Source organism: Rhipicephalus microplus, chromosome 2 (assembly GCF_043290135.1).
Source record: "Rhipicephalus microplus isolate Deutch F79 chromosome 2, USDA_Rmic, whole genome shotgun sequence".
In the NCBI taxonomy this organism is placed as follows: domain Eukaryota; kingdom Metazoa; phylum Arthropoda; class Arachnida; order Ixodida; family Ixodidae; genus Rhipicephalus; species Rhipicephalus microplus.
Genome location: NC_134701.1, coordinates 253,801,402 through 254,058,219, shown reverse-complemented (window position 1 = coordinate 254,058,219; position 256,818 = coordinate 253,801,402). Strand labels below are relative to the sequence as shown.

The 256,818-nt window shown below is 47.2% G+C and overlaps 5 protein-coding genes across 5 annotated transcripts; 3 read left to right on the top strand and 2 right to left on the bottom strand.

Moving 5' to 3' along the window:
- Nucleotides 1-4,473: 4,473 nt before the first annotated feature.
- fy (fuzzy planar cell polarity protein-like protein) lies at nt 4,474-44,440 on the bottom strand. Its single transcript, XM_037421123.2, has 10 exons — nt 44,154-44,440; nt 16,272-16,393; nt 15,418-15,571; nt 9,672-9,788; nt 8,748-8,945; nt 8,136-8,231; nt 7,883-8,016; nt 6,320-6,531; nt 5,284-5,410; nt 4,474-4,667 (listed from the first exon to the last, which is right to left on the bottom strand). The coding sequence occupies exons 1-10, from the start codon at nt 44,301-44,303 to the stop codon at nt 4,610-4,612; spliced, it is 1,368 nt and encodes a 455-aa protein (XP_037277020.2). The 5' UTR covers nt 44,304-44,440; the 3' UTR covers nt 4,474-4,609.
- A 29,679-nt stretch (nt 44,441-74,119) lies between these two features.
- On the top strand, nt 74,120-83,606 carry LOC142794622 (cytoplasmic dynein 2 heavy chain 1-like). The gene is made up of 7 exons (XM_075885923.1): nt 74,120-74,129; nt 74,359-74,505; nt 75,415-75,776; nt 76,975-77,048; nt 80,331-80,463; nt 82,563-82,726; nt 83,396-83,606. The coding sequence occupies exons 1-7, from the start codon at nt 74,120-74,122 to the stop codon at nt 83,604-83,606; spliced, it is 1,101 nt and encodes a 366-aa protein (XP_075742038.1).
- A 359-nt stretch (nt 83,607-83,965) lies between these two features.
- btv (dynein cytoplasmic heavy chain beethoven) lies at nt 83,966-205,498 on the top strand. The gene is made up of 61 exons (XM_075885921.1): nt 83,966-84,362; nt 85,142-85,234; nt 86,956-87,092; nt 101,016-101,253; nt 102,862-102,983; nt 118,842-119,241; nt 119,961-120,136; nt 121,088-121,237; nt 121,532-121,646; nt 122,231-122,398; nt 122,507-122,665; nt 123,397-123,705; nt 124,360-124,560; nt 125,059-125,277; nt 126,054-126,158; nt 132,446-132,690; nt 133,045-133,181; nt 133,853-133,971; nt 134,406-134,588; nt 136,110-136,333; nt 137,646-137,749; nt 140,023-140,246; nt 141,373-141,561; nt 143,358-143,445; nt 144,760-144,967; nt 146,424-146,550; nt 147,587-147,742; nt 148,553-148,651; nt 151,193-151,338; nt 162,697-163,089; nt 165,009-165,141; nt 165,996-166,248; nt 169,806-169,928; nt 170,111-170,319; nt 170,945-171,158; nt 171,630-171,766; nt 172,407-172,607; nt 173,895-174,032; nt 174,111-174,240; nt 174,551-174,695; nt 175,624-175,747; nt 176,652-176,773; nt 177,548-178,034; nt 178,473-178,565; nt 178,844-178,967; nt 180,286-180,449; nt 181,042-181,250; nt 181,750-182,023; nt 182,584-182,739; nt 183,371-183,478; nt 185,456-185,663; nt 188,538-188,677; nt 190,140-190,271; nt 190,787-190,897; nt 191,373-191,525; nt 193,577-193,873; nt 195,273-195,485; nt 196,009-196,206; nt 200,832-201,019; nt 201,935-202,133; nt 205,253-205,498. Exons 1-61 carry the CDS (start codon nt 84,120-84,122, stop codon nt 205,409-205,411), a joined length of 11,019 nt encoding a protein of 3,672 aa, XP_075742036.1. The 5' UTR covers nt 83,966-84,119; the 3' UTR covers nt 205,412-205,498.
- A 351-nt stretch (nt 205,499-205,849) lies between these two features.
- LOC119170086 (WD repeat-containing protein 55) lies at nt 205,850-216,688 on the bottom strand. Its single transcript, XM_075880015.1, has 7 exons — nt 216,468-216,688; nt 215,138-215,558; nt 215,006-215,078; nt 214,030-214,136; nt 211,256-211,355; nt 208,464-208,636; nt 205,850-206,905 (listed from the first exon to the last, which is right to left on the bottom strand). Exons 2-7 carry the CDS (start codon nt 215,551-215,553, stop codon nt 206,695-206,697), a joined length of 1,080 nt encoding a protein of 359 aa, XP_075736130.1. The 5' UTR covers nt 215,554-215,558; nt 216,468-216,688; the 3' UTR covers nt 205,850-206,694.
- A 638-nt stretch (nt 216,689-217,326) lies between these two features.
- Nucleotides 217,327-251,428, top strand: LOC119170087 (post-GPI attachment to proteins factor 2-like). Its single transcript, XM_037421125.2, has 4 exons — nt 217,327-217,785; nt 246,155-246,526; nt 247,567-247,675; nt 250,911-251,428. The coding sequence occupies exons 1-4, from the start codon at nt 217,630-217,632 to the stop codon at nt 251,072-251,074; spliced, it is 801 nt and encodes a 266-aa protein (XP_037277022.2). The 5' UTR covers nt 217,327-217,629; the 3' UTR covers nt 251,075-251,428.
- Nucleotides 251,429-256,818: the final 5,390 nt, after the last annotated feature.

Sequence of the window (256,818 nt, the reverse complement as noted above, 5' to 3'; positions counted from 1 at the left end):
TTTGGGGGTGCTATTTTATTGTAATGTTCTTGCAACTGTCGTCCCGGGGCTCAAGAAGAGATGGTGGTAACAATTTAGTTCCTTTAAGTTATTTTTAATTGAGAGTATATTTTTATCTGCATATATCATATCTGCACTCTGTTGAGTGTGTTGAACTGGTTCCTGTCGGCGAATGGACCTGACTTACGAATTTTGCTGGTTCAAGGCGATGAACTTTAGCTCGCAAATGTGAGCAAAACTTTTTGTATTCCTATCATATTTTATGCTGTATTATTACACACATTTGATGACTCTGCTGCTACAGATACTCTCTGTCATACTTTTAATAGTTTTATGTTTGTTGCATATCATTTTGTGATCATCTGTGAGCAAGCAACTTCAATTGTATGAACTGTGTTCTTGACACAGTCGAGCATCACAATGAAAACTGTTTGCTGTAAATTTGGTATTTGCAAATAATTAAGACATGAATTATTGAAAACTGGTCTGCGATGAGGCCCCCGCAAAAATCAATCTGCCGAGCTGGTGTGCAACTGTTATAAAATGAGAAAAACATTTTTGCTGTGAATTGTGGACAACATTACAAGCTGGCAGTTTTGCGACCTGTTGCTGAAGCGTAAAGGCTGTTACTGTCATTACCGTAAGGTCCTGTGCTGTGCTTGTTAACAAATTTTACTGGCTTCTGAAAAAGACTACAACAAAGCGGCTTGCTGGTCATTTCATTTTGTTGACTATTTTTTCAGCTGTTGTAGTACATTGGAACTGTGCTGTCATTTTGCCGTTAAAATATAGGGTGTTGAATCCTTCTGCCAACAAGAATCGGTGACTGTAGCTTTACCTTGGACAAGTGGGGGTGTTTTTGCAGTGAAATTTGTGGACCTTACACTTTTGAGGCTGACCGTGTACTGCTTAAGCATTTGGTAGTCATCATATTAATGGAAGTTTGCTTTGCTATAGCAGATACCAAATCAGGCCTTGAGCTCTTTGACATTGTTGTAATATTTCCTGTTGAACTAGACGATGACTCTTCATATTGTTTTATCACGTCCCGTAACTCACTATATCAGCATTCTTCGCAGTGTAGCTCCTCCGTATTTATGGTTGAAAATCGTTCCATTTCCTTTGTCTGAGTTTGTGACAAAATGGCTTTTTACCAAAAGAAACAACAACGAACAAGGTATTTTGTTTTTCTAGTCTCACAATACAGGGCATGCTGAAGCTTGACTAGAGAGTCAAAAAACTAACAAGCCCAATTTAAAATCCTAAGTACGTGACTATATATTGCTGTGTATTGCTGGTGTCTATATTTTAGTTTGCTCTTAGTCTTTTCTGGTCAATTTACATTGTCGAACAGTCAAACATAGATACGTACAGCAAAATTGTTACCTCTTATTTGAGGAGTCACTTTGGGTTTCATCGGCAACGAGTTTATTTGCAACACTCGTGAATGGCACTACATTTAAGGCATGCAATGGCATTTTAGTATGTGCATATTTTTTGCATATTCTCAGTGCATCTGAAGAACGTGGCTTTAGTATGATGTTGCCTATGTGGTGTAGTTCAGTATAAAGGACTCTTCAGATTATCTGCCAGCTCATTTGCCCTCAGATTTCACATACCAGAGTACTAGAACATCGCCACTTATTGTAGTTGCATAACAACACGCTGAATGCAATGCTTTATTACTTTGTTCAGAACAAAACTTATATTTGTCATTATGTGATGTGAAAAGGTACGCATGCACTGATAAGCTCTTTATACTTGTTACGTTAGATATCTGCACCTGCACAAGTAAGAGTCGATCAGGAGATGATAGAATTGCATTTTGTACAATAGCCTCAAGGCTAAGCTCGCCACAGACTGCAGTAACGAGAGACAAATGTAAGACTCACTGAATCACTTTTGCCAAGACAATTTAATGGACGAGGAATGTTTCTGTCGTACGGAGGTGTGCTTACCAAAGCATGTATTTTCTTTGTATGCCTCACAAGGTATAGTCAATAATTAGCCTTTGAAATTCGCCTTTGAAATTGAATAGCCTTTGAAATTCCAATAACTGCATGCCCTCAAAATTGCTTCAAGGCATTGTAGATGTGTGTTATGTGCTGTCGCCATTTAGGTGACTAGTTTAAATGCCATCGATTTGTTGATGAGCTTGCATGGGTGCATCTGTAGTGAAGTACCTTATTTTCTTAAACATTTATGCAACCAGCATTCCACATTTCACCTCATCTCCCTTAAGCAAAAGGCAGCTTACCTCTCAAATGAATCGGCCACCATGCTTCACCAGCTTTTCTTGGCATTTGCCAAGCAAAATTTTTCTAGCTATATGTACCTAGATCAGAAAGAGTGTTAAAACCTTTTTAGCAACTCGTTGAAGGAATGAGATTGAGAATCATTATAGTAGTGTGCTGTCCACATCTGTCAACGGGTGGAACTCTCTTGCACTGAACCGATACGTAAAAGCTCTTTGAGCCAAGCCTGTTTGTGATTATGTGTTTATTGCACGTGAACAAGGCAACAATATTTCGTGTTATGTTTTGTTTTGACCACTCTGTACTACATCGTTTGTTAATTCATCTAGTCCCCTCCTGAGCCTTGATGGTTCTCGGCCATCGACTTAGGTGCTAGTTTGACAGGCATTTGCTATAGTGCGCAAAACTCATCCCACTTGGATGTCTCCAATGAATGCCCGGGTGTTTTTCCCATGATTGATGCAGTGTCGATAGGAAGTGTCTGTATCAGCCGCTGACGAGTGAAGGCACCCACAAAAGACAATGATGTAGTTCTATACAAAAAAACACATAGAAGCTCTTGTTTATTCACACCGACTAGAAAATGCACACGCGGATCAGATTCCATCCACTTGCTTGTTTATGTACAATGTTAAAACTTGTTCTCCCTCGCTGGCATCGGTTGTTGGCTACCTGTGCAGCGCTTACATTCCTCTTCTTCTTTACTCGGAGTGTTGCGCATTTGTGAACGTAAGGTTCCTGTGTCAATCAAGCTTGTCATCGCAGCAACGTGCAAGTGAAAAAGTGTGATTGCAAAGGATTGCTTTTTACATTACATCACCCCATCTTTCAACGCTTGCATTCTTGTCACAGAAATAAATTAGTATGTACATAACATCACTAGCCATTTCTTTTTCATACAGAGTACTGGGGCCTTTGCTGAACAGTCAACTCATCATAATACCATCTCCGGTCATTGGTTATATCAAACAGGTCATAAAATTTTGGTTGACTCATTACACTTTCATTACGGTCGATTCATTTGAACGAGTTTTGATTGATATTTTCCAGACAAGAGCAGTGGAGCCAAAAATACCCATGGTGGCTTATAGTAGTAACAAGGAATAAGTGGTCATTGTTTTACCCTCACGCGATTGTAGAGGGTATTGCTAAATGTTGCCACGAACTTGACTGTTAATTCGTAAGATAGTTTGAAATTGTATTTTGTATCACACAACGTATGACCTATGAATAGTTTAATATCCAAGATATCAAGGAGCTTGTATTATGACAAGTTGACTACAACTGATAGGGAAGCATCCGTTCAGTTACACTCATTCAAAAAGTAGAACAAGTTTTTTTCTGCCGCAGTGACTAGTGTGTTCTTTAAGAGCACAGGACCTTTTGCTTATTGCTTCCGGGTTCTTTCTTACATGCGCAAATGTCTTAGTTTACATACACCAATCACTGCAAGCCAACTGTTGCTGCCTTATTTGCTTTAGCGATCACATAAGTAACTATACTGCTAAAGCAAAACGCACTTGTTTTGGTTTATTCACATCCATTTAAGTGAGAAATAAGGGCTCTATTTTATCACTGCTGCCAAACAGTAGTGATAAACATAAAGAGGTAATTAAGCACATTGTGTGGCAAGTGACGGTTCTGGGCCACCAGACAAATCGGTTCTGTTTTTGCAGAGAAAGAGAATTACTACAAAAGATAGCACATACTCCACATAAAAATGTAATTTGCATATACATTCTTGTTACCTTGAAAGTGCATATGCCAAGGGAGGAAGTGATACTAATGCCATGTCCTTTTTGTGTGGTAAACCCTGGCAAAGCAACTGTGGAATCGAAGATCCAAATTAATAGCAATGATTTGCATTCTTGGTTAAAAGGTCATTATTTATCCAGATATACTGTTGAACAGTAAGTGACTTCTTCATGTGAGGGGTATGCTATATTTCTTATAAAAAGGAATAATGCTAGCCTGGCAAGCAAGTTCACGATGGCATAAGCTCATAGTCTCATTTTACCAGGAGATATGCTAATTAAAACAATAAAAATTTTGAAATACGATTCGCAGCCCATATGTGCTTCATTTCTCTTGAGCATGAGGAAGTTTCTTAAAAGGCAACTAATTGTATCACAATGGACAATTGTGTTGCTCTCGTCTCGCCAAGGACATCAAGTCTCTCAAGGACATCATAGATAAGCTTTACAGAAGCATCGTCACAACAGTTGTACGTCACTCCTGTGCTAATATATTATCTCTATGTGAGGTAATTGAAATGCAGGGCACTTTGCAGGGTTTGCTTAGGTAAATATCACAGACTAGATTAAGGTTGTCACTCCAGGTGCTGTGCCGTACTGTCAGAGGACACAGACTTTGTTGGTTGTGAGGGCCTTGAGAGTTTTGTGGCTGATGGATCTGAAAAAAAATGGGGGGGGGGGGGGGGGGGGGTCAGCACTGCAAAATGAGCATGCCATGTGCATTCAGTTTCTGTTTGTTATGACATAAGGAAGTGAGATTATGGGTTGGCTTTAACCACCATCGGTCGTTTTCACGACCTTATTCAAATTCTATAAAATTAGACTAGTTGCTCTTAGCAGGACTAACTAGTTTTGGAAGAACATATATAATAGTGTTAGGTCATCACATTTGAGAAACTTTCTATGGCCCTTCAATGTTGATGGTGCAGCGGAATGTCTTAATGCCAGAGGCCGTGGCTTTAGCATGTTGGGGTCATGATAATGACGATGACCTTATAGGCTGTGTTTCGCGTGCCCGGTAAGTAAGGTGGATTGGCCAATAATATAAAATTGTTATTAATACTGCTCTATTTGTCAGTGCTGTCATTTCTTTCTCTTTCTTGGCATGTAAAAGTGTTCCCTACGCTACCACCAGCACGACTCGTTTATTTAACGTGCAAGACATGACTGCAAGGTAGCTTAATCATCATGCATGGTATCTTTAAGAAGAACGATGCAATAGATGCTAAGCACATTAACGTATGTATGTATAACAGGATGTCTATGGAGCTTACCTCATGGCAAATGTTGGTATAGATGATGAAAACAAAATGTACAGTTGATAGTCATTATTTCGAAGGGCGTAGTTTTTGTGTGTTTCTGTACACATGTACACTTCTGTAACTTGGTGGTTGGAGCTGCCTGCAAGGAAAATTTTCATGATTTAATATACAACCCAATATCGTAAAATTGCAGCTTAGCACAAGACCAGTACAACTGCACTACTCAAGAGCAATGCCTGAGTACACAACACACTTAAAGGGCCAGTCAACAGGCTCCAACTTTTTTTTTTTACACACCCGCTAGAAGCTTGGGAATTTGTAGAGTAGGCTGTGGCGATCGCGCTTCCTCAATATTACAGCACTGCCCTCTGCGCAGAGCCACCATTTGAAACCAGCTGAAACAAATGTTCTAACGTCTGTAACTTCCTTAATATAACGCGTATTCAGAAAATTCTTGCAGCAGCATGTTCACAAAGCAAAAGTGCTTGTATTTCTCTTTATATCAATTGTTTACTTGCCCTTTAAGATGCAAAGTTCTTTTAAATTACTGGCCATGACAATGACTAATTTCTCACTAGAATAACACATAGTGTGATTTTTTTAATTACTTGAATGGACCATGAAATGTGCATTGCCCTTGTGAATGCTGCAGTATGTTAATAATTTCACCACACCCCATGACTTCATCTTTAAAAGTGTCTATGCATCACTTAACTTCCAATGAAAAATGGCTAAATCAGTATGACAATACGCCCAATGAACATGCCACACTATTCAGTCATCCAGGCGTCTGTATGGAAACTAACATTTTCTTTTGTCCTGATTTTTTTTTTTTCATGGCATCGTGGCGGTGATGTTAGCCTTCGTTTTTATGGCACAGAAACGTGTTGACATAACTGGCTGGCACATTCGCTCAAATCCTTGATTTGGCAGCTGTGTACTTTCCACAGCAGTCATGCGGTTAAAGATTCCATGTAGCATCAACTAAGTTAACTCCTCTGTTATGCAGTGGTGCAAATACTGCATGACGAAAGGCTACAGCCCTTACCTGCATTAGGGGCTGCCCCTGTGGTGCCTTCCATTACTGGCGTCGTCGTCATCGTGAAGTAGGCGGAGTTAACGAGCTTGTACAAAGCACGCAACATCTCCTGGCGTTTGCGCAGGCTGACGCACTTGCCGTCTTTCGTGCGGCCAATCTCGTCCTCTACGGGGTGCACGCTCGTCAGGCTCCGCTGCTTCTTCATGTTCACCAGGAGGAACCTGAAATGAGCCAGAAAATCGAGGTAAAAAGATTGTGCAAGGAACCATAAACAGTGATAGTCAATGTAGCAAATCTGGCCCATTTGTGGGGGTGCAGGAGCCCAGTCTAGCAAGAGCATGAACCCTTTGCAATAACACACATCGATGGGCTTGTTGGTACTTTACTGCATAGAGTTTCCTATATTACACTAGAGGGAACTTTGGCGCTAGCGCCTATGGTAGCTGCAATGCATGGCGTTTCAGCAAGCATGGGAATGATGGGTAGTACACATATTTGTCTAATCTTCATACTTTCGGCCCGGTTGGCTTCGCTTGGCTTAAAGTTGCTTTGTCATGAAATGACAATCAGTGAATGTTCGGCAGTTGCACTTCACCATCCAAACATTTTAGGCCTACCAATTCAAATTGGACCACGAAGTTCCCAACGATCCATTCTTTTACTTGAAACAAAGTCTAAACACCAATAAACTAAGCCACAATTACTTTCAAAGTCCAAAAGCACCCAAGACTAGGCAAATTTGTGTAATGCCCATGATTCCCATGGTCTCTGATTGATCGCAGCACCAGAGTCCCCTCTAGCTAATTTGAGAAAACTCTAGTGTTTTACTACGAAATAACACTGAAAATATAACTGCAAGAATTAACACTACTTCACTTCGTCTTCCGTTTTGTGTGCCTCCATTTACAGCTGGTTGATTCCCAAATCTTCAATTGCTATCTACCAAATGTGAGGGAAAGAGAGGGGGGAGTGAAGGGTAGCTGTGAAATACTGTCGGAGCCAGTTGTAGTGGCTCTCTAATAGAATAGAATATATTGAGCTTTTCTGCTGCTGTCAGAGTTCTACATGTCAACCATTTGTCTCAAGAAATGAATAACTATTTCTCCGTATACATTTGGCCTTCTTTTGACAAACACTGCACACATTCTGGTATTCTGGTCCAAAACTTGTCAAACTGGAACTCACACTTCAAGATAACTACTATGCTGATGTGGTTTGACGCAACACAATCCTTCCTTGTTGACTATAGTCTTGTCATTTCAAGGCAGTGTACTACAAATAACGATAACAAACTCAAAAGCCGTTGCATGGTAATAGCATCAACATCTGTGCTTCTGGCATTATGTGGACCATATGTCACTTCCTTCTTTGCTGTAGCCTTGTGACACTCTGCAAACTCCAAAATAACGCATACAGCCATTTCAAAAGGATTGTGTTTTGTGATAATAAAAAAAAACATTTACATAATGTTTGAAAACCACACTAACCATTAGCAACCTAACAGAATATTGTGCTACAAATATATGACTGCACTGGGCACTGTCTGGAACAATGAATGCAGTTGATTCTCACCCCAAGATGTTCTTGTCAAGGGAAGGCAACGTCACAGTCTTCTTGTCGGACGTCGAGCTGAGTGGAAAATTCCTCGGGTGCACACTAGCGGCCGTTTTAAGCAAGTCAAAAGCTTCATTCCAAAACCTGCACACCTGTAATTACCAAGAACATAAGCTTTAATTATAACCAAGTAGATCAGCATGACTAAAATGACGAACACACGATATGGACAAAAAAAACACAAAATGGCAAAATGGGCAATGCTTCGTACCTCTTCCTCGAGAACTGCCAAAGATGGTGCTGGTCCGCAAAGCAAGCACAGTTCAACTCCTTGCGTCAACTGCAGCGTGACGAGGCGGTTGCTTACCTGCAGTAGCAAGTACAAGAGAAATGGGGAGAAACACATTGACAATCAAAGGTGACAAAACTGACTGCATATGGTGCCACACAAATTGCCAGCCACAGGTGACATTTCTCGCAATGTTAGTAATTGCTCCATGTAGTGCAACACTCATAGTCATTGTGTCTGTGCGAGCTTTCCATGGTGTGTACACATAATGGTCCCTTCTGCCACAACACTCGCTTATCTCTGTTCATTCCACTTCTTGTATTGTGCAATGCCTTCCCTGGGCACTTGATGGCACGCATTGTACAACATGCATATACTAGTACACGCCTCTTCCCTTACGTTACATATGTGGGCCTGGCAAAACATGAGTGATAAGTCCACAAACACCAGGTCCACTTGGTGCAGGCACAGTGACAAAAGTTGGCAGATTTTCAATTAACTTTTCACCAACTTAGTGAGGTCCAACTCTAGCTTTTTCCAGCTCTAGCAGTGTTGTGTTCCACTTCTTAGTAGTGGCATTCCATTGATACTTACCAGAGGACAGCTGGTGGGCAGGTAGACAGGCGTCTCGCGTGAAATGCAGCGAGTGCCCGCACGGGCGGCGATGGCCAGCAGCGTGGTCTCCTCGCGGGTGAGACGCATCCACTGCTTGGTGGCCACGGCCACCTTGCCTCGCACCAAGAGGCAGCCGTACAAGCTGTCCACTTCCTCCACGAAGGTGTCCAGGTAGTGCTGCACAGAGAGGATAAGCACTCAACGGCAGCTGCGAAAACACCTGTCGACATCTCACTTGCAACCACAATACGAGGTTCATGAATTTCAATCTCACATGCAGGCTCAGTGGTGGCTCAATGTCATCCTCGTGTCCCATTATGAGTTACACTGTCTGTCACAAACGACTCGTGCAATGAGGGAGAGTACGGTACAACAACAGGTACCTCATAAGCACTAAAGCATTAATATTTTTGTGGCAACATATTTGAAACTGTGAGCCTACATTATCTCATGTGCGGCAAACCCCAATCTGAAGGCAGCTTCATGTATGTGCAACACAGACACAAGGGCAAGCAAACACAGACCTTAGAGAGACGTCAAGACGCTACAAATGTGGAAGTTGTGACATCCTCAAAAAACGGGACAGAGAAAGAATGAACACACGACACAAGTGCTTTTCTCTTGTGTTTACGTTTGCACATCTTGTTTTTTTAGCATGGGCACCTAAGAAATAGCTAAATTCTGTAATTCTAGGAGGTTTCAACCTTGCACAAAATGCTTCAGCAGTACTCTATGCTACGATCCTGGCACCATTGCACAAGGAGAACAAAAAACGATCTCATGTACTCGGGAGCTTTTATTTAAAATATATAATGTTCCTTGTCATAGCAACATCGTTTAAAATTCATTTTCTTATTACTAATCGTTATGTTGTAAAATAAGAAAATGTGGCTTCAAACATACCTGGAGCGCCTGACTTTCTGTACATAGGATAAAGTCGGTGACACCTGTGAGGTCACCAAGTGTGCAGGCATCTTGATCCAGTTGGCACAACAAGTGATCCACCATGGGATAACAAACCTGGACACAAATCAAAGGAAAGCAGTACTTCAGTACTATTCCTATCCACTATCACTTTATGCTCACTTTGAACAGAAACGTTGTGAAACCATGCAGAGACCAAGAGAGTCACTTGTTGCCTTCTGGCATGGGCAAAAATATCTGGCATAGGCAAAAATATCTGACATGGGCAAAAAGACTGCTGTCACTGCAATTGGTTACCGGAGCCAAAGAGGGGGCTTGGAGCATTCACCCCATCTTCCCCCATATGACACACATGAATAAACACAAAGATGGGTATCATATGAAAGAATCTCACATTCATTTAGAAAGCCAACCTTGTTACATACCTAACAAATAGTGATGTTACGTACGTGACACATACGTAACGTCACCATTTATTTTCTCTTGAGCCCATAACAAGCAGCTGCACTTCTCAGAGGTAAATTTAAATAGTTTGCCTACTGCCGCACTTATGCACACCTTAAAATACTGTATATGAAATATTCGTCAGACCATGGTCAAAACTGATTCGTTATTCTCCATGACATTGTGCCTTGTGCCTTCATACCACAGCTTTTGTCAGGGGCCACGGCACTGCCACTGCGGATCGACGCTCACCCATCAGGGGCCACGGCACTGCCGCTGCGGATCGACGCTCACCCATCATGTATCTGCAGGTGCTGCTTTTTGCCGTCGTGGGCCAGCTGTCGTCTGCCTCATCGGATGGCCTACCGACTACAGTCACCGAAGATTCTGGCGTGTGCTCGGGTACACCTTTGAGCAGCTTTTCCACGCACCACAGCCCGTTTTTTCGGGTTTCGGATGGTTTGCCGCCAAATCTGGACTTTACGGTGTTCGCCGTCCGGCAACATGGTGCAACGTCGGCTGACCCACCCCTTCAAAAGCGCGCCGGCTGCATCGACACTTCGGGCCACGGCACTGCCGCTGCGGATCGACGCTCACCCATCATGTATCTGCAGGTGCTGCTTTTTGCCGTCGTGGGCCAGCTGTCGTCTGCCTCATCGGATGGCCTACCGACTACAGTCACCGAAGATTCTGGCGTGTGCTCGGGTACACCTTTGAGCAGCTTTTCCACGCACCACAGCCCGTTTTTTCGGGTTTCGGATGGTTTGCCGCCAAATCTGGACTTTACGGTGTTCGCCGTCCGGCAACATGGTGCAACGTCGGCTGACCCACCCCTTCAAAAGCGCGCCGGCTGCATCGACACTTCGGGCCACGGCACTGCCGCTGCGGATCGACGCTCACCCATCATGTATCTGCAGGTTAGTTATTACAACTGTTGTTCCTACCGGAACGATGATATTTGCCTTTTGGTGGTGTCGTGGCCTTCTGGGTTTTTGAAATTTGCTCGGAGTGCAGCGCTGTTCCTCAGCCGCCTTTTGTTACTTCACGGTGACGTGGAGGAAAACCCTGGACCAATGAATAAGCCCCAGGAAGAAAAATTGAATTTCGTGTTTGATGCTATTAAGCGCCTAGAAAACAACAACGCTACCTTGCTGGAATCCGTAAATAAGGTTTTATTAATACATGCTGCTATTCAAAACGATGTCGAACAGCTCAAAACTCGGGTGCAGGCTATCGAATCTAAAATGCAAAACAACGATAAAAGCGTTATTCTACCAACCCACGATCATTTTTCTACATTACAAGACAAAATCGACGACCTGGAAAATAGATCTCGGCGTTCCAATGTTCTTTTCTTTGGCGTAGATGATAAAGGACCATCTGAAACGTGGGATGCAACTGAAGGTCTCGTTAGGGACTTTTGCGCGTCAAAGTTAGGCATAACAGTAGATTCCGTTGCCCGAGCTCATAGATTAGGTCGTTTTGTACGGGACAAAAAGAGACCCATTATAGCCAAGTTTTTCAACGATAGGGAAATCGAAGCAATTTTGAACAAAGGACCTAAACTAAAAAACACGCCCTCCAGCATCTCGCGCGATTACTCGGTGCCCGTTCGCGACAAGCGTCGAAAGCTTGCCCAGTTCAAGAGATCTGTAGCCAAGGAGGGTGACCGTTGCCGCCTGGTATTCACTAAGCTGTTCGTGAATGACGACATCTACGTGTGGGACACTGTAAATGAATGCGCTGTCCGATTAAATCCTCGTGAAAACGTACACGCGGCGAAAACCCCCGTAAACGACACGTGCAAATGACGTGGCTCTCCTACGAGAATTGAGTGTTCTTCGCCTCTCGTACCCCGCCCGATAGTCAAACATTTTCCATTCTTGTTTACAAATATCCGTAGTGTTCTTTCTAAAACTGTCCCTCTTTCTTCACTGATAGACTCGTTGTCAGCATCAGTAGTAATATTAACCGAAACATGGCTTAATGACACTGTTAGTGATAACAATATCTTTGTTTGTGCATCTGAATTCAACTTTTTTCGTTACGATCGAAAGCACCGAAGGGGCGGTGGTGTCCTCCTTGCCGTCAAGAATGATCTTGTTGTTACCCCTATCTCAGTATGTTCTTTTCTGGAATGTGCCTTTGTTTCCTTGAAGTGTGCTGGTAGCCATGTTATAATTGCTGTTTTTTACCGTCCGCCCGATATGGGCTGCACGTTTTCGGATGAATTTTCTCGTGTTCTGGGCGATATTCACACCCGTTTTCCGAACGCTGTACTTATCATTTTCGGTGATTTCAATTTTCCTGCCATTAACTGGAGTGCCCTTACTGTTCCTCCAAGTGATGTTGAAGCGCACAAATTTTTGCAAAGTTGCCTGGACTTTTCTTTAACTCAACTCATCAATTTTCCTACACGCTGCTCAGCGACAAGTTCAAATACCCTTGACCTAATTTTAACAAATGAACCCGATGTTTGCTCGAACATAAATATTTTTGATGGTCTTTTCGACCATGCGATTATTACCGGAAACTTGATTCGCCCACTGGTCGAAAGAATAGCAACTAACAAATCGATTAGGTGCTATAACAGAGGTAACTTTGATAGTATAAATAATGAATTGTCTGCCTTTTACGAAGAATTTATACATGGTCACCTCCAGCGCACCATTCAAGAAAACTGGTTGCTGTTAAAAAATAAACTTACTGGTCTCATCAATAAATTCATACCTGTCATCACCGTGAAAACCCGAAGCACGGTTCCTTGGTTTACTCAGCAGCTCCGACGGTTGAACAACAAAAAAAAACGTTTATATAAACAGGCCGTCCAAAAGGATACCTTTAACTCTTGGACGAAATACAAAAAATGCGATAAAGAATATCAGTCGCTTTTGAAATCTACTCGCCGCCATTTCTTTAACCATGATTTATCATCTATACTTGCAAATAATCCACGCAGATTCTGGCGCGTTGTTAACCCCAAATGTTATCCTGATATAGTCCTAAGCAATAACGATGGCGTTTCAGTTCCCACATCTCAATGCGCAGATGTCTTAAACCAGGCGTTTTCCTCAGTTTTTACCAGAGAAGACGTTTCAACCGCTCCCATATTGCATAGTTTCAGCAGCACAGTCATGCCGGAGATTGTTATCAGTGAGGCCGGTGTTCTGTCCCTTTTACAGAAACTAAAAATTTCTTCCACCTTGGATAATATAGGCTTAAATAATAAAATCCTGAAATCTATATCATTCAGTATCACCCCATTCTTATGCGCTCTGTTTTCACAGTCTTTGTCTACCGGAACTCTACCCCAAGATTGGCTATCAGCTAAAGTCGTCCCCCTCTTCAAATCAGGTGAACGTTCCTCACCGCTAAATTACAGGCCCATTTCCTTAACTAGTACCATTTGCAAACTCATGGAGCATATCATACACACTCAAGTAATAAACTATCTCGAACGTCACAATATCATTTTCAATTTTCAGCACGGTTTTCGCAAGGGATTTTCATGCGACACCCAACTTGCCGGTTTTGTTCACGACCTTCATAAATCCATGGATGCTGGTTGCCAGGTCGACGCCATTTTCTTAGATTTCGCTAAAGCTTTTGACCGCGTTCCTCACCACAGATTACTACTAAAGCTAGAACAACTTAACATTCACCCTATAGTTCTTGCATGGATAAAAGCTTTTCTTTCCTCCAGGTCTCAATTCACCTTCGCTATGAATTTTTATTCTTCCTCTTTACCGGTAACATCTGGTGTACCTCAAGGCAGTGTTCTTGGTCCTCTACTCTTCCTCGTTTACATTAACGATCTACCGAATTCTTTATCTTCACACGTTCGACTTTTCGCGGACGACTGCGTAATATACCGTAACATTTCTTCTGATTCGGACCGCTTAGCTTTGCAATCTGACCTTAACAAAATTAATCATTGGTGTTCAACTTGGCTTATGTCGTTAAATGTTTCTAAAACAAAGTGCATGTCCTTTACTAACGTTGCTACACGTTTTCCTAGTCAATACTCGTTGAATAATATGACACTTGAGTTAACATCTACCTACAAGTACCTTGGTCTCCACTTTCAATCGAATCTATCTTGGCACCATCATATAGAAGTCACTCTTGCAGCTGCTAACCGGTCTCTCGGGTTACTGAAACGAAATCTTAAACAGGCTCCATCGCAGTTAAAAAAACTTGCTTTTACCAGTTTAATTCGCCCTAAAATAGAATATGCCAGTGCCATTTGGGATCCTCATCAAGCCTACATCGTATCAAATATTGAATCTTTGCAAAACCGAGCGGCTCGTTTCATTTACTCCGATTATTCTACCTATTCCAGCGTAAATAACTTAAAAAACCGTGCTGAGCTAGAGGATTCGGCCACTCGTCGGAAATATGCACGCCTATCACTTTTTCACAAACTTTACAATCACCCATCATTACATGACAGTTTCTTTGAACCCGCCTGTTCCATCTTTCCCCGCCGTGATCATCCTAACAAAGTCAAACGCCCGCTATCTCGCACACTTCGGTTCGCTCAGTCATTCATCCCGCGCACTATTATTGAGTGGAACAGTTTGCCTGCACATATTGCCACCGAGAAAGACTCGGTAAAGTTTTCAGAGCTCATGCGCACTACGGTGACTAACTAAATATTTTTTGCTTTTGTTGTTTTGTTTTCTTTCGTTTTTTAACTATTGTATAACGCCATGCAATTGCTGCCCGTATTCATGGTTTGTGCTTTGTTGCGGTTGTCAGGTTGCACTGTATCTTGCTGTACTGCTTTTTTTTCTGTTTTGTTGTATTGGCCCCATGTATTGTATTCCCCATGTATTTCTGTATGTTGTATTGGCAAACCATGTTGTATTGCCCCCCCCCCCCCCCCCCTATGTAATACCCTCTTCTAGAGGGCCTTTAGGGGTAACCTGAATAAATAAATAAATAAATAAATAAATAAAACTAATAAGTTTTAAAAGACAACTAAGACAGTGGCCAGTATAACTTAGCGATTTCTTCGACTTCATTCTGAGTTACTTTTATTGTTCACGACCGAATGTATTGCTGATAACATGGCGAAAGCGCTACTATAACCACTAAAGAAGCGCGACCACGAACTGATATTGGTGTAGCATAGGTCACAATCCTGCAGATACTCGTGCATAGAAAAAGAAGAAAGACGAGTACAGACTCTTATACATCATTAACCTATCGGTGCTTTGTCACAAGTGTGAAATGCAACGCAACGAAAATATGAGTAAGCACGATGTTTAGCACTGACCCTGAGTTCCCGCTTGAGCCTGTCGACGTTGTGTATGGTCTGCAAAGTCTCCAGTCCCACAGCCATCACCATGGCAGCGAACACATTGTCGAGCAGCCGGTTCAGGTGCTCGTCACTTGAGTTGTCGTTGTTGGTCACCACCAGTAACACCACACTGCATATTGCATATTTCACAGGAGATGGGTTTAATTCATAGTATTGGTAGTGTCCCCTGGCACTACCAGCTGAGAATTTCGCTTGTGTGCAGTTACGCTCTCTCAGAACTGTTTAATCAGGTGCAGGGATGACTTACAAGTCAATTAGCTCGTGCAGGTCCCAGAAAATCTATTTTCTCATCATTTTCCTGCATGACAAGGTGCCATAAAATGTGTTCTATTTTACATCGGACAAGCTGCTATTAGTCCTGCTGATTCATTCTATGACAGGAACATGGCGTACACAATGAGACAGACTGTTCGGCTAGTTGATCTTGCATTTTAACCAAGTGCAATTGGGAAAAATGAAGACATACAGACAAATAACAAGACATTTCATATTAACGATTCAATCGGCTAGCAAATTATGAGGCCTTGCCAGTACAGTGATAGCCATTTGAAAAGCTCGTACGACAACCATTCTCTTTGGCTTCTTTATGACACAATTAACCAAAAGAACTCTGGCAGAGTTTGCTCTCATGGTTACCACAGTGTACACTGAAGGAAGTTCTAGTAATAAATCTAGTAATAAAGTATTGTAATCACAAGATCAGACCACTGACATAACCGTCGGGGTTCAAACATACATGAAGTATGGCTGAAACCCCTCTACTGGATCAGGCCATTGGAGAGAGATGCGAGTAGATCATGTTTGCCCACCTGTCGTGGTAACTCCTCCAGACGACCTTGGCACCTTTGGTAGTTGTGCTGTGCAGGGAAGCGCCCCTCAGGTGTGAGAACAGGTGGACGCCATTGAGCGTGCCCACCGACGCGAACGGGAGCTGCGCACAAGAACGAGAACTTATTAATGCCTTTGTATAAAACCTGCAGGAGTAGCAAACTCCATCTGTCACACAACGAAGAGCAACACAACTATGAGAGCCTGGACACATGAAACGGCATGGATAACATGCAACTTGACGAAAAAAGCCCTTCCATGTAGGCAGCGGTTGAATGGTGCCTGCAAGCTCCTTTTCTCTCTCTGCTCTGGTCCACATTTAGTAACCTTCGAATGTTGATTTCAGTGGTGTAGCCAGGGGGCGGCACACAGAGCCCGTGCCCTCCCCTTCTCCCCCTAAACTTTTTCGCCATGTCATGCAGGGCAAAAAAAAAACCATTTTAAGGAGTCTCCCCCCCCCCCCCGCCCCTCCTCGAAAAAAGTTTCCGTCTACACCCCTGGTTGATATACTCTTGAGGTGCAAAATAGGACTTGCATGAGGAATTTTATTAAGAACCACAGCTTCCATGCCTGAAAGAAAGATATAAAAGTTGTTGAAACTTTAACCCATATATGCCCCAACTTAGGCAAATGAACAAACCTAATTTGTTTTCCCGGAATGATTGCTTTGACGACCTCAGAAAACGGAATAAGGCTTTTATTTAAAAAAAAAAAACTCGCAAACGATTTTGGAGCCATCCTGGATGTAGGACACCTATGTTTGACACACCGTGAACAAAAAACGTTAGTGCCTATAACTGTCATACGAAAGTTCCTGCACACTCAATAACTGACAAACAATTGACAATAATATCAGCAGCATCGAGGACAATTTGACTCTATATTACTTTTTTTTTTCGCGGTATGGAGCTCAGCTTCATGTACGTGAAATAGCCACTTTGTGACTGCAAGCACGTGGCCATTTGTAGCCCAGCCATCACCTAGACTTGCATGTGACGAGGACAGGGCACCATAAACACAGCTTAGATGACGCTGCCTTTTTTACAGAAAAAAAAAACAAAAAAACATTCGAGTTACACTGAGAAGTTTCACCGTCCCCTATGTAGGACACTGGGCATATATAGGTTAATTGGATTATGAGAGAGATAATAAAATGAAAGAAGGTAGGGAGGAGAACCAGAATGTGCCCACGGTAAGCTGCTGTTTTCTCACCTGTCTCTGTGTTATCGTTGTCACGTACAATTGCCCAATGGCTGGCGTTTATCGGCTGTTGCGCGGCCTGTGACTTAATCTACGTCGTCAAAACAGGGGTACCTAGAAAGCCGCGCGAAAGATCCGCCTCTTGTGGAGGATGATGGCATCGGATTTTTTTTTCTTGCATATTTCTAAAATATCGCATCGTGTAAACGATGCGGACAGAGTGAGAACTTCTTTATTGCCGAGCTGAAAAATGTTACAGTGCCCCTATAAAGTCCAAAGAAGTGGAAGTGATACTAAAGTGAAACGGTGAATCAGTTTAGACGGAAAGTTTTCGCTCGGAAAGCGGTTACTGTTGTCAATTTTACCCTCATAGATCCACTATATTAGAAAAAAATAAAAATCAAAGTTTCGTTTTTAAATTTCGCGCCAAAATCTTTGCATTTTTGTGAGTTCGCGATTTTTTTTTTTTCGTATTTCAACAACGTGCGTTGATGCAACAAAATTTCCTTAAACTTGCTATGTTAAGTCTCTGGCCCCTTCAAAACACAGTGTACTTCGTTTCTACCAATTAGATAATACGCATGCCATAGATGTCGCGGCAAGCAATTATGTTTACGAGAAAATTTGATTTTTTTCTCTAGGACGTACCTTCGAAATCTAGAATGTATGTATATGCTTTTGTTTGTAACATACAGTAGTTCTTTCTAGTGTCCGTGTTTCCAGTGGAATTCTCTGGTGTTGCACTGCAGTGTCTCTAATGTTGATGTCCCTAATGTCTCTGTATACATACATGGACATTAGGGAGATCAACATCGCAGAACTTCATCATGCGTGTACTTAACTGGGTCATGTTTGCAACTAGTCGACCCTCATTTGCCGTCATTGCTCAGTAGGCCACGGCCAGAATAACTGCCATCACAACCAAGGTTTTTTTTTTTGTTTTGTTTTTGTTTTTCAAGCATTATCACGCTTCAAGCGCCCTTCCTACTTCCGTTTCTCCCACTAAAGGAAGCGCACACTCAATCAGAAACAAAAGAAGAAAAGGAAAAAAAAGGGACACGGCGCCACCCCCGATTACGCGAATGAACGCAGGGCGCAAGGTGCGTGCGTCAGGTGCACGCCGTCGTCGAGGCGGCGGTCGGCCGCACCTGCTTCACCTCGCGACCCCGACCGCTGAAGAAGAACGCACCAACAACAACACATCGCGGAGTGGCCATATGATGGCAACCGGCGCGTCGAGCGTGAGAACCGCATCACAACGCCACTTTCACGGTCCTCCGTGCACGTATACTGCAGAACTCTGCATGCGCGTGCACCGTTGAGCGAAGAACCGAAACCAGCCCAACCAAAGGCGCCGTGCCCCCTTTGCCTATGACCTTTTTCCTCCCGGTCGTGGCGCCGGGTGCGTGAAAGAAAGAGAGAGATAACCCGCCCTCTCCCGGTCGTGGCGCCGGGTGCGTGAAAGAAAGAGAGAGAACGGTAGCCTGCCCTCTCCCGGTCGTGCCGCCGGGTGCGTGAAAGAAAGAGAGAGAGATAGCGCGCCCTCTCCCGGTCGTGGCACCACGTGCTTGAGAGAGAGAGAGAGAGAGAGAGATAGCGCGCGCAATGAATGACTCGAGAGGAGAGGAGCGGGTTGCGCGCGCGTGTTTTCTTCCCTCACCACAACAGCTGTGACGAAACGAGCGTATACAGATCGAAACAGCGTATACAGGAAGTCGGGAGAAGGATGCACGTCCACGTTTCTGCCGCGTGACTTTTGGTGCCCCGTATATTCGCAGCTATAGACACAGAGGACAGGGGTTTGTTTCCCTTACATCGTTTCGGCTTTCGTTTTCCACATCGTGCCCCTTGCGGCGCGGCTCACCGTAAACACCAGACAAATAACTTTATCAAGTCGAGGCTGACTTATATAGTCACGGTTTGTAAGCTGTTTCACGCAGCATCCAATCCTACATCCTCGCAGGACCGTATAACCCACTTACGGTCACAAGGGCATTACGTAGTGCGGTTTGCAAATAAGTAAATGATGAATCGTAATGCATACAAAGTACAGCGATTGAATTTCGTAGCAATATCGGAATTACAATGCCAAAATGAAAAAATGTCACAGCATAACACGCGCAAAGTGAAATACCAAATCCGTTTCGAAAGAAGTTACGCAACACTGCAGATCAAAGAATGATATATCAAAAGGATAACTTGCAGGTTTGTTCAGCTTCTAAAACAAACTACAATCGTGCACCTCATTCAGTAAGAAATATAAAGAGTATAACTATTCAAAAACGTTTTAACAATCGAGAAACGAGTTGACAATCGTTGACCACGGCAAAACTATATACGGAGACCGCGAACATGACGCTCGAAAATTTTATGGAAGATTCCACAGAGATATCACGAATGTTGCTGACACCTCCTGTCTACGTTTGTAATGCGATCACAACAATTGACTTCTATTTTGAAAATCATCGATGCGCGCCTGTGCAGGCGACATGCAGGGACCAAGCCACCTCAGAGCCTGCGCGTGCAGCGGCACTGTTTCTTTTTGACAAACACTGTACCCTTCATGCAAGCTATAATATAAGCGTTATAAGTTAAATACCCACACGTGTTTCGGCGTTCGTCCGGTATTCTCAAGCGAGTTCAGTGGCCATATTCACCAACGCCTGCGTCTTGCGCTAAAGGTGTCGTAAAATAATTTTTCAGCCAATCAAGATTCGGCACATGTCATTAGCGAAGCCGGCTGACAATGGAAAGCGCAATTACGAAAGAGAAGTTTTCCAAATTCGCCCCGCCGCGGTGGTCTAGTGGTGGTTAGGAGGTACTCGGCTGCTGACCCGCAGGACGCGGGATCGAATCCCGGCTGCTGCATTTCCGATGGGGGCGGAAATGTTATAGGCCCGTGTGCCCAGATTTGGGTGCACGTTAAAGAACCCCGGGTGGTCGAAATTTCCGGAGCCCTCCACTACGGCGTCTCTCATAATCATATGGTGGTTTTGGGACGTTAAACCCCACACATCAATCAAGTTTTCCGAATTCGGTCTCAGTAGACGAATTAAGTAGCAATCGCCTGTACGTAAACGGGCTGCGATTTTGCGAAAAACAATTACACGCGCGAACGAAGCGCACAATAAAGGGGAGAGGATATTATACGCGGGGCGTGACTGCCCGGTCGAGCCGTTAAAGCGAACATCCGATACACCCTTAGCACGCTTCGCACACGTCGTATGTGTGCGTCTCGAGAAGGTCATTTGAAACGGCAGCGTAAAACAATTCAAGCAGGCACATGAACGCCTGCAGGATGGCCCGCTGCAGGAGCCCATTCTCTCGAAGCCGTCGCCGCACATGGTTCTTCAAAGTTGGACAGGTACGCTCTGCGAGGATGAATTGATCACGTGTTCGCGTTTTATGACGCTGTGCAACGCCTAACAATGGCTAGAGATAGATCACGCAAGCAACTCAAGATATGGCAATTCACCATGTATCATCGGTTGGTTGGGATGTCGCTAAAACAAAATGGAGATAACGAATTGCGTTGTGTTTCAAAATTCGATACACAGTGGCCTGTGCGAAGCACAAGACGCATTGCATTCAGTCGTCATGTATACGAGAACCATCCGCCTCGGTGGTCTCGCGGGGCCGCGCAGGCTGCGTTTTTTTGTGGAGGCGAAAATCCTTGAGGCCGCAGAACATGCACACGGCGTCTATCATAACCATAAATCATGGTTTTTGGGGAGGGGGGGGGGGGAGTAGAAACCCAACAAATATTACGAGAATCTCGTACGCAACAATGCCACAGACGCTGCGCACGCACCGCTCAGTTAAGCTAAAGCTAACCAACGGATGGACTATACAGACAGCGTCAACGGTTCTTCGCAACATCACGTCAGCGACGACGCAAACACAGCCTTCCCAATTTTCACGTCCAGCCCAAAACTGGGTCTCGCTCGGCCGTTGCAATTTGACCCTCCTTTCTTCGAGAACGCGTCACCGTTTGTCGAAGTCTTCCAAAGGAGAAGACGTCGAACGTGGGAACCCGGACACGCGGACCTGCCAGAAACTGGACTACGGTCAACATTCGGGCGCCTCTGTTTCATCGGGCACAGTTATTTCGGCCCACTGCTCCCGCCAAGCGCCCGCAGTATTGTTTCATGAAATTCGGTTTTTCATTCCTTCCTACCGTGCGAGCGAGAACAATATGCGAGAGTGCGACGGTTATGTTAGCGAGCCACACATAGGCACACACATACACACATATACGCTCTGCAGTGAGCGGCAAGCGAGCAGATAAGGCTTCGCACGCAACCGGTACGTGCTCGAAGTGGCACAGTGACCGACGCAGGAAAAAGAGAGAAAGAAAGTCGAGCACGAGTGGTGTAATGGGGGTGGCGTCGAGCAGTGTGAACAATGGTCTCCTTTTCCCACGGGGCGCGGGCGCATCCTGAAAAGACCCGCGCGCATTCCGACGGCTCGGAGCGTGTATACCGGGGGCGTGGCACGGCCCAGCGTGTGCGCTCAATCGAAATGTGGGAGGGAGGGGCGGCGCAGGCGCTGAGCAATCTTCTTCCGTCGTTCCGCGATGACCAAAAAGCACCGCCCGAGGTGGTGATGGCGCTGGAGAAAAGAGCCTGACGGTGGCTTCGTCGGGTCAAACAACGTCCGTGAAATGAGCGTAGTAGTAAGACCAGAATCCTTCTCTGGTAGGACTGGCCCCGAAAAGCAGGAAAAAGGGAAGGAAAAAAAACAACGAGAATAAAAAAGAGGCAGAAACGGACGCGAAGTGGACATCGCCTTCCTCCAGGCGATGTCTTTCAGAATGGAGGACGTTGTTGCTCGTTCTGCGCCGACGCGGTGCTTTTTTAGGGGTAACTGGCGCAGTGCTACAGCCGCGGGGCATCTGTGGACTGGTCTTTCGAGTGCGGCCGACCGTAGTGCGAATGGTCGCTGGAGAAACTACGCGGGGAAATAATACAGGGTGTGCTTTCATTCGAGAGTGAACAGAGGGCGCTCCGACGATGGAATGATCGAGTCGATATCAGCTGCATCTTTCGTTTGCGAACACCGATATTATGCAAAAAGAAACAAACGGAAGAATTTTAATGGATCAGTGGTTGCTATCGAAAAAGCCACTAAAATGTGGAAATATAGGGGAAAGAAACAAACAAACTGAGAGACACAGACAGTGACACCGTGGTGTTGCGACCGTGGATGAAAACGAATTCAGGTGGATGAAAAAGTAACATTGCCGTCAGTGGGGAACAATTTATACGAACATTCGGACGACAAGGGTTCAGGTAGGAGCGCTGTGTGTTTCCGATCGATGCGCATTGCTTTTTTTTAAGAAAGCACGTCGATGACTAAATACAAAAGAATCGTTTTATAGGGACCAGCGTGCCGGAATTTTTTTCATAGCCCGAGGGAGGCATCCAACATTTGTTGCAATCGATGCTTTGCTCATTCATTAATTCCCTTAGTCCAGAAACCCTTTGACAACTGCTACTTCTCGTGTAATGGCTCACAAGCCGCTGCACATTCAAAATTGCGAAGTAAGCCTCACACGATTGTTCACGATCCCTGACGATGGTTGCGATATTCTAGGGTTGGGGGAAAAAAGCAAAAGGCTGCTTCTATTGACTTGAAGCATGAGGTGGTTTGGCCGTCGAGAGCTAAGTTTTCCTTGCAGAACCGTATCCAACGTAGGCCAACACTTTCGAGATGGGAAGAGCGGTTTTGAGAACGAACGCAGTATAAGGACAAGCACTTTCGTGGCGCCTGATTTCGTCCACTCGTCTCCATGCACGATTATTGCTCCAGTGTCGATATCGTCAAGAAGCGGGAAGCTTCGGCTCAAACTTTGGAACTCTTTTTTCGGTTCTTAGGTCATGCCTTGCACCTGTATGTGCGTTTCACCTCACTATGGATCGGTACTCGCAAAACTTAAGCCTGTGACCGATCACCGCCGAGACGAACATATCGTCATCGAGGTCACCGCTGCTATCATTAGCTCCGGGCAACAAAAGTAGAAAACATGTTACACGAGCAGAGAGAAAGAGATAGACGTCTTGTGCGCTTTCTGCAGGGTTGCGAGATTGTCTCATGGGGCCCGCCCAAGAGACTACAGAGACGATTTCACGGGCTAGGCCGCGTCGTTTGTTTGAGGTGCCCGCTTCTCCAATCACCCCGGTAACAGGCGTGTCGACATTCTCCTGGCATTCGACAGCACAACGGAAACACGAAAAAGGCGCTGAGAGGTGCTATATGGAACCCTGCAGAGCGACAAGATCGTTGTTTGGCGTGTCCCTTGCTCTGTACAGGCAAGTTACGTGGGCATAGTTACCCTATTTTCTCGGTACCACAGTGGGGCGCTGCTCTCGGACAGAGAACACGGACTTTCACACGGCTTCGCCTTTTCACCGCGCTCCGTGTGTTTGTGTGTGAACGTGTGCGGGAGGGGTCTGGTCGCGCCAAATAACACGGCCGGAATCCGCCGGGTCAAAGGTCGGCACTTCCCCTTTTTTTTTCGTTTTTTTTTTTTTCTCCGGAGAGAAGATTGTGTGGGGAGGGTTACAGCCAGTGGGACGGCGCCATTAGGCCACACACGCCCACGGAACGATGATGGCCTAACGAAGGAAACGACGCGCTCGGACCAGGGAGCAAAAAAATAAAATAAAATAAAAGTGAAGGGCAAGTCGCCGGTCGCTGCAGGTGCACATGGCCTGCCATTATGTTACCGGCGCCGAAAGTTGCATCCGAGGCGGCGGCGAGTGAAGGTGCGCGGTGTTTGTGTATCTTCGCGGGTGTACCTGTTCGTACCTGTTCCCTCTCCGCCGTTGCCGCGAACAGATACCGTTTTTCCCGAGTGCACGGGTCGGTGGCTGGAGTGTCGTCCCCTCAGACGGTATTTCCTTTCCTCCGCCACTTTCACTTCATATCGTTATTTCTTGTTTTTTTTTTTTTTTTTACGTAGGCAGCGCTTCTCTGCGGCGGTGGAGGAGGGTATATCGTAAAAGAACCGTGCGACGCTTTCCGGGAAGAAATACCTCGTACAGGTACCGCACCCCCTGCCAGCAAGAAGCCCGCCAGCGGATTGTCCAATTCGTTTCGTGGAAATACTTCGAAGGTTTTTTCTACGCAGGTTCGCACGGGGTGGTGGCATGACCTCTTGTACGGACACGTCATTTGCAGAGCGAGTGCTGCGCGAGAGGTTGCGTATGCGGGCCCACACCACGGGCCGTATCCTATTGGTCAGTTTGGGCAACAAGTGCTTCGAGACAGTTCCGGCATCGCTCGGGTCTCGCATTATTGACCTCTGAGTTTCAAGAAAACGAAAAATAAATAAATAAAAGAAGCCGTTCGGGGGCCCTTCACTAGCTCAGAAGTACTGGATGATGGTTGCACGCTGACATCGAAGTGAATCGAAGCATGAAGACAAAAAAAAAAAACGGCTAGTAATTTCGTACGGTGCGCAAGGCGATAACTCTATGCACAAGAGTATATGCAGCGTTCGTTTAGCTTTATATATTTTATATATAAAATATATTTTATATATATTTCTTTTTTAATGTTTTCTTTCTACTGACAGGAAACACCCACAACGAGAGAACCTTACCTACCAGCTTCCAAAGGTGTCACTTATATGAACTGGATCCTTCGCTCAAGATACATCTACCATCACAACTTTCCCGCTTCGATGCGACACTGTTATGCCGCCTTTGGTTGGGTGTTGCATTCACAAAGGTGTACTCCTTTCGCATTGGTATGGCAGACACCTCTACATGCGACTACTGCGGAGCTGAAGAGACCATTGAACACGTCCTGTGTAGCTGCGCTTGCTACGACACACAGCGATGCCAGCTCCGGATGGTTTTCAATCAACTTGACTATAGACCATTCTGTGTGCAGAAGATTCTGGGACCTTGAGCATCTGCCTCAGCAGAAAGCGACTAAAGCACTCGTACTTTACTTAAAGACAACAAACCTGAGCGACCGCCTGTAGACTGTGTGTGATCGCCCGAGTGTTCTCGTGATTGTGTGTACCTTCTTATCTCTCTGCAACCTCTTTTCTCCCCTTCTCCAGTGCAGGGTAGCAAACCGGATGTGCGTCTGGTTAACCTCCCTGCCTTTCCTTGCATCTTTATCTCTCTCTCTCTCTCTCTCTCTCTCTCTCTCTCTCTCTCTCTCTCTCTCTCTCTCTCTCTCTCTCTCTCTCTCTCTCTCTCTCTCTCTCTCTATCTCTCTCTCTCTCTCTTTCTCCAACACCCCCCCCCCTTCATCATATTTTTACTTTTAGCATCGATTCGAAACCACGCTGACAAAACTGTATATATTGTGCATGTGTTTCGACCTCTCCTCATCTAAAACCGTGCTCAGAAACGGAGCCTTTCTATTTTCCCATAGGGAGCCGACTCAGTTGCGCCTGATGTTCGTGGAAGTATGCAAACGTCGAAATTCGAAGTTAATTTGCGCGATTAAAAGTACACTGGATGTCCATAATCATTTCAGCCAGTATTTTGGTATGCTTAGCTTCCCCCCCCCCTCCCTGCCTGTTTACGAAAGAGAGAGAGGGGAGGGGGCAAAGTAAGGGCACGGACGTTGCAAGCACCCCCTTACACATGTGCAACTGACGCCTCTGCCCGTATTTGCGAAAAAAAATGTTCGTATTTATTTATTTTTATTTCAAGGTACCTTAAAGGCCCCAAGGGGGACATAGAGTAAAGGGGGAGGGGGGCAATGCACAAAATATATGTACCGCTGTAAAATAGTGCACATAACGTACAGAGATGCCAACCAATCACTGCGGTTGGCATTTTACTTGCGAGTTGAGTTAGGTCGGTCGACCAACGGCGAACAGCGTTCACACACAAACAAAAAGATACGTTCATTAAATCGCTGGCTTTTCGTTGCGGCGACTTTCTTCACCTTCTTTAAATGATTGAAATACATACTTTGGAACACACTTTTTTGATATACAGGGCTGACGGATTGTACAAAAAGTTTTAAGATTTACTAATTCAGTAGGAAAAAAGGAGAATTAAAATTAGCAAGGGGTACCAATGTGCACAAGAAAACGTGACCAACTTGACCAAGCAACTTGCCTCTTTCTTCATCAATTTGAATGCTAATTTCTGCCGGTATACGTTTTTATGTGAGCAGTCTGATGGCAGGCTTATTTAGAAGCCATACTTTCGACACGGCTATACTTTTCGTCTAGAGCGTTGGATTTAGAGCTGATGCATTCAGCGTTCACCCATCGTTAATACAAAAAAGACTCCATGGAATTTCTTTTGTCTCGCATAGGAGCGAGAGAGAGAACACAACTTTATTGTCGTCAGACTTAAGGAGGCAGGTGATCTGCCAGGCTGAACCTGGTATATAGAAATGGGTTCTGTATACGGTGAAAATGTGGTTAGCCTGAGCACCACGCATGATTTACCTTGAGCGAGCCTTTTCCAGTACTTCTTTATAAGCATTGAACACGGACGACAAAACAGGGAGCGAAAGGAAACGAGCACAAGGCAGTAACCATAACTCACTACAATATGTGGTCATTCATATGTGCAACAGAGACCATTCATTAGCATTCATTTTGAAACACAACATTGTGATTCATTTACCCGACTAAAGTGTACCTTAGCTGCACGATAGTACAAAGAAGGCCGTGCGGATGCAGATCATATTTCATCGCATCGCCGCGTTCTTGCGCATGCAAGTGCTCGAGACAAAAAAGCAAACGATGAACCTTAAGAACAAACCGACGATGAACTACGATACCTCCTTCGAAGCACCGATACAAGTCCGAGAAAGTACGTACGAGGGGTATAGGAGATTGGCGGCACGTGTAGTGTGACCTGTTCGTAGGCCGAGAAGTATGCCTTCATCGCGGCTGATATACTTCGCTGCATTCTTCCTCCATCACTTCCTCCCCCTTTCCATCCTTCGCTGCTACTTAAGTGCTTGGACCGTCGGGCTCGCTAGCTCACTAATTAGTAGCGCGAGGCGACAGCGAACGACCGTCCGTTGCCTGCATTGTTGCCATGGTATATAAGGAGGTTGGAGGAGGGCGGATGGGGGGGGGGGGGGCAATCGACGCCGCATATTGTACTTTTTTTAGAAACAGCGACCCCCAACCGCTCCGTCGCTTGGAATCGTTGTTTTGAAGGCATGACGCCGATAGAACAAGATCTGAAATTGCGATTAAAAATAGGAGTATCGGTTGCCTGTATAGCGCACGTGTTGCACACGCGCGAAGGCATTCGATATTCTCCACCCAACACCCATGCATCTTTTTTCGCCTGATGCCGGCATGGTAATTAAATTATAGTGCATGATCTTATATCGACTGATATCTCCATCTCCTCTTTATTCTTAGTTTTTTTTTCTGCCTTACACTGTCGGTTTAGTGTTGTTTATTAACACCTGCCGACAGGGTCACTAACCTCTACAGAAAAAAAATATACACAAAATGGTAGACAATATAGTAGCGGAGTCCCTTAGAAGTTCACAGATAGAAGTCAGCGTCGTTAGAGGCGCTGAGCTGAATTCTTCATTACCTTTTGTCGGCGAAATCACGAATAAGTAAACATTCATCGTGCGTTCGCAAGGACAGATGCATGGAGCCCTTTTCTCACTTTACCCGCCACGGTGGTCTATAGTGATTATGGTGCTCGGCTGCTGCAACCCGATGGTCTCAGCTTCGAATCCATGACCACGGCTGGTGCATTTCGATGGGGGCAAAATGCTATAGAAGTTTGTGCGCTTAAATTTAGGCGCGCATTGAAGAATCCCGGCCATCGAAATTTCCGAAGTCCTCCTCTCTCAGAATCATGTTGTGGTTTTGAGACGTAAAGCGGTAACGATTGTTATTACGATTCTTACTTTCTCGTGTAAGTAAACATAAAAGCGCCTTCCCCTGTAACATCATTTCAAGTGCAAGCAATATAGAACGAAACAACCGAGGTACATTCGCTCCAACATATGCATACAATCCGTTCTTCAGTCGTCTTCGGTGTGTCTCCATGCACGAGCCAAGCGGAAGCGGCGCTGACCATGCACGCACGAGGACGCCGTGTATACATGCATATTTACAAGCGAGGAAGTTACGCAGGCAGGAAACCATTCTTCCTCCTTCGTGGAGTGCGCAAGTGACGGTACCTGCACCGATAACGATAACCGGTAATTTTCCCGCGGTGGAAGACGCACCGACGACTCGCTAATGCGAAGCGCGCACGGCAATCTCTCTTCCGTGCGGCAGATCATGCCGCCGCCGCCGCTGTTGTCTAGCTGCAAGGCGGGAGGTCGCGCGGGGGTCGGCTGGCTCCGGGAGGTCAAAGGTCGAGCGGCGCAGCGATAGGCCATTACCCGAGCACGCGCAGGTTTATTAAAGATGGAGAGGCTATCCGACGCACCACGCGCGGCGCCATTGCTAACCTGTACAGACTAACAAAGTCACTTTAGAAGCACGATCTAATCTGGATCAACTTAGTTCCTATTTAGGAGTGGTGGAATTCTCCGTCGAAATTTCGTTGCGTAGAAGAAAGCTTTCATCGATTTGAAAAGAACAGGGTTTATGATAGCTTGATAAGTGTATACACAGTCCTACGAGGGCTCCTCTCGCTTGCGCGACCAGCTGGACGTGGCGCAGAAGCGTCAGTTGCACCTCTTCCTCCGAGCTATGGCGAGGAGTGACTGCCACATAAAGTCTTCTATTATTTATTTATTTATTTATTTATTTATTTATTTATTTTATTTATTTATTTATTTATTTATTTATTTATTTATTTTATTTACGCCATACCCACAGCGCCACATGGCAGTACAGTGGGGGCGGGGGGGGGGGGGGGGTGCAAAGAAAAATTTAAAGCATACAGTTGGTTACAATCGCTAGCAGCATCAGGAAAACAAATACATATACAAGAAGATCACGAGTATACACTAATGTGCACCATAGTGAATCATTGTGCAAAAATAAAAGAAACAAGATTGTAAGTAAACAAGAATACATTAATTTAACAATGAAGTGTATTATAGTGATAAAAGCATAATCACATGAACAAGAATGTACAATAAATATCCTCATCCTATACGAAATTCAGGTTGCCCGGTCTTTTACATATATACAAGCCCGCGAGATGTGGTAGAGAGTCGAAGCGAGCCACGACATCGGGGAAAATTTCGCCCGTATAAAAAAATTGAAAAACATTTCTGCGATGCAGTAAACTTGGATAAGTTTGAACCTTGCGGAAGTTCACTGCATTTTCCCCTTCGTGGTGTCGCATATTTTTACCGTGCGTAGTTTTTGATAAATTTTCAATTATATATATATATATATATATATATATATATATATATATATATATATATATATATATATATATATATATATATATATATATATTGCCAGCCTTGAATGCCATACTATAGAATGAGAATGCCAGACTCCTTTAGCCTTGAATTCAACACTGTATATAGCGAGATTATGATGACCGAAAAACGCATAACATGATCCATTTCGACGATCCCGTATACAATAATTTTGCTACGCGTATAATAACCAAATTAACAATCGCAATCTGCTCCAAGTGAGGGAGACCTCAGAAAAGCTTGCCCATTGTGAGAATGAATCTCCCTCACTCCCGTTCCGTTTCCGTGTTCATACGCACTACACAGGTAGGGGGCAGCCAGTCACTAGTATATATCTTATCATACTCGTATGCTCCACGTATACACGCGTGTTTTTACGTGTCCAAGTCACTTATCTCTCCCTCCCTCTTTTTTTCATATCTCATTGCTACATGTTTAGTTTTACAAGAAACGTGCGTATAATTCAATCAGCATGAAAGATAACCGAAATCGCTGCCAGATAGTACGCGCCTTCGAAGAATCAAGGGGACATGAAAGGCGAATCCAACGCGTGCGTATATATATATAGACATCGACTCGGGTTCACACAGGATGATCGCGGAATGTAATTGAGGTCAATATCGGGCGTGCGATGAGCATGCATACGCCGAAACAGGGCGCGAAGATCAGCCGCGGCTCAGCTCGATCGACTGCTATACGTCGATTGCGTATACGCTACACGCTTACGCACGCGATTTCGCGCGCGTATACGCGAGTGTGAACGCGCGTGTGTGCGTGCGTGTATAGCAGCGAAACTCGCAGCGATCCCGTTCTGCCCGCTGTGGATAATGGTTCATTCGTCTTCCAAAGTCAGCGCGCGCGGCGGTGCATCTCGTGTATAAGGTCAATCCAGTGCGCGCTCCGCCGAACTGGACCACACGGTATACACGCAAGAAACTGAAGCCCCGGCGTCTCGTGCGCTTGCAGCATGCATGCGTGCCCGCTATCATTAAGCGAGGCGTGCCCTGTTTACCCGAAATTCTTCCTTCTTCCGTCTGTTTGTGGTGTTGCTCTCCTATACTTTATTTCATTTCTTTCGTACGTATACGTCTCTCGCTGATTACCATGCCGATGGGAATGCCCCGAGGTGGTGGGTGCCCTCCATTCTGACCGATGCGGCGCCGGCCGGCGGATCATCCTCTATATAAAGGCGTCACGGCGCATATCTCTTCCTTGCTTCGTCTTACAGTATCCGTTTTATATATATAGGGTCGCTTCTGGCGATGCCTAACGTACCTAATCGCAAATTTCTTTCGCGTTGTTAGCGCATACGCAAGATAAGCCTCTCGCCAGCGACTAGTTTCTCAGAGCCAAAATTAATAATAATAATACTTAATAATAATAATAATAATAATAATAATAATAATAATAATAATAATAATAATAATATCAAAAATATGCAACTTAATCTCGAAATGATTGCATCTCAACAACATGCACAGCCCCGGACGCGTAAAATTGCTCGGATCCTATATCCTATACCAGCGCATATATAGAGGAGGCGACGCACCGACGGGAAGGGCAATTTTTCGGCCACTTTAATTCACTCCAATTTACGCCGTTACGCCCACACTATACAGCTAAAGACAACAATTAATGCTTTCTGTGTTTTTCCTGGCCCAATTGTGAGTTGTATTCATTTAGTTCTTTTTAAGAAAGGGCTTAGGCATGCGCATGGTTAACTGGACCATTAATTGAGCCTCTTTTTTTGGTATGTAGCTTGTGCGAGGAAAAGCAAGACCGGGCTCTTTTATACAGCTCGCGCTTTCTAAACAGCATGACGGTTTGTATTGATATGAATCACTGGTATATTTACATAACACGCTTCATTCGGTAATATGTTCTTGAAGCCCCGCAAAATTCCTGTCTTTTCTGCGGCTTGCTGCTGCAATGTTGTGCGAGCAGCGCATTTGTCTTTTTTTTTCTTTTCTTTTTACATAGTCTCCCGAAACAGTGGTTGCTTGTGTTAGTCACCTCTTTGTAAGTTTAACATAATATAGTTATATTCTGTTCTTACGCGAGCCTATTCAAAAACTGCGCGTTCTGGATTCACACGATCAGTTTGGGAACTTGAATCTCTCCAAACGTACACACATGGTATAGTTTGGCAACATGACACGTATGCATATGGGAAGTGTTGGGTTTTGCGTTCATACTGAGCGCGTTTAGCATTCGGAGTGGTTCACACCATAGCAAGGCAAGACTCAAGCAGTTTGCGTTTTAACATATATACTCTCTGGCATCTCCCCAGCTATTTCGCTTTCCCAGTATTGCGGCTACGGCTTATACGTACCGTGACCCGCTGATACACCTGGAACATTGTAGTATCTCCTAATTCAGTCTCGCGCCACGAAAACCTAAATAACTGGTAAATAGCTATAACGCACTAACTATAGCTAACTATATATATCGTAGACCGATGTTGGGGTTGGCGCCACGAGCGAGATTGTTACGGTATACTGTCCGTATATATAGATACTTTCCGCACACAAGCGACGTGCTGATGAACACTCCCGCCCGGCAGTTCTTTCGCGTTTCGGTATGTCCTACCCAGCGGTCACGCCATCTATACGCGTCTCGAACAGTCGTGCTTGGACGGCCCCATTCGCGACCGTCGTCGAGCACGCCACGCCCCCTGTCGCCCTGGACCACGAGAGCCGCTCTCATTCCCAAGCCTCCACTGGTCTTCGTGCTTGCGATATAAATAAGAAACAAAACGTGAGCGGTGGCTCGCTGTAATAAACAGCCCGATTGCCATCACGTTATCCTACAATGCAGGTGCACGCTCTACAGCCGTCGATGAGCCAATCGCTCGCGGCTTTTTGACATCGGTGGAGCGGCACTTCGTTTAGTTAGCTCACTGGCTTCTTACGCGAGAACATTCTCCGAACTGATTCTTTGGATAGATCGTGCACTGAGACTGACCCCGTTTGGAAATGCACAGCTGGGTACATTCACGAATGGTCTATTTGATGTTCGCTCGCGCGAGCTCACTAAGTGGTCGTCTCCGTTTGATGCGGATAACGCGCCTTTAATTCCAGACCACTGGGGGGCGATAATGATAACAACTGGTTCTAGATTGATTGATATGTGGGGTTTAACGTCCCAAAACCACCATTTGATTATGAGAGACGCCGTAGTGGAGGGCTCCGGAAATTTCGACCACCTGGGGTTCTTTAACGTGCACCCAAATCTGAGCACACGGGCCTACAACAGCCCCGCCTCCATCGGAAATGCAGCCGCCGCAGCCGGGATTCGAACCCGCGACGTGCGGGTCAGCAGCCGAGTACCTTAGCCACTAGCCCACCGCGGCGGGGCATACAACTGGTTCTAGATTCGGTTCTCCTGTACTGGACGGCACGCGCAATTATGCGAGAACGGCTTAGCGTATACACAGGCAACCGGTTTTCAATGAAGTTGTACATGTGTATAGGCCGGGCCATCAGCTCCCGTGTTAGTCGTGTTGTTCGTATCTGTTTCACGGTTACCGAAATTTTCTGGCGTTCCAGTTATCACGACGTCGAACAGCCAGCTATATAGTCGTGCCACTCTATTCACAGAGTACAGTGCACGGAATTCGCGCTGTGCATGGGCGGTGTGAATGGAAGTGGGCCTTCCATTGGTTTGCACCAGCCAGGGTGGGCAAAAATAACTCAAGCAACAATCGCTCGAGTTGCTAGTTCCCACGATTTCGACCTGGTGTATACCGAAAGGTTTCCTCCTCCTCGGGCGTTCTTTGAGAACTCGAAGGGGCTTTATCGTTCCCATTCGCTTTTCGGCAGCAGCGGACGCGCTTCTATTTATCTTCTTTCGTAGAAGAAGAGGATGCACTAATTAACTAGATTTACACGCGCTCTTATTCGTCGAGCGCCCCCAGAGCCCGCGTATAGCGACCATTAGAGCAAATTTTCGCACAATGCCGTGCAACAAGTATATGCGATGAACAACGGCGTATGTACAATGCAACAAAAACAACTTCCGTCACATCCTCTTTTTCTTTCTTTCTTTATCTTCCTCTATTTTTTTTTTTTCGGGAAACTTCGTATTCGCGTACACGAAGAAAAACTAAATAGGTACGGCACACACACACACACAGCGCCTGAAGAGGATTCGCTCCAGAGGACAGCAAATAGCCAAGACGCTACTCGGCGCACACTGAGCGCGCAAACGAGCACGTCGGCGCGCTGATTATTATAGGAAATGCGCCGAGGCAGGCATGCGGCGACCGTTCTCGGTCGCCTCCCACGCCCTCCTCGCTCACACCGGACAGTGGGCAGTGGCGTAGAGGAGAAGGGCAACGTCCAGCGCGGACGTTTACGATACCTCGTCGGACCAAGCCGGCAGTCCCGAAGGAGCGAGCGAGTCTGGACGGGGGCTTCTCATGCCTGCACTCGTCGATTCACACGAGAATCGCTCAAGCGTCGACTGACTGCTCAGCGGCATCGTCGTCGGCGGCGGAGTCGCTCGCCGCGCAGAACGACTTCACGAAAGGCGGCGGCGGCGAAACGGAGGAGGAGGAACACGCTTCCCAACTACGTCGAGTTCCCCCCCCCCCCTACGTCTTGCCCTTTCTCCACACACGCACTTGCCTCTAGCTTCTGTAACTATGTGCAAACGGATAAGTGCGTGACCGTATATGAGCATATGAGCGCTGCGCGTATAGCAGTAACAGTATTCTCACGCGGAGTCGACGATCTTTTCCGACCGAGCTGTGGACACACGTATACTGGCGCCTGCACCGGCCACTGCCCGCGCGTTTCCCAGGTTCCGTCACCGAGTTTATCTTTGGTGTTTTGTTTCGTTATACTACTCCGTTTCATTTTGGTTCTTTGACGTGACTGTTTTACCTGCCCTTCCCGGGACCTATTCTTTTGTCTCCACTCAACTTGCCCCCCCCCCCCCCCTCTGTAAGTCCTTTGTCTATAGGCGAGAGCGAACTCGTCCCGAACTGCCCTGCTGCTGGCTGTCGTGGAAAGCGCCATATATGTGCTGTCGTTGACAAAAAGTGCGCGGGACTGATTGCCGCGGACGTGAGTGGAATTGACGAGGCGTTGCCGCACGCTTGTTTTCTCCTGCACGGCAATGCGAAGACAGACAGCCGCGAAGATCGAATGGTATATATAGAGAGCCAAAATACTTGCCCGAGAATGAAATATACCAGGGGGAAATTAAACAAAAAAAAATGGGGAGAGATAACGCTAGTAAACATCCGTATTGCCGCAGTGTTGTCTGTCTATGTATCGTTCGCCAAGGCACGTTATTTCAAAACTTAGACGGCCTATAGCGCCCAGTGCAATGACTTCGCTGTTGGAGGAAATAACTGAGCACCTCCTGGGCCATGGTGGGGCACAGAAGGTGCTATTGGTCGAGTTGCTGCGTTTCAATTATAAATATAAAACAACGCTTAAACACGAGATTAAAAAAAAAAGTGACTTCATTTGTCCCGGGTGTCAAAAGTTGTTTTATATTTATCATGGCGATGCTATATATACTTCACTGTCACTCCTCGGACCGTGGGAGAGCGCATCACAATTACGAAAAGCAACAACAGCGTTGCTGAAATTACTGAAGGGTACTGACTGACCACACGTGACGTCAAGCACAGAAGAACAGTGGCCGTCCTCTTTTTTTTCCCCTAAATTTTTCGTACGCGATTGGGAACAATGCAGCCGTCATAACATACGGCGTGGCAGACATTAGTACAAGCACGTGTGGCTTGTGCATTTCGATCGAGCGACTGTGCGACAGTCTGCCGTGTATAAGATTTGACGCGATTGATTGATTGATATGTGGGGTTTAACGTTTCAAAACCACCATATGATTATGAGAGACGCCGTAGTGGAGGGCGCCAGAAATTTCGACCACCTGGGGTTCTCGAGGGTGCACCCAAATCTGAGCACACGGGCATTTCCGCCTCCATCGGAAATGCAGCCGCCGCGGCCGGGATTCGAACCCGATTTGAAGCGACCCTGAGGGTCTCCTAACCTGCAGGGCATATATAGCTTACGCCAGGAACTCGGTGCGCACAGCTTCCAAAAGTAGGCCAGCAACGTCCCGAATCGATCACGAAGGCCCTCATCGTCGGCACGCTTGCTGCGCCGAGTTCGTTCCTCTTCTTCGCCCGGATTCGGGGAGTTGTTTCAGCGCCGCGGAGGAGAGCAGTCGTCCGAAACGTCGGCGCGTCGCGCACTTGCGCGGCCGGGCGTTTCGCAATCGCGCCGCTTAATCGATACGGCTTGAAGTACGAACGCCTGCCGGATACTGCTCGCCTCGGAGACGTTTTAGGGACGAAGCTCCTTATAACGGCACCCATTCGTCCCCCGTAGTATGTAACAAGTATAACATTTTGACATCCAAGGTGGTGCCGGTGAGAGACTTCTTCTGTGCGTTGTTGAACAATAAAAAATAGTGCTCAATGTACATGCCAATGGCTGCTAATGGGGAATGAGAGACAGGAGCATTTGGCTTTTAGTTAACGCGCAGGCTGCGATCACCATTAGCAGTCATTGGCATGTACATTGAGCACTATCTGACAAGAAAGGGTTGCTACGTTATACTCGCTGGGTGTAACCTCCTTAGCTTTAGAAAGGTTTAGCGAGCGTTGAGCCGCAGTGCCATGAATACAATGAACTTGTATATACCATGAATGAACTCGAGGTGGTTAAATATGGGAAGTAGATACGAAGCGCAAGCCGTAAGAAAGTAAAAGCAGAATTCTCCGCCTCTCATTTCCCATTAGCAGCCATTGGCATGTACATTGAGCACTATCTGACTGAAAAAGTTTGCTACGTCATACTCGCTGGGCGTAACCTCCTTCGTTTTCGAAAGGTTTAGCGAGCGTTGGGCCGCATAGCCATGAATATAGTGAACTAGTATATACCATGAACTCGAGGTGGTTAAAGGTGGGAAGTAAACCCGAAGCGCAAGCCGTAAGAAAGTGTGCGTGTGCCACCTCCCGTTTAGTCCTTGGAATGTCCGCTAGATGGCGGTGCTTCTATATGCAGAATATATGATGAGAAGATGCCAGATGGTGGTACTTGGAGTGCTGAATAGATGGACGAACGGACACATAGACAGATGCATGGATGGACGCATGAACGGACGCAGGCGCGGCTGCATGGACGAACGCAGGGACGGTCACACTGACGGACGCATGGACGGACGGAAGCAAGAACGAATGGACGGACGAATTCTTCGCGCCACTCTCCATCATTCACCCCGTGGATATGCTGCCATTTTTTTATGAGAACCGGGCGCCCGTAGCCACGCTTCTTTCTCTTTTTTTGTTTGTACATTTATTTATTTTACAGCTTGGCTGCGTTTGTCTACCCATGGTCAACGTCATCATCTTTGTAATAGTAGTATACGCGTATATAGTATAGTAGTGGTAGTACTATAGGCGTCACGCAAGTCAAGTGATGAGGGAGAGTCTAAGGAAAATAAATAAATGACTGTAACGAAGTTATTATGATGCTAAATTATGATGATTACGCACGTGATCTTGCTACCCAGTTGCATACACTCCGCGCGCTTCTCTGTGCAATGCTCTTCACAGCTTAATACTGAAGGACTTTTTTCTTTCCTTCCTTCCTTCCTTCCTTCCTTCCTTCCTTCCTTCCTTCCTTCCTTCCTTCCTTCCTTCCTTTCTTTCTTTCTTTCTTTCTTCCTTCCTTCCTTCCTTCCTTCCTTCCTTCCTTCCTTCCTTCCTTCCTTCCTTCCTTCCTTCTGTCTTTTTTTTGCATTACTTCTTTCTTTCTTTCTTTCTTTCTTTCTTTCTTTCTTTCTTTCTTTCTTTCTTTCTTTACTTTTTTCAGCAAACCAATCGTTGATCACTTTCGTCTGCATTCCTTGTCGGAACCAAAGCAATAAAGCACTCACCAGTTTCAGTTCAATAAGGACAACATTCAGTAAACAGTACGATATACAAGGAATATGCAGAATATCACTAACTCAACATCTGAACGCATCAAGCAGTTGTTGACAAAGATAAATCTATGTGCACTAATAAATAAGGGAGTCGTTGCTGTACGGTTGCTGAATGTGACTGCAGCCTGCCAAACTGCAACGGGACCATGAAAAATATCGGGCTTGAGAACTCTTCGTAAAGTTTTCTGAATGAATGAATTACTGTCGGCAGGAGACTGTCTCTAGTTTGCGCATTCGACGCTCTCCATTCAGCGGTGTCGTCCCGCTTCGCGACCAACGAGAGCTTCCGCGTGGCAAGCCGTAATCTAATGAACGCCGGGGGCCGCAGTTCGCGCACATCCCATTGTCGCGACGTTATATCCCGAATGTCCGTCCCCGCTCCTCTCTCACACTGCAGTTGTAATAGGAGAGATTTGCGTCACACGTGTTTCTTATTACCGCTCTCGCCTTCGTCGGCACTCCTTTCCGTTTCACTCTCTTCTCTTCCAACTCTCTCCCTCTCGCATCTCCAACTAGCATTGTGAGCCCCCCCTGGCGCGTCCCGCGTCGTTAGTCGTGTTGTTTCTGTTTGGTTCTTGCAGAACGCGTTCCTGCGCGTCACCGAGCCACAGAGAGTCGACCGGGAGTCGAGGGAGAGGGTGCAGTCCGGGGGAGGGGCAGGGTCACTTCCTGGCATTGTTTTCGGCGTGCCGCTGCCGAGCGAACTATTTGGGGCGGTGTGCACTTGCAGCGATGAAGCTGCTGGCTGTGCACGCGAGCTCTCACAGGCTCGTCAGTGCTACACCCCCCCCCTCCCCATTTCCATACACACAGACACATCGGCATTCTTTGCTTCTCAGGATTGTGTCTCGGCGTTGTTCTTCGTACAGCTACGAGAGCTGTGCGAAGAGGGAAAGAGAGAGTTGGTCACGCCTTCGCGCGTCTGCACACAGAAAGTAAATCGCCGCAACACTCGCATATGCCAGTGAACCTGAACTTTTTCTAGGGTGCCTGCCCACGGGTTCGCATTACCTGCACACTATACTTCGTTCACTTTTCCTATTCCCGACATTACAACGGCTTAGACCTTGTGATCCTACCTACTCTTACCCGCAGTTTTCTCTCTCATAAGCTTTGTCCAGCGCCCTTCCAGAGTCCAGATTCCGAGATAAACATTTCCTATGCGCGAAAGCAACAACAACAACAACAAAAAAGTAGGCCGTATCGGGAAATGAGAAAGACAAGCAATCAAGTGCCCGCGTAGTCGTGGGTGGCGGTTGCGTAGAATCCGCGAGAAGACACCGCAGGGGTCGAGGGCCACTCTCTCCCATGGTATTCGCGTGCTCGGCTCGCAGGGATTTTCCGGATGGGAATTCTGGAGAGAGCACGAAGATGCTTCGAGATCCTTTCACGCGATACACAGGAGCTCACGCGACCTTTCGAGTTTGTTATTGCGACGTCTAGCGGCCGGTGACGTCCAAGCTGTGCTCACAGCTGTATATAACTGTCAACAGTGGTTCACGTCACTCAAATCCCCTCCAAACCAACGCTGTGAAGTAACCCATCGCCCCGTCGCGGTGCGTGTAGTGGAAAAAGTTAAACACCAGCAACCCACTTGACTTTGATCTTTCTTTGCGCTTCGTCCTCCATTATCCCACCGCGCACCCTGAACAGGCTTCGATTTATGTTCCACTTTCTATCACTTTTTTTCATATCAATGCGTTGTATTTTTGAACCGTTATATGATGTTTGTTTCTTAGTTCTGTATGAGCAGATGTTTGTCATCATAGTTTTTTTTTTGTACTTGTACGCGTAAACCACTACAATTGTGTAGGTACTGGCGTTTTACTTTGATGCACTAGTTCTTGATGGTGTAGCTCTACGTGACGTGTTTCCTTTCCTATTGTATCTTCATATTTGTTTCCTTTTTTTGTATCACCCACCCCTGCCTAGGCCTCATGTGTGACGCTGGCAGTACTTCTGAAATAAATAAATAAATAAATAAATAAATAAATAAATAAATAAATAAATAAATAAATAAATAAATAAATAAATAAATAAATAAATAAATAAATAAATAAGGTATTCGGCTGCTGACCCGCAGGTCGCGGGATGGAATACCGGCTGCGGCGGCTGCATTTTCGATGGAGGCGAAAAGGCTGTAGGCCCGTGTGCTCAGATTTAAGCACACGGCGAAGAATCCCACGGGGTCAAAATTTTCGGAGCCCTCCACTACGGCGTCTCTCTTAATCGTATGGCGGTTTGAGACCATAAGCCCCACGTATCAATCGAAGTAGCGCATCAAACTCACTGACCCTCATATAGGAACATCATTACGAGTTTACAGAACCAAACTGTTTAGTAAACGAGGACAGAAAACGCGTACGGAGACCACTAATAACTTTTCATTAGCTACATCCTACAAGATTGGCGTATATTGACCCTTCAAGCGCGATTTACGGTAAGCTGTAGATGAATGCGCCGAATTTCAAATAAAATTGCGACAGGCGTTGGGCACTCAATTGCAACGAAATATGCGCACATAGAGACTCTGATTATTTTTTTTCTTTTCTGGCTGATTTGTGATTTCTCTTCCTTTTTTGTTTTCGTATTAGTGATGACATCCCAGCTCTCATGATTATTTATAAATTATAAAAAATAACGTTTATAGCACTTTAATGGTTTTCTACATATCGGAAGAGCCATGAAAATTAAAGCATAATTCAGTACAAATTTATGCGCATCATAAGCACAACTACATCACCCACTCGACATACACGCAAGGGATAATTATCAGCTGCCATCATTACGAGAAGCACTCGTTTTTTGTTTTTGTTTTCACGATTTCTTCTGCCAGTAGCACATCGAAAATGCAATCAAACTTCGCATAGTGTCGTTGGCGAAGCAATCACTTTAAATATCCACACCGCCAATCAAACTAATGAGACTGGACATGAAAGTGGCTGTCTTTACCGAAAGCTCAATGTATATTGCTCTTTATTTGCTATAACTTGTCAACACTCAAAAACGTATGCGTAAATAGCGTTATTATACACGGCACCTAAAGGGGACTCAAATCGTGCCTCCGCAATCCTTAATCTTATTTAGGAATGCATGCAGGCGAGCCTGCAGAAAGTTCGCAGCGAATAGTGACAGTGCATGTCATGCGACAAAGTATCTCTACAACAATTATATATATAGTCTACTCGTTTAGCGCCGTAAAAGTTGCCCCGCCGCAGTGGTCTAGTGGCTAAGGCACTCGGCTGCTGACCCGCAGGTCGCGGGTTCGTATCCCGGCTGCGGCGGCTGCATTTCCGGTGGAGGCGGAAATGTTGTAGGCCCGTGTGCTCAGATTTGGGTGCACGTTAAAGAACCCCAGGTGGTCGAAATTTCCGGAGCCCTCCACTACGGCGTCTCTCATAATCATATGGTGGTTTTGGGACGTTAAACCCCACATATCAATCAATCAATCAGCGCCGTAAAAGTTAGCGATTAGCGAGACGGAGCTGCTAATCGTATGACGCGGGCCACGATCAGCGACATGCGAGGTCTGAGGCGTTCGAGTTTCGCCGTTAGCTATCTATAAAGGCTGCTGCGCTCTAAGTTAAATGGATGGGCAGAACAGAACAAGAAAGTATCCATGGTTGGGAATGGGCTGCACTCACATCGGATCGCACATTCCCATTTCTTCTTTGCTTCTTTTCTGCAGTACAGTGGTGTAGATAAGCGTACGGTGACAAAATGGCGCTGCATATTTATTTTCTATATAGCCTTTAAATTGTTTCTTACACCAACCTTGCGTTCGCACTCATGGCCCTTCTTTTTTTTTTTTACTTTTGGTAGTCTAGTACTGGTTTTCTTCACTTCTATTTATGATTATTTTATAGCAGAGTGAAAAAAAAAATGGCGTTAAAAATTGCACACAGTGCAACGTACCTACGCCATCAACAACCTATAATTTTCCGCCTAGAGTGAGTGCTCTGAAAAAAAATATTGCTTCGGGAACGAGATCTCGTTTATGACACTTAATTTGACAAGTATACAGCCACGACGACGTCTGTGTAGAGCACGCAGGGGCAGCCGGTTTTTGCTCTGTGGGGTGAAACCTTGAGATAGTTTCGGGCTCAGAAGCGGTGTATCAGGAGAATTCGTGTCCTAGTTGCGAAGCTGACCACATCATAGCCCGATACTGCCTCAAGGTTTCGCCCCACAAAGCAAAAACCGGCTGCTTGCGTGCTCTATACAGAGACGTGGCAGCGGCTGTATATACATTACTGGTCCACGTTTTCCATGTTCATCTCCAATCGCGTCTAGCATATAGAGCGATGCAATTTAATCCGAAGAACGATAAACAGCTCGCAGTGCCAAACCATTGGGCCTCGTCAATGTTCTTTCTTCCCGGGAACGCGCGGTCTGTGAGGAACGACCTCCTGCTTAGCGCAAGGACCCCCCATAGCGTTTTCGCACGAGCGTGAACGACACGTGCGGATTTGTATACACACGAAACGTATGCACAAGCTTTATGCACGCTCGTTGAAGGCAGCGGCGTCGTTAGTGCGCTAACACGAGTAAACAGTTCCTTGAAAGAGGCCAACTGCGAGGCACAGCTGCTTGAAGAGCGCCGCTGTCAAAATAAACGAACGTTCCGGGCATATAGCCGTGCGTGGGGTTCAGAGCCTTCCCCGTTGCGTCGAATGCAAAACAAAACAGGCTTCGAAACGGGCACAAAAATGAAAAAAAAAAGTAAGCGATGCTGTGCTTATCAAAACGTTTTACCCTTAGTTGCCGCGGCTTTTCCGGGAGTAAAAGTGGCAATAAACACTTTTTTGCAATGCAACATCAGGGGTCTTCGCCCACGGCCGGCATTATCGAATGAACGCTGTCTAACTGCACGACCTAACGCAAACAGTGAAACGGACCCCCAGAAAGAAATTCCCTTCATTCGTTCTAGCAGGTTAAACAATGGCGGGACAGGTCAAATTAGGTGAATATAGGGGGGGGGGCAAACTACCCCCATCATCGGTGGAGGGGAGGGGGGACGCATTCTGCCCCCATTATGCGCATGCGGTCTCGAGAGACGTGCTCAAAAGTTTCCAGCGAAGACATGTGGTGAGCGTAAACACGTTTATTACGCTGCCTTCGCACAAACGCCTCTCTTTCATCCCGAAACTCGACGCCGCTTGAGATCATACATGTCATGTTTACGTTTCGAAGCGTACGGTCTTTCTTGGTGTCGCGGGGTGGCATATACAAAGCCACTTTCCTTGAATGCAGAATAAAAGTTTCTTGGGGACGGGCGCCCTCGGGGGGGGGGGGGGGGGGGCAGACGTGTACAGCACAGTTAGTATTCACGCAGTGTGCGTTCCTTTGTTCTCTCGTATTTTCGCGCTCTTCCGTGTTCAGCAGCTTCTACGATGCACACAACGTGAACATTGCGCTTTACTCGACAACAAACAAAACTTGAACGTGTAGAACTTGTGAATACGTCTGGACGTGTGATGTGAGAAAGATCAGAATACAATAAAGCTTTTAAGGAAGCCAAGAGTGTCACCGCGCTTAAACGTGCTTATTCCTTGATGAGAGGACATTCGCGTCGAGTTGGAGTGCATGCACCTCTGCTGCACAGAACTGTTTTGTTTACGCATACCCAATAATGCTCTTTTTGGTGAGCGAAAAACGAGCCTGTTCGCTTCGCTCCATAAAAGTGACTAAAGCATTGCAGCGAGCCTCCATAAATGTGAAATGGCGACACTAAATCACTTTGGATAAGTTTACATGCAAGTCGCATTTAACAACAGGTTTCGCTTGCGATTGTCGTCGGCATTGCGAAAATGCACGAACGAACACGTGTGTCAGACAGCCGTGACGTTTCCAACGAGCTGCAATGCTGTCTTGCACTGCATAAAAGCATGCAACGCGAACTCAGTGCTGTTACAAGTACCCTCAATAATCCCGAGATGACTCACGAAGAGACTGTGGTCCATGCCACCGGGTTGTGCACCTGTACAGAAATCCACTACCTGGCCGAAGCGAAGCCGACGTACGCGTGACTTGTTGCGAAATGACATTTCAATGACGTCGTTGACAGGCAGTCGTTCAAGTTACGGAACTGAAAGCCAGTTCAGCCGATAGTGGCAAGCTGAAAAATCGGTTGGTTAAGGAATGCGATTGTACTCAGTAAAAGAAAAGCGCCAGCGCTACCTGGAAAGACGGAGGAAACGCCACCATCCCGTAGAGCAACAAGTCGACGTACCCGTCGGCGTTTTGGCGCTTTCGCCAGGTAAGCAGACCTCGTACGAATCCACAGCTTACATCAACCGTTAGTCAACAGCGTAATTGTCGATTGATCAGACATCACTCACCGGTTTGACGTCTCCTATTTTCCGCGTTAGTAGCGGTATTCCACCGTCGGCAGTCAGGGCGGCCAGGTGGCCGGCCATCTTGGGCCCCCGCGCTGGCGCATGCGCAGAGGGCACCGCCGTGGCGATCGCCGAGCGCGGGCGTTTACCCATGCCGCCGCCGGTCCGCCGAGTTCACTCCGCGCGAAACACGGGACGTTTCGGCAAGGAAAAGTTTCTACGCGTCCGTTGCATTCATGGAAGAGGTCTCAAAACACACAGCAGGCCACACTTTGTCGCTTCACAAATGATGTTTGCTCTTTGGAATCTCTACCACTATTGTAAACAGGAACGAAAGCGCTACTCAGTCGACACCCTCTGGCAGAGTGTAGCAGACGACAACACAAGAGGCGGATCAGCGCACTGCTGCGGAAAGGCCTCAGTGACGCTACAAAACTGTCACGCTTTCGCAGCGGCGTTTAGACGACGCGGGACGGGTTGCACTGTGACTTCAACGCACGTTGTCGGGAGCACGACTCCGAAAGCGAAATCCTCACTCGAAGGTCTGACGCCATAGCGGAGACAACTACCTACGCTGATGGCTCTCGCCGAGCGTGTATCGCGGGGAGCGTCTGCTCGCGCGCTCGCCTAAGTGCGCGCGCGGTGTCTGTGCTCCGCCCCCTAGAGCAAAAACGCGATTGGTTGAACATGGTCACGTGCAACTTTTTTGGCCAATAACAACAGTTTAAGTTCTCCCGCGGTTTTCGCGCGCCCATTTTTGACATCGGGACGACCGCCGCTGCATGCTCACTGTGTGGGAAGCTATGTCTCGCTGCCCAGATGTACAACAGAAAGATTTTTTTTTTGTAAACATGCTGTCGTGAAAACAGGTGATACCCTTTATTTTCTGATCAGCATTTCGCGAACATTTGATGTAGAATCTCAAGACCCGTTGCTTATTTCAAGTTTCGAAACTCTCATACCCAGCAGTACATTCTGTAGCCACAAATGAATCAGCAGACTCATATTTCACGACTCACGCTTAACATAAATATACCTGCTTTTTTGTTAAAAGGACATCCATGTCCATTAATAACTGAAGAAAAGAATTGAACGAGCCATTAATCCTTGCTGTTAAGAGGTGTCATTTCTCACTGCATCATTCTTTCACCCTTACATTAGCAACACAGTTGGTAAAGGATCACTGCCAGTGTATGTTTTCGTTCAGTCTTCTAAAGCTGTTGCTCAGCGCACTCCACGAGAAATGCTAGGGGCGTGCAATACCTTCGACTCAAGGAATAATTAAAATAGCGAAAACTCAAATTTCCTTTGATTCAACATCGGCAGTTTCACAGAGTCTTAACAGCCTGATCTTTCGGAAACCTTGTGCTACCATCTCCTCTAGTGAAAAAGACAGCCGCTCTTCCAAAGTTCATTCCCTTATCTGTATCAAAGTCTTCAGGCTCCGAAAAGAGCATGGCTCTCGACGCAAAGATGTTCGTCTGTATGGACCGTAGCGTGTTCAATCTCCACAATGCCCTGCTCCTTCAAGACGTGTTCAAGCACTCAATGCTGCGCCTGTATGGTGCGCGAGTCATTTGCGTCCCGCGTGACAGAGTGGCGATTGAGAACCCCGATCGTTAGAACCCTTTAGGCAAGGGGGACAGTACGGGGTGGTGCCCCGAGAGAACTCCGTGTCTACAGTCAACGACACACAAAGAAACTCGTCTTGGTATTCTTTTCCCACACATTTGACTAGGGCCTCTCCACATGCTTCGTACACTATACTACTCTCAAGACCCATCGTCATCTTCGTCGTCCTCAGATGCGTGGCAAGTCGCTACCGGCCAACACTAGGGCAGGGCGTGCAGACAATGGCCTCGCAGCAGTCGTAATTCACTACACGAATGCACGCGTATGTACCGTATGGTTCCTTCTTAGTGCTTCCCATCTCTCTCTCTCTCTCTCTCTTTCTCTCTCTCTCTCTCTCTCTCTCTCTCTCCTGTGTGTGTGTGAGAGAGAAAGAAAGAGAGAGAAAGAAAGAAAGAGAAAGAGAGAGAGAAAGAGAGAGAGAAAGAAAAAAAAGAGAAAGAGAGAGAAGAGAGAGAGAGAGAGAGAGAGAGAGAGAGAGAGAGAGAGAGAGAGAGAGAGAGAGAGAGAGAGAGAGAGAGAGAGAGAGAGAGAGAGACTCCAAAGAAGTCGCTGGCGCGCGATTTGAAGCGAGTGCGAACCGAAGACGAAATGGAGAGGGACATCTCACGTATAGCGACGGGCGGTGGCTCGGTCGTTCTGCATTGTCCCATCAAAACGATGGTCCCAGCAGCAGCGCCGGTGGAGCCCAATGGCTTTCGCATGATGCGATGGTCCTGTGCGGCACGCATGCAGGGTGTATGGCCGTCATTAGACCCCCAGCATGTGGGCGACGACGCCTGCCATCGCAGAGGCCTGGACACGATTGCTTCTTGTCCAGCCAGACCCTTCCGCCGCTCAATAGCGCGTACTTTTCGAACTATATGCGTTTTGTTTGTTTATTTGTCTGTTTGTTGTTCACAATGCGCGCCTCGGGAAGCCTTTCATTTTGTAGTTTTGAAACCAGCTAGCTTTTAACGATTTGTTTTCTCTTTGTAGCTCTTAACGATGTCTTTCTATCCACCTTTCATCCTTTTCTCTCCCGTTCTCTATCTTTCACATAATGAGACGCATTACCTTCAGGGATATGCGGGCAGGCAGGCAGATGCACGGACAGAAGTTCAAAAGGATAGAAAAAATTGTCACAGAAACTGTCTACTATGCTCATCTACATGACGAAATAGCCAAATGTTGAAAGAATGCATGACGATGCATACTATTCGAAGCATTCAGACTATTTAATCAGAGTTAGCGGTTTCGTACACAGCGAGAGCGTCTCGAAGAAAATCGTACTCGCGAGCGAATGCATTTCGATAACGATAGTTGTAGCGCGAGAACAGAAGGACGACACAGAGACAAGAAGGACACGAAGGACACGAGTGCTAACTTGTTCTTCGTGTTCTTCTTGTCTGTGCGTCGTCGTGCCGTTCTCGCGCTGTAACCATCGCCATGCCATACCAACTAGCCCAAGCTGCCACACTTCTATAAGTTACGAATGCATTCGTTGCGTTCGCGTGGCTTCGTGCCGCAGAAGTCCGAGTATTGACCTCGAAAATAAATATAAAGACATGTTCATGTATGACAACATATGCTTAGACATCGAAGACACCGACATTCCACGCCTCGCGTTCCCGAAAATCCTGCACAGCATTGGCTGTTGAAGGGTGACAAGCGTTGACACTTTCATATTCTCTCATCCTCTTTTCAAAGCTCTAATGTGCCGACAACAGAGGCTTGAAGCGTAAATCTTAACTAATAGCGCATATAGAGAGGGTTCACGCAAGTAAGTTGTATTTTTTTTATTTTTTGGTAATTTTCAAGAACGACTGTGCTAGAGATTGGTTTCGAAATCTGAAAGCGACATAATCCCTGTCTATCGCCTCCTTTTGCATGTGCCCCAAAACCCGCACCCGGACTCACATGCATGCCCGCGCGCACATGCAAAGGGACGTGCTAAAAGCACACACACACAGGTATAGAAAAGCTAACGTCCGAACGGCGCGCGCAAGGCAAACGCGGGTTCCAACCGAAACCACAGCCAGGTCGGATCGTAGCTCCGAGGGGGGCATAACGCATCCGGTGGGGTCGTCTCTTTGAACCCGGGGTCCTTGGAACGGGCGGATGCGCTTTCGGCGGCACGTGCTTGGCGCGTGCCAGCCGAACACTCGCTCAAGAACAGCTGCCTGCGCCTTCCCTTGTCGCAGGGGCCGCCAATCTGTATCGTCCCCCCCCCACTTCCCTCGGCCTTCCTTCTTTATAGCTTCGGCTTCTCTTGTGTTACCAAAACGAGAAAAGCGGAGCATCTGCACACCTATCCTTACCTTTTCCCCCAATCCCCTATACCGCCACGAGCAGCTGACGTATCCTCCATGCTTACAAAAAGAATTACTCCCCAACTCCATACGCGTGCCCACTGCTATAAGTAGCTCCACCTTGGTGTTTTTTTCCGTTATTAGTAACTGCGACAGAGCGCTGTGAGATTGTTCATACGCTTGACTCGAACAGGAAAAAGATAGAAGGGGAGATGACGCGGGAAAGGGGAGGGGTGCTCGCCTTACCTATGCAATCTGCGTGCCTACGTGCAATCTATCTATGGGCAACTACGTGCACTACAATGGAGCTTATGATATTGGTCGATTTTAATTGGAACTGTAGAACTAGTTAGATGAGAAGAGGATATTTTCAGAGAGAATTATATTTATGCAGAATTTCCATTTGTTTGTTTTTTTAATCTGGCAACTGTCTTCGCATAACATTACATCCGGAGGAGCGCACACACACACACACACACACACACACACACACACACACACACACACACACACACACACACACACACACATATATATATATATATATATATATATATATATATATATATATATATATATATATATATATAAATGCGAGGCTTTCTGCCATGCGCGTACGACATGAAATTGACAAAGGGAAGTATTTCGTGTTATAGCTGTTTAGTACGTTTGTTTCCTCAAATATCTTTTTTCCTTGATGAATAGAATGGAATGGTAAAACCTTATTTTCGTCCTGCAGAACGTGCTTATAGCGCGGGCGTCTCCCACGACGGGACCGACAGGGAAAACCAATCGGCATTATGCAAAAGGCTCATTCCCGAAGGTGGTTAGAGTACCAAGTAGTGGGACTGAAAAAAAAAAAGATGAGCCGACACAACTCGTGCGTTTGCGCAACACGCTCGAACAACGAGCGCAAAAGCGCTTGCCAATAAAACGCACTTTATAGCTTCGTGTATCACGTTATCTGATAGGGGCCCGATTTTTCTGCACAATATTGGGATGACTGCCCTCGTCAAGTGGAAACACCGAGCCGATGCACGAGATGCTTCATGAACCGATATTTCACGAGAACTATATACATGAAGGTCGGCTGCAGGCACGTACGTTTCGTCATGCCGCCTCGCGAAATGCGAGACCGAGTGGTGTTTCACGCTTCAAGTCACGCGTACTCTGCATCAATGCACGAAGAAGTACACTTCGACGAAACAATGTATATTAGAATGCATACATCTGACACGCGGAACAGCTGAGACACACATTCGATGCATCGTGCCTTCGACTGCAGTGCTCTCAACTATAACGTGATAACGGACTCCCGTACCACGTGGGCATACCGTAGAAGAGGCACACGCGGAGAGAAGTAAGACTGTGGGTCTGCGCGCACATGAAGCGTGCTAGAGTGCGTATATGTGTGTAAATATAGAGCGAAGTGAGGGGGCCTCCGGGCCGGAAGTTTGCTGCCGATCTATTTATACGCCTTACGCATGGCGTGCCTATTTGCATGCACGACCGTTATATATGGAGCACTACTTCTCGCCGCATACGCACGAATTTCGTCAGAATTTGGGTGCATGCATGGCGGTGGTGTCCTGCTCCGTCATGCGTGCCGTTGACCGCAAGGACTATTTTTTCACGGCTAATTGAATTTGAGCTTTTAATGCCGGATGTGCAACGCGACCTTCCATCTGACAGATATAAGTTGCGAAACATTCCATCGTGGCACAATCCAAAAAATTGGTGCATTCGTTGAGATGAGGTTGGGAAATCCGCGGGAGACAATCGCGCATGCCCTGCCCTCTCATTCACATTGTAGACAGCTGAACAATCGCTCGCACAAACATCAAAGCCAGTGAAAATTCGATACAGATCAGAGGCCCACGGGATGGCCTATAGTGCTCTCCCACAGTACTAAGTGCTCAAAATTGTTCAAAAGTTTTTTTTTTAACACAACAGCAACCACAAAGGCGTTGCGGCGTTTCCTTAGCATCACTGAATTCAACTACTCATTCTGTGACTGCACTGATCCCGTTTGTTAGTCAGTGCCGTATAGTTTTAATGACTCTGTGGCGTCTTTATAAGGTATCTCTTCCATCCTGACATTCGCTTTCAATATTACACACACCCTTCGCTTTCCCAAGTATAGGTTAAGGTGCATATATTATATATACATTGTTTCACACTGTTTGGTAAGGCTACCTTTCCCCATTTTCTCATTTTTTGTACAATCATTCACCAAACACTACCCCCTCCCCAAAAAAAATATTACATTTTTTTTCAACTTTGCAAACGCTGTTTGCAATTTTACATACACGCGAACCGGCAAACCCGCAAACATTCTGGCTAAGCTATATTCACAAAAAAAAAAAATGACGGGGGTGGGGGGTAGCCAGACAGACTCGCAATATATGTAGAATGCTTCAGACCACGTAGTAAATAAGAGACAAGAGCAATCGCATCTATTCTTTTCACGTCGAAATTTCACCCGCATCCACCTAGAGTATACGTGCTTCAATGTATAGCCGCGGGGGTCGCCGTTCTCCAACTCTCACCTCGAAGAGCAACGAGTGAAGTCCCCGCAGTTTAATTCACCCCCTCCGCGTTGTCCACATTCCCCGCGCTCCTCACAGACAAACGCCATCCGCTACGCACTTTTCCCGCAATGGTCAGAGTGACAACTGCCTGCAGCGTATGCATTGCTTTATTTCACGTTTCCTCGCTATTGTTCTCTCGACAAGTATAAAGGCAAAAAATAACACCATAAACGATAGATAGAACATGAAAGAGAACGTACGTAAAATAGAGATGCTTTCTTTCTTGCTTTTTTTTTTCTGTCGGACGCATGCATTGTGGCGGGTGACCAACAAACAGGCTCGCAAACAAACATCTGTGGTCAGTTCGGGGAGGGTCGTGATCGCCCTGCCATTTAGACATCTCCGTGCACGCATTCAATCACCACGGCTATGGACGCTGACCGTTACTCCATGACAATAGATATACATAAATAACAAACAAACGCGGGAGAGAAATAGAGAGATATGATTCCCTTCGATGAACCTCTGAATGCGGTGGGGAGATCAGAAAAAAAAAAGTTATAACGTCCAGAGCGACCGGCCGTAAGCGGTGTCGTGTTTCATCGAACAAAGAACACTGTGCCGCATGCGTCTATAGCTAACACGCAAAGCAGGTGGCATGGCACGGATGTCGGGAAAACAAGTTTATCGTGTGGCTGCAGTCGTCTGTCGCCAGCATCTCGTTCGGATACTCGATGAATTGGTGCATGTTTGTTCATTGTTTACTTCGTGTTATTTACATCGCGCCATCTTATGTCCAGCTGCTACAAACGCGATGTCCCTGGGACCCGCGTAGCAAGAGGGTTGCTGTAAACTTGTTGATTGCGTTTTTTTTTAAATATTTATGAGAGAGTTTTCAGCCAATCACGACGCGAGACAGATCATTGGCCAAGCCGGCTGACAATGCGAAAAACTCGCTTACGGAATGAAGTTTTGTGACTTCGACCCCACGAGTGTGGAATACGTTTGTGGTGAAAGATAGAATCGCCAGAAGCGCTCGTACCCACAAAAGCCTAATGCGCTGTAAATAAGTTCGTAAAAAAAAAAATTGTGGGACCTATGCGTCGCCTTAAAGAGTTAAACGCAATAGTGATATTTTGTTCCTAGTGCGTACTTCAAGCTTGTATGAAACCTTGTCGAACTGACTATGCACCCACTATACGTGGTCTTAAGGGTGCAGTAACGCCTGTGCCTTTTGTAGTGGGTGACTGGCTCTAAACTATGAAGCCATTATGATAATTCCATGGCTTTGAAAGCTTTGCTACGCTTTTTGCGGACAACTGGCCTCAGAAGACAGACTTTAGTGTCTTATTCTCTTTGGTGTTATTTTATTTATTTATTTATTTATTTATTTATTTACTTATTTATTTATTTATTTATAAAGTACTGCAAGCCATAAAAATGGCCCAAGCAGGAGTGTGAGGTGGTACAATGATAATGATATGACCAATTAATAGATTTACAAGTGTAGAGAAAGAAGAAAAGAACAAAGAAAAGAACAACGACAGAAAAAATAAATCAGACAGTTGTACAATATATTCGCGGGTTACATAACTCGCACTTCAACGTAAATTTCTAGAGAATTTAGTACATTTGATTTCCGATGGAGGCGGAAATGTTGTAGGCCCATGTGCTCAGATTTGGGTTCACGTTAAAGAACCCCAGGTGGTCAAAATTTCCAGAGCCCTCCACTACGGCGTCTCTCATAATCATATGGTGGTTTTGGGACGTTAAACCCCACGTATCAATCAATTTAGTACATTTGCTGACTCAAAAATATGGTGCGGCAGTTCGTTCCAGTCTGTTATTGTGCGAGGGAAAAAAGAGTACTTGAAGTTGCTAGTGCGCGCAAAGGCACGTGTGAATTTTTAAGAATGGTATCCTCTAGTAGGACGCGAAGATAACGGAGTGAGGACGTGCGAAAGGTCTATGATAGTGTTTTTCTTAGATAGGTGAAAAAGAAATTTAAGTCCAGCTAGTTTCCTTCACGGTTCTAAAGTTGTAATTTTGTTATTAATTATTAGTTCTGCCGGGGAGTCAGACTGGCGGAAGCGATTTTAAATAAACCGAACAGCAAATCTTTGGACTTTCTCAAGATTATTAATATATTTTTAGTGTGCGGATCCCAGACTTCAGATGCGTACTCTGAACAATGTTGCCTTTTCTCTGTCACTATTTTTTTTTGCATTTTCTCTCTCTCTCTCTGTCTCTTTCCAACATTTTTTTCTGTCATCTTTTATTCCCCTCACCCCTTTCCTCAGCACAAGGTAGCCAGCCGGTCTAAGAACGGGCTGACCTCCCTATCCTACCGCTTAATCTTTCCTCCTCCTCCTCTGACGCCCCATGGTAATGTACGCTTGCAGCACGCATAATTACAGCAATAGTTCACGTTGTATTGCGAAGCATGTGCACATGAAGCGTGTGTTTATAAAGCGTGCAAGTTACTTTCATTGCATTTCCAAGCAGAGGAAGTTATTTTCACTCTATTCACAAGCAGACGCGTGGCTTGGTGGTAGAACACCGGCTTGCCACGCAAACGATTTGCCACGGCTTGCCACGCAAACCTCAGACTTTATTATTATTAATTTCATTTGCATATTTCTCGTTTTTTTTTTGTCACGCAAAGATGATGATTTTTCGCTTCCAACCAAGGACGCCGACGCCGGAATTTCCGCGAAACGAGCCCTGTAACGTTATCGCGTAAAAAAGAAAATTTTGGCAGTCCTTATACGGGACATATTATGAAATCTAGTGATCACATACACACGCTGGCACCAAACACTTCCGAAGGAGAAAGTTCGAGCATTTGGCACCATGCGGGTGGTGTGCGAACGTGTCAGAGCGAGACGTTTAGAGCGAACTTAACTAGGTAGCACAATATATCATGGTGTAAGAGTACTTTACAGTATGGCAAGTTTCAAGGAATATTATGTGAATTGTCTGGTATTCGGTTAAATTATATTGTAGTAACGTAGCCATTAGGTCTTATACCATAACACTAAAGCTTTCGTAACATCTTTAGTGAATATCCGCGGAAGGGTTCATTAATACATGAACAACCTGCCACGATAAGCCGAATAAACTTATTAGGTCTTGTAGGTTCCCAGATGAAAGAAATAGTGGCATTAGTAGCATGACGAAAACCAGGTGACACGACGAATGTCCTTACACCTCATGCCTATTTATGAATTAAACCCATGGGGTACTACACTACTTGATAAAACAATGTCTTGGACCTGTATCCACCAAAGTGCCTTTCGTTTAAAATGTTCGCAAAGGAATATTTCAGCCAATTACAATTTCAGACATGTGTTTATTGTGTACAGCTAAGTTACCAATGCGAAAATGCACTTACAAAACATGTTTCGCGTATTTGGTTGTATGGGGCATTTCGAACAGGTGGTCTCGCTACTAATTCTGACAATCACGCTGGGGTTTCATTAGCATGCACCAAACTCTAGCTGCACAAACGTTTCTGCGGTTAAAGGCCAGGTGCCCTCTACAGGTTAGCAGCGCAGTGTCGTGACGAAGACCTCTCAGAAAGCTGCACCATTTCATATAAGCATATTTTGCGGTTTTCCGCCCCAGAACCGCGATATGATGATATGTTTATGAGCAACGCTTTAGGAAAGGACTCCGGAAATTGACTTCTCGGTGCTTTTCTTGTTCATCATCCTCATCATCAGCCTGACTATACGCCCACTGCAGGGCAAAGGCCATTCCCATGATCTTTCAATCAACCAGGTCTTGTGCTTTCTGCTGCCACGTTGTACCTGCGAACTTTTTAATCTCATCGGCCCACCTAACGATCTGTCTCCCGTTCGTGCGTTTGCCTTTTTTGGGGGGGAATTCAGTCAGTTACCCTTAATGACCAGCGGTTATCCTGCCTACGCGCTACGTGCCCGGCCCATGATCATTCATTTCTTCTTCTTGATTTTAATTTATGATACCCTTAACCTCGGTTTGTTCTCTGACCCACTCTGCTCTCTCATTATCTCTTAAAGTTACAGCTATCATTTTCCTTTCCGTCTCTCGCTGCGTCACCCCCAATTTAAGCTGAACCCTCTTTGTGAGCCTCCAAGTTTCCGCTCCGTATAGGTAAGTACCTTGTTCCTAAATCTATACACGGCCCTTTAGAGTTTTCGCCTCTGTTGAAGTGCCACCGCCGCAGCTGGGATTCGATTCCCAGACCTGCGCGTCTGCAGTGAAGCACCACATAATCACCAGACCACCGTAGCCGTTTCTGTGCCGCTTTAGTAAACGAGGCTCTTCCGGTGATGGTGTCGAACTCGGCGGAGCAATCATCCCGCACGGAAATCAATTGTGCTCTTTCAACCCTGACCGAGGATCTTCGCGCTATTATTTTCGTTATGCGACGTCGATAGAACCACACCCTCTGCGATGCCTCATCCGTTCTCCACTTCTAAATGTGCGCACCGCTTCACATCGAGCGTGGGCGTGTCGTGTCGTACGTTCTTCAGGTGATAGATGACTGAGCGTGTGCAAGCACCGACTACATTTTGGGATGAGCTGTGGCCTACTATACAATCGCGCCAGTCTCGGCGTTTTTTGTTTGTTTTATATATATGCGCAAATTAAGAAGACGTTAGTAATACACCACCCTCAGAAACGCAAGTATCTCGTTAATAAATAATAAAGAAACAAATGTGTGAATTTCTCGTGCATCATCTTAGCTTTCGTGCTCGGGCAGTCACTGTTTCAGCCATCACTGTAGTGAAGTTTCATACCAAAATACCGCCTCACAAGTGGGTTCAGGGGATCAAAAGAAATTGTATATATTATATACCTAATTATACGGTTTTATGAGAAGCCCCTTTCCTCAACGATGCGGCGAAAAATGTTCATATCGAGTGCAATAGGCAACAAGGGCTTACAACTTCTATTGTAAATCAGCATTTCCCCATCTCTCGACAATTTTCATCTCTCTCTCTTCCTCACTCTTCTCTTCCTCTACTTTTTTTTCTGCATCAAATGGTAGACCTGACCCCTCGGTAGCTTAAAGAATGTACTGGTAAACGTGATCGCACCATGAAAAGTTGATTACAACATGTTTTTAAAAGCTATTTTTGGTTCTTATCGTGCCCTGGTGTAACGATCCGGTATGATGGGCTTTTCCTTACCGTAGCCTCCGAAACGAGCCGGCGGCGCACGCCGCTGGCTAATCTCGGAGGCAATGTCGTTACTTGCTCGCGTGAGATGTCATGTCATTTCCGCGGCCGCTGCTCCGCTCTGTGGCTCGGTTGGTGACGCACAAGCTGTCATTTTTTTTTTTTCGTATCTGACGTCATCCCAACTAGCCATACCGTTGCGTGAAGTCACCAGAATTGATATTCTAACGTCAGACTATAGTGTCCATTTCAGTAGGTAAGCCATGCGAAAATTGATTTTAACGTCCAAACAAAATGCCTCATCAACATTTCTTAGGCTTCACACTTGCTCAGAGGTGTGTGTAACCCTTGCTCTGTGTAAAGGATATTTGTACCGCAAAGTATACAGATTCCTTCGCAAATTTGTGTCAGTATGTCTTAATGCTACCTCATTTCATCAATAAACACCCTTTCAATATCTTGCACTTATTTAGGATTGTAACAACCTAACCACTCACTAACTTCTATCAAGATAGTTAGGTGTGAACTATAACTTACTATTCAGCATCCAGTGCTAGTGGTTGCTTACAAAACTGCAGACACTTCGCTTCACTCTCAGTATAGTCGACCAATAATCTTAAAGATAGGTGTGTAATTAAACAGCATACCTAATTTAGTCTTCTTGGTTGGTCTGCTGTCATTGATTGATTGATATCTGGGATTTAACGTCCCAAAACCACCATATGATTATGAGAGACGCCGTAGTGGAGGGCTCTGGAAATTTCGACCACTTGGTGTTTTTTAACGCGCACCCAAATCTGAGCCTCTGCTGTCATTGTCATTGAAATTCTTGCGAGCACACGTATCTTTCAATATATTACCCCTCCAATTAAGCTGCCTCTGTGACTCCCTGAACAGGAGTGTTGCATCGATATCAGGAAGAAGACCCTCCCCTCCCCCCTTTCCCTTTTCGGCAAAATTAAAAAAAAACAGCCAGTTCTTCATTGTAAAAACCATCGAACCATCGTCGAATTACCGAACCATCGTCGCGAAAACCATCATCATCGTCATCAGTTTGTTTTAATAACTTTTTATTCACTTGCGCCCCTGCTCCCTGCGAGGCACCGGAAGGACATGCAAAAGGCGTCGACTCCACGAGGGGCTGAATGATTTGTATGATAGTATGGTACAGAATTTAGCAATAAAAAATAAACAATGTGGAGACCTAAGCTCCTGTGTTCACAAACCTTCCGCATATTCAGCGCCCCATCACTCCGTCTTGTGATTCTCTCGTAAGGGGCGTACTTCAAAAGCCTGTACTACAATGTTATGCTCTGTGAATGTGTTCTTGTTTGCTCTGAGAGGCTCCGGAAGCACGCGATACGTCGTAAACTGCCCCCTTCGGTTTCGAAGTTTGTCGTTCAGATCGCGTGCACGAAATATACGCCAGGCTTCGTCGACGCATCGTCGATCAATGACATCCCCGCACCATTGTTCGTTTTCATATTCATACTCAGTTTTTCCATCGGGGATACTGCGAGGCCTTTGTACCTCGCGGAAACTGGCACCGTGGACATAGCCCGCGCCTTTCGGCAGAGAGGACGTACACATTTCGTGGGTCACTAGCGCGTTCAAGAACGTCCACCTCACTCGCTACAACACATCCACGCCCTGCAGCTCATTTGCAGCCGGATTATAATGGCGTACTTACTCAGCTAGAACCTCCTTTGCTTCCTTCATTCTCAAGCCCGTTGCAGGTCGACGTAATGGTGCTTCCTTCGAAAAATAAAATGTTGTGCAGTATAAACTAACCATTTCTTCTTATTTTTCTCGAAGGGACAAAGAAAAAACACTTTCGAAGGTACGAAGAAAACGTGATCACGAAGGTACACTGACCGCTAATCGCGATCGCAAACTAGCCCACAGGAGTGACTCATTCATTCGAGGTTCATCGCAGCACCACCCTCGCTATCACGTCAATGGCCCGGTCTCGCCCTCTCCCCGGTACCCCCTTGTGCACGTCTAGAGGTGGTACTGCTAGCTTGGGGCGTTATAGCAGGGAAAAATGCGGTACACGTGCGGGTCCCGCTGCCGCGTCTAACTACACGCACAGTTCTTTCTTTTCGGTACACTACGATATACAGCGATGCCAGCACGCCGCACCCGTTGATTCGGCGGAGCGTCGTCCGCCAAGAGGAACTGCGTCACGGGCCGTCGGTGACGCGATGGGCCGCGAGCGGCGGCGTCCACGGTATATATGCGGACAACGCACGGCTGGCTCTCCGCTCCAGCGATCTTCAGCGTGGAAGGTCGGCCGCACCAGCGTGATGCCCTGCGCGCTTTTCGGGGCTGCAGGTGCACCGGTCAGTGTGCGCGCGAAAGCAACGCGCTTGCAGAGTTGGTCGCAACGCGGCCGTCATTAGGGCGACGGCTGTTTTCTTTGTGTGTTGTTCGCACGATAGTGTTTAAGAGACGTCTGCATCGCTGCGCGGTTCTTTTCCTATTTTCGGCTGGGCTCACCAATACAGAGATAAATTAAACATTCAAAAGAAACTAGGGGAAATTGGGAGCGATTGTGTGTGTGTGTTAGCTGCGGTGAAATAGGGCGCGTCTGTGCACGCAGGCCTGCTCTCGCGTTTACTCAGAAAACAAGGAATGTGTTTCCATCTTGGGAGGTGGTGAAGTTGGTCTCTCTCTCTCTCTTTTTCTCTATCCTCCCCTCCCCCCTTTTCGTCTCCTTCATTAGTTATGGTGGTATGTGTATTCACGATCCGCTGTTCTTACTTCTTTTTCTTGTCCGTCTGGCATTCAGCTTTTATGAAGCTTTTTTTTTCACTGCAGTGCCATAATGGCATTGATCAGCATGGTAGGGATCACTTGTAAAAAATGTACAGTTTATCAATCTTTTGTGACATTGTTCTGTATGGAGCCTGGAATTCTAGCTTCGAACTGGATATAGATCTGCTAAAAGAACCATTGCATTCGAAGAAATGGATATTCTGACCTGCAAGTTATTGATTTATCTCCAGTCTGAACTGGACAGGAAGTGTGACTTGTGCTTTCGACCGTAGCTTCATTATTAACATTATTTTTAAAAGAATTATATTCTCGTTGGCGGAGCTGTGGAAAGAATCAGATGCTGCATGTAGGATTTGGGAGCAGCCAGAATCATCTTGCTCATTTCCCATTATTGTCAGACCACCTTGAGTGGTAATACATTTTTTATTGTCACCGTTAGCCGGGACCCGTTCTTTCGAGTTATAGAGGGCGAGCAAATGCAGCAAATACTAGATGGACATGGCGGTTGACTATACTCAACCAAGCTTGTTATCCCACTCGTGGAGAGTCAGATGAGGGGGCAAGAAAGCAAAATAAGGAGAGGACCTCATGAACTCCGTGCTCTGTGAATGCAGGCCATACATTTCCCCGCGACCTAGGCTGACAAAGCACATAACGGGTGGATGCGCACTGAAGGCCGCGCACATGAGTGAAAACTGCACATACCCAAGGCTGTGTTCTATATTTCGTTTTCTTTTCGTTTTTTTGTCTTTCATGCCACCACGTTCCGTAATCGTCGCAGCCGACAGGTCCAATTGCTGCACGTACGTCCGAGCCGCGTCGCTGAACCAAGCCCGTCCAATAGTGAGTGCAGGCTTCCGTTTAACGCAGCGCGAGGATATATTTTACGAGGCGCGAACTCGGCACGCTCTATTGCACTTCGATCCGGAAACAGCTCCGGAAGCGAAAGCTGCGCACCGAAGCACGTTCTCGGCATTCCTGGCCAGCGAGCGGTCAACGAGAGGGCGCGCATCCCGGCGATGCGCACACCTGAACACGACAAAAGCAAAAAAAAAAAACGCATCCTCCGCGCGAGGCCGCAGAGAGCGTGACCCCTGCCGTCATTCACTTGACCCTAAAGTTCCAGGACCTCCGGGACCGCACCCTCAAAACCCGAGAAGAGTGAAGTCCTGGGCCTAGAGGCTTATTACGAACCGCGCCTTCGCGCTCGTGGCTGGGGGCGATACTGTAGACTTGAGACCGTTCCATCAGGGAAACAATCCACTCCCTCGCAAGGTCCGATTCCTCGTCAAGAGAGGTGCGTGTGCGAGGCTCGCTCCCGGACATCTTCAACCTTCCCGGGAACGCGCTAAGAAGAGCTCGTAAATTTAGCCGGATTGTGAGCGATAGTGTGGGGCGAGACAGATTGAAGCTGCTTGATTAGACCGGCTTTGTATGGGTGTAGTTCGTTAAACTTGCGTCTCCAGTTGACGCTACAAGAAGGGGCTGTTGCCTCACTGTCTCTTCGTTGCATTCTCCATTTAATGACTCCAATAGAGGGCGTCCTATCACGTTTACAGTTCGCTTCACGATGACTCAGCCTTATTCACTGACGACAACGCATGGCCTGCGTACGGACCGGTTCGCTCTTAAAGGGAACACTTGCGCGTTGAGCATGTCCAGCTCAGTTCAGTCTCTTGCAAAAGCATAATGGCTTAGATACGCGTAAGACTACACGTGGTTGAGAGTTGTGACTGCTTTTGACAGATTACTGCCATCCACGAACGATGTTTCCACACCTTCTTTTCATTAAAGGGCCAGCAATACAGTAAGTGGTGATTCGAGCATTCCTTTTAGCAGTGGACAGTACTGTACATCACATATGATCACACTGCAACAAGGCAACCACCATGCCTTTCGCAACACTTCCCGTTCGAAAAGGTCACGTTGATTATTTATTTTTCTCCGAGCTACAGTGTTAAAACAGTGATCGCATTTGTAAAGGAAATGAGAGAGAGGGAGAGAGAGAGAGCTGTGTTAAACGAAAGGAGAAGTGTTGGAATCACAAAGAAGAAAATAAATACTACAGGGAAGCTTAGCGTTGTACAAAATATAGCGCTAAATTGTTCAGCTCATATTATAGGGGGGGTCGGGAAATCGATAACCCCTTTCAGGGGAATACCAACGCTCACACGCTCTCCAGGTGATGATATTGGAAGACCCCACGCTCTTGCGTGCTTCATTTCTCTCTGGGCGTTGCCATGTCGTAAAAACATAGTCAGAAGATGACCATCCGCGAACGAAGGGGCCGTATATCGTTACGGGACGCCGGACCATCGTCAACGGGGAGGGCTTCACGACAGCCATCTCGCAAGTCCCGCATAAACTCGACGAAGCTGTACATCTTATTTTACTTCTAGCCCTCCTCCCCTAGGTCCCATATAAGCTCGCACGCAGCCGTAAACACGTATAGTAGTGGACCCCAATAATTTCGTAGTGCTGAATTTGTCTAGCGCAGAAATAAGGCCTTTGCATCGTTAGCCACATGTTGGCAGATCCCGTGGTATGATAGCAAGCACAATCAATGTGGCGTGGCCGAAAGCCGGCCAATGTGTGGGCCTTGCTCGTGGGAAGAAGACAGAGAAGTGAAGTGCTGCTGACGTTTTTCATGCGGACTCATGGTCCAAGCAGATTTGTTAATACAAATGCAAAAGAAGTAGCAAAGATACAACAACAATGAAGAGTGAAGACGGCTATTTCGCACTTTGGTCACACGTATCGGTAAGGCAGTTGCATTCACTAATGTTTTTCGAAAAATGTGAAAACATGAACAGGTCAGACGTTTGGGTGGTGGTGTCGGCTGGGCCTGTTGGTGGTGACAAATACGGGGTTGGATCTGGAGCCAGTCTTTTGTTCTAAAGTTGATAAACAAATTCTGCGAAATTTCTCAATTTATCAGCCTTTGCGAGAAAAAAAATGACGGCAGCTTCGCACTAGTAGTGGGTGGCCTTCCTTTTTTGCCTTTTTTATTTTTTCTTCTGTGTCATTCTCTTTTTGTTTCTTGCATTTGTTTTTTGACCTGCTGCTTTCTGTTACTTTCTTTCTATTTGTTTCTCTCAATTTCTTTCTCATTCCAGCCTTTTCTATATTCATTTCTCATTCTTCTCTTTCTTTCTCTCCCTCTTCATTTTTTTCTCTTTCTGTCTTGCTCTCTGTTTTTTTTTCCTACCTCTTTTTCTGTGTCTGTGTCATTCTGTCTCTTTCATTCTATTCATTTGTTTCTTTCTCTATTCCTCTCTCTTCGTTACCGCCCTGTCTAGCTCTCTGTTTTTCCTGCCTCCTTGTTTTTTTGTGTGTCTGTTTCTTTATTTCTTTTTCGCTCTCTTTCTATCTTCTTTTCCGTCTCTTTATCTTCCTATTCTCGTCATTGCTATTTTTCTCCATTTTTCTCATCGGTTCCTTTCTCTCTGTCTTCTATCTTTTTATGTCACTATTTCCTATATTTCTTTCTTCCTCTTTGACTTTCCTTCTCTCTCTATTTCACGTTATTCACGGGCTCGGCTTGATCTAGTCGAATCTTCGTTTATAACGCTCACACCTGCGATACTCGGTAGTGGGGCTTGCCAAGTTTACGTGGCGCATGCCACAGGAATCGGCGTCTGCGGGACACCTATGGTGTGTCCTGCAGACACGTTTTTATTTTCCAGTCGCAACAAACAACCCCGCTGTGAAAAAATTTAAGCAGTCCTCGCCCTATCGGGAAAAATGGGAGCTCGCGAAGTCTGGTGAGCGTGTGTCCGACTTTTCTTTGTTTATATGTTACTTTCTTATTATCGCATTGCGAAATGCTATTTTCAGCATGTTCCTTTTTTTCATACCGAGCAATCGACCTTCATTCAACCTCCATTCGACCTCCATTTGACCTCCATGCCGAGAATTCGACCTTCGATTAGACGCGCAACACTTCTGTCGCTACCGGCAACAGTCGTGTGTTCCTATTGAAGCAACAATGAATTGCAGGCAACGTGTAGTGGCAAGCCACCTCGGTAAGAGATCAGATTGCCATACCACAAACAGCTGATCACCGATCAAGCCCGCGATCGAGGGAGCATCGATTATTGGAAAACGGCGCATATGCAAATACGCATGTGGCCATTTCTCTATTTGAGGGCCACATCTCTGTGTATATATACGCTCGCCGAAGCCGGATTTTTTCACGTACGACGTCGACATCGGTGAGTTCTCAAACTGTTTCTAGCCTGTTGCTCTGAACTTGGATCATAGGCCACCTATTGACAAGGCGGTTCTCCCTTAACATAAGAGGGGAAACGGATGACAGGAATATAAAGAAAACAAATAAGCGATTTAAAAGTAAAAAAAAAAAGGAATAGCTTCAAATAAAAGGTCGCTTTAAGCGGCGACTAATTGGACTGGGAGGTGCCAATAAATATAATCTTTCGGGGGGGGGGGGGGGTTTCGACAAAAAAGTGTGTCACTTTTGATACGACACTACACTTCGGTGTTATTCGCGCGCACTGTATTTACATGCACGAAAGAGTCAACCGCGGTGGCGTGTTGAATACGGGGCTCGGTTTCTGACCAGAACGTCGCGGGTTCGATTCCGGACGCGGATGCCGTATTTCGGTGGGGGCGAAACGCTGGACGCCCATGTATACTGTGCAATGTCAGCGCACGTGAAAGAACACCACGTGGTCGAAATTGCGGCTCCCTCTATATTATTATTATTATTATTATTATTATTATTATTATTATTATTATTATTATTATTATTATTATTGTTGTTGTTGTTGTTGTTGTTGTTGTTGTTGTCGTCGTCGTCGTCGTCGTCGTCGTCATCGTCGTCGTCGTCGTCGTCGTCGTCGTTGTTGTTGTTGTTGTTGTTGTTGTTGTTGTTGTTGTTGTTGTTGTTGTTGTTGTTGTTGTTGTTGTTGTTGAAATACTGTTACTGAGTCGTCGCTGTTCATACACACAAAAAAAAACTGGCTCTCCAAACGACTCGCAAGCGCAGTGCACTGCAAGTGATGCGCACACAATCATATCACGGCCTTGTGCCAGGCTGGCCTTTCCGTTAGAAGTAACGCAAATGTGCCATTAACTCGAAATGTAGCTGCAGTCTATACCGGAATAGAATGCGTGCGAGACAGAGAGCAGAAAAAAAGGAGAGAAAGAAAAGAAAAGACTGTATTGAAAGGAAAAAAACACTTAAAGCAAAGAAGACGTTCGACCGTAAACAACCGTTCGGGCTGGCCAAGACAGCAGCGTTTGTCACGGCACAAATTTTTTCTTAGAACTCTCAGAAACTGTGGTGTTCGTGGCGGGAGGCCGAGCACGGCGCGACCATAAACCGTCAACGGAGAAGTCGTCGACTGCGATGGGAAAGCATTGATGTGCGTGCGCGTTGTCCTCAAGGTCGCTTCGTTCCCGACGGCGCACTCAGCCAAGTGGGGCACACGAGAGTCGAGCGCTGCTTTTTTGGGGCGCCTTTAGCGAAAGCTCGCAAACCACTTTGCGAATCCATACATCACCCCAACTCCACTTTCCTCTTTGTCTCCTCCCACCACATCTTGCTCTCTCTCTCTCTCTCTCTGACGTTGATGCATGACCTCCGCAATCGCCCATCTCAGCGGGCACTCGTAGTCGCCTCCGAGATGGGCGTGGGAGGAAGACACGTCCACCCTTTGTGTTGCTAGCCGCGCTGAATGAGAGGCTCTGTGTGAGCCCCCTGCTAAAGCGAGTCGTGCCTGCAGCATAGCTTCGAAGGTTCGAAATAGCGAGCGCATGCAAGTGTTTGTGACATTGCCACTCTACCGGTTGCGTGTCTGAAACTGTTTGTCGCACCACGCTGAAGAAATGGGCGTAAGAAATAAGGCAGGGGGGGGGGGGTGGAAAGAAGGGAAACGAAAGCTGTGCATAAGAAAGTGTACGGGTAGCAACACCCTATTTTTTTTTTTTTAGCTCGTCTGTTGTACAGAACGGAATAAGGCGTATTTTCCCGATGGGCTTGCTCATTTGCTGGACACAGCCAACATACAGCAGGAAATTAGGCCAAGGAAAGCATACGAAACATAATTGTTGTTCTTAATTACAGTTCAGTGACCACGACGCAAATTGAAATTAATTAAAGTGGACCAAAAACGCCCTTTCCGTCGATGGTATTATGACGCACAAACTTAAAGCATTGAAAGGCTGTGGGTGCTTCCTCTTCCTCTAATCTGTCTTGTCTCAACTGTTTTCTCTCTTATCGTTTTATTCCGTCGCGCCGTATCAAAATAACAAATTGTCACCAAGTCACCTGAGCGATCCAACGAGGCAGGTATTCGTGGACTACGTCAACAAACGAGACAAAATATGTCGAAACGCACGAACTTTATACTCCAAGTAGCAGAACAAGACGTCTTTGACGTCTTGTTTATAGCCACCCAACGTCGTTCCGGAAATTGCAACCGCCTACTAAAAACAGCCTAGGGAGCGTAGAATTTCGAGAAAACACAAACGTGGTCCCGAAAGGTGCACGCAATTGCAGTCAAAAGTCAAGCGTCGCTTCCTCCGCGGACGAACGCCCAAGTTTCCCACGACGACAGCGCAGCGAGCGGTCAGCGCTAAAAGCTGCGCGCGCGGCTGCGGATGGCGTGCAAGAATGTTAATGCCCTGCCATTGACATTGTGCCGAAAACAATGGCGAGCCTCGCCTGTAGCACACTTGACTTGCAAATAACTGCAACGGCGACCTGCACGCCTTGCTGGTGCTGCGCCACGGGTCAGCACTCCCCGCTGCCGTAGACAACCGAGGAACAATGGCTCCATCGCAACAGCTATGTGCGGTATTCCCCGGGAATGGTGCGCGTGAAAGCAAGCGAGAGCGCGGGAAGATCAAGGGTGGTCACTTTTCTTGACAGAGGACTCTATTGTCACCCCAATAGCACAGACGACTTTCGTCCTAGACAGCGACACAGGCGCCCTCTTCGAACCAAGTAAAACAATGCAAGTTGGAGAACATTTAGCGGCAAATGCGAGACAAATGATCGAGTTAGCGTTACCTTTAATTACCTTGAGAATCAGTAATAGCCAGTGATAGCTCGCAGCGAACAGCATATCTTGTATATGACAGCGAGCGCTACGTCCATTACAAAACTGCCAGTGCTGCAGATAAAGAAATCCGGGCTAGTTGGTATGAATGCATGGTGAAATAGCGAAAAAAAGAAAAGAGAAGAGAGACACACTGCAGAGTAGAAAGACTATACAACGGTAAGTACGCAATCAATGCGTTGACAATTTGGGATATGTTCAAACTTTGACTTGTTTACCGCCTTCGCGTCTGGGTGTTATGGGCGCCTGCTGGGATGGTATCTCCGAAATCATTAATGCCCTGTGGGCTTGCTCGTTAGCGCCCGTATCGTCTCTGTCGCCTGTTCTCACGTGTTTTTTTTTTTTTGGCTGTATTCCACAATACCACTGTTGCTCTAGGCTACCAAAAAGCCAGAAAAGAAGCGTAACCGAACGAATGATGCCAGTATACCATGTAGTTTCGACAGCATCACTTGTAGTGACGCCACGATGATTTGTTTTTTGGTTTCTTGTCCTGGTACCGTTAATTGCTGACAGTCTGCGTCAAAGCCTGTGTCAATACAATCATGTATTAACTGGCAACGGAGTTTTGTCGTGAAATTAAAGGGAAAAAGTGTATTTATTTTGTGGATCTCGTGACAAAAACAAAGATGAGTGCGACGACTTCGCTTCAAGAGCACAGTGATTCCAATGATATTACTCGTGAAAGATAAGCAATTAGTGCGGGGTTCGACGTTGTGCTCTTTAGGGAACGGTAGGGTCGTAGTTTAGGGCTGCGAATATATTGTACAGGTCTACTCATTGTCTCATAAGGCGTATAAAGTTGGTCCAGAATCTGGTTACTGAACTGAGCCGTCTGCTAATGAGCTCATTTAAATAGCAGAACACCTCTCCACAATGTGCTATTGTCTACATGGTTGACATGAGCAGATATAAAAAGAAAACCTACAGTGAGGTGATGCAATCTATGTAAATAAAAAACTTAGGTGTGCAGTTAATAAACGAGAAGCAGCGAGCGAATCGAGCCATCTGTGTGAACGAACAGATCTATACGACATCTGCAGAGGAGTACGCCACACGGCGATGTCCACTCGATACCCTCGAAAGGACACGGAAAGACACAGACCGGACTGCACGGGAGAGGGGGTTTCGACCACGAAAACGGGACACGCGTGCATACACAACTGCGCGAGCATAAAAGGCTTATCGCTGCCTTGTCCGGTCGAACAATGCTCTGACCCCTCACCCCGTGCAGGGTGGTCAGTCCGCGACAGGTCGCCCCGAATACGGTCCAGACTTTCCGTTACGCGATACACCGATCTCCCGCGGTTGGGGTCGCGTGCGTGGGCGGGGATGATGGGCGCAACGTGGACCCTTTTCTAAAGATAGCCCTTCTGAGCGCGTTACTGAAAAAAAAAGACAGAAACACACGGCTTCTGCAATACACAAACTCCGCAAACTGTGCGCACACGTGGGCTACCGCCTGCGACCTTCGCGCACGCAGATGTCGTGCCCGAGGAAGGATATTCGCGAACTAAGCGACGTGCGGCGGTCAACGTGTCTTCCTTTTTATTTTTTTGCGAACGGTTATGCCAAGCCAAGCGTTATTTTTAGGAACCCTCGAAACCAGGCACTTATAGGAACAACTGGAAGCCCCGCGTCATGCGCCACGTATACGGTGTGGCAAGGTCGCTAATCAAGCGGAACCGTCAACAGCTGTGAAAAAAAAAAAAGTGCCACTGACTGCTATCACGCGTGTTTCTATGGTCTCGACAGTTCTTTGAACGAAATTACAGAAATGTACGCATTGGTGGTCTATACGTTCATACGCCAGCCTCATGCTGGAGACGGATACGGTGCCGTGCAGCAAAGCTATCGCCTTGCATCTCCTCCCGACTTGTCAGCCCATATCATTCATAACCAACCGTATATATAGCGATGTTCGTAGAGCATAGGACGTGTTATTCGAAGGTTGTAGGTTCGGTACATTTACCAGCGGTAAGTAAATTTTTTAGTCACATTATTTCATTTTCACTTACGCTACCATTCTACACTACAGTTTAAAAACTTGAAATTACGTCCCCTCGCCTCTCTTGGCTTCACGGTCTATGGTTTTATGTATGGTGTGCCTAACAAAAAAAAAAAACGAGTCCTTGGTACATTGGCCCTTTCGTGACGTCATAACAAGTCGGCATGTAACACTGTAAAACCGATGCTGGCTTTCGAGAGTAAGGACGCATGTGTACTTGTCAACCTGAAGTCAGTGCATCACCACCCTTTCCCTATACAGTTAAGTCGGGTGCCTTCATTATAATACACACGCTCTGTGCACGAAATGAAAGAACAGATAATAGGTAATAATGGTTGCCACAATTGGCGATATTAATGGTATAATAGGATAATAGGATAATGGTTGCCTCGATGGGCAATATTAAACGAAACAAAATGTGATGTGCGCCTTGATTTTACACAACCGCTATACATTATTTGGGCGACCGCAATACGCGATTTCTCATGCACCCGTGCTTTTCTAGCGCAGATGCTTCGTGGGTGAATCACGCAGGGAGGGCCTGTCCAGTCTGCAGCTGGACCCCCGCAGAATGACCACTCGTTGGCGACCCCGTTAGAGTGACCTTCGACTTTAGAGCCGACCTTTGTGTTTCCATCTTTCACGCCCATCCTGAGTTTTCAGAGGGAAAAAGCGTGACCACTCTGGCCGCTGCAAGCTGTCCGTTCAGGGTCCGAACGAAGAGGCGACAATCGAGAACCACGTTGCACGTGCCTTTCCTGTCCAGTTCTTCTTTCAGACGCTCTGCGCCTCAGTGATTATAGTGATGATAAATGAAGAAAAGTGTAAAATTAAGGGCTCGCTTTCATTGTTAGGCGCAATATAGGTCAAAACAACCTATATAGGTAACAACAACCTTTACCTAATGTTTATAAGCAAGGGGGCAGGAACCTCGTCATGCTGCTGTTTTGCAGCTTTTTGTTCCTTGCCCTTGCGTTTTCTTTTTTTTCTTGTAGAAAGGAAATGCGAAATAAAATTGAAACTTGAAACTTGAAAGGCATCATTTATAAGTGCCCCGCCGTGGTGGTCTAGTGGCTAAGGTACTCGGCTGCTGACCCGCCGGTCGCGGGTTCGAATCCCGGCTGCGGCGGCTGCATTTCCGATGGAGGCGGAAATGTTGTAGGCCCATGCTCAGATTTGGGTGCACGTTAAAGAACCCCAGGTGGTCAAAATTGCTGGAGCCCTCCACTACGGCGTCTCTCATAATCATATGGTGGTTTTGGGGCGTTAAACCGAAGATATCAATCAATCAATCAATCAATCAATCAATCAATCAATTATAAGCTATTGACAAATAGCTAATGCCGTATTTTATAATTCCTCTAGGTTAAATGGTTCGTGCGAATTTATTTTCTAATCAATGCGGTATTACAAGCCAGCGCTCATCCGTCTACTTATATTCGTGTGTCCCTCTTGCGTTGTATAGTTTCTCACGGTAGTATCGCTTACCGAGACGCCACAACCGCGTCGTGAAGGCCGGCAACACACAGAAAAAAAAAACGACATTCGACTCGAGATCACGTGTCGTCTGCGGGAGTCTGGAAGTCTTCATCTCGCTTATCCGTGCGATCGCTTTGTGGACTTCTCTCGGCACCCGCGTATACGTCGCTCTTTCGACTTGGCCTCGCTATCGCTCAGTCTATAAGATGGACGACTCGTGGTCAGGGTTGCGCATCTCCTCGCGCAAGCTGGGAGTTGCCATCTTCCATTGTGTTGCCGTTAAGAGTCCCCAGCACTCGAATTCAGCAGCGCGCGAGGATTCGTCAACAACCCGAGAGCGATCGCGCTGCCACACTCTCTTCCATCACTTTTATAGTGCGGGAAGACTGAAAGCCTATAGCCGACGTGCAGGGTGGGCTGGGACCCAAGCGCTTTCAGTTCTGTAAACAGAGGACTAGCAACATATAGCATTAAGTTCATGCCTGGCATGTGCATAAAGTTCCGGAGAAACTGAATACTAATGATTGATTTGTGGGGTTTAACGTCCCAAAACCACCATATGATTATGAGAGACGCCGTAGTGGAGGGCTCCGGAAATTTCGACCACCTGGGGTTCTTTAACGTGCGCCCAAATCTGAGCACACGGGCCTACAACATTACCGCCTCCATCGGAAATGCAGCTGCCGCAGCCGGGAGTCGAACCCGCGACCTGCGGGTCAGCAGCCGAGTACCTTAGCCACTAGACCACCGCGGCGGGGCGAAACTGAATACTAAAAAGACGGCCAAAATGTGAATGCGCGTGCCTCCCCCCCCCCCCCCCCCCCCCACAAACGCACGCACAACACGCAGGCTGAGTACTTGTTATGTTTTATTTTATACTTATTCTGTATACATAATTATTCATACCGACTTGATTATTTTCAATACTTAAATGCGTTGAAGCTTTTATGAAACAAAAGAGCAACATGGCATCTAGTACATCAAGCTGCTGATGTGGGATAACCATTTAAAGCGAGCCCTGAGCATACAGACCAGCAAACGGTATCCTAAAATAGCAGTCCAAAGCATAACAACTTTCAGCGGTCTTATTTCTTCTTAAACACCTTGTGCTGTCCTGACGCCGTTCGTCATTCACGAGAGAACAACATTCGCCCGCGCAGCTTTGAACGTGGCGCGCAGCAGTGTTACGAACGAGCAAGCAGGCGGCAGTGTGCATGGCCAGCTGTCGGTGCGTAACCACGGGCAACGGTTGTTGTTTGAGCGTGCCAGTGGCACTCGGCCGGCTTTTTCTACCGGGAACTCGTGGCCAAGCCGATGGCGGAACGGGATCCGTGTGCCGATCTCGTAGTACGAACCGCGTGTGCCTTTCTCGAGGTGCCGGGCCAGGGTTCGCACCGGGGACGGCAGTTCCTACGTGCCTTCGTGGACGATCCATCGGCTCTCACTCTTTGTGCCGCCCGCAACTCGGATGACCGAGCGTTGACTTTCTCCGTTCAGGTGCGCATTCGCATTTACAAGCTGTCGAAGAAATGGCCCATTTCCATTGTCTGTGCGGCAATGTAGATATTCTGGTAACTCTTCTTGAATCCAGGCGTAAGTACCGCTAATTAGGCAGGTTAGTGCATTACATTCATGCGATGCTTTTGCATAACAGTGCCTGAACGCGAAGAAAAGGAACAGAATCAAGCAAGGACTGATGATGATGATTATAATGTTGACGATGGTGGTGGTGGTAGTGTCCTCATCGTGGTGGCACTCATTCGAAAGGGGGTAGGCTAACATCTTTAAAGACCGATGAAGCTGTAGGAAACAGGAAATTTAGACTAAAGATAAAGCGATCAAATAAGGAAGCTTAAGGTCAGGCTATCAGATGTCTTAAATTGCGAAGATAGTGAAGGTTTCGTAAGCAAGAATGTCAAGAAATGAAAATAATCTAAGCAAGGATTTCTTTATCCTGTCACCTATCTTTTTCCTTCAATGCCTATTGCCTTTTGATGCTTAAACTAAGTAATGCTAAAGTAATACACAAATACAGGGAAGTATTCTACAGAGATGTTTCAGCCATGGATGAGAAGTGGGTTGAGTCAGCTGCTGAAACAACTGCCAAGCACCTTTGGCCTATTCTTCGTGCTATGTGAACACATGCATTTGCATGAAAACGCTTCAAACGTACTTGAGGAATAAAAGACTGACGTGGTAACAAGTATACGACAAACTCACGCAGTGGAATGAACAATTATTACGGAAGCAATATCATAGGCGACTCATAGTAAAATAGGCACCGTACAACTCGGAACATACATCATGAACTCATACACAAGCACGCGTGCCAGAACACGGATATAGCCGTGCTCATAGGGCCGGAGGATAGAGGTAAACCGTCACCAACTTTCGTATGCGGGCCAGGAAAAATATCGAAGTGATACTTTGCGGCAGCTGTAGATCGGTTCAAAGCCGATAAACGCATAGGTGAAGAAATTCCAAAACCCGTATTTACTTACCAGTAAGACATAGATATATGTCATTCTTAGCGGTTCTTGCAGCTATATCGTGACCAATCTCTGTTAACTCTGCTTAACCTGATAATTGATTGTACTTGGTAAGTAAATCATTACAGAACTTTCCCTGGCACACACGTTGCTGTCTGATGTATGTATCTCTGCTGCAAATAGATTTATATATTTGCAAATCTCTCCATTATTTATTGGTGTTGAATGCAATCCGCATAGTTGAAATCAGTTCATAGTTGTCAATCTGAAACTTTCACGCGTATTAAGCCTACTTCAATATTGAAAAGTGTGTCAGCTCTAAGTCCTCTCAAAGTAAAATAAAGAGCAAGTAATAAAGATGTTGAGGTACGTCAGTAATTTTTTTTCTGCAGAAAGAAGAAAAGGTAAAGACAGATATCAACGTTACTATGCCAAAAATAAAGAAAAAGAAGTCTGGCCGATGCCTTGGGATCTAATAGAAGCGAATTCATACACATGTCAAGGACGCAGGAAAAAAAAAAACGCAAGACATCTTGCTAGTGGTACTTTCTTTTTCTCTTATAATAGTCAATCCCTCGCCGAGGAAGCTATGAAAAGTGAGTTGCAAGGAGTACTTGCCCAGTCTAAACGCATCACGTTTTTTTCTTTAGTGTCTCTCCATCGTTTGATAGCAGCTTACGTTGCTCCATTTTCAGCAATATCATCAATGCGAAAGCCTTAGATGCACGAAGATTTACCGTCATTGACCCGCGGCGTCGACGTCATCGTAAGTGACGAATTAAATCGTCATCACGTGGCGACGTTACCGCATGACATCATCAAGGCGTGAAAGATGTCAGAATAATAACTAACGCCATCATGCCGTAACTATGGTATTACGCAGAAGTGACGTCGCGTGATGACGTCATTGCGTTACTCTATCGCTTGGTCAATGGTGTGTCGATCACGGAGGCAACGGAAAAACCAGGTGAGGTGCGGAAAACTTGCAGCACCTTCGTTGCTGGAGGCAGCATAGCCATACGCTAGCGATGGGAGAAACAACCTACTGAAAAGACGGCTTCCGCCTTCGAGTCATCTGAGGTTGTTTAGTATCTCTCTGTGATCTCTGATAGCCATGGGTGCTGCTGCTTCTTTCAGCGATATTATTGTCCCGCATTTCAGACACATACTGATATTATCGTCCTATTTTACTGACACACGCACTTATGTGTTCATCACCACCGCAGGCTTCGGCGCTCGACGAGGGCGACGAGCGGCAGCTGGTGTTCTTCAAGCGGCGGCCCCAGGTGCTCACTCCCGAAAATCTGAGCGGCGATGTCGGCGTGTGCACCCTGCTGGCGCCCTCGGTGGCCGAATCGTTGGGCGCCTGTCTGCGCGCCGTGTTCCAGCCGCTGTTGGCTGGCGAACCACTGCTGGCCACCAGCCTTGGACAGTTGCAGGTGTGCACGCTTGCCACATGATCATCACCGTCACCATGATCACCATCATTCTGGCTTTGTCTAATGTACGGCAAGGGCATCTACCATGTTTTGCCAATCAACATGGTCTTGTCCTTGCTGGAGCCACGCTATCCCCGCAACCTTCTTAATCTCATATGCACGCCTATAGGTTTCATTCACTCTCGCATGCGTTTGCCATCTCTTGGAATAATCTGTTTCTCTGAATGTCGAGCGGTTATCTTGCCTATGCACTACATGCCCTGTACAGGCCCATTACTTATTGATGTCGACTAAAATGTCGTTAGCCCCCGTTGGTTCCATGACTCACTATGCTCCCTTCTTATCCCTTAAGGGCACACACCTATAGGTATCCTTATCCTTCCCTTTCCATGACTAGCTGCGTCGTCTTCAACTTTATCTGAGTCCTCTTCTTAGGCCTTCTGGTTTCTGCTCCGTGGTTAGGCATAATTAAACGGTAAACCCGTGAGATGCACCCTTCCGAGGATAGTCCTGGTGCACTTATGAACATTTATTAATGTTTGAGTTCCGCAAAAACGTATGCATGACATCCTAAAATGAAAGTCTAGAAAAATGGTTTTTCAGAATTGGGGTGCAAGCCGACACGTTTTTCGCTGCTGGCAGTACATTGTTTTTATGTATGTGTGTTTCAAAATGCTTCGCAGGCGGCCCTTGGCACAGCCCACGATGGCGACTCCGCTAAGACGAAAGGTAAGTGCATTATACTGAAATGTGTTATATACTTGCAACAAGCATTGTTTGGGCTCGCAACAAATTAATCTGAATGCACACGACCACTGAATACACACGCCTTTGTATCCAGCGGCATGAAATGCACAGCTACGGTAAACATTAAAAAATATAAGAAAACAGTGAATCTTTCCTAATGAATGCAGTTATAAGTTCTAGGATCAAACAAATGTTGAGTGCTACTTGGAAAAAGAAGGTCATTTAAGGTGGAGACCAGCAAGGCTTTAATAAAACTGCAGAATAACAAGTTACCTAAAGTGAGCTTTGTTGTGAAACAAGTGTGGTACGCGGTGAAACAAACGCAATGCATTGCTGTAAGGCTATAATGTCTTGTAGTGAAGCAAATCAAAAGAACAAAAGTTTCAAATTATTCAGAGCAACATTTATTGAATAGTTGAAGCTATTGACCTCTATTCTCTGTTTTAGATTATGACTATAAATAAAAGCCACCACATCAGAGAAAGTAGGACTCAGTCTTAATCTGGATGATGATAATATTGATTAGTACAGAGAATGGTCGTACGGTTCTTTTATACCTGGCAGGGCAGGATGAAGCTGCGCTAGAGCAACACTGGTGCGCTTTGGGTTCTGCTAGCCTGGACGAGTGTGCTGAATGGCTGGACGCAGGTCTGGCACTACTGGAGGACATGCAGCCCACTAAGTCCTTGGATTCTCTACGTGATGCACTAGGTGAGCTCCATGCGACGGTTGAATTATTCATTTCGTCCGTCCGTCCATGATTCACCCTTCATTTTTCTGGTCTATAATCAAAGCTTGTTAACTTAAAAACTTTTCTCACAAAGCTTCTTGACACGCGGCCTTGTCTAGGGGCTACGGCGTAGAGTACGAGGATACGACTTTGACCCCAAGCAATGGCTGCCCCGTCTCGTTGGCGACAAAAAGCCTAAAATCCCGTGCACTTATAGATGGATGTGGTCAGAAATCACTGCCAATAGGTAGTCGATGCTGTTAAAAACACGCTAGCCAACCATTATGGCACAGTACGTGGCCTGGAATTTACGATTACTTTTCAAATTCAGCTGCAAATGTCCCGCCCTTCTCCCAGCAAGTGATTCCATAATCAAAATGACCACGTCCTAAACACAGAATCTACGGCCATTGGTTGGTTTGAGCATCATGAACCGCATAATTACCGTGGCCGCCACGAGACGTCGTGACGTGCTCGTGCTGTACTCTGTCCAGTGCGCTTGTGATTACTCTGGAAGCAAGCCACGAGTGTTCAAGGTCATGACGTGCACCGATGGATGGGTGTAGCTTCTTGCTTTCTTGTCAGACGAGGAACAGGAGGCACAGATGGACACAGCTTCATTTGTTGCTTGCCTGTGTCTGTCTATGTATCCTGTCTTCGTTTTAGTCTCCCTGCATTTCTCCAAGTTAATAAGATACCTAACATGTCAACTTGCGTAGCATGGCTAGGGCGAAGGAATGGTTAGGAAGTTAAACCCCACCCAATTTTCCAATTTTGCATATTTATATACATGCATACATACAACTGCACGCAAAAGTATAGCTGGACGCCCCTCCCCGCAACCACCCGTCCGAAAAAAAAATCCGTCTATGATACTGATTGTGCCTCAGGTCGAGGTCTGGCGGCCAGGCTAGAAGTGCTCCTTGGAGACTTGGACCCATGGCACGCACCTTTGACCAAGGTCCAGCAAGAGCTCGGTTTGGCTCTATCGGCGTGTGGCCGCAGCCCAAGCGCGGACGCCGTCCTGGGCGGCCGAATCCGTACAATGCTGCAGGCACGCCTTACGCAAGAGCAGCTGGTTCGTCTCGCGCCGCCCACCACGCAGGAACCACTGCCCGCGGCTCCGCGGTTCTCGGACCCCGGGCCCGAATGGTGCGCCGCCATGGCTCTACACACCCAGTGGCTGGCCCCGCTGGCTGCCAGAGCTGCCGCCACACTCAGGGAACGACTGATGCGGACAACAGGACTATCGGTACGTCATCTAACAAACAGTGAATCATCATGAGCGACACATCATTAATGCTGTAAATCATTTGCAACGACGCTTCGGCTTGGAGATGCGCCACCTTCTCGGTCCGTGTCAGAGGACCCCTTGTGCATTGCGCAATACAAAAGCGCCATTGGTGTTTTTGAGGGCAACACACGTTACCGAAACGTTATAAATGATTTTTTTTGTGTATGTGCAAATAAGGCGAAAATCCAAGGGACGATGAAAGCTTGAAAGATGGAAAATTCTTGAGCAAGGGGTACTGCTGTAGCCAGCGTTTCGACAAGTGATCTTGTTTTACTCAAGGAAGGATGCAGTCCTGCCTTCATCAGGAAAAGAATAGATTTTTTAAGAAGTCTGAAGAGGACAACATGGCTTGTGGAAATGTTGGCTCTAGAGACACTCCGCGCTCAATAATTTTTCTTCAATTTCTTGTATAAGTGAGATCAAATCAATGTACCGTTGTAAACACCCAACACCTGTAGTAGCAGGCCTGGTGATGAGCCCGGCTATCTGTATGATATTCATTAAAATTGTCATCTTCCTGTATCACTGATTGAACGATAGCGACATTGAGTTACTCCGCGTAAGAGTGAAATCTCAGCGGACTCGATTAATTTTCTTTATTCTGACTAACAAGCTTGCTATCGATCCCACCGAACACCTGTCACCATTTTAGCAACTATACTAACGCGACGTCGAACAACGCATCTTATAATACCATACTACATTCGAAAGAATAACGTTCAGAACTTGTTTATTTCTTAGCGCAAGAACAGCTGCACATATTACAGCAATGGAGTAGCCGAGAGGATGCAAACCTCAAACTGGCCACAGCAAACCAGCTAGAACATAAAAGAGTAGAGCATGCAGCAAATACTTATATAGATTAAACCATTGGGGTAATTACATGTGTTATTTGCTTTTCCCCCCGCTTGTTCCCGCTTATGGCATTCGGTGAGTAATAAACAATTAAATAGAAGTTGCGAACTGTCTGACTGATTTCAATAGAAGTGAAACATGGCCCACGTTTCCGTCTGGACACCTGTAATGCCACCCACGTCGCATCGGCCGAAGCGAATAAAGAATAAATTCTACAAATCCTTCGCATTGTTTTTCGGGCATAATTTGCGCTCAATTAAGCACGTTGATAGCGGCAACTTAGCTCATGTGCTCTTCGCAGCTCTTGCAGGAATGTAAATCCTACTCCGAGCTGCTTAAACATCCTGACGTGCAAGCTCAGCTAGCCCATGAAAGGTGAGCATTCGATTTTAATCCTAACTCAATTCTCGTGCGTATACGTTTCGAAAAATGAGTACCTTGTAGTGTTATTTTCCGAGATGAAAAGGTGAAAAATAAACGCGTACGTGGCGTGAGAGAGAGAAAAAGAGGAGGAAAGAGAGAAATAGACACACACCCACAACCCTTGCCAAGTGCAGAGTAACGATTAAATGGGATAACTACCTAGTCATTAACCTCTTCTCCTTTCGCACCTCATTTCTCCCCCTCTATCTATCTATCTATCTATCTATCTATCTATCTATCTATCTATCTATCTATCTATCTATCTATCTATCTATCTATCTATCTATCTATCTATCTATCTATCTATCCATCTATCTATCTATCCATCTATCTATCCATCTATCTATCTATCCATCTATCTATCTATCTATCTATCTATCTATCTATCTATCTATCTATCTATCTATCTATCTATCTATCTCTCTATCTATCTATCTATCTAATCTCTCTTTCTCTTTCTCTATAGTAGTAGAATTCAAGGGCATCGGAAGCGTAGGGAACTCTTCTGTTTATGCTTTCAATATTCATGAAAGAATGAATGAACCTAATGGAACCTCTGTTTCTTGCAAGAGGACGGTTCTCAGCCGCAGTTTGATAAGATGGGAAAGCGATTGTTCGGCGAAATGCGCAAGTACATTAAACGGGTGTCAGTCTTTGTCAATTCGTGAAATGCGTATACTGCATCCACCTTCGGTAGATGTTCAACAGAGCTGCTCTCGTTCGAGACTACTTCTACAGCACTCGAGACAGGCCCATTGTTCTAGAATAATTAGTGAGTGCTTCATGTGCTTCATCGTTTGCTTGGAGCACATTCCCCAAGGTTTTCGTGTGCATAAATGTATATGTTGAAGACGGTGGTGTTTTTTTATAACACAATGTTATGGCTTGCTTTCCAACACCATCTTTGCCCCGCCGCGGTGGTCTAGTGGCTAAGGTACTCGGCTACTGACCCGCAGGTCGCGGGTTCGAATCCCGGCTGCGGCGGCTGCATTTCCGATGGAGGCGGAAATGTTGTAGGCCCGTGTGCTCAGATTGGGGTGCACGTTAAAGAACCCCAGGTGGTCGAAATTTCCGGAGCCCTCCACTACGGCGTCTCTCATAATCATATGGTGGCTTTGGGACGTTAAACCCCACATATCAATCAATCAATCAATCCAACAGCATCTTTAAATAAAAAAAGGGTGAAGAGGGAATAGAATATTAACTACTTTTACATAAACATAACATATTAGTGGCTATTGGGTTTGTCGGATGAATATGAGGGCGTCCGGTCACGTTAGCGAGTGGAATTGTCGTGATATGTTGCAGAAGTTTTGGTCTGCCAGGATGCGAAGGAAGGACAGATTACCTTGCAAGACCCCGCTCTACAAAGTATATTTAGTGCAGTTCATCCTGTCTAAGTCAGCCGACATTGACTTTCGTAGCTAGCAGCAGGTACATGGGAACGATGATATCCGCTAAATAAATAATGGTAAGAAAAAATCCTGGTATTAAGAACTTTTTTTGGTAGTTTTTAAAAAGACATCAAAAAGTGAAGCGATTTATCGCTTATCAGTGAAGTACAATTTCCCGATCCCGAGAACATTACTATTACCGTGACACGACGGTTAACAAGTGATAAAACGCGCGAAAATGAAATGTCTGTGGAGACACCATCTTGAGATTCCCGCATCAAACACCATGACGTCATAGATTTTGAAGGCGTCTACTGGTTTCTACGTAGCTTCTGATCAATACCGACGGCTCCGTCCTGCCAAACAGCTCAACTGCGGCGGTCGTTATTCCAACGCACGCCACAACCATCAAATTCAGGACAGCTCATGCAACCACAACAACGGCAGCAGAGCTTGCAGCACTTTGCACTGCGCTGCGTTTCATTAACGACCAAAGCACGCAACGGTGGACGATTTTCTGCGACTGCAAGGCGGCACTGCAGTCACTTCTGTCAAATCTACGCCGTGGTCCACACGAGCAGTTGGTATTCGAAACAGCAGAAATGCTACACCATATAACAGAGAAAGGGCACCACGTTATATTTCAATGGTTTCCAAGCCACTGTGGAATTATCGGTAACGAACGAGCTGATCAAGCTGCCCGTTCAGCCCATACAGAAGACAGCAACCAGTCAATACCTCTCTCAAGGACGGACGCTGCTAGGAGGCTCCGCATGCTTGCTCGCCAATGCTCCATGACTCTTTCGAATGAGCCTCTCTTTACGCATGCAAGATTACGATCCCTTGATCCAACGTTAAGCATGCAGCTTCCAACAAAAATTCGACGAGGCGACGCTACTGCTCTGTGCAGACTATGGTTGGGAGTCGCGTTTAACCGTGCGTACGCGTTCCGCATAGGGATGACCGACACCGCCGACTGTGCACACTGCGGGGATGAAGAAACCATTCGACATATCCTGTGTGACTGCCCGAAATACAACCTGGAAAGACAACAGCTTTCCAATAAACTAAACAGGTTAGATGACCAGCCGCTGTCAGAAGAAAGTATACTGCGCCATCATCATGACTCATCGTCACAGAAGAAAGCCGAGCAAGCGCTACTGGCCTTCTTGCGAACTACTGGCCTGTCGGAACGCCTCTGAGTGGACTGATCTTGTGTGTGCGTGTGTGTCGGTGTTTTTCTCTTATTTATTTTTTTAACTCTCCCTTTCTTTTTCAACCCCCTATTCCCCAACCCCAGTGTAGGGTAGCATACCGGGTACTAGCATCTGGTTAACCTCCCTGCCTTCCTTTTTTCTCGTTTCTCTCTGATCAATAAAAAGGAAGTACATTGTCGTAAGTGGGTGTCATAGACAAGTGGGTGTCATAGACATTGTCGTAAGTGAGTGTCATAGCCTTTCTGAATCGAAGATTCAGAAAGTTTCATCGAGCCAATGCCGTGAAAATACGAGAAACACATTTTAAAATATCTGACGTCACGTGCGTATAGATTTCGGCGCAAAACTTAAAAATGAAACATGAGCCTTGACTTTCTCCGTAATAATGAATGTATGATAGCGAAACATATGGCACTAAAGTTCTCAGAGTCTCGTCATTACATATAAACCAAGTCACTGTTTCTTGTCAGCGTGCCTTCAAGGACTTTCCCGGGAGTGTTCTTCAGCGATGTACTAATACCACAGGCTTACGACTTTCTCGTACACGGAAGCCATGCATGATATGAAAATTCTGCGATTCCTCGACGACTTGGCATCAAACTGTCTTCCTATCGTTCTTTCAGAAACATGCTTCTGCACGCTCTGGGCGAGTGCATGGATGAGGCGAAGAAGTCATACGAGCAAACTTCGTGCAGCATACAGGGAGTGCCGGACGTCGTCAGAGACATAGTCGGCCTTCAGGAACTGCGCACCAGGGTGAGGCGGCAGAAGTTCATTCAATCCATGTTGATTAATAAGCGTAAGGTATTCGATGCAAGAAGGTGTAGCATGGAGAGAGAATTGAACATGCTCTAAAGAACGCAGGAAGCGTCAAAGCGGCGAAGAAAAAACTTGGGATAGGCGAAAACCAGATGTATGCTTTAGGGGACAAGATAGGCAAAGTAACTGCCAATATCGATGGGATAGTTGAACAATAGCCGAGACAACCACGGCCATAATCTAAGAACTAGCAGTAACCTAGGTGACATCCCACTAGTAATGACAGAAGAAGTCAGGAAAGCCTTGGAGAGTATGCAAAGAGCCAAAACTGCTAATGAGAATCAGGTAACATCACTTTTGCTGAAAGACGGAGGACAAATTGTTTTACAAAAACTGCTCACCCTGTTTACAAAGTGTATTCTGGTTGGGAGGGTACCAGAATCTTCGAAAAATGCTAACATCATCTTAATCCATAAGAAAGGGGACGACAAGGACTTGAAGACTTCCCATCAGCTTGCTCTCACTTCCTGTACAAACTATTTACAATGGTAATTGCTAACATACTTAAGGCACCGTTAGAATTCAATCAGCCAAAGAAACCAGCAGGATTACGAACAGGCTACCCAACAATCGATCACATTCATACTATCAATCAGGTTCAATCAGGTAATAGAGAAATGCTCAAAATACCGCCAACCGCTGCACATAGCGTTCATTGATCACGAGAAGGAGTTTGATTCAGTAGAAATATCAGAAGTCATGCAAACACTGCGGAGTCATCGCGTTGACGAAGCATATATAAACATCCTTGAATCTACAGATAATACTCTGCCACCATAGTGCTCCATGAAATAAGCGACAGAATACCAATCAAGAAAGTTGTAAGGCAGAAGGATACAATCTCACCAACGCTATTTAGCGCGTACTTACAGGAGGTTTTCAGAGGCATAGAATGAGAGGAGTTACGGATACGAGTTAATAAATAATACCTTAACAACCTCTGCTTCGCCGATGACATTGGATTGCCGAGTAACTTAGGGGACAAATTGCGATGCATCATTACTGAATTAGACCAGGAGAGCAGAAAGGCAGGTATTAAAATTAATATGTGGAAAACAAAAGTAATGTGCAGCAATCTCGGAAGAGAGCAGCGCTTCGAGATAAGTAGAAGTGCACTTGAATTTGTAAATAGTACGTCTACTTAGTACAACTGCGGAGCCGAACCACGAGATTGATGTAACTAGAAGAATAACAATGGTACATGCTGCAAAAGGCTGGCTACTTGGGCTGCTTGGTATTGCATATACGTTCTAAGTGCGCAAGGGAACGTTTTAGAAAGAAGTCAGATAGGACAGAGCGCACGCTTGCAACCACTTTGTTGCACAGACGGCGGGAATATATATACAGTCAAGAGAGCGAGAATGCCCCGCCGCGGTGGCCTAGTGGCTAAGGTACTCGGCTGCTGACCCGCAGGTCGCGGGAACGAAGCCCGGCTGCGGCGGCTGCATTTCCGATAGAGACGGAAATGTTGTAGACCCGTGTGCTCAGATTTGGGTGCACGTTTAACGTGCACCCAAATCTCAGGTGGTCGAAATTTCCGGAGCCCTGCACTACGGCGTCTCTCATAATCATGTGGTGGTATTGGGACGTTAAACCCCACATGTCAATCAAGCGAGCGAAATTAAGACACACAGACAAATGGTAAAAAAATTATGGCACATGCGCCAGAACATCGCATTCAAATCTTGAAATTACATTTCAACGGAAGAGATACGTGTACTCACTGTCCAGCAGATTAACAGACGGAGCGCTTACACACTCGGTTCCTACCTTGCAAATCAAAAACGCTTATTCGATTGAACAGGCCATCTTGTCCCTATATGAAAAAGAGCAATCGAGCACCTGTGAAAAGTGACAAGACATACTGGCGCTGTTATAACGCGAACTACGATGCCACTGTCCTTTACGCTCCACTAACATGACATATACGAATGCCTAATTCAGGCTCTGACGTCCTTCCATGGTTATATTAGCGCAATAATGTGCGACAACAGTAAAACTTCATTTTTAATGCATTTTGTCTTCCGCCCGTTCAGCTGGAGGAGGCTCGGGAGGTGGTGCGCCTGCTAAACGACGGCAGCGACACCTGGGAAACACTGGTGCAGAAGCTTAACAGGGCGTGCGACGAAGCAAGGGAAGCCGCCGCAGACCGGCTGGACGCTTGGAGCCGCAACGCTCAGCAGGTCGCCACTAAGACGAGGTGAAAGTCGTGTCAGCGCAAAAGGCGCCATCTTTTGCCGCTAATCCAGCCTTATTTTGGAGGTCTTTTCATATATGTTACGAGTGATAACTTAAGAAAAGTTATGCCGCTACATGCGGGAAAATAGAGAGCCTGCTTTTTGAACGAATATAAATATCCACGTGAAAAACGTCGCACTTACACTCGAAAGGCAGCAATAGCCAAGTAGGGTTGATTGCTAGCAAAACTAATAGGTAGCAATGACCAAGTTGGGGTTACATTCTCACCGGCATATGAAATGCAGTGAACAGTCACTCACTAAGTATATGAGCACCGTTTCATGTCTGCGAAACAAACATTATGGGTCTCACTCGACGACCTAGAGCGTTCCCCGTAGCACCCCCCCCCCCCCCCACGGTAGGAGCATATAGTTGTGCTGCACCAAACCCGTAGCCAGGAGGGTAGGTTCAACCTACCCCCCGAATTTCTTATAGAGGGGGGGGGGGGATTACCGAAAGTGAATAATGCAGATAGGCGTTTATCCCCTTCACTCCCCCCCCCCTCAAATTTCTGGCTATGGACCTGTGATGCTCAAACATACGCACTGCACTCGCACGCACGCACGCATAAGGACAGAAACCGTGAAGCGAAGGGCCAGATGTGCAAACGAGAACGATGTCGGCCACGCAGTCTCCAGGAGGACGAACCTGCATTGATCCTGGGTCCGGGTGGCCGTCCCCGGGTCAGCCTGAGCCCCCGGCTGGCGTCCATCGCTTCCGAAGCGAGGCAGCTGCGCACACTGGGCTGCCGGCTTCCGCCCCTTCGCCAGCTTGAGGACATTGCTGCTCGTGCCGGACACCGTGCACGTCAGCTGCAGCAGGTGACAAGCCACGACCCTTGACGTCACAATTAAGCCTAGTTGACTTCTGAGTGCTATAGAATGAGTCACTGCATATAACCTGTATTGTACATTGTTGATTCTATAGATCACATAACCTACATTGGCGCACGTAACCTACATTGTACTCCACGGTGTACATCGTACATTGCGGTGTACAAAGCGGCATGTATTCAGGCACGAACTGGTGATAATCCGGGAGTGAATTCGGCGAAGATGTTTAAACAGTTGGGATAAGAAACATCCTTCCCTTAGGAACAAGTTCCGGAGGGGGACAGGCGAGCGTGCCTTTGTCCCCCCTCCCCCAATTCATGTCCACGAGGGTCAGAAGTACCCCTCCACATGGGCATAACTTATGCGCCTCCGGAAAGCACCACGCGGTGGAATCAATATCGAAAGAGAGAGCGGAATAGTGTCCCGCCTTTGTGGTTCTGTGTAAGGGCCACACGGAATGCAAACTTTTTCAGTAGCGCTCGTATTCTTGCGCTATTTAACTGCTCAACCGACATTGCGCCGATGCTCCGTGCTTGCGCCCAGGTTGCGTCGTTCTACAGCACGGTGGCTGATCAGATGATTCCGAGCCAACGACCGCTAATGCTGGGGTTGGCCGAGGAGTTGACCGGCGCCCTGAGACAGCGGGTGCCGTGGGGAGACGTCGCAGCCCTGGACGCCTTTGTTGGACGATTGCGCGGCCTGGCTGCTCGGCTGGCCGGCCGAAACCGCCATCTGCGCGCACTGCATCTAGCTGTGTGCCGCAAGGTGCCTTATTCTCGCTTTTATTTTGTGTGTTGGCAGCAGTGCGCAATCAGACAGTCTCAAAAACTCCTGATAAGTGCAGTTAAAGATTTCTTAAGAGCACAGAACTGGACACTAGACTAACGAAACCATTGCTGATGCTGATGACCTCAGATAGATGGCGCTCACCCACAGTGGGGTATGGGCCAAGAACCGGGCGACAGGATACTTAAATTAAACTGAAATGAAATTAAAGCCAATCTGAAAAATTAGTTTAGATATAAAACTGCGAATAAACGAAAACGGTTGATGAGCAAGAGGTCAAACCATCTCTTATTTCTGACAGACAAAGCTACGAATTGTGAACTAAAGATTGTGTTACGTGCCTATTGTATGATGATGATGATACCTCAAAATGGCTTATACCCACTCATTGGTGTGAGTCATATTCACTCAGTGCAACTTGCTGTCAATGTTCAGTTCTCCTGCATACTGTTCTTTCTATTTTTCGTGGATACTTCATTATGCCCTCCTTTTTGACCTCTCATCGTATTCTTCCTTCCAGCTTTCCTTTTTACTGTCTTCGCTTTCTTATTTTATATATTTCGATAGCCCATTTTTCCTAAGATCAAGCCGGCTGAGTACTTCTATACGTTTATATATACGTATATATATGCCTAATTCTGTTCTCATTACATTTGATATTTTCGTCGGGATGCCTAGCAAATTATCATTACAGCATGGCCTCTCAAAATGTATCTTGAGAAGTCAGCATTACGCCGTCACAAGAACCCGCTGCGCAGGTGATGTCCTTGTTCGACCTCGACCTAGTGTGTCGCCAGCAGAACTGGAAAGATGTGCTCAATGACATCAGGGCCATCATGGCCCAGCAACAGGTGAGCGTAGAACCATATCCTTGAAATCACAATAATTTTCAAAGGGAGCGAATAATCTAACACATGCAGTAAGTAATGTAAACTTACACATTTCACCGTGAACAGTTGATTTTTGTCGATATTTATAGGTGCAAAAACGCCAATGCGTGACCGGATAACAGTGGTCTCAGTCTGTGTTATATGTCTCACTTTGAAAGTGGAACATATAACACAGAAAAAAAACAAAAGAACAAAATAGCTTCTCTTTTTTTTTGAACTTTTTTTTCTGGCTGTGTTCCTGTCTTCTATGTTTCCCCTTCCGTAAGGAGCAGGCAGGCGTTGTGCTCCTACAGGGAGTAGTTGTCAGCTTGTTTCCTCCCTATTCCCTCCATTATGGCACACAAATAATAATAATAATAATAATAATAATAATAATAATAATAATAATAATAATAATAATAATAATAATAATAATAATAATAATAATAATAATAATAATAACTACGGGAGCAGTAATTGGTGTGAGTATATACAAGCCACAATTCTGAACAAATACATATTCGTTGCAGCTCATTAGCACCGTAAAGCGTTTTCACTCAGCAATGCCACATATGTTCGAGTTGCTGTTCTGCGAGATCCGTGCTTATTTATAGGCACTTGTCTTTCAGAAGTTCTGCAGCAAAGTGTTTCAACAATGGTCATCGACCACATATGCGTATATGGGCAATCGCAGAGGCGCAAGTCCGTATTGGCCTATTGTGATTGCGGTCGCATTCAGACGAAAATGAAATGCTTAAAACCAGGAAATTACGTGATTGCAGTGCACGTGGAATGTCCTATAGTGGCGAAAATTATCTCTAGTTCCCCTCCCTCCCTTATGGCTTCTATTATTATTTCGACATTTAAGCCCGCCAACCACCATCACCCATGGAACTTTCTAAAAATAACTAGAAGTGGTTCTGGTGCTGCGATCATTCAGCGACCATGGGAATTATGGGTATGACATGGATTTGCCTAAACGTCGTGCTTGTGGGCGGCGAACGGATTTGTGGCTTCGTTTATTGCAGCGTTTTGCTTTTGATTTGAAAAAAAAAAACCGTTTCTCACTTCGTGACCCGATTTGAAGTGGTAAGTCTAAACGATTGAGGCGGTGAAGCGTAGCAGTCGAACATTTGCCGATTGTTGTTTCGTGTCAAAGCAGCTTCAAGCCACGCGAAGCCAGAACGAACGTAAAGTACGAGGACTAGGCGAATCCATGTACTACCCATAATTCCCATGCTCGCTGAAGCGTCATGCGTTGCTGCTCTCATAGACACGAACGCCAGAGTTCCCTCTATAGTGTGTACTTATAAAACTCTATGACACCAACTCTCCAAAAAAAAAAAAAGAAAAGAACACTCACAAGACGTCGAAAGGAAAGTGAAAGCCATCGTCTTCTTCTGTTCTCAATAAATATATTGACCCTCTTCCGCCACCTTCCGAAGACTTTCAGCACCCAACGGGGCCGCCGGGATCGGCTCACCTCTGACCAGTCGACGATGTCATTCGACCACGCCATCACGGGACGTCACAAATTTCAACGAACTGTGACTTCATGACGACGCTGTAGGCTGACGTCGTCCTTTGGTGATCTTTTGCATCACTCGCGACGATGCCTCCGACGGCCGATTTTACGCGCTTAATCGGGCAGCGGCGCAGTGTTTGGAGGTATGTCGGTGGACTAGTTCGCCCTCTCTTCGCAGGAAAGTGCCGAGCAAGTGCGTCCTTGGCGAGCCCACTGGGACCGGCAGCTGTACAAGGCGCTCGAGTGCCAGTACCTGCGAGGCCTCGAGACGCTGCTGCAGTACCTGCCCGAAACGCGCGTAGAACTCACCTGCAGGTGCGTAACGCCATGCACACATGCGCCCCATTACACGCACCATGTTGCAACGTTTAAGCTTCGTTGTGGCCCGGCTATAGGACATTGACGCACGAAACAAACGTATGGCAACACACTGCGCAAACTTGCGGCACGTGTCGTATATTTCTTTCTGATGACCATGTCATACTATTGAAGGCACAGAGTTTCCTAAATATACACTAGATAGAACTAGTGTCTACGGGGGCTGTAACGCATGGCACTTCAGCGAACGTGGGAATGATGGGTTGCACACGGATTTGCCTAGACTTCGTACTTTACGTTCCTTTTGACTTCGCACGGCTTGAAGCTGCTTTGTCACGAAACAACAATCGGCAAATTTTCAGCAGGTGCGCTTCACCAACCTAAATCTTTTAGGCTTACCATTTCAAATCGGGTCATGAACTTGAAAAGGGTTCGTACTTTTTTTCGAAACAAAACCGAAACAATGCAAGGAAATGCGCCGCCCGCAAGTACGACTAGAAAAATGCGTGCACTACCCATCATTGCCATGGTCCCTGAACGATCGCAGCGCCAGAGTCCCCTCTAGTTAAAGAAGTACTGACACGAACTTTGAAAAATTTCGGATTTCTGCTCTAAATAAAAGCACTGGTATCGAGGATCCAGGAAAGAGTATACTGGTGCCTCGAAACGCATTGAGTATATCTTTAATATCGCTTTTTCTAAACCCACTTTCGGTTTCGATTTCGAAGAAGCGGCTTCACAGCGACGTATCAGGTCAGGCTGAAGTATGCCTCAGTGACGTGGGGACTGAGACATTCGCAGAAAATCGTGACGTACCAATGCAGCTCTGTCGTCCGCTGGAAACAGAGACGCTTGCGTGTGGGATCTGATGCTGGATTTGCATCGCGACGTTGTGCTGAAGCAGCGTAGAGCGTGGGCACAGCTTCTAAGGCTCCAGATATCGCTTCTTTGGCAGTGCGATGCCGAACTCAGGAAGGTATCGATGGTTCCCGATCCGGTAGCAGTCGGGGCCGAAATGCAGCAATCAAATCTGGCTTCGCTTGGCTGGCATCCAGTCACAGCTGCCATCACGACGCACAAAATCTACCCACACTTGTCTCACCGCTGGGTCATTCGGAAAACTGTGCATACTAACGTTGCCCCCGGTCTTGGAATCACAGCCTTTGACGGCACAAGGAGTGGGTGGCATCGCGAAACAGGGATGCGGTTATCGGAAAAACGATGACATCACACTCGCATCCTTTCGCATACAACAGAAACGTCTCAGCACTCAATCACTGTCGATGTGACTGTCGAAGCAAAATGGATAGCGCACAGCAAGCACAACTTCGAATGACGCCGGTCGGCGCGCTAGACAGACAGTCGAGAAGGTGCGCTGGTCCCGCTTTCTTCCATTTTAATTTTGTCGTTACCCCAACGCGCGTGCATATACTTGACATCACAATTTTTTATGCACTTGACTCGAAACGTCAAGCGCTGTGCCTGACGGTGGAGCGGCCTTGCAGAAACCGGGAGATGAAAACCGTAAATTAAATTAAAATTTTCTATACGTGTTTCCGTGTTCCGGTATTGGGAAAACGTTAACACTACATTCCAAGAAAGCGAGGAACGTCCGCTTTGCCGCACCTCAAAATCGTGTCAGTACTTCTTTAACTTTAGGAAACTCCATGATTGAAGGGACACTAAAGAGGAACATTGTCTTGGTTTATATCGACAAACTTGGTTTATATCGACATTGTCTTGGTTTATATCGATATTGTCTTGGTTTATATCGACAAACTTGGTTTATATCGACATTGTCTTGGTTTATATCGACATTGTCTTGGTTTATATCGGCAAACATCAATGTCATAAATTTCATCATCATAGGTTGATTATTAGCTGAATAATTAAGGTTGAAGCAAAACGGAGGGCCGAGAGAGTTGGTAGTGATTCAATATGGCGTAAATGTAGCGCAAAAAAAAAAAAAGATGGGAACGAGAAAGGGAACAGCACAAGTGCTTTGGTGTTTACTCTAGTCTAAGTGCTTGTGGTGTTCACTTTCTTCTCCTTGTAGTTTTTTGTGTGTTTTTTGCGATTCATTTACGCCTTAACAAATCAAGGTAAAAGGTTTATTTTTAAATTTCGCGCTGAAACCATCACGCGTGACGTTAAAATTTTCAAAATGTATTTTTTGTTGGTTTTTTCTTCGCGACATTGACGCGATCCAATTTTCTGAAGCTTCGTATGTTACGTCCATGGCACCCACAGATGAGAAAGGACTTCGTCTTTATTGATTAGCTGTTACTTAGACTATAGATAAGCAGGACCCAGTAAACCATAGAGTTTCCTAAAATTAGCTGGAGAGGGCTCTGGCACTTCCATCGCTCAGCAACCATGGGTGCTATTCTGGACATTGTTGAATTCCGCCATGTTGTCAGATTCTGCCATTGATCGATGCTAATTGGCCAAGTGAGCTGCTATGGCCTCTCTGATTGGCTTAAAATACCGCCTTTACGAAATTCGACAATATGGCGGAATTAAAAAGTGCCCAGAATAGCACCTCATGATAATTATGAGTAGCAATACTATAGTAATACACAAATTTGCCTTCTCTTCGTGCTTGAGAGCTTTAAGCACCCTTGTGGCTTTTTTTTATTGGTGTTTTGACTTTGTTACAAATAAAAGATTGAACCGTTGTGAATTTCGTGAGCCGATTCGAAATGATGAGCCTAAAACGTTAGTGAAGTGCAACTTCTGAGCACTTGCTTATTTTTTGTATCGTGACAAATTAGCTCCAAGCTGCGCGAAGCCAAACGGAGTCCAAAATACAAAGATTAGACAAATGTCTCATGATTTCCATAGTCACCAAAGCGCCGTGTGTTGCAGCTCCTAATACCACAGACACTAGCGCCAGAGTTCTCTCTAGTGTGTTTATAGGAAACTCCATGCAGTAGATGCCTTCAAAATTTATGGAGTCGTGGTGTCTAGTGCAGGAATCTGAAGGTGGCGCCTCCACCTGCACTTTCTTTTCGCACGTTTCCTCTTTTAACGCGTGTCGTGTCACGGTAAGAATGATGTTTTCTTGATTGTGAAATTGTACTTTACTTTAAGTGTCCCTTTAAAAATGTCCTTGTAACAGCATCCGCACTTCATCTTGCGACAAAATAGGTTTGGTTGCAACTCGCCTGAAAGGTGCCGGTGGGCCACAAATCTCGGAGTATCTATCCATGATAAGTCTTCATTGGCCTTAATTCACAAAGTAATCAGTATAAGCTACGTCGGTTTGTTAGAATTAGCATTGATTGCTTGTATTATTCAACATGTCGTGACACTGTTGGAACAGCAACTCGGAGAAATGCGCAAGGAGCAACTCGCGCCACATGTGAGGCAGCATTTGCCTAACTTTGTTTCAGCATTGATTGCTCGTAAGCTACTAAACTGTATTTTCCGATTCGGGTTCAAGCATGGGGACGGCTTTATGCTCTCCCATAGTAGAGTACCAAGTACTCTGAATCGTTAACACTTTTTTCTTAACGTGTGTGGCTTGTGCAGAATGTCTGGCCATTGATTTCTTCTCCTCGCGGGACGGCTTTACGCTCTCTCATAGTAGAGTACCTAGTACTCTGAATCGTTACACCCACTTTATCTAAACACACTGACGCTGCGTTTGTTGAGTAGCAAGGGACGGCGCACTGCCCTCCCATAGTTGAGTTCGAAGTACTCAAAATCGTTAAACACTTTTAAATGCGAGGAATGAGAGAGTCGAGTTTGACGGTGAGTGGACGCGCGTCGTGTCGGCTCCGGTTTCAACGAATGTTTTGCAGTGGAAGTCACCTAGAAGCCCACAAGACTTTGGTACCCGCGTATTCAGCTTGTCATCAGGAATCGCCCGGCACCAAGTTCCAGGTGGGGACTTGAATTTTGACACCTTTACCGACGCATTTTTGTCAACCACGCTGGCGAGAGAGATAGGCCTAACGTCTGCCAAGCCACCGGCAGCGCAGCTGCCAGAGACGCTGCTGCCTAGGCCGGCCTAGCTCTGCGGGCACCAAAAAACGCCGGTCGGCGCGTTTGACGCGTCCGACTTTTTGAGAAGAAATGGAGGTCACTGTGGAGGGAGAACCCATTTCTCGTGAAGAGTTCGAAGAAAGTACAGGATGGAGCACCGTAGGATCAAAGAAGTCGACCCGCGGGCAATCACTAGAACCCGGTGCGGATTCTCAACGAGGGAATAACAGCAGGAAACGGCGTGAGCAATGCCTGAGTCAAATAACAAGATTAAGCCGGATGCCTCCACTGCCCCGAGGTGACTACAAGATCATCATCCGACCTAAAGGCGGCCTTCGACTCACCGATCATGGAGTCGCCCGACTGGCGACTAGCATTTACCACGCCGCTGAAATTCCGAGAGACGCCCAAGATGAGGACACAATATGCCCAAATTTCCAGCAAAATATCATCGTTGTGAGCACACCCATCGAGGCGCATGCTGATAGATACCAGAAAATTTCTCGCATTGTGGTCGGCAACAAGACGTACGATACCAGCGCATATGAAGCAGCACCAGACGGTACGTCAAAAGGCGTGATACGTGATATCCCGTTGGAAGATACTGCCCGAGATATTACAGCTAATGTGATTACAACAAAGAACCCTACAGCCATCGCTGCAAAACGCCTCAGCAACACAAAGACGGTGATCGTACTGTTCGCTGGTCTTCGCGTGCCAACATACGTTCGATACGGTGGGGCAATGTTGAAGTGCTCCCTTTACCGCAAACAGATAGAGACGTGTTACCAATGCGGTCGCCTGGGGCACCGCGCAGATGTATGCCCAAACCCGAAAGACCACGTGTGCCGTGGCTGTGGTACGACCAACTCCCCGCAAGATCACCAATGCCAGCCCACTTGTCAACTATGCGGCGGCGACCACCAGACGGCCGAGAAGGCGTGCAGGGCACGTTACAAGACGCCGTACCTGGTGAAACGCTGGCGATGGGAGCGACAACACCAACAATATGAAGACTACCCGACGAAGCCAACGCCTGTCGACAACAGCCTCGAGCAGCGGGACACTACCCTTACCCGGAAGCCCGGAAAGAAAGCCTGGTCGAGATCTCGGTCGCGGTCGCGGTCTCGCCCCCGGCCCCGCTCCCGGCCCCGCTCCCGGCCCCGCTTCCGGCCCCGCTCCCGGTCGCAGTCAACATCTCGGAGCCGTACACCTGGACCTGGCGCAACCTTCAAGGTGGGCTGGGTAGACGTAGTCAAGGGGGCGCGCTTGGGGTCTGAGGAGGCCGCTTCTCAAGGCAAACTTGATAAATTAGAGGCTGAAATAGCACAGCTAAAGCAGATGTTAGCACAATGTAACCAGAAAATGACAGCTTTAGGAGAGGAAAACAGGACCCTCAAGGAGGAGTTACACCACTATAAAAAAACAAAACATGCTCCACCAGTAGTACCACCGCTCTCAGCTGTTACACCCAGTGAAAAAATGGAGGAAGGTACAACACCACCACCTCCCAAGCGCAGAGCCGAAACCCAGGCCAATGAATACAAACCCGCACGCGTGACGCCCGAGAAAAAAGTCCTGAAGGAAGTTCAGCAATCAGTCAAAGAATTAAATGAGTGGATGAGCAACGCATCCCGACTGATCTCAGCCCTTACTGACCGCGTAGAGACTATAGCTAAAATTACCCAGCAACAAAACGAACACCTACAACAGCGACTCATCGCTGTGGAGGCTAGAATCACCCCTCTGCCACCTAGCGGACTGGACCCCACAGCGAATGTAAAGCAACCTTCCTCGTCGGCATTCAGTGTGATACAGCCGGCGACATTCCTACCCCCTGCATCTCATCATAGCTAGAAATCACGCCTACACAATTTGGCAATGGAATTGTAGAAGCTACGCGAATAAGCAAGCAAATCTTCACCAATAATACCTTAAGGGGAAAGTTAAGCCCGATATCATTTTATTGCAGGAGACACATTGTCTCGCTAAATTGGCAGGCTACCGCTCGATCGGACATGCCAACGGGGAGACGACTGTCCTTACCACCCTAGTTAGACGAAACCTTACGTTCACGCAACACGACACGGAAATTACCAATATAGACAATATATTTATTGAACTCGTTCCGCAACGCAAGACACAGGAAAGTCTTTTTATACTAAACATATACAGCAACCCTAAACAAAAGAAGCACAGATTTCTCACACTCTTTAAACGCGCCCTCAACATCGCTGGCCAAAATACCATCTTAATAGCGGGGGACTTCAACGCACCACACACTGCTTGGGGATACTCTTATGTGTTTCCTAAAGGTAGGGCCCTCTGGTTTGACTCGCAACAAGAGGGATTAACTCTCATCACCAACCCTAGCACACCCACACGTGCGGGCACTAGCTCCAGTAAAGACACAACGCCTGATCTGACGTTCACGAGAAACACATCAGCAGCCACCTGGAAAAATACCCTAGAGGACCTGGGTAGCGACCACTACATCATCGAGGTACATGTTCAAGGTGGCCCACGTAAACCCACGGGAAAAGAGCTAAAGTTGGTAGACTGGACCCAGTTCCGCAAATCACGTGAGAACCAGGTCCAACCCATCAGCGACATAGAGGACTGGATACACACGCTTAAACAGGATATTATTAATGCCACCCAAATCGTACCTCCCGAGGCACACCTCGAAGAGATCGATAGCCGGCTCCTCCACATGTGGGAGGCAAAGCAATCGCTCCAAAAGAGGTGGAAGACACAGAAACACAACAGAAACCTCAGGAAACACATAGCACTCCTCAACACAGAGATAGAGATGTATGCAACACAGCTAAGCCGGCAACACTGGGATGAAACCTGCGATGCGATGGACAGGCAGCTAAGTCTTAGTAAAACTTGGCATTTTCTACGGTTCCTGCTCGACCCAGAAGACAGCAAAACCGCCCAACGACAAACCATCAACAAACTAATACATGCTTACAAGGGCACTGACGAGGAGTTTCTTAGGGAGGTAGAGCTCAAATATATCTCTCAGGCTCCTACTCAGCAGCATCCAGATTATACGGGCCAGATCAACACTACTCTAGACGAAGAATTCACCGAAGCGGATATCCGTGCCGCCCTACAAAAACTTAACACCAAATCTGCACCAGGTCCGAATAACATCACGAATAAGATGATACGCAATTTGGACGATGAGTCGATCACGCATATCACAGACTATATTAATAACTGCTGGAACACCGGAATCTTGCCCCCGCATTGGAAAACGGCCAAGGTGATTCTGATTCCGAAACCAGGCAAACCACTGAATACTGACAATCTTAGGCCCATCTCCTTAACATCTTGCATAGGCAAATTGATGGAACACGCTTTCCTGGCTAGACTCACAAATTACCTCGAAGACAATGATCTTTTCCCACACACCATGATTGGCTTCCGCAGGCATCTTTCAACGCAGGATGCCATGTTGCAGCTTAAGCATCACATCATAGACAGTACGGGACGCTCCACTAAGGGCATACTTGGTCTTGATCTGAAGAAGGCTTTTGACTCTGTCACGCATAGCACCATTCTAAATCAGGTCAATACCCTAAACTTGGGGCTTCGCACGTACAACTATATTAGGGCATTTCTTATGGGCAGAACGGCCACGATCACTGTGGGAGCACTCAGGTCGTCCGAAATAACCATAGGAAGTGCGGGCACCCCGCAGGGTTCCGTGATATCTCCCATGTTGTTTAACCTCGCCCTCATTGGTCTTCCTTCAAAACTTCAAACCATCCAAGGACTTCATCACACCATTTACGCCGACGACATCACCCTCTGGGTGTGCGACGGCAGTGATGGTTCCATTGAACAGAGATTACAGGAGGGGATTGACACAGTCGAACGGTATTTACAAGGAACTGGACTATCCTGCTCGGCGGAGAAATCTGAGCTACTGCTATATCGCCCTACACTTAGAGGTCGGCCACCCAAACAACATCCCCAAGCGCAGGCACACGCTGATATAAAACTCACTACAAGCGATGGTCACGCCATACCAACCGTGGACAAAATCAGAGTGCTAGGTTTGATCATAGAAAGCAAGGGTACCAACGGAGAGACAGTTCGCAACATTGAAGCCAGAGTGTCTAACACGATGCGCCTTATTAGGCGCATTACCAATAAACACAAAGGCATGTAAGAGGCCAGCATCATCCGTTTGATCCAAGCGTTTGTTCTAACTCACATCACCTATACGGCGGCGTACCACCGATGGTTCACCGCGGAAAAGTCAAAACTCAACAGCCTAGTTAGGAAAATTTACAAACAAGCGCTAGGTTTGCCTCAAAACACCAGCACCGAACTACTCCTTCAACTTGGTTTACACAATACCCTTGAGGAACTTATTGAGGCGCAACAAATCTCCCAATTCGAGCGTTTAGCCAAGACTAAGCCAGGCCGCCAGATTCTATGTAGTCTCGGTATTACTTACCACACTCAACACGGAAACAAACACGACATACCACGCACTATCCGTGCTAAGCTAACAGTACCACCCATACCAAGAAACATGCACCCTGAACACAACAAGGGCAGACGTGTCAGTAGAGCCAGGACCATGTCAAAGATGTTTGGGTGCAACCATGAGGCAGTCTTTGTCGACGCAGCACGCTACCAGGAACGTCACCACTTCGTGGCTGCTGTCGTAGACCACACACAACAATGCAAAAGCAGCGCGTCAATCATCACACGGAACGTAGAAACGGCAGAGGAAGTGGCTATCGCGATGGCCATAGCCCACACTAACGCCTCATGCGTAATCAGCGACTCGCAGACAGCCGTTCGAAACTACGCAAGCGGTAGAATCTCCCCCGAGGCATTGCGGATTCTTAATACAGGCAAAATTCACGAGGCGGACAAATACGTACACATCTTGTGGTTCCCTGCCCACACACCACTAGGTAACGCGGAGGCCAATCCGAATGAAGTGGCGCACAACGTGGCTCGAGGTCTTACGTTCCGAGTCACGTCAGACGAAGCGGCCACCCAAACGGACCTTTCTGCGCCGGTGTGGGAATGGGACGATCGGCTCACTAAATTTAATGGCATAATTCAACACTATCGACTGCAAAGGCGGGAGTACCCTCCGCCTCACTCCAAGCTAAATCGGGCCCAGTCCGTTCAGTGGCGACAGCTACAAACACGCACATACACGAACCCTGTCATCATGCACCACATATATCCTGACGTCTATAGTTCTAATCTATGCTAGTACTGTACCACCAGAGCCACTCTCGACCATATCCTATGGGAATGTCCAGCATTAGTCAGAAATTCTGGGGTCGCGGCCTCCAATGAAGACCTTCGGGCGCGTTGGCGGACAGCGCTGCTCAGTTCGGGCCTGGACAAACAACTTTGGGCGATCCAGCAGGCCAAGGAAGCTGCCGGGAGACACGGTCTCTCCGTTGGCCCCTAGGTGGGAGCCCATCCCAGCAATCTGCCGGAAATTAATAAAGTCTATCTCTCTCTCTTTTAAATGCGAAGCATTTCTTAGCGAACTTCGGCGACTTTGAGCGTGTCTGTCTGTCCGTCCGTCCGTCTGTCTGTCTGTCTGTATGACCCCTGTACCTCTGGCCGCCTACGACTTTTAGCTCTCCTGGCCGTTTCGATAATGGTGTATGCACGTCCGGCGTCCCTCCGTCATGAAAAGCGGGAGATGCAGTGTTGTCTGGGTAACGCATCGGCGGGAAATGCAGTTTGTCGCATTTCGCGCCAGTTGCCGTCGGGCCGCACCGACGGACGCTAGTCGCGCCTGGCGTCAGACTATAGAGTGTTCGCGTTTTGTTAACGTTGCGTCGCTGTGCCTAGCGTGCTCGCATGTCAGCGCTACATTGGAGTATATTGGGCCCTTCATGATGCGCTCGCGGCCGTTTTGCTAGCTCCACATATAACAAATCGGGTGTTACGTGACGTCGCTAGATGAAGAAATATATGACTGGTGCAAACATGATAATCCTGACACACTTGTCATGTAACAACATAACATCATACCACGCTCATAGCGTGCTCGAGGACGTTTCGCTAGCTCCACATATACTAAATTTGGCATCAGGTGACGTGCATAGATTACGAAAATAATCGCCACTACAAACATGATAATCATGAGACGGAAATCATGTACGGTATCGCTTACCTCCACCTCGTAATGTTGTGGTGATTTTAAAGTGACATAAAAATTTTTTATTCGTGCTTCGCATATCATCCATTCCCACTGTACGTGGGATCTGCCAATTTTTTCTAAATATATATGCCCGCGCGGCCAAGGGACGGCTTTCAGCTCTCCCATGGTAGAGTACCGAGTACTCCAAATCGTTAACCACTTTTTGTAAACTCATTTATACGGGGTACGGGGTCTGTCGGAGGTGTCTATTCTTGCCCGTGTTATATTTCCTCAGCCTTGAGACATTTTTGAGTGCTGTAGACGCGGATTCGTACGCCGTCCGGGGTCCTGCGCTTTCTGGCAGCAGTGTCGCGAAAGTCTTAACTCTTGCTGACGACATAACCCTGTACCTTTGAGATGAAAAGAGGACAGCAGCGTTCCTATATGGATGCTTTACTTTCCCCTTGGCGTCCCTACTAGCCCTGCGCTTTCTGTTGCGACTCGTATAAGGAGAAGAATCCTTCGCGCGAGCTCTTGTGTATTACTTTCTCGGCACTCGCCTGCAGCATTTGATGTCTAATGTGCATATTATCGCTTCCTGCATTTTATGCAACAACTGCTGCATTTTTTTTTGTCATGTCTAGTTGATCTGTCCTCCAGTAGATGTGCTGAGTAACCCCATTGTTAACAGGACAGCTGCTTTATTGCCCCTGTTAATTCTTCCATGCTCGCCATGCTCGCTCTTGTATATTGTGACTTGGAGCACGCACCAGGACACCTACGACAGTTCATGTGGCGCCTAAGTTGGCTTTTGCGCTTCCCACTCGTGATCATCTCGAGCAGTGGAGAGCGACTCAGTCAGCAACTTGTACGAACTGCTCTGTTTAGAAAACAAATCAGCATGTTCTGAGGCAATGTGTCATTGCTCGTATTTTCTCGAGGGCCGTGCATGCCAGATTTCGCGGCCTTGGAGGGAATCGCTTTCCTCTGGTCGTTATTCTCGACGCCGCTTCGCATGTTTTCTCATTGTTGTTGGGCCTTACTGTCTTTGGCGCAATCGCTGCGAGGCGCTCGCAGCGGGACGTCACCGTCGCACTCTCTTCCCGATCTTGGAACGGCTGTACACAGAGCTATCTGTTCTATCGAAATAACTCCTCCTTCTAGTTGAGGAGGAATTCCTTCGGCACTGGTCCTGCCCTTTTGTGTTTGTGACAGAGATGCGAAACTTGTCTTTCGGCTTACTTGTTTTTTGTAGGCTAATGTCTCGTTCGGTACCAACAGAAATGCCAAGTAAGTAAGCAAAATGTACATATTCACGTTTTATTTTTGCTTTTTCTTTACCATGTAATGTGCATACGTATACATATCTTTTTTTGTAACAAATCCATGTGCGCGCGCGCGCGCGCGCGCGCGTGTGTGTGTGTGTGTGTGTGTGTGTGTGTGTGTGTGTGTGTGTGTGTGTGTGTGTGTGTGTGTGCATGTGTGTGTGTGTGTGCGCGTGCGTGTGTGTGTGTGTGCGTGCGTGTGCGTGTGCGCACGCTCCATGTTCCATGCAATTTCATGTTTTGTGTTCAGGTAACTGAACTCTGTTTTAGCATTCAGGTAAACGAATGATATAATAAATTTTTCTAAACACAGATAGTTTCCTCACATTGCTAAGAAAGGCATAAAAACATCGTGGCAACTTCGCTCAAGTGGCGACAAGCCTGAAAGAAAAGTGCACCTGGGTGGCCTAGTTTGATTATGATGATGATGATGATGATGATGATGATGATACCTTTTTCCTTCTTTTCTTTATCATCTCTTTCTTTCTCCCTGTTTTCTATATCTCCATTTTGTATCTGCTTCTTTCTACGTGTTTTTCTCTTTCTTTGTTTCTCTTTATTTCTCTATATCTCTATTCTTTACCTGTATTTTTTGTCTTTGTTTTCTTTTTCTGTCTCTTTCTCTCGCCTGTTTTGCACTGAATCTTCCTCTCTGTGTCTTTATGTTTTTATGTCATTTCTTTTCTGTTTCTTTTTATCTCATACTTTCTCTCTTTCAAATTCGTGTTCTTTTGACATGTGCACATGATGTAAACGGGGGCTTGACCGATCCCTGTGGCATGTACCCATGCACTGGGGGAGGTTTCTGGTAGTGACGCCGCACGACCCACGGTGAGCTACAGCAGCTTCGATTGTAAAAAGCGATATAACGTTCTGCAGAACGTTCATGTCTCTGCGCAACATTATAACACTTGAAAACGAAGGCCTGCTGCACACTCGGTAATTCGTCCAGTTATGAAGTCGTGGGGCAGACGTTGTGAAACGTAACAAGCCACAGTGTGAGAGACAAGCGTCAAGGCACCTGAACGTTCTCAGGCGATTGGATTGTCGCGAGAAAACCAAACACCGTCGGCATTTCGAATTCGGCAGACATGCATGAAAATAAGTGTTAGCCTGATTTGAAAAGCGAGGCTGTTCTTTGTCGAGCCTTTTATGTCAGGCATCGTTGGTAAAGTATGTGGGCCTTGTAAACGGGTATGCGGGCTCAATCTCACCGATCACCACTGGTCCACTAAAGACAAAGGCAACAGTTCACCTATCAAACGGGTATGTGCCACAGAAAATTGTGTAGGTTGATCAGAAAGCTATCAGAATCATAAAAAAATGTATGTGTCACAAAAATTGCGTCAATTCCACAACACACAACATCCACTAAAAAAGAAGACCAACAAATGGCGCGCGCATTCCCAAAGTAACAGCACTGTCACTTGATACGTTATAAAATGCTATACCACAACCTCAAAGCTTAACGAAGAGTGTTTAATGAAGAGTTACGAAGTGTAACTTTTCGGGCTCTTTTTCTTGTTTAGACGCAATAATAACAAAAACTAACTGACGATTATGTCAAGGAAAGTATAAGGGATGTCGTTATCAGTAATTGTGATGTAAGGGTGAAGGAAAAAAAAGTGGACGAGAGGGTAACAAGGCACCGGCATGTACTAAACCTGACACTACCACATTTGAATGCACGTCTATATGTCCCTACATGAAGTGGACGGAGGGATGGCCGCCGCCGTAGCTCAGTTGGTGGAGCTTCGGCCTCGTTATTCGAATGTCGCAGTTTCGGATCCTGCATGCCGGTGGCAAGTTATCTTTTCGTCCACTTCTCTTTCTTCACGTTTACATAGCAATTACTGCTAATAACGTCCCCTACACTTTTCTTGGCATCACGGTTTTTTTTTTTTTTTGGTTCCCATTAGTAAAGAGCAGGGACACCACATATCGAAGCATCTTAAGCGGACACTTTTTTTTTGTAAACATGCGTATAAGAAGGGTATGGCCAAAATTCAATCAAACTAAACTACCACGTCAAGGCTTAACAAAGAGTGGTACAACGCATCTGAAGGGCTCGCAAACATAAATTCCCAAGCCGCACTAAGTGGACACCCCCAGCTTCGCTGTTTCATTGGTGTTCGCTGGTTGATTTTTTTTTTTACTTTATGACGTATAGCCAACAGTTCTTGGGCCATTGGTAATGAGTATCGAGGTCAGTTTGCATGTTCATTTGCGTTTTGGGAATGAGAAAAGTGAAATTGCTGAGTAAGCACTGCATAATTTTGTCGGCCTCGAAGGCTGTGGCTCGTGCTAATGATGAGAGCGATTACGAAATAGCTATACCTGTAAACTTGAAGTAGCAACAACTGATTTCGATTGACGTTTAGAAGTGAAAACACTTACGAATACCTGGCTCGACGGGCAGTCTTCGCGTATAACGCGAGTTTTCGTATGACGCTGACGCAGGAGCGGGCAGTTGTGCTTCCGGCCACCTCTGGAGGAAGTACGCTCGCGCTACTACCAGCAGGTCAAGAGATTCCTGGCCCTGCCACTGCACTTTCGCGGCGTCAGTGATGACCTGGCGGTGGAGCAGAGCCTCGTGTTCTCTGTCATCGTGGACCGCAACGCCCACCAGTTTGTGGACCTGTACAGGCGCACGCAAAGGCTCTTCGCTTCCGTTCAGGCCTCCGCAAGTCGTTTTCAGGTATAGCCTGTACGTTCGCAGCTACGGAAAGGAGCACTGCCCGTTGTAACACACAGACAGACGATTGCGCTTAAAATTGTCCATAGCAAAGAACCTACAGGATTTGCTGAGCAATCGCCTTCGACTACCCTAAATCTAAAGCAATATTTTCCGTCTCAGCCGATGTATTGACACCCCCCTTCCCCCTTCCGAAAGTGTGCTGCACCTGACCCGCTGCGGTGGTCTAGTGGCTAAGGTACTCGGCTGCTGACCACAGGTCGTGGGTTCGAATCCCGGCTGCGGCGGCTGCATTTCCGAAGGTGGCGGAAATGTTGTAGGCCCGTGTGCTCAGATTTGGGTGCACGTTAAAGAACCCCAGGTGGTCGAAATTTCCGGAGCCCTCCACTACGGCGTCTCTCATAATCATATGGTGGTTTTGGGACGTTAAGCCCCACATATCAATCAAAGTGTGCTGCACCTAACGTAACTTCACATTGCCTCCAAGATCGGCGGCAATGCAAGTTTTTTGTGCCTCGTCTGGTTTAGCACTACCTCCGTGATCGACCTACCTATCACCAAGCGACGGTATCATCAGATGGCATCTTGTGACGTCACGTCATGATGATGTGACACATTCACGAGATCCATGACGTCAAATGGCGACGCAATTAAGCAAGCGTGATTATTTCTATCACTCGCGTTGACACCGCCGACGCCGACAGTAAGCTCTCGGGTTTGATATTGCATCTAAGGCTCAAGCTTTAAAAAAAATACGCCAATCTTTCACCAATTTCCTTTCTGACTTCTCTATTTACCAAAAGGGCTTGTTTTGGGGCGTGTTGGTGTTTGCGTGGTGCAGATGACTGAGGCGCAAAAAACGTTTCGCTTCACGAAATGTTTTTTTTTGCGCATCAGTAATCTGCACCAAGTTCTCTATTTACGATGTTTTTTTTTCAGTATAGGGGAAGGAGGAATGCAATTCAGGAGAGGTTCGCAAGAAGACGCGCTAGTATTTTAACTTGACCAAGCCACATCATCGGTTAAACAAAACGAGAGCGAGGCAGTTAACTTTACGAACGAAACTCGTTATGCATTTGTTAGCTTTAGAGGTCAGAGGAAAGTAATTAACGGAAGCCTCCACCAGCATTCAGCCGCAAATGGTTCATAAAAATTAGAATGCTGCAAACATACTCCCTCCATTACTGGGTTACCCTTTACGCAACTAGTAGCTGTGGGCCGATGAGCTCCGTTGCGTACCTCCCGAGGCCCTCTGAGACATGATACAGGGGGGGGGGGGGGGAGGCAGGGGGGTTGACCCGTCGATAGTCATTTTAGGGACCTCGTGGTATACTACGGGATAGCTCAGTAACGCATGCTGTCGTGCTAGTTGGTGTGTAGTATGTGTAAAACATCGTTGGCGCAAACTTGAAAGAAGGTGAAAATAGAGACTCGGAAAAGTGCGCTTTTCCGGGTCTCTTCTTTCGTCTTCTTTCAATTTTGCGCCAACAATGTTTTACACATACTACGGGATCACTAGAATTACTCCAGCGAAGAGTCAAGTGTTTCCCATGCTTTATTTCTCAATTAACACATCAATAAAGACGTCTCTCTCTCTCTCTCTCTGTGCAGGAATGGGTAGCCCTGAGCTCGTTGGACTTACAGACCTTTGCCGAGGGTCTGTCCCCGGAGGACTGGAAGAACAGTTTTCGTACTGTCAAGGCCAAGAGCCAGGAGTTTGGAAAGGCGTTCCCGTAAGTGCACGCTTGCGAACACCCTTCATGCGTTTGATAGAACGTACTATCTGCGTTAAATGAAACCCGAATAGCGGCAAGCCTTCGCGGTGGTATAGTGCGCGCCGTCTAGTTATCCCGATTGACAGGCGTGCGCATCCCGTTCGGCAGCTCTGCGCATGTATGTGTGCCTGTCAATTGTGATCTTCCATGTGTGCCTGTCTATCGCCTGTCTTCAAACGATTATGCAATGGGCAGAGACTCATTATGAAAATTGTAGGCGCACGAATACAGTATCAAGGAGACGACACAAAGAGCGATAGTTTCGAATCATTAGCCTCTGAAAAACCACAGAGAGAGACCTCGTGCAATTACCGATTTCATAATGCCACTGTACCAACTAGGACCCAGCTTCTGAGCCCGTAACTCTGTAAGATGTTGGGATGCCAAGCTTAAGTGAGAATATTTTTCTTTATTAAACGGCAGAAAGGGGGAGATGGAAGCTCACGACGAAAAAATCCGTTACTGGTTCTAACCCCGAAGAACACAAGTCCACTTGTTGGAACGTCGGCCCGATCACGCAGCCCCTGTTTACGAATATTTTCGTAAACGGCAGCGACGGGCAAGTCGAGCGCTCCCTGCAGGAGGCCATAGACACCACGGAAGATTACCTTCGTCCCACAGGCCTGAGGTGTTCCCCAAGCAAGTCCGAGCTCCTCCTCTACCAACCCACTATGCGAGGGCCCAAGCCAAAAAACTGGCAGCCGATCTCGAAGAGTGATATCAAGCTCTACACCGGAGATGGCAGTGCAATACCCAGAGTTGACTCCATTCGGGTCCTCGGCATGACCATCGAGTCCAATGGTTCCAACGGCAAGACTATACTCAAGCTCGCCGCCAAGACGGATGACGCGGTTCGGCTGGTTCGGCGGGTGGCCAACCGCTACCAAGGCCTCAAGGAAGACAACCTAATCCGCCTGGTCAATGCCTTTGTGCTCTGCCACTTTTCATATGTCGCGGCCATGCACAATTGGCAGCGTGCCGAGCGTGAAAAGATCAACGTCTTGCTCAGAAAGATTACCAACCGGACCCTCGGTATCCCGATCAGGACGCGCACCGAGCGCCTGCTCCAGCTCGGAGTACACAATACGTTGGAGGAGACTGCCGAAGCGCAGGAGCGGGCCCAGCTCGCGCGCCTTTCGAGCTCCCAGACCGGCAGACATATACTCCGAGAGCTCGGTCACTCTCCGGCTGAAGTGGACGAGAAGATGAGACAGGTGCCCCGTGAGATTCGCGACCTCATCACCGTGGCACCGATACCGAGGAATGTCCATCCCCAGCACAATCGTGGTAGGCGACGGGCTAGAGCTCCCACTCTCCTCAAGCAGATTCACAGTGAGGAGCACGGCGTCAGCTTTGTCGACGCGGCAGCGTACCGTGGGAGCCGTGCCTTCTCCGCAGTCGTCGTCGACTCCAAACAGCAAATAACCAACTGCGCATCGGTTCACACTGACGATCCGATGATTGCCGAGCAAGTGGCCATCGCCCTGGCCATCCTGGAAGGTGAAAGGGAGGTCATCTCTAGTGACTCTAGGTCAGCTATTCGCGCTTTCGAGCGTGGTGTAATCTCCAAGAAAGCCCTGCGCGTGCTCCAGAGTGGTGGCTGCGACGGCATCAAGCACCACGCACTGATCTGGTTTCCTGCACATGTTGGACAGGTCCAAGGCGCTCCCCCCAACCTCAGCGAGTCTGCCCACGAGACCGCACGCGCGCTAACCGACCGCGCCGGTTCCGGGCAACGATTCGGGGCCAACGGGGTTGCGAAAAACGGGGACGCGCCTGCCACGTACAACGAAATAACGAAATATTTTTACCTCGCGCGGAGACTACATCCACTCCCTCATCCAAATCTTAATAGGCCACAGGCCCTTACGCTCAGACTACTGCTGACCGACACGTACCCTAACCTGAGATCCCTTCACGCTATTTATCCTGACGTGTTTCCCAATGACGCTTGCCCCGCATGTGGGGATGTATCCACGCTGGCGCACATGCTCTGGGATTGCAAGGCAATGTACACTAACCCCAACACTACATCGGTCAGGTGGGAGGCGGCCCTACGCAGCTCCCTCCTGGCCGAACAACTTTGGGCCGTCCAGCAGGCCCGCGGAGCGGCCGATAGGCTTGGCCTAACGGTCCCGACGTGGGAGTCGCCCGCTGCGCGCTGATGCGCGCCTTGCAGGACCTCAATAAAGTTTCGCAACCAACCAACTTAGCAGATACAAATTCGTAGATTTGTATATAAACAGTTTGTTCGGCGTCGCCAAACACGAAGTAATAATAAATATTGAATGTATCTCAAGGGTAGGAAATAAGTCTAAATTATACAAAGTGATGACATAGACCTATATCGCCCAATACTGTGACTTAGTTTCTAAGGTGTCGTACAGCTGATCACGCGGCAGTGGTTTTAACTTCTTGGTTGCAGCGGTTGCATTTAGATGGTGGCCGTGTGCTGAGAAAATCATGTACCGATATTAAATGTGCTTTATAAAACACTAGATATTCACAATTATTGCGGAGTCTGTCTCTACGGTTCCTTTAACAACCACGCAGTTTGTTGCGATATGTGGTTAAAGTGCGATAAAATGTGACCTAAGGCGATCTCTCGAGATAACAAATATAGATTCTCTGGCTGCCAATGGGGATCTATAAGTTATCTTCGTCACAATATTCCTCGTGTAATCTGTTTAGTTTAAAAAGTGCATTTTTGACAATTAGATTTAGGGAAGCCTGGCTTTCTGAGAGCCGTAGTATTTAGGATTTCACCTCGTTGGGGAAAGTGAATTCTTTCGATGCGCTCAGGAGCTTTCAGAAAGGAAAAAAAAAATCACCGCCTAAGCACTCCGTACAAATGATCAACCAGCGAAAGCTGAAACGCGTGGCCCCGGTGTTTAGCAGTGGGTTCAACGCGACGTGGCACTGAAGCGTTTCACAATTACTGCTTACATGTCCGGGCTTTTTAGCGAAACTGGACACCCCTTTCGCTCGGGTTTACTACAGTGTTTACTTCACATGCCACACATTGCATCTCGCATGATCACGGTCATAGAGGAATGCAATGAGCAGTTAAATGCGTTTCGCAATACGTTAATCACAGTGGTTGTTCCCGAACCACAGGTGGTCAGAGACGTCGCAGCTGAAGCCAAAGTGCTGCCGGAGAAACTCCCACCAGAAGCGGCGTTCACCCCGGCGAACGCTCCACCGCTGCCGCAGTCATCACATTGACGCCGCAACTCCGCGCTGTTGAAAGCGTCTGACATCGCGAGCCAACTCGGCGAGGAAGTCTCAGGCTAGAGAAGCTTTTGCACGCGAGCTTGGCACCACGGCTGCGTTGACGTCACTCACAACACAGTCAATGGTACGCGCCTGGGAACGACCTAGCTGATAACACAGCCAATGGAAACCACTCATGACACCGATGCCGAACGGATTTTCGTCTCTCCTAGCCGTATACAGCTTTCGCGGTAAAAAAACGAAAGCAGGAAGGTCAACTAGAAACATGCCTGGTTGCCTTCCTTATTCTGGGCGAATGACAAAAGGGGTAGAAAGATGAGAAAATGTCTTGAATTGCAATGTTATCCCTCGTGCTGGCAGCACCACCACACCGCCAGAACTCGAAGCCGCGTGGTCGAGCTATGTAGATGTAGATGTCTCGTAACTATATTGGTGTAACTAGTTGCGATATATATATATATATATATATATATATATATATATATATATATATATATATATATATATATATATATATATATATATATATATATATATATATATATATATATATATATATATATCACAACGGGAGCGTTGTCAACAAGGATAAATATGTTTATTTCCCAACAGTTTCGGGAGGGTTGAAGGGAGGACCCCTCCCGAAACTGTCGGGAAATAAATATATTTATCCTTGTTGACAACGCTCCCCTGGTGCCATATCCCATACCTTCAAGAAGACTAACTGGCCCATTGAATTATTACTCCCACTATATATATATATATATATATATATATATATATATATATATATATATATATATATATATATATTATGACGACTCGGTTGTAACGAGGTTTATTCGTCGTGAACTCGGGAACGAACAAGCGCAACGGACCCGACAAAGAAGCGCTCGTGCCAAGAAGATGATGATTGTCAGCCAGAACATATGATGATGATTGAATGCTGTTCAGATGAGGATGAAGCGCATAATAGATGCCTACACTGATTCCCCCCCCCCCCCCCCCCCCCCCCCCGTGGAAGCGGCCAGCCTGGCCGCTGGGGGCGGGTAGTCAAGGTGACGAGGAACGTCGTGTGAAAAGCTTCATGCGGGAAACGTGTACAATTTCGGTGCTGCGGTAACGGCGGTCAGTTGGCACGACAAGAGGCGTCACACGATAGTTGACAGGTGAAGTCTGCTCTAAAACAACATATGGGCCGATAAATCGAGGCTGGAACTTGTCGCAGAGACCAGGTGTGCGAATTGGTGTCAATAGCAGCACCTCGTCACCCGGTCGGAATGATACCACACGATGAGAGGTGTCGTAGACGGCCTTCCTTGCTTGTTGCGCAGCTTCCGTGTTCATACGAGCGCGCTGGCGGCACTGGGCAAGGCGAGAAATATATTCTTCGCAAGAAGATGGTGATGTAGGGCCATTGCTGGTGAAGAAGGAAACATCGATAAAGAAAGTAGGTGAACGTCCGTAAACGAGATAAAACGGTGAGTAGCCGGTTGTGCGCTGAACAGCGGTGTTGTAGGCGAAAGTGAGGAACGGTAGAAGTTTATCCCAGTTTCTGTGATCCGGTTGAATGTATACGGCGATCATGTCGGCAAGGGTTCGATGAAATCTCTCGGTCAGACCGTTTGTTTGAGGATGGTAGCTAGACGCCATTTTGTGTGTGGTACCAGAAACGCGAAGAACTTCACCTAAAAGCTGTGATAAGAACACCTTTCCACGGTCACTCAGAAGTACACGAGGAGCACCATGACGTAGTATTATGGCCTGAAGGACGAAGTCAGCAACTTCCGATGCTGAACCAGTAGCTACTGAAGTTGTCTCGGCGTAGCGTGTCATATGGTCTACGGCGGTGACTATCCATCTATTTCCAGCACCAGTAACAGGAAGGGGTCCATAAAGATCGACACCGACGACCTCAAAAGGTGTTGTAGGGCACGTCATTGGCTGTAACTGACCAGCCGGGGGAGTTGTCGGAAGTTTGCGAAGTTGGCATGGAGAGCAGGAACCCACGTACTTTGCTACGCTGGTAGAAATCCCAGGCCAATAAAAGAGGCTTCGAATGCGGTCGTAGGTTTTGTGAAAGCCTAGGTGGCCAGCAGTCAAATCGTCATGAAAGGCGTTAAGTACATGATGTTGAAGAGCGCGTGGCAGAACAGGTACCCAGCGTTGGCCGTCAGGATGATATATGTGACGATACAGCACACCGTCCTGAAACTTTAAGTGCTCGAGTTGTCGACGAAGGCGTGCATTGGGTGGACGCGTAGCTCCTGAAAGGTGGTCTATAATGCGCCGACAATACGGGTCAGCCTGCTGGCGAGAACTGAAGGGTTGTTCATCGTCGATTGGCGGTTGGTACAGCGAGGCGAGCAAGGCAACAGAAGTGGGAGTCACGTCCGCACTAGTGTCGTTGGAGGTGGCAGCTGGAGTGTCGAACGACGCCGTAGGTAGTGGGCAACGAGAAAGAGCGTCGGCGTCTTGATGTTTTTTGCCCGATTTATAAATAATATCAAACTGATACTCCTGTAGGCGTAAAATCCAACGAACCAAGCGTCCGGACAAGTTCTTCATTGTAGAAAGCCAGCATAAGGCGTGGTGGTCCGTTACGATGGTGAATTGACGGCCGTACAGATAAGGACGGAACTTTTGTATGGACCAAACCACAGCGAGGCACTCCTGCTCAGTGATGGTATAGTTTTTTTCGGTAGAAGTTAGCACTCGGCCAGCATATGCGATGACCCTTTCCCGTCCAGAGTTATCGCGTTGGAGGAGAACAGCACCTATACCGCAGCCGCTGGCGTCGGTATGCAGGAGTGTTGGGGCGGTGTCATCAAAATGGCAGAGTACAGGCTCTGACGTCAAAGCTTTCTTCAATAGGTGAAACGCCGACTGACATTCCTCAGACCACACAAAGGGTGCATTAGATGCAAGTAGTTTGTGAAGTGGCGCAGCTATTGAAGCGAAATTTCGTATGAAGCGACGAAAATATGATGCGAGGCCAAGAAAACTTCGCAAATCCTTAAGTCTTGTGGGGCATGGAAATCGAAGGACGGCAGCGATCTTTTCGGGGTCAGGGCGAATACCGTCCTTGCTGACGACATGACCGAGAACCTTGATGGATTTGGTGGCGAAACGGCACTTCTTAGTGTTGAGCTGCAGACCCGCACCGGCGAGGCATGTTAGGACGTCATCCAAGCGGCTAAGGTGCTGAGAAAACGTTGATGAAAAGATGATAATGTCATCAAGGTAGCAGAGACACGTCTTCCATTTCAGACCACGCAGGACGGTGTCGATCATGCGTTCAAACGTCGCGGGCGCATTGCAGAGCCCGAAAGGCATCACGTTAAATTCGTATAGGCCATCGGGGGTTGCAAATGCCGTTTTTTCTTTGTCGTCATCGTGCATGGGAATTTGCCAATATCCCGAACGCAAATCAAGGCTTGAAAAGTATTCGGCGCCTTGCAGTGAATCAAGGGCGTCGTCGATGCGTGGCATGGGGTATACGTCCTTGCGTGTGATGTTGTTAAGTGCCCGGTAATCAACGCAAAAGCGCACGGAGCCATCTTTTTTTCGTACCAAAACAACAGGGGATGACCAAGGGCTAGTTGATGGACGAATTATTTCTCGTTGGAGCATGTCAGCGACGTTTTCCTCGATGATTTTTCGCTCAGCGAGAGACACGCGGTACGGGCGGCGATGTACAATAGATGTTCCCTCCGTTTGAATGCGATGCGCTGCAGTGGTAGTTCGGCCCAACGTTGAGGAGCAGGTGTCGAAAGAATCGGCGTGTTTCGTTAATAACGCAAGCAACTGCTGCGCCTGTATAGCTGTCAAGTCATCACTGATAAGAGCTGTGAAGGGAGAGGATGAGGAAGGCTTACTCATAGAACGGTCGTTGGTAGAGGCAGGGTTAAGTGGCGTGACGCTGACAGGCTCAGCATCCACAACACAGGCTACTGCAGTGCCCTCTGGCAGGAGAACTTTCTCTGGCGTTTCATTCGTAGCAATGACGAGCGTGGAACCATGGTGAAAGCGTACGACACCTGATGCAAGGGCTATGCCTTTTGCGACGCAAGTCGACGAAGGGGACACCAAGACGTCACCGTTGTCGATGTCCTTAGAGATCAGGGTCACAATTCGTTCTTGATGTGGCGGTAGTTCGAGATCTTCGCGAGCGAACAGGCGTAGAGGCTTGTAGACGCCTTCGTCGAACATGGAGTCCGTGTTAGTTAGGTGCAGAATCCGTTCACCACAACATATAGCGGCGGAAGAAGAAGATAGGAAGTCCCACCCTAGAATTAGCTGGTGAGAGCACCGGGTAGGCACAGTGAACTCGATGTAATGCAAAATGTCATCAATAAACACACGAGCAGTACAAAGAGCAAAAGGGCGGATAGCGTTCCCCTGGGCTTCGACTAGATTGGGTCCATTATAAGGTGTTATTACTTTTTTCAGGCGTTTGCACAAATCATACCTAATCACAGAAACTGTAGCACCGGTGTCCACCAAAGCGTCCACGAGAACTCCTTCCACCGTAACAGAAACCATGTTGAACGGGCGTGCTGGAGGAATATGAGTCCTACTGTTACATGCAGTTTCTCCTCCGAAAACTGCATCATTTAGTTTTCCGACCGGTTGTCAGTAGTAAACGAGGCTGGCCGAAGAGGAGAGGAGGAGCGACGGAAGGGCGAAGGTGATCGGCGTCGGCTTGAACGGTAAGTGTTCCGCGTCTCAGTCGACGCGGATGGAGATGGAGACCGCTGCTGTTCAGATGAATAACGCCGAGCGTAAGAATCCCCTCTGGAAAAGTCCCGTTCGCGCATGTCGTACCCGCGACGCTCGTCCTGCTGGCGCTTGCGGCAGAAGCGCGATATATGGCCACGATATCCACAGTAAAAGCATGTTGGGCGAGACGGGCGCCAAGGCGGGTAGTAGAGGGCGTTCGGCGCACCGGGAGATAGCGCACTCAAGTGGACTGATGGAGGGTCGGGTGGGATTGGCCGGAAGTGGACCGGTGGTGCAGCAGCAACCGGCGTGAATGATGGCAGCGGTGAAGTAGAGTTTACGTTGCGAGGAGGCGCGGCCGCAACTTGCGCGTACGTTGGAGGGCTAGACGGAGGTGGCTGGACGTAGGCTGGACCGGTGAATGATGTTAGTTCCTCCCTTACGATGTCACGGAGGGCCGTGCTTGAAGGCTGTGTGACAGATGGAGAAGGTTGTGAGATGCCCATTGATTGAAGTTCTTCTCGTATGATCTCCCGTATAATGTCACGCAGGTCCCGGTCTGCTGTACGGTGTTCACTATTGCCCGACTGAAGGCAAACAGAATCAAGTTCGTCGAGACGCTGACACGTAGAGACGACGTCAGTGACAGTAGAAGGATTCTGGGCAACAAGGGCATTGTAGGCAATGCTTCCGATGCCCTTCAGGATGTGGCGCAGTTTGTCCGACTCGGACATCGATGAATTGACGCGCCGGCAAAGCGCAAGGACATCCTCGATATAAGATGTGTATGACTCGCCGGGATGTTGTTGGCGAGTATGTAGGGCCCTCCTCCCTAGAGCGGATCGAACGGCTGGCGTGCCGAATACTTGGCGAAGCTGCTGCTTGAAGGCAGGCCAGTCGGTGAGGTCGATCTCATGGTTCAAGAACCATGTCTTGGCAACGCCCGTGAGATAAAGCGATACTCGGCGGAGCTTGTTAGAGTCGTCCCAGTGATTAGTTGCGCTTACTCGCTCGTAGTTATCGAGCCAGTCCTCCACATCTTCGCCGCGGAGACCAGCGAAGATCGGAGGGTCACGCCGGTGGTTTACGATGTAAAGAGGAGGGGCTTGCGGCGCAGTGACGGCTTGCGGCGCAGAGACGGGAGCAGAAAGGGCATCCACACACTAACTCTGAGACATGTTGGCGGACTGAGGGTCCAAGCGGCGGCCTGAACGGAGCTCCAGTGAGTAGGCGTTGTAAGGAGAGGTACTGGGAACGTCAATCCACCTCCACCACGTATGACGACTCGGTTGTAACGAGGTTTATTCGTCGTGAACTCGGGAACGAACAAGCGCAACGGACCCGACAAAGAAGCGCTCGTGCCAAGAAGATGATGATTGTCAGCCAGAACATATGATGATGATTGAATGCTGTTCAGATGAGGATGAAGCGCATAATAGATGCCTACAATATATATATATATATATATATATATATATATATATATATATATATATATATATATATATATATATATATATATATATATATATATATATATATATATATATATATATATATATATATATATATATATATTGTGGGCATTTGTAACTTACATCGTCCTCATCCCTGCATAATCACAATCACCATCATCCGCTTGTCTCTTTGCCCTCATTGCCACTCTGGGTCATCATCATCGTCATCGTCTGTGTGCTGGCTCTGCCCGTTCGTTTTGCGAGGTCTTTCCTCAAATAAACGCTGTCGCAGCCAAGACTACCAAGACTTCATACGTGGTGGAGGTGGATTTTCGGTCCTCTGACCTCCCGCAGCCCGCTATACCCCCTGGAGCTTCGTTCAGGCCGCCGCTTGCGCCCACAGTCAGGCAGCATGTCCCAGACCGAGCCTGCCGGCACTGATGTCATCAACCACGCACCGCCGCAAGCTGCCCCTCCTACTTACATACACGGACATCAGCGGGAACCCCCGCTCTTCGCTGGTCTTCGGGAAGAAGACGTAGAAGACTCGCTTGATGACTACGACCGCGTAAGTGCCGCTAATAGGTGGGACGAGGCCGCCAAACTGCGTTACGTGCCTTTTTATCTGGTCGGAGTCGCGAAGACATGGTATTTTAACCACGTCGTTGACTTACCCGACTGGGCTACCTTCCAGCAGCAGCTGCGGCACGTCTTTGGGACACCAGACATTCGATCCGCCGTCGCGAAGAGGACACTCGATACTCGCCGACAACATCCCGGTGAATCGTATACTTCATACATCGAGGATGTCCTCGCACTCTGCCGGCGTGTCAATAAATCCATGCCGGAATCGGACAAAGTGCGCCACATATTGAAAGGCATTGGGTCTGTTGCCTTTAATGCCCTCGCTGTGCAAAACCCAGCTACCATCGCTGATGTCGTGGCGACATGCCAGCGCCTTGATGCGCTGGACTCCGTCCGCCTTCAACCAGACATCGTTGACCACCACTCCACGTCAGATGGCCATCTGCGTGACCTCATCCGGGACATTATACGCGAAGAATTGCGGTCCATGGGCTTCACACCTCCTACACCGCGACCTACACAGCCTTCGGGAATGCCCTTACGTGACATCATCAGGGAGGAACTTACATCCCTGACTGGCTCTGCGCCCGTACAGCCACCTGCTTCTCACCCTATAGCCACGTACCCTCAAGTTGCTGCCGTGCCTCCCAGCGACGCCCACGCGACATTGCCACGTCCATCCTACGCGTCAGTTGCTGCCGCTACCCCTGTGAACTACCACTCCGTGCCCCCTGACCCTTCGGCCCACCTTACCGCGCTATCTCCAGGTTCCCCGAATGCCTTCTATTCGTCACCGTGGCGCTCGTCTCGCCCTGTATGCTACTACTGTGGCTATCGCGGCCACATATCTCGTTTCTGCCGAAAGCGCCAGCAAGATGAGCGTCGGAACGATGTGCGTGAACGGGATTTGTACACCGGGGCGTCTTATCAAGGTCGGCGTTATTCGTCTCCCCCGCACCGGTCTCCATCTCCTCCTGCATCGACTGCACCACGAAACAGCCGAAACACGAGACGCCGCTCGCCTTCGCCCTTCCGCCGTTCCACTTCTCCACTTCGGCCCGCCTCATTCACCTCTGATATTCATTCGGAAAACTAAGTGATGCAGTTTGTGGAGGAAAAACTGCATTCGGAATTAGAACTGAAATTCCTCCATTAGGCCCGTGTAACATGGTTTCTGTGGAAGTGGAAGGAGTGCGAGTCGATGCTTTGGTGGACACAGGTGCGACATTGTCTGTGATACGTGCTGATTTGTGTGAACATTTAAGGAAAGTAATGACGCCTTACGATGGCCCCACGTTAGTTGCTGCCCAGGGGAACATCATTCGCCCTTCCGCGCTTTGTACTGTGCGTGTTTTCATCGACGGCATCCGCCATCATGTCCAGTTTGCTGTCCTGTCCCGCTGCTCTCACCAACTAATTTTAGGGTGGGATTTTCTATCATCTGCTTCCGCGGCGATTTGTTGTGGACAACGCGTCGTTCACCTCGCTGACACCGACTACATGCTTGACGACGATAATCAGAAGCCACTTCGTCTGGTCGCTGCGAAAGACATCGAACTCCCGCCACTACAAGAGCAAATTGTCAGCATTACGTCCAACGACATCTATCACGGGGATGTATTGGTCTCACCGTCACCACTTTGCGTTCGCAAAAGTATAGTTCTTCCGTCCGGTGTCGTTCGTTTTTGCAATGGCTCGGCACTTGTCACCGCTGTCAACTCTACACCGGAGAAGATCTTACTGCCACAGGGCACTACTGTGGCCCGTGTTGCTGACTTCGAGCCTGTACTCGTCACGCCACTTCAGGCCATCGCATCCAAAGAACCTTGCCTCGGTGAGCATGTTTCTTCCTCCGCCTTTACCACCACTATCAGCAGCGAATTGACATATTCACAGAGGCAGCAGCTGCTCGCATTGTTACAGAAACATGCAAATTCTTTCGATATTTGCTCGTCTAAGCTGGGCCGCACTAATACTACAGCACATCGAATTCAAACTGTTGGGACATCTATTGTACACCGCCGACCCTACCGCGTGTCTCTAACTGAAAGAAAAATTATAGAAGAAAACGTTGCGGACATGCTTAAACGGGAAGTCATCCGTCCCTCATCTAGCCCTTGGTCGTCTCCTATTGTTTTGGTCCATAAAAAGGATGGCTCTGTGCGGTTTTGCGTGGACTACCGGGCGCTCAATAAGATCACACGCAAGGACGTGTACCCTATGCCACGCATTGACGACGCCCTTGATTCCCTACAAGGCGCGGAATTCTTTTCAAGCATCGACTTGCGTTTTGGGTACTGGCAGATCCCCATGCATGCATGAAGACGATAAGGAGAAAACGGCATTCGCAACCCCCGACGGGCTATATGAATTCAACGTGATGCCTTTCGGGCTCTGCAACGCACCCGCGACTTTTGAGCGCATGATAGATACCGTGCTGCGCGGCCTGAAATGGAAAAGTTGCCTTTGCTACCTGGACGACATTATTATTTTTTAGTCAACGTTTCCTGAGCACCTAGAACGATTGGATCAAGTTTTGACGTGCCTTGCCGGCGCCGGGTTTCAAATAAACACGAAGAAATGCTCTTTCGCTAGCAAATCTATCAGGGTCTTAGGACACGTCGTTAGCAAAGATGGCATCCGGCCCAACCCTGACAAGATTTCTGCAGTCCTTCACTTTCCGCGCCCCGAAAAACCAAAGAAGCTTCGCAGTTTCCTTGGCCTCGCCTCCTATTTTCGCCGGTTTATCCAGAACTTCGCTTCTATTGCTGCTCCATTACACCAACTACTTGCTTCCAACGTCCCCTTTCTGTGGTCTCAAGAATGTCAAACGGCATTCAACCTGTTGAAGCGGGCACTCACGTCTGAACCTCTGCTCTGCCACTTTGACGAAGCCGCACCAACTATCCTCCATACCGACGCTAGCGGCCTTGGTATAGGAGCCGTTCTTCTACAACGCGACAAGTCTTCCCTAGAGAAAGTTGTTGCATATGCCAGTCGCGTACTCACCGCTGCTGAAAAGAACTACACTATAACTGAGCAAGAGTGTTTGGCTGTGGTTTGGTCGGTCCAGAAGTTCCGTCCCTATCTCCACGGCCGTCACTTCACAATCGTTACGGACCACCATGCCTTATGCTGGCTTTCTACACTGAAGAACTTGTCCGGACGCTTGGGTCGGTGGATACTACGCTTGCAGGAGTACGACTTGGACATAACTTACAAGTCAGGCAGAAAACATCAAGACGCCGATGCTTTATCTCGTTGCCCGCTTCCAACTACCCATATGAGCGTTGGTGAGAACTCAACCGCCACATCTACCAAAGTTCATACGCTCGCATCAATAACGCAACCCTTTTCGGACGACGAGCCAACATTTATCTCCCGCCAGCGGTCCGATTCATATTGCAAACGCATCATGGACCACCTTTCGGGAGTTTCTCATCCACCAAACGCGCGACTCCGTCATCAACTCCTGCACTTTAACCTGGACAATGGGGTTCTCTACCGCCACGTCTACCACCCTGACGGTCAGCGCTGGGTTCCTGTACTGCCACGCTCTCTTCGACTTCAGGTGCTCGAAGCATTCCACGACGACTTGACTGCTGGTCATCTTGGTTTTAAAAAAACTCTTGACCGCATTCGATGTCGTTATTACTGGCCTGGCCTTTCTTCTAGTGTAGCTCGGTACGTCGGTTCCTGCTACCCATGCCAGCGTCGTAAACTCCCCACGTCGGCACCTGCTGGACTTCTACATCCACTTCCGTGCCCTTCGATGCCGTTCGAGGTTGTAGGTGTTGACCTTTACGGGCCTCTCCCCGTCACATCTGCTGGCAAACGATGGATAGTGACTGCCGTGGACCACCTGACACGCTACGCTGAGACTTCCTCTGTTATTACAGGCTCAGCTGTGGAAGTTGCAGACTTTATTCTTCACGCAATAATACTGCGTCATGGGGCTCCTCGTGTACTGCTTAGTGACCGCGGCAAAGTGTTCCTGTCACAAGTTGTAAATGAAGTACTGCGCGCTTCTGGAACTACTCACAAGACAGCTTCAAGCTACCACCCTCAGACAAATGGTCTCACAGAAAGATTTCACCGAACCCTTGCAGACATGATAGCCGTTTACGTCCAACCCGACCACAAAAACTGGGATACTCTTTTACCATTCCTGACATTCGCTTACAACACCGCCGTTCAGCGAACAACTTGCTACTCACCGTTTTACCTCGTGTACGGACGCACCCCGACTACCTTTCTCGACGTCTCCTTCTTTAGCGGCCATGGGAATTCATGTCAGTCTTCTAGCGCAGAATACATTTCCCGCCTGGCCCAGTCTCGCCATCAGGCTCGCATCAATACTGAAGCGAGACAGCACGAGCGGAAGATCATCTATGACGAATCCCACCGCGTTGTGTCTTTCCAACCTGGTGACGAGGTGCTGCTTTTGACACCTATTCGCACTCCTGGTCTCTGTGACAAATTCCAACCACGCTTCATCGGGCCATACATTGTTTTAGAACAGACTTCGCCGGTTAATTATCGTGTGACACCACTCGTCGCCCCAACAGATCGCCGCTACCGCAGCACAGAGATTGTCCACGTTTGTCGCATGAAACCTTTCACGCGACGTTCCCCGTCACTTTGACTTACGGCGGCCAGGGTGTCCGCTTCCAAGTGGGGGGAATTAGTGTGGGCATTTGTAACTTACATCGTCCTCATCCCTGCATAATCACAATCACCATCATCCGCTTGTCTCTTTGCCCTCATTGCCACTCTGGGTCATCATCATCGTCATCGTCTGCGTGCTGGCTCTGCCCGTTCGTTTTGCGAGGTCTTTCCTCAAATAAACGCTGTCGCAGCCAAGACTACCAAGACTTCATAATATATATATATATATATATATAAATGCGCGTCCCGAAGGCTGATACCTACAGCTAAAAAAAAACGTGGCCGATCTCCCTATATAGTAATCGGTACAACACGAAAGTGAAACGTGTCTTTACAGAGGTAGTTGAGCGTTTTGTGTGCATTATTTCAGCAACAGCAACAAATTGTAAAGTCGCGTTTAAGAACGGTGCGCAGCTCAAATTTGCAGCGCACACCTCAAGCAGAAAGCACGCACAAAATTAGCATACACAGTACGAGAGCGGACTAACAACTTGACATTAATGACACAGCTTGACATTAAAGCGTGCTGTTCAAGCAGAAAGAAGACGCAGAAAACGAGCGCAGAAGTGTACACAGGGCACTGCGCGAATAACTGTCTCACGTCTTCCTGCGTCAAGAGTCAGCAGCGTGCTCCTTTCGCAAACGCGGCCGCGGCAGCGTGCGAAGTGACCTTCGTGTTTTCCCGAATTACGAGCCTGATAAGCGTGCGCGGCGGAGAGACCATGCTCAGTGGAGGCGAAGATCCTTAGAGCGCGCCCAATGCAAGCCCGTCGCGCCATCTCACCACTGATAACGGAAACACGCCAAAGTTTCGAAGCTCTGAGGACTTCCAAATGGTGTATGGTGTATATAAATGACTTGCCGTTGGCACTCAAAACAACGTACGCTTTGTGGCGTAGTGGTTAGCGCCGCGCACTGAGAATCGAGAGGTCACCGGTTCCATTCCGCCCGACGAATGCTTGCCTTCTGGTTTATTTCTTTGTAATCTCTCAGTATATATATATTTTCAACGTCTTTTTCGTGACGGAAATACGTCAGTGGAGCCGGGGTGGACCCCAGCATAAATCACTTTCGTGTTAAAATATCTTAGAGATTCACTCGCTTTCTTGCTCCTGGAGTGCTGTAGGTGATGCAACCACTCCTTCCGCAGCGACGAGGAGCGCTTCGAGTGCCTGGTGGTGAGCTACGCTCCAGTACGCTCCCACGTGGACTTCGCGCTCTCAGAGCTGGAGTCGGGCCTGGTGCGCGAGCTACGTGCCTCGGTGGCACGTGACGCAGCAGCCGTGCGGTCCTACCTGGAGTCCTCCCTTGACGCGCTTGCCGGCAATGCCCAGACGGCCGAGGAACTGGCGCAGCTGAGCGCGGCTTTCGGCCGCACAGTTTCGGGCCGTGACCAGGCGGCATCCATGCATGTTGCAGCTCGCGACAAACAGCAGTTGTTGGCACGCTGGTCCCGGCGCCCGCCCCCCGCTGACATGGATGGACTTCAGCAGCTGTGGCACACACTGGACGATAAGCTACACCAGCACAGGGACGTTGTAGCACACCAGGTCGGGTAACTGATGGTCGAAGCTTTGGAGTCAAGGTCAAAAATGATCGAAACGCGACATTCGAGGCAGTTTAGCCAACACGTTTCGTAAATTATGTTGGAGGTTTACTGATTAATCATCAGTACTTATTTAGGAGGTCGTAAGAGGAGGTCGTAAGGACATTTATAGTAAATAAAGAATATGCTATCGGCGAATGTAGTTTTTTTTTATTAGCACTGGTAAGCCCCATAGCATATAAGTAAAACGGTGCTCTGCCTAAGAACGCCCAGCAAAGAAGGCTCAGTAGATGCATGAAAGCTCTGCGTGAAGGTCACGCTGACGAAGGTCCCACATATAAATGTTCCGAAACATTTAAAAACACTCAACAGCATTTTGAGGCTTTCTGCGGCTTTTGGTTGTATACCCCATGCTGTATCAGTTACACGTTTTTTTTTTTAGGCATATCGTAGCGCGCTGATTGTTGTACTATTTGTTCTTATACGGCCACATAATTTCAATAGTAAGGGGGCCGAAAGTAGAAGTGCAGTATTTTCGAGACCTTCCAGCTTATTTGTAATTTGTACTTATGCCCTGTGGAAGAACTAAGCTTGATCCTGTTATTTCGGGAGAACTTACAGTATCTCTCAGCGAAGAAGTTCATTGTTCGTGTGGGGGGTTGCATTCTGTGACGTCATGTTATTGACCCTTGATAATATATATCAGCATTGTACCATCTGCAGATGGAGGTGCTGAAGGCCAATGCATCGGCCCGCCTAGAGAACTTCGAGCAACTGCGTGAGCGTTTCCTCGCCCGCTGGGAACAAGCTCGTCCCCGACTGGGTGACGAGGCGGCCAACCTTTTGGGCGAGCTGCGGGTCGAACTGGATGCGCTTTTGGACGCACGCCGGTGGCTGGCGTGAGTTTCATGTTTTCCGGTCTAACAAGCAAGATGGCAGGCCCTCTACTGCATAATCCCGCGGGAAACTTATCGCGCAGCGCTAACGCGTGCGATACACATGATATTCGTCGTTTAGAACCTGTTCGGGCGCTCATTTAGCCTGCGTCATCAGTACTGCTGACCTCTTTGCATGACTATGTTTACAACGCGATATACAAAAAAAAAAGAATAGTTGCGGTATTTTACCGTTCAGGCAACTCTCTTCCCAGCACTTTCATGTGCACCACGTTGTGTAAAAATAAACAATGCCTAATCATAAGTTAACATATAATAACATACTTATAATGCGAATCCACGGAATATACTACGCTTTCTTATCATTTAATCTCTTCATAACAATCTTTATGTGGTTCCCAAAGGCGCAATATCATTGCAAGAAACGCTCTAATGGAAGGCTCCGGAAATTTCAACCACCAAGGATTCTTTCACGTCCACTTAGATCTATTAGCACACGGGTCTCTAATGTATTTCTCCTCCGTCAAAATGCGGCCACCAAGGCTGTGATCAGATAACGCAATAGTATACCTTCGTGCCACAGTCAAGTAGCACAAACAGCGCTCTTTTCTATTCTGGTATCTTTGCTACCGTAGTTACATGTAGTGTAACTACTTTTAAGTTGCCCTGTTCGTATAGTCAGTCATGTCCTACCAAATTGCCCAGGTTTCCACGATTCATAGCTAGAATGGCCGCACAATTATTCGCTGTCTTTCCACTCTTAATATTGAACGAGTGAGGCCCGTCCAACTGGTCCAACTTTTTGAGGCGCTTGCTTGTTACACATGTAGTTCCATTTATTCTTCCCGGGAACAGGGAGTGTGTTCGTTGCCGAGGTTCCTGATATTTGCCGTGGCTTTCGCGTGCCTGTGCCGTTATGGACACGACAGCATACGAGACAGCGCGACTGTGCAGGTCGGAAGCGGAACAACTGTGCATGGCAGGACCCGGTGAGCTGACCACGGCCGAGCAGGAACTGCAGGAGGCCGAGGCGTCCTGGGCATTACGCGAGCACTTCCGCAAGGAGCTGCAAGAGCTCAGCCAACAGCAGTGGATCCTCATGAGGCACGTAGGCAGAAACATTATGAAGAAGGAATCTGAATAAAAAGAAGAACAATGCTAATGACACGTTCGAACAACTAAGCGTTGAAACGTCAAAACGTTTATCGCACAAGTGTGACGCATCGCATCCTGCTACTTAAAAAAAATGCACCCGAAAAGAATATAATTGATGGTGGCACGCACTGATCTGAGTCTCACCATCTCATCCAAAACGCGTGCTCGCTTGCAGATATGATTCGCATGCTCCCAAAAAGAAAAAGAAAAAGTGGGAAAAAAACTTTTATCGACTGCACGCAGGGGGCAACTTCAGCAGTTGGAGAGTTTTCTGGCGGAATGGGCACTACGGGCTAAGGATCCTACCACACCAGCGGCCGTTGCAGCGTCGCTCTACAAAGAAATAGATGCACTCAAGGTCTGTCTTTTCTCTGATGACTAGCGTGAGGTAGCGATGTGAAATGACGGTCACGAATGACTCCACAATACAGCACACCATCTTGGGGGTACATTCGGTAATTAACACATTCTTCATTACATGCAAGGTTAGTGGTGTAATTCAACAACAGTTCGCTCATCGTTAACCTTGCAGCCGCATCTTAGTCGACGTGATATTGAAATGCCGTGAATACTTGGAGTACGAACAGTGACATTTCGTGCGCTTGTTTTCAGTTGCTTTGTTAAGCCATTTCAGTAATTTTACATGCTGCATGCACACGTAGTGTGCCTTCTATGACCTCGACGCAATAAACAAGGTTGTACGAGAACATACTAATTTTGTTTCCCCGCAAAGCAAAGGGTAACGTGAAAAAAGTGTGCTATCACAGTCAACTCACCGACCTTGTTTTCATCGTATGTCTTATTGCAATCGTGTGTTAAAAGGGGGGCAAAGAAAGAAAAAGAGCAACCAATCCATGAACATCCACTGTACGTGTGGTACGCATCTCACGCACGTTGAAACAGAGGGTAATTACGCTGAATGCGATACAACTGAACTTCCAGGCAGCGATGGCCGTGCTGCCGCTTTGCCGTGGGGAGGCTTTCTCGGCACAACACTGGGCCGAGTTGTTCCAGTTGGCAGAGGCGGCTGGCCGGCCGCTGGAGGAACTTCGATTATCGCACGTGCTCGCCATCGCGCCGAAGCTGGCTGCCAGGAAAGCTCAGCTCCAGGTAGGGCTACAGACGGGCACAGAGGTGGCAAAGTCTCATCGCACCTTCGATCCCACTCCCTCCCCTCATTCCCCGCTCTTGACTGTATACCCGTTTGACACTTCGCAGGAGTTGAACACCAGGGCCCGCTCGGAGGCGAACATAAGGGCCATTCTGAGCGAGCTGGACGTGTGGGGAAGCACGGCTCGCTTTTCCCTCGTGGACCACACCGATTCAGCAGGAAATCATGTGATGATCGTGCAAGAGTGGGCGCAAGTGTTGGGAAAGGTGCGCTATCTCGCTTTACACGTAGTCTGACGAGTTTATCAAACCGTTTTCACGCTACCTTGGAACTCGTGCGATAAACAACGCCAAAATTCGCATCCCCTTCTCGTGCGAAAATTGTTGTGCATAGGTCAGATGAGAAGATGCATAAACGACCGGTTGAGAAAACGTAGAAACAAAGTGAAAAGTTCGTCAAACGATGGTTTTGTTAGCGTTACACCACAAAACGCGTACATCCCAACCACTACTATAAGCCACTGCCATGCTTGCTAGAAGTAAATCTAAATCTGTAAGGTAGATAAAACAGATCGCATCTTTTCTGCCGGTGACCACTGTACCGGCAAGCCGTTAACGTCATTGTCTGCCAAAAAAAATTTAGTATTATTTACACATGCCCTGAAGTTGTAATGCATAAACTATATCATCCGCCGGTTTGGCCGATAAGATCGGAGGCTCTCTTCATGTTCGTGATTTGTAAAACAAAAGGTTGTCTGTACTGTCGCGGGATTTTGTGTGCACATATGACCGATCCTGAACATAAATTTTCGTTGTTGAAATCTTGCGCTTGTCTCCGTCCTGTACTGCTTCTTTGAATAATATTGCTTTTCCGCGCTATGCTACAAGCCAGCTTACGATGAACAAACAATCCAATTCTGGTACCCTTGCCGTGATTTAAGAACAATCCGAACAAGTGCTCTTAAGCACCTCTTATTTACGCTTCCGCGATCGCACAGGTCGGCGAGCTGCAGCTTCTTGTCCACTCGCTGGCCGAAGCGTGTCGTGGCGTGGGATCCAGCGCCGGCCTGGCGGACGGCGCAGCTCTGTGGGAGGAGCGGCTGGCACGCTTGGAGCCCACGCTGCGGGGTCTTCAGCGAGTGCAACAACAGTGGCTTCAGCTGGAGCCACTCCTGGGGCCTCCGCGCTCTTTGTTGCCCGACCAGGCTCCTCGCTTCGAGGCGGCCAGCCGGCAGTTGAGGTACGCGACGACAGACCGTTGCTGTAATCGAGAGTTCGACGAAAACTCATCTTTGCTGCATGTACAGGTGTGCACACGAAGGCGAGGTAGGGATGCAGTAGGAGTGCTGCCCCCCCCCCCCCTAATTATATGAGGGTGGGGGGCACCAAGCCCGTCCTATACCTTTACTTAGTGGGGCCTCGGTTATGGTCATACAGGTTTTGAACGATAGTATGGCTACCGTTTAGTTCCTACACTTCTAAAAGCGGGGATCAAAGACAGACCGTTATGAGAAGCGCGTCATCGCTTCAGTTTTCCATCTATTTCTGTGAAGCTCGTTTTACTATTCGGAGTCGACCAAACGGGGAGGAGTGGTGCGGTGAACGCCCTCTTTTCACCATCTTATAATCATGTACTAGGTAAATGCTAGCACTATCCAGCAAACTAGATGGATAATGTCCGGTTATGTGGCTATATCGAGCACTTTAGGCAGGACCTGATTAAGACTGTAATGTAGAAACCTGCGCACGCATATGGCTGCACGCTTGTGCTTGCACAGAAGTTCACCAGCTACGCAACAAAGCAGCGTCAGGCATCGGGCCGCATAGTACATGTAAAATTGCCGTGTTTGGCTCGAGGTGGTGCAGTGAAGATTGTAACAGGCGGGGTTTTATGATAAGGTCCGGGGCGTCTCATCTATAGAACCCAAAGGGACACTTCCATCCAAGTGGTGTAGCTGTAGGCTTTCTACATTGTCTCTCGCTTAATAAGGTGCAACGCAACGCGGTGCTCACGAGTGCCGCGTCTTCGTAGGACGTTGATGGCTGCCGTGGCCCGAGACGAAAGAATCGTGCTCGTGGGCAGCACGGCCGAGACGCAGGCCCTGGACTCTCTGGCCGACCAGTTGAGCCGCTGCCAGAGGGCCCTGCATCAACACATGGAGGTGCGGTTTTAGTTTGCATCTGTTATCAAATGGCCGAGACAATTTTACCTTTCTTTCAGTAGAGCAACGACTTACTTTTAATAATGGGCACACTACATCGTGCAACTGAGTTGGAACATTCTTAACAAAATAAACAGTGGTAAAAAAAAGGCTGGCGTGACACCTTACGGGAATCTCACGCAATTGAAATCATAGGCTGTAACTCAAGAATAAAGGTGAAATAAGTGCATGGGCATGCAAAGGAGGTGTTCACCTGAGGATAGCGGTTCCCGTGTCAGCCTACAACATAGTTTGACGAACTTTACTTCCTTATACGAATTCTTTCGGCGAATAAGTCTACCATTAACTTCTTTCGTCCTGCCGCTGACCACGCAAGTACCTAAAAGCTATGACAACACGTCTGTGCACCGAGCATGTTAGAACCGTTCAGTTAACTGAACATTCAGATGTGTTTGCCGGAATTGCGCCAACCTGCAGTTTCTTGCCAACGGTGCGCAGGACAAGCGTAGTCGCTTCCCTCGATTTTATTTTTTGGGGGACGAGGACCTGCTGGAGGTACTGGGCAACCGTCCAAGTGCGGTGGAACCCCACCTGCGCAAGCTGTTCGCTGCCGTTCACCGCGTCGAATGGGGCGACGACTGCGTCACGGCCGTGCTTTCACCTGAGGGTGAGCGGCTCGTCCTCGGCCATCCGGTGAAGCTGACACCGGACCCGGAGGTAAGTGCTTCAAGCTTATCGCATAGCGTTGCGCACAGTTGCTTATGTGTGTCACCACAACGACCAAGTTACCGCGTTCCCTATCGTCGTAGTACTTTAGATCCACAGAAAATCGGTGTTCGATACTGCCCAACAACCACAGTTACTTGCAGAGAAATTATAATGACGTTTTAAATATCAGGTAAGTTTTAGAAGTTGCAAGAAAACTAAGTAATCATTTGAGTGGAGCGCTTACTTGGAAACTCGTGATTCGTATTGCTGGATTGTGGTAGAATACTTCAATGATTATGCGCGGAAATACTCACGCGCAAATGTTATGCGTTATTTTAAACAGACGTGCAGTGTATTGGCCCGAATCGAATTCTGGTGGAGTCATTGTTAATCGTAGCGAATTCATCGGGGCTTGTTTATGTATCAGAGAAACAGATCATGTGACCACGGTAACAGGAAAAAAATCTGCTTAACGCAGAGAATCGTTTATATAATCAATGGTGTTTCGAAGATTTTCAAGGCATCACGACGACGCTGTTTTCTCAAAAGTAACGGGAACATTAAACGTGAAAAGATTGCGTAACATCAAGAATTGCAAGCGAATGGAAAGCATAAATGGAGGTGGACGTGTAAGCGGCAGAACAATGGTGTATATTATCACCGTATGCCAATACTGAAGTGTCCCTTATCGTCAGAAATCGACTGAAATCAAAATATTGTTGCACACTTTCAAAGGTCTCGGCCACTCTGAAGCGAGTTGCCTTGCATGTTGGGGGTCTTTCTAGGTTTGGCTTGGTGCTCTGAGCCAGGAGATACGTTCCACTTTGCGAACATTGTTACGAGACAGCATTACAAGTCCTGGTCCAGACTCTTCGCTATATCCATCGCAGGTATGTTAACATCTCTATATGTGCATGACGTCAGCTTTTTGCAGCTGTAAGCATGTTGAAGCGCACACGCGCTGACACGGATAAACGCAATTAGCTGCACGTACAAACGCACGAAGGGGAGACAGAAAGTAAGGTGGGCCAATGAGACCAAGAGGTTTGGGAGATAACGTGGCCGCAGGATACACAGCTTCATTGGCGGAGCATGGGAGAAGCATTTGTTTTGACTCATAAAACATTAGAATTTAATTTTTCCACATCAATTAAGCTGTCACAGAACGAGCGCTAAAAAAGAGCGCGCCGCCAAATCCTTGCGACAACGGGCGGCAGAAACGCCGCGAGGTAAAAAGAGAAAAAAAAAGAAAGCAAACATCCAGGGCTCCCGGGCGCGCGCTCTCCCCGCAGAAGCACGGCTTCGCAGACGAACCTCCTCACCCCACATCGGCGGCCCAGCAAGCCCGCGATTTTTCCAGAAAGAAGTGGGCGGGGCCATACCGAGTTCACTCACCGGCCGGAGAGGGCATTCCAACTGTCTCGCCCTCTTCCCAGCTTTCGCCGCGTATCGCGCCGACGAAATGACCAGAAATTTCTGGAAGGTGGCGCGGAAGGTATTTAATCGAGCGGCCGAGACGACAGAACAGGAGAAGACGGAACGTTAGCGCCGGAGCGCGTAGGAATTCCGCCGTGTAGTCGGCGAAGGTTCTGCCCGTAGTGACAGAACAGGAGGAGACGGAAGTAAGCGCCAGAGTGCGTAGAGAGTCCGCCGTGTAGTCGGCGAAGTTTTGGTCCGTAGGGACGGCTCGAGCTACAGGCAAGAGCGTGGGTTTTCCGCTATCGAGCGAAGACGCGGGCAACAGCTGCGTGTGTGAAGCCGACGGATTTCCGGCGAAGAAGTTGAAGTTTGAAGAGTGGCCTATTGAAGACGGGAGTTTTCCTGGAAGAGAAACTCCGGCGAGGTTTCCTGGAAGAGAGACTTCGAGAGCTGCGGAACGACAACAACGCTGGACTTTGAGTGAGTGATTCTCGGAAGAGTATCATTCAGACTTTTGTTCCAAGGACTTTGGACTGAATAGGTTTTATATCTCTTTAGTCTTTAAGTGTCTTGGTTGTTCAATGCATGTGACTGCATTGTAGTGCGTATTGTTGTCTGTGTCCGTTGTTTCAAGTGTGGTTGATTGTACTGTGTAGTACATCGTCTGTTTGGTGACGTATTGTATGTAACTATTGTGGAGTGTGCATACGTGTGTATTGTTTTTGATCTGCCGTTAATGAGAATATAATTTTGTTTGTTTATCAACTCTCGGCTCTGTCTTGTTCTTTGGGCCACAGCCGGCGTCCGCTGGCGCACCAATAAGGACCACTTCTAAATTGTCCACGCTTTCGTGGTGCGGTTCGGGGGGCCGATACTTCGGCTCTTGGAATTAGCCCGGCGATCGCCTCCCTAATAAACGGGACAGGTGTGACAATTAATCTGGCGTCCGCGACATAGGACCTTTTGGTGCACAGTGTGTCCAAAGTAGTGAGAAAGAGCCTCGAGTGTTGATAGTGCTATCGGAACGATTTTGTGTGTTGTTCAGTGTTCTCGTTGACGAGTGCAGTGGAGTGTTCCGATAGACTGAGTGAGGCAGATACTTTTTGCACGCGGCAAGGTTTTATTTGCGAGACACGATGGATCTCGAAAAGTTAGTTGCTCTTGGTGAGAAGATGGGTCTTTCTGGTGCCGAACTACGGAAGTGGGTAAGCCAAAAGGAGAAAGAGGCAGCGGAAAGGGCCAAGGAAGAAAAGGCAGCTGAGTTGGAGAGAGAAAGGCTGGCCGCTGAAAGGGCGAGAGAAGAAAGAGAAGCGAGGGAGCGACAGCTGAAAGAAGAAAGAGAGCTGCAATTGAAGCTGGAGCTGGAGAAAGAAAGACTGGCAGCGGAGAGGGCGAAAGAAGAAAGAGAGGAAAGGGAACGGCAGCGTCAGCACGAGATGGAACTCGAGCGGCTCCGTTTGCAACAGCGAAGCGAAACTCCGGTCCAAGCTAGAGTTGAAAGCAGCGAACGAGAGGATCACGGCTTCCGCTTGAACCCAAGCAAGCTGCTCGTAGCGTTTGATGAAAGGAAGGACGACCTAGACGCGTACCTCCATCGATTTGAGACGATTGCGAAGAGCCAGAATTGGCCGGAACAGCAATGGGCAACTGCTTTGAGTACTTGCTTGTGTGGTGAAGCGCTCAGTGTGTACGGTAGGCTGACGCCGACCGATGCAGCCAACTACGCAAAGGTGAAGGCTGCTTTGTTGAAGCGATTTAGATTCACTGTGGAAGGATTCCGGGACAGATTTCGGACAGGAAAGCCAGCTGATGGTGAGACGGCTACGCAGTATGCCGCCCGACTTTGCCATTATTTCGACAGATGGATTGAACTTTCAGGGACAGCGCAGGAGTACGATGAGCTTAGAGAGCTCCTAATTAGAGAACAATTTCTTACTAGTTGCCACCCAAGCCTGTCGCTGTACTTGAAAGAGAGGAGAGCTAAGTCACTTGAAGACATGCTTGAATTAGCTGATCAATTCTTGGAAGCGCAAGGTCGCACTAATTTGGCCAAAGTCAAGAAGGAGTGTCCCGAGGATTCGAAGAAATCGGCTCCCGAGGAAAAGAAGCGTGCACCGGAGAACATTCAGCGATGTTTTCTGTGCAACCGAGTAGGTCATCGCGCGAAAAATTGTCGAACGATCTTTACGAGCCCTACGGTAGTGAAATGTTTTAAGTGTGGTCAGACTGGGCACAAAGCCGACGCTTGTCGGAACGGAGTGAGTCAAACTCACCAGGTATCTTGTGTGCAAGCGGCACCGAAATCTGATAATAATGCCGTCACTGATGGATTCGTAGAGTTGAAGAATGGGGAGAAAATTCCTATTGTGGGGGCTGTAATGTCAAAACAGCCAACCGGTGTTACGAAGGGAATGCCAACGCTTCCTGGAAAGATTGCAGGCAAGAAGATTACGGTTCTAAGAGACACCGGTAGCTCCACGGTTATCGTGAGGAGAAATTTGGTACGGGAAAGAGAGTTGACAGGCAGAACGAAACCGGTTTGCCTAATTGACCGTACGGTCCGGATGCTTCCCGAAGCAGAAATTGAGGTTGAAACCCCGTACTTCAGCGGGAAGGTTACTGCGTTATGCATGACGACCCCCCTGTATGACCTTGTCATCGGAAACATCGACGGGGCGCGAGGGCCAAGTGATCCAGAATGTTTGGGAGAAGACCCGAAGATAGAGCCCTCGCCAACACAGCGGCCGCGAGATACAGTGGAGGAACATCCCGTGACGAATCTCACTAGAGCCCAAGGTGAAGCAGCGGCGCAAGAGACAGCGAAGGAGAAGACGATCGTGTCGAATAAGTTCACGGGCCGAGCAACCGGACTTACGTCGGCACGACCTCAACCGACCGACAGTGAAAAGGAGACGGAGTTGACCAGCCGGGCAAAATGTAGAGGCATTATCAAGCGGGTAAATAAACAGACAGGACCCGTCGAATGTAATGACGCGTTAACGGTGTCGGAAGAGACAACGATGGCTGAGACGACGCCTCAGATATCGTCGTTGGAAAGGGCTCGCCGAAAAAGAACGTGGAAGCACAAGAAGAGATCGAGCGAGCACCGCAAAAAGGGGCGCAAGCGCTGTTCGAAGTACTCAAGATAGGTGCTGAGGTGGAATCAGAATGTGTTCGGCAGGGCTGAGTGACATATGTTGTGTTAAGGTTCTTGTTATCCTGTGTCTCAAGTGTATGTCGAGTGAGTCGGTGTTCTGTGCGATGGTGTGATGTATGGTGTTGTATAATTGTTGGATAGACAGAACTTCGTACGGTTGTATTGTTTAGAATGTGTGATGAAGTGTTGTAGGCATGTACCTGTGGCTATATTTCATGTGTTGTGGAATTGAACTACAATGTACGATTGTATTGAGTGATATATTGTGAATGTGAAGTGTCATGAGCGACGGATTGTGTTACAGTCTGTGAGAATGTGTGGTGACTGTGCGCGCTCGTCTGTGTGGTTTTTGAATATTATGAGATAATATTCTTAAAGTGGGGGGCAGTGTCACAGAACGAGCGCTAAAAAAGAGCGCGCCGCCAAATCCTTGCGACAACGGGCGGCAGAAACGCCGCGAGGTAAAAAGAGAAAAAAAAAGAAAGCAAACATCCAGGGCTCCCGGGCGCGCGCTCTCCCCGCAGAAGCACGGCTTCGCAGACGAACCTCCTCACCCCACATCGGCGGCCCAGCAAGCCCGCGATTTTTCCAGAAAGAAGTGGGCGGGGCCATACCGAGTTCACTCACCGGCCGGAGAGGGCATTCCAACTGTCTCGCCCTCTTCCCAGCTTTCGCCGCGTATCGCGCCGACGAAATGACCAGAAATTTCTGGAAGGTGGCGCGGAAGGTATTTAATCGAGCGACCGAGACGACAGAACAGGAGAAGACGGAACGTTAGCGCCGGAGCGCGTAGGAATTCCGCCGTGTAGTCGGCGAAGGTTCTGCCCGTAGTGACAGAACAGGAGGAGACGGAAGTAAGCGCCAGAGTGCGTAGAGAGTCCGCCGTGTAGTCGGCGAAGTTTTGGTCCGTAGGGACGGCTCGAGCTACAGGCAAGAGCGTGGGTTTTCCGCTATCGAGCGAAGACGCGGGCAACAGCTGCGTGTGTGAAGCCGACGGATTTCCGGCGAAGAAGTTGAAGTTTGAAGAGTGGCCTATTGAAGACGGGAGTTTTCCTGGAAGAGAAACTCCGGCGAGGTTTCCTGGAAGAGAGACTTCGAGAGCTGCGGAACGACAACAACGCTGGACTTTGAGTGAGTGATTCTCGGAAGAGTATCATTCAGACTTTTGTTCCAGGGACTTTGGACTGAATAGGTTTTATATCTCTTTAGTCTTTAAGTGTCTTGGTTGTTCAATGCATGTGACTGCATTGTAGTGCGTATTGTTGTCTGTGTCCGTTGTTTCAAGTGTGGTTGATTGTACTGTGTAGTACATCGTCTGTTTGGTGACGTATTGTATGTAACTATTGTGGAGTGTGCATACGTGTGTATTGTTTTTGATCTGCCGTTAATGAGAATATAATTTTGTTTGTTTATCAACTCTCGGCTCTGTCTTGTTCTTTGGGCCACAGCCGGCGTCCGCTGGCGCACCAATAAGGACCACTTCTAAATTGTCCACGCTTTCGTGGTGCGGTTCGGGGGGCCGATACTTCGGCTCTTGGAATTAGCCCGGCGATCGCCTCCCTAATAAACGGGACAGGTGTGACATAAGCCATATTCATACCTGGGGTACTATTGACCAAAATCACGATTTAATTATGAGGCATGCTACGGCAGGGGGCTCTGGAAATTCTGACCATTTGACCTTTAACGTGTACTTACACAGCACAGTGCAGGGGCTGTGTTCCGCCTCCATCGAATTACGATCGCCACGGCTGGCATTGAACCCGCAATTTTCGGGCCACCATCAAGCACTTTCGATGAAGTTGTGAGCACAGAGGGCGTCGTTGACACAGAGGGCGTCGTTGACACGAGACGAAGGCTCGTGCGTACTCTATCATCATCATCATCATCATCATCATCATCATCATCAGCCTGACTGTGTCCACAGCAGGACAAATGCCTCTCCCATTTTCCGTCAGTTAACTCGGTCCTGTGCTTTCTGCTGCCAATTTATACAGGCAAACTTCTTAATCTCATCTGCCCACCTAACCTTCTGTCTCCCCCTAACCCGCTTGCCTTCTCTGGGAATCCAGTTAGTTACCCTTATTGACCAGCGGTTATCCCGTCTACGCGCTACATGCACAGTAATGTACAACAACCTCGGAAGAGAGCAGCGCTTCGAGGTAGGTAATAGTCCACTTTAAGTTGTAAAAAACTATGTCTACTTAGTGCAGGTAATAACCGCGGAGCCGAACCACGAGATTGAAGTAACTAAAAGAATAAGAATGGGGTGCATGGAGCACATTTGGCAAGCACTCTCAAATTATGACAGGTAGATTGCCACTATCCCTCAAGAGGAAGGTATGTGACAGCTGCATCTTGCCGGTACTTAGCTAGGGAGCAGAAACCTGGGGGCTTACAAAGAGGAATCAGCTTAAATTGAGGACGACGCAGCGAGCAATGGAAAGAAAAATGGTAGGTGTAACCTTAAGAGACAAGATGAGAGCAGAGTGGACTAGAGAACAAACGGGTGTTGAGAATATCATAGTTGAAATCAAGAAGAGGAAATGGACATGGGCGTCCCCTATAGCAAACAATAAATGCTCGTTGAATCGGCGGCAGGTGGTGTGCCTGGCCGAATGGATTCGGTTCACGGAAGCGTGCGAGGCCGCCCTGGAATCCGGGCGGTTGGCGCAGCTCCTGGACGAGGTACGCGCGCAGCTGTCCGTCCTGGCTTCCGCAGGAGCGGAGATGGGCTCCCTGCACGCGCTGCTCATCGACGCCATTCACCGACTGGCCATCGTCGAGGAGCTCACCGCCCTTGATGTGCGCTCGGTTCATGACTGGCACTGGCAGAAGCAACTCAGGTACTCCCTACGCGTGGCCGGCAATGATTGGCCCGAGCGAGCCCAGACGCACGCCTCAATTACCCTTCGCTGCTCAAGTTATATGCCAATTTTCACTAAGGTAAACATTTCGTCCCAGTACAAGGTAACAAACCAGACATGTACTTCGTTAACTTTCTAATCTCTTGCACATACTATATGGTACTAAACTTTGTACGTTGACTCAAGGCTCATGCATCAGCGATGGAGTCGGAACCTAAATGGCACGTCTTAGAAGTTCGGTCGTCGCTGAAATATTATCCCGCTTTTAGGCGCATAACGAATAGACCCGCGTCTTCTATTACAGCAGGATAATACGATGCTGCGCTGCTGCAGGTTCTACCTGCGCGACGGACGTGCTGTGGTCAAAATGGTGGATGCCTCTTTCGACTACACGTACGAGTACCAGGGCAGCGCTCCGCGACTTGTGTACACGGCTCTCACCCACAAATGCTTCGTCAGTTTGACCCAGGGTGAGCTCTACTTAAGCTGCATTTTAGGTGGCGCGTGTTAATCCTATAGTGTGAAGGCATGCATTTACTACGCACGGGGGACGATTCGCAACCACTGATTATGTTCAGGAAGAATTCTCTTTAGCATATTCGCGCTTCTCTCATTTCATGTTTCGTTCTATTCATAGCGAATTCGAGATAAAAAATTTGGATACCTTAGGTCTTTCTGCGAACTTAGAAGCGCGGTCATACTTCTCTACCTAAATAGGCATTGATTCTTACTTGGTTACGTACATATTCTGTATCATAATAAACGTAGGTTCAATTTTGCTTCATCAGGACATCATTACTGTTAGTCTACTAAGATGAAGCAAGTGCTTGGTGATCGTGCCGGAGCCCCTCTCTGAGCTTTAGTATATTGATTGCTCTCTGTTAACCTCAGAGGTTGGACGCGTGAGTATATGTCCGGTAAATGTAAATTGCGCGGTACCGCGGAGAAAAAAAATGGGGACTTGAATTAGTTTCCTTTAGAATATCTCGTTAACTGGAACCAGCACCCGAAATGTGCCGACTAAATAAGAAATAATTCTCAGTTTACACCAAAACATTCTTCCGGCGCTCCTACATTGACCTTTTGTGGGGAGCAACGAAACGCATTGAAGCGTGTGTCTTTCTTACCGATGGGCTCACAGGTATGCGGCTGGGAGTTGGAGGTAATCCATACGGACCAGCAGGCACCGGGAAAACGGAGTCGGTCAAAGCGCTTGGAAATGCTCTGGGGCGACAAGTGCTCGTATTCAACTGCGACGAGGTGTGTATCTGTGTCTGTACCAGATAACAGGCCCGCATGTGTAGTAGTAAAAAGAATCAACTTCGTCATCTGCAATGTACATATTAGTTCCTTCACGGGCAACTTTGACGCACGTGTAAGTTTACCCTTCGGTTCAGCATTCGTTTACAGCTAGCAGTTTAAGCAATCGTGCTATGTTCTTGATAATCATGCGTTGAATGCATGGCTTGTAAAACCTGGACGCTTAGAATGATTCAGTAGCTGACCTGGATACGTCAATGCACTGACAAAAAAAAAGAGTGCTCTCGTGGAAATGATGCCATCATGCCAATGCATTCACGTATCTACCCTTATCCCAATTCTGGGTTATTCGGCTTCGTTTAGGTTAAAAGAGAGAACGATAGACGTCTGTCTGCTTGGTTGGTGATATCATTAGCTGGATTTGAAACACGTAGAGCATGGACGAACGCTCGCTTGGGCGCCTGTTGGTGGGCCTGGCCCGTAGTGGTGCCTGGGGCTGCCTGGACGAGTTCAACCGACTCGACGAAGGCGTGCTCTCGGCAATGGCCGCGCTCATCGGGGACCTACAGCTGGCGTTGCACCACGGAAAGCCACACGTACGCCTACTTGGCTCGCAGGTATACTGTTATACTGGCACATCCTTGAAACATCCTTGAAAATGTTTTTCACGTGTAATCATTCAAAGGCTGCTTGGAGAGAGTACGGAATAACTTCACCTCATCTCGCAGTCGAATTTTACGCCCACCACTGACCTATTTTTTTTAGGGACGAAGCTCTTTAAGCCGTGGGTCATCCGTTCGCGATGTACTTAGTGGTAGTAGTAGCAGTAGTAGTAGTAGGTAGCCACCTCTCGTTTAGTCCTTGAAGTTTCCATTGGATGGGGGTACTTGTATATGGTGAATATATCATGAAAAGATGCGAGATTGAGGCACTTCGAGTGTTCACTACATGTACGGGCAGACAGACAGATGCACGGATGGACGGACGCATGGGCGGACGGACGCATCAACGAACGCAAGGGCGTACACATGGACGGACGCATTAACGGACGCACTAACGGATAGACACACGTATGGACGGACGTAAGGTCGCAAGTACGGTCGCACGGACGGACGTATGGATGGACGAAAGCAAGAATGGACGGACGGAAGCGTGAACGGACTGATGGATGCTTCACCCCACTCAGTATCATTACCTGCGTGAACATCCTGTTAATTTTTGTGGAACGTTTGGCGCAACGCATTGACGTTGTCAGAACCAGTGTTTGGGCGCCATACCATGGTTAAATGGTTGAGGCAAGCTAGTATAAGCTTGTCGTCATTCTTATGTTCATTGTTGGCATTGCCGTCGTGGGTATGGTCGTCATCATTATCGCCATAACTTTATGGCATTTCATAAAAACTTAGTTTCCCGCCCGCTCAAGGTACAAATGAATCCTTTTTTGTGTGTGGGGGTTATTAACCACTACTTAGTCATTGATCATAAGTGGATGCTTCAATACTAAATGCTTCATATTTCACAGTTCTGTGTCTGCGGCGTTTGGTAAACCCACTCATGACCTTTATTCGCTGCACTTAGCTCAACTAATGCAGAGTCGCAAATTGCTAATTATATTTTCGGCTGTCTTGCAGAGTAGCTAACCGAGCCAAAGCTTGGTTAACCGTTTTGTCTTTCTTTTCCATTTCTCTCTCCCGGCTGTCTTGGCAATACCTATTTTAGCATGTAGGACTATAATATTCCGTTTGAAAATAGTTACCAAGCATTTAATTCTTGGGCCATCTGTCACACCGAGTGCTGAGGCTACGTAGGAGAGCCCGGCTTTGCAAGGTAGTGCAAGGAATCATGAGTAACAAATACGTTGCTTAATATGTAACCAAGCAACAGAATTTTGCAAGCAACCATCTTGCAGCGCGTCATCCTCATACCTCGCAGCTCTCTTTGGAAATGTCATTTAAGAAAGAAACATTCACGAGGGTCACGTGTGCTTGTAATATGAGCACGTAGTGAGAAGCTTTGCTGGGCCACTTATTTTAGTAATACCTCCTATTCCTGCTAATAATGTTCATGAATATATAGTCACACCACACTGCATTGCGCGTTTTACCTTCTTGCACCCCCCACCCCCCGTCTTCGTTCAGGTGGAGTTGGACCGCAGTGCTGGGGTCTTCATCACCCTTAATCCCGCTGGAAAGCAATACGGAGGCCGCCAGCGGCTTCCCGACAGCCTGAAACAGCTGTTCCGGCCTGTGGCCATGGCGGTTCCGGACAGCGCAGACATCGCACGCGCTCTTCTGCTGGCCGGAGGATTCGAAGGGTCGCAGTCTCTGGCTGCTCGACTCGTGACAGCTTTCCAGCTCGCAAGGTATCTTGCTCGCTCACTCGTACTCGGATGCAGCGCACATCGGATGTTTTCTTTCGTTTTACCTCGTCCGCGACGTAAGACAATTAACCCTGACCAAAGTATTCTCGTCAATGACAGCGTTGCTTTTCAGACGGTGCTGCGCTATTCGTGTAAGTTTTGAAGTGTTTCGCAGAATAATGACACGTTAGCGTACCTTAAAAGCTAGCCACCTGGATTTTGAATATATAGATACATCTCGTACTAAAAATTACCCCAGCCTGCAAGAATGAGACTAACTGTCTCATCGATACATATTCGGAAAATTCGTAATAATGAAATAACTATATCAAAATATAGCTCACTGATTCAAAGAAGGGAGAGTGCACGGTAAAAATTTCACGCATTTCCACGAAGTGAACCATGAAGAGTAGGCGAAGCACTGGGGATCGTTCTTGCCGTAAATGACCCGTGACATTCCCCACTCGCGCACGTAAATGAGTGACAACGCGTGTGTATGATGTGTTTTTGCCGTTGAGCCACCGCTTCTCACGCCCTCAACTCCGGGGCAGCAGCTTGTCGGCATTGCCGCTGCTTCGCGAGCTCTCTGCTCCACGGTAGCTTATTTTCTGCGTTGGCGCTGCATTTCGCGGCCGATGGTGCGTTAGCGTTCGTTTTCATCCATCTTCATCGTCATGAGCTGAATCGCCATCGTCACCGTGAGCGCGCTTATTCTACATCGTCGTCGATTTCATTATCATTGCCACCATGATCACGGATAAGCCTAAACCCTAATGTGCTTCGTCCCTGAAACAAAATTGCTTTAACGCAGCGAAAGCTGACAATATACGAGCTCAGAAACGGAGCTAGGGTGTTGTATTTTCGATTGTCTGTTTTGTTTCCAGTATTCTTGGTGCTTCGTTATTGGGTAAAACATGGATGCGCCATTGTATATTTGTCAGGATGAACCAATTGGAAAGATTAGTGATGAAAGAAAGAGGCGTCAACGATGAAACTACACATTATATTACTATACGCTGGAATTCGCATAGTGAATTGAATATATTTTCTAAAGCCGGGTCGGTCGTCCCCTAAAGAGCATCGATCAGCATTATGCTCACCCGTAGGTCACGAGGTCAAATCCCGGCTGCGGTGGCTGCATTTTCGATGGAGGCGGAAATGTTTTAGGCCCGTGTGCTCAGATTTGGGTGCACGTTAAAGAACCCCAGGTGGTCGAAATTTCCGGAGCCCTCCACTACGGCTTCTCTCATAATCATATGGTGGTTTTGGGACGTTAAATCCTACATATCAATCAATAAACATTGTGCTCACGCAGGGAGCTGCTGGTGCCCCAGCAACACTACGACTGGGGTTTGAGGGCGCTCAAGAGCGTCCTTCTTGCCTGCGGACGAATGCGGCTCGCTGCCGCACCTCCATCGGGTAAGTTGGCCCCTGTACCGTTGAAGCAGTTGCGCAAGGGTATATTAGCATAACCTTCCTAGTGTCACTTCTGTCGCTGTTGTCGACTGCGCATCGAATTCCAGCCCACTACGGCTTCATTTTCTGGTCATGGACAGAACGACACAGCCTCTTTGCGGAGCTAACTTAAGTTGCAGTAATCTGTTCTTGAAGATTGCAGTGCTTGCGGTTGATTCCATGGGCCACTTTAAGCTCTACTGGAGAGATGCGACATAGAGAACAGTAAAAGACAAAGAAGGTGCCGAAATCGGGCATATATATGTTTTATGGTAAATTTCCAACCGATAATTCTATCTTCAGAGCCTGCAGCGCTCCTTCCATCGTTCCTTCTGATTTTTTTCAGTATCATCAAGTCTTTAAGTGGCCTGTTTCACCGCAACTTTCTAGTACGATATGTTGCAGCTTTTGCAAGACTAGGTCGTTCGAGGCTAAATTTTTTATCTCGGATGGGTAGGCTGACGTAAGCTTGCAAGCTACCGGCAGTAGCTATACACCACTTGCAACGGTTTGAACTGCTGTGCAGTTGAAACTCGATCTAACAAAGCAATGAGTACGCTCGAGTTAATGCAGGAATTGAGGAAGTTAGTCTATTCGAGAAAAGCTTCTTCCGGCTCTTGGAAATCTGCACACGTGAAAGATCCGAAAGCTCAGCCCGAGTGCTGCCCTGACGGGAAGACTCCCATGTCACTGACACAGGGTGCACCAAGTCCGGTTGACGCAAGCCATGAAGAGGGTTGCCTGACTCGATGAATGGCGAACTAAATGCGGAGACGGCAAGAATGAATGAAGCGGTTGAGCCAGTGGGCCGAGTCAGAAAACTGCGAAGAGAGGACTAGTGCCATAAAATCACGAAACTGTTACCATCCAAAGCAGCATTCACTGTGCAATAGCGCTATCGACTGTCGATTCCACTGCTTCATGCATAAACGCGTCGTACAGCCTTGTCAGTCTAAAGCCAGGATCATGAGTAAGGCACCTGGCCGTTTCAGTTCGATATCGCTGGAGAGCACGCTTAAAAGAAAACCCGTCTCTGCGAACATTGTTGGAAATCGCCGTTTTTTTTTCCCCACTCAGCTGTTTCTCGAAATGCTTCATCTTTTGATTGGATATGGTAGCTAAGCTAGTTTGTTAAATCTCGCTGGTAGTCACACTGAGCCCTACGAATGTTTCACGGAGAGTGGAAATTTCTGCGTAAAATCGGCTTTTGATGGACCGAGTTCTAGCTGTATCAACTTGTGATGGCACATGAATACTCAGCAAGCAGATAAAACAAGAAACATCGAATCGGCGCTAGATTGAGTTATAATGTAAAAACGACATATGATAACATCAGAGGCGTAGCCAAGGGGTAACGCGCCTGGCCCGCGGCCGCGTTTGCGGAAGGAGCACGCTGGTCACACACAAAGAAGTAAGAATTCTCACAGTTCGGCTTTGTCAAATATACTTGTGCTTCAGTTTCGTGCATCTTCCTTTCTAACTGAACGGCACGCTTTAAGTGTCTAAGTGTCGGGCTGTGACATTTGTTAGTCCGCGCACGTTTTTGTATGCTTCTTTCACGCGTGCTTTCTGTTTGAGGTGCGCCCTGCAAGTTTCAATCTGCATGTCGTTATTCGCGGGACTTGGAAATTCGTTGCTGTAGCATTCATTCCCTCACCCTCGTGGTGAAACAATGCACGATAAACGCTGACCTACTACCTCTGTAATGAAACGTTTCACTTTCGTGTTATACTGAATCCACGAAAAAGGGATCAGACACTTTTTTTTGCCATGGCACACTATATATAAGCACGAAATGGGGCACTCGACCACATCTGTCCGCCCTGCCCCCACTAGATCAAAAAGTTTAATGAAGTGGAATGCTGGGCCAGTTGGTACAACATAATGTGGAAATATATGAGCGCACAAGGTATAAGCACTTGACATGAAAGACGCTTTCCTGTCAAGTGCTTTTCCTTCTACCTTGTGCACTCATATATTTCCTAATTAGATCAAAAAGTCCCCCCCCCCCAAACAAAAATTACTGCCTACGCTCCTGGATAATATAAAACGAATGATTGGGTCTGCTAAATGAAAAAAAAAATTGGGATAGTGCACTTGTGCTGTGTTTTTTCTTTCTTCTGTCAGGGGTAACAATACCCATTCGATCGATCAAACGCGCCCCACTATAACCAGAATTCTTATGAAAGTTCATGTTGTGGGCATGCGCTGTACTTGTTTTCGCCGATCTCGTTCAGACACTGATGACCGCCATGCTTGGGAACAAAGCCTCGTGGTGCGGGCAGTGCGGCTTCAGGTGCTGCCCAAACTGGCTGTCCGCGACTGCGGCCACTTCGAGAGGCTGCTCCGCGACGTCTTCCCTGGAGTCCCGCACGGGGAAGACAGTGTCGGAGAGGACGAGCTGTCGTCGGCGCTTCGGGAGGCGTACGTCAACCTGGGACTCACCTGGGATGAAGCACAGGTGAATTTTCTCTTGCATATGAGACGTGGAATAGTGGCCGTATACAAGTTTGTTAAGCAAAATTAAGTGAGAAACAAACCGTTATAAAACGCTATCCATGCTGTTCCTGCAGTCAGTTTAGGTGAAACTTATAAGTAAAAAATAAAGGCCCCGTAAAAATCAAGAAACACACAAGAGAAAGTAAATACGCTGCTGAGCGGGGAATATTCAAATGCAGTGCGCATGTTTATAGAAGTAGCATACAATTTTCAGATTGTTCACTAATACGAAACGTGTGCGGAGCTGGGGAGACACAACTCGGCAGACAAGAGTTGGCAGAGAGAGTGAGCTAATAAGGAAAGACCTCGACGCTATTTTCACTGATTCCAGGTGAAACAATACAAAAATCATTTAGCGGAAGTGCAGAAGACGGCTGGGCTAGCCAATGTTGCCGTCATGACTGGTCAGGCAGCAGTTTAGATTCGCATCCCATGGCAACTTGCACGGCCGCTTTGTCCGCGCATTTCAGCGGTGTCGAAACAGGTGACTGAGCGCTATACGCTCACAGAGAGCCCAGTTTTTATGACGGCTGTCGGATAACGACGTAGTAGTGGACGTTGCATCAGGTTTCGCATACTGACTACACAAAGAAGTTGGATGACTCTTGGGGCCGACTTCGTTTCTCGTCACTTGTATGGTCAAAGCGTGCATCTACTGCATACATATCGTCGTGGCTACCGGAAACGTATTTATAGTCTCCGTTATGCCTGTTCCAATCGCACGGAAAGCGAACTATCGGGATTGGCGAATGGTTGCATATGACCAGTATCTACCCGAAACAACGGGCCAGCAATTATTTCTTCAGCTGCCTTGCCCTATGCGTGACCAGCAGTGAGCAATAACGGGAACCTCGGTACGTAGTGAACGTCAGTACAGGCGCTTCAAGGAGACTTGTCTTCATCACGACGAAAGAGCTGGCGATGTCAGAGTCCTATCGCCGCTCTTGAAATGTCGGTTTCGCGCTGAGGCCCACCATTGATCAGTGTCAATCTCCGTTTTCCTGAAACTGCTTCGTTTTGTACGGACTACGCTAAAATTTGCATCTTCGGGGGGCCTCGTTCAACTGTACACGCACACTTGCGTGCAGGTTCGCAAGGTGCTGCAGTTGCGCGAGCAGCTCTCCCAGCGCACCGGAGTGATGCTCGTAGGACCGCCCGGTTCGGGCAAGACGAGCGTGTGGCGACTACTGCAGAGAGCCCTGCACACGGCCTCCGCGGGACGGAAACCGCCGCCGCGTCTCTGGTTGATGGGACCGAAGTCTCTGCCCCGGCATCAGGTGCGTGCCGTTCTGAAAAATTATGCGGGGCTTAGAGAGTTGTGCATGCGCATTATCAAACACCGTGCATCATTTTTACCATACGCAACGGTTAAATATGTTTGTTTACATGAATACTTTTATTTGTACGTCGCGTAACTCTACTGGCGTCTGCAGCAGTAGTAATCAACTTATCTATCGCGTTCACCGTACATACGAATATATTGGCAGGAGCAGAGCACGAAAGAAAAAAACTCTGTGCAGCCATCTGTAATTCAATTAGACCCCTCTTCTATGGCACCTTTTTTTAAGGACGTGCCCTAACAAGAATTTGCCTTGGAGTACAGTAGCTTTTCTCTAATGCCAGTTACGCTAGGTATTCGTACGGGGAACCATGCATTTTTCTTACCGTGAACGAATACCGGGCAGTATTCGTTCACTATCTTTACAAAATTTCATTGATGCCGCTATTGCCCATTTAGAAAATAGGTAAAGATCGTGGTTACAATACCATAGTGATGTTTTCTTTTGTATTTCAGTTTTATTGTTGTTTTGTTGTTGTTGATCTCTTTGTATTAGTTTTGTATAACTCATCCACTCCTGCTATAGCCCCGCATTAGGGCTGCAGTATATTGAAATAAATAAATAAATATAGCTGTAAAATCATGTACTTTTCTTGATATAGCTATAAAATCATGTATCGAAGCGCGCGAGCAAAACGGGACTTGAACAGCACCCAGAAAATTCGCCTGTAGATGGCGATTCGTGGGAGCGTTTGCACCGTTTACAATGAACCATCATTTTTGAGACGTATACTTTCATTCTTACGTTGCGTTGCCAAATGGGCGGGCCTTGCTGCGTACATGGCTTTCACTTATCCCCCTCTTTTAAGGATACTAACCAGGTGGATTTCAGCTGTCGACAATACGCTAAACGAAGGCGTTCCTTATTGCCTCGCGCAATATATCTCGAGTTACTGTTGCAACAAACACAGTGCATGCATTTGCTACAACGAGGATGGCGTGAATAGCGGAAGTCTTCCGACGTGCCACCCTAGGGGCACTTAGAAATGTGGCAGCTTGGGCTAGTTGGTGTGGCATGACGATAGTTATAGCGTGAGGACAAAACGACGTGGTTTTGTTCTCGCGCTATAACTATCATCATGCCTAGGGGGACGTTGTTTCGGCCTATAGAAACTCCACTCGACGGCACAAACACAAGCAGCCGCATGCATTCTCCCCAATCACCCTCTCTCTTGAAAAGACACAAGAAATAAACATTATTTTTCACATATATGTGAATTACTCTTTCACGATACTAAAAAACATCACGCTTGCTACAAGACGACGATTATTAAGAGATGAAATGCGCAGAAATATGGTGGGTGCGATGCTAGCAACCGTCGGCGTGACTTTGTAGATTATGATGGTGTCTATTAGGACCCAGGTAGTCCCTAATTCGTAAAAGTTTAATAAAATGTCTTCTGAAAAATTCAGTGGCCTAATATGCCAACTTTCAATATATTTTATTTGATCCAGTGTGGCCAAATTGCGTAAAAAAAGCTTTGATATATGGGGCGTCACCATCGTAGCTTTCAACGGAAGACTTCAATGTGAGACTTGTGGCATCAATTTTTCTTATCGATTAAATAAATATGTTGTGTTGAAATCGATAATAATAGAGTTGTCGGAGCACAATTTATCCGTCCAGGCTAATTTATTGTTTCACATTAGTGTTGCTTCAAAATATGCGCTGAACACTGTACGTGCGTAAAGCAGACATAGATGCACACGCATGCATTAATGTCATGCTTACAGCTGCTTGGCTGCGTCCACCCGGACACCAGGGAGTGGTGCGACGGCGTTCTCACGGCCAGCGCTCGGGAGGCCGCCAGGGAGCCTCAAGGTGAGAACAACGCTATTCCATACAACGGCAAATTGGTAACCAGCTAACAAATTTATCGCAGCAATTTTGAAGAATAGTTCGCACAATTACAGATGAAATTGGAGCAAGTTCTAACAGCTTCAACTACACAGTGTCAAAATCTATCGCATCCCTCCCCCCACTGCCCACCAGCACATCATCTGCAACAATCGACATTATGCGCACATAACTGGGCTTACTGAATTGCCAGAGGCGTAAAGGAGAGCTCATCGGCTGCCCATGTGTTTGCCGAGTGCGTTTCAAAGTAGCACTCTGAATAGCGACATAGACACGAAGTGGATGGAGTGCGTATGGATGACACGGATATCTTAACAGTTTTACACTGCGTGCAGGCTGTTTCACGTGATGTTCGTGCTACGTTCACGTCGCAGCCTATAATGGTAACCTTTCTTTTTTTTTTAGAAGCGGGACATTTCTTGTTCAGGACTGTGTCCCGCGGCATCGGCGTCCGCATTCGTACTACGCATGCGCAACTCTCCTCCTTCCTTCTGTCCAACAGCTGCGCGTTACTCTTTCCACTTCTGTCTCACCACCTGTCTGCGCTTATCCTGCGTTCTCGCGTCTGCCTTCGCGGCGCATGAGCTCAACGCCGACTAAATTTCAAGGCCGAAAGGCTGCAGCAGTGACGTCAGAGGGTGGGGGCCCAGTTACGCCGCGAACGCGTCGGAAAGCCTGTGTTTTGTTCACGTTTTAGGAGAACGAACGCTCCCGCTCTCGCAGCTGCTGCTTCTTGATTGGGCCGAATAAAAGATGTGAAAAAAAGTCTTACTGAGCATGCTCAGTTGGGCAACTGGGCCCCCAACCTCTGACGTCACTGCGGCAGCCTTTCGGCCTTGAAATTTAATCGGCGTTGATGAGCTACTCTCCTCCTCTAGTCTCCTCTCTTTCATAAATTGGGTAAACGTTAGTGTTTGCTGCTTCGCATCTACACGTGGTTCCCTTTAGCGGGAGACGGTGCTATTTACTTTTTTGTGGGGGTCGGGGGAAGGCATCAGTTTGTTTCTGACATGAAGTACCAAAAGCTTTATCTAGTGAGAGAAAAGTCGGGAGAACCAGAACATGCTTGTAATAATACTATACCTTTTTAGAAATTTAACACCATACAATAAATATTTTGTTGAGACCATACCATTGAATCTGAAATAATTTTTAATACCTTAGATCATTATCCTGCGTCTAAGAAGTACGTTGTTATGCATCCAGTTGAAAGAAAGCGGCGGACATTTTTCCACTGTTGAAAGACGGCATCCGTAAACGTTACTCGCGCCTGCGCAGAGGTCTCCTGCTGGATCGTGTGCGACGGAGACGTGGACCCGGAGTGGGTGGAATCCCTGAACTCGGTCCTTGACGATAACCGATTGCTGACACTGCCGTCCGGCGAACGCATCCAGTTCGGACCGAACGTGCACTTCGTGTTCGAGACGGATAGCCTGGCCACAGCATCGCCGGCCACAGTGTCTCGCGTGGGAATGGTGTTCCTCAGGTACATCATCGATCATTTGCCAGACGAAGTGCTCACAGTTCTATGAAAAAAAAATCACAATGACTCCTATACAATCGCATAAAACGACGATGTATTCAGTCGATGTATTTATCCTGCCCCATTCGCCTTTGAAAGCTTTCTGAACCTAATCTCCCTGCCTTTCATTTCTTCCCTTCCTCCTCCTTCTCCTCCTCCTCTGAACCTAACTTTGTATTTCACTCTCTCCAGCATCGGAGGTACTAAAATATTTCTGCGCCTCGCATGGTTCTGTCCGCCTTCAACCAATTATTCCGTGATGACGTCCTCACGCGACGTCACCTTGTTGTCATTACGTAATCGCAACTTCTGGTGTGCTTTTGCGTCATGATGACGTCGTTTTACAGAGTGCTCACGGGACTTTTTGTACACCGGCTGCACACACACACATTCGCTTGAGTATAGCGTCATTTTTGACCAACGTTTATTACCTATGGTCGGTTGCGACTTCAGAACTCCTGAGAGGCCCCGCTTATGAGACCGAGGCACAGCATGCAATCACCTCCTCGACTTAGAAAATAGTCCCGTTCACGCACACGGCAGTGTTCTCCGAAGGCTGCTCATCCGGGGCATGACGTCAGCCGATAGTGCGCGCCAATTGGCACAGGGCTTGTGTGCACCCGCTTTTGAGGACTAAACACAGTGCACTTCTGAAGTTGTGACGTTTTTCGTCATCGTTCGTGTTCAGCCCTACGCCGGTCTAACGATGTATGGTCACGTATCACAAATCGTCAGGTCTCGCCAAATCTTGAAGAAGCCGAGGCTCAATTTTTGCGTTTTATGGTGCCTCTAAGACTTCCGAAATACATTACGGCCATTCACTTTCGATAGTCACTGTCATTTCGTGAACGTCGTAACAGTGGGCTCATTCGCATAGGTCAACTGTCTGGCGACATGGAAAACACCGTGAACTCGGCGGCATCAGCCACAAAGCTGCTTCTATGGGAGAAGTGCTAAACCAAAGAGCTAAGATTGTCGGCCAACGGATGACCAACGGAAGACAATTGGCGCTACCGAAAGGACTTGGGATTTCAGCCTCAGTTCTTTTTACCATGTTATTCATGTCCGATTAAGTGTCTGGGCGCAATAATGTAACACTTAATGCAGACGCGCTGGCTGATAGCTTGGTGTACAGCATAAATATCGCTGGAATACTAACGTCATATTTACACCGACGAAAAACCGGTCTTGAAATTATCGGCATCACCTTATATGATTAACACTCCTTAAGCGGCACCCCTTCAATATTGTCGAGTGCCACGCATACCATAACGTTTGCTTGAGGAGTTCCGCGAATAATTTGGTAAATATGGAACACATAAGTAATTATCGCAAAAAATTACAGTGGTAATTGGCGTTTGCATGTTGGCTAATAATCGCTGATTAGCAGAGTACGGTCACTGTGTTGTCATTCGTGCAGTGCCGAGAACAGTCCGGTCAAGGGTATGGTCACGTCTTGGCTGAAGGGGCAGCCACAGGAGGGCGCCGCAATAGCGGACCTCGTTGAAGAGCACTTCTTTCGGGCTCTGCGCTTCGCCTTGCAGATGGTACGTCACCTCCGCACTGATACTCACGTCACAAAGCACACTATGTTATCGAGCATTCTCTTGACTAATGTCTTCTGACATTATCTGCGCGTGCCTGGGATACGTGCAAATGTCAGCGGGCGAATATTAACTCTACGTAAAGGATTCTTCCACGGCAGTCCTGTGGTGATGGTGCTCGACTGCTGAACCGGAGGTCGAGGCATCGAATCCCGCGCCGCATTTCGACGGAGGCAGAATGCTTAGAGGCCCCGAGTACTCCCGTTTAACTGCAGGTTAAAGGGCGCCGGATGGTCCTAAATTCCGAAGCCTTCTTCGCTACGGCGTCTCTCATGATCCGATCGTGGTCTTGGGATATAAAACCTGAACAGTTATTTTTATTAACTATATATGCTTAGAGGCCCGTGTACTCACGTTAAACTGCAGGTTAAAGGGCGCCGGACGGTCCGAAATTCCGAAGCCTTCTTCACTACGGCGTCTCTCATGATCCTATCGTGGTCTTGAAATATAAAACCTGAACAGTTATTATTATTAACTATATAGGAAGAACCTGTTGGCATTGTCTTATTGGGTCGCCCCGCGTGCGTACAGCAACCACAGAGTTTCACCTGATGGAGGATCCTGTGTGGTAGGATGTTCATTACTTCGCGTGACGTAGTCGTAATCTTTTAGTTATGAGAGCAAAATTACTTCGCTTGCTAAAAGCTGCTCCCTGTATGCCTTCACGTTAATAATGAACTATGTATACTGAACGAAAGCGCGGCATATCTTCGTGCGTTACAAAACACCACGCCTTATTAAAGAACATGCTCTTTGCGAAGCGTTACTCGAAAGGCATGAAGGGACGACAGCACTCTATAGGATGCCATGGAACTGTTTTTGTGAGCTGAAATTTAGGATGGTAACTATATTATCGTCAACATGCACTTAATTTTTGATAAGCAGGGATGCTTGAAACGTGACACACAAGTGTGTGCAGTAGCTTCTCAGCGGCGGCTGCTGGATGGTGTGACACTAAACTAAAACTTTGTATTTACAGAAGGACTTCGTTCTTGAGACATCCGCTACGGCAGTGGTGCGCAGCGCCCTCTCTTATCTACGAGACGTCAAAACCAGGCCTGAGTTCGCGCTGGCGCTGGCTCGAGGGCTGACCGCCAGCCTTGGTACAAGTGGAAGAGACAAGGTCGCCAAGGAGGTATACTGCTAATCAGTGCGTGAGTGAGCCAATATGCCATGCGACGATCCCGAAGGTGTATAAAATGTTCTGTGGCAAATGCCGCTGGCGCTGCAGCCACAGCAGGGCTAAATCCAGCAGAGAAGGTGTGCTGAAGACGGCACACGTCAAGCTACCATTCTAGATGTGGTTGGTAAAGCGCGAAAATTACGTGACAAAAAAAACAATCTGTTAAAATTATTAAAGTTGCTAACATCCCTCGCAACTCACATTCATACACTTTTCTTCGCACCCTCATCGAGCTGCGCGAGGGGCGTGATAGGAGCTTACCGTACCAGGATTTTGTACAGAACATCGCAGTGACCGCGCGAATTCGCCTGAGATGCCCTTGCAATTTTATACGTCGAATCGGCTTTTGTGTATAACGTAGGCTGGCATGCAGAGGAAAAAATGTGTGACTCGAGGCACGTCTAACATAAAGTGTGGCCTCTGTGATTAGTTCCGGCAGCCAAGGGCGTAGGCAGAATTCTTTTACCGAAGAGAGCACCAGCTTGATCTGAAGGGAGGGCAGGACAAGCAGATGTGGTCGAGTGTCATATTGTCCTTAGCATGCCCTGGAAAGAAAAAAAAGGGGGGGGGGGGGGAGGTACAGGCCCGGTGGGCCACTCCCTGGCTACGCAACTGCCTGGGCTAATCGCGGAGGCCACGCATAAAGTCGCTTGTTCTAGCGTATTAAAGAAGACACCTTCTCGTGGGGTATTATTGTGATTTTACTTGCAAACTTGGGTGAACAAAATAGAGCCTCGACTACGCGTTGCTTTCAATCCGCAGATTTTCTCTTGGATGAGAGTGTCAGCGCCCGACCCCAGCCGTCCCCTCAACTGCTACTGGGACAAAGAGTCCGGCAAGCTGACAAAGTACGAGCCACAGGTGTGTGTAGTGAGCTAACTCACTCTTGTTGACGATTCACACATTCTTCACACCCAATTAAGGTAAACATACTTATGCCTTAGTGTGCGGTCAATGTCCTTTGAGTCCCACAGGCGAGACGAGCTACACAGATATTTTCACCCATAAGATAAATAATAAAAGTGAAGCTTGGATCGCAAACACCGCCCATTCAGATTATGTCCTACAAGAGACACCACAAAAACACTTAAGGATCATTGTTGGGGGCATCAGGAGGGTAGATCGATTCGAACGGCAAGGATCTCGCTGTTTAGAGAGAGCTGTATATGTGGCAATCAATAATTCAGCAAAAAGGGGAATAGGTCTTTTCTTTTTAAGAACGATAGTTTTTATTGGGATACTTCAAACAGGAAGGTTTGTTGCATGCTAGTAACAGCACCGCGGGTGAGTACAACTGTCCGGTGCAACAAAATTACTTCAGTGGGACGTATGTACAAACAAAAGAGCATAGACACGATGTAACTGACAGCGCGGTGATACTATCACAGATCATGGAACAAAACCGAGAGAGGAGGAAACACAAAAAGCACTAAGTTTGAACAGAATCACATTTATTTGCGAAGAAAAGTTAACTTTATTTGTCCCCTTGCCAGTGACTTAAACGCGAAAATTTTGGTTCGCCTGTCAGTGTTAGGGATGCCAACCTATGACAACGTTTTATCTTTAGATTGACTCTCGAAAACTTTCTAGATTACTTGAAATATCTCTTCATTACTTAGGCTAATTCAGTGCGCTCTGTGGCCCAATTTTTCGTAATTTTGGTAAAAGTAAGAACCACCACAATAAAAATTACTTCAGCTCTTTTTTTTCCCTACATGTCCTATGCGTTTTCTTGTACAGATAGATATGTGGGGTTTAACGTCCCAAAACCACCATATGATTATGAGAGACGCCGTAGTGGAGGGCTCCGGAAACTTCGACCACCTGGGGTTCTTTAACGTGCACCCAAATCTGAGCACACGGGCCTACAACATTTCCGCCTCCATCGGAAATGCAGCCGCCGCAGCTGGGATACGAACCCACGACCTGCGGGTCAGCAGCCGAGTACCTTAGCCACTAGACCACCGCGGTGGGGCCGTTTTCATGTACAGGACTTGCAGATTGCGCCAGTTGATGTAGCTGCAGCGAGAGATTTGTCATGTTCAATTTGCACACTCATCGAAGGCCTTTGGGCCAACTGTGAGTTCTTAGTACCTTTCCTGCACTTTCAGCTAGTGAGGTGGTTGTCAGTATATAATTTTACGTATTTGGAATTTGTTTACCATAATTTGCAGTAAATATACACGGGCCCAACGCTACACCTTCCTTTCGTACCTGCGATCAGCTTTTCGTTTGCTTGAATCGTTTTGTCACATCGTTCGCTCGCAGGAAAACGACATGATGAAAAGATTAAAGCCTCCAAGAGCCTTCTCGTCCCTTTTCGTCGTGCGTTTCTTTTTTAAATGATGAACCAGTGCCAGCTCACCCAATTTTCAACCCTACTTTCGCTCTGTTTCTCTCTAAGCCTCCTAGTTCAGTGAATGCAGTTTTCACTGAAAAACCAAATTTCTCTTAGTTTCAAGGCGCAGTAATCGCTCAACGCACTCATAATAATATGCGCGCGAATGCTTAATATTTACAATGACAAAGCTTAATTTTTCCGGTATCATCATATAGTGATCTCGCGTTGCAGAACTGCTATTGTCTTCACTCAGCCCAAAGCAATTGTAAATGAAGTAAACAAGAAGTAGCCTAAAGTACTGTTTTTATGGCTTTTACAGCTGAAAAAGCGAGATTGATCAGTAATGCCAGTAATCAGGCCACGTAATCTAAGATTTACAAAGCGTAATAAAAATATCCAAATTCAACAAAAGGACGCCAAATCCCTGTAAGACATAGAACATCCTTTAAACTTCAGATAAATGGGTGTTTAGAAAAAAGTGGGTAATGATTTCGAGTATTAGCTACTCTACTTTGAGAGAGCATTAAGCCATCCCATTGGTCTAGTACGGCGTATGACGCCCTCTTGACAAAAATTGCGGCGTGAGCCAAGAGGACAACAAGTATAACTGCGCGTCACTGTCAATAGAGCCATTAGCGGCAGAACGCTCCACACCTAGACCTATCCTGTGTTTCGGAAAAAGTGGTTAACAATAAACAGTACGAGGCACTCTACACTATGGGATAGCATGAAGCCACCGACGTTGGACGGATCCTGTTTAAAAAACGTTTATTTACACTATGTACAGAAAACAAAGATTTCATAACATTTCAGTAATAACACTTTGGAACATCTATGTACCAAGACAAACATCACTACCTTGCAATGAAGACTCCATTGTCCTAATATGCATGACAATATCCGCATACATGTACACAAGAACTTATTGTGATATCATGCCTCAATGATTGGTATAACGATACAATAGATTCAATGAGCTGGCGTCACTGGAACTTGGTCTGTCCAACGGTTCAGCCCGCAGGCGAAAGTCTAAGCCTTGCTCATATATCATTTTGTGCCAGTCATCGCGGGATATCAGCCTACCCGAGCTTTTGGAGACTCCCGTGGTCGAGACGGTCGACGTATGCAACGCCACGGACGTGCTGACTCCGTGGCTGGCGTCTCAGGAGCTCGTGATCGTAGCCGGACCAGATGGATGCGGGAAAAGGTACGCCACTTTAGAGTATACTTTCTTATTAGCATCAAAAAACAGTCTTGCGATGTCTTACCATTCGTTGTAGAAGCCTAGCGGTGCAGTAGCTGCACTGTTAAGCTCGGGAACGCTGGTTTCAGTCACTGCCATGGTGACCGCATCGCAATGGAGGTGTGATAGATAAACAACAACAAACTTACACGCAGATACTTCACCGTATCCCGCTCAGTATAAATGAATGTTTGGTTTCACACCACGGTGTGCCCCAATGATATAGTGGTTCGGGCACGTGAAACCACTGAACTTAATTTGAAATTCGCCAGATCCCACGTACCTTGGGAATCGATGTTATGCGGAGAGAAGGTGACTGTGTTGTAATTTCTTATTGAGCGAAACCTTAGGAAAAGACGCTAAAGATAGGCATGAATGGTGTGCGCACAGTCATATGTTAAAGAGACGCATTTTTACTTTCGCGTAACGATGCCAACAGCAGCGTGGTTATTAGCAGCACCAGAAGCGGTAAGCTTATATGTATCGCTTGTGCCAGCGAAGATGGTGGCCCTGCGTACTGCTTGATACATGAGGTTCTGTGGATAGCGCTTCACTGAAATTGTCGTTAACCCGACGTGATGGCTGTATGATAGGAGTACGTAGGTACTGCTTATAAGATTGGATAGCCAGCACTGCAACCACAATAGACGTTTCACGTACATTATGGTCTATTCAAAAAGAAGTGGCAACTAAGCAATGCTTGGTTGTCATGCAGAATACCGGGGTTCGAATCCTGCTCGGACCCTGAAATTTTTTTCGACATTCTTCGGGTCAACGCAGCCGGTGTCAGCTTTTGTTTAGAAAAAAATTATTGCCACAAACGTCAATAACACTCAACAGAACATTTCCTTCTTAGACATACTCTAACGATGATGACAAAACAGACGTCATTTACATGAACATGGATATGAGATGACGTTGAAAGAACATGTACATTCGATGTTTCACACAAACACAACCACAAAAAATACTTCAAGGTGTCAGCTTTTAAGGGGCGAAGCTTCTTATAGCGACACCCGTTCGTCCCTCATAGCCGTTGTAGTGTGTAACAACTATAACATTTTGACCTCCAAGGTGGTGCCGGTGAGAAATTTCTTCTGTGCGTTGTTGAACAATAAAAAATATAGCTCAATGTACATGCCAATGGCTGCTAATGAGGAATGAGAGACAGGAGCATTTGGCTTTTAGTTAACGCGCACGCTGCAATCTCCATTAGCAGCCATTGTCATGTACATTGAGCACTATCTGACAAGAAAGGGTTCCTACGTTATACTCGCTGGGTGTAACCTCCTTAGTTTTAGAATGGTTTAGCGAGCGTTGAGCCACAGTGCCATAAATACAGTGAACTAGCATATACCATGAATGAACTCGAGGTGGTTAAAGGTGGGAAGTAGATATGAAGCGCAAGCCGTAAGAAAGTAAAAGCCGAATTCTCCTGTCTCTCATTTCCCATTAGCAGCCATTAGCATGTACATTGGGCACTATCTGACAGGAAAAGGTTGCTACGTTATACTCGCTGGGCGTAACCTCCTTGGTTTTAGAAAGGTTTAGCGAGTGTTGGGCCGCAGTGCCATGAATACAGTGAACTAGTACATAGAACCTCGCTGGGCGTAACCTCCTTGGTTTTAGCAAGGTTTCTATTCTCAGTTCGTCTGCGGGACGGCCTCATGCTCTCCCATAGTAGAGTACCTAGTACTCTAAATCGTTAACCACTTTTTATAAACACATATACCATGAACTAGAGGTGGTTAAAGGTGGGAAGTAGGCCTGAAGCGCAAGCCGTAAGAAGGTGTGCGTGTGCCACCTCTCGTTTAGTCCTTGGAATGTCCGCTGGGTGGCGGTGCTTCTATATGGGGAATATATGATGAAAAGATGCGAGATGGTGGTACTTGGAGTGTTGAATAGATGGACGAACGGACACACAGACAGATGCATGGATGGACGCATGAACGGACGCAGGGGCGGCTGCATGGACGAACGCAGGGACGGACGCACGAACAGACGCACGCACGGACGGGCTGATGGACGCATGGACGGTCACACTGACGGACGCATGGACGGACGAATGCTTCGCCCCACTCTCCATCATTCACTCCGTGGATATGCTGCTAATTTTTTTTTTAACACTCACGCGTTAAAATTACATATGCGTGTTATCGCCGCTCTGCGTAGATAAAGTGTCAGTCATCTGTAGCACATACCCGCACACGGCCCATACCAGCCGGTGGGTATGCGGCCTTGTCTGACGGAAAGTATTTGACGACGTGCGCAACGGGATTGCCACATTATTCATACCATGACCAGCGAGCCGTATTCGTCAAATCATGTCACCATCCCATAGCAATTTTGGTTTACCCCAAGTTAAGGGGTTGATATCGAGAGTACCCAGAGGTAGACGGCTAGATAGATAATCAGATAGACGGATAGATGGATGCCAAAAGTGCTTACAGTGCGCAAAGAAATGCTTCGCATTTAATAAATTGCGGCACATGCTCATCTGCCGTTTCCCGACTGTGCTTTCTTTCCATTTTTTGCTCATTGCGTAACTCAAATAGATAGCTCGAAAATGCATGACAGGTGCATGTCCATTTCTTTATCTTAACCACCTTTACTGCTCTAAAGCTGGCCAAGCAAACGGGCCTTTGTACTCGGGGTCTCACGTATAAGTCCTCAGGACATCACATTTCTTGGGACTTGGAGTGGCACGTGTGTCCGAGGGAAAAAAAATAACGGCATATCCACGGAGTGAATGTTGATGAGTGAGCGAAGCTCCGGAGATACATCAGTAAACCGTGATTTTACCGTAAATCTTACCCAGTCGATCGTCAAGTAAATACAGCGAGCACGCGCTGCAGCCGTTTTCCGAGCCCTCCACTCTACTGCCATGTCTTCATCATACTCGAAGCACACGGACTGCCGGCAAAGAAAGAAGCACGCTAAAAAAAACGCATTTTTATTCAAGAGCAATCGCCGTCTCCTATAACACGCGAGCACGCATTTAAGTGGAGCGAGCGTCGCAACACCATCTAGTGAGCAATCCGAGTACTAGTAGTGAAAGTGCCACAGCGTCATCTAGGAAGAGCTCTGAGTACTAGCGGTGGCTACTGTAACGCAGGACATTTCCTTAAAAAAGCTGCGCTGAAACCACTGATACTTTTATAACAAAGCTGTTAGTGGTACGTGAAATACAAGACTGCTGGAACGACATTCCATGAGCGGTTAGATTAGGATGCTGTTCACGTCATTTCCGGTCAATTTTTAGCCCTCGTCGTGAGCCGCATGCAGGGTTCGTGCGAGCCCTTGAAACCGTACCAGTGCAGCGGCTCTGCATTCTTAAAAAATCGCAGCATATCCACGGAGTGCAAGATGATGAGTTGGGCGAAGCATCCGTCAGTCCGTCTGTGCGTCCATTGGTGCGTCCGTCCGTGCATGTGTCCATCCATCCATCCGCCCGTGCGCTCATACGTGCATCCATCCATCCGTCCTTCCGCGCGTCCGTCCGTGCGTTCATCCGTCCGTGCGTTCATCCGTCCGTGCGTTCATCCGTCCGTGCGTTCATCCGTCCGTGCGTTCATCCGTCCGTGCGTTCATCCGTCTGTCCGTGCATCCGTGTGTCTGTCTATCCATCCGTTCATCTAGTGAACATTTCATCTAGTAAACATCATATCTAGTGAACATTTCATCTAGTGAACATTTCATCTAGTGAACATTTCATCTAGTGAACATTTCATCTAGTGAACATTTCATCTAGTGAACATTTCATCTAGTGAACATCATATCTAGTGAACATCATATCTAGTTCATCTAGTGAACATCATATGTTACTCATATAGAAGTACCGCCATCCAACGGACATTCCAAAAATCAAAATAGAGGTGGCACTGCCGGACTAACGGAGAGGCACGAGCGCACTCTCTTATGGCCTGCGCATTGTGTCTAGTTCCCACCTTTCACCGCCGCTATACTGTGTACCAGAAGTTCCGTGCAGCAGAGCCAAGGCTACATGACCCTCGAACGCAGATTGTTGCGAAGCGAAATGTAGTGCCCCCTAAACGTAGCCCGTTGTTTGTCCTCGTGACATTTGCAAGTGGTCTCGTCGGTGGATTTCAAATGCGAAGCATTTCTTAGCGAACTTCAGCGACTTTAAGCGTATCTATCTATCTATCTATCTATCTATCTATCTATCTATCTATCTATCTATCTATCTATCTATCTATCTAGCCGCTTACGACTTTTAGCTGTCCTGGCCGTTTCGATAATGGTATCGATACCAAACTTCGTGTGCCATAACATGACTGTACGACGAGCATAAATGACTGGTCATAACATAAAAATCATGACATGTATGTCATGAATGTCTTGATTTACATTTCATGGTGTTGCTGCTCTTGCGGAGGTTTCGTTCACACATGTTGCAAAACTGGTATGGTATGACATGACTGCATGGCAAACACAAAGACAGACCTTAACATGAAAATCTTCACATGCGTGTCATGTAACAACGTGAATACATGCCACAGATACGATGCGCTCGTAGCCGTTTCGCTAGCTTCGTATATACCAAATTTCGTATTACGGGACGTCAATGGGTGACGAAGGTATGCGACTGGTGCAAACATGATAATCATGAGATGCATGTCATATAACATGACATGCCACACTCAAGGCGCCAGTACACTTCGACGTGACCCGTTGCGCGTGCGCGCCAGCGTTCGTTTCGTCGTGTAACGCCGGCGATAGCATGGCAGGCGCCAATCTGTCTGCCATATACTATCAAGCACGCGCTGTACTGCGTTGCTTTGACGCATGCGCGTTTGAGCGTGCCCGGCGTCCCTCCATTATGGAAACAGGCCGACGCAGTGCTGTCTGGGTAGAGCTGAGTAACGTCATTGGCGCGAAAGGCAGCATGTTGCATTTCGCACCGGTTGCGGTCGGGTCGCGTTGACGGGCGTTGGTCGCGCTGCTCGCGTTTTGCTAGCTTAGCGTCGCTGCATCAAGCGTGCGTGCTCGTCAACGTTATGACGGAGCACGGCCGCTGGATGAAAGCTTGTGCGCTTTGATACAGCGGCCGTGGTTGGAGTATATTGGGCCTTTCATGATGCGCTCGCCGCCGTTTCGCTTTCTTCCCATATACCAATTTTCGTGTTACGTGGTGTCAATGGATGACGAAGGTATATAAATGGTGCAAACTTGATAATCATGACACGTGTGTCATGTAACAACAGGACAACATACCACGTTCATGATGCGCTCGCGACCGTTTAAAGCTAGCTCCACATACACGAAAATTGGTATCAGGTGACGTGAATAGATGACGAAGGTAAATGACACGTCCAAATATGATAATTGTGACATATAATTCACCTCCGCCTCGTAACGTTGTGCTGATTCTAAAGTCACTTATCGACCTTCATCATTCGTGCTTCGCATATCATTGATTACCCCCTATAGGTGGGATCTGCCTTTTTTTTACTTGAAGGCTTCTCTGCGTGTTGTAGCTGTAATTTGTATGACGGTTTTGTAATTTGTATGACTGTACAGTCAAGGCCTGCGCACTAGCCTCACGTAATCATCTTCGTGCCGGAAGATCCTTCAAGCAACCTACGACTTCTCAACAGGCAAGCCTTTTCCGTTGCTCTGGAATGTGCGGTGCCAGATCAAATTAAGGACGTAAGAGTAAACCCAAGGAAGAATATTCCCGCCATAGACGTGCACGGTGAGTGCGCTAGGACAGCTGCAGCAAATGACTGAGCTAGGCGGCATTAAAATGTGCCCCTTTATCCCGATAGATGATAAATCGATTGCCGGTGTAATATGACATCGACATTGCCATTCCTAATGTTGACTTGCCTACCCTCATCAAGCCTGCAAACGAGGGAACTGTCATTACGCAAGTGCGGCGCCTTGGCAATACGCGCTGCGTAAAAGTGTTTTTCAAGGGAAACGGCATACCGTCCCACGTTAAACTTGGACATGCCCAACACCCGGTTCAATCATTCATCCAAAAGCCACTTCAATGTCATCAGTGCTTCAGGCTAGGACACGTCAAAGGCGTATGCCCAAACTCACGACTGTGTCCCCGTTGCGCTGAACCTCATGCCGAAGACACCTGTCGGGTGACTACTCTGAAGTGCGCCAACTGCAGTGGTACTCACGCTGCCTCGTCGAAAGACTGTCCTCGAATCCAAAAGGAGCGCGCGGTTCTCAAACAAATGGCCCGAGACAACTCGACCCACAGAGAGGCAGCCGAAGTAGTCCGGCGTCGGCGTCGGCATCATCGAAAGTCTTCAAAGAAGGAACATTCCCGAAATGCTAGTTCCCACTCTTTAGCGGTTCCACTCAGTAGCGCTGCGAAAGGAACCACCACATCTGCGAAAGAAGCAGAGAAGCCTCCTTCTCTGGAAGAATGGCCCACGCTGCCTACCTGCTCTTTTGCCAAGGAACCTCAGCAGGTTGCGGCCAAGCCAGAGCCGTCTCCAGTCATGGAAAATTTGCCTAAAACAGATCGTCAAGTGATCTGAGCGATATTAGTCGACATGAAGACAGCATCTGCTCGAAGCGCACTTGGAGTATTGGACGCCATAAGCCCAGTGCTTGAATCTCTCAACTAGGAAGATGGCTACTCACACCCCATCATTTCGTAAAGAAGTCAAGGCTGCATCCGTCATCCAATGGAACGCCAAAGGACTAAAATCACGCCTTTCAGATTTTCATCAGTTTGTGTATACCAACGTGTTTCCACTCATCGTCATTTGTGAACCCAATTTCTCGAAGCCAATAAGACTTTTGGGATACGAAGCTGTCATGTCTTCAACAAATGGTGCGTGCAGCAAAATCATCCTTTTTGTTCATGGCGAAGTGACGTACGTTGTGCAACCGATTGCGCCTCACGATGACAATCAGTATGTCTGCATCACTGTGAAAAAGAACAAACTTGTTTACTCTCATAGGCGTTTATATATTGCCTTCGAATAATCTCGATTCCAGGAGATTAGCGGATTTTTTGAGAGTGTGTCCTGCACCACGGGTCATCATAGGTGATTTCAATGCACACCATCACGCATGGGGAAGTACGCCGACAAATGCAAGAGGACGCAGGTTAGCAAACATCGCCTACAACTATGGCCTTACTCTCCTGAACGACGGTAGCCCCACTTTTCTTCGAGGGGTGACATACGACAGCTGTCTCGACCTTGCTTTTGTCTCCAACTCCCTCGCGAGATACGTCAAGTGGTTTCCAGATGTTGAGACATGAGGAAGTGATCACATTCCAATCTACCTTAACATCAAAGGCTTGTCTAGCTGTGGCCCACGGACGACCATTCGAGCAGTCCAATGAACCAACTTCAAATCTGACATGGAAGATGCTTGCAGCGATGGCCTGCGATCTGGGCTAGAGCAAACAATTAAAAGCACAATGCAAAACGCCACTCGCACGGTGACGATATCTTCCGCACGAAACGACTTTGACATAGAGTTGGAGCGACTCTGAGCACTTCGACGCCGGGCGGAGCGTTGGTATCGGCGCACAAAATCAATTCACGATCTTGGGGCAGCCAAGAGGATGCTAAAGAAGATTCGGCGTCGCATGGATAGATTAGTGTTGGAACGATGGACAACGTTTTGCCAGTCACTAGACCCTCGCAAGCCACTCTCACACATTTGGAAAACGGTGCAAGGTCTGCGTCACCCTACGGAACAGCGTTTTCCAATCAAACCGGTCGCGCTCTTTCAAGGGCGGCAAGACATCGACGTCGCAGAAGATTTCTGTGCGCAGATCGCCAACCAAGCCACTCGTCCAGATTCTCCAGTGAGAGGTGACGTCCCCCGTTCCCGTGACTACCACACTTGAAAGAAATTTATGTAGCTCGAGGCGAAAAAAAACGGACACAGGAAGGAATAGACTGAGAGGACAGAGCGCTACTAGCAACAACATGTTTATTATCGACCTCCAAGCCGCTTTTAAGCCATAATCGTCAGGTGAGCAAGCAGATAAGCACGCGTATTCAGATAAATGCACGACAATGTCATCTACCTACAAGAAAAAACGATATATTGTTGGAGGTCGAAAATAAACATGTTGTTGCTAGTAGCGCTCTGTCCTCTCAGTCCATTCCTTCTTGTGTCCGTTTTTTCGCCTCGCGCTACATAAATTTCTTTCAAATGTTTCACCAACAAGCCCACATCGCCACTCTTGTCGACTACCACATGGACCTCCCTTTTACAGTGGAGGAGTTCGAGGCGGCACTAGCTCTCCGCAGGCGTTTAACTTCTCCGCGCCCAGATGGTATTCTGTACCGAGCCTTGTACAACCTTGGGGAAGGTGCAAGGAGAGAACTGTTGAGCCTTTACAACATCTCGTGGCAGGATGGCAATGTTCCTGACGACTGGAAAGTAAGCTGCTTGTTACCCATCTTGAAGCAGGGCAAATCCCCACTCGAACTCGCCTCATACCGCCCAAAAGCACTGGCCAGCTGCGTAGGGAAGATAATGGAACGGACGATATTAGTCTGCTTGGAGTGGTATCTTGAATACTGCAAGATTTATCCGAATTCCATGACTGGTTTCCGACGCGACCGCTCTTCCAATGACAATGTCGTTGATCTAGTTTCGTACGTTCAGCACGAAAGATACCGTAAGCGACTATCTACAGCTTTGTCGTGCAGTGTGCCGCTGGGGCTATGAGATGGTTTGTCAAGCCCCGGGAAGTCTTCACTGCGGAAACTACAGCCATTCTCTCGGGCTTTCGCCTTCTCGAGTGTTTGTTGTCTAACTTGGTAAGGTGATGGGTTTGGTCTTAGCTTCTTGCATTCCTTGCCGGCGGTTTTATGAGGCTGTTCGCATATTTTGCAGTTGGGAATACATTCGTGATCTGTGGTGACTGCGTTTTGTCCGCACTTGTGACAGAAGTCTTCACTGGGCCTGGAACAGATGTCTTGTCGTTCCCCATGGACACCGCATTTGCAGCAGAACTGCACAGGCTTTCGATAGGGTTTGCAGCGGTAGTATCTATTTCGGTAGGTAATGTAGTACGGGACGCAAGGGCCATCAAAAGTGATGACGGCGGTGGAAGACTGACCCAGCATGCGAGCACCAAAGACCGTGTATCGTGAGTCGACTCTGAGGCCAGCTACAATTTCGGCACTGCTGGTTCCTGGGAGAAGTCCGTAGATGCCACCTCTGCATACATCGTCGGGATGTCTCATGTGGGGGTTCACACTGAAGAAAGTGCCACCTAACTGGATGGTAGCAATGCTTCTCAGCTTAGTTGCGCGTTCTGTGTCGGCGGTACTAGCAATTATAATGTTTTCAGCGCTCTCCACTTGATCGCTGTCATAGAAATCCTGTTGTGTGAGACCACTTGATCGTCTGATAGCGTGCGTGATTGATGTTAGACTCCATTTCGATAAGTCGAGTCCGGCTTGTGGCCTATAGAGGATTTTAAAGTCGTCCGTAGGAAAAGGGGGCATCTTCAAGTTGCGTTGTTTCGAAGCTTTTTTTGCGTAGGCCCGGGCTCTTGCTCGGGCTGAATCAGGTTCGGCATTCGTTTTTCTTTGCGTCCAACTTGCAGCCATTCTATATGCTCCTTTCCTGTTGTTTTGCCACTGTTGACATCATACGTCCATGCCGATTTCTCCGTGGGCGTCTCGGCATTCACCTCGGTTTGCATGGATGTTGGTTCTTGTTGTGGTCCTGTTGTAGCCATCAACTCGCTTTGAAAGCCTACGTGGCTGGTAGCAAGGGGCGTCTCCCCCTATTAAGGTTTTCTGGTCGAGAGAGGTACGCGAAGCTCCTTCCCAGGCCCGCGCATTCGGCGGGTGTACATGCAACGCGAACCACAAGTGCAAGACGCGCTCGCGCGTCGGATCACGGCGTAAGGGTTAGCGGGGAGGACCTTGGCGTCGAGATGTTAAGAGTTCGGTGTAGATAATCACTCACCACTTAGTGGGAGCTGTCAGTCCTTTCCTCGCAACTTGGTGAATCGGCCAGCACAAAAAATACAGAACTAGCACAGCGTTGAACCACAAAAACTAGCATGAAAAGCAGGAGCCCATGTGAAGTGCAGCCGCACTCCGTGGCCCCTTGCGGAAACTCAACACCCCTGAATATTAAGTCAAAGTGCCAGGCCGGGGTAGCGCTTGTGCCCATCTTGCAGAAACCGGTGGGTAACCAGTGGCAGCGGGATTTCAATACTCGTTGAAACTGCTTTGAAAAAAAAAGAATAATACATAAAAGAGTATATGAATGTCTTGTAGTGGAAGGGGTATCCTTAACGCATCACATATTGCGTGACAGAAGTGTAGAATAGCACCGGGCGTCAAAAGATGTGAACTAAGTAACGAGTAGGTGTTTTAAAGGCCCGCCAATTAAAAAGCGTTCCGTGATTCACACTCGGTACGAACCAATCCCGGAAGAGCGATATTGTCGTGGTAGCGTATAGAGGTTCCAGCATCCCAGAAATTCCAGTGCCGGCATCGGTGCCTTTGCCAGTGAGCGAAAAACGGCAGATTTACGAAAGAACTGCAACCTGGGAAATCAATATCCGGGTACCCCGATTCGCATTACCGCGCAATATGGTAGAGAGTGCGGCACTTGCAGGCGCAGCAGGTAATGTTCGTGTGTTTTGTGGGGCTTATATGCCGTTGTCTACAAAGATGTGTGCATGCGCTCAGTCAAAAAAAGATGCACCTCCCTAAAACAAGCACTGGACTCGATAAATGTGACCATTACCTCACTCGTTAATCTCGTTGCATTGATTACGCAATACAGCGGAAAGTCGTTATAACGAGCACTCATATATGGGAGTATCGGTTGCAGCGAATCAAGTAAGAACTTTGGTCGGTCACGCTTCATTTGAGCGGCATATGTTATTTTATGACGTTATCGCCTGGAAGGTAGAAATGTTTAATTCACGCGAGGCTTAAATCTGGAAAGCTAAGGTAAAAAACAAAATAAACATTTAGAAAAATTAACAACCACATTAAGAAAAATCTGCTAGTGTCATCAAAATTCTGCTTAAACATTTTCTCGAGCGAGTTTTGCTTTATTGTAATCTCCCCTTCTAATTTTCTTGTCTATATGCAATTTTAAATGACATAAGGAGACAGCTAGGAATTAGCTCGTTTATAGTGGGTTTGAGGCCCAGAATAATGCCTTTTTTATATTCGAGATTTCTGCGTGACACATATGACCGATTTTTTAAAACAGACTTCTGTCTCTACTGCTACAATGAATACCGGATGTGATTAACAAATAATGCTCCCGACGCTCTTCATTGTAACGCAACTCCACAGTAACCGAACGTTTCTTGAACATCCGCAGTGTTTTGCTGTCGCACTGCTTGGCGCGAATGGCGGCGCCTTGCGAGGTCCGCTGGCTTTCCTGCACGGCTCAGACAGGCGCCGCCCAGGTCTCGCGTGCCCTGCGCCAGGCGTGCGCCCCGTGTGCTGGCGGCGGGCTACAGCCCCGAGGCGCAGCCGGATGGCTGGTGCTGTGCCTGCGCGGTCTGGGCGCGGCGCGCCGTGACCGCTGGGGCTCCTGCCAGCTGGCCGCCTGGCTTCATCAGGTGCGCACCCACGGAGGATACCACGACCCCACTGAGGCCGGATGCCCGTGGGTGACTCTGCAGCGAGTGCAGCTGGTGGCCACCGTAGCACTCCCGGCCTCTTCGCTACCACCGAGACTACTGTCGGCAGCACGTGTTTTCGCCCTTGGGTGAGTGTACGAAAGGGCTTTCAATATAGGTCCGCAACTTCTTTACAGCGAAGGTATCCTAGTCTACTCTCTGCCCCCTGTGCCGTGATCATCGTGTTTGTAGTAGTAGTAGTAGCAGTAGCAGTGGCAGGGGCAGTGGCAGGGGCAGGGGCAGTGGCAGGGGCAGTGGCAGGGCAGGGGCAGTGGGAGGGGCAGGAGCAGGGGCAGTGGGAGGGGCAGGGGCAGGGGCAGTGGCAGGGGCAGTGGCAGGGGCAGTGGCAAGGGCAGTGGCAGTGCCAGGGGAAGTGGCAGGGGCAGTGGCAGTGGCAGGGGCAGTGGCAGGGGCAGTGGCAGTGGCAGTGGCAGTGGCAGTGGTAGTGCTAGTGGTAGTGGTAGTGCTAGTGGTAGTAGTAGTGGTAGTGGTAGTAGTAGTGCTAGTGGTAGTAGTAGTGGTAGTGGTAGTGGTAGTAGTAGTGTTGACGTGACGCGGAAGTCGCATAACCAGAGGGAAAATAGATTAAAGAAATAGATGCAGAAATGACGACGACGACGGCGATGATAATGGTGATGATGATGATTGAAATGTGCCATCACGCCTATCTAAAATCTAGTGGAGTAATCTAGTGGAGCCGCGTGACCTCGCTAGCCAACCACATACTCGCGCGCTTCGCTATTCAATTGTTCTCACGCTCACGGCGTGGAACTGTCTAAAATTTTCTTTATTACTTTTGAGGTAAGCAGAACGTTTCTGTGCTTCAAAGGAGTAGTTTATACAGGCCTTGTCTCATCGATAGGAAAGTATATTTATACGCTACTTAGACGTGTGGCAGTTTGGGCTAGTTGGTATGACATGACGATAGTTATAGCGCGAGAACAGAACGACGACTAAGAGAACTTCTTGTCTCTTTGTCGTGATTCTGCTCTCACGTTACAACTATCGCCATATTTATACGGCTGAGAACTTCAAGGAAAGACGGTGGTTTAAATTGATGATACATCGTTGAGCAAAATGTCACTGGAGCTAATGTTTGGACAGGTGTACTTATCGAGGCAGTTGGCGCCGAAGCCGTTACCAACAAATCGTAATGGCCAGAGTCCCCGTATGCACAAAATATGTTTGCTTTATAACTTTTTCTGCAAGAAAATCACCCAACTACAACGCTGTGCGTGATCCTGACGAAGGCGGCTACCCAGTAGCAAGTATCACGAAGAAAAAGGTCAACCAAATCTGCCTTGCTTCCGTTACGATATCAATTACGATATCAATTATATGAACGCTACATATACGTATTTTTGCCGTCGCCATCATGTTCCATATTAAGTTCAAATCAATAGCATTGCCCCTAGGGTCATGTGTTTCGAGTGCGATTGAAAGCTTGCGAAGGATGCAGACAGTGCATAGTAACTCAAGCAGAAATGAAACGTGCCGGATATCTCCGCCGGGGGAAGGAGCGCGAAGGGCTGTCGTTGAGGGAAGGGGTGCGGGGTGGGGGCAGAGTATTTAGGGCAGCAGCTACAAACTGTGATAAAAAATATGATGACATGTGGTGTTTTGTAGCGCAAAGCCCTGCTGATGGCGAATAGCACCATTTGATAAAAAAAAGTATTGTCGAGGGCACTATTTCTGCAAAGATCGATAGACGTCTCCAACCCTTGCACGTACTGTGCTCTTACCGCTTCGCAGTGAACAGACCGTATTGCGCCAGTGTTTTGTAGAATTACGTGAGGTCGTATCGGGAAAGAGTTAGCTGCTAGCGTAACTTCGTATAAAATTCTAACGTTGCTATCGCACTCAATGCTTCGTCCTCGTGAAACTGTGACGTTTTTTTTTTCCTTTCTTTCGTAACCTCCACGTCACCAGTGATCATTGGGCTATGGTGCACGCCTGACCTTATGGAGAACTACTGGCGCACTTGACAACGAGTTGAAACGAATCGCAGGGCTCCACAGCCACCGGAGCTTGCTCGAATATGCGACGCCTACTTGGTGCCGGTCAATCGACATCTGGCAGAAGGCAGCTTGGCCGACCAACACGAGGATCTAGCCACCTCTATGGTTACCCTTGTGCAGCAGGTGAGATAGGATTACGGTATTTATGGTAAGTTGTTGGATAAATAAAGAGCCCTAAATGTAGGCAGGACAGCTGTGAGCTAACTCTTTCAGTATAGATCTGTATGTGTGTTCTCGAACCCCGACGACTCCACGTATTGAGGCAAAGTGTAGCTCACAATACCTGTCTGAATCCATTTTTAGAGAGCTTTAGAATACCGCACGCAACACTTGCGGGTGTTACGGGCGTAACGCTAGCATCTGTCACTTAACGGGAGCCCGCAAAAGGTTATCGTGCGATGCATGCGCAATTGCGAACACGCAAGCGCAAAGCTTGCGTTGCGCTATTGTGAAGTTCTCTGTTGTCGGATATCACGACGATAACGATCAGTGATGACGATGAATTAAATACGGCATGCTTTCTTCCGAGCTTTCAACAGCAACAATTTGCTTATATCCCTGCGTGTTGCCTCGTCTTGTAACTTCAGCATGGGACACATCGGCGCAAAAACAAAGTTGCTGAGATGATATCAAGGTGAAAACCGAGAATAGTAATTTACGATGAAAGTAGGTTAATACACATACATTTTTCCTGGTTAGTCCTTCAAAAGCCTTCATTTATACTAATACACATACATTTTTCCTGGTTAGTCCTTCAAAAGCCTTCATTTATACTAATACACATACATTTTTCCTGGTTAGTCCTTCAAAAGCTTTCATTTATACTATCGCTTGATTTAGTTACATTGGCTGATTCGTGCTCGCTTGTTAAGTCTTGTCTGTTAAATCTGGCTGTGCAGAACCCTTGTGACAATCGCACCAAGGCTCATGCACAGTGGATAACGAAGGAAACTAGCTCACGTGTTCCTGTTACTCAGGCTCAGTCTCGGCTGCCTGCTGCTGCCGCGAGGTTGACGGCGCGACTGTTGACCGACTGGGTGAGAGGCTTGGTACGGTACTCCGCCCCCGACGCGCAAGGCCTGCTGGCTTGCTGGGCGCACGAAGGCTGTCGACTCTTCAAGGATCCCCTAGTAGACGACGCGGACCGCGCTCAGCTGGACGCACTGTTTGCGGGCATTCTACGCGCTCACTGGCCCCAACATTCATCTGCTATCCTGCAACGCGAGAAGGGTATGAGAGAGTGATAGTATGAAGCAGCGTGGCTACCCAAAATGTCAGCGTGTCACGCTGCTTTATGCTAGTGAACCTAAATAAAGCAGCGTCTATGGAGCTCTTTCTACGTGATATGATACTCGTTCACACAGTTGTGTGCGTCACGTGAATTGAACTTTACCGGTGTTCACATCTCACTATCTTGCTAGGGTGAAAGGCACGCTGCACAATAAATTAGTTAAATCAGGCATGAATGAAAGACCTTTATTTATTTTATTTATTTATTTAAAAATACTGCCAATCCCTTGTCGGGATTTTCGCAGAAAGGACATCGGGAAAACACACAATAAAAGCACACAATAAAAACATCCGTAAGTTATGCATCGTTTAGGATACGCGTTACATCGATGCTACCAGCTCTCACAATTTCTAACAATCAAATTCAAACGAATTCTAACCAAATTCTAACAACAAAGTTCTAACAGTAATTGTACTATATCCAAATGATTACAGTGTGAAAGAGTCAAAATAACACAGTCTAAAACAATGGATTTTGCAAAGATGACCACAATAGCGCAATATTAGGGTTCCAAACGCAAATGTTCTTCAACAAGACGTGAAAAAATATTTAAAGAGTTGCTGCTAGTAATCATAGCTGCTAGGCTGTTCCATTCCCTTATTGATGCTGGGAAGAATGAGTGTTTGAAACATTCCGTACGGAATGCGTATTCTTGTAGCATTTCGGGGTGCTTCTTACGGGTGGGTCGTGATTGTTGAAGTGTAATGTACCTGGAGGCATCGATGTTGGTTTGCTTATGGCGTAGCTGGTACATGAATCGTAGGCGTGCTAGTCTTGCTCGTTTTTGCAGCGTTAGCATGCCCGCTTCTTCGAGCATTTCAGTTGGTGAGTCTGTTTGCCTAAACTTGTTAAAAATAAATCGAACAGCTTTTCTTTGCACGCCTTCTAGCTTCGCAATATGTTTTTTTGTGTACGGGAACCAAACAATGTTCGCATAATCAAGAACAGATCTCACGTACGTGTTGTAGGCTAACAGTTTAATTTCAGAAGGTGCTAGTCGAAGGCATCGTCTCAGAAAAAAAAGTCGTTTCAGTGCGGTAGCTGTAACGTTAGAAACGTGGGCATCCCATCTCAGATCGCTAGTAAAGGTGAGGCCAAGGTACTTATGATGACTTGTTCTAGGAAGTGGGATACTATTGATGGTATATGAGAACTCTGACCATTCCCTTTTTCTTGTTACTGTCATTATAGCTGATTTTTTAACATTAAGTATCATTTGCCAATCTGAACACCAGTTTGATACTATTTCGAGGGCTTTGTTTAAGGCAAGATGATCTTCTGCAGAGTTTATTTCATGATAAATTATACAATCATCCGCGAAAAGTCTGACGTGGACGGGAATTTGACAGGGTAGGTCATTGATAAAAATTAGGAATAAGGTCGGAGCAAGAACACAACCCTGGGGAACACCGGATTTGACGGGAACTGTTGTGGATACTTGTCCATTGAAATCAACAAATTGTGTGCGACCGGTAAGGTAGTTTTTTATCCATTTCGTAACGGGGCCATTGCCTAAGGTACATTCTAACTTTTGTACCAGTTTTTTATGCGAAACCTTATCAAAGGCTTTTGCAAAGTCTAATATGATAAGGTCGACCTGTTTTTGGTTGTCCACACTTAAGGATAAATCATGGGTTAGTTCTGTTAGTTGCGTGACTGTAGAAAGCCCCCTACGGAAACCGTGTTGAGAAGGCGACAGGATGCGTTCGTTTTCAAGATATATATTGATATGTTTTAAGATAATATGTTCAAGAAGTTTGCTGCAAGTGCAAGTAAGAGATATAGGCCTGAAGTTATTTACGTCATCTTTTGGGCCTGATTTGTGTATCGGTTTAACTTTCGCTTTTTTCCAATCATCCGGTATGGTGCATGTTGTTAGGGATTTATCAAATATGATGCACAGATATTTTGCCATCCACTCCGCATATCGGTTGAGAAACAAATTTGGAATGTTATCTGGTCCTGAGGCTTTTTTTGTGTCAAGATGGAGGAGCAGATGAAAGATACCTTGTTCGGTTATCACGGGCAGTTCCAATGGTTCTTTGTTCAAAATGTCGATTGGTGGTTGATTGCCGTCATCGGCCGTGAAAACTGATTGGAAGTGCTCATTGAGCGAAGAAGGGGTAATAAGGCCATCTTGAGGATGACTAGCGTTTTCGCTAGACTTTGAATTTTTAAGAAAGCCCCAAAATTTTTGCGGCGAGTTTTTGATGAAACTAGGAAGGGTGTTAGTGAAATAGTTCTTTTTTGCGGTTCTTATTTTTAATTTCATGTCGGTGATGGCAGTTGTGAGAGCAGTCTTAGATTTGCTTTTACTTAGTTTTAGGGATTTCCTGAGTCTTTTAACTTTGCGTTTCGCGTGAATGATATCACGATTAATCCAGGGATTATATTTCTTTGATCTTTTTGTTTTATTTGGTACATATAATTTCATACAGTGCGTTATGGTATGTTTAAATTTTAACCACAATTCATCGACACTTATGGATGCGCGTTTCGAATCATCTTCAAACGGTGCTAATTCCATTGATAGATGATCAATTATGCTGGTGTCATCTGCATTCTGAAAATCTGGAACGTTTTTTTGCGAGTGGCAGTGGCTTTTTTTGGCACAAATTGATGCGCTGCACACGATTAGCTTGTGGTCCGATATCCCATCGAGAATTTCTACACTGTGTTTGTCACTTGGAAAATGGTCGCTTAAGAATACCAGGTCAAGTATATTGGAGCTCTCCGCCTGCACCCGTGTTGGCTCCATTATTATCTGATTGAGGTTAAAAGATAGCATTGCATCAAAAAGGGTTGTATGTAGTATGTAGACCAAGTATGTAGACCAAGACCTTTAGTATGTAGACCAAGCTTTTTGCGCCCAGAGGTGAGCAGCCACCTTGTTTCGAATACCCGGGAGCATGTGCTGATAGCCGTCATGTCCTCCAGCTGAACATACAGTCGGTCCTGAGGACTGGGGCTAGCAATTTGCCTCTCCGACTGGTTGAGAAACACCGTCGGAAAACAGGGTTGAGGAACACGTGTAACTTATAACGTGAATTATACGGAAATCATTCTGAATATGACGCGCCATATGAAAAGGCTCGGGTATAGTGAAGAAACAGCACTGGATATGGTGAAGCGTTTGATAAATCTCGCCTAACCTTTCGTCAGGAAGACATAGAGGCTTGAAAAAATGCAATAGTTTTTGAACAGGGAGCGTCGCTCAAGTGAACGTTTCGACAAGGGGACCTTTCTTCGTCAATGAAGTAGTTGCCGCCTTGACGAAGACAACTCTTCGTGTCGAAGCGTTAGCTCGGGCGATGCTCCCTGTTCGACTCTCTCATTTCTTTGTTAACCTTCGTCACTTCAGAAGTGTGTGAACTCGTTCGCACAGCTTCGCTTTCCTTGATGCGCTCGTGTAGACGTGCATCTGCAAACAATTCTCTTTTCAATTACCGATAATTCATAGAGGAAAGCTGTTCTATCACGTTCTTTCTAATTCTAGAAGTCGTCTACGTGTCCAAGCCTGGTGACTCATCGACCAAAACAGCCTCTTGGGGAAGCCAGCTCGAGAAACTTGATCTGAAAGACTGGAATGATGCTGTCCTCAAAACAGCCAAAGAGTGCGGTACGTCATTTGCTCTTTAACACTGCTTGCGTATCTCTTTGTTCCTAGTGAAATGTGACCTTGTTATTGACTGTATGCTTCCTTGATGTCACGCGTTTTAGTAGAACAAAAAACGTAATTCTTACGAAGCCCTTACACAGTATAGACTCAGTTGTACCGTCATACGTCATCCTTCAATGCAGGTGCTTATGCGGTGCCAGTGCTCGAATGGCTGTCACTGGTGGCCCAAGCGGACTGGGCACTGGGGCGACCAGCAGGTTGGGTCCTGGTCGGCGGTGCCTCTGGAATGGCCCGCCGTCTGGCGGTGCGCCTGGCTGCTCATCGAGCCCGGCTACCCTGCGTCTCCCCTAAGGGTCGGTCGCTGGCCAGCAGCCGGTCCGACCTGCGTCCAGTACGTGGTGTTTAGCCACTGGTTTAGCCATAGGCATAGACAGCAAAGCGAAAAACCAACTCATCGCATTATGTAGGCTCCACCGTGGTCAACTAGGTGCCGCTACGCACGATTCTATGCACGTCTAATCCAAATGACTTGCCAATACAGTCTAAGATCATCGGTCAAAGAAAAAAAGATAGAAAATGCACAAAGCCATGAAATGTGGCAAAAGCTCTTCGTGATACTTGCTTTGTAGCTTCCAGCGCACGGGAGACAACAAAAATAAAGAGAAATCACTCGTTTTATGCCAACTGCCGAATATTTGACAAATTTAAACAATCCCGTGTTCAAAGATTTGTAAGGCAATAAAGACCAATAACCATCAAAGCATTTCTCCTGTTTCTTGTACTGTCTCCTGTTTGCACTGGCCATCATGGCTCTATTCCAATCCGCCCAATTTGCTAGCTGATTGCAATAGTAAAGAGATTGTATGATAATTTGTAAAAATGTAGCGCAGCCTTTTTAAGTGACATGAAATTAGAAGCGATTCGCACATTCGTGTTTGTTGTCTTCAATGTAATGTGTAATCTAATACAACGTTTATCTTTACGCAACTTTAAGTGTCACAATTTTTCTCTTCCAGCTGGTGCAGTCGGCCGGGCTCGAAGGTCGTAGGTCGGTGCTGCTGCTTGAGGACCAACAACTGGATGAGGATTCGCTCGACCTACTGGCCGCGCTGTGGGCCACGGGCGAAGCACCTGGACTCTTTCGGCCCGACGAACTTGACCTAGCGCCCCTTCTGCAAGAAGAAGAGCCCGAGGCCGAAGGGCTCCCACCCTGGGAGAATTTCTGCCGCCGTAAGCCTTCCGCGCTGTTAAGTTAAGGTTAAGGTTAACCCTAACCTTCCGCGCTGTTTAAATCATAATTCTTTGATGTTAAGCCTTTAAGAAAGGTAATTAACAATCGAGCGTTTGTAGCACGATGCCACAAAGAAATAATTGCATGGATTTCTGACAAGATATATTCTTGGTTGTCGAAAATTTCGTCCTGGTCCGGAAATCAAACCCGGGGCGAACGCCTTTCCGGGTGGTCTACTGTAGATGCCTGTCCACTTTGTGATGTCAGCGCATGTTAAAAAACACCCGGTGTCAAAATTTCTGAAGCCCTCCACTATGGCGTGACTCCTGACCATCTGGTGGTTGCCGCATGTAAAAACCTAGAAATTAATAAAACACTTCAATAATTTCTCAGCCGTTCATCTCTGCTGCAGTTGTGTGCATGTGTGAGCATTGACTCGTAAAAGACCAGCTGAGCATGCATGTTTGTAGGAGTGCGCAGGAACTTGCACGTGGCATTGGTCCTGGACGCTTCGTTCGTCCAGCACCACGCAGAACGCCATCCGTGGCTTCGCAAGGGTTGCAGCGTGCACTGGCTCTCATCCTGGAGCCGTGAGAGTTTCAAGCAGGTAGGAGTTTTGGAAGCACTTTGGTCTATTTCAATGCGGGTGTTATTTTTGGATGTTAATCGTACGAAGCCTGATCAGACTTAACACTGGGTACTGCTTGCGCAGTTACACAAAAGAAGCTTGTGCGGATTTGTTGAACAAAAAATACAGACGGACGAAAACGATTTTTATTTAGAAAAACTTTAATATATTGTTTTGATCCTGAATAAATGAAACAAGTCGTATGTGAATTACCGGTGAGTAGGGGTCACTTTTGACAATATTTAGCCGTTTAACACCTGTAGCTATGCAAAGAACGCAAGAGAACCTGCGCAGCTAAGAATAAATAGCCTTAGTCTAGTGTTTTTTTTTTTTATTTGCCTTGAGCTACCGTCCAAGAATTTTGTGGTTAGCTCTGCCCGCATGACGACTGCACCAGAAAAATGGTGACACCGGACTCTGCCTGCGGACCAAGCACAGCTTCGTAATCTTCGAAGCTGTCTATTGAAGCAACCTACTTGCATTTTTGTTAATATTGTACCGTGGTACTTTCAGACCAGTATAGCAGATTCATCTGATAATTCTTCGTCGAGCTTTTGGATTTCCAACGGATGCTATTTTGGTTCATTACAAGTATGCGTGTATCACGACTGCGTCGCAGTTGCCCGCCCTGGTGTTGGATTCCAGCAGCGTGGGCAGCCGCAATGCGCCCGACGCGGCGCTCTTCCTCCAACTGCACGAAGCATGCCTGTCGACCGGGCTCGCAGTCGGCCCCAGCCAGTATTTCACCATGGTGGGCGCCTTCCGCGATATCTTCGCCCAGCAGGAGGCAGAAATGGAGGAGTCCAAGAAGCACTTGCAGGTGAACTGGCACTCAGCTGTTCCTCCTCATTCTCAAGTCCGAATTAGGAATAAACAAAAAAACTTTGGAGGACGCTTGAGCTTCGCCTTCAAAAGCAGAGTGCTGTTCATATTCATGTTGCTGTTGACGTCGTACGCAACTGTAAACAACTGCTAGTATAAAACGTACGCGGCTGCAACGTATGTGTGTGCGAGGATTTGTACATGTATTTAGCGCCACTTGATAAGGTCTATCTCAATAAAAAAAAATTAAACACACTCACCTTCCATCCGCATGCTTCGTATAACATCGATTACCAAGGTACGTGGGACATGCCAAATTTTTGTTATTTATTTTATTTGCATCGTTCTCAATTTTTCGGTAACAGACAACGTTGATTTCTCACTCCCAAACAACGACGCCGACACCAAAAGTTTCGTGAGATGGGCACTTTTAACGCTGTCGCGTTGAAACCCGCCCATTGAAAAATAGGGACATTGTTGTGTGTGGTCGATATGGCCTGTCCCACGAATGCTTTCAAGTGCTGCCATACTGGACTGTTAACGTTGTCGCCTCGTTTTAGTAAGAACCAAAATAGCGCAATACACTCATATAGTAAACTCATGCGTGTCAAAACGGCGCTACAGATATGATCGGCATTTTAGAGCCATATTATGCAACGATAGAACATACTAAATTGAGAAGTCATTTGTGTAAAATTATTATACCATGGTTTTTATGAACCAAAACTCAAGTTTACAGGGCATGAGAAGAAGAGTTGTCATATCCGGGGAAACGGGCTTAGCGTTCGGAACTGTAATGATACACAGGATGCCACTAGAAATTAAATTTACGTTTGCAGTTAAATTAACTTTAGGTGTGGTATATACATGCAGCACTGAAATTCGCGCAAGCTCAATCTATTTAGGCATTCAAGAGAATAAGCGAACATTTAGTATAGCGACGCGTCATCACGTGACACGTGTTTAATACAAGCTATAAAGTATATTAATAAAAAAGTTCGCAGTGGCTATGAACAGAAACTACGCAAAACGGTTATCGAAAAGACACGGGCACTGCGCTGAAGTCACACTGCTCTGATCAACGTTTCTACGAATGCTTGAATTTGTGCTAGTTCTGCAATTACGCAGCCTTGTTTTAATTTGTCTTAAGCACAAAAAAGGCACGCAAATCAAGTGAGATTGTAATTGCACGCGTATGGCACACGCGTGACGCTAATCATTTAGGTAAACTATATTTCCCTAGATTTCCCTATGTTCTCACAATGGTCAGTTCTTTTTATTATAGCTGGGGATATCTAAGCTGAACGAGGCCAAGAAGGCGGTCTCCAAGCTCGAGGGAGAAGCGGCTGTTCAGCGAAAGCTTCTGGCTGAAAAGCAAGGCGAAGCTGACGCGGCACTGCTACAGATAACAAACAGCATGACGGTAAGAGTCTTTTGTGTTTCTTTCTTTTTTTGTTTCTTTAGTTATAAAATTTGTCTAAGTGGTAACATTACTTTCCAGAACACCAGCGAGCAAAAGGCAGAGATGGAGCAACTACGAGCCACGATGCGCCAGGAAAGCGAACGACTCAAAGAACGCAAACAGCACATCGACCGCGAGCTGGCTCAAATCGAACCGCTTGTGCAAAACGGTGCGTCTGGGTCTGGGTATATATCCTCTGGCTAGCCTGCCACTTTTCACGCAGCATTCTTTCTTAAAGAGACACTGCAGTGTAATAATGAGTTAGTTTAGTTTGATAAGTTGTACTCTGAAAATTCCTCTTTAGTATCCCTTCAAGACTTGAAAGATGCGGCTGCAAATAGTACTTCAGTTCGTAAACTAAAAAAAAAAGAAATATTTGGGTACGTCGTCTCGAACACGCAAGTCCACAGTGTCAGTGTTTCTCTAACTGAACGCATCTTGTGACGTAAGCCCGAAGGTTATCGCCTGTGCGTTTGCAGCGCAACAGGCTGTCGGAAGCATCCGGTCAGACGCCCTGTCGGAGATCCGCTCTCTCCGGGCGCCACCTGACGTCATCAGAGACATCCTGGAGGGTGTGCTGCGTCTCATGGGGATCTTCGACACCTCGTGGGTCAGCATGAAGAGGTATGTGTCTACTTGGTTCAGTTTTCAAGTGTGGTACCCCCGGTGAGAACATGGACGTCAACAAGCGTGGATTCATGAGCTCGAAACTATATTGAGCCTCGTACAGTAGTATTTGATACGTACGAAAGGAATCTGTTTTAGTTGGAAGGAGATTTAAATCGTACTAAACTATTTTGTTGCTGCGAGAATAAACGCAATTGGTACAAGAGCTCAGGGGAAGACTGAAGCTTAAAGAGCTGAAAGATTCTTGATAACGTGGTGTAATCGGAGCCAACATTTTAAAAAGTGGTCTCGTCTGCTGGCGCATTGAAAAAGACAACACCACCTGCGGTACTTTGGCGCTGGTGACACCACGTGGTCAAAAATAAACAGAGAAATACATGTGCACATCTATGTAGTTTAACATATACTGTTTGCATCTATTGACATTTCGTGAACTTTTCCTTCAAACGCAGAATACAACAAAGTTTTAGTCACTCGCGTGCCAGAAAGCATAGAATACTTTTATGCAAATCAGCAGGGCCAGTTGATGGTTGTGGTGGGCTGTTGACCTCGAGGTATAGGGTATGATTTATACCGTCCTGGTGGCGTACCGACGCGAGACACATAAACGTTTGTCTGCTTAACTTTGGGATGCACTTCCTGGATAAAAACTTGAGTCCACAGTGTCCAACAATGACTCATTCATATCATGGTCTTCGCACGTAAACTCGATAAACTTTTGGTTTGAGTGACGGTGTCAGCGACTATCAAATGTCAAAGATTAGCCTGTCAGTAAACACGTTTGACATTGAAATTCGCGTGCAATATACAAGGCATATTACGGGCGACGGCTCAAAGAAGTTTTAAGCAAGAAATAACATATGACTTTATGTATCGTGAATTATATATTTAGCCCATTGGTGATGGTAGCACGGTGTGTACCCAGCTTTCTGGCCAGGAGAGGAGTCAAAGAAGAAATCATGAGCTTCAACGCCCGCTCCGTCACACCCGAGATTAAAAACAGCGTACAGGAGCTGTTGCGTAGCAACGCCGCTTCTTTTGACATGAAGGTGAGCACTTTCTTTCTGTCAGAAGCCAGCATTGCGATCTCTATCCCTTCGGAAGCAGTCGTCTATTCCCTGCTAGAGTCATCCTTTTACAGCGGCTCACTTCCCTAACGACAACTTCATCGCGCACTCAGAAAACTCTCTAGACCGAAAGGATCCTTTTGTGTGTGTGTGTGTGTGTGTGTGTGTGTGTGTGTGTGTGTGTGTGTGTGTGTGTGTGTGTGTGTGTGTGTGTGTGTGTGTGTGTGTGTGTGTGTGTGTGTGTGTGTGTGTGTGTGTGTGTGTGTGTGTGCGCGTGTGCGTGTGCGTGTGCGTGTGCGTGTGCGTGTGCGTGTGCGTGTGCGTGTGCGTGTGTGCGTGTGCGTGTGCGTGTGGTTCACTAGTTTTAATCACAGAAATTGTTTAACTGTTTTTGACAGCTTTAATAAATGTTTACTGTGCTCCGGCGAATCTATATGTGAAGCCGATTGAGGCTTACCCGTGCCTAGACCGAGACATCGAATGATATCATTGCCACTTGACTTGAATTGACGTGATATTTTATTTCTAGCGGCTACGAAGCTCCATGACAACATATGATGTATCCTTGAAAAGAGCCTTGGTGTACAGACGTATCAGATGAAGTCGTCTGTTACTGAACACTAATTCATCACCACTGAGTAGCAGCATGTCACAAGCGGATATCCTGAAGCATATCGGGGTCGTGCGTCTACAAAAAGTCGCCTTGTGTCTACAAAGACACTATAACACGTCCGTGTTACTACGGCCCGTTATTGGTGAAGTGTCTTACGTTGCGTCCGGTAGATGCACAGGCAAGTCCAGTCTGGAAAGGCGCGCGAGGGTTCCGTGTGCGGCGGTCACCGGCTGAGTAACAGCTTTTGAGCAATGTTCTTCTTTCCTTTCGCAGAACGCTAAACGAGCCTCCGCAGCTGCGGCACCACTGGCGGCCTGGGTTCAAGCGAACGTCCAGTACGCCGACGTTCTGCACAAGATCGGCCCCTTGGAAGCGGAGCAGGCGGAGCTGCAGCGGTGACTGGCACTCGTGCATGCGTATAGCTTCTTGAGCCATGCAGTGGTGTAGTCCATAGCCGAAGGCATTTCTCTCAATGCAGAACTCGGAAATATTTTCCAAAAAGTTTGCAGCTCAATCATGCAACTGCCGAAATAAATGCGACACAGTGAAGAAATAAAAGACAAGAGTGAGGCTCACGAGCGCTCTCTTCACCTTCATTTCTTCACTGCGTCAATTTCTTTCAGCACTTGCGTACTCACGCTGCAAACTTGAAAATGTACATTAACCAACTCTCCCACCTCGTCGTTCTTGTTCAAAGAACTATGAAGAATGCCGAAGGAAATGGAGTGCACGTAAACACCCATGTAGCCCTTCTTTTACGGTGGTACTGCTATTTATGCAGCCGTCCTCAAATGGGTCACTGTCAAATTAAGGCAGCTTTCGAAGAACAGTGACCTGCAGCGGTGCTCTAGCGGTTACGATGCTTGCCTTCTGACCCAAAGGTTGCTGGATCGAATCCCGGCCACGGCGGCCGCATTTAAATAGCGACGAAATGCTGTGCTAAAAGCCCGAACATTTAGATTTAAGTTCACGATAATAAACCCACGGCAATCAAAATTTTCGGAGCCCTCCACCACAGCGTTCCTCATAATCGTGGTTTTGGGACGTGAAACCACAATAACTATTATTAATATTGTTAGGATCGAGTAAAATTGCTGTAAATGTCAAAGACCACGCGTGATCAAGCATAGTTTCGAAACAGCAATGAGGCCTGCAAATTTCTTTGGCAGGAAGCTTTCAGGTGCCGAACAACGCCTGGGCAAGCTCGGCTCGGCGCTTGCCGGTGTCGACGAGCGAGTGTCCGAGCTGCGCGAGCGACTGGGCGACTGCACCCGAGAGGCTGCCCGCATCGAAATGGGGCTTCGCGACTCGGATGCCCGTCTGTCCGCGGCCCGGGACCTGCTCGCGCAACTAGAGGGTGAGCACGCGCGCTGGTCTCGGCGCCTGGGAGCCTTGGAGGCCCAGCCACTGGCCCAGCGCTGCCTGTTGGCCTCGGCGTGCGCCGCCTACCTGGGCGCACTGCCGGCGGCCATGGAGGAGGCTCGGTCTAAGCTTTTACAACGCTGGCGCCGGCTTCTGCCCGAACTGCAACAGCAGGGCGTACCGGGAGAGCTGTCGCAACTCCTCAGCTCCGAGAAGGAGCAGCTTGCGTGGAGGGCCCAGGGTTTGCCTCCAGACCGGTTGTCGATTGAGAATGCCGCCCTACTCATCCTGCCCGTACGTCAACCTATTTCGCATTCACTATACACGTGGCACGCAGCGGAACCGCGCGAGCTTAGTAGGGCGTATACGTACGTCCCGATAAAATATTCTATTTGGAAGTTGGTGGTATCCACTGCGAAGAAAAAGTACGCAAACGAATAAACACTTCCAAAACAGGCAGTCAGTCAACTGCTACAAGTGTCCCGTTTATGTCTTTGATATTTGTTTATTTGCGCAGTCGTTCTCGTTAGCACAGAATGCACCAAAAAGCCAAACTAGACGTGTGTGTTAGCGTGCTCTCATGAATGAGCTTGAAATGCTCTGAACGAAACCTAGCTGACACAAAAATTATACCGCAGGTTGCTTTTAAATAGGCAACACTGGACTTGAATGTTGTAGAAACAAGTGCTCTCGTGTCAGTGTGCCGTAGCAGAGGACTGATTTTCCATGCAGCTGCCCCAGAGACCATTCATCATCGACCCGTCGGGGCAGGCCAGTCGCTGGCTGCAGTGCCACCTCAAGGACCCACAACTGATCACACAGCAGGTATGCCGGCTGCGCTTGTTGATGATTGACTTCTTGAACGTTGTCCTCAAAAGAAGCGCAATAGAACTGCATGTCTTGAATAAATCTAAACAATAAACTGTTCTTTCTTACACCTTTGGTTTGTTGTGCAACAATAATTTATTTATTTACAGATAATTATCGGATAGTGCCGAAGTTTGCTGCATGATGTTTAATTGCGATTGCAAGACAAGTGCATTCACAATTTTATGATGACACATGATTACAAAACATTGGACTTGTCGTAATGTTACTTACAGGACCCCACGTTTACAGCGACTCTGGAGCTGTCTGTACGCCTCGGCAAGGCGCTGCTCGTGCAGGACGTACAGCAGATCGACCCCATACTGTACCCATTGCTGAGGAGAGACCTTCTTACCCAGGGTAAACATTCGTTTCGGCACACGGTATTTCCACAGGCACACACAGCGAAGCCCTCTGTTTCATTTACTGAGTCATTAAGCTTTGTTAGGAGTATTAAGGAGCTACGGTTGAACAAAAAAGGTAATTGGCGAAGTAACTAGGTACCTCTACGCGTCCCTTTCACTGGGTATAACATAACAAATACCTTCACTCATTATATTTTGGTAAGTAGCAGTGGAGCTGGTGAAACTTATCCATGTTCCTCGTCACGACGCGTAGTGCCATGCTCGCTCCACGTAAGAAGGCTCGCTGCATAGTGAGTGTGCTTTTTTGTAAGCATTCTTACATACCACCCTGCTGTTACATGCTGCCTTTTTGATGGAGCATCAGAGATTATCAGCTGCACTATGCGCACCTTTGGATAGCTTGCCGTGTAACCGTTGCTTATCTGGAGGCTTTCCTACGATATCTTGAACGTTGCAACCATATGCAAGATGGCTGTACAAAGCCCTTGCTTCGCAATACTATGAGTAGCATGAATGTAAGGAAGCTACCCCGCACGAACCCTGAAGCATTGAATGATTTATGGGGTTTAACGTCCCAAAACCACCATATGAGAGACGCCGTAGTAGAGGGCTCCGGAAATTTCGACCACTTGGGGTTCTTTAACGTGCACTCATATCTGAGCACACGGGCCTACAACATTTCCGCCTTCTTCGGAAATGCAGCCGCCGCAGCCGGGATTCGATCCCGCAACCTGCGGGTCAGCAGCCGGGTACCTTGGCCATTAGACCACAGCGGCGGGTCTACCCTGAAGCCTTCGCACTGAATACATCGCACAGGCCATACGTCACAAACTCCTTAGCTCTTTGTCAAAACATTGTTCTATCGATGCGATATCCCGAGTAACGTAATGATTGCAGAAAGATCTCGACGTAGGGGACAGAAAACAATACTTTATTCTCTTCAGTCTATATGGAGAAAGTTGATGTACCAGGTTGAGCTGTGTGGCCACATATGGCTTACAGCTTGACTCCCAGGCTGGTGACAAAACTTTATCCCACCTCTCGTGTGAGGGATGGCGAGGAGAGGAAAGGGGTCTTCTCTGCAGTCCCAAAGAATGTTGGCAAGTGCGCCTATTGACTCGCGATGTGAGCGATTAGGCCCAACCGGCCCAACCGGCGTCATGGTATACACGTCCATCAGTTTATGGGCATGGGAATAATTGCGTTTGCAGTCGGCGCCAGACAACCTTTGGTGCACGGTGAACTTGTGGTGCGGGAATGGTTTTAACTGCTTCGATACACGGTGGGCAATCTCTGCGAACTAATTGCCACAGGCTCACGGCAGGTGGTACACATAGCGGAAAAGGCGGTGGACTACAGCGACGAGTTTCGCCTCTTCCTGCTGAGTCAGGACGCCGAGGCCACGCTACCTCCGTACGCGGCGACGCTGGTTCGCACTATCGACTTCAGCACCACCGAGGCTGGGCTCTGCGACCAGGTGTGTGAGCTGTAACATGTATACATTCAATTCTTTTTGATCACCTTCAGCCTTTGATATGCATTCATTCACTTAAGGTGAATGAGATGGGCTAACTTAAAATCACGTGTACCCAAACAAGATGCATAGCTCCTATAGGCATGCTGAAAGTAAACGTTGAAATGCTCTTTTCCGAGGGCGAACAAACTGCACCACAGCATGATTTATACGAGCACCGGTGCATCAATGTTCTTCACAAACGTAATGCATGCATGTTTGAATATGGGTCTCATGCACCGCCAACACAGAAGTTTGGTCTTTTAAAAGCACCAGGACAAAAACAGGAGCGGAATGACCGCAGCACATCCTCGAAATTTTAAGATTACATCAGGTAACCTCAGCCAGAAACAGATGCTGTCTGCTCGTTTCTGTAATAGGCCGGCTCCAGTGTTTTTTGATCGATAACAACGAGTGGCAATAGGCCGTCGTTGATATTCGTAAACTACAGCAGCCCACAATTAAAGGAGACTGGCTACGCATGCGATGTGCTTGCTGTTGTGCATATCAGAAGATATACATTTACCAGAACTCGCGGGTGTGGTTTTGTGCGCAGTTGCTGCAGGTGGCGCTGCAAGAGGAGCGGCCCGAACTGGAGGAGCGTCGCCAAGCGCTGCTGCACGAGGCGGACACACTGCGGCTTCAGTTATCCGATCTTGACTCGCGCCTCCTGGATCTCCTTCTGTCGGGAGACTTTCTGCACAACCAGGAGCTGCGCCAGGCTCTGCAGGCACGCAAAACGTTCTATTACTGTATAATCCTCCTGTAACCCATCAAGAATTCGTCTAATTTCGAGAGACAAAGAGTGACAGTAAAGTCGAGGACGTTAACCGAGGGCGCATCCAGTTTGCTATCCTTAACTGGAGGTGGATGATAGTGTGATGAAAATGGAGAGAGAGAAAAGGGCTGTCTGCAAGATATCTCTAACGAGTTGTCCTTGCTTGACGGCACAGCAGTCTGCTTCACCCGTTTCGAGACTTATAATTAACCAAAACGTTTGAAGATTTTAGGGTTCCACATGACAATGGGAAGAACTACACACGGGAAGGCGCAGAGACACGTCAGTGCTTCGTAGGCTTTTGTATTTGTCCTAGTGGTTTCTTTTCCGTGCAGCTTTTATTTTAGTTATTTTGTTTTAACGAGAATACCGGTCAGCCCACGCGAACGCTCTTTGTGCCATTGTGCCATTTGCTGCGACTTTATATAGTCATCTTGCGCCGTCCTTCCAAGATAGGCTGGCGCCAGCGTTGTAAATCTAATGCAGCCGCGTATCGGGTGACAGAGCGGTACCACAAATGTCCCCCCATCTCTTCCTCCTTCAGGAAGCCAAGGCTAGCGGCGCTCGTGCGGAGACGTCCCTGGCCGAGGCGCAGAGGCTGCAGGCTTCGCTGGAGAAAGAACGGGCCGTGTACGAGCCCGTCGCGAGGCTCGGAGCCCGCCTCGTGGGTCTGCTCGATCCCGTTGCGCGGTTGGGACATACGTACCGGTGGGGCATGGCCGGACTGGTTGACCTCTTTCGGCGAGCATTGCGACAACAGGTGCTGGAATAGCTCTGCACATCCTGGTCATCACTTTTCAGGCATTTATTGTTCAAAGGACCTATCTATGTTTCTTCGCCTCTCGTCGTAAGACATACTTAAAGTTTCACACATGTTGGGTCTATGCATGGTAATTTCCACAACACCAAGTCTTCTGTTTCGAGACATTCACCACTGCATTTGACGAAAATAAGTCTGCCTCCAAAAAATGGACATTATTCATAAATAATGTCGCGTAAAATGACGTATTCAGTTTGATGTCTGGGTTTTATAAATAGCTCTCTTCCAAGTGACTAACACACTTCCAAAGGACTAACATTCTGAGAACAAACCTACCGTTATCTCGACGGTAGCGGCTTAGGTGACGGGCATTCAAGAAGCCCACAATTGGGCTCAATAAACCAATAACAGGGCAGACATGACCAAGAAATAACTAAATACTGTAATGTGGCAGTCAACAATGTTATCTCGGCAGGTATAATTTTCGTGAGTTTTTAAACTTTCAGTTTACAGTGGTAGTTAAACTGCCATTATTATTAACTCGCATACGCTCTTTTCAGGGAACTAATGGCAAGAAAAAAGATCTGAAGCTGGTGGAACGCACGTTGACACACCTCGTGTACGAGTACGCTGCGAGGTCTTTGTTCAAAAAGGACCATCTGACATTTGCCCTGCATCTGATCCATGGTCTACGTCCTGACCTCTTCAGAGAAAACGTGAGTGCTCAAATCTCACCTGTGACACCCGTTCACGAAACGGTGCAGAGTCTGCACAGCACTCCAGTCCACTGCGGTAGAACATGTGCTGATCCCGACAAAACGTTAATGCACATCTGTCCGGCACGTATAACCACACGAGAAAGATTCTGCCGCTAGCAATGAAGTCCAGTACCGGTTTTATTGACTATAGCCCAGTATAATATGCACATGAAGCCCTTTTAGAGCGTTTCTTTCATGTAAAGGCAAACTTTATAAATAAAATTAAACGTACAGAACAAGAATCAATCAAAAATAGAGATGTATGACCAAGGTGATTCATATCTATATACATACTTCATTTTTGTCATGCATAATTGATACATGTGACTGCGTCCAAAAGGTTCATAAAATACAGAACCCTCCCACCTTGAGTAGCCCCGAGCTTGCATGCTCAGAACAATGTCTCAGAATTAAACTTTCGTTTTATTTGTTCATGCATAGTTTTTTTTTTCAGTGAAGAACGCTAAATATAAAGTTATTTTCATCTGCGTAAGAACAAAATAAAACGTTGTATGAATAGGTAATGTTTAACGTCGAAGGAGATCGTGATCACTAGTATTTGACATTGTATTTGCATCCACAACTATAGGAATGGGAGTCTCTCACGGGCACCCTTGTGAAGGACACCGCTCAACACACAGAACAGCGGCCCATCTGGCTGATCGAGGACCGATCGGCAGCCCTGTCTCAGCTCAAGGTTCGTGCGTTGGTGCATACCGGTAATAGAAGTCTAATTCAATTTCCCAATGTGGTTCTGAAACATTAAACAAGACATCTGCTTTACTACAGCACGCCAGCACTTACCAAAATGACGAAGTATTAGGATAATGCACCATGATCATCTTGGTACAATGATTAAATGACACGAATTATCCCTGTATTTTACCGTGGTACTTATTATTATTTAATTTTGATACACAGAAAACACGACACAGAGGAACTAGGGGTTGAAACAGGCTCACAACTACTAGAGGAGCACAACTTCGTATACCTTCTTTTGCTCCTACAATTGTTTAATTAGGCTGCACCTTACGCTTAGAGGTACGCAGACAAAGCATGATTTACAGGAATAGTAAAAGAACGAGGTGAAAGAAGACTGAAAACCAACAACAAAATTTTATTAAGGCGAAACCCTTAGATGCCTCATCAAGCACAAAAGCTTACGTCGATGTCTGTCGGCGTCCGCTTCAACACAGGCGATGCAAAATGTGGATCGTCTGCCCGAAGGGAACCCTGAGGGGAAACGAAGCAGCAGCGGTGCGCAAGGCGTTGACCTGGTTGAAACGCGTGTCGGCGTGATTGCTGGAAGAACGGCTTGAAGCAAAACTCGGTGTAGCGTTTACTCGAGTAAACGTTTGTTTTAAACACAGACATCGGAGGTGGGTTGGGTATTGTGTAAGTTTCCCCGTAGATAAACGAGCCGAAAGAGTAGACAGATTTCATTGCGCGTCCGCAGCAGCCTCACGGACGCAGCCTGCTAGCCATTTTCAATGACAGGCCACGTCTCTTAGGCTGCTGTGGACGCCTAACTAAATCTGTCTAGTGTTTTCACTCGACGTGCGGTCGAGCGTTGCGGGTGCATGGTGGAGAGGGTGAAGTGAGAGAGAAGTGATGCGAGGGGGCCGGCAGCTGCTGCGGGTGAGGGAGAGAGTTACGTCGATGCACAGCTGCGACTTGACCTACATGGCACCGCTCCAACACCTGCGGCGAGGGGGGTTTGTGTGAACGCATGGGACAGCGTTACACAGGTTAGTCAAAGAGCTGCTCCGCATCTGAAAATTAGCACGTGATGACATTATGACATGAGGCCACCAATCGCCAGTATTCGTGACACCGTCGTAACGTCATCATGGCGTCCCATAATCTGCCTTTGCATGATGGTGTCATTGCATGACATCGTCCCTTGGTCAAATGTGGACCGATCTCGGAGGCAGTACCAAACTTCATGAGGTGCAACGACTCCGATTCCGGAGGCAATGCAGAACCACGTTATGTGCAGAAAGCCCGCAGATGGGGTGGGGGGGCCCATACATCGACAGAGAAGAAAAAGAAAAAGATGGCGTTGGCTTTCAAGTCATCTTAGGCGAATACATGTGGGACCTTTGTAAGTTTTTGTTTACACTGATACAACTTTAAACACGACCAGGTTTTCCAAGTTTCGTGGGATAAAGTTTATTATTTGTGACAAAACAAACATGGACCTTTTTTTATTTAACATTGAGACTCACCGGTACAAATCATCGTTACGACACATATTTCGATCTATTGACTCGTACTTTGGGAGTTATATGGTTCATTTCAATCTGGGTCGAGCGTCTGTTTCAGCGGGCAAACTTGGTATAATGCTATAGTTTAAGTGAATTTGTTAACGTTTACGACGGTTCGCAACGAACTGCAACTCATATAACTATTACAATTGTTCATTGCTGAGTAAAATCATTGAAAAGCTTATGCCCAAGTTACCTTTTCACGGCTTTCAAAAAAAAAACTTGCAATAGCATCGATGGACTGTATAACACACCAAATAACTTCATAACGCACCAAGCCACGTACCGAGTAAGTCAACTGCGAGTTTCTTGAGTTAGAGCTGTGGGTCTCGACGTAACATTCGTACGTATCGTCAGCTGAAGTCACGTGATTTATGGGTTCCGGTACGCTTCGCCGACCAACGCAGGTCACGCTGGGGCCCGAGCTGTGGTCAGCGCTGCGTCTCGACGAAGCCTCTCTGTGGCAACCGTTCGCCAGGAGTGGTCACTGCGAGGAGCAACTGCCGGAGCACGCAACGCGTTGTTTGAGCCCATTTCAGCAGGCCCTGCTGGTTCAGTGTCTCCGGCCCGACCGGGCGCTTTCGGCGCTAGGTCGCTTCGCCTGTCGTGCTCTAGGTGAGTGTGACTAGTTGTCAACGAGAGCGTGTCAGCGCGAAAGAAGATGCAGCCTTAAGCGGGAAGAGAAAAAAACAAAGCGGACGAGGGTAGACAATGACAGGTGATAGCTTTCAGTTAAAATTAATTTCAAAAAGGCGCTAGCTATATGCGGAGCAGCTCTTTGACTAGCCAGTGTAACGCTGCCCCATACGTTCGCACAAACTCCCTTGCCACGAGTGTTGGAGTGGTGTCAAGTAGGTCAAGTCGCAGCTGCGCATCGATTTCACTCTCTCCTTCATATATACAGTATGTGGTATTGATGGATAAGAAGTATAACACCTTTCATGAAAAAAAAAACGAAACTAATCGGGATTGATGGCTGCCTACGCAGCATCTTTTTCACCTTTTGAAACGAAGAATAACAATTTTGGTGCTCTTTCGCAGTGAACATTTATTTAAAGTAAGTTAGCGCTTGTCTGTGTATCCGCTCGTCCTTGTCTATTACCTTCGCCCTTAACCCTCGAGAATCGTGAGGTACCAACCAGCTTAAACCACCACCCTCCTAGGCTGACACTGGCACCAGTAAGACTACCTCGGCACCTCACTGCTTGTGCAGTGCAGTGCAGTTTTGCATATATAATTAGCAGGATGCGCCCGAAAAGCCGAGATGGCCTTCAATCTGCCTTTAGCGAAGCCATTCGCTTTGTCGAAGCTGTTGGAAGCAACCAAACGCGACTCACTATACTGTCTAATACCGCACTTTCCAAACTGCAGGCTTAACTACGTATATAGATAAACGCTCAGTAACCATGCGGAAACATCAATTTCTGGTTGAAACAATATTTTCTTTTTTTGTGTGTGGCAGTTATAAGGACACTTTCGGCTTAATTTTTCTCGTTGCCGACATGTACCGTAAATTTCCATAAATACAAAGGACACAAATAAATATAATTCAGACAAAAAGATGCCCAAAGGGCGTAACCGGGGATTTGAACTAGCGACCTATCTCTCCGCAGCGCGCTGTGGCATTGGTCAATTCCACCACGCAGCATACGCCCTCTAGCACACTAACGACGAGCTATTTATACGCACCATTACCGCTGACGTTACGCAGAGCTCAAAGGTGCTTCAGCGTGTCCACTATTTCCAGTGAGATAGCGTGAAGGGCGCGCTTTACAGGTCTTCGCCCGGCTTGTAGAAAGATTTGAAATTGGGGATTCAAGGCACCGGGTCTCCAAGCGGCGGTGGTCATGTCTTCTGCGCTGTTCTTGTGTTCAGATGAGCAACAGAGTTCGAGGGTTGGATCAAAACGCAAGTGCCGTTAGGTCAAACGCGTGAGATGACACACGTGGCGAAGTTCAAAGACGCGGGCCATGCTGCGTCGTGGCCCGCACTGCGTTTGTGCAATCTCGCTGGCGACCCACGATGTTTTCAGTTTTGTAGCGTTAGCTACACTGGCCTCGCTGAGCCAATTTCGCGTGGCACTGGTCTGCGCATGCGCAATGATACTCCGCCGCCGCCGCGCGCGGCTCGCCGCTGGTGTGCGCGCAATTCGATGCGCTGCGCAGGCGATCAGTGGTGTCACGCACCGGAGCCGGCACCTCACTCGCACTCGACCGCGGCCACGCACGACTCACCGCCGCCGGTGTGCGCTTTCCAGAGGAGTGCCGTCATATCCTTGGTAGACATATGGACGCCGACGCGCGCGCCTTCCCTGTGCAGTCGCCATCTGACACTACTGCGCTGGAGCCGCTTGATAGCGCTTCTGACTGGCATTTGCCACTGTGATATAGCCGTGGAGAAGGAGAGTGCAAATGGTGCTCAACGGTGCAGTAGAGCGGAGAAGCTCAACTCATCGGATCCCGAAGTAGTTGCCCAGCAAAATAAATATACATGTGCCACATAATACGTATACCGTGTGTGTGTCATTGGAACAGCTGTAAGCATGATATCTGGAAAGCTAAAAATAATCAGCTAAACCTTTGCCAACGCTACGTAAATTCTGGCATAGCTGAGCTAAGCCACTGCCATTTATGACAACGCGAGCGCAATAGTGGCTTGGGTTCATCGCATGCACCCTGCGACAGTTGTTAGTGCGCGCTCGTCCTGTGCATGCATACCTGTGTGTTCTTTCCGTGCGTCCTGCTTTGTGTTTGAGCAGCACACAGATAGCTGTCGAGCTGTTAGATCTAGCTCGTCCTGTGCGAGTTCTCTTCGCGCCTGTTTATGCTTGAGCAGGGCGCAGTAAGTCTCAATCTGTTTGTTGTTCTTTATACGGCATTCGAATTACTGGCATTCGCATCTGTTTCTCCGCCTTTGCGGCGAAACTGTGACATTTTTTCAGCACGCGGTTGTCATCGTGTGTCATCGTACGTTTTACTACGCAACGTTTAAATAAACACACATTTGATTTCACACTGCCCATTGGTCTCTTTTTTTCAGAGAAAGGAACGCTTACACGACCATATGCAGCGCTGGGTATCCGCGACTTCGTTGCACTAAGCGCACAGCGTGGACAGAGCGCTTCTTGCTTCAAATAAGCACGCATGTGTGCAGGCCGATCGTGTTCTTATTTTGTGCAATAGATGCTGCAAAGACATTGTGTTTTAATTAGGTGTGCGGTTGATGCGAAAGAATGTGGCCAAAATACTCTTATAATTTCTACTGTAGAGACAGGATTAGGTGATGCGCGGAGACACACATATCATATGAAAAGAGTCGCACAGGCGGAGCAATTGCCGGCCAGGTCTGCCAGAATACCCTGGTTGTGCCAACATCACCACCATCACCACACATTCGCTGCAACGTTTATACGCGAGTAAATGACTCAAACCCTTTGTCGTCGATGTTGGTTCTCAAGCACGAGTAAATATATGCAACGGTCGTTCGCAGGGTTGCAAGGTCTGAATCCTGGCGCTGTGCCTTTACAACAACTGCTGCAGGACGGCTCCCGTCCACTTCTGCTCGTCACAGCTCCTGGGGCGGACCCTGGTCAAGAGCTGCGCGATGCCGCTCAGGGACGACTTCAACAGGTGAGCAATGTATACACTTATTAAACTCTACACATCGGTAACCATCGGCACTTGGTCCCTAAAACGCTAATAAAAACCTAACCAGCGCTAAAAACAAATCAACTATTCAAAGTCATGCAGTTAAGCGCGGCACTGAGATTAGCAGGACGGGACAAGGAAAACACACACGTAAACGCTAACTAATAACGATAATTTATTGGAAGCATTATCACTAAATACATAGATGAAAATGGTGGACGCTCAGGCATGCGCAAACGTGGGGGCGTCAAGAATTTAGAATTACTTTCTGGATAATGATAATGACGGCGCATTGACACATTCCTGGCCCATCCGATGCATGGCAACCGATTCCACGATCAACCATGTTGTTTCATCTTGTTTCAGCGTACAAGTACATATTCTCTTCAGCAGCGGTGACTACGTTTGTGTATGCAACTTGTTTATGCTAGCTGTGTCAACCTGTTGCCAAAAAAAAAAAGAGCAAGTGACACTGTTCACTAGATGGATCGAACCTTAAGGATAGTAAATATGACTTGACTTAACCTCAGTGTTGCTGCGTACGACTGCGGCCTATCACTTTGTCGAAGGCACTACGATGTTCGACGGGTTGTTTAACATGGCGAGTTCCAGAACTAACGTCAAAGTACCACTTTTCTTTTCTCGAAATGAATACAACGAAACACCGATTGCGCACGCACTCGGAGCCTGTGATCTCGTATTTTTTTTTTCAAATATAAGAGTAAAACAATGCTAACTGCAGGATTAGGAAGTATTTGATTACATGCTAAACACATAGAATTTATTTTATTTATTTATTTATTTATTTATTTATTTATTTATTTATTTATTTATTTATTTATTTATTTATTTGTAGAATAATGCAGGCCAAAAAGGCCCAAGCAGGAGGGGCACAAACACAACCAAAATATCAGTACATGAGTGACACAGCTTCACTAAAATACATCTGTGTAAGAGGAGAGCGAGTAGAAGAGAAATATCAAAACAAAAAAAATCAAGCGATATTGGGAGGGGGGGGGGGTCAAGATTCACAGAATTAAACATTGGGTTCATCAAGATCGAAGGTTTGGAGAATTGCTGAAACTCACACAAAACCACACACTATTTTCTTTCTTGAAATGTAATCTTGAGTGCCTTGGAATTATGTTGCGCCAGTTTGGCACATTCGTAGACCGTGCGTTGTCATTCGCGCCTGAAAGTGATTACATTTACTAAGTGCAGCAGTGTGTGTGTCTTCGCTGTACACGATTTGCCTTTTTAACTTACCCAGACCATAGGTTGGGGAAAGGGAAGATGGGTGGGAGACCGGTCTTTTTCTTTAATAATACTAATTAAGCAATGACAACCCATTCCTTCTCAGCTCTTCGTTTTCCTTTTTTACCATCAATTACTGGGAACGTTGGCATTACGTCGGAGTCGCAGTGTGTGCCACGATTTGGCGCAGGTCTTCCTTGGCCGTGGAGCACAACAGCAGCAGGCAGCCCAGGATGCTCTGCGACGCCAATCCCAGACGAACACGTGGCTTTGGCTGGCCAATCTTCATCTGGCTACCCAGTGGTTGCCTTTCCTGGCACAGGTTTGTCCGAATAATGGTGGTGCGTGCTGCGAGTGTTTTTATGTCTAATATTTCAGAGCTGATTCAACTAGTTCGGCGTATTATTCGTAACACCGCGCTCTACGAAGACGACCTGTGGAAGAATGTTTGGTTAGGTAACCATTCGAATATTTCTACTGATGCAGACTGTATACACAATAAATATTACTGTGGTTTACAATCTTTTACACTGCTTGAAATTAACTCATGGAGAGATAAGGCGTAAGTATTTTGTCGTAAGCACATTTCTCACATGGAGCATCAAGTATGTTACCTTGATCAGTGAATGCCGGCGAATATTTAGCATCGTTAAAGTATGTGAGGCAAAATTTTATCTTACGGCACATCTTAGAGACAGATTAGACTAGGTGCATGTGATTAGGTCGACGACATCTAAGAAACTTGAGGCAAGAGTCTTCAGAACTTGAAAGTGTGCATACATAAAGTAGAACCCCATGCAAGTAAACTAAAGCGGGCCTCTATATTACACAATGCAGGAGTTGGCACGGCTGGAGAGGCACCCGGACTTTCGGCTCTGTCTGAGCACGGAGCCACATCCAGCCATTCCGAGCGCGTTGCTGAAGGCCTGCCTCACCGTGGCTTACGAGGCATGTGCAGAATGCCTTTTTTTTTTTGAAACTGTTTTATCTTAAACTATATGTTGTCTTTGCGTAATCAGCCAGTCTGGTAGTCTATATGTTTTTAAGGTTCTATATATTAACTCATAAGCCTGAAAGACTTCGTTACATTGCTTTGGCTTGCGATACATGCAACAGCTGAAATGCTAGTCAATTGAATGGAGCAGCTCGGACAGGCTTGGATGCTCAGCTGAAGGATATCTCGCGCTCGTTTCTGTCTTTTTAGTAGCAATAATCACTTTGTCAATAATTTTGCTATTTAGAATACGTATAGAGGAGGAGCCGTGTTACATTTTGTTATTTACACTACACCATGTCAAATATGACCACTCACAGCTTCTGTGCAGAACATGGCTCCCGAGTTATCTGATTACATCACATATAAGCGGGGCCATCCGCTCCATTGCTACTTATTACCTCTTTCTCTTTCAAACAATGCTCGCAGCCGCCAGCCGGAGTGCGCAGGAGCATGCGGCGCACCTACGATGCCTGGGGCCCTTCTGCGCTGAACGGCGCCAGCCTGCTGTGCGCGCAGGCCCACTTTGCGCTCGCTTGGCTACACGCGATCCTCCAGGAGCGGCTGTCGTACGTTCCGCAAGTATGCACCACGCTTTTCTTATTCATGCTGTGAACGTTGTTGATTAGTGGCACGAGAAACGAGTGGCTGGCTATTGATTCTCTTCCGAGCACCTCAGGTCAAGCAGAAACTTTCGGGTTTTCCGAACACTCACAAAACGTGTTTTGCAGAAAAGTGGTACAAAATTTATGGTTCTTGTTCAAGTTTAGAGTTACGTCGGATATATATAATATCGGAGCGTAAATTTATTTAGGACAAGGGCCAATTAACTTTTCCGATAACTACTGAATTCACTAAACGAGCACTTGGTTTTTTGTTGTTGTTGATTTTTTTTTGTGAGCAAGTGATCTTTGTTGCGCCTGGCGGAACAAATCTAAACTATACGCTTCTTTTTAAGTTGCCTCTCAGATCCCATTCAGCGGACTGAAAAAAAAAACTGCAACGTTAACCCAAAGAGTATACATCAGGGCAGACGAACGCTGACGTGCGGGTGCCACAACCAGACACCTCCTTGAAGGATTAGGGTGATGTCATTTTATTTATTTATATTTATTTATTTTTTTATTTATTTGCATTCGGCATTTCAACGACTACAGTGAACGCAGTTAATGAAGGGCACTGGAGTAAATTTGGTCTTAAATTACGGGCATATAGCTCTCAGCACTTTGGAGTTTTGAATTCGCACACATGAGAGTGCGGTCGGTGCGACCGGGCATTAGATACGTTATCTTGTTTATGCTTGTAGTAGAAGAAAGAGAAAATGGGTATTTCTCAGCCACAGTATGCGGTGACTTATCGCGCTCCCAAGCTTTGTAGGTCACGCCACATAACGGCAGTGCTAATGAACAGCATGGAAGCTCAGCTCCTCGTAGCGAAGTCGATACGGCCCTTCATGGATTCACTCAAGAAGCTGTCGATTGTGACTCCGCCCAGCTCACGCCGCGAGCGTGCCAAGTGTACATGCCGGTGATCGCGCATCCATTAAGAACTGCAGTGAGCAGCAATGACCACCTGACTAAAGTGGACCGGGGTAATCGATGGGCTTGCATTATGCGTGTGCACCACGGTCGATGGCTAACCTGGACCTGGGGACACGGTAGAGTTGTTCAGTTTCTCGCAGCATACTGTCTCCAAAAAGCCCAATTTGAGACCAAGTTGCTGACCCGGAATACTCCGCGTGTAATAAACTAGATACGAGGAAGCTCGGAATCGACAGGCCGGCGTAAGCGATAAAATGCTCAACTAAACCAGCAAATTTCATATAACTCCTGAAGTACCTTCGTGCACTCTAGCACTCTAGTTGCAGCAATGCGTTATGTAAGCCTTCCGTCGCGTTTACTATAGGCGCTCAATAGCGGGTCTGTATTCCCAAAAACGTCTTACGATAAGGTTTTGCGTAAGAGAATATTTCAACCATTCATGACGCGGAACGCATGTGATTAGCGAATCTCGTCGACCAGAGGGGAAACGCACTTATGAGAGAGACTTTTTGTGAATTCGGGCACATTATGATCACTACGGGGCGTTGAAATGGTGCTCAGCACGGGTTGCAAGCCGCTATCATCACCACATTGTGTCACGTTTTACTCGGCGTACGCGTGGTACCCCTTAACCAGGCCTAACAGGTGAGAACATTTGAAGATCAAAAAAAAAAAAAAACGATGAGGTCAAAAAGTTAGCTGCATGGGCAGAGAATGTGCATATGTGCTATACCTTAATTATATTTTGACTAACTACACCTGGTCGCTGCAGAGGTACAATTTTTCTCTTGATTCCTATTTACGTAGGATTTGAAAAGAAACGAATTTCTAATGGTATAAACGAACAAAACTGACACACATTCACACGCACACACAACACCCTAACGGCTTCACATTTGCCATAAAGCTAAACAGAATTCTTGTACTGTACTCAATGCCCCTCCCTCCCTCTCTCTCTCTCTCTCTCTCTCTCTCTATCTCTCTCTCTCAACAAAGTAAAAGTATGCAGTTTTACCTTAGGGGAGTATATCGGCACCACAGTTCTGCATTCAGCGTTCAAGCCCGTTAAAGGAAGCCCCTTTATTTTCGCAGGGCTGGACTAAGCGGTACGAGTTCAGCGAAGCTGACCTGCGCGCCGGCGCTGATGCCGTGCAGAGGCTATGCGGCCGCAGCGGCAACGGCGGTATCAGCTCCGGTCCCTGGGAAACACTGCGTGGCTTGTTCGAGCTGTCCGTGTACGGGGCCCACTTGGATGACCCTTTTGATCGGCGCGTACTGAGTGCCTACGTGCGCCAGTGTTTCGATCAGAGCACGCTGCCGGGCAGCGATCGCAAAGAGCCGGCACAGCTGGCCCCGGGAGTTCGCGTGCCCACGTCAACAAGCTTCCAGGTACCTTACTATAGACATCAATTCACATTCGTACGTTCCATTCTCCTTACGTTAACATATGCGCGAGGCATACATCTTAGCCCGCGTGCATATAAAGTTCTGTTAATTTGCACCGTTGTTCGGCGGGAGAACAAACGCGCTTAGTAAGCGAATGCTCACGGGAGTTTAGACTGTCCACAGAGTGATGAACCTTATTGATTTTATTATTTTAACACCTTGCTATCGCAGTCAATGCCTTGACATTTGGGCGAAACAGTGAGACGTTGTCAGGGACCAATGAAACAAAACAAGGGCAGAAGTAAATAGCTTTCTCGAGTGATAACTCAAAAGCACTATTTTGGATCGCCAATTATGTGGTTTATATAGATGCGTTAGATATCAAATTGAGCGTGTAACAAGAACTCGCGCTAAAATTACGCGTACCGGCGCCAGTGAGAACGAAAAAAAAACACAAAGCCCGAGCACTCCGTACATAGAAGCTGAATCGTGCAGCCTCAAGCGGTTGCAGACGTCGCAGCCAAAGCCAAAGTGCCACCCGACAAGCTCCCGCTGAAAGCGGGCATCGGCCCAAGCAAACGCGTTTGTGCCATTGCCACGTAGACGATACTCTGCCCGAAACGCCGCTTCCTCGGCTCACCGTTGTCACTTGCATTCGGCTCGGGAGGCTTTTGGATCCTCGGTTCGCAGTTGCTGCTTTCACTTCGTCACCTGGGCCTCTTCTTGCATCCGGACTGCTGCATCTTCCCGGCGAACATGAATTCTCTCGCAGATCAGCTGTCGGCACTGTTCTTGGAAAGTTGCCTGCTGTTCGGGCGTTCGTCAATTTAACCTTTCTGCGACGCCGGAGTCTCCACGCACCCGTGGGCCCGTCACCTGATGTTTGTTTACATCCCTCCTTTGCCTCTTCATCGACTTGACGGCTTTACTTTGCTGAAAGGCGACGCGTGCGGACAGAGCTGGGACGAAATGCACCCTTTTTAATCCTTTCCTTTTCCCTTCTCTCCTACATTATATACTCTCCCACTCCCCATTTCTGTGCAGCACTGTTGAGGTGACTTCTACTGAGAGAGACAGTTACGGTGCCGTACTTTCTTCTCCATTTTTCTCTCTTTGAAAGCCACTCCACTGAAACTGCTGCACGTGGGCTTGGCGGCGCTGCTGCAAGGGGATGAATGACGTCACTAACGGCACTCCTCATGGCGCGCGCACTTGGGTGCGACGTAAAGAACAACTTATCTGACGGAGCAGCCAATGGAGACGTTTATTGTTTCTCGTGGCAAACTGCCTTTCGTTTCGCCTTGCCATGTACAGCTTTTGCTGTAAAAACGCGCTATATTTAAGTCTAACCTGTTCGTATTTCAATAGTACATTCAATTCCTGCACATTGCTGCTACCGCAGACGCACATACAGCTCATCGAGCAGTTACCAGACGAAGATGCTGGTCGCTACCTAGGACTGGCGGCCAACGTGGAGGGATCGGTACAGCGTCTCGGTGCATTGTCCCTGGTGGCCGAGCTGCGCCGATTGCAGGCGGGAGCAGGTGGCTCTCGACAGGCGGCCGGATTGGATCAACTGGCCCCGCTGCTCAGCCTCTGGAAGAGCTTGCACCAGGTGCCGGCCGCGAGCTGTACTTAACGACGCCTTGCAGATCATTTTAACCACTGCTGCTTTGGGTTTTGGCTACGCAAGTAGTACCACTGTGTCACACGTGCGCATCATTCATCATGCTTCCGTTTTGCTACCGTGGCCCTCCAGTGCACCGTGCTCATCGTTTTAACTTTGACATTGTGCAGTGCCATGTGACGCGTCACACTTTAGCATCTTTACCCATTAGAAAGACCATTGGATTCCCGGTGGTATCGCTATTTGAACCACCCGGATAGAAGGCTGGTGCTTTACCGTTTCGCCTCCTCTGAGGCAAAGAAAATATAAGCCGAAAACACAGAGAGCTAATTTTCACACCACAAACTATAGGCCAATTCGCTAAGTCCCTCTGCGCCTCACAGTCACTGGGTCACATTTCTTATCTATGCAAGCACGAATACTTCAGCACCATATCTGATAACTAAGGTGAAGTGTGTCTAACAAAATTGTTGCTGTCGGGGCTATCGATTTCATCACAACTGGTTTGTAGGGCGGTTTGCAGGCGCCGCCGGCAGGTGAAGACGATAAAGAGGAGGAAGACGCTGTGGCTAGTTTCCTGCGCCAGGAGCGCGCGCACGCAGCCAAGTTGGTGCACGAGGTGCACTCCACACTGGCCGCCGTGAGCCGGGCGCTGCGCCACGCCAGCAGCTTGCTACCGGAAGCCGCCTCGGCACTGACCAACCACACGGTGAGCGCAACCCCCCCCCCCCCCGCCGTCGTTTACTAGCAGTTCCGGAGCTCGACAGCTGAGTGCTGTTGCTGCCTCCGGGATTTGATCCCGGAGGTGGCAACCGCATTTCAATGGAGGCGTAAATAATACGTGCCACCCGTGTACTTAGGTATAGGTTCACGTTAAAGAAAACCAGATGGTCAATATTTTTCGGAGCTCTTTATACGGCGTTCCTCATAATCATGCCGTGGTTTTGGCTCGTAAAACCTCAACAATAATTATTACGTATAACGCGATGAGCCTAGACAACAGCATCGCCGCACGTCGTGTCTGCGCGAGTGACTGTAAAGTCATTTTCACTCGTAGTATATTATGTTGAAATGTATGATCACAAAAGAAGTGAAGTAGCGTGTAACTATGGTTCCGCACGCTTGATGCGTTCCTTCCGGTTCGTTATAGATGGAATTAGCAAGCGGCCGTTATGCGAGCATGACATACGCCGTGCGGATCGGTGATCTTTCGTTCTGCCTTAGGAATACATTTGCTTTAAAAAATTACAGCAGATGCTCCCTAGGTTGCGCGATAGCGCTTAGAGAGAAACTAAAGAGAAGAGCGATTTCTCTCGAATTAGTAAATTACACCTTCTGGTTACCAAAAAATACCGCGCCTGCTTTGAGAAGACGCTTTAGAAGCGAGAAAACGCAAAAAAAAAAGGCACAGGTGGCGACCCCCTCTCTAAGTTCCCGCACCAGTCGCCATGACGGTGTAAATATCGTCGGCGTCCTCCTAGAGCCTGCGTAGTTTCTAATGGGCAAAAATGTAGTCATGGTTTTGTGGGGCAGCCAGAAATTCAACATACCAAGTTTCACAAAATCTCATTGAGCCAAGGTACCCAAAATAGGGGGGGGGGGGGGAACCTTTGAAATATGCGACGTCGCGATCGGTGATTTCGGCGGGATATTAAAATGTGAAATTTTCGTAAAGCTATTGCGATTACATTGCTTACATTAGTGTTGTTAAATATCGTTTGAATGACGACGAGCGCCACTATCATCATTAGATTCAGAGCAGCATTCGGAATGAAGATGTCAACGGTGGGCTTCGCCATGGGGACGGTGGTTAGACTTTTTCTCAACATTTTGAGGAGAAACCCTCGTTTCGGCAAAATATTGAGTAGAAAACGACGAACCGCCGTCCCCATGGCGAAGCCCACCATCGACCTCTACTTTATTCCGAATGCTGCTTTGAATTTAATGATGATAGTGGCGCTCGTTGTCGTTCACACAATAACATCCTCCGCGCCCCCACAGGAGCACCTGACGATAAACGCTAGCACTTATGCGGGTTCCAAGTGCACACCAATTGTTAGACATTGTTCCTAGGGGTTCCAAGTGCACACCAATTATTAGACAGTATTCCTAAGAGTCAGTCCTAGTATAGTGTCATCCAGGTCTTCTTCAGCACTTGATCATCTAGTGGCATTTTCTTCGATTGTGCCACATTCGTACTATTGAGTGCATTGACATCGATGCACCCGTGTTCTCGCTGAGTAGGTCTCCTTAACTTGAAAGCTCACAGATAAGACTCTTCCAGCAGGATCTCATGAAGCTATCTCTGAGGAACCTCTTTCTTGGCTTTCTCATGCTTGCTGCATTTACCTTGTAAGCCTCGGCCTTCTGGCTCAGTCTTCGTCTGGTTCGTCTCATTCGCCGCTGTGACACTGTGCGGGCATTTCGCAATTTCGCTGAAATAATATATGCCATACACATTCCTTTGAATATTAGCTTCTGCAGCTCTCTCGAAGAGCTGAAGCTTTCAGCAATGCAAGAGGATTGTTTTTGTGTCATCATGGCCTTTCCTTTCTTTCTTCTGTTTCTTATCGCTTTGTGAACTGTCCTTCTTTTTCTTCCGTCGGGCACTTGAACGCAGGGTGATGAGGGCTTTGTAACGCCCGAGTCTGCCAGCCTTCGCTTGGACGCATTATCAATATCTCGTGGGTGGCCTTTTAGATCTACAAAGTCTTCTTTCTTCTCAATCATGGGAATGCTTTCCACCTCGAACACTGCAGTTGTTGTAGACTTCTTGTCAATAGCTTGATGGGTACAGCACGTTGATGAGATCTCTAACGGCGTGCAAGAGGCCTGAATCTAATGATAGTGGCGCTCGTCGTCATTCACACAATATTTAACAAGCGTGTCAGATTTCAATTTATCAGTCCAAATTAATGTATTGTTTCCCTTTAGTGTGCCTTCAATCATTATTTAAAACTCCATTATTGAACCAACAAATATCAACCTAGCCAACATTAGCCAACGCGAGCCAACATTAACCATCCCCACTAGCTTATAGGTTACTTCTTACGGCAACTGTGCTGACCTGTTTCAGCAGTAATACGGCATTGTCATATATGTTCTACACAATACTTCATGCATTCCTACTGACTGTAAACGCCACCTACCGACAGACGAATGTAGTTTTTTTTTTATGGATGTAGCCCTAAATTGCTTACGCATTAAAGGGGCATTGACACAAAATTTCTAAGGCGAGATAATGATTGAGAAAGATTTATGCGGAGCACAACGTCTACGAGTATCAAGGACAAATATAGCTTAGAACATATTTAAAATCAATTTCGAAGTGCATGCCATGCGACTGAGCGAGATGCGGAACCCTGCGCGACGCCGACGTCAACACGGCGTCAATGTAAACAAACCTACGTCACGAGTTTGCTAGCTGGCTGCGTTCCCTTGCGCTACCAGCGATTTCTTCCTCCGTGCCTGCGACTAAGGGCACCCGCCCGCGCTCTTGCGCGCAGCGCCACGTCACAGTTTCGAGTGGTCACGTGGACAGCTGTGTTTACCTTACCGCCAGAACTGCTCCTGCCTAGTTCGGTGCTTTTTGGAACCGAAACTGCGACGGGGCTCTCTAAAAACGTCTCTAAATAAATAACCATCGCTCACTCAGGCTAACGAGGTCTCCAGCCGTAGTAAATAATTCATAAGCTACCTATTGGAACAAAGAAAAAAACAAGCTGCAAAACTTTTGTGAGACTACTCCTTTAACATAGCGATGTTCTTGCCCATTAAAAATGACACTAGAGGGTGGAAATACCTCCGCGCGTAAACAACACGCGCCACATTCTGCCTGTAAATCTGCCTTCACTGCAGCAATAAATGCATTGCGACAAAGCCGCATCTAAAGGCAGAACTTCGCTTGCTTTTCAGATTACCTCGGGAGCGCGTTGTCGTAAATGCGAACGATACCTTAAAGTGAGAGTGTCATCTTCAGAAGAATGAATCCGGAGCATTTTTATTTCTTACTAAATATACAATATGAACGAAAATGTTAGTAGTAGTATCCTCCATAACTGTTCGTCATCGTTTCAACCGATTCGGTGTCGGTAATGCGATTGCATAAAGAAATAGCGAGCAGATTGAAAATAGAAGCAACGTAGAGCGCAAATTGACGTGCATTAGCTACATGTAAAGACACATTTTTTCTTTACTTCAGCAACCATTACATAGGCTGTGCATTTGGGAATGTGGCTCATATATCCTCGCAGGGGTATGTAGCCTACTAGAGGAACATGTTTGTTCACCAAAATAAAGGGTTGGTTCCTTAAGCCCTGCGTGCGCTAACGTCAAATCGCAACGTCATTCAACAGAGAGATAAAGATGAATCTACAAGAAAGTGATGGGTCGTCCCAGTGAAAAATTTTGGACTAAGAATAAAATGCGCAAGGCTCACACATTTTGTCAATTATCTAAATGTTCTTGCGGTAAGATAACCCAGCGTGGTCTACCAACTGGCCCATCATGCAAATTGAGAAAAATTTTGTCGAGTACTGGTTGTGGCTATTCGAACTCAGTAGCACATTGCCGTTCGGCGTCTGTATACACAACGACGTATTCATTTTACTACGTTGCTGTGCTTTGCAATTATCGACGAACTTCCAGTAGCGTCCGCAGCTGTGCCTTGGTCAAAATACTACTTGTCTCAGATACCGTCACATAAGGCATGCTTTTTAAGGGGGCACTAAACGTAAAATAGGTTTAACGCGAGCATGAAAGCTCAGCCATTAAGAGCATAACGCATACTATATACGCGTCGACGCTTTAGTAACCGAAAAGTTAAGGTTAAAGTAGGACACAATTTGCGCCACGCCAGTGGGACATTCTGGAACACAAGCCTGACGACGTATTAGGGCATCTAGACAAAGCATCACAAGTACTCATAATACCTACGACAAAAAGAAATAAAGAAAGAAAAAGAACAGGTTGCATTACAACACAAAATAAAATAAAATTTTAGCGTGTAGAATTCATGCAAAAAGAAGAAAAAAGAACAGGTCACCATTACGAATCGCAAGTTACGTTCTGCGCTGTGCTAAAGCCTCTTGCTCCGCTGCGCAGCAGTGCGGTAATGGCAAATATTACGTCACAAGGTCATTCTCGTAGGCGGGTGGTTTGAATCACGCTAATGGTAAGCGGACCACTCAAACGTGGTTTTATTTCAAACTACGCCTTTCATTGACAAGAAACAAACACTGCGAGATTTCTGAAACGCCCTTTTAACAATTCACGTCGATTTAATATTGGCATTTAGTGTCTTTTAATAGCAGGTTCTGGCACGTTGACATGCAGGTACCCGACGCATGGTTGACCCTTTGGTCGGGAGGCCGGCAGTGGGTGCCCGAGGCATACCTCCGGGCCGTGGCGGGTCGCGCACGTGCATTGGCCCAGTGGCACTTTGGACAGGGTCAGCAGCTGCACCTGGGACAACTGCTGCGACCGGGGGCTTTCCTCAGTGCCTGGCGCCAGCAGACAGCTCGGTAAGAGCTTCTTCCATAAAAGGCTCATCAGGTTGGATAATTTACAAGAAAATCTGGTTCACGGATCATACAACTAGTGAATACCGAGCTCCCAAGATATTACTCGTATGCACATCTAAAAAAAATAAAGAAAATTGCATGTCAGCACGCGATGCGCGCACTTATCTATCTTCCTTGTCGGGGAAGACGTAAAGGTTTATGCCCTATCATGTTACGACTGTTTACTGCTGTAAAGCCCCCGTTTATGTTCTACCAAACTTCGCAAATTACCAAAAATTTTTAACGGGCGGCAGCTAAGAGACACATAGCAGCGTATGTTTGCATATATGTACACTATATACATGCAGCACGTAAACAACTGACCTATTAGCAACCAACATTCACTAGCTCTGTTCTATACTGCTACTTTGCTAATACCCCATACACAATACACAATGTTACCACTTTGTCTAAAGAATGGATGATGCACCAACCGACTGAAGAAACAATTAATTATTTTGGCAAATCACAGGTACATTTTCTGACCATCATGATGTCCCATTGTTTTGAAGGCTAGTTTTCAGTTTCAGTACTAACTACAACAATTACTGCCTGGAATGCTTTAGCACTATGGCATTTCTTTCTTTTCTTTTAACTTCAGCAAGGAAATGAAATACTATAAATATATAAATGCAAGAATGTGCTCAGTAACTCAGTAACTCGCTTAAGAAAGCTCAGTAACTCGCTTCAGAAAGCTCAGTAACTCGCTTAAATCCCATTTATCTCACTAACTTGATGTGCTTACACAAATTGGCATGCTTTTTACTGCTTGCTGTGCTTCTGTTTTATTAGGACTAGAAAGTTAAAAGTCTTTTACAGCTATCCATGTGTCGTATAAGTGTACCTGACCCTGAAGCATGCACCAATTGCACACAGGCAAACAGGCCTGGCTGTGGATGAGCTTCAGCTGGAAGCTTGGTGGCAGGCAGGAGAGGACAGGCCACCCCTCTGGGCTACGCTGGTGGGCCTGCAGTGTGAGGGGGGCCTCCTGGAGGATACAAGACTTCGTTCCTGCCGCCCTGGCGCCCCCAGCGTATTACCTGTACCCCCCTGCTCTGCTGCATGGATGCGCAAGGCAAGTGTTACGTTTGCTAAGATTTTAGCCAGTACATGAAATGGCATTGAAACTGAACTCGGGACAGTGGAAAAACTTTCCCAGCGCTGCTCACCATACATAGAAGCTGTGTCCTGTGTCCCTCAATAAGGAAACCACGTTAGGGGCTTGGTTGTATCAAGATACGTACCAACCAAGATGGTTGTACATAGCTGAATTTTGCAACCCCCTACTTAGATGTGCACAAAAATGACAGAAGTATAACTGCAATTAACATAATATGTTACCTTAGTGCTTTGATTTGGCAAACAAAGCAACAATTTGCAATGCTTAGATCAATGTACCATTGTCAATCCCACCAAGTAAGTGCTGCTATGTTACAATAACCTATCCCTCGAGTTCCTTCATTAGACCGACACAGTGCAGACTTTCTTCATTGTACAGCATGTCATGTTCAAAGCGCTCCACATGCCGCAGTCAGAACAGAGGGACTTGAATGAGTTGGCACCAGGCTTGCCCAAACATTCAAGCACTTGGAATATTTGCTTGGATATTACTGTATTCAAATTTAGTTCAGTGAATTTGAATACAGCAATATTCACTTTGGTAAACTGAAAATTTCAAAGCATTCAAAATGAACGAATAAATATTTCACATGCAACCACTTTGTAAAAGTGGTTTCACTGCACTACAGGTGTGTTTTACCATGAATATATTTTTCTGGGAAAATCTGTTAGTGAAGGTAGCTCTTCTTCAAGGTTAAATGAACGTATTAGCCCTCATCAATTCTTCCTTTTCAAATTTAAAAAACTTGTTCTATAAGCTTGTATGCTTTATGTATAAAAGTTTTTAAACGCAACCTATTTTGTAGGTTGTTGGTAGCATTTAACCGAAAGTTAAATATTGCTGCTATGCAATGTTGCTTCTACTTCCGTTGAACCGAACAGAATGACATTTGCTCATGCCTTGGTTAAATTATAAAAATATATATCCTGCAGGTTAATTAGGCAATAACAGATATATTCTTATATTCAGTATATAGCATTTGAATTCAATTTGAAATTATTCAGACCAAATCACTATTCACATCAAACCCAAGACTTGCGACTTGTACAAGCCTAGTTGGCACTCATTTCTGTAGCACTCTAAGATTGCAAGACGGTCTACCTCATTTTATGTACTTCAAGCATGCCTAGTTGTGTCTACCAAATACAACCAAGAACTGCATAGTACCTCATAATGCACATTAGAAAACTTACTATAACGGTAATCATTTCTTCAAAACTTGTATTGAAGTCAATTTCGCACATACGAAGTGCGATTTCATCAGGGATGGCATACGTTATCCTACCTCCTGTGCTTATGCCAAGTATAAAGCTCTAATGACCTCTTTAGTGCTGCCAGAGTGTTCATTGTGTAGTCAGGGTTTAATGTCCCAAAGCGACTCTGGCTATGAAAGATGCCGTAGTGAGGGGCCCGGAATAAATTTGACCATTGCGGGTTTTTTTACGTGCCCCAAGATCACACAGTATGCAAGCCTTGACCATTTCAATCCACCTGAATGCAACCACTGCACCTGAGATCATACTTTTGGGTCAGCAGCTGATTGGTTCCCCGAAAGCAGTTGCATACTGTAATTCTTTCATACATTTCATTCAGAGAAACATGTGCAGCCTTATGTATGTAAAGATATTCACTTTCATTATCCAACATCTATATTCTGAAGAATGCCCATCGCACCGTAGTGCTGGCAGAAGTTGTAAAGTGTTTCACAAGTCCAATATTAGAGGTCCATGTCATAGATCCCTAAAGAGAAGGTACTTTTTCTTGTGTTAGTAAATTATTCATTCACTGTACCAAAAACACTATGCTTGCTGCCAGAGGTGCTTGGTGAGAAGGGAGGAGGAACAAGAAAGAAGGCAGGGAGGTCTGCAATTCACGACATACCGAAAACCTTCAAGCAAGCAAGTCAAGAAATCCGTGCCGCCTTTAATGTCCACTGTGAAGCACTCCCGGAAAAAGTAGCTGTCAGCGTGAAAAATTTAGCACCGTCTCATGCAAGGTATTCTATGCTAAAACCGATTGTTTTGTAGCTGATGGCGGAGAGTGCGAGGCACGTGCAACAGCTCTCACTTCTTCCATTCTCGCTATAGTGACGCGTGTTCTATATTGAATCATTTGGTTCAATTGGTGTGTACGCACCCAAGAGGTGGCACACGACATGTTACGTAGTTATGAAGTTAGTCTTTGTTGGAGTGTCCTCATTTTTGTGACATATCGAGAATTCGATTGCAACCGTAACGCATACTTGAAAGTATGCATTACGGTTGCATTTTAAATTTTTTACCTGCACAATAAAATAAAGGTTGCTATTCAAACGTGGCAAATAAAAAATTTGTCATTTCGTTCGGCAGTTTCATAAATCAGGCATTAGAAGTGTTAACCCGGCACATGCCCGGTTGGCTATCCTACACTGGAAGAATGGGAAAGGGGAGTATAATGATGAGAGAGTAAAGAGAAGGAAAGAATGAGAAAACTGTCAGTAAATGGGCTGACGCATATGCAGCGACGGCACTATACAAAAGTCCAAGGCATTTGCATAAGACCGTAGCCCTCAAAAAGCGCAACAGCATTTTGACTGCCTTTAAGGGCCAACGAAAGACAAGGATGGCACTCCAGCAGCATCTGCACACAGGGTGGCCGACCGTCCAGTCGTAAAAACGTGCAAAAAGAAAATGAGAATGCTGACGCGACCTTGACCAGACCAGTTGCTGTGACGCATTGACGGTGCCTACTAGGGCCTACGTAGTTTTGGTAAAAATGAGGTGCATGGACTTCTGAAGAAGCCAGAGACTTATGTTTCAGGAGACATCGTTGAGGCAGTTTGGCCAAAATAAGAAAAAAATCTTTTGAAATCTGCAACATCCCTAGCCGAGATTGCGGTGGCAAGTTTTAAAAGTCAAACATTTGACAGATTTTTCTCATCTATCCAACCTAAGGTGAGGAAATTAAAGGCACAAAACTTTTCATAGAGTAATTTGACAGTATGAACTAACTTGTTGTTCCACTTTAGTGTCCCTTCACATTCTGAAGTGTCGTACAGGTATAAACAAGACCACAAATGTTACGACTGCATGCAGGGCACCCGGCAGTACTCTGGAGGCTCAGTGGTTAGCCTGGCGGTGTACACCAACACAGAAAGGCAAGAGCTGGTTGCTAGCCTGTCTGTGCCTTGTGAAGGTAGCCCACAACAATGGCTGCTGAGTGGTGCTGCCATGTTTTTATCTACGTTAGACTAGAACAAACTAATGACAATATTTTTTAGATTGACAATGCAAAATAAATGCTATTTACAACAACTGTCACTGCACGAGTGCCTCTGTGAAGATTTTTGTGATGTTCTTTTTCGATCAACCTCTAGAAGCTTCCCCACTTTATGATTAGAGACTCTTGCCGAGCACTGCGAGCAGTTGGAACAGCAGCGCCACGTGCATTGTAAGTAAAAACAAAATGGAGGTGAGTATGTAATACGTGAGGAAGGAGACCAGTTGAATAATGTTTCATGTTAACTGAGCAGACTCATCAAATAGAGATAGAAAAGAAAGCACAGCAAATATATGGGAGAGAGGCATTAGAAACACTGTCAGGTACCCAGAGTCCAGAGATGACCGGACCACCTGCATGGGACAAGCATCGATTGTATCAAAACAGCAATTGGATAAATAAAAAAAACCTCACACGCACACAAACGTCTTTATTTTTTTGCTTCTCATGGCCACAGTAGTCATACACAACTCTTAAATATTACAGTAGCGCTTTTAGATGCTGACGATCACATCGGTGCACATGTGTAGCTATTACAAACATGCGCAGCACCTAATATCGCAAAATGTCACGACCCGCAAAGTACAGTAGCCCCTTCCCACACTTGAAACATTTCAACGCATAACATTGTATGACAGTGAAGCTAACTGACATGTGGTTCAGTGTTATGTTACCAAGAGTTTCATGTTGAGATAAATATAATGTGTCATACTGTAAATAACCACGGCCATATCAATATCCGGCAGCGTCCCCTTTTTTTACATCAGTGGCCAGAGGGGAGGCTCTTCCGGCAAGCTTTTGGAGTTGTCAGGATAAGAACACTTTAAGATCAGCTGTCCTTTTCTATAGCCGTTTTAGGCAGGGTTATGGCTGCTTAATGGGAGATTTATGGTCCCGCCTGTATAATCGGCAGGACTCGTCATAAATTGGGAGTCTAATGGGCAAATGTGGAGAGTTGGTAAGTGTGTAAATAGTAGCGTACAGTAAAGCACGTAACTGCAGACATTCACAAACTGGGTACATGTGAATCCCTCAGACTGATTCCTTGAGTAAGTGGTGCAGAACTTAATTCATCAGAGGAAGATTGGCACTAATGTCGGTGGGAGGCAGTGCTCCGTAACTGATAACGAATGAGTCTTTTACTACGTTTATAACAATAACAGCAAGGTCAGGCTTGCAAGTCCTGTCAACAAAGTGTGGCTCAGCAGTCGCACCCACAAAACTGAGCACCACCGAGGCAACACTCTTTGTTTAGTTGTCAGTCGGGCCCAGCCTCCAGACCGGCGAAGAAGTCTTCACGCGGTAGCCGAAGGTTTTCTACAGACGACACATCCCAGAACTTGACACGCTGGTCGTGAGAGCAGCTGGCCACAAGGCGACCATCACGAGACACCGACAGACTCTCGACAGGGAAGTGGCCGTGCGAACCCAGCACGCCCAGGCACTTGTTTGGCAGCACGCTTGCCACCCTGCGAAATAAAAATGATTCAGCTGTACTGTTCCTTTCATTATTGGGTAGTAAACAAGATAGTCCATAAATTGTGGTCATTCTTGTTCTCAATAATGTGTCATAGGTGATAAAGCAAGCCAACAGCGAACACTAAAATGCACTCGTGCAGAACCAGTGATTCTGATCATTTTTTCCCTTTGAAATGTACATGTCGACAAAGAGCCAACTCTGTTTTCACTGCTACAACAAGCTTGTGGGCCAAGTAAAAGCATTTAGCAATGATACAATCGTACAAAAGCGTTTCAACAGTGAATAGATAGGGCCCGATTGTCAAGTGCACGGTTGGGTGGCTGAAGTGGCCCACATACTACACAGAAAAAATGACAACACGAAAAAAAATTGACATCTTCCCAATGGAATGCGAAGCAGCAGCGTTGCACACGGACGTGATCGGCATTTTTGACTCGTGCCTCGTCATTGTCGTTGGTCTTCCGCTTCCGACGCTTGCATTCTGCTTCGCTGGCCCGTGCCTCGTCGGTGTTGCAGGTGCCACAATGCCATTCGTGAACACGATCGGCTCTGCTAACCCTCGCAACACCGGCGAGGCGCAACTGGGTTTGGCCAAATTACTTGAGTACACGTTTCAGCGGATGAAGAAGCTTCGCTTTTCAGCGTCCTCTTCATCGAAAATTAAAAGCCAAAAGAGTGTTCACTAGATTTGCGCTCGAACGTTGGGAGCGGTGGAGAGGATGAAGCGAGAGAGAGGTGACCCGCGGTGAGTGCACACCTGGCGAGGGAGAGTGTAACGTCACAATGCGCTGCATGGGAAGGCGTGACCTCCTTGGCACCGCCCCAACACTTGCGGTGAAGGGAACTGGGTGCCGCGCGTCGACACGAAGACATGAATAGACAGCGCTATACAGGCTAATAATTGACTGTTGAGGTTTTGCCGTCGTGAAGTCCACCAAAGCTCGAGATTCTGCGATGATTTTGACCGCCTGGAATTCATTAACACGCAGATAAATGTGAGTAACCAGATGTTTTTGCATTTCGCCTCACCGTACAATAGTCGCCAAGAGAACACGAAATGAACACAGAGCTTGAAACAGGTTCGTATATGTTTCTTATTCTCGTGTAAGCTTTCCGGTGCATGTGGGAACCAAGCATGAAACCTACAATTAGCAATTCTAATTGCCTTCTTTCAGCTCTTTTGGCCACTTGTCGCTATTTCAGAGTGCAATGCTTCTGGCTTTCGAAGTCAAATAGGGACATTGGGACCAACGAGAACATGCTAACACGTCGGTATCTTAGAGTTAGAAAACAATGCTCTACTTTCCGTGTAAAGAAGCTAGTACATGGCTTACCAAATCAAGATACTTATGCACAAAAATTATCCGAACCAGTAAATACAGCACACAAACTGCAGATGTCTTTGCAACACCAACTTTTTATAAGCTTTTGCAAGACGTGAGGCAGTCATCCTTTGCAATAAAATACAAAGAACAAAGGCATCTTTTTGGGCTAGATGCACATGTCCGTCTTTTGCAAGAAGCCTGCCAATTAGTTTTCCAACATACCGAACACGACCATCAGCGGTACCCAAGCAGTAGAGGTCCTCGGTGATGGCAGCAAGACTGTCAACACCTTGTGAGCGACCCAATGGCAGCCGGTCATCCATGTTGTCCCACCGGCCCCAGGTAAACAAGTTCACACTGCCATCGCCAGCCCCAACCAGCACCTTACGGCCATGCTAAAGAGGAAAGCATCACCATCACTACTATGCACATCAGCTAAATACATTTTCAACAAAAGACTCAAGTTTTCACAATTATGATGAGATGACAAGCTGACTAACTTAGCTTGACAAGCTGACTCGCTTAAATCATGAACGCTGTCCTTAGATGCTTGGCCCGGTGTGACAAGGTCCTCTTAATGTCATCTCTTCGGTTTAGATGTGCAATGGTTTTTTTCCTTTACCCTTTCAGTTTTTAGGCAGAGCTTGTGTCATGTAGTTTCTTGTATTTGGTGTCCTACTTGCGCTCACCGTCATGAGTATGTCCCAACTAGCCGAATACACTACATGACATACAGTGACATTGCGCAACCGGAAAGTTCATTAGGCCTAAAGCTAGCTATAATTTGTTTATTTGCAACCAGTGTCCAGAGCCCCCTGGGCTTATAATATAGAGCTAGTTGGCCACTGATATAGGGTTGTTGAGGCATATCGGGAAAAGTTGTTGTTAAAAACCGAATATTCGACATTGTAGAAAAAATGTCAGTTTCATCACAGGGCCGAAGCAGTGAAAGCGATAGCAACACATCGAGCTGTTATACAAAGTAAAGCTATGAAATTTAGGAACCATATGAAATGTAGTGAACACGGTTGATTGTGCTTGAAATGAGAGTAATGCAGTAACCAGAATATATAAACAGGTGGTGTTGTGAAAAGTTAATAGCATGAAGTCCAACAAGAGGCGAAGTTCGGCATTGAGAAATGCGACAAACCACTGGTTTTCACGTGGAAGTACAATAATGTTGAAGTTTCCAGTGACTATTCATTTCTTTTTTCAAGACAAGACAAGATTAACAGGACACTTATAAGACGAAGAGGATACGCACAGGCGCTTTGTGTGAGTCCCCCGTCTTGTCCCTCTCGAAAAAAAAAAAAATCTGCATTAAATCATTTGGTGTACTACTGAAATCATTCACGTGAGCCTGAGCCTTCCTGTCGAGCTTGGTCCTCTCAATTGAAAATTGGTGGCTTTACAGTGTAGGTGACTCATACTACAGGTCTTCGGGCACTGCCATGATGATTGCTGATCTTGACATGCCTGTTGCTATTGTGAGGTTATTTATGCAAGCCCCATAGGTCTTGATCAATTTTTTTCCCTCAGTCACTGGCAGAATGCCACAGTCCTTTTGTAAGCTATTTGCTTCATTCACCTGCCATTCTTGATTCAATACATAGAGACCTGTATAGTGCGCTCAGCAAAAATTTCAGCATTGCATATGATGTGCAATTTACTGTAGCCAGAACCAGACAATAATTTGCCGGGGTGTCATCATGGCAAAGGGCGATCAAAGAATTGCCACCCTTTTATCGTATTTGCGAAAAATAATCAAGCGACAACTAGCTGATCTTTGAGCAATGCACAGTTGCATAACACTGTAATACAGACAAGCGCATCTGGTAATTTCTTCTTGTTTTCCCCCACACTGCTTGCAGGCTGAGTGTACTAAGGTTCTTAGTTTGTTTTAGCAGTCCATGATGTATAAGCTACTAAAGTATTGTAGCATTTACTTGAATATGATGCACAACTTTTTTTTCAATAAAACAAGTCCAAAAATTGCCTGTACATTAGAATGCCATACGAAACTGAAACTGTGTGATGGTGTTGGCAAGAGCCTCCATTCAGAGGGGTAAATTGCACTGTAAACACCATCACAAAATGACAGTAGAGCAAATTTTATTGCGCATTCGAAAAAGGGCCATTTCATGCACAATGGCAACCTGCATGAGTCATAGCTGCTAGTCGTGACATGCAAATCGTGATGTGTCGCTTTGCTGATGAAAGTCACTTTCATAAGCAAAGACAACTACGCTCCACCTCTTTTGCATGCCCAGTGCCTGCAACTGTGAGTAAAACATACAAAGGGAGATCAGCCACTCGTCAACCAGGAAATACTTCTACGGGCGAAAAACAGGAACGGGAGTATATACGCTCGCCTCAAACACCGGCTTGCGCACCTTCCGAAACAACTTCACAAAGACCAAGCTTATCAAGCTAAAGATGCTTCTATAGGTACACAATCGAATAGGTTTGCCAGCCATCCTAGATTTTGTGGGACTGTCCCAACTTTTCGTATAGCTCCCCAAGTCCCATGCTGCCCCTGTCGGGACAACTATATATCCCGGACTTGTTCCTAGCCGAGTTGACTGGCGGAACATGGGAGAGACCTTTGTCCTGCAGTGGACGTAGTGAGGCTGATGATGATGATGATGTTCCTAGCCTCTCAGCGTGTAATTTTTATGTGATCCAACATAGTCCCAACAACAAGCACCACACTATAAAACACGAAGTTCACATGAATTGCAAACACGAAGCAAAGTTGCAGTGGCTAACGGTGGTTGCGACGGGCTTTAGCCACTATATATAGCTGAACTTTTACATGAAGTGCAACAACTTTTAAATGTATATTTTCCAACAAAAGAAAGTGTTACAAGCAGCATCCAGCCATCTGAAGTACCACTTCTAAAATGACACAATAAAGTAAAGCAACATAAATTTGTGTAGATATTGCAACGAAAACAGCTCATTATGCTGGGTCGTTATGTTAATGTACAATGTCAAGAAACAAAGACACTTGCCTTGAGCACAGCCAGCGACAGAAATTCATCTTCGAGAGGTTCCGACTGCAATTGGAGTGCCCGCTGCCTCAGATTAAAGGCTGTCAGCGTCCCATCACCACTGCATGGCCACCGCAGGTGACATTCAGAGCCAATTCAGTCCACCAAAATGTTACTAGCATTACATAGTTTAGTCACAACTCTCACATGGTGTGGTAATATTAGTTCATTTCTGCTTTTATTAGGCCCTCCCCTTTTCCCCCAAGAAGCTTTGGTTTGTTTTGCTTGTCCACGGAACAAATATCCAGCCTGAACAATTACACGGCTGCAGCAGTGGCTCTGTGGCCGGTCACTCCTTCATATTAAATATTTCTCCAACATTAGTTCTCCCACACAACATACTGAAAAAATACTCGTCATAGTGGCTCCATTCAAAAACAAAAGATAATTGAGTGCACGTGAATTGCCAGGAATGATTATTAAAGCCAGGTACACAAGTCTGAAGTGTGCAACTTGGTTATTCAGTGTTAAACACTTCCAAAGGAGCTGACACACAGCAGTGAAACAAGTCAGACATGCAAACGAAAGGGACAAGGAATGGACAGGTGATGAAAGAACACAATAGCAGAGCAGCACGTGACGTCAGAAGATGCATGTTTTTCCCCACACCGCTGAGGGGAGGTGACTGCTCCTAAAGTTTATCCACACTTAACATTCTCCAGGGCATGATGGAAGGAAAAAAAGAAAGTGGTAGATTAGTGCAGAGCTACCTGCCCTAATTACATGCAATAAGTGCAAAAGATGCGAAATGCCTGTACACAAATATCTGTAAAGCAGTTATCTCTTGGTCACAGTTTATTGATAAAACTGTCATTGCAACACAGAACTACAACATGCAGAAAGTCCACAGAATTCTTTATAATGAACAGTAAACCAATATGAATCCATCTGCACAAACATAACTCGGTACATATTCGTGCGAAGAAGCTATTCAACCTTTTTTGCAGTTGATGCTTGAGCAGGCAATTAGAAATTATTAGCTAAATACTGCACATTGACCTGGTGTGAATTTAAAGGTTGCAGCAGCACAGAAAAAAAGAAAAAGCCAGGAGTGGCCTTTGTAGACCCTGCTGTAAACTCTCTTAGGATGACTACAAGTACAACTGAAAGGTACCAAAAGCACCGTATCTTATCATGATTTTCTGCAAAGCAGAGAAGCACCAACTATGCCATTATACGTCATTCTGCGGTGAAACGAGGTAGCCACTGCAAGGTGGTGTATGCACTCTGTTGATGCCTATGCTGATAGATAAACTCTGACAATGAAGAATTATGGCAGATCTCTTTGTAATGGCAGGAAACTTTAAACTACCCACTCATAATGCAATGCACATTGTGTAGCACTTGATTGTTATTTTACACATATAGCAAGCTGTATTATATTTGTTTTATCCAACATGACACCTGTAGAGAGTCTTGTAGTGAAAGAGTTTCAAGCACCAACATGGCTCCATGGTAGACCACTAATGCCATGCAGAGGGCTTGGATTAAAGTCTTGCCCAATGCTGGTTATTTTTCTCTCGTTTGTGTGCACTGGTGGCTATGGAAAATGGCGGTGGTGGCAGATAACTATGCCACCAATTTCAGCGATTGTTGGGGTCTCATAACAGATTTCACTGCAATAACTGTGCATGCACTTAGGCCATGGCCTCCCAAGCACTGTCGATATGTGTTTTGCAACAATACGAAGCCGATGTGTCATCTTAGAAACAGTGAAACAGATAATGTAGTAACTCTCCCATTTCTTATACTCACTATATTTTATATTGTCCCCACCCCTATGCTCCTATCCTTATCACCTTTCTTGGTGAACTTGCTTTAGAATGCTGCACTCTAGTGTGGGGCCTGCCGAGTAGGTGTGTAACCTCGTGGTATTTCTCGCATTTCCTAGTCTTCCTCTGTTTCTGCAAAAATTTTGCTCAAATCATCTTAGGCCTGATCTTTCTTATAACACTTTTGCTCATTTTTGATAACTCTCCTATGACGTCGATTGTACAAATAACTGCAATTACCTAATTAACCGTCATAAACAATTTCTTGTGCTGTCTCAGGTGAACTGCGAGGATTGTGTACTTGCCTGCTAAGATAAAATAACAGATCTTTTATAATACTTGGTCTACATTATCTGGATCACCCTGCAAAAGCCTCCAGCAGACATTAAAAAAAATTGTCCTGCTTTTACACATACTAGATCATGGCAACTACTAAATGAGTGAAATGTAAAAGAAGGTTTCTGTGTCTGTTTTTGCACTGATATGTGGGGTTTAACGTCCCAAAACCACCATATGATTATGAGAGACGCCGTAGTGGAGGGCTCCGGAAATTTCGACCACCTGGGGTTTGTTTTTGCACTGAATCTTCAAATTTCATAGTCTTCATTAGCATGGGCCAACAATTTCTTTTTTTTCGTTGAACATAGCAGTGTTCTAACCAAAATTTTCCAGAGGGGAAAGAGGCTCAACCTACCATCCTATGTGGTCATGCATGCATCTGCACGTGTATCGTTATGTCTTACCAACTAGCCCAAACTGCCACACTTCTAAGTTGCATGCGCAAGTTAAACATTTTTGGGATAGGGGAGAACACCAATGGAACGCAGAACCATATATGAGAAACTTTTTGATACAGAATATTTACAGTATAACAAAAAGATGGCACAGCACATATGTATTTGTGGTACAGGTCAGCCTCCGTAGGTAGCTCACTAAGGGTTTAGGTGCCCCGATCAAACTGACCTGGTGGCCAGTAGTACCCTGTGGTTGTCCCCTGTGGCCAAGTCACTGATAAAGTCGTCACTTTCCCGGCATTCCATGACAGCGGCATTGCTGCGGCGGTCCCATACCTGCAGATGTGGTCATATGCACGCGTCACTTTCACGTGCTTACTTACATATGTAAAAACAGCGTACACAAGGCCTGCGTGAAGCATGTCAACTAAATGTACTCGAGTAAGTCGTCCACATATTCATGTTCATGACACCCTCTAGAGTTGGAGTGGCTCAAGCAAGGCTTGCAAGTAAAGGACAACTGCTTGCGAGTTTGTGAACAGCCGTGTACAAATAAAATGCTAGCGAGAGATCAAAATGTAGAACATGCTTCGAAAGTCCTAGATTGTCAGCATGATCTCGCAATGCTCCTTATAAGCTCGCACTAAGCATAAGAGCTGAAATTGTAATAGGATTACACATTGGTGTGTACATGACGAATGTATGGGTTGTGCTACGACACCCCAACATCCCTGCACAATTAATAGCGGCACTGAATTAACTGCTGCAATTCACAAAGAGACACATTCAGTGGATAGAAAGCAAAGCTACGACTATCTCAGCCAAATTTTCTAGTATTGCAGGGTGCATTCTTCACAAGTGGAGTGCGAAGTTTAAACCCGTGTTCAAACAGGAAGTGGTACAGCAGCCAGAGGTTGTCAACTGATGTATGCTGGCAGATTGCCCTCTTTCATAGACTTGACTTTGGAAGAAAAAGAACTGCAATCACACTAACACTGGCTTGTACAATGGTTACCTGGAACCTTATTTTGAATATATATTTATGGAACACACTTGTTTTAAAGAACTTCGAACACTTTAAAAAGAAAAGTGGCAGAGTCTCTTTAACATTGTAAACTTCATTACACCCTTTATAATCAAGATTCTGAGAGAAGGAAAGATAAAATATGTGTTTAAAGTTCGGTAGGCAATCTATCCCAACGTACCTTGACGCAACCGTCATCGTCCCCTGATGCTAGTAGGTGCTCGTCCACAACACAAAGGCTATAGATGGATGCACTGCATCATGAAAAATGGAATTAGCTTGTCTTATCGATTGACGGCACTGCACAACACACCTGTGGGCTTCTGGGAGGCGCTGAGACACTGCACCTGAATTCAGATCAACCATGCACAGGGACTGATCCTTGGAGCCCGTGAAGAGTATGGAGCCATCGGCCGAGAACCGGAGTTTGCGGCAGGATGAGCGATGATGTGTCAGGTGCAGCAGTTCGCGACTAGGACCGTCCAAAGCGTACGAATGCACAAATGCATCACCATCTACCGTGCCAATGGCAACTGCATCTCGTGTTGGATGGCAGCTGACATCAGTGAGAATAGTTTCAAACGGTATGTCGGCTGGAGCACAACCAGCACCGATCTGCGGATCCGAGCTCGGCTGCTTCGGTTCATCGTCGCTGCTGCCACTGTCATCGCTGACGTCACTGGCCTCATCTATGTCACTTCGATCACTGCTGTCGCTGACATCCGACATGATCGCTGCAAGGGATTCCAGTGTGACCTTTCTGAACAATACTTGGCAATGCGCAAAATCAGCCCGATCAAAGTTCATAAGTTCATGCACGGTTTGCACAACATATAGTGAAATTCACAATGACAAATTAAAGCTGGTTGACTATCTATTTGTGCGAGGCGGAGGGGGGGGGGGGGGGGAGCTGAAAGCACAATACAAACTTCACATGAAATGCTGAACTACTTCGTCATTATTTTGTCCTGCGCTGTTTGCCACAGAAATGTAACGATGGATTTACTTATTTAAAGAAGTTTAGAAGTTTGCTAATAGATGCACAACTTTATCCGTAGTGCCCGAAGAGACGGCGGATTGTTGTATTTGAGCCCGAGTGCACAGGAAAACGACAACGACACGTGTGAATGTTGACCAAGCAAACTGACTTGCGAGCATGGGCGAAGGCATGTGCGTCAGTGGCTTTTGTTTGCTTGCTCGTTTGTAGCCTAGAAACTGGCACATGCCCACTCTGGCGGATCGGCCAATAAAACGTACAGTAGCCTATGGATGATAACTGCACATTGCTTACCAACATACAACAAAAATAATGTTGGAAAGAGAAACAACACATTACAGCAATAAAAAGCGATAAAGTGAGACTCTCAACATTTCCTCTTCATCGTAGCTAACTTCCACTAGCAAGCTACAAAACGAGGCTAGCATTTTATAGCGCCGATCCTACACGTTCTCAACATCCCCATTCCATGCTCCACGGAAGAGCGAGCAGCGTCAAATTGTGCCATGGGGATCAGGTCAAGTTACTTAAAGAAGTCGTCGCTCATGCGGTACTGCACAGATTTGCATGACAGTGACAAACATCTCATTTAGCTATTTTAATGAAAAAATTATAAGGGCACTTCAAGCCATGCGGAGGTACTTGCCGGTAATCACAGGGCAATGAGAGGACTGCCAAAACGAAGTGGCCACCTGTCTTGGGGTTCACTTTGTGTCATCTAACTCAGCAACCTTAGAAAATTTTAACGCGTGCTAAGGATAAGCAAATAGCAGCACGCGGGCTTATCGCATGCCCTGCGCGTGCCCTAGGAGCTTTAGTCACTTCAGCTAGCTAGCTCACAGCATGACCTACTACACTCCTGACCTGCCCAGAGAGCACCTCTTCCAGCGCCCACGTTCTAGTTCATACCTTCTGCCGCTAGGGCCGTCACCTACGAGCGGCGTGGCGCTAGGCAGCACCTGTTCGCTGACGTCACCTTCACTCTTTGTAGTCAAATTTTAACCAACAAAGCACTCGTAGTGCGAATTTATGATCCACAATTTAGAAATATCCAGAAATAATAATACTAAAAGACATTCAGAATTTTTTTTGCAATAAAATGCACGCGACAACGCATAGGCTGTCCAAAATCATGTAAATCCACGGGTTTCCACGTTTGTCAACCAGTGTGCTATAAATTCTTAAGCGCACTGAACAGCTTACTTGACCAGCAATGTATGGGAAGAAATAGTCACATATATGCCGACAGTTCACCACAGAAAGCAGGCATTCTTATACCAGCGCCTACAAAACAACCGTAAAGAAGCAGACGAACAGGTTATAGGTAGCGCCACCTACGGCGAGCGATTGAACGAGAGCGGGGACACGCGCTCCCATAGGAACCCCGCTATCTGAACAGGTCAGGAGTGTAGTAGGTCATGGCTCACAGCTTGCTTCGGCTTCAGCTGCGCCACGGGCTCAGCGGCGTGAAAGTTGGCCAAGCCAAGCCAACGGCCCAGCGGCTACGAGCAGCGCCAGTGGCGCCCCTCTTCGGCTCTCCTCGGAGGTGTAATGGCCGATAGCTACTGATGGTAGAGCCGCTTTTGTCCGAGGGCGTCGGTTAGGTTTCCCTTTGAATGAATGCGTTTCTCAGGGAACCCGAGTCTACCGGAAGACCTGCATGGACAGCGTTTAATCGCATGATGGCCCGCGGTGCCAAGTTCAGGCTCTGAATTCCATGGCAGAGGGCCCCGTGTCTCGCCGGTGGAGAGCAGCTTCCTAAAGTCATCCCGAGAAGTGGACAGTCTCACTTATACCGGTGCGCAGAGATGGATGCTTCGGTACCAATAGAGCACGTGCTGTTGAGAGTCAAGGTTCTCAACCTGGCCTACCTTACCGTAGCGCTGCCCTTATTCACGCTGCTATTCTGCTTCGCCACGTCAATGTTGTTCCAGTACACCGCCGTGAACACGACGGTTTGCAAGGTGAGCCTGATAACGTTCCACGCGCGTAACGACGCCTGCTTCGCTCTAGTAACGCGATTGATTTTCGCCGCATCGAGGTATGGTTCCGCTTTGTCTTTGTTTCTTGCGTAACCTTGAAAGCGCTCTCACCGAATGTAACCACGTTTATCGCCGACGAAGTTTTCTTCGCCACATAGCTCTGGTGTCATGCGCAAAGGCGTCATTCGCGCGCGCGCGGAAAAGCTGAAAAACGCTCAGCATTCACCACTCATTTTCGGGCTGCCGGCACACGGGGAGCAGTCTACTTCAGAAATTTGCAGCTCTCGAGCTTCTACTGACAGTTGTGATTACTTGCACAGCATCGTAGTATTATGGGCCTGTGTCCCTAGCATTAGTCATCATCGCGCAGCTATATGGTGATCCAGTTTCCCGTAATTCTTTTCTCTGGGTACAAGCGTTTTGTGATTTTTCAAGACGGGGACGATAACACAAAAAAACAGGCTAAATTTGTTAAGTGTTTGTTGGTATTCTTTCCAGTGACGTAACAACTTTGTTTTTATTTTTTGCCGTATTCAGGTTAAATGTTTGACAAGGGCAGTCTTTATCAGGAAGTTCCGAGAAGGGGGGGGGGGGGCGGTTGACTTGCTATAACAATTTGCGTGTTTGGGTGGTATGCGTGTGTATTTTACACATAGAAAACAAGGTTTTCTCTCGCTAATTGACATATTCAAGGTGATGCGAGTGCTGCGACATACGTCGTGGTGTTGAAATTTGCAGTAGTACCTGTAGCTTAAACATCTTTAGTGTTTAGCGGTACTTTATAACGCACTCAGCTCCACTACCATTAGAACGTGACCTACGCTGTCCGGTATCGAACACGCCACCTTGTGCTCAAACGTGAGAGAACCACGTGGTATTGATAAGCCATCTACAGCTTTGTGAGCTATGTTAAAATAGTTTGTTTATATATCGGCTTGTGTCCTCACAGGGAAGCTTGATTTCGTGCGCTATCGAATGATGACCATGCATTGGGAAATAATTATATATAGAAGAATAATTTTGCGACAGCCACAGGTCCACACTCTAGGCTCTGCAAAAATATAAAAAAAAGGAACTGATTGTATAATGTGTACTCCGCACCATGAATTCTTCTGTATTGGGACAATAAAATAAATTAATAGGCAACTCTTGTTCTACAAAAGCTCGACAAAAACTAGCACTGAACTAAGGCGTTTTTTTTTTTGGGGGGGGGGGGTGTTGATAGGGCAAGACATATTAGTTTTTTAAATTATGCAGCGAGTTACGGCCTAGTCAATCTGTATTCATTTGCATATAAGTGAACCGATTCTTTGTGTTTTGTGTGCGGAAAAAGAGTATTACCATTGCATTGGTATCGGTTGATTGTCGTTTTAAGTACTAGTAAATGAAGACAGTTGCATGGCGTTCGTTTTCTCTAAATATATATATATTTTTACTGTCACCTTCTGGCGTACAACGCATAGTTTGTAATTGTTGTCACGCGTTTCGATACATGTGTAGGTGCGCACGCACCATTGTCCGTAGCACAAAATCAATCAATCAATTCAATTTACACTGTGATCTGCAAATATGCAGAAAAGTGATTGTACCACGCACAGGCGCGCGCGCGTGCACACACACACACACACAAACACACACACACAACAAGGATCTGACGCAGCATTTGATTCCTTGGGGGCATAGGTGTCGCAAAGGACAATATAGAACACGTTCCCACGAGCCATTTGGACCCATAGCCAAAGGTCCAAATTCTCATTAAAAAAACACTGATCTGTAAAGGAGATTGCAAATATTATAATCAAGTAATCATAATCATCACCCTCATCAGCCCATCTTTACGTCCACTGCTGGACGAAGGCCTCTGCCAATAATCTCCAATTTACCGTATGTAATTATGAAAGCTAATCTAATTTTATGCGTGCGAATTTCATCACTCCACTGGACTCGCCAGCGTCCTCGGCTGTATTTCCTGTGCCTTGATAACGATCCCATTGCCATAACCAGGCCCGTAACTAGGGGAAGGGTGTTGCCCTCTCCCCCTGCCCCCGAAATTCTGATGGAGGGGGTGCTTTACTGAAAGTCACTAACGAATATAGGTGTTCTTCTGAAATAATCAAGGTCTTCAGCAACAACTGCCTCTGCCCGAAAAAAAAATTCTGGCCATAGGCGTGGCTCAAACTGACCACGCGTCTGGCCGTGTTTTTTTTTTGTGTGTGTGTGTGTGTGCAAAAAGGAAGTTTTTTTGTGAATGATAAAGCGTGTTTTGGAAGGATTTATCAATAATCTATTAATGTTGCACCACTCAAAAAGTGAATTGTTGGTGAGCTTGAAATCTGGACACGAGAGTCGCAGAATCCGAGTGATAAGAAAAAAAAAAAATGTCGAGTCATCAGCGTAAAGTAAACACGAAGAAAAGTTAAGGCAGCAGGGTAAGTCATTCACATATGTATATATCGAAAGTAATAGCGGTCTCATAAGCGAACCTTGAGGAACACCTCTGTTAAAGGGGCCATGACACCCAAATTTCGCCCATAAGCTGTGTTAAGCTTGTTAAATACTTACCTGCTAACAGATAAGCTGGTGAAATTTCAGCGCATTTGACCGAGCACTGAATTGACATGAGCGGCCCGAGAGTCTGACAACACTGGCGCAGTCACGAGCCGTGACGTAACGAGCCGCTCGCTTCGCGAGCGTCCGTATTGCGGCCAACGATCTTGTTTGGTCGTCATCCGCGTGCACAATGGAGCTATTTCGTCTTTCTTCAGCTTCGCATTGAAATTGAATGATTTGCAACGGCTGAAATGGGGATAGAACGAGACGGCCCCTCTCCATAAGGTACATCACGTCACACACGCCATGCCAAAATAGTGATTGTGGGCGGTGGGTGGGGTTTATAGCGGGCGACTTTATAGCTGGCGGGATCGAATCCGGGCCATGGCGGAGGCTTGAGGGCGGAGTACTTTGATTCACGTGCACCTTAAAGAATCCCAGGTGGTCAAAATTTCCGAAGTTCTCCATTGAAGGGTCTCTCAACATCACATCGTAATTTTTGCACGTAAAACCCCATTAATTATTATTGTTATAAGATTGTTATTCTCCTCACTCCGGCGCCAATCAAGTTTCCTGTGCAGCTGTGAAAGATGTCGGAATGGGAACAATACAGGTACATTTCTATTAGGGCCACAAAGTTAAAAGTTTGATGCTATGCTGGTGTCACACAGACACCTTTAACCGTGATCATAGAACTCTTACCGCTCGAATTCCCTCATCGCAAACTACAATCGTCGCTGCTACACGGTACGAACTAATCCTGATCATGTTTGGCACAGACGTCTGTAATAAATATCGCTATCTTGGAGCTACATCGGGATGCGCAGATCGTAACCGTCTCGATCCAGATTGGGCCTGATCGGGCTTGATCTCGATTAAAGTGTACGTATAGCAGTACCCGGCCTGTACCTAGCTTCATTGGGATCGTCCCTAATCGTGAACAAAACTGCCCACGTTACACCGGCATTAAATAGAGCAGTACAAATACGCACAAGCTCCAAGAGTATACCAGTTCTAAGGTCGGGCCTTGTTGGTGAGCCGCGTTGACAATGCGAAGCGCTTGAATAGACAAAGACAACAGAGGGTAACACAACACGAGCGCTATCTGTCAACAGGTGTTCGTGAAGTGGTTCCCTGTTGTCGCCGTCCATTCAAGCGCTTTGCATTGTCGCTTCAGGATGAAATGATGTCAGAAGACCTCCTGCAGTGGGTAACTAATTAGCTGACTGCATTGCAGCGTGTATACAGTTGAATGTATAAGCTACTAGGAATAGCGCACAGTAAGGATTGAAGCATGGACACAAAAAGCTGTCAACATGAATGTCGTCTGACAATAGCACCGAATGAAGGAGGGGAAAACAAAAAAAACAATCATAAGTGTAAACGAGTGCAGTTGCGGCGACTATATATATATATATATATATATATATATATATATATATATATATATATATATATATATATATATATATATATATATATAGGCAGGCATGGTGGTTGAGTGGCCGTAGCGTTGCATATAGTCCAGTAGATCCTCCGTGAGCGGTCACAACGTGGTTTATTTCGACGTTTCGGCCTAGAGTCTGGCCTTCATCAGGATTTTCATGAAGGCCAGACTCTAGGCCGAAACGTCGAAATAAACCACGTTGTGACCGCTCATGGAGGATCTACTGGACTATACATATATATATATATATATATATATATATATATATATATATATATATATATATATATATATATATATATATATATATATATATTGTGGCAAAGCCTTAGAACAGTGGGTCGTCCTCTCGAGTGCCTTCTAGTGGGTCGCCCTTTTCATAAGAATAAGAGCAACTCGTGCAGAGAGTCGGTCCCCGCTTGACTGTCGCTGTCGTGATTCATCAACGAGTGTCCGCCAATAAACGTCTTAACAATTTGGTGGAGAGTGCTGTCCCCTTCAAACATCTTTGGTTCGCATTTGATGCCCTTCGAGCTTCGATCCCGTACCGTGCCTTCTACCATGCACCAGGACGCCGCTCAGCAAACGCTCCCTCCTACACCGACGCCATGTCCCGGTGTCCCCCGCATCCGCGACCCTCCTGTCTTCACCGGCGCGGATGGCACCGACGTCGAGGACTGGCTTGCCATGTACGAACGTGTGAGCGTCCCCAATCATTGGGATGAGGCAGCTAAACTCGGTAACGTGTTCTTCTACCTTGCGGGTGTGGCCGGAATGTGGTACAATAACCACGCATCTGATTTCCCGACTTGGTCCGCTTTTAAGACCGCTGTCGTTGACGTGTTCGGCCGCCCTGCCGTTCGTAAACTGCAAGCCGAACAGCGTTTACGTGAACGAGCACAGCAGACTGGTGAGTCCTTCACAAGTTACATCGAGGACATCCTTGACTTGTGCAAGAAAGTCGACCTGAACATGTCAGAGGCTGACAAAATCACGAATGTTCTAAAAGGCATCGCCGACGATGCCTTCACCATGCTTCTGGCCAAGAACCCTCATACTGTGGCAGAAATCATTACATTATGCCAAAGTTACGACGAGCTGCGGCGGCAGCGCTTGATGACCCGTCGATCGCCACCACGTGATGCTGGTCTCTCGGCTTTGTCAGCGGTTCCTGACCACACAACCTTGCTCGCCGAAATCAAGTCATTCGTGCGTGAGGAAGTTGCCCGCCAGGTCTCTTTACTGGCTTTTGCTCCGCCGCAACATGCTCAGCAGCCATCAAGTACACTTGTACCTCCGCTCCGCCGAGCCATTCAGCAGGAAATCGCGCAGGTCGTTCCAGAATACCACCAGCCGCCTCCTGTATCTGCGCCACTCAGCTACGCCCTAGTTGTAGCCAGGCCGCCCCCACCGATTTCTGTGGATTGCCCTGTAAGTTACACCGAAACCACCGCGAGGCCCCACGCCTTCGGAGAAACTGTGTCGCCTACATACGCCGACGTCACCCACGTGCCCCGAGTCCCGCCCACCATGCACTCATATCAGCAGCCGGCTCGCCCAACGCGTTCTGCGACATGGATGGGACCCGCGAACAGATGGCGCACTGCTGACAATCGCCCCATCTGCTTTGCTTGCGGTCGCGTCGGTCATGTAGCACGTTATTGCAATCGTGTGCAGCAACCGCAGGTCGCCTCGAACTTTCCCAGCCAATCAAGCCGCTCTTATGACCAACCGCCACCTATGTCACCGTCATCCCGCCCCGCTCCGTCTACCCGCCGTTCACCGTCTCCGCGACGTCGCTCACTGTCGCCGATGCGGCCACGTCCACTCGAGGGCGACCAGGAAAACTAGTCGTCGCAGTCCACGAGGCAAGGGCTGCGACGCTGTCGAACTGCGGAAGCCCTCAGGAGGATCTACTGAGGGCTTCCGGAAGCCCTCAGGAAAGCCCATCGAACGTGATAGACGTACTTGTGGATGGCGTTCGTGCATCTGCCCTTGTAGATACTGGAGCCGCCATATCCGTCATGGACGCAAAACTTAGCCGATTACTGCGCAAAGTGACCTCGCCACTCTCCGGGCTCTCCCTCCGTACAGCCAGCGCCCAAAGCATTCACCCTACGGCGATGTGCACAGCCCGCCTTATGATTCAGGACGTGATGTATGCGGTCGAATTCATCATAATTCCTTCATGCTCTCACGACGTCATCCTAGGATGGGATTTTCTCTCCCGCCATGAAGCCGTCATTCATTGCGCACCAGCAGAAATAGAACTCACCCAATTCTCTTCTTTGACGCCGGCCGACAGTCCATCTGCCGCAAGCAAGTTACTCGTCAGAGATGACACCCAAGTGCCTGCAAACTCGTCCGCGACGGTGTCGGTCTACTGCGCAGGCCTTTCTGACACCGCTGCACTCCTCTCGCCATCTCATCGTGTTTTCATCAGAAAAGGCTTGCTGGTTCCTTTCGCGACCGTGCAACTCACTCACGGCAGCACCACTATTTTTGCAGTGAACTCATCCTCGTACAGCGTTACGTTGGTGCGAGGGGAATGTCTCGGCAGCGTGGAACCCATCGAAGACGAACAAGTTATGGAACAAGTTATGGATCAACCCGATGACATGCACTGCTCAAGTTCCAGTACGCTTAGTGCTGTTTCGACATCTGCTTCATCATCCGATGATGTATTCGGTCCCTCCGTTCCCGACAACCTTACGCCAGGCCAGCGTTCCCAGCTTCTGGGCCTGTTGGAAGAATTCCGGTCTTCTTTTGATGTCGCCCAACCTTCTCTCGGCCGCACATCCACCATTACGCATCGCATCGACACAGGCACACAGCCACCACTGAGACAGCGTCCATATCGCGTATCTCCCACAGAACGCCGTGTAATCAACGAGCAAGTCGACGACATGCTTCGCCGCGATGTTATTCGCCCCTCTAGCAGCCCCTGGGCATCTCCTGTCGTTCTCGTCACGAAGAAGGACGGTTCTGTGCGGTTCTGTGTGGACTACCGACGCCTCAACAAGATCACTCGTAAGGACGTGTACCCACTACCGCGGGTAGATGACGCTATTGACAGCCTGCAAGGAGCAGAATTATTTTCATCCCTCGATTTGCGCTCAGGGTACTGGCAAGTACCTATGGCTGAGGACGCTCGACCGAAGACCGCTTTTGTCACCCCCGACTGCTTGTACGAATTCAACGTCATGCCGTTTGGGCTGTGCAACGCGCCCGCCACCTTTGAGCGCATGATGGATACTGTTCTGCGTGACCTGAAATGGCACACGTGCCTGTGCTACCTCGATGACGTCGTCGTTTTCGCTCCGGACTTCTCGACGCATCTTCAGCGCCTACGGCATGTTTTAACGCGTCTGAGTGACGCCAGTCTGCAACTGAACCTAAAGAAGTGCAGATTTGCAGCTCGGCAGCTGACAATACTCGGCTACGTTGTGTCCAAGGACGGAATTCTCCCTGATCCAGCTAAGCTTCGGGCCGTGTCCGAGTTCCCCAAGCCGACATCCGTCAAGGAACTGCGCAGTTTCGTAGGGCTGTGTTCCTACTTTCGGCGCTTCATTCGAAACTTCGCGACTATCATATCGCCGCTGACGAAGCTCCTTGGAAGTAACGGGCCTCTCCATTCATGGTCATCACAGTGTGACGACGCTTTCACAACGCTCCGTCGTTTGTTGACGTCGCCTCCCATACTCCGCCACTACGACCCTACGGCCCCTACAGAGGTACACACGGATGCCAGTGGTGTCGGCCTTGGCGCTGTCCTTGCGCAGCGCAAACCAGGGTTCCCGGAATATGTCGTGGCGTATGCAAGCCGTACGCTTACTAAGGCCGAGACTAATTACACCGTCACCGAGAAGGAATGTTTGGCAATCGTCTGGGCCCTTACGAAGTTCCGACCTTATTTGTATGGTCGCCCATTTGATGTCGTTACCGACCATCACGCACTATGCTGGTTGTCGTCATTGAAAGATCCCTCAGGCCGTCTCGCCCGGTGGGCACTTCGCCTGCAAGACTATGATATCCGCGTGCTGTACCGCAATGGAAGGCAACATGCTGACGCCGACGCCCTGTCACGCTCTCCCTTGCCTGACGACAACGCCCACAACTCCGCGTCTCACCTTGCCATTTCTTCCATTAGCATTCATACCATTGCTACTGAACAGCGCAAGGATCAATGGATCGCCTCATTGATCGACTTGCTGGCTGATCCATCCACTCCATCCACTCGCGCGTTGCGTCGTCAAGCCCACCATTTCGCCATTCGCGACGACCTCCTCCACAGGCGCAATTACAACGGTGATGGCCGCCAGTGGCTACTAGTCATACCTCGCAGTATGCGCTCTGACATATGCGAGTTTTTTCATTCCGATCCGCAATGTGCGCACTCCGGGGTATCAAAGACTTACCACCGCATTCGCCAACGGTACTTTTGGCGCGGCATGTACCGCTACGTGCAGAAATTTGTGCGCTCCTACATAGATTGTCAGCGCCGAAAAGCTTCAACGCACCTATCACCGACAGGTCTGCAACCTCTACCTTGCCCTGCCAGGCCCTTTGGGCGCGTTGGAATTGATTTGTATGGGCCACTTCCACTGACGTCGGCTGGTAACCGCTGGGCCATTGTCGCTGTGGACCACCTCACACGATACGCCGAAACGGCCGCTCTCCCCGCGGCTACAGCGAGCGATGTGGCCTCCTTTCTGCTCCAACGATTCATTTTGCGACACGGTCCACCCCAGGAACTGCTCAGTGACCGAGGCCGCGTCTTCCTGTCTGAAGTCGTTGAAGCCATTCTTAAAGAGTGCAACATTTTTCACCGCAAAACTGCTGCTTACCACCCGCAGACAAATGGCCTCACCGAACGCTTCAACCGTACGCTCGGCGACATGCTCTCCAAGTACGTCGCCGCCGATCACACAAATTGGGATTCCATTCTACCCTTCGTCACCTACGCATATAATACCGCCCCTCAGAGCACTACTGGCTTTTCACCTTTCTTTTTATTATATGGAAGGCACCCGTCGCACACCATCGACACGATACTTCCGTACAGGCCAGATCCGTCTGAGTGGGCGCCTATTTCTGCTACAGCCAAGCTTGCTGAAGAGTGTCGAGAGCTTGCAAAGACCTTTACTGCGCACGATCAAGAGCGGCAAAAAAGCATTCGCGCTGACGCCAGCACTAGTGCGCCCACGTTCCTCCCTGGAGCGCTCGTTTGGCTCTCGATCCCTACCACTGCAACTGGCCTATCTTCAAAACTATTGCCCAAATACGAAGGCCCCTACCGTGTCGTCAAACGCACTTCTCCTGTCAACTACTTGATTGAACCAATCGAACCATCTTCGGACATGCGCCGTCGAGGACGCGACATTGTTAACGTGGAGCGCCTCAAGGCCTACCATGACCCGCTCATTGTAACCACCTGTTAGGTCGCCAGGCGGCTCCCTTTTCGTACCCGTGGTAGTTGTGGCAAAGCCTTAGAACAGTGGGTCGTCCTCTCGAGTGCCTTCTAGTGGGTCGCCCTTTTCATAAGAATAAGAGCAACTCGTGCAGAGAGTCGGTCCCCGCTTGACTGTCGCTGTCGTGATTCATCAACGAGTGTCCGCCAATAAACGTCTTAACAATATATATATATATATATATATATATATATATATATATATATATATATATATAGAGAGAGAGAGAGAGAGAGAGAGAGAGAGAGGAAGAGAGAGAGGAAGACAGAAAAAGCAAGAAAGAGAAATAGAGTGAGAAAAACAGATAAAAAGGCAAAATAACAGAAAAGGACAAAGAGGAAGAAATGAAAAAAATCCACAGCATATACGAAGTGAATGATGATGAGTGGGGCGAAGCGTCCATCAGCGCGTCCGTGCTTCCGTCCGTCCGCGTGACCATCCGTGCGTCCATTCATGCGTCCCTCCGTCTGTCCGTGCGTCGGTTAGTGAATCCGTCCCTCCACCTGTCTGTCTGTCTGTTCGTGCGTCCACCCGTCCGTATATCCACGCGTCTATCCTTCCATCCGTCCGTCTGCTAGTCTGTCCGTCCGTCGGTGCTTAATTAATTCTAGTGAACACTCTTAAGTACCGCCATCTCGCATCCCTTGTGGCACATACCCGCTGTAGAGTGGGTATGTGCCACCGGTGGCTACATACATACATACATACATACATACATACATACATACATACATACATACATACATACATACATACATACATACATACATACATACATACATACATACATACATACATACATACATACATACATACATACATACAAGGGATGGACAGACCCACGCCTTAAGGAGCTTCGCCCCTAAAAAATCACAGCATATCCACGGGGTGAATGATGAGTGGGAGAAGCTCCGGAGGGAATCATCGGTAAACTGTGAATCTTCCGTGTAGTTCGCCCAGTCGATCGTCATTTAAAGACGTGAGAAACGCTGTGTGTGTATGCCGTGCCGCTTGGGCCTCCCGCTCTCGTACGGCAGGATCTTGTCGGCGCCGCCGCGCAGCCTCACGGCACGCGTCTGCCTCGCGCGCTCACACATCGGGGTTCCGTCTTCGAGCGCGAGCCGCAGCCGCCTTGCGCGCATGCCGCTCTGCAGTCTTGTCCATCCGCCGATCTTCTGAACGCGCGCTCGCTTCAAAATGGCTTTTATTTTACTACACCGTGCCCCCTAGCGTACGGCGCCGCCGACAAACACGCGATCGCCAACGTCTTCGTGTGACGTCATTCCCATTTTCTCGCACGCTCGCACATCGTGGTTCCGTCTTCGAGCGCGAGCAGCCGCTGCCTTGCGCATATCGTTTAAGTAACGCCATCTTGTATCTTGCATTTTCAGCATATATGCATTCGTTATATGTACAAGTACCGCCCTCTAACGACCTCTAAGACCTAACAGAGGTGGCTACATACACTTACAACGGTTCCGACGGAGGCGGAAATGTTGCAGGCCCGTGTGCTCAGATTTGGGCGCACGTTAAAGAACCCCAGGTGGTCTAAATTTCCGGAGCCCTCCAATACGGCGTCTCTCATAATCATGTGGTGGTTTTGGGATGTTAAACCCCACATATCAATGAAACACTTACAACAGGACGCACGTCCCACGCCTTAAAAAGCTTCGCCCCTAAGAAAAAATAGAAAGAAACAAGGCAGGCCACCCAGCTTCTCATTCCTTCAAGCTTGGCACCACTATTGCGAAGCTCGTTTAATTTGTTTTTGTTTTTTTGTTTCCTTTTTTACGCGTCTGTACACTTTATACGGGGCGCTATCTCGCTTCTGTTAGCTGCATGCGTGGAGATTCAAATCTCTTGAATTTTTTTTCAGACACTGCTGAATGCCACTGACTTCTCTCAAAACTATTACGGGAAATCTAAAAAAAGCCGGGATAATGAAGCAGTTGGAACTTATAATCACGCAACGAGTGAAACAATAAACTGAACAGGCACCTCCGCGCCCGCTTTCATTCATTCCTTATTGTGCGGTCTGTGCCGCCAGTTCGCGTTCTTCTATTGCGATGCAGTTTGAAAAGTTCGCGAATTTTCCAGTCTCTTGCGGCTAATTATCTGCGAGTTGTATGTGTGACCAGTAACGGAGCGTTGGAGCGGCGGTGTCAAGGCATCCGTGTTTTCTCGTATACAGTAGTACACGAGTTGAGGCCAAATTTTATTTCAAAAGGAAATTTTTAGAGGCGAACCTTCTTAAGCCGTAGGTCGTGCGTCTGCGATGTATGTATAGTAGTAGAAGTAGTCGTAGTAGTAGGTAGGTACCTTTCGTTTAGTGCTTGGAATGTCCGCTAGATGGCGATGATGAATATATGAAGAGATGCGATATGGCGGTACTTGGAGTGGTCACTAGATGAACGGACTGACGGGCGCACGGACGAACGTACAGACGGACGGACGCATGGACGGACAGACAGGCAAGAAGACAGACGGATGGACGGACGGACGCACGAACGGAAGCAAGAACGAACGGACGGACGCTTCGCCCCATTGTCTTTCACTCCGTGGATAGGCTGCTTTTTTATTAAGTTTCGCAAGCGCTGAATACTCCGAACCAGAGATGTCAAAATTACACCTAGAAAGTAAATAAGTTACGTTATTAATGACTTTCTGGTCTTTGTTTTAAATAATATTTCTGGTGTTCTTGAGGCAGGTCTTAGTGGAGGGCTCCGTGAATTTCGACAACCCGGGGTTTTTTTGACGTGCGCCTACATCTAAGTACACGAGCCTTTAGCACTGCACCTCCGTCTAAATGCCATCGCCGGCATCGAATGTCCGACCATTGGGTCAGCACTCAGCAGTTAGTTTTAAAATTAAATAGATGAATGGCAAAAACAAAACTATTTTTTGTATTTGGCGAGTTTTAAAAGTTAAATAAGTAACATTACAAGTTGCAACTGACCAAAAGTAGTGACTTTACATTAGTGTCAATTCTTTAATTTAAATAACTTGCTTTAAACTATTTCAACAAAAGTTCATTATTCACACATATCTCGTGTACACTTTATTTACACCGCTTATACATTGAAATCTTGTCTCCCTTTGTTCAACTATTCACGCTTGTCGTCCGGCTTTCGGATGAACCTGTGTGATGAACTTGAGGGGAAACATAGTTAAGGGAAAAGTACTTGGAAAAGTTCTGAGCTTATAGTATTCTTTAAGATGCTTGCTTGAATTGTATCATTGCATAACTAAATCACCATGTTTCAAAAGTAATTTATTACATTCCTCCTTACAGTTAGAAATTTGCAGTAATTTCATTGCTATCAATGCCAAGTTTTCAGCCGGCGCGCTGGTCGTTGTGATTCTCGACTGCTGAGTATGTCTGTGTATAGAGATACGACCCACGTCGAAATTTCGGATGGCGAGTTGGAAATCACATACGATGACCTTGGTTATTGGGTCGGTCATTGCCAAAGCAATGTCAACCTCTTGGGCAACTGTTATATCGGGGCAGTGAATTACACTACATGCCGTGCTCCACCCACGATGTGGGGCCAGGGTGACAGCCACCACTGTTGATCGATGTGGGTGTCGCGAGGCGTCTGTGTATACGTGACATCGGAACGATTAGAGAGACGTTTCTGTAGTTGGCGCGCTCGGTCAACCCTACGATCCGCATGATGTTCAGGGTGCATGTGCTTGGGGACCGGAGGAATACGAAGACTGAGTCGTTGATCTGTCGGTACATCTTGGTATAAGTGGTGGCCGCCCGCGTGGGGATGAGTCCAATTTGGCGCAATACAGCACGTCCCACATGCGTGAGTGAGAGCCGCTGGTACTGGGGCGTAAGGCTAGCTTCTATAAGCTCACTGACCGTGTTCGACACCCCAAAGGCCATAAGTTTGGAGGTAGAAGTGGACATTGGGGGTCTTAAGGCGGTCTTGTATGCCTTGCGAAGCGAATTATCGAGGCGATCGAGATCAGTGTGCGTAAGGCGGAGGTAGGGAGCCACGCAGGTGATGCGTGTGCAGACAAATGCCTGAACCAGTCGAAGAAGGTTGGATTCGCGCATGCCTGCGTGCTTGTTGGCAACGCGCTTGAGAAGGCGACCAATTTGGTTGGCAGATTGGTCGATTCGCTGAAGAGTGGTAGAGTTGCCACCATTGGCCTGTAGGTGCAATCCTAACATGCGGATGTGATCTCTTTGGGGAATTCGCATCCCCTGCACTAAGCATCACACCCCGCCTCTCTCACCTCGTTTTCTTATCTGGGCCCCAGCTCATGAATCCCTTAGTAAAAAATGCGCACGCACACACTCTCGCCCGAGATCTCAACTGCCGAGCGGAGTTCCTTACGCCTTACACTTCTCATTCTTTGCCCTTTCAGGCCTACGAAGAATTAACTCCTTTGGTCACTTACACAGACATTCTACAGCACTACAGACTAAGCCATCTCCGCTATCCTCCAGCTCATGAAGATTTCCCTCGACGTGATGCCATCCTGTGGCGCAAGCTTCAGACAGGTGTCTTTTCCAACCCCTGACTTTATAGCAAGGTATACCCACACCTCGTGACACCACACTGTAAATACTGCTCACAATCGGCCACCCTCATACACATGGCATGGACGTGCCCACAGTACGCTGACGCTTCTCACACAGAAGATACATGGGAGTCCCTTCTGCATAGCACTGACTCGGCACAGCAACGCCGGGTAATCTCACTCGCATTGGAGGCCGCGGTGTCCCAAGGGATCCCCGCTGACCTTCTTTAAGCAGCGTAACCGACCTCTCGGCTGGTCCCCTCTTTTGGGAGTAATAAAAGTTTTGATCATCATCATCGACTGCTAACTCGGCGGGGTCTCTAATCCCGCCCCCAGGCGGCCGCGTTTCTATGGAGGCGAGATGACAGAGGCGCGTGAGGTTAAATATAGAGGCACGTTAAGGAACCCAGTGGGGGCGAAATTTCCGGAACCCTCTACTACGGCATCCAGCTTAGCCATATCTTGGTTTCGGGAAGTAAAAGTCCAACAATTATTATTGCTGCCAAGTCTGGTCCAAAGGGACGAACATGGGCTGAAAAGTTTTGTTTCTTTCTTTATCATTTTTGTCGCGTCGAGTTTTTTTTTTTTTGTTGTTGTTGTTATAATGACTGTTTCTGTGCCACGTACCTCCATGCCTCGTTCCACAGAGTCATCTATCCCTCAGACGTGTCCCCGCGAAGCAGCCCTCGTCTGTGAGCATTTCAGCACCATTTGGCGCGCTAATCAAACGGTGAGAAACGCGGACGGCTTTTTTTTTCTTCCCCGCGAAAGAGATGTCTTGCGCAATAACGCCCGCGTAACCCGCATGTTGTTGAGTAGCGCCGGGCCTATCCCACCGCTGCCACCACTGTTGCGAAAGACGGCGACGCCAACACGGCCCCGGAGGCGCCACTGCTTTCAACTCCGCCGGGAAGGTCACCAGCCGTTTGGTAGCGTATGTTTATCAGCTCGCGACTGCTTCTGCGCAGAGCTGATAAGACGAGCGGACGAGACGACGGTGAGTTAAACAAGGTTTATGTACAGCATATACCGGGTGTTCAAAATTAAGCTTTATGATTTTTTTAAAATTAGGCGCTCGAAGGCACGTGAGAACCACTTGTGCAAATAAGTTAAGCGGCCAGGGGGACAGAAAGTTAGATGATAATTATCGCTGTCAGCAGCCCAATTAACTAAAATTTAATAATTAACTTTTTACTGGCTGCGGTAAGTTGGCATGTTTATATTGAAAAAATGTAGGCAGTGGTGTTTGTACACAGTTTCAGTTGGAAGATTTTTTCTAGCACGCCTGTGTTCCGAGATATCCGGCTCCAAAGTTTAATTGTCTTTCGCACGATTACGCATGCAAGAGGGTGAGGGTCCGCGCAAAGCTCCTCCCTAAAGTGACGCATCTGTTGCGTGTGGTGTTTAGTGTGTGAAGAGGGTGGAAGCGTAGGCATAGGTGATAGCAATTACCCTTGCCCTCTTCGGCCGGCGAAATCAAAAATCGAAGAACGCTTGCAACCAGTGTCGTAACACGCAACTGCAGAGCCTCTAACGATAGTGGCAGATACCATGCCGAGATAATGGTGCGAGCGGAGAATCTGGATGCCAGTGCGCGTGCGTAATAATCACTAGAGAAGCATGCGTGGTCGTTGCCTGGGCTACGCGAATAGCGTGACTGCTGATGTCCGAGTACTGTAACTTTTATTGAAACAAGAGCAACAACTCCACCAATAATAACTGAAACAGTTTTATCCTTGCTAACGCATATTTCCTGCTGCTACATAAGCATATTTCGGTCATGCACAAATCTCATCGAAACTCTTCACCTCTCAAGACGTCAATGCCCCAAAAAGTGTTCAAAATGCCTGCCTTCGGCAGCAACGCAAAGCATGAACCGCTGTCGCGTCGACTCGATGACTCGGCGCAGTACTTCTGCAGGAATACTCGCACAGGCAGATGTTATCCTGTCCTTCATGTCATTAACATCGCTGGGCTCTGTTACGTAAACTCGATCTTTAACGTAGCCCCAAAGGAAAAAGTCGAGCGGAGAAAGGTCAGGTGATCTTGGTGGCCAAAACATCGCTCCTGCGCGCCCAATCCACTGTTGTGGAAAACGTCTGTCCAACCAGTTCTTCGCCCTGGTAGAAAAATGTGGTGGTGCTCCATCGTGCTGAAACCATACTTGGCGCAGGTCATTCAGGGAAAGACTGCAGACAAGATCATCAATGACAACACCTAATATTTCTTCTGTGTACATCTTTCCGTTCAAGTTGTCCTCAAAAAAGTGAGGTCCGATGATCCTGTCCCCGAGTATGCCGCACCACACATTCACACTCCAGCGAACTTGATGCTTGTGCTGCCTCAGCCAGTGTGGGTTTTCTTGTGCCCAATAATGGGCGTTGTGAAGATTAACACTTCCATTTCGGCAAAACCGAGCTTCATCAGTCCAAATTATTCTGTGCAAAAAGTCATTTTCTTGATCAGTTTTGATGAGGCCCCAATTGCAGAAGTCAACTCGCCTTTCAAAGTCCGCCTCATTTAGGTCCTGATGAAGGTAAACGTGATATGGATGGAACTTGTGCTTTCTTAAAACATTTGTGACTGTTCCGATGCTGCGACCGCACTGATCGGCAATCTGTCGGATGCTGAGCTCTGGCATCGAGGTTACGCACGCGACAACGTCGATTTCAAAGTCTTCATCGACGATTGCCTTCCTGGTCCGTCTCGGAAGGTGGACAGAGCCTGTTGTGCAGAAGCGTCGAAACAGGTTTGTGAAAGTGGGCCTTGTTGGAAGGGGACGGTGTGGGTGGCGAGACGCGTAAAGCTCCATTGCTAACGAAGCGTTGCCATTCATTTCAGCCATTGCAAGCACCACGTCTACTTTTACTTTGGTAGAATACCTCACGCCAGAAGCAGCCATATTAGCTCGAAAGGACTCCACGTGGATTTCCTTGGTAGACCTTCAATGCAGAGACGCTGTGCTCTAACCGGAGGCACCCTAGTGCAGGACGGTCCTGCTAACGCGTTCACAAGAAGATGTCTCAGTGTGATCTAAAGTCACGAAAAAACGTCGCGAAAAATGGTCTCCTGTTATCGCGTTCATCAGGATCATGCGTAAGGCTCATGGCGCACCGCGCTGTCACATTTTGATTTCGCCGGCCGAAGAGGGCAAGGGTAATTGCTATCACCTATGCCTACGCTTCCACCCTCTTCACACACTAAACACCACACGCAACAGATGCGTCACTTTAGGGAGGAGCTTTGCGCGGACCCTCACCCTCTTGCATGCGTAATCGTGCGAAAGACAATTAAACTTTGGAGCCGGATATCTCGGAACACAGGCGTGCTAGAAAAAATCTTCCAACTGAAACTGTGTACAAACACCACTGCCTACATTTTTTCAATATAAACATGCCAACTTACCGCAGCCAGTAAAAAGTTAATTATTAAATTTTAGTTAATTGGGCTGCTGACAGCGATAATTATCATCTAACTTTCTGTCCCCCTGGCCGCTTAACTTATTTGCACAAGTGGTTCTCACGTGCCTTCGAGCGCCTAATTTTAAAAAAATCATAAAGCTTAATTTTGAACACCCGGTATACAGAGGCGTTACAATTTCGGCACTGGGGCCGACAGAGACTCGAAGAGCCGAGCTCTTCTCTCTAACACATAGTTCAGCCTTTCGCCTAAGACCGCTGACTCACACACATGTCGGCACTCCGACACGGGGACGCCTCTCACATAGGACCGCCGATCGCGACGCGCCGCAGGGCTTCTTTTATTTACACCGGGTCCACCCAAAATGTCCAATCAGAAACGCCGCCGGTCGTCCGGGCAGATTCCGCCAATGGGGGTCGCCGCGCCATGCGTCAGACCACCAGGCACGAGAACGCCGGCTCGCTGTCACGTGCGCCGATGACTCAATGCACGTGGGCGAGAGAGGCGCCGCGCGTGTTCACGCCGTTGAGATGTTCGCGTCGGGCAGACGGCGGGCTGGCCTTGACCCAGATTGCCTTTTTCAGAGGCACGGTCGTTTGACGAGGACTCGCTGGCATAACAGCACCCCCGCCGCCAGACAATGCACCGGAAAGACGAGCTGCTTCCACGGGGCTCGGATGTCAGGTGCGCTCGTTCGCCTGGTCCCTCCAGGTCCGCCTCCAGGGCCATGGGGAGAATACAGCTCCAGACTGGTCCGGGAACACATCCCATTTTTGACGACGGATCCCAGCTCCACTGGCTTGTCGCCACAACTTGCTGACCAGCTTCACTCGTCTCTTCTGACCATCTTCGGGTTCAGCACTTGTCGATGGTTCTGCAACTTGCTAAGAACGGTTCGACAACAGACAACACACGACACAAGCAAGTGCCCTCGGTCACCCGACAGAACACCAGACAAAGTATAGTACAACATATACCTATCTACGTGTCTATCGGAATTTTGTTCCCTCTACATCAAGAGGCACATGTGGGACAAAAGACCCCTAAAATGACAACTCAATTTTTTTTTCCACGTACAACAACGTAACGGATTAGAATACCACATAAAGTTGGCCCCTTGAGATCACTCTGAACGAGAGCGCTCAGCCCAGGTCGTGATGAGGTCAAAATTTTGCCCCGAATCGCCAGCCAGAAACCGAAAGGTTGAGAAGTTACTAGCTGGAACGCACTGCTCAATGCACCTGCATTAGCGTTTACCTTTTCTTTTTTTTTTCCTTTAGCGAACGTCAAAGTTGCGCTGTGGAGCAACATGCCCCACTTCAGTAACTGGCCACTTTTAGGCGACGATACCTATGCGGCACCAAGAGCGGCTCACACTTGCGACGTTGCACAGGGGAACAACGATACGACTTGCTACTGATTGACTCCTCACCGCTTAGCTCGATATCGTGTTCGATCACCGTCGTGTCTCCGGGACGGTCCGACAACACATACCCAAACTCGGAAACAATCTTTCTCAGGTCCTCTTTCTCAGGTCCTCCTTCACTTACGCTAGGCTCTAGGTTTATCTGCTCCCGGATTACTTTCGATCCCCCTTCAATTACCTCACTAGAACTCAAAATTTCTGCTTCCTCTTCCTCTGAAGCCTTCAACAGCTGATTTACGACCGCTTGATGTTGAACATTGGGTTTCATCAAGTTGTAAATTTTGTTCTGCCGCCTTCCTACTTGCACCTCATAAGTTGTATCGCAAGGCTTCGATAATACTGTGGCGGGCCCTTCCCAATCAACCTCAAGCTTGTTCCTTTTGGGTGGCTGCCGCCGCATTACCTGATTATCAACTTCAAAAGCGCGCTTCTTCCCCGATTTCTCGTAGTGCTCCTTCGACAGCACTTTTGCCGCGTTTTTCTGGCTTTCCACTCGCGCTTCAATTTGGCTTTCCACTAGCGCTTCAATCGAGAGATCCTCACGCTGCCCTCGAATGAGCGTCTCTCGATCAACTCTCGGCAGCTCGCTCCAACTTTCCGCTACAGGCGAGAGCGTTGCAACCCTCTCGCTCTGACTCAATGGCGCCACGTCGTCTTCCCCAGCGCATACCGCGCCGGCCGCTCCCGCGACGGGCCGCTCGCGTGACTGCTCACATGACTCATGCGGAAAATTTCCTTTCTGGGGTTCCGTCGACCCGCCGACAAGGTCACTTGAGAGTTCACCGCATGGAACCAAGTCAAGCTTCCGCGAAAGCTTTCGCGCTTGCGATCGCGTGGGAGCCATGCACGCTAAGTTGGGGAAGAACGATTTGCCCTGCTCTTTGAGAAGCTGCTCCGAGTTGTTGGAGAAAAGATAAGAAAAACGACCATTCAGCGCGGCAGACACAGCCGCTTCGGTGCAAAGCTTACCGAACGGGCCTTCAATGACAACGGTGGCGATTGGTAAGCGAACACTCTGCTCCTCGGCGACTTGCCTGATCCACGCGCATTCTCCTGTGAAGTCATCCGGAGACACCAATGAAGGATGGACAACGTCCATGGTTGCCGCTGAGTCTCTAAGTGCTCGGCACGTTTTCTCATTGACCTTAATTTCTTGGAGATACGGCTCCAGCAACCGCATGTTTTTTTCTGATTCTCGGATCGTTGCGAAGGCAAACTTTTCCTGACAGTTTCTCGCGATGTGCCCTTCCTTTTTACAGTTGTAGCAGATTAGCGGCTTCCGTTTGTTTTCCGATTCAAATGCCTGTGTGGTAGAAACCTCACTCGATTTCTCCGCTTCTGCTTGCCCTTCCCCTACACTGTCCTTAGTAAGAGATGGGTCCTTTTTGAAATTACGGTGCGGAACGGGTTTCCGTTGATCAGGTTTCCTTGAAAAGCCCTCTTTTCTCTCATCTTTTTCAACGCGCACTGCCCTGCTATGCAACTTTCGGCGAGTATAATACTCCTCAGCTAACTCAGCTGCCTTATTTAACTGTACTTCCCCAAGTCTGTCCTGCAGCCAAAGTTTAACATCCTCCTCGATGCAGCGGTAGAATTGCTCCAATGCAACGCATTCCACCACTTTATCGCGGTCGTCATAAACACCTTCGCCCTTGAGCCATTCAATTAAATCGGCTTTAAGACGAAACGCGAAGTCAACGTGTGACTCATTCCCCTTTTCAGCATACCGGAACCTTTGCCTGAAAGCCTCGGGTGACAACTTGTAACGTCTCAAGAGCACTTCCTTAACCTCGTCATAGCTCTCAAACGCTTCCCTAGACAAGCAAGTTAATGCGTCGGACACTTCGCCGGGAAGAAGAGCTAACAGGTTCTGCGCCCAAAGAGACCGCTCCAAAGCGTTTCGCTCACAGACGTGTTCAAACTTGACGAGATACTTCGCCATGTCCTCGCCTACTACGAACGGTGGCAGTTGGTCCCGAATTCTAAAACCGCTGACCTGACTCGTCGGAGAAGCTACGCTAGGCGCCTGCGAACACTGTAGGATTGCCAATTCTAGTCGTTTCAACTCTAGGCGCTCTTGTCTCTCGGCCTCCTCGCGACGTTCGCGCCTTTCAGCTTCTTCGCGAGCTTCGCGCCTTTCAGCTTCTTCGCGAGCTTCGCGCCTTTCAGCTTCTTCGCGAGCTTCTACTTCTCGCCTTTCAGCCTCCTCACGGCGTGCTTTAATATCCACCCAGGCCTCATCGACTTCCTCAGCCGACACTCCCTCATCCTTCATGATCTCAAGGATCGCTTGCTTTCGTTTCGCACGGCCCAAAGTAATGCCGAGTTCCTCACAAATTTCGATGAGTTCCTTCACTTTAAGGTTCTCCATCGTTCACACTAGCCTCTTGCTGTTTGCCCCTGTTAACAATTTACTTGCCGTACCCACTATAAGTCAACTAGCAAGACGCGCAAGCAATTTTTCACTCTCCCGTGTTTACCTCCTCCGCATTAACTTTGGTTTCAAAGCACTTCGACTTTGCTTGAAACGATCAAAGCTCACTCTAATGCTTCACACAGCCCTTCTCTAAACTACTACAACCGGAGCTAGAGTAGTCTGGTGAACTGAGGGGAAAACATCAGGCACTCACCGCATCGATGTCGCTGACGCCGGCCGATCCCGCAGCTGCCAACCACTGTTGAGTAGCGCCGGGCCTATCCCACCGCTGCCACCACTGTTGCGAAAGACGGCGACGCCAACACGGCCCCGGAGGCGCCACTGCTTTCAACTCCGCCGGGAAGGTCACCAGCCGTTTGGTAGCGTATGTTTATCAGCTCGCGACTGCTTCTGCGCAGAGCTGATAAGACGAGCGGACGAGACGACGGTGAGTTAAACAAGGTTTATGTACAGCATATATACAGAGGCGTTACAATTTCGGCACTGGGGCCGACAGAGACTCGAAGAGCCGAGCTCTTCTCTCTAACACATAGTTCAGCCTTTCGCCTAAGACCGCTGACTCACACACATGTCGGCACTCCGACACGGGGACGCCTCTCACATAGGACCGCCGATCGCGACGCGCCGCAGGGCTTCTTTTATTTACACCGGGTCCACCCAAAATGTCCAATCAGAAACGCCGCCGGTCGTCCGGGCAGATTCCGCCAATGGGGGTCGCCGCGCCATGCGTCAGACCACCAGGCACGAGAACGCCGGCTCGCTGTCACGTGCGCCGATGACTCAATGCACGTGGGCGAGAGAGGCGCCGCGCGTGTTCACGCCGTTGAGATGTTCGCGTCGGGCAGACGGCGGGCTGGCCTTGACCCAGATTGCCTTTTTCAGAGGCACGGTCGTTTGACGAGGACTCGCTGGCATAACAATGTGCGCCACGCGGCGTGGAATTCTCTCCGAGGGACCTGGAGCTCAAATATTCTTCGAAAGATTTCTTAATCGAGACTGCACCCGCACGTACTGTACAAGTAATGAAGACCTCCCGAAAATAAGAGACTAAGCTAAAAGTTTTACCGGTCTCCGAAGGTTTCGCGAAAAGTGCACCGCCCGCAGGAGTGTAGACGAAATGGTCCGGCAAGGAAAAATGGCTCCTAAATCTAAAATGAGGGGACGTGCATGAATGAGTTATGGGTACCGCGGGAAGTTTTTCCTTTCCTGGAGATAAAAAACATAAGAAGCTGCTGTGAAAAGTAAAACTGGTGGTGGTGGTGGGGGGGGGGGGGGGGGTCCCGTTATGCAAGCACTGACTCAAATCCGCTGAGCCTTTCAAATGTACATCCACTACGCAGCGTCCGCTTTCGCGACTGCTGCGACCCCCCGGGGAGCAGTTTAGGAGGGACCAGAGGAGATCTTTCGATCCGCCTACTTTCTGAGAGCTCGTTTTCGTGACACGCGCAGCAGACCGTTCGTGCCGAGGAAAGGAAGAGGAAGGGGGGAGGAGAGAAGACCTTGTCCAGAAAGGCGTGAATTTATCACGAGAAGAGCGGCGCGAACTGGACTGCATGCGGTGGTCAAGGCTCTGCGAAAGGAGCTTGCGTCCTCAATAGGCGGGATGGAAGGAAGGAGGCGCTTTTGGGGATAACTGTCCGCTAAATATGCACAGCCCATAAACTAGGCGCCGCTATAGGGCACGTTCTGTCAACTAAGGGCTGGGAAACGGGAAGAAGGGGTCATCAGGACGCGCGGCGGCTCGCAGACTCGCCGGCCTATCAAGACACCAGCGTTATTATTTCCCCCTCTCTTTTTTCTCGTGGATCTCTCTCTCTCTCTCTCCGTGGTTGTCGTTGTAGAGAGACCGAGATGTCCCGCGTAATTATTGTACATGTGTCTGGCGGCCCGCTAAGATTCATTGCGTAGCAGATGCGGCTGAGCTGAGCGGCGCCTCTTCCACACCGTGCCGTATCCGTGTACGTGACACTAAATCGAAAGATTAAAGTTAATCGGTATTGATTACTCCTCTGCGAGTAGGCCAGTCTTTTCTGGGGCCACCGAAGGCTTGACAAGTCAAGAAAAAAAAAAGTACGAGGGTGAAAGCAATGTGGCGCCTCGGTGTTCGAATTACGGCACTATATATATAACGCATCCTGTGACGACGCGTATTTTGGTAGTGACCTTTTTTTTTAACTGTGGATTATATTTCGCTTCATTGAGCATGGCGTTTTTGTTTGTTTGTTTTTTAACGCGATTGCTTAGACGAAGAAAAAAAAGCTGGACACGAAATATACCGGGAATACTTTTTTTTTACGATGCGATAAACGTCGGCAATTAAAAAAAATAGAGATAATCGAATTTTGGACTGAAGCGTTTGGTGTGAAATGAGTCGATTATACATGTTTTCTTCAAAATAATATAGTTGACGGTCACAGTCTGTCTTTTATTCGAAAGAAAGAAAGAAAGAAAGAAAGAAAGAAAGAAAGAAAGAAAGAAAGAAAGAAAGAAAGAAAGGAAGGAAGAACACAGTTGATCTCTCTGTGTAGGAATTGGTGCAACATCAAAGTAAAACGCGTCCTCGCAGATGTGGTTGAGCATTCGTTGTGCGTTGTTTCGCCACAAGGGCGAGGGAAAGAAAGCTGTAGTAACGAATTGCAATATCACGCGGAGAACGACAAGCAGCTCGCAACTTTCAGCGCACACCTCAAGCAGAATGCATGCACGAAGTGAGCATACACAGGACGAGCACGGACAAACAACTATCGCGATTCTTACTTCGTGTGTGAGCAGCGCGCTCCTTTTGCAAACGCGGCCGTGGCAGCGAGGGAATTGACGACTATAACCTCAAAGGAAACTTGCGGTAGAAGCACAAGAGGTACAAATCACTCTAATCTCGAGATGAGCGCGTGCTCCAGTGAGCCACCACGCTAGAAAACATCTGCACGCACTTTGACCACGCCATGTGGAGGCGCCCGCGCACGGCAACGCGTGGAGGAGAGGCGGGGGGGGGGGCAGCTACTGTTTACTAAAACGCGCTGAAGCGTCCCAGCTTTGAGGACCGCCAGTGGTACAGGGGTTAACCTGTTGGATAAGGTTCGTTCTGTGGTGTATTGGCAATAAAGAAAAAAAAGTTCTGTTCTGTATTGGTTAGCGTTGCGCGCTGAAGAGCGCGAGGTCACTGGTTCGACGCCCCGCTGCCGAACTTTTCCTTCTCGTTTTTTTTTTCTTTGCGATCTGTTAGTAAATATTTTATAACGTCATATCTGGGGCGGAATTACGTCGCAGAGCCGTAATGGACCACGGCATGAAATCCTTTCGTGTTAAAAAATAAAGAAAGAAAGAAAGAAAGAAAGAAAGAAAGAAAGAAAGAAAGAAAGAAAGAAAGAAGAAAAGAAGATATCGACAGCAAAGGAAATGAAAGCGGATTTATTATACGCAAGAATTTTCTAATTCGATGACGTCGTATATACGCATGGACCGATGCAGTGACTTTGGTGGCAAATTAAAATTGCGGATTTTAGTTCTGCCGTCATTTTTTTTCCGCTAATAAACATGAACTGTTCTTTGTTTAAAATGCCAAGTAAAGCAAGCAGATTTTTTTTTTATTTCAAGCAGCGGTAGTCTTAACTTATCTGATATTTCTCTTTAACTTACGCTTAAGCCTCTAAACGCGAATACGAATGTTGCATGTTGCAGACGCGCACACGTGACCACGAGGGCATCTGGCACCACCACGGGCACTCAAATTAGAACAGAAATGAGTGTCACAGATTCTATAGCTACCATTGTGGTACAGTGAATTGTATCTGGCAACGCTGCGTGCGTGCATGTGTGCGTGTGTGTGTGTGTTTAAACAGAGATAAGAGGGGGGGAGGGTGCATGTGTATAAAAAAAATCTCCGATTGTGAGCGCCTCGTTTGCAGACGTCCTCTACGGTTTAACTAATTTCACTTTTCCTCACTTCCTCTGCGATTAAATTAATTTCGTTCTTCCCTGTTCGTGTCCTCCGAAAATAATAGATTAACACATTCTTTTAACAAACTTACACTCGTGGGCGTGCAGGCTTTTTTTTCCCTTTGTTTCACCTTCGTCGACCGACATTTCATTGCGCGAGAGCTCCCTTAGGCAGCTAATTAGCGCAGCGGATTCTCTTATTTGTTCTTACTATTCGTCCTAAGACTCGTAGCCGAAGGCAAATCATCCCTCTCTTCTATCCCATTCGCCGTCTACTTGTCCGGCAATCTTAATTAATGGTTTTTTTACCCGCTTTAATGAACGAGGAGCCGACACATTCCGCTTTCGGGCGTCGCCTATAGTGAATAGATAAAGTGCGAAAAGGGAGCCGAGCAAATACTCGACACAGATAAGAGAGTAAACCTTGAGATTACTCTCGGGAACCTAGGAGTGCTTTCTGGAGATTGTCATAACAAGCCCAATGCTGTATTGGGGGAAGGGGGGAGGTGCCGCTAAGTGTGCACCCTCGCTTCTCCTGAAGAGATAAGGAAGGACTTTAGTAGTGACGGCGAGCGTAAGTTGAAGCCGCCGCGTAGGTCGGTCTGTTGACACGACGGCGCCGGACCTCGCTCGGCTCGCATTAAGTGCAGGCGGTGTTCGCTTTAATTAAATGAGCCCCGCGAACATAGATAGATGCGGGCACTCGTGTGAAGTCTTTGTCTTTCGCGTCTGGTGCGGAGTGGTGTCCACGGTCCCTGTTCTCCGGAGAAATAAACTCGGTGTAGTTGCGCGAATTCGTACTGATATGATCACGAAGTCATACTCCTGTGAATCGTCGCTTGAACCGAGGCAGTCATATTGTATGGTCGGTCTAAAAACAGATCATAATCCATGTTCACTTGGAGCAGACGAAAGCTCATTTCAATTATAAACCATAATGGCCAACGTGTACCCAGTGCTTGTACTATACGAGCGAATACGTGCGGCTTCATACACTCTCTACACAATTAATTCTCTATTGCGTATTTCGTCCGAAGTATACTCTTGCCCCGCCTCGGTGGTCTAGTGGCTAAGGTACTCGGCTGCTTACCCGCAGGTCGCGGGATCGAATCCCGGCTGCGGCGGCTGCATTTCCGATGCAGGCGGAAATGTTGTAGGCCCGTGTGCTCAGATTTGGGTGCACGTTAAAAAACCCCAGGTGGTCAAAAACTTCCGGAGCCCTCCACTACGACGTCTCTGATAATCATATAGTGGTTTTGGGACGTTAAACCCCACATATCAATCAATCAATCAATCAATCAATCAATCGAAGTATACTCTTATACGATATACTTCGTTCGTCCTTGTTTATTACACGGTAGATTCATTTTTCAGCATTTTAATTCACATTTTTTTTATTTTATACTGACCCGAGACATGCTTCTGGAACTCAGGCTCTCAACAGAATACGTCGCTGTAAAAAGTTTGCGAGCACACCTTGAAGCCCTGATAGCTGCCGGCCACATAGTCGACTTCAATCTGCCGAGAAGCCGTCAGACCATGTGGTGATAGGTCCAAGCTCTGCCCAATGTATCTCCATATAGCGAAGAGAAAAATTTTTCCCCTCAATCATCAAAGTGCTTGCGGCAGCAAAAAAAAAAAAAAAAAAGTAGCTGCGGGCCGTTGCAGAACAGTAAAACATGCACAAAATGTAAAATAAAAACAAATGAAAGGGTGGTTTCGGTCGAACGCGCAGCGGCCTCACGAAATTGCTTACGAAACTGTCTGCGCTTTTTCACTAGCCGAAATGGTGCATCCGCCAGTAGTTTTTTTTTTTTTTCAATTCGCTGGTGTACCATAGTGCGCGTTCTTCTTTTTTTGTTGTTTCTTTATTACAACCGTGTTCGTGTGGTTGTGCTGCCGCAGTGCTGAACCGCAGCAATCTTGCAACGTTGCCCAAGGATAGATAGGCATGCCATTTCTTCTTCGTTTTTATCGTCTCTTACTTCTTCCGTTGTTAGACTCTCTTTTGTCGTTACAGTATATACCCAAATTTCGCTTTGCATTCAACTTCGTGTCTCGATAAAAGCCGCGCGCGAGCTTTCGTATAGGGAACTTCCGACTGTTGCTCTGAGAAGCGTGTTTATGTGTATACGTTTTGTTCGAAGCACGGGCGAGAAATGTAGGAGAATGAGTTCCCGCTGTCGGGCTATACCTTTCGTTTTCAAATGCGACGTCAGACTTTGCGAGCGTTTCAGTGTTGGACTGCACGCAAACTGGCGTTTTGGATGATAGGGGACCTGACAAATACGTTGGGATCTTTGTAGGGGGCGCGTTTGCAGAATTGATCACGTTCTCGTTCCGGAATTTATTTCACGCACTCTTAAAATAATCGCGCCCGACATGTGCTTATATGTGAAGCTTGTTTAAAGAATACAGACACTTCTTTAAATTAGTAGATTGGCCATTGACAGTGTGCATGATTGGCGGGTTCCATCATCTTACAAACAGTCTTAGCATCTCAAGCCAAGATGCAACGCCATTTCACAACACTGCAGAATGGACAAAGTGTAACAGGCTCTAGAAGACAAATGAAGGCACGGATTAAATAAATTTGTATATGTGTAGTCACGCATACATAGTGCATGGGAAATCGCTTAAGTATTACCAACCGAAAATGTGACATTAATAATTCAACTGCGTTTAATTGGTAATCACTGGAATCATTTTGTTATATTATGCGCGTTATATCTTCGTTATATAACTTCCTTATATTATGTTCTATTTTCTTAAGGTGATATGTGCGATTCTGTGCATATGCTACACGCTCTATGTGAGACTATACAAATGCACTGTTGGTGTTTCTGGGGGCTACGTACCTTAACGAAACGTCACGAATAACTGTTTTGCGTACATGTGCATGCGTGGATACAGGTTATTTGTGTACATATTTTCTCATCGTATATGCAACAGTCGACACCAGCACCGAAGTAGCAAGTCGGACGACGAACGAGGCTAACATCTACCGGGTATAATCGATAAAGAATTGCTATCTCTCTCTCTTCATGAAATGCAGCTTTTTGTTTTCGTTGATACTCTTCGTCATTCGTCGATTGTCACTGATGATAGTCGTGGATGATGCGCAGGTGTACAACTTCTGCCCGTCGGTGAGCGCCATCACGGGCATCTCTCCGCAGCGCTACATTTGGCGCATGGGCGTCGCGCTGCACACGGGGCCCCGGATTCTGCTCGCGTCGCTCTACCCGCGGTACTTCGCTCGCCGCGCCGCTCTGGTGGCGGCTCCCAAGAGGGCGCTCTTCTCGCGGCTGACGCGCGCCAACTACGCGCTGCACCTGGCCGAGGCCCTGTCCCTGGTCGGCGTCACGTACGTCTCCAACCGCGAGAACTACCCGGTGCACGAGAAGATCTTCATCGTCTTCATGATCTCGTCGCTGCTTTACATGGTCGGCACGTGTCTGGCGGTGCACATGTGCGCCCACAAGGACGACACCGAGATGGTAATTCTCCGGGCGATGATAAACGGTGCCCGACCGTGTTTGGTATCGTCGTCTCGACCGTCACTTGCTGACGGTCGAGACGACGCTCGAGCTTCCTAACGAAACTGTATACGTGAAGGTGCGCTACCTCGGCCACCATGGGAATCCATGTGGTTGAAAAAGAATTGCTGTAATTCAAGTGCCTTAAGTGGTGAAGCCGTACCAACTCTTCTATACTGCGCCGAAACGCTATAGCAGCCACACGCTGTGCGTGCCGGCTGATGTGGTGACGGTGCTACCGTTCACTATAAGCAAACACAGAGTGGGCTATTCGGAGGCTGAATTCACAGAAGCCTCTCATGTTGTAATTGTTCATTAGGGGAAAGCTTTAGCCAATCGGGATGTTGGACCTACGATTGATGGAGGTCGCCTACCAGTGAAAATGGACTGTTACGAACACAATCTGTCCCAGGGCCCTAATTCACCAAGCTGTATGGTCGTAAGAGTATCTTTCCATGAATAGACGACATTCGCTAACGTTTCGCCAATATGTCTAGCATTCAGATTTGCTTTAGTTTTCTCTGGCGTACAATTATGGCGTAAGACTTCTTTTTTTTTTGTGAGTATGAGGCCAAAGCTCGTAAACTATCCGTAAACCTAAATTCAGAATAAACAAAATATGTAGTATTCATTTGCGCGCATTCAAGTCACATTTACGTTCAGTGAACTTCCGTCGTCAGTGCAAAAAGAGTGGATCACTTTTCACCTTCTCTAGGAAGTGTTCGATAAGCTTGCTGACCATGAGATTTCATGCTACCACTACAAGCACAAAATAAATGGAACATTATTTAATGAACATGATTTAGTGAACATTGTTTAATGAACACGTATTTAATATAATTGCTTGAATCTACAGGATTCATTGCCGTCCTGGTTAATTGAGAATGCCGTTAGGACAGCACGACAAATGTAAAACTACATGGCGTGTCCATCATCAAAGTAACGATTCCTATAGCGACTGTGGCAATTGTGATTCTCGCTTCTCGTCGTGGCTGTCGCAGGAGCGCAAGTCACGTCGCCTCAAAGTGTCACTGTTGGTGCTGACCCTAGCGGCCAGTGCGGGCATGCTCTTCTTCTTCTACAAGCACCGAATCCACTGCGTCGAACTGGGTGAGTCTGACCATGGAGCTTCCTAATGAAACTGTATACGTGAAGGTGCGCTACATCGGCCACCATGGGAATCCATGAGGTTGAAAAAGAATTGCTGTTATTCATGTGTCTCAGGAGTGAAGCCGTGCCAACCCTTCTATACTGCCCCTCCTAAGAGGGCAGCCGCGGCCGGCATCTTGGGAGAGGTGGGATAAAACGTGAAGAATTCAGCGAAGAAAAGAAGCGTTTTCCTCCCAAGCCCCTGCAAGCTTAATATAGCAACATTTTTTCCCGTACAGGTACTGCTCAATGTGTATCTGTTTACAAGTCCCGGCAAGTTGTATAGGACATATTAGTTTAAAACCAACCTAGCGTTTGCGTTACCAGAGCGAACCAGCGTTATTTCCAAGCGGTAACAATGCGAAAAAAGCATGTTTTCAATATGAAATCGGGTTAAGCGCTGACAGCTTTCCTTTCGTACAGGCGTTGTGGAAGCTTCCACACGGGCGTTTTTTTTTGTTAATTTCGATGATGAGAACTAACGTTTATGCATGTGGTTTCAGATGACTCTTGTGACATTAATGGGAAGCGTTCAATATTACCACCAACTCCGTCTTCACAAACACTTTCTGGGTTACCATGAAAAAGCTTTTGGGACTATTGGAAAAGAAAATATCTAGTGCTTCGGTGCAATACGTACAAGCTATAGCTAAACTTATATAATCAAGTTGAAATGTTAATTAAGGCAACTGGGTTCTGAAGCAGTGCTTGCTAAGATCAGACAGGCGAGAGCCGTTCGCGCAAGAACAAAATGGCATTTATTGGCTCTGAACTTAGTAACGAGACAAACTGCAAAAAAATGGAGATTAAGTCCATACAATGGCTAAATTAAGCACGCTTGGCCGTAGCAGTGACCACTCTCGTGAACTACATCCGAAGCGCTCATTTTCTATGGCCTCCTTTCTGTGTAGTTTTAGATGCGAAGCAGCTTTTTGACTCACGTATGTAACGCCGTACGTTCGTGCGTCCGTACGAACGCGCCGCAACGCGGTCTCCTCGCCGCAGGTGTTCGAGCGGTGTCAAGTAGGTTGTGTAGCAGCTGCGCGTTGACGTCACGCTCCCCTCGCACGCTTCCCTCGCAGGTGCACGCTGACGTCACTCTCTTCCTCACCCGGAGCACGCTCGCAACACACTTCTCTGTCGTTTCACTCTCTCCACCACGCGCAATGCCCGGCCGCACGTCGAGTTTCTGGAAACACTCTTTCGGCTCGTTTATCGGCGATGAAACTTACACGAAACCCAACCCGCCTCCCGTGTCGTTGCGTTTGAAACAAATGTTTACTCAAGTGAACGCTTCACCGAGTTTCGCTTCAAACCGTTCTTCCAGCACCCGCGTCAATGCATTTTTCAACCGGATCAACGCCGTGCGCACCGCTGCTGCTTCGCATCCCATCAGGGTTCCCTACTGGGAGATGGTCCATTTTTACGTTGTGATTTTTGCATGAACACTGCTGTTATTTAGATCTACGTATAAAGCTTCATGTGGCGAAAAGAGGCTACAGTGCATAGCCGAACTTGCTAAAGAACTTGACCTAAAAACGACAAACGGGAAATCGAACCCAAAAAAAAAAGAAAAGCAAACGCCTCCTCGCGTGACACGTTGCCGCCCCCCGTCTGTATCGTTACGCGGTACATCAACAACCGAGTAGAGCTAGGAACCTGTCTGTTTCGTGTTCCGGTTTTTTTTATCTCTCCACCGATATGTCACGAAGCTGTGCCACATGTTAGTAAGCTAAGACTAATTATAGCAACCAAGTAGCCCACTACACTGGCTACCCATCCGCTACAGATTCGTCCGGAACGCCGCGAGCTCGTCGAGTCTACGTCACGGAACGCCGCAACCAATCAAAATCTCGCCTGAAGAGCCGTGGCGATCGTTCAGGATGACGCCCCTCACCCCATCGACCGGGGAACGAAATGGATTATATATGGACCTCCCAAGCGACGCCGGTTAAGTCATTAGCATTAAAGGTTATTCGGCGAGCCGAGGGACGAGCGTTTGCAAGCGAGTCGGCCGGCGATATAGCGCTTCAGCATGTGACGGCGGAGGCGTTTACAAATGAGGCCCGCTTACGCACCGCTGGCGTCACAAAAGGCCAGGTGACGGCGTTGCGGAACTTCTTTCCGGCGTCGCGTGGTCCTACATGCTCGGCCCGAAAAAAGCGTAGCTCGTCGCCCACGCAACTGCATTTCCACCTATGTGTGGCCGGTGCTCGGTCCGCAATTGTTCGTGGGTGAAGTTAGCGTCCCGCGGTGGTGCAGTGCCGTAGTTACTCGTGTAGGACCTGCTGGATCCTCTTTTTGATATCGGAGATACACAGGAGAAAATGAGTCGAATATGAATCACTTTGGAGTTGTCGCTGCCGAAAATGAAAATATAACATGATAAAGGGAGTACGACAAGTTGAGTCATGAAGAAAAATAGTTTCCCGCCTGTAACTGCTGTTCGTACAACCAGAGCAGAAATTACAAAAAAAATAATTAAACAAAAAGACAGATTAAAGAACAGGTTAAAATAAATATTTCCTAAACCAAAAGTTAAAAAAAATTAAAAGAGTACTCTGTAACCGTACGTACGTGCATGCCTCTCGAATTCGTTGCCTTAGTATATCGTCACATGAAAGCACTGGTAGAGATAAATACGCCCTCAATTCGCGTTATGTAATATCCTAATGGACGCTTGGTTATTTGTATTTCTTTCATTCTATCTTCGTGCTATACCGTCGACTGAATGGGAAGTTTAACTTTTCTTGAACCACTTCCGAAATCCCGCGGGTACTCGAAAAAGCTTTCCGATGGGCCTTCAGTGGCTGCGTGATGTGTCTATACATTGTACACCGTTCACGTGGTGTCAGTAAAAGTGATATTCACACCTGACAATGCTGACATTGTATCTGTACTGAAGCGTTGAAAGGAGGCAAGCGGGGAAGGAGGGTGATGCGGGTTTTACACCGGTATGTACGGTACACGGCAAAAGCGTCTATACGCTATCGTGTGCTCTTACCGCTACCGCAATAATAGTAACAGCCTTCCGCCTCCTTCCTAAGCCCCTTCGTTCAGGGCTCGTCGTGGTGGCAGGGGGGGGGGGGGGAGGGGGGGGGCAGGATTGGGCGACACGTCTATAGTCTCGTACCCATTGTGCGTCTCTCTCTGTCCCTAATCCGATTTCCCCGCTTTTCTCTCTTTTTCTTCGCAGCATTCAGCTGGTTCTCCATCTGCGAGTACGTGATCTGCCTGTGTAACATGGCGTTCCACCTGACACTCGTGTACGACATCCCCAACGAGGAGCTGCTCGTCGGTCTGCCCGTGACGAAGGCCGTCTGCTCTTCCTCCCCATCCTCTTCCCGGAAGGACCAATGAGACACGACATGCCACTAGTGCCAATGGATGCGCGCTCTCTTCCACGCACACACCACATCTCTCTATCTCTTTAATCTGTCGCTCGAGGCTCGCTGTACGACTCTCTAGCGCCAATGTACCTGCGCCCGCTCCCTCGCGTAGCCAGCCGCTCGACGTGGAGCAGCGAACTACGTGGGACGCCTTTTCTCGGTGCATTTTGAGCATCCGCTTCACCACGTCTGACGTGGTCGTGGCGTTCGGGCCGCAATACGCGCGTACCTTCGCGCGGAAAGACGAAGAGTTGGGCTTGCAGACAGTGGAGCCGCGAGAAAGAGAAAGCTGAGGACACAATAAAACGCCGACTATCAGCCGACAGCTCTCACTTTCTATGCACACATCTGCGCGTGCGCGGGACTGGCTTGGCTGCCGGTCAACCTGGGACAAGTGCGTGTCTATACGTGATATTTTGGTGACACTTCGCGGGACGTTCCGTCTCCTGCAAAAGCGTGCGCAGGGTTTCCCATTGGGGGGGGGGGGGGGGGGCAAGGTGCATCGATCACCTGTTCGTGCAGTCCAAAAGACAACATTCTTTACAAATCGTGAAGAAATACAAAGCGATGACGTACATCTCGCAATGACTTGCCATTGGTTCTTAACTATCTGGGAGTAAATTATGAAATGAACAGTCGCTGGAATGCAACATCGGAGCCCTTCGGCAGCCAGTATATTCAAAAACTCGAATAGCCATACCCTTGCTATTTTACAGAGCAAACGTATGGGGCAGACTTTACCCCCCCCCCCCCCCCCCATTTTTTTCTTGCACATGCCTATGATCTCCTGCACCGTTGTATCTGCGTTTCAACCAATAGAAACGCATAAACGACAATGTCCCTGCCGTAAACATAAACGCGACGCGGCGGCGCTCCGTTAGTAAACGCGTTTCGGGTGGTCGGCGCCTTCCGAGATCTCGTGGCGAGCCAGTTTTGCCGCCGCCTCATCACACGTGTCGCATCGTTGCTGGTAAGTTAATATATATATACGAGCGGGAGGCCGTCGTGTGACATTCAGAGTCACTGTCCAAACTAGTCACAACATCTTCAATAGGTCACCCGTGGAGACGACGATGATACGACAGAAGGGAGGAAGGTTGGACGTGAGGGCGATTGGTCGTATTTCAGAAACCATGGCACAATAGACGAACACGAGGCAGAACGAGGACGCAGCCAGCGCTTACACATCCCGAGAATTCATGAACACGCATCTGAAACTACAAGAGGAAGCAACTGGCAGAAAAAAAAAAGAAGGTAAAATGGACACGTGTCGTTTACGCCAATGATCATACTTCTTTAGATTGTTTGGCGTAGAGGCGCGTATTTGATTACATTTCTTTTCTGTCGGCCCCGCCACGGTGGCCTAGTGGTTTCGGTGCTAAAATGGCGACCCAAAAGTCGCTGTATCGAACACCGGCCTCATTTAGATGAAACCACATTTAGATGGAGGCAAAAGGTTTGAGGCTAGGTGCGCGTACTTAATGCCAGATGACCAAAAATTACTGGAACGCCTCAGTATGGCGTCCCTCACAATCGTATCGCGGTTTTGAGACCCCGACAATTATTACTGCTATCAGTTGCTTACTCTCGCTGTTTTAGAGACGTCTTTATATGTGCTCAGGATCTGCAATAAAAGGAACAAATTGTATGTAAGCGCTTGTCGTTCCGTCTTCGTCTTGTCTCTCGTTCGTATATGACACGATGGTCTCTGAAGCACGGACCCCAAGCGTCGCACGAGTGCCAGGGGCGTTTAGCGATTCGATAACGCGTCATGCGCGCGTGAACGTCATCGTAGACAAAAACTCAACTTCCAGGGAAGGGTGCGCGCCTCCTCGTGCGTCTCTTCCCGGCACTCGGTAGCGTGGCTCTCTTCCACCTTTGCCGCCATGTTTGTTTGTTTATTTGTTTGTTTGTTTTTCTTTAGGGGTGCGGGTAGGTGTTAAGGAACGGGGGGGGGGCGAGTTTTCTGCTCAAAGAGACACTCCTCTGACAATAAAGACGGCTTTTGTCCAACACTGTTTGCTTGTGTTCTCTTCAGCTGCTGTTTAAAGGGGGCCATGACATGGTCACCCAACAATTTGCGGTTTTTGGTCGAAAATAGAAGTGGGAGGTCGATTCTACCTACAAGTACATGAAAAATGTACTGCACAAGAATATTTCGACACAAAATAAGCCTTAGAAGTCGCCGCCTACGAATTCCGCCCACCACCGTCGACCGCCATTTCTCCATGGCTTATCATACGCGGCATGGAGCAGAGCCTTCGTCTTTAACCCGTTTGAGCCACTGCAAATCGTTCAATTTCTATACCAAGCTGAAGAAAGGTGAAACGGCTCCATTGCACGCGCAGCTGACCGCGCAACAAGATTCTTCAGCGTAATGCAGACACGCTCGCACAGTAAGACTCTTGTTGCGTCACGGCGCGCCAGTACGCCAGTGTTGCCAGACTTTCAGGCAGCACTTGCTTGATTGATTTGATTGATATGTGGGGTTTAACGTCCCAAAACCACCATATGATCATGAGAGACGCCGTAGTGGAGGGCTCCGGAAATTTCCACCACCTGGGGTTCTTTAACGTGCACCCAAATCTGAGCACACAGGCCTACAACATTTCCGCCTCCATCGGAAATGCAGCCGCCGCAGCCGGGATGCGAACCCGCGACCTGCGGATCAGTAGCCGAGTACCTTAGCCACTAGACCACCGCGGCGGGGCAGGCAGCACTTGCGTTCGTAAATATATTCAATTACAAACTAAGTGTTCGACCAAATGCGCTCAAGTTTCTTCATCTTGTTTGTGAATGCGCAATAATTTACCCACATCACACAGTGCTATAAGTAGTTGAATAGTGAACGCCGAACACACGCGCTATAAAAGACCTACGTTTCAGCTAACACACGGGAGCTTCTTTCATACTAATGCTGGTGCCGTAGCAGGAGTTATGACGTGATTTAATAGCATTTGTTTTTTTTTAGGAAATATAGTTTTACGAGCCTACAGACATTTATTTCCTTTAGGAGAGGAGTTCGTTGCTGCGGCTTTTAAAGTGCGATCGAGTAGGCGTCAGACATCTTACGAGAATCCAAAGAAAATGCCTAATCCCTTTGAGCCATTGAGTGAAGGCTTGCGTACGCGACTTGTTCGGTAATCTGTCAAGTGGTAGCGTAGCGATAAATTGATTGGTTGATTGATTCATTGATTTATTGATTGATATGTGGGGTTTAAAGTCCCAAAACCACTATATGATTATGAGAGACGCCGTATAGTGGAGGACTCGGGAAATTTCGACCTCCTGGGGTTTTTTAACGTGCGCCCAAATCTGAGGTAATAAATTGAGCTCCGAGTGAACTGAAGCCCCTGCTCGTTTGACCTAACCCGTTCTGTCAACGATGGTGATCAAGCGTCTGCCAGCCGTCGATAACATCATCCCTATGAAAGACTCAACACAACCGACAGTGCAACCATCGGTATTCAATTGCTCCACAATGTGGATCACTCGTTAGAAAAACCACGAAGAATAGGTATACCTGCTACTTTGACCCGAAATGGAGTCTACAGGGATCATGTAACAAGATCGCGTAGCTTCGACACAATCAACCAAGCTGTGCCATGCATGAATCGTGACCGAAAAGGTGATGGCGATGCCAATGGTGTTATTATGGCAACGCCCATAAAGCAAATGATGGGCTACGCCTTGACGGACGCATAATGATTCTGTTACAATGCCACTTTCTGATATTGCTAAGCCCATCGGATTGAAAGAGGCTCTACTGAGCGGTTCTCTCTCAGTTGAGGTTCACTCACAGGAACGTGCAAGAAGTTTAGTGCTGATCTTAAAACGAGCGTTGTAACTCCCAATTATGTGTATGGGTGGAAGAAGACTGTTTTCAGTAAGCATATTAAAACGAAATACCAAAGACTAGAATGTTAAAAAAAAGAGATCCAAATAGGTTTATAATGCGAAAAGTTTAGCGCTGATCTTACAATGAGCGTTGCAATTGCCAATTATGTGTATGGGTGGAAAAATACAGTTTTTAGTGTGCATATTAAAATAGAATACCAAAGACTGGAATGTTAAAAACAGAGATCCAAGTAGATTTATGACTTGAACACTTACTGATAAGAAGTAACACTTCTTAAATTTTGAACACTTGACGTATTATGACCAGAGCCGAGACACGTCGAAATAATCGCCAAAGATGAAAAATAACTAATGGCAGTAGCGGCTATATCCACATCGCTTACTGGTAATGCAATTATTTCAAATAGCATTGGTTTCAGCCCACTTAATTGTACACTGGTCTATTCTGAGGCTACCCAAGGATGGTCCTATGACAGTTCTGCAATCACACTTACAAACAGAACATTATAAGACATGCCGTAGCAGGAGGCTTTAGTAAAATTCTGGCCACATATGGTTCCTCGACATGCACATGAATCGGAATTTACACACACTCACACCAACATAAAAAAAAATTCAGCACTTTTTTATACCGCCTACATAATGCAATTACTTATGGTCGAATGCCAATCCGGTGACTGCTGCAGAACAACGTCACAACTACGCGACCACCAAGGCCGCAGATAAGGTATTGTTTGCATTGATTGATTTGTGGGGTTTAACGTCTCAAACCCACTATTTGATTATGAGAGACGCCGTAGTGGAGGGCTCCGGAAATTTTGACCACCTGGGGTTCTTTAACGTGCACCCAAATCTGAGTACACGGAAGGTATTGTTTGCAAACTGGGGTTACAGAAACACAGTGGTTTACATGAACCAATTAAATAATGACTTCGCTCTCAAACAAGAAGGCGTGTTTCTTCACTATCTTGAAGCAAAAACTTGTTCCATCTTTCTTAACCAACCCATTCACGTTTTTTTTTTAATTTTTTGTTATGTTTAGAAGATATGGGATATTCTGAACTCATTCGCGCAGTAATAATTCCACCAATCCTCAACAGACTTCTTGCACGAATTCAACGTTTAAGTTCGCAGAGCTTGAGGGCGTCAGGCTGTTGTGGGCTGTCGTCGTCCATTGGCGCAACACTCCATGTTTATCACATTGAGCGCGCGCTCGGGCCAGGGAGAAGTCTTCCTCCTCTTCCTTTTCGAGTGCCTTGATGATGATCACTTATCATCACCAGTAAAAAAAATGAAAAACTGCACTTGGCGTAACGCAGGCCAAACAACCTAAAAAATAGGAAAAAAAAGGAAGCAAGCGTAAAATAGAAAGAGAAGGAAGGCGAAAATTAGGAAAAAATAGAAATACATAAAAAACAGATACATAGAGAGAAAGAATAAATAGAAAAGAACAGGGAAAGCAGACAGAAAAACAAACAGAAAAGAATAGAAAGAGAAAAAAAGAAAATTAAAAAAAGAAGGCTGCCTAATTGCGCATTTTCTTCCCAGCTTGGTACCCTTAGTGCGAAGCTTCCGTAAAGTTATTTTGATGTTGTTGTTGTTTACACAATACGCGCCTCTTGCGTTATTATGTAAATACGTTATGTCTAAGGACAGTCTCTCGAATAAAAAAGAAATCCCTCGAGAATGATAGAATCTAAACTCTATCATCTCAATGCCTCTCGATGTACACCGGCGAAACGAATATACCTCTGCGGTGTGCGGCGCTTCACCCAACACCGTTTACGCGCTTCATTCCTTAGAACAAAATAGAGTTACAGCTTGAAGAGCGTCCAGAATATGAAAGCTTTTCCGAGC

Excerpts from the sequence above, each read along its gene's own strand:
- fy (XM_037421123.2), bottom strand. The coding sequence starts at position 44,303 with ATGGGTAAACGCCCGCGCTCGGCGATCGCCACGGCGGTGCCCTCTGCG. Across the intron at positions 15,572-16,271 it reads TGGAGGAGTTACCACGACAG|TGTGGTGTTACTGGTGGTGA; the intron begins GTGGGCAAACAT and ends TGCAATATGCAG. Across the intron at positions 8,946-9,671 it reads CAGAAAGTCAGGCGCTCCAG|CACTACCTGGACACCTTCGT; the intron begins GTATGTTTGAAG and ends CTCTCTGTGCAG.
- LOC142794622 (XM_075885923.1), top strand. Across the intron at positions 80,464-82,562 it reads TTCAGGAACTGCGCACCAGG|CTGGAGGAGGCTCGGGAGGT; the intron begins GTGAGGCGGCAG and ends CCGCCCGTTCAG. Across the intron at positions 82,727-83,395 it reads CAGGTCGCCACTAAGACGAG|TCTCCAGGAGGACGAACCTG; the intron begins GTGAAAGTCGTG and ends TCGGCCACGCAG.
- btv (XM_075885921.1), top strand. The coding sequence starts at position 84,120 with ATGCTCCGTGCTTGCGCCCAGGTTGCGTCGTTCTACAGCACGGTGGCT. Across the intron at positions 132,691-133,044 it reads CACTGGCAGAAGCAACTCAG|GTTCTACCTGCGCGACGGAC; the intron begins GTACTCCCTACG and ends GCGCTGCTGCAG. Across the intron at positions 193,874-195,272 it reads CCACGTCAACAAGCTTCCAG|ACGCACATACAGCTCATCGA; the intron begins GTACCTTACTAT and ends CTGCTACCGCAG.
- LOC119170086 (XM_075880015.1), bottom strand. The coding sequence starts at position 215,553 with ATGTCGGATGTCAGCGACAGCAGTGATCGAAGTGACATAGATGAGGCC. Across the intron at positions 214,137-215,005 it reads ACGATGACGGTTGCGTCAAG|GTATGGGACCGCCGCAGCAA; the intron begins GTACGTTGGGAT and ends CCACATCTGCAG. Across the intron at positions 211,356-214,029 it reads AGGGTACTACTGGCCACCAG|TGGTGATGGGACGCTGACAG; the intron begins GTCAGTTTGATC and ends GTGGCCATGCAG.
- LOC119170087 (XM_037421125.2), top strand. The coding sequence starts at position 217,630 with ATGGATGCTTCGGTACCAATAGAGCACGTGCTGTTGAGAGTCAAGGTT. Across the intron at positions 246,527-247,566 it reads ACAAGGACGACACCGAGATG|GAGCGCAAGTCACGTCGCCT; the intron begins GTAATTCTCCGG and ends TGGCTGTCGCAG. Across the intron at positions 247,676-250,910 it reads AATCCACTGCGTCGAACTGG|CATTCAGCTGGTTCTCCATC; the intron begins GTGAGTCTGACC and ends TTTTCTTCGCAG.